At 40.7% G+C, this 276942-nt stretch overlaps 5 protein-coding genes and 1 non-coding gene across 14 annotated transcripts; 2 read left to right on the top strand and 4 right to left on the bottom strand.

Annotated features, from left to right (window-relative positions):
* Positions 1–4178: 4178 nt before the first annotated feature.
* On the bottom strand, positions 4179–51678 carry mxi1 (max interactor 1, dimerization protein). Of its 2 annotated transcripts, none has more exons than XM_054778689.1 (6): positions 38072–51678; positions 35929–36031; positions 25457–25486; positions 8632–8746; positions 6977–7160; positions 4179–6800 (listed from the first exon to the last, which is right to left on the bottom strand). In XM_054778689.1, the coding sequence occupies exons 1-6, from the start codon at positions 38298–38300 to the stop codon at positions 6637–6639; spliced, it is 825 nt and encodes a 274-aa protein (XP_054634664.1). In that variant the 5' UTR covers positions 38301–51678; the 3' UTR covers positions 4179–6636. The 2 variants fall into 2 exon arrangements, with proteins under 2 accessions (XP_054634664.1, XP_054634665.1); XM_054778690.1 differs by lacking the exon at positions 38072–51678 and adding an exon at positions 36219–37303.
* Positions 51679–79658: 27980 nt separating this feature from the next.
* On the bottom strand, positions 79659–185504 carry add3a (adducin 3 (gamma) a). 6 transcript variants are annotated; one of them, XM_054778685.1, is made up of 16 exons: positions 155707–156032; positions 148012–148155; positions 117578–117811; positions 106155–106293; positions 105507–105658; positions 103922–104002; positions 98154–98303; positions 96129–96272; positions 95627–95725; positions 94984–95160; positions 94631–94885; positions 93960–94064; positions 93724–93810; positions 92568–92688; positions 89438–89530; positions 79659–84118 (listed from the first exon to the last, which is right to left on the bottom strand). In XM_054778685.1, exons 3-16 carry the CDS (start codon positions 117770–117772, stop codon positions 83868–83870), a joined length of 2049 nt encoding a protein of 682 aa, XP_054634660.1. In that variant the 5' UTR covers positions 117773–117811; positions 148012–148155; positions 155707–156032; the 3' UTR covers positions 79659–83867. The 6 variants fall into 6 exon arrangements, with proteins under 6 accessions (XP_054634660.1, XP_054634662.1, XP_054634661.1 ...); XM_054778687.1 differs by lacking the exons at positions 148012–148155; positions 155707–156032 and adding an exon at positions 185342–185504; XM_054778686.1 differs by lacking the exons at positions 148012–148155; positions 155707–156032 and adding an exon at positions 185338–185504.
* Positions 185505–187792: 2288 nt separating this feature from the next.
* On the top strand, positions 187793–214351 carry cusr (Copper-only SOD repeat protein). Its single transcript, XM_054780105.1, has 18 exons — positions 187793–187951; positions 189648–191730; positions 191991–192090; positions 192669–192746; positions 196463–196570; positions 196793–196925; positions 198375–198489; positions 198912–199036; positions 199672–199755; positions 201946–204022; positions 207640–207739; positions 208278–208355; positions 209481–209588; positions 210827–210959; positions 211434–211548; positions 211818–211942; positions 213535–213618; positions 213960–214351. Exons 1-18 carry the CDS (start codon positions 187915–187917, stop codon positions 214034–214036), a joined length of 5760 nt encoding a protein of 1919 aa, XP_054636080.1. The 5' UTR covers positions 187793–187914; the 3' UTR covers positions 214037–214351.
* Positions 214352–218014: 3663 nt separating this feature from the next.
* On the top strand, positions 218015–235562 carry xpnpep1 (X-prolyl aminopeptidase (aminopeptidase P) 1, soluble). 2 transcript variants are annotated; one of them, XM_054779816.1, is made up of 20 exons: positions 218015–218146; positions 220506–220630; positions 220853–220916; positions 221225–221329; positions 222661–222753; positions 223470–223613; positions 223850–223945; positions 226186–226267; positions 226820–227030; positions 228445–228534; positions 228635–228685; positions 229140–229198; positions 230804–230881; positions 230967–231038; positions 231111–231171; positions 231298–231367; positions 232241–232414; positions 232979–233055; positions 233156–233254; positions 235299–235562. In XM_054779816.1, the coding sequence occupies exons 2-20, from the start codon at positions 220514–220516 to the stop codon at positions 235416–235418; spliced, it is 1863 nt and encodes a 620-aa protein (XP_054635791.1). In that variant the 5' UTR covers positions 218015–218146; positions 220506–220513; the 3' UTR covers positions 235419–235562. The 2 variants fall into 2 exon arrangements, with proteins under 2 accessions (XP_054635791.1, XP_054635792.1); XM_054779817.1 differs by lacking the exons at positions 218015–218146; positions 220853–220916 and having other exon boundaries at positions 220522–220630.
* si:dkey-246e1.3 (uncharacterized) lies at positions 227760–240698 on the bottom strand. Of its 2 annotated transcripts, XM_054779818.1 has the most exons (4): positions 240552–240692; positions 240140–240236; positions 236235–237808; positions 227760–227795 (listed from the first exon to the last, which is right to left on the bottom strand). In XM_054779818.1, the coding sequence occupies exons 1-3, from the start codon at positions 240652–240654 to the stop codon at positions 237493–237495; spliced, it is 516 nt and encodes a 171-aa protein (XP_054635793.1). In that variant the 5' UTR covers positions 240655–240692; the 3' UTR covers positions 227760–227795; positions 236235–237492. The 2 variants fall into 2 exon arrangements, 1 of the variants encoding a protein (XP_054635793.1); XR_008570740.1 differs by lacking the exon at positions 227760–227795 and having other exon boundaries at positions 236329–238148; positions 240552–240698.
* A 5561-nt stretch (positions 240699–246259) lies between these two features.
* trnaa-ugc (transfer RNA alanine (anticodon UGC)) lies at positions 246260–246331 on the bottom strand. The gene has a single exon. It is a non-coding gene; the product is annotated as a tRNA-Ala (tRNA).
* Between the last annotated feature and the right edge of the window lie 30611 nt (positions 246332–276942).

A 276942-nucleotide genomic window follows, 5' to 3' on the forward strand; every position in this document is an offset into this window, starting at 1 on the left:
CAGAATATAATTAATACCTCAATCAAAACTGAGCATTAATTTAATTCGTTTTTGTACTGGATCTCAAAAGTTCATAGTGACATTTGTGACATTTTCAGTGCACTCCAAAGTGGATTATCTTTATTTTGAGACCCAGAAGCAACTTGTTGACACTGACATGATCCTTGAGAGGAGAATGTCTCAGTGCAGTGTGACGTGCAGGCTTTGTTCATCATGGTGGGTCGGTCCTTTAAAAGCATCTTTCACAAGCTGTGAACACTTGACAAACCCATTACATGTGCTGCTGGATGTTTCGGTGGTGTGCTAAGGAAGAAAATAAAAAGGTTGCCGCCACCACCATCATGTGGCACAAACATGTGTGCATCAAACTATAGGAGACAGCTGCCATCCGCCACACTGAAATACTGTGTGACTGGAGACACGTGCAAAGTTGTAATTTGTGCATTTGTTTGCCAGCGTAAGTTATTGTTTAATTCCCATCTACTGTAGGATACACAATGGCACAAAATGCCATGTCACTTAAGTGAAAAGGGCAAAAGATTCAATTCGACTGGTGTGTTCTTCTTTGTTGTTTTTTTAACAGCGGCACCAAGTAGCTAGTCATAATGAAAATGTGTTGTTCTTCACAATTAAACTACTTGAAGCTAACTAAGTTCATGTTAAACATTTAGACTTTAGGCACAGATGGGGAAAAATCGTTAATTGCGGGGGATAGGTTCCCAAAATAGCCTGCAAAAAGTGATTTCCGGAAGTAGCCACTTAATTTTTTTTTTTTACAATTATTATATATGCTATTAGGCTGTGAAACCCCTCACCATGCACTTTATACACAGGCAATAACATTTTCTCACATTTCTCTCTTGTTTAAACACTCTCAAAAAAGTTCAAACCTTCGTTTGAATGTTAATGATCAACCTACAGGTCGGACACAAGAAATGATTAAGTCACTCACACATATTTCAGTCCGGTGACCGTATCTTTTCGTCCGTTCCGCTGTACTGTAGAGTTTTCGTATCCTTGTTAAAACATATTTCTGTAGTACTCCTGTTGCAGTCCTCCTCCTTGGAACCAAAGATTGACTTGCTAGCTAGCTAGCAAGCAAGCTAGCGATGACACAGGAGATACGGAAGTGCGGCAGGAAGGAGATTGATTTACAATGGCCTTACAGCCAATCAGGACGCAGAAAACAATGGGCGGTGCAAACATACAGCGAGAGAACGAGAGAGCGAGAGAGCGAGAGAGCGACAGAGTGAGAGAGCAAGAGAGCAAGAGAGCAAGAGAGAGACAGAGAGAGAGTGAGTGAGAGAGAGAGAGCGTGAGACTGAACTTCCTATAAAGCAATTCTTCTTTAAGGTCCAAGCTCGGCATGTGAAAGCGTTCATGCTGTAATAAAAAAAAACACACACAAAAAAAATCTGTGAAACAGCATAATAGAGTGAGAGAACACTGTATTACAAAATTATGTCACTTGGTCCAAATTCTTCAGCGCTTGAAAATGAAGGTCCTCTGCATAAAATGGCAGTGCTGAACTTCCTAAATGGTAAATGCCATATTTTTTGGGAAACATGTTAAATTAAACTATAAATCACATCGATCGCATATTGTTAATTGTTGAAATCTGATGTGGTAGTGTATAAAAGAAAAATAATATGCAGAATAGAAACATCAGGGTTGTAACAGTAGCTCCATTTGTGTGCCATAGCAGTGGCTCATTTCTAAGAATTAAACTGAACCAAGACGCTCAGATGATTTAATCCTGGATATCGGTGGGGAAAGATAAACAAAACCCTGACAGAAATATTAATGGTTTTATTAACTGGCTTTTATATTAACTGTAATTGCATTCTGCAAATTATTTGCAGTGGAAGTCATTATTGATGTGCTGTTTGCAAAATACGCATACAATTTCTGCATCACAGACAATATCGACAAAGTAACTTTGGAAATCCAATAACAACCGTTACCAAGGTTATAAAGCCATTTGTAAAGCTTTGGGACTCCTGCGAACCACAGTGAGAGCCATTATCCACAAATGGTGAAAACATGGAACAGTGGTGAACCTTCCCAGGAGTGGCCGACCAACCAAAATTACCCCACAACAACATCCAAAAACTGCAGGCCTTACTTGACCCAGTTAATTCCACCATAAGAAAGACACTGGGCAAAAACGGCCTGCATGGCAGAGTTCCAAGAGGAAAACCACCACGGAACAAAAACAACATTAAGGCTTGTCTCAATTTTGCCAGAAAACATCTTGATGATCCCCAAGTCCTTTGGGAAAATACTTTGTGGTTTGACGAGACAAAAGTAGACAAGTTGCGTCCCATTACATCTGCCATAAAAATAACGCCACATTCAGAAAAAGAACATCATACCAACAGTAAAATATGGTGGTGGTAGTGTGATGGTCTGGGGCTGTTTTGCTGCTTCAGAACCTGGAAGACTTGCCGTGATAAATGGAACCATGACTTCTGCTCTCTACCAAAAAATCCTGACAGAGAATGTCCGGCCATCTGTTTGTGACCTCAAGCTGAAACCAACTTGGGTTCTGCAGCAGGACAATGATCCTGAACACACCAGCAAATCCACTTCTGAATGGCTGAAGAAAAACAAAATGAACACTTTGGAGTGGCCTAGTCAAAGGCCTGACCTGAATCCTATTGAGATGCTGTGGCATGACCTTAAAAAAGCGGTTCTTTCTGGAAAACCCTCCAAAGTGGAGAATTACAACAATTCTGCAAAGATGAGTGGGCCAAAATTCCTCCACAGCGCTGTAAGAGACTCTTTGCAAGTTATCGCAAACACTTGATTGCTGCTAAGTGTGGCACAACCCGTTGTTAGCTTTAGGGGGCAATCACTTTTTCACACAGGGCAATTTTTTTTTTCTTGCTCCATCCATCCATTTTTTATGCCGCTTATCCTCATTGAGGTAGCGGGGGTATGCTGGAGCCTATCACAGCTGACTTCAGGCGAGTGTTGTCAGAGGCAGGGTATACCCAGGACTGGTCGCCAGCCAATCGCAGGGCACATATAGACAAACAATCATTCACACTATGGACAATACCTATGGACAATTTAGAGTCGCCAATTAACCTAACATGCATGTTTGTTTTGGAATGTGGCAGGAAACCGGAGTACCCGGAGAAAAACCACACACTGACGGGGAGAACATGCAAATGCCACACAGATGCCCAAGCGGAGATTCAAACCCAGGTCTTCCGGATCTCCTGACTGTGTGGCCAACATGCTAACCACTCGGCCAATTTCCAAGTTCCAATTTATTTATTTTTTAAATGGATGTGTTAATGTGTCTGATTGGTGCAATGTTGAGCGTTGATAAATGAAAAGACTTGTAGTGTATAGTTAGTATAATAATCAGTATTAACTTTCGTATTTACACGCTCAGCAACACTCTGCCAACATTCTCCCTCGCTCTATTGGCGGTGACAGTGTTGCTTTTGGCAGTGATAATCTTTTTCAACTCCTCATAACACTCCATAATAATTAGTTGCTCATCTTGTGGAAAATACACTGGCTAGGATCGGTTTGCTTTTGCGCGGAGGAATAATATGATGTCAAATGCCCCCTTTTATGTGTGCGCAAACTGAGCACAAAGCTGAAAACTGTACTTGACAAAGTAAGTTGATAACCACCATTGCAGTACCACTTAACCTTGTTTGGGGAACTTAGCTTTTGTTGGGCTGCATCTTGAGCACAAAGCCTGGGTTGGTTGAGCCACTTCTGCAGTGTACCCCCGAATGATGAATGTTTTTTTTTTTTAGGTTTAGCTAGGTTTTATTTGCCACTATTTTCCATGAAGTTAACATTGTACAGTAAATATGTACGGTAAGTCTTGAGGGCACCTCAACTTTACATTTTGCCTCCCTTGTCAGGTTTTTAGTCAGCAGGTTTGGAGAACATGTCATGAAGACAAAACTTTTTGTTATGATTAGGGATTAGCGTCAACATTTCAGCTTTTCCCTCTTTACATATTGACTTTTTGCTTTATTTTTCCCATCAAAAATGTGCCACGGACCCCCGCCCAAAAAAAGACTAACTGCAGGCCATAATTGGCCCCTGAGCCCCACTTTGTACACCCCTGGCGTGTTAATGAACATAAGGTTTGGAGCTAGATAAGTAAAGCACATGTGACAGTAGTTCCAGGTGAAGTCAGTGGATCAGGTTTGAAAATGTTTTTATTGTTAAGTATTGCATTTCCAACTTTGCAACAGAACACGTTCATCAGAGCGCATGTTTTACAAAGGATGATCACAGGTTCAGAACAACAGGACGACTCCCCACAAGGGACTCGTTTGGTTGCCTTTAACTTCACCTCGTGGACCCGTTTTCCTCACCGACACTGGAATGGAGTGTGGTTTCCAAAAAACAAGAACAACCCCACCTGCAAACACTGCAACATCTACTTTCCCTGGGCTTGGCCTAGCCTGTTAAAAACAGCTAAGGCCGCCTGGAAAGTTGACCACACACACACACACACACACACACGCACACACACACACTCTCAGTCAGCTTATGAAGATGTGCGATGCAGCGTGGGTTGATGAAAAGCAACATAAGAAAGACATGGAAACAAGGGGCAGAATGTAAACTTTCCCTCAAAGCAAGCGAGAGAGAGCAAGAGGACACAGGTGTTCGGACGTGGTTTTGGCATTTCTTCTTTTTAGGATTGAGCACCAAAGTGGTCACTTTCTGATTCAGTGCCAACAACCTCAAAGTCGACTACACCTTCAGAGAAGCCAAAGGATTTGTTCTCGTCCTTATGGAGGGCTTGTAAATGTAAGACACACGTTGTCAACTAAAACACACGTCTAGTAAGTAGACTACAATCCTCCTACAAGAGGAAAGTGGCTTTTTTTTTTAGACCCCAGTTTGGGTAGAAGCTGGCTCAAGATCTGCCAGTGACTCGACAACGGGCTCAGCAACTAGGAGCAGCTTAGGGGCCGTTTTACATTTCAAGTGTCCATTGAATAAAACATCCAAACTAAAAGAAAATGGCTACATTATGTTACCCCCCCCCACACACATACTCCCTCAAAACAAGACCAGTAAAGCATCACATACATATACATACATACATACATACAGTTGTTAAAATAAGGAATGAGGGGGGAAAATGAAGTAAGACAGGACAAAAATAAGTTAACTTTTTTTTTCCCCTCGTTGCGTCTGTTCTTTGAGGGATGGAGAAATAAATATTACACATTTCTCACGCTATTCATTCATGAGCTGGAAAACGAAAGATGGCAGGAAACACAAACAAGTAAAATCAACTGTGGGCGAAGTGCAATTCTTAATGCCAGTGGAGTTGGGGTGGCTAACTCGGACATCAAAACAACCCGTTTCTTTTCCTCCTCCACAGATTATCTGACCACCAGTGGAATGCCATACGCACGCACGCGCACACATACACACACCCACTCACACACTCCAAGAGAATATCATGTGTAGTAATAAATTAAACGCCGCATCCTCCATCGCATAACTTTTTCAACACATGACAGCAACACAATTAGTAACTTGAGGATGTCAACCAGCAACAAAGTGTCCAAACCACGCCCACTGCGCTTCCAAATATGGAGTTTCAAATGCACAATAAACACAAGTCAGCAACAGAGGCAAAAGTTCTATCCATGAGCTCTAACTTTTTTTTGTCCAACTCATTTTTAACATTAATTTATTAAGCTATTTGTATGTACAAAAAAAATAAATGTTAATTTGCTTCTTTTTGGACGGTCACAAGGGAGAAAGATGAGTAAGTGTGAAGTGATGACTTGAAGAGTTATTGCTTGTTACTGCTGGAAAGAAGGTTGACGTCTTTTCAAAAGTTTGTTGTTGCTGTAGTTCCAAGGTTTGTGCCGCGTCTATGGACAGCTGAAAAGTATTTAAGTGCAGGATAGCCTGTGGAGAGGCGAGGGGTGGGGGCACACACAGCGAGCACCCACATTCAACAGAAATAACGTTTGCTGTCGTCTTGGTCCGTGCTAGCTTGGAAGCAGAGCCACTTTTGCTGTTGCGTGTCCCATCTGCATCCCTGTTGGTGTAAAATCACAATAGCACCGAGTCAAGTGTCCAAGATAAGACGAGAGTTAAAGTGGCGGCGGAGGGGGCATCAGATGATGTCGCTGTTCCGTGTGCTTCCCATTAGCCGGGCCTGACTGGCACACCCACGCATGAACACCATAAAGACACCAACTTGGAGTTATCATGGAACTATGGAATTAGTTAAGTGCATTTTAGGATATATTAGGGTTTGGATATTTCAAAGACAATACAATAAAAATCATTTCAAATTGGGTGGGTTTAAAAATCTAGCGAATACTTTTCCAAATCTCTTAAAAAAAAAAAAAAATTTAACCAAATTGCAGGTGTCTTGGATTTTCTGTTCAGAGCTCCTCCTTTGGGGGTTTCAGCTGCATGGAGGAGCAGCAGGAGGCTGCTGAAGGGCAAGGGAGATGCTGTAAGCGGGTGTGACGAAGGTGAACGGATGCCCGTGAGCAGGGCCGGGTGGGTGCACGGATATACCAGATGGGAGGGCAGGCAGTTGGCCAAGTGGGAGAAAGAGGAGGAGGAGGAGGAGGTGTTTGCGGCGGTGGTGGTGATGGTGGCGTGGAGCCTCTAGGAGGAGAAGGCAAGTTTGACACTGCAGGAGGAGTAGCCCTCGTCGCTGGCCATGCTCTGCAGGCTGCTGTGGTCATCCAAGTCGCTGGTGCTAGCTGTGCTCACACTGTCCAGCTCTCCATGGGAGAACTCCGTGCTTTCCACGTCCACCTCAATCTCCTCTGCAGAGAAGCAGCAGAGAGGACATTAACTATTTGTTGCAGACTATTAAGACACATGTTTTGGTCAAATCAAAGAAATAGCTAAATATTTATTGTTTGGGTTGGTGAGGTAATCTTCTTCTCAATCAGTTACTACACAATATTGATAGAAAATGTAAATGCAAAGCCCAACTCGCCTTGGTCGGAGTCGGAGCGGTCAGAGCCGAGGGTGGAGCCCACGCTATCCATGCGTATCCTCTCTCCCTCCCCGGCCGTGCTGCCGCCTCCTCTCAGCAGCTCCAGTTGGCGCTGAAGGTGCCTCTGCTCGCGTTCCAGAGACTCCAGCTGGTACTGGCTCTTCCTGTCCGCTTCTTCAAGTTTCTGGAGACAATAAATTGGGTGGCGAGGTTAACTACAAAGCACTGGTAGGTGAGGCAGATGCTTGAATCAATAGATAGAAAGAAGAGAAAGAGAATAGATAAAAGTGATGAAAGAACAACAGCAGGGAGAGAGAGGGGGATGTGCAGATTGTTGGCAGGACAATAAACACATAAATACACGAGATAAGACCGAAAGGAGGTGCAGGGTGGAACAATTGAGCTGAAAAAATGAGTCTAAAAAGATGGTGTTTGTAAAGGGCAATCAAGGCGTGATAATACAAGCGTAGCGGCACAAAGCTAAGCTCCCAAGCAGCACATGTAGCATTCACCTATAGCGTCCCTTTAAAGCTATGTTTACACGACACACAAAAATAGTTTTTTTATTTGGCTGTACAGATCATATAAATCATATAAATCATATAAATGATTTTCATGGACCTGCAAAAAGGACTGGAAACACTGTGATATGCATGACAGGCCACTAGTTGGTAGTGTTGGTTTGTCCTCCCAGACAAAATTGTCTTTTGAGTATCCTTCGTCTGTGTAATGGGGAAAATCTGACATATGCAGACCTTCCAATCTTGAAGAAAATTCATGACTTCACCTGTCAACCCCCATCCCAACCTTGAAAAGTGTTAGGACTTTAAAATTTTTTTTTATTTTGTAAAAGGCCTAAAAAACAGGATACATATTTAAAGATACAGCTTTATGTTATTATTAGTTATTATTAACACTTCAGGTTCTTCTCATTACATTATGCCTTTTCCAGCCCTGCAAATGGCCCACGGGCCGCACTTTGGACACCGATAAAATGCAACAAAATGCATACCTGAGCACAGCAAAGTGCACAAGCGTATTTAAGGGTCCAAAATGCGTGCTGTGTATGAAAAATGCGTACATGTTGGCAGGTCTGCATAAATAGTGTTAAGCCATCAGATACAGTTGCAATGTAGTAAATAGTATGACCCTGAGGTCCTCCAAATGCAATGAAATAAATATTCAATGTTGTGTATACAGCCCTAATGTTCATCACACCTGAAGGAAAATACAACGTGCTTCCTGTGTTTGCACGCTGCCAACCAACTGAGGTGTGGACAGACACTGGGTTGTGCACCACATCGTAGCCTTATGTCACCACCGTGGTGACGAGTGTGACTCTCGGGGACAGACCAAAACAATGGGCCATCGATAAGCATCAGAGAGACTCAAGTTGACGGCAGCAGTTGTGGGACAAGAAGGAGGGGGCTGCAACAATATGGGCTTTGTTCGATCCCTCCCTGTTTCACATGCATGCTGCCCTCACGTTGTGCTCCAAGTGCATGGGAAAACATGAGGCAGGCCGTCTTCACGTTTTAAACGACCCACTGCACATGTTTTGGTTTGAATTGTGAGAGCGAACTCATGTTGGGAGTCATGTGATTAGCTTCTGTGAGCGCCTCGGAGAGCAGAGTAACTCTGAAGGGTTTACTCACCTTTATATGTGCTTTGGCTTTGTTGAGCAGGCCCAAAGTGGTGTGGCGAGTGCAGTCCGGGCCCAGTGGGATGAGAGCCTTCAATCGCTCCAGACACAGCCGGAGGTGAGCTCGTCTGCGGGCAAAACGTTAGGGGTGTCACAAGATACTCACTTCACAAGACAAGACGATACACTCATTACCCTCTTCTGCACTCTGTGTGTATGCTACCTGCCCCGCCTCCACCCACCAAGACAAAGAGACTGTATCACTGACAAAAGGGCTCACTCCGTTCATGCTGTTGTTCTAAAGGTGCTGAAACCAATGCACAGGGTGAATGCTTTTCTGCCTGTTTGGAGGCGAGTGTCGAGGAAAACAGACACGCCCATGGCAATGTACTGAGGCTATCAAAATGATCAAGTACATTTTCATTTATTTAGCATGTTGGCCACACAGTCACAGTCTGGAGATCGGGAAGATCTGTGAGGAGTTTGCATGTTCTTCCCGTGCGTGTGGGGGTTTTCTCCGGGTACTCCGGTTTCCTCCCACAAACATGCATGTTAGGTTAATTTGCGACTCTAAAATTGTCCATAGGTATGAATGTGAGTGTGAATGGTTGTTTGTCTATATGTGCCCTGCGATTGGCTGGTGACCAGTCCAGGGTGTAGCCCGCCTGTCGGCTGAAGTCAGCTGAGATAGGCTCCAGCATGCCCCTGCGACCCTAATGAGGAGAAGTGGCATAGAAAATGGATGGATAGATGGATTTTCATTTATTGTGATTAATTAAATAATTATTTATCACCCCACGAGAAATCCTGTTATGTGACACAAGATCTTGTGTCACATAAACAGTGATCTAAACAGTGATCTAAACAGTGTCAATCGTTTTCAGCAAGGCACTCCTTGCCAATACAATGGTTTGAACTAGTTACATTAGTTAGACTTTCCAAATGCAGTTGAGTGTATCTCTGTGAAGATGCTCAGGGAATGCCACCCAAAAAGACAGCCCACAGCAATTGTCTTCCTCTTGTGTCAGTGTTAATCAGTGGGCCTTTTAAAGGCTAAACACAGATGTCAACTGTTGCTGGCTTTACCGTGGCAGTAACTCATTTACAGCTGAGTGCTAATGAGGACATAGGAAAGATTTCCACTTCAACACCCTAATGCAAGATGTTCTCTGTAATCTTGGGATGTACTGTACTGCACATGTGCACTTTGTGACATGCTTGAAAAAAGCCAACGCTCCAGAACCGGCTCATGCATTGTCAGATAGCTTAGACTTAAAGCCAGTGCCTCAGCAGGTTACATATGGTTTAAGCTTCTGGGCGATACGTGAGCCTCTGCTGGTGTTTCTCTCAGCCAGCTTCTGTTACCCCACTCGTCTCTATAACAAATAAGTTTTGGATGATGGGTGCTGTCGTGAAGGGAAGAAAGGTGTAATGGCATTTCCTGGACCTTGCTCAGCCCATACGCTCCATCATCTAGACAGTGTCTTATTGGGCGACTGGGGGAAGGCTTGGGGTGACATCTATCCTGCTAATGGCCCGGAGTTGAGAGATAAAGGGAGATAATTATGGCTATAACACAATCAGTGCTCCATTAACAGGAGCTGCCCTTTCAGCTTGACTGAGTAGATGGGTGGAGGGCCATTAGGAGTCTGGGGGCTCTGTGTAGTGACCCACACTTATGAGATGAAAACAACAAGAACTCAACGCTCCAACTTTTGCTCAGGCAGACTACTTTTCTGCTGCGGTATGCTGCTTTAAATGCTAGTGGAGACATATGAGTGCAGCCTAGAATATCTGTCTGTCAGTGTGCTGGGATGGGACGTGAAGCTATGCATGAATGCCACTGATAAGGACAGGAGTGCAAGCCATTAGAGCAGTGCAACTATATACGTGGGTGCGCTTTAACCGCTCCTTGAGTAGGAGGAGGTGCCTTGATGTAATCTGCGGTGCTAAAAGTTTAGAGGTCACAAGACACGCACGCAAAGCACGCTTCTAGTCTAGCGGTTAGCCTGATATGTATCAGTCTGGCTAAGGTCTTCTGTCTACGCCTTATCTTCTGCTCACGGGGCCGAGCAAAGTTAGTGTGTCTGCCTCGTGTGGACGCCCAGAACCATGCTTCAACCACCATATTATCATTTGACAGTACAGAGCAGCCTGGCTCCACCTGGGAGATGGGCCATGTTGGACTGTTCTCTAATACATGGCCAGCCTCCATCTTTCACTAAAATATATAAATAAATAAAAGGCTGATGAAGAGACTGACCGTAAGCCGAATAACTCAGCTGTCCAAAACACAGGCTACATCGAGAGGAAAAGCTGCATTTCCATGGTAACAGGCAGTGACACACTGCTTAGGACCATTAAAAAACTGATAACACGCTGTGTGGTGAGTAATGCGAGGGAACATATACAAGAGACAGGATGTGTTTTGTTGTATTTGTTTGACCAAAATAAACCCGACTGTAACTGACTATTTCAGTCAGCGATACAACCACCATGTCATTAACCAAGTACAGTGGTACCTCGGTTTTCGTTATCATGATAATTGTGCACTAATTATCGGGGTGATATGAGGAATTATGAGATCATACCAATAAATCCGATAACACTTTTTTAAAAAAAAGCTCCAGTGAGGCGAGATGACCCGTACTGTGCTGTAGATGGCTTAGGCTGAGCAAATCAAGTGCTCCTTTTCTATGACCCCTGAGCTCACTTGTAAACAAACATGGCGTTGACTCTGTCGGACTTCTTCACTGATTCAGAGGACAGACATTTCGCCAAATGCTCCAAATGCTCGGAAAACATCCCACGATGAGGGGGAAACAAAACATCGAGCCTCAATACATCAAACCTCATCAGCCACCTGAAACGACAGCATCGCTACATTGGTCAGGGCCCAGGACTTGTTCCTATCACTGCAGCCTTTGAAAAGTGCAAACAGTTTGCCAGAGATGACCTGAGGGTTAAAGCGATTTATGATTTCATCATGGAAATGATGGCGCTAGATGACGAGCCCTTGACCATCGTTTAAGAGACTGGCTTTTGTCGGCTAGAAACCCCCTGGAGCCACGGTACTTCTGTACTTCTATTTTTGTCAAATATTTTGTTAATAGTAGCAATGTCATGATACTTTGCTAGGACAGATCTATAGGTAGTTTGTGAATTCCAACTTTGTTTGAGTAGTTCTTACTTCCAGGTGTGCATAAACTACAGTTCAATCAGTTTCCTGAAGCAGGAAGTTACTGTCTGTATTGGCTTAAAAAAAATTGTGCATACATAGTTTTTGTTATTAATTAATTCCAGAAAGTGCAACGAAAACCAAAACTTTATTATTCCAGTCACTAAGCCTACTGTATGTGGACACTTCTAAAGTCACTTTACTTATGGGCTGCAGTACATGTGACAGATAAAGAAAGCTAGAGTGTGGGTCATGTGAGGGGAATGTCTGTGGCCTGTCAGACCAAGACTCCAGTTAACAAATTCCAGACCCCAAAGCCCAAAATAATTCTCTTCCACCCTTACCAAGACTGAAATCACTATCTGAACAGACAACCAAAAACACCTCAACTTACCATTCCTGTTCTCCTTTGACCTCACACGCCTCTCACCTGCTGCAATGAAGATGAAACACCCACAGAGTAAAACCACGTGGCTCCACCAAGATTTCTTTTTGCGACCATGTGAGGTCACTTGCCAAGGCTTTGCAAAAATCACAAGAATCATTTAACATCCACATGGCAATGATGTTATGGAAGAATTGTCATGCTGTCACATAGGTTTAAGCCCAGCGGCGGTTCCACCCGGCATAGAAAAGGTCCAAAAGGCCTGTGATGAGTCATATAAGCCTAGAACAGTACCACTTCGGTGAGCATTTTATTGTGTTTCCACTGTTTTTCCATTGTAGACAGCTGGCAATTACAGAAAAGAGCACACAGCTACACACAAAAGATGCTATGAATATGCATCCCACTACACTGGTTGACATGTTGCTATGGCAACACATCATAAGCAAGGAAAAATTTTGAACATATGCTTTAGCTGGCTGCAAACCATAATTAAGAAAAAATATAATAATTTTCCTGAGAAAGAATCCTATCACGTGTGCACTAGCGTCATTTTGTAGACCAGAAAGTCATGTCCAATTTTTGGACTGTTCTGTCAAAGCACTCAGGAGTTCAGGTTCTGTTCTTTCTAGTGCTATCTTTTGTACCTTGTGATCTCCTGTTTTAGTAACACAAGTGGCTGGTTGGCAGCATGTTGCCTTCGAACACCCTCAATGTACCTTTCAGTGATAGACAGGATAGTAAAATGTCTACGTGTCTACATTTGTCCCGATGTCTGGACACACGCCAGACTCTTGTGAGGAACACTGATAACTACACAACTCTTCAAGACTACAGGAAGAGAGGCAGTGTATTTCTATTTATTTTGTAAGTAAAGGCCATGAAAACTACAGACAATCTGTTAGTCGAAAGTCAAACCCAGCAGGCTAGTATTTCATGGCCAATAAAGTTTAACACTTGTTGTTAAGAAGAAAGAGGAGAAATGATAGCTGCAAAGTGGATGCAGGTTTATGATGTCAGTTCTTCCTATCTGTAAATGTGCCACTAAGAGGTTAAAGGCCATGCTGGAAAGGATAGCTTATCATGTAGGTCCCCAGAGTTTAAGAGAGCATAAGCCTCAACTAATACTGCATCTCGTTACCATAAATAGTTGCACACTGAACACTGCAGAGTCCATTGTTTTTGACAAATTAACTACTTGACACATTGATGACAGGTTCGTATCATGTAAACAGCTCTCGACTTTATCTGCAGTAGGCACGGGCTGGCATGAGATTTAGACAGTATGATAACCTTGCGGAAAAATATCATGGTTTGACGGTTACACGGTATTCTAATTTCATTTTTTAATTTCTAATTTCACATTTGGAGACCCTTGATGTGAGTAATATGTCGACCCACAACATCGCGGACATACTGGCACCGTTCAATGCTTACAAGGTAGCTAACGACACCTGTGCTACCTACGCCTGACGCATGGCAACACAGCACACGCCTGTTGTTTCAACACATCGAAGCCCAGTTCCGACAACGAGGAATAATACAGGAAGTGACAGCAGTATTTCCACATAGTGGCTGCGCTGGACCTGCACGTTCTCTCATATCGTAGGAATGGTATGATGCAAAATTTTAGTTTTAACACCATGCCTTTTTCAAACCGTGGTATACCTTGAAACCGGTAACCACCCCATGCCTAGTCTGCAGTCCATTTAACTTATGTTGGTATGACTGAGGACTGCTAAGAACAACATGCCAGTGTGCCTAATGCTGTGCCCAGTCAGTGTATGATCTCTTGTATGACAACCAGACAAATGAGGCACTTGAACTCCATGTGTGTGTGCTTATTTATGCAAGTCTCTATGTTTGTGTGTGTGTGTGTGTGTGTGTGTGAGACTTGTGTTCCTGATGGTCCCCAGATGGGTACGCAGGAGGGCAGCTCTGCCTTTTGGCTTTGACATGTGAGCAAGCAGCCAGCCGACCATGGGTCACTGCACCCTGCCTCTCCTCCGCATCCACACCCCTCCCTCATCTCGACTCCCTGCCGATCACACGGGCACTGTGCCTTGTCTATAGCACTGCATTGAACTTTCACTTATTTCCGTTTGCAGAACCAAGTGTATGCATGTACTATACTTACATGTGCTACACAACCACAACCAAGTACCAACCACTGTCATCACTAATGTGCACCCCCCCCTCTTAGTAGCAGCTTCACTAGAGTTTTGAAATGTGAGAAAACTGCCTCCAATGTGGATTTTATTTTTCAGAAGCGCTTTGATTCTCTCTCCAGCTGGTATATGAGAGCTGCCCACCTGCTCAGAACCAACGCACATCACATGTACATCTCTTTTTCTCAGTTCAAAGAAGTGTGGTTCACCACTCACCTCCCTCGCTCCGCTATCATCCCTACACGCACACACACACACAAACACACGCCAAGGAATTGTCCAGGACACCCTTACACCAACAATAACACATGCTTCACTCAGGCAAAAAAAAAAAAAAGAAATAAAATCCACAACATGGTACCCCGCCTCTCGCCCGAAGTCAGCTGGGATAGGCTCCAGCATGCCCCCGCAACACTAATGAGGAGAAGCGGTATAGAAAATGGATGGATGGATGGAAATAACTAGAACAATCGATGCTGTCCTAGTTTAAGACTACAGTCGTTACTCACAATATCACGTTTTTTCAGAAATAAATCAATTAATAAATTATCGCTATTTCGTGGTATACTATGGTCTATTATTAGTCAAACATATTGAAATGCAAGTGATATGTAATATTCTGGTCACTAGGCGGCAGTAATAGCACAAAACATTGATGAGACATTAGCTAACATTACATTACCTTAACACTCACTGCATGAAGTCACAAAGTCAGCCATGGCATGTCTGATATGACCGAGTGAAACAACGTTCTCTTCCCATTCTTTGTGGAAGTGCTTGTTTTTGGCTTCTTAAGTTTAGAAGAAAACATGGAGGCTAACTGGTTAGCTTGCAGCCGTCTTGAGTCCCTGCAGCATAAGAGTTGTGCAATGTGGAACAAACAATGAATAATAGGTGTGTAAAAGTGACTATAGTGGTGTTATTTCATGTCTACAGGGATCTAATAATGTTAAAAGAAAGTCATAAACAGGTTTTCTATGCTCTAACTACAAAAATATTCCATTTAATAACTTTGAATCCTATATTGCGGAAATTCATTTATTGCGGTCGGGTGTGGAACCAATTAACTGCTATAAACGAGGGACGACTGTATTCCAATGAGGATTAAAGAGAAAAGTGACAATGGAAACAGGAAGGTTTTGAATTCTCTTTTGAACATGTAGTAGTCATGGCAAAATAAACAACAATATTGCAAACACTTTTTAAATAATACACTGGTACCTGACCCCTCAAAGTTAGCTAGGATAGCCGTGACCCTGAACAGGATAAAGTGTGAAAAATGAATGAAATCATTTTGTAGCATGAGCATCCCAGTAGTCTCGGTATACTGTAAATAAATTAATTGCAATAAAACAAGCATGAGGAGGATTGTTCATTTTTGAAAACAGCAATGATAAACCAACCCCAGTTTCTCCTTATTCTTCATTCAAAAAGACGCTTGAAGCAGAACTTTAAGTTAAAGCACCAGCGACGGAGGGGAAAAAAGGCTGTCCTAGATTCCAAACTTGTGAATACATAAATAATAGATAACTTCTCAGGCTGAGATGTCTGACATAATTACTGGCTGTGCTCTTAAAGGGAGGGTCACATTTCCAGCCCAGATAACAGTCAATACACTTCTCCATGGCAAATCCCCCACTATTACAAACCCATTTAACACACACACACACACACACACACACACACACAGACGCACACACACACTTTGACCCAATTCTATTACATGCAGAGGGAGAGAAAATCTGACCCTTCACCCAGTTATTACACTAATTACACATCAGCGTTGTCCCACTCAGAGGTAAATCTCCTAAATTGACTTAAAGAAAGGAAATCAAAATTATTACAGTCTAATCTTTTAAAAGAAAAAAAACGAATACCTTGACTTTGCAAGGGAAATCAACTTTCCATCTTCTTTCGAGTCAAGGCTCATTCATTGGAAGCAGCTGGAAATCCTAATTCACAGTGACAGTGTCAAAGATTAGAGAAACGCGTTGAGTATTTTGTAATTCAAAGCCTCATTTAAAGCAGTCTAATCCATGTCCATGGGCACTACATTAGGTCAATGTCAAATTATCTCACGGTGGGGAGAAATGCAATTAAATCAAACTCACTACATGGGCACGCAGTTTGTTTTGCTTTCTGTGCTAAGAGCATCCTAATTCTACTCTTCCACTTATAAATAGCTAGCACGTGGTGTAGCTGGTTGAAATTGTCCAGACGACCAGGCAAATCACATGTAAGCGTTCCCACATCATACATAAAGAAAAAGAAGCGAGTATGTGGCACATGAATACATACTGCAGAGGGTGACATGCAATATACATTGAGATGGGAAGGGCTCAGCTCACGTGGCAGTTCATACATCCATCCCCCATGATGCTTTGCTGTGACTGTGACTGGCTGCTGTTGATCCCATCGTGCTTTCAACTCTGCCAAGGGCAGATGAGTGCATGTGAAATGAAAGGCATTACTTTAAAACTAGTGTTCTATCAGGGAAACTTCATGTTGTTTTTCAACCTAATGCCTTGGACAACAAACTGCAATATGATGACACTGACTAAATCCATTTTGGCTCTATTTTAATTAAGTGACATTATAAAGCAAAGTCAAATCAACAACAAGCTTCTCTGAGCTGGCTCAGCAATTCAGTAGATAGTTGATTAGCACAAAAAGTAGTGCATTTCTTTTTTTTTCACAATTCTCTCCTGTTTCACATCCCCCCAGTTTTTCTGTATGACTCTGTTCCATGGAGCAGTGCATCCTTCTCTGTCTTTCTCGCTCACATGAGCACACAGTCACATGTTCCCCCATACAACCCATAGCACCTGACTGAATAGGCTGTTTTAATGGGGAAGCTACCACTGCTGGAACACTCATTACAGAGCCACCAGACTGGGCGCCAAACTGGGGCCCACCATATGTGCTTTAGCCCACAGCTTTATGATGTGAACCATGAATTTTAAGTTCAGTAAATGGCTCTTACAGATGGAGACTAAATTATATGGAGAAAACTTCTGGATTTAGCAAGTGAAGTTATGGCAAGTCCTACCCACCTTCTCAGTCAGCCACAATTATTTTCCACTAACAAGATGAGGCTCCCAGCTCATCAAATTGAAAGAGAGAACCACTGCTGAAATGCTAATGCTCACTAGGACATGAAAACTTCATGTGGACCACCAGCATCATGTGTATCATGTTTAGAGTGAGACTCACAAATCAGTAAAAAGACACAGCATTCATTTGAAATGTATGATATATTATAGTTTGGATTAGGGTACTATTATTTGTACAGATGCTGTGATACAGGCTTCAAACAGAGGAAGATCTTTACCCTCCTATTGACAGCAGTAAAAAATCCTATAGTCCTATTCTAAATTAGACAGCGGGCTGTTGAGGAAAATGTGCAAGATAAGGAAATCTATGTTGTTCCTACTAGTGGTCAATCACACAAGTCAAAGTTTATCAATACCACACTCTTTAATAATTCAGCCCTAAGACAGATCTGTGTGTTTGCCAGTTGTACACTGATAACATTCTGAAAGTTCTATTTTGTTTTCTGCAAACACAACCGTTAGTCCGTCATGTGTCCATACCTGTGCACATTCCAGATTAGAGAAACAATTTCTCTACAGCCACTTCTCTACTGTCTGACTGATGATTCCCTCATCTCCTTTATGAAATATGGACAGATGGGAGAGATGCAGAAAGAGTTGAAGTGAGATAGAGCGGGTGAGAGATGTAGAGAGTGGGGGAGGAGAGGGTGCTGTGTCTCTAATCTGCCCAGAAACTAGCCACGGGCACAAACCAGCGCTCATTTAGGTTTAGGTTAGGTTTAGTCATGGCAAGTGCCATAAGCACATTACAGTTCACATTCTGTCATTTGGATGGGGACAGCCGGTGAGGGCTGTAGATAAGTATAAGAACGCTTTCATAATTACAAGCATAAAAATCTGTTAATATGAAGTCATTCATCTGGTTGTGATTATAAATAATGAATAATGAACAGCAGACTAAACGTGATTAGTTTGGGTGCTAAAAATGTGATCAATTGTCACAAAATGACAACCTATGAGCTAAGCAACAAGTTTCTTCGTATTACCCACACCTATCCCAAACTCACCTGTATAAAAATGAAACTGATATTGATAAGTAAGGGAATTCCTTGGGAACTGCGATGGTTTCTGACCTATATGCTGGTTACATAGCAGATAACTTGAAGGAAATGCAGAGGAGCGAAAATTTGCGCCTGCATGTGGGTGGGTGGGAACAGGACTTTGATAGTTCTGACCATGCGGTTGTGACCTCAATCCCAAAAAAAGAGATTTACTGAGTGGAAGTATATAGTCTTGTTCTGCAAAATGCTCATATATTCAATGCAACGCTACTAGCTGAGGCTCAATAACATGTTAAGAGGAATATATAAACCAATGTGGATTTGCACAAACTCGCCTTGCCTCACCAATGCCATGGCCATGAGTAGTAAATACAAGGAAACCCAAGTTGATTATTAGGCAGACAGATGCTGTTGACATGCTAACCTGCTGAGGCCACAGTGTCAGCATACGTCGTGACCCACAGTAACAGTGCAGGGAAGGGATTGAGGACACATGAGCAAAATTTAAACCTCAGGAGAAAAAAAGACATTCAGAATGAAAGAATTCAGCAGCAAATTGACCCTCCTCAAGCAGCCCTCACAGGCATAAACACGTGCTTACATACACACAAATGCTCGTGTAAAGTTCACTGGTGAGAGACGAGAGCAGGGGGGCTGTGGGGGAATGTGCGAGCTGCATGACAGGGCCAAGAGACTCTGGGGCTGAAACCCATCACTAACTCATGGATTAGTTCACACGTGCACACTGCCTTTTAATCTGCTCCAATGAGAAACAAGCAAGCAAAAAAAAAACAAAAAAAACAGAGGAAGCCCGCAGACAAAGAGACAGAGATGTTGATGGCCAAAGCTGCATATATACCTTCACTAAATCTCTTTAATAATAACATATACAGATCACGTGATTGGATATCCACTCAACCCACTCAATCCTTCTACCGCCTATATGCGTGTCCTAACATGCAACATCCGACGTGAATAATCGAGAACTATAGCATCTCAATTTCTCTACACAATGCAACCTTACCCCACAGATGAATGCAGACTTTACCCTTTAGCCCAGTGTGACCCAAAAGTTAACGGCAGGAGCTTTGGATTAAAACACTAACATGGACGGGCTTCTGAAATAAGTCTGGTGAAAAAAACAGAGATCCAGCCAGATGTTGATTCAGGAGGGTGGTGGGGTTTATGTGTGTGTTTGGGGAGGGGTACAGTATGTAATCCTAATATTGTATGTAGGAATTACACAGTGCGAATAGACATTCATGTGTCAAGGCTTTTAGTGTTTTTCGACTGACCTTTTGACCGGGATGCATCACATTGTGCCACGCGGATCTGTGTTTTTCTAAATCATTTAAACACAGAACTCTGAAGCGTAGCACCCTCAATCTTGATCTGACCCCGTGTCTATTGGTTGCAGAGGTCTGTACAACTTCCAGTCATCCAGTGCTTCAACCTCTCACAAAATATTTCGTACGGTGGTCACTTCTCCAAACAGCCTTTCCGAGTGGGCACCCCAAGGATGGGCTCACGGCTGATTATCACCACTTGACAGCCAAAAAGCCATCCTTTTTGGCACTGTAGCCAGATTATGTACACATTATTCACGTTATTTCCCCATATACAGTATGATGAGCATCTTGCTTGGACTTACACATTGGCAACACGAGTCTTATTTTCCAATAGAGTGTTAACACAGATTCAGTCTGAGTCATAATGATGTGGAAGCATTTGAAGGCAGTTTAAAAGAAATGGCAACTTTATTCAATGATTATTATTATTTGCATGTCTCTCATTGGTGCACAGCTAACCTATGTGATTGGTCAGAAGGCAGTGGTGTTTTCTCCCCATTTCCCCAGCTGTAGGTCTAAAAATAGAGGCCAGTCAGATGTAGACTAATCGTGTCTTGTTTCTATTTTCCTCTTTCCATCTTGTCTTGCTCACTCCCCCCCAACCCCCAACCATCTCCTTAAGGTACAGATTAAGTTAGCTTAGCAGCAAACGTGACAATCTGCTCCAGAAAGGGGAAGGAAAAATCCCAGAGTAGGTCTCCTGGAACAGTATGTAACATCAACTTTGTCTATGTGTCAACAACCCTGACAGAATGTTTATAACGGCACATGTCGAACAAACAATGTACGGCAAAAATCACATACTGTACTGCCTCAGAGCCTGGCTATAAAGTCAGTTTCCTGGGTTGAATTTATTTGAACATATACAAAGTGTTTTCACTTGGTTTAAACTTGCTGACTGTGTCATATGATCATGTTTGGTTACACTGCCCTTTTACAAAATGCTGCCAGGAAACTCGTAGGTAGCATAAAGGCATAACAACAGGCCAAGACAAAAATTAAAGGTCAGAGGGGATAGACAAGATACCACGTGACAGATGACAATATTTAACTGACGTACTTTACCACCATCATTCAGTGGTGAAAGTGTTACAGCAGGTTCTTTTCTAATAATGGGATACTAAGTGGAACAGATGTATGTTTTTATTTATCATTACTTTTGCATTTTATATTTTTTCAATTACTGGATTAATAACAAAAGAGCCTTGATCTATTTCGTATTCTCAGTTTCTTTTCAGGTTTATTGACTTTGATACATCTGTGAAATCTCTTCTGAGGTAAGTCACCGGGCAATTGGCAGAGTCAATAAACAAAAAGCTTCTGAAAAGCTCCTTTTTTTACACACCTACAAGATCTTCTTTTGTGTAGTTTTTTAGATGACAGGAATCAGTCATCTTCAGAGAAGTAAAAACACATGTCCAAAACAAGAGACTTATACCATCTCTTGGGCATTATTTCATTCTGATTGTAGCCATCACCAGATCGTCTGACCTAATACTGATTCATATTTCACTGTGTTAATTACAGGGTGGAAATGCCCACTGTCCACACAATGGCACACTGGGGAGGCTAGATTAGGATTGCTTGCTGCTTTAAGTAACCCTTAGTCAGGTGTGTTTGACTATTCTTCTGCTCATCCCATCAGCCTGTCAGTTACTTCCTTGTCCTCTGACACCATCGTTGGTTAAGCCAGCATCAAGCGATGCTATTAAAGAATAGCACCGGGTGGCCTGTGTTTGTGTGTGTGTGTTTGTGTGTTTGGGGGCGGGTGAATGTGGATGAATGTGCTCCAACACGTGTACATGCTCTAACTGGGCTCACCAGACCAAAGATCAAGCCCCGTAAGCGGCTTTTCTGGGCCAAGAAAAGCTTACAAGCCGTCACGTTGGTAAGAACAAACGATCGCAGTCCCAGGCCCTGCAGCAGGGCCTGAGAATAGGCTACACTCACTGGGGAGAGAACAGAAAGCTTTAGCACAGCCAGAGAAAATGTAGCCCAGGCTTTTTCATGCTTAACAGCTCATCCAACCCCGAGGCTTCCAACAACTGAGCTCAGTTCAGTTCCCACCAGTTAGGGCTACCCAGAATACCATAAGAAAAATGTGACACCTAATAGTAAATTCAAATGTCTTTCTTGAAGAATTAATAACTCTTAGCAACGTTACAGTTGGCTGTTAAGTCAAATTATATGATCTGGCAATGGTCAGGTTCTTACACAAACTACAATGAAAGACAGGTATAACCACAATCTGTAGAGAACTGCAAATAAGGTATAAATGAACGACAGGTACAACCACAATCTATAGAGAACTGCAAATGAGGTATAACTATTTCACATATCAGCCAAAACAAATTCAGGCAAGTAGACATTACGGCTGGTCCCAACATTCCATTCCCTGATAGTGATTTAGGGTCTTCTGGTGGTGGAGGGTAAATGAAAATGTAATAGTTCATAATTAATTGCAAGTTAAGTCTTTAATACTGACTGGCTGTAAATTGTCAAGATCAAAATGTGAAAAATAATAAAACTAAAAGTGAAAAAACCCCGACAACGCTCAACAACCTGGATCTGTACCAAATTGTAGATGGAATGTTGTCATAAGGATTCAAGCATTAATTACTAGTGTATTATGACAAATAACACTTAGGTAGTTTTGGGCAATACTGAAAACTAAAAAACAAACAGCAATCAACATAACCTTGTCAGTGGAGGTGTAAAAACGAATTTGTCTTATTTCATACGTAATTTATCAGACATAATAGGTAGGGATCAGAATCAAAAAACAGTTCTTGTTGAGAGCCAGTTGTCAGTGTTTCAATTCCTTGTTTGCAAACGATTCCTCAGAAGGCTGGCGTCCTTCAACATAGGCAAGAAGCTGCTACAGATCTTCTACCAGTCTGTGGTAGCTAACTAGTTATTGCTAATGACCGGTTTGTTCTCCTTTTTTCCCCCCAAACGAAAATTGATAAGAGAATCGATAAAGAACCAAATAGTTACGCCAGGGTTGTCCCAACGTTTTCCATCGAGGGTGGCATCCTGAAAAATTATAGGATGCGGGGGCCATGAAGATATGCAAAGACGTTTTTGATATTTAAAGAAAAAAAAACAACAACAGCCTGCATCTCAGTTTTGTGTTATCAGTGACAAAGGGTATTATCCGTTTTCTCTTGTTTTTTTTTTTTACGTGTTTTCTGTTTAATATTATAGCTTTTACCCAACCTAATTTCCCTAAAATTGTAACTTTATTTCTTTGTTTTTTTGTTTCTCATATTACACCTTTTTTCCTTTACTTTTTATTTTATTTGTTCTTTATTCTTGTAAAATGACTGTTCTTTTTTTCCTTTTTAGCGCCTTGCTTTTGCTTTTTTGCTGGGTTTTTTTGTACGTTTTCTTCTTTAACCGCATCTTTAGAATGTGCCGAGGGCCAATAAAAATAGAGCAGCGAGCCGTAATGGCCCCTGGGTCGCACTTTGGACACCACTGTGTTAAGCAGAATCGGAAATGGAATCGGATATCGTAAAAATCGTATTAATTCCCGTCCCTATTAATAGGGATTTTGGGGGTGCATGATGAAGGCAGCAGAACCCATGTACTATCTGGTCTCACTGCACAGTAGGACAATTTGGCATGTTTTTTTTTTCCTTTTTAGGTTGCTCCTGTGGGCTCTGTTGTCACGATGACATCTGTCATCGCAGAGGTTATCAAGACCTGCAGTTAGATTCAGCGGATTCAATTGTTGAAAATTGGCGCTCTCTCTCATAGTTCAGCTTGACTGAGACTTTTTTTTCAACACTTATAAGTCTGCTGCAGTAGAATCATGGTATAAGCCTGACACACTTGGGTGAACAACTTCGTTTGATACATATAGCTTACAGTGGGGCATGTTCTGTAAAGGAATTGGATTAACTGCTGGCAAAGACGAGGGATTATAAATGATTCTGACAAGTGCGCTTCTAAAAAGATGGATTACCATTTCAATTTTACTCACTTTCCTCAGTGACAGAAATTTTAATTTGTCTTTTAGTGTCAAAAAAAAAATCCAAGAGAACACAGCGTGTACTTGAGTAGTAAGATAAAAAGACATACGAGTGGATTTTGGCATGCTGGTATGTTACAGGACTACCTGGGCCAGCAAAGGATAAGCAGGACAAGGGGGAGGTGAAGGAAACACTCAGAAGAATGAAAACAAAAATGTGGAAGGAGTGACAGAAACAGCATTCACACTGTGTTGCTTGAACTACTACAAAACAATGCAACCCAGCATGGACACTGCAGTCTGCCAGATCTAGCCAACCAACTGCGTTGCCATGTGTGGCATCACATCTGAACACTACAGTGACACATCAACTCTTGTCTATATTTAACACACTGGCTCCAATGTTCCCATCTTTTTACTGGAGCCTGCCAAGGAGAATAGCGAGAACAGGCCGAGGTGATATGTGATTACACTGAAAGGATCCAAGGCTCCCACATCCTCTCATTGTACCCACAACCTCAGAGATAATGAAATGGAAGGCATGCTCTTCTCTCCTATTTACTATAAATCCTGCAAGTCTAGCCGCTCTTATTTACGGTGTCAAAGAAAGCTCTTTCAAGATTGACTCGTGAAGTCTGCACGCATTGCATAAACACCAGAGAGAACCCTATGTGGGTGGTGAACTCAAATCAGATAAGGACCTTTAAGAAACCAGAGTTTGCTGTGTTCAAAGGAAACCATCACAAGCAAAGGCCTGCCGCCATACCACCCAAAATATGACTGCATTGAAGCAAGGTCAGGGCCACAGTGGTTAGCATGTTGGCCACACAGTCAGGAGATCGGGAAGACCTGTGTTTCGAATCTCCGTTGGGCATCTCTGTGTGGAGTTTGCATGTTCTTCCCGTGCATGGGTTTTCTCCGGTTTCCTCCCACATTCAAAAAACATGCATGGCGACTCTAAATTGTCCATATGTATGAATGTGAGCGTGAATGGTTGTTTGTCTACATGTGCCCTGCGGTTGGCTGGCGTTCAGTCCAGGGTGTACCGAAGTCAGCTGGGATAGGCTCCAGCATACCTCCGCAACCCTAATTAGGATAAGTGGCATAGAGAATGGATGGATGGATGAAGCAAGGTCAGGCACAAAAATGACTATATTATATATGTGTATATATATGTATATATACACACAATTATGTACCAATCTACAGAATATTAATATGATCCCTGAACATGTACAACTTCTGGGCGTGGCTAATTTCATGATTGCCTCCATGCTTATTTAAAGCCCTTAGCAACCAAACTGCTGTATAATTTAGTAAAGTGGTTTGCTCTGTTAGTTTCGTTTCTAAGGACCAGTTGAGGAGGAAATGATTACATTAATTATAAAAAGAAGGTGTCTGGGCACGTGTGAAGTGGGAGTGACTTTTGGGGTGCTTTCATACTGGCACCTTTCGCTCCTTGTTACAGCATATTGTAGTTTATTTTGCGGTTTGTTTGGTTTGATTTGCTTGGATTGTTTTAGATTTTACAAACCCATCACCTGATTCAGGACAATAAAGTTGGTGTGAAAGCAACTTTGAATGCAAATGTTTGGATAAAAGAATACAATGACCTGGATAAATGAAAATATTCACAGGCATGTGTGGCTAAAATGATTGTCCACTCACCTATTCTTCTCCAGCTCATTATGTGTGGACCTGCAAGGGCAGAAAAAAAAAAAGATTACATTTTGACACACGTTGTCTTATTCATGAGGAAATTATGACACTTATATCCAGGGGATACATCTTAACAGAAACTAAGACACACTGACTTCATATCATAAACTGTATTAACTAAATTATTAATCATGATGATGACACCTTGCACGTCAGGACTTCAGACTAACTTTTTTTTTTTTTTACTAGGAGCACATTGGTTCCTAACTTCAAATTTGAGTAGTGCAAGCAGACAATTGACTTGCAAAATAAATATTAAAATTTCCTCTCATTTTCACTGTATTACTGATAAACACTTGAACGATAAATGGCAACTGTCTTCTCTAACCACACTGTTTCTGCACCTAACTTCTGGAAGGCCCCTTGGGTGGCATCATATTCACCTTAAAATGAAATCACATTATGTGATTGTGCACAATTATTTATTACTCCTTCAATGTTTACTGTAGACCAGAAACAACCAGTCTGTCATCACACCTATGGACCGGTACCGGTCCATGAGTGGAGCCGAACTGGGCCATTGATCACTTTCAGAAACGATGATTAAAAAAAAGATAAGTTTTTAAAAAAGGTTTTGTAAATAATCACATGAAATAATATGTAATATATCAATTTGGAAATAAGGGTTGTTTTATTGGACAATAATAAACTGTACTGTTACCATTGTTTTTGCATGTTTCTGACATTTTGTTTCATTATGTTCCGCGGAGTGTTTCCCAGCAGTCATTGAACGTACCATAGTTGTGTGCTCCGAGACAAAGTGAGAGTTACGTATAACTTTGTCCAAAGCTGTCACAAATAAGACTTGCATTTTTCCCGTTCACGGTTGTTTCCAAATGCTGATGTTGTGTGTGAATGCATAAAGACGAGCTCTGATGACATTATTATGTCCGTGTTGAGTGCTCATGTTTGTATTTTGTTCGGTGTTGAGTTAATGCAGTCTAGCACACTGCCTGTCACCCACATCAAACAACAATGTCATGATCTTTTCCTGGAAAACAAACTCAAGGCTCGTACCACTGGTGAGTCTGTATTCATTTTGCGCTTTTATTTTTATGTTGCTGGAAGCTACTTTTTAGAGACTTTTGTTCAATGCACTTAGACAGAATGTAACATACAGCACTTTTTTCTGAAGGCCGGAAACGTGTTGGTAGTCATCTTTCCGATGCGTTAAGCTTTCACAACTTCAGTGGTCATCTTAAAGAGACCGTCGGTTACATTGTGCTTGTTTTATACACAACACAAATAGCATTACATTACATACATTGTAACTCCAATACCGCCCTCTTTACAAATGTAAGCCAATCACAGTGGCCATTCGCCCCCCCCCCCCCCGCTCTCACATGCATCGGTCCACTGTCTCCTTTTTTGGTGGTTCGTCCCTTCTCTTCTTCTTATGGAGTTAATGTCAGTTGGCAAACTAGCTAATTTGCGCCTCAACTACTGGGCTAAAGTGTAGAGCAGAAGTTTGTCAGCACCAAAAAATATCCAACAATAATAAAATAAAATCGGCAAATTAACTGGTCGCATATGCGCGGCTAGATGAAAAATTTACCTGCGGTGTCTCAAAATGTATTCACAAAATGCGATCATTTAGTCGCAGTCTGGAGCCCTGCACTTGACAATAATAAGAGGGTTCTCCTTATGTGTTGGTTCCCTCCAGCTCCCTCCCACAGCAGGTTAAAGGGGACCTCAGAATTTCCCGTAGGTGTGATTGTGGGTGGAAAGTGTTGCCTCTATATGACAACACTGTAATTACCTTTTGTCAGCAGGATTTCAGTTATAGCTCCTGGTGAGCATGCATAGCAAATGCTATAGCAGATAGATGGACGTAATTATTATAAGATTCGCCAACAAAGTTCAAGTCGAGGAGTAGATCACTCAAGTCTTTGCACCATCAAACATCAATGTGACAGGCAGGAGAGCACGATCATCTCCTGGTAATAACACACGGCGCTGCTCAGCAGGCATGTACAAGTGACACCGACTTGCGTTCTCTTAGGTTGACACTGAGTGTGTTTTTGGGATGGGCGCGTGTGTCTACATGCATGCGCTGCTCGTGAGAGTGTGAGCATGTACATGCCCTGTGCAGGAAGCAGGGCAGGGTTCAGTGCTCTGTTAATAATGTAAAGTGAAAGCGCTAGTCCCAAACACTGGCTTTGTGTGGCAACATATTGAAAGGAGACAACAAACCCCGCCCTATGTGTAAATGACCGAGGTTCCATTCACGCAAAGTGTACCTCACCTCTGCTGAAGAGATCTTACTCTCTTCAGCAGGGGGGAGGGTTACAGGTGTATCTTTCCCCTGAGACATGCAAACAGACCACCATTGATGCTGCAATGTCTCAAATATGAAGTACACTGACACCTACCATAATGGTAGCCATGATTTAGACAAGGCGATGTCGCCATTGTTCTACACGACTGCCTTAGAGGACATCCCACCCCAAATTAATAATTAACATGAATAAAAACACCATATGTCTGCATTAGACTACATTACTGTTCATGTAGTTGGGTATGCAAGAGTGGTTGTGCAGTCAGCTGTGTCAGTGGATATTACTCAAAACGACAAGGCCAATGGCCAGGTTGACTACTAGCTATTACAATAGAACGAGGTCGGACTCAAGTGGAAGTTGGCCTACAAGAGCTTACATGCTGACATGTATGTTGTCGAAGGGTTTAAACATACATAATCTACAACCCAGTGGAGGTCAGGTAATGTGTTCTGCCTCAGCAAACCATTGTTGAACACTGATACTGTGGTCCTGCATGAAACCCAGAACAATAGTCATATTTTTATCTTTTCTATATTAACATAATTGTGTTACTTCCTAATGACAGTGATTCAATTTGTGAAACTGAGATGCACAAAATGAGCGTTTCTGGCAGATGATTCATTACTGTACAAACATTTCACATAGTTTTCTGTAAATATATTTACATATTCCAGCAACCAAATGAGTAAGGTGAGCCCATCAACACGGACGAGCCAGTATGCTGTATTTGTTCAAAAGTGGTGGCAACAAAATGAACTTGCCCACCACAAACCTATCCACCCAACCCAGTTTTCTAAACTAAACTAATACAAACAGAGCATCGCAAAATCGTGTGTACAACATCACAGAAAGTGTAGTTTGCAACATTGCAAAAGAAATGCTGCTCAAATATAGTTGAAAAGCCAGCATTTCAAGAAATGTTGCAAACGTTTGACAGACAGTACAAATTGCCTGTGAGAAAATACATGCCACAAACGGCAATTCCACAACTTTACAGAATGACAGATGACATATTAAAAGGAAATATCGCATTATAGCCGTCCCTTGCAATATTGTGGTTTGATAATCGCTCACGCGCTCTATCGCGTTTTTCAGAAATTAATTAATAAATGATCGCTGTTTTGTGGCTGACTAGGGCATATTATAAAAAAAAAATACTGAAAGACAAAAGGTATATGTAGTATTCTGGCCACTAGGCGTGAGTAATGTTCCATCACTGAGGCATGACATTAGATTACCGTCACACTGCATAGAGTCAGCCATGGCATGTCTGACATAATAGAGTGGAAGTGGTAAGTTTTTGGCTTCTTTGTCCTTCTTCCCCACTCTGTTTTAAACCCTTTCTAAAGTAAATAAATTAAACAGTTAACCGCGATAAACGAGGGGTGACTGTATTATGAAATGATATGATATATGATATGATATATTGTTATTATAACATATTATAATAACATTAATTGTTTATTTGGTCTCAAAAATTTGGACATTCTGGGTCAATAAACATTTCAAAACACACCTGCACTGTTTTGTGACTCGGTTAAATACAAAAGTTTGTTTGTCCAGTCATATTTTTTCATTCTACTTTTCTTATAATTTTTCTTAAAATTAATGTTAAAGTCTTCTCTTGTCTCGTGGACCCAATCTCGTGTATCATTTCATCTCGTGAACTGGCTGTCTCGTGACATGCCTAATATCAAGCAATAGATAAAGTTCAGAAGTGAAATTTTGGTAAATTTTATTTGCACCACTGACCAAGTACTCATATGTATGACAAATAATGTTCACTAGAATTCTATTTTGGAGCAACACTGATCTCACCTACACCATCTATTAGCATGACAGCCACGCCATTATTCAGAGCTGAGGTAAGCTCCAGCCATCAGATGGGTCCTTTCTACGTTCTTTATATAGTTGCAATTTCACAGAGATCATTCTAAGTCAGGCTGCTGTCCTATAGTACTTTATCATCACAAACCCTTTCCCTTCATCCTGAATCAGATAGCAATGTGTCGGCAGCTCAACAATAAGGCAAACCAGATAATGAACTGGCTCCAGGCCACACACACAACTGTAGTATGCTTACTTCTGTTGGAGGACATTATTTGTGCATGTATGCAAGTGTATATGCGTGTGTGTGTGTGTGTGTGCATGTGTGTAGACACAGAGACAGTGGGTCACTAAGATAAAGCACCCCTGCTATAAACGGTAGGCAAGTGAGGACAGTCAGATAAGCTCATCACTTTAAGCCTTAACACGTTACAGAGAAGGCAGCTGTAACAAGCCAGAGCCAAAACAATATTATCTTCAAATAAAAAGTATTATTAAATCGTCTATGCCCTATTAAAGGAAAACTATATTGGGACAATCTTCACACTCAAACACAGAATGTACATAAGTAACCTTGGGTACGTACTGCTCAGTAATCATTCTTAGTCGTTTAGTAGAGATAGATGACATGCAAGAATATCTATTTGAATTGAGTTGCAGATGTTATCATGACAATGGGATGACAACTGTCATTAATTGCAAGGGGACCAGAGAGGATCAAAGATTTATATTTTGGTTGGCACACTGTGCAATTCCATTGGGAATAACGGCATCACATATATGTAGGATGAAAACTGATGTTTGGTGACAATTCAAAAAGGAGTACAGTACAGTGGTAAAAAGCTTTGATGAAAAATAGAAACCAAGTACACTGCAGACGAATTGACAGAGTCAATGGTTGATCCTATAGGGCAATTATGGGAATAATCATAGTAAAAAAGAGGATGATAGACATTGCTAGCATTTAATGTAAATTGTACGAAAGTCAAGGACGTTTCACCATGATGTCATTGTCATGACACCATCTTGCTTGATCACTATAACGTCAAATCGAACTCCCTGTGACAACCGCACACAAAATTATTTTCAGTGCTCCTTCCAATTAATTGCATTTTTACAACATTATTACCATTCCCAGCTCACGGGAAGCATTATGAGTACAGCTTCAACCAATACATGATCTTGACTGTTGCCATGCAGAAGTCAGCAGTGTTCTGTACTGATGATGAATAATACGCAGTTCCTGTTTGTTGCTCACTCTCACATTAATATTAAAGGGCTCCAAGCAAGAGAGTGGTGCTTTCGTTTGATGTATGACTATCAACTGACAGATTAATGTAAGCAGCCCTGCACCAAGAGAGAACGCAATGCCAATGGGTCTTAATTTGAGAGAATTTCCATCATCTACTATGTGGAAGTTTCATTCATCAGTGGAATGCGCTGCAGCACAGAAGAAGCTCAGTCTTTAAAAGCAGCCAACAAGGTGGTGTACATGTGTTCCCTCAAAATAACGCATCAATGTACATTGCAATTTTAAACAGGCGATATACTTTCATGATAGTTAAACTAATTATTTATGTCATATGTACTTGCACCAGACTATCGTTAAGTAAACCTACACAATCTGTTACATCGGTAAGCAAAACAAACAGGACAAAATATTAGAAACACCGCTCAGGAAGATGCAGTAGAGTTCTACACCACTGCAAGCAAAAAATACAATAATAATTATGTTGACTACAGAGATCGTTGGTTATCGCTATGTTGAGTCTGCATGTTCTCCCGGTGCGTGTGGGGGTTTTTGCACGGTATTCTTCCCACATTCCAAAAACATGCATGTTTGGCTAATTTTAAAAATTGGGAGACTCTAAAACAGGGGTGTTGAAAGTGCAGCTCCGGGGCCATTTCCAGCCCGCGCTTTGGTTTTTTTAATGGCCCGCGGCACATTCTAAAAATAGAACTTAACAAGAAAACCAAAACAAAACAACACAGCAAAACTGTAACAATCAGCAGCATTTTACAAGAATTTAGTCAAAATATGAAGAGGGGGAAAAAAATCGCATTCCAGCGAGAAAAAAGGTCGTAATTTCACAAGAATAAAGTAACCTAATATTATGAGGAAAAATAACATAATTTTAGTAGCATAAAAGTTGAAATATTAAAGAAAAAGACTTTTTTTTTTTAAGTCGGAATATGAGAAAAAAAACAAAATTAACTTACATTTTGGAAAATTAGGTTGGGAGAAAAAATACTTTGGAATTAAAGTCATAATTCCCAAAAAAAAAAATTACATGAAGAAAGTTAAAATAGTTTGAAAATGAAAAAAAATAAAACTGCTGAAATGGAAAAACAGCTGTAATTTTATGAAAAGTCAAAATAGAGAAAAAAGTCATACTCTAAAGAGAAAAAAATATCATGAGACACAAAACTAAATAGACTTTGAAAAAATTGGTTGGGAGAAAAAGTTATAATATTTTGGGAATAAAGTAATAATTACATGAAAAGCATTTACAAAAAGAAAGGGTTTGGTTTAAAATAGTTTGAACAGCTATTGAAAAAACAGCAGAAATTGGAAAAACTTTCAAAAATTTCAGGACAAATCAAAATATTAACAGGAAAAAGACGTACTCTAACAAGTAAACTCTAAAATATTAAAGATTTTTTTATTTTTTTTTAAGTTGTAAAACAAAACAAAACAAAAAAATACAGTTGTGATTTCTGGAAAATTTGGTTAGGGAAAAGTTAAAATATCATGGGAATAAAGTCAAAGTATTATGAGAAATATACTTACCAAGATTATTTATGAAGAAAGTTGAACATTTTGGAAAAAAATAGGCAAAAAAGAAAGGGGGTGGGGACGTAAAGCGTGAAGTTGATACTAATAATCAGCTTTTTCACCTACAGTACTGTATATCACGAAGCTGAGATGCAGTTTTTCTTGAAATAAAGACAACTCCTTAGCATATCTACATGTGTTGCTTTACAAAATATCAAAGTGGCCCTTGCATCCTTTCATTTATCACTATGCGGCCCTCGCTGGAAACAGCTTGGACACCCCTGCTCTAAAATGTCCATAAGGTGTGAATTACGGATGGGTGATATGGCCTAAAATCCACATTGTGATATAGTATATTGCAGCCTCTTGTTGTAACAGTATATATGACAATATATTCTTTGGTATATAAATTAGAACAGAACCATTTCAAAACAGGTTACAGGATAGGCTACTTTCTGTTAAAGTTTACTAAGTACTTATTATTCTATTGTTTCGCTACTTTATATTCAAACTAGCATAGCGGTTAGCAAGGCTTCTTGTCTCCTCCTCCTCTCTCTTGCTTGGTGTGCTGCATGTTTAGCTATTTCTCCACTTTATTTTGTTTATTTGCCGCCACGGAGGTGAATAGTAACTTAAGAGGAGCGGCTCCGCACTTGGAAGAATACACTTGCATGTATTTTGCCTCCGCATTGTCCTGCAATTTCCCGTGCCAGTGTGTTTCGTTTATATATTTATTTATGGCACGTCTGAAAATTAGTTTGCGCACTCTTTGCGTTCTGTTTATGCATAAATTATGCACTTCGCACGTAATTCGTGACCGAAAATGGTGGACACGCCATGACCACGCTCCCGCAAGACTTATTTACACCTAGTCTGTACTGTTTACGTTTAGTGCACGACAATAGTACATGTGATGCGCATTGTTCCCCCATGGGTATGCACTGTCACCACCACTTCCTGCATCTGTGAAGCAATTATGCCATTATTTGATCCCGCTGTGTCCCACGTAATGCCACGCAACAACATGCATCACTCCGAGCTTCATCAATTCCTCTATTTGCAAGGGACCTACAAGATGTTGAATTCCAGAGAAGAAGTTCTCATTTTAGAAAAGAAAGTCAAGTCTATATTATTATATTAGCTGCAGAAAAACAATGTGCAAAGAGCAGGAAGGAGGCAAACTAGAAAAAAGAAGGCATGGACAGTCTGAGAGAGGGAACTGCTGACTAGAAGACATCGCTTTGGACCTTGTGATTAGTTATTAACAGAAATTCAGAAGGAAGATCCAAGAGGCTACAGAAATTACTTGAAAATTACCCTTGACTTGCTCCAAGAGCTGGGGGTAAAAGTTAATGTTCATGTGATTGAGACACGCTTTTGACAGGTTGCAGTGCATTCATGGTGTGTTCACGTTGCATTCATGGAAATTATGCATGCCACAAATACATTACAATATTTTCTTTGCGCACTGGCACACCGCCCCGCACAACTTACACATACTTCACAACTGTTTATGAGCAATTTACTCTCATTGGCACGTAAAATTGCGTACCACTGCGAAAACAAAACACGTACAAGTGTAAATGAGGCTTAATGCCGTGACCATTAAGCATTCCAGTCGTAGTCAAAAGGGATTATGGTAGTTACTAAGGGAGTCACGAGATCTCGCGTGATTAAAACGTGATGAGATTTCTCGTAAGGAGAAAAGCTGTCTCACGAGAACGAGTCAGATTGTGAACTTTGGCATTGTTACTATGAATGATAATACACAAACAGCTGCCGTTGTCTGAATGTCCAAGCAGAGGCCATAGTGATTCTACAATTGATCAAAATTACTTAAGATTTGTCAGATCAAAACATGTAACATGTAAATGTTCGGTCTGCATCCTTAATCATCGAGCAGTTCTATTTACGCGTGTTACAACTGACTGAGCGCCAACTTTATTTACACACACCAGCAATGACCGGTTCCGCTTCACCTCTTAAGTGGAAAAGACCTGTGCTGACAATTTAGCGACGTGGCCGCTATATTTAGCGAGTAGGGGTGGGCATTAAAAGTGAAAGTCAGGAAGTGTTCCTTGGGTCATGCATTGATTTGGTCATTTAATACAAGTGTGAAGTATCTGCCATGTAGGCGAGCGGGAGTGGAGCTTTGTCTCCAATTGTACCTAAGTATTGCCATGCAATGCCGGTCTGAAAGCTGAATAAAACCCTCCACAATGCAACGCAACCCCTGACCAGCGACAGAGTCAAGAAGGCAGAGCTTGGACACACTCCTCACCTTCCTGGTAAAATACCAATGGGTGTCCAAATTGTGGCCAAAGGGCCAACTGTGGAACGTGGCTCATTGCCGAAAAAGAATAAACAAAAAAACAGAAAGAGTGGAAAAATAGAGTAAAAAGGCACAATGCAAGTAGAAAGTGTTAAAATGTTGATACTAATAACTAACAAAAACACAAAGAGCTGTCTTTAAATATATGCATAATGTTTTTTTATGACAAATTGATTTTTTTAATTATAAATATCAAAGGACAGCTGGACAGCCCTGACATAATAAACAAAGAGAAGTAGATCAGACAAAAACAGTGAGGTGGCATTGTTCAACGACAAGCTGGAACTATTAATGCTGACACCCCTATTGTAAAGCCAGCCTTTGACAGACAGTCCAAATTGGCCTGTGAGAAAATACATGTCACAAATGCCAATTTCACAACTTAAAGATGACATTAAAGGAAATATGTAATTATTAAGATATATTATTATGTATTATTATCTTTATATATTATAACAGTGGTTTATTTGGTCTCAAAAAATATCAACAATAACATTGTTTAGCGTCAATTTGTGGGAGAATAAACATTTCAAAACACACCTGCATTGTTTTGTGACTCTGTTAAATAAAATAGTTTGTCCAGTCATTTTTTCATTGTACTTTTCTTAAATAATTTATGTTAAAATATCATCTCGTTCTCGTGGACCCAATCTTGTGCATCTTCCCCTCTCAAGACACCCCTAGTATTTACCTTTGGATGAGTGTAAACACTTGTCATGTATATATTGATAGTAAGGCTATTTTTTTCACCTTAGGGTAGTACTGTCCCCACCTCCTATACAGTGCACTGCTTTAGGCAAAAACGACCATATTTACTATTAAAACAAAACCAAACGATGTTTGGTGACGAAGGTTTGCACGACAATAAACAATGACGTTTTTCGTTTTTAAGACGTCACGTTCACCACGATCCCTAGCCTCAGGCACCGGAGTCGCTGTGGCAATCAGCTGATGAATAGAGGTTGCTGCCTCCCTTCCCCCCCAAATGCACACAACAGCGATATGAAAGGATGTAAAGTGCATTTCTCCAACGTTACATTCTGGCAAATTAAACATAAAACTAATGTTTTCCCATGCTGCCATTATCAATTCCTTATAAGCATATATCACCATAACATGGTAGGAATGCAGTGTTTAATGGCGTGCTGCAGGAAGCGAATCCATACATGAAATGTCATTAATATCAGCTAATGATAGGTACTCTCACCTATTGTGGTTGCTGTTGAATTTCTTATTCCGGAATTTCCTTTGCCTCTGATAGTTTGTGTTCTGATTTGACGGAAACGTCGAAGCATATCCGTGTTCACACTCTGTCGAAAGAAGAGAATATATGGTTAGCAGTTATGCCATGAGCGATTTTCAACAGTTTTTCCGTCAACAATTTGCCACGATCCCTTGGATGAAGGTAAACATGCTTCGGGTAAATTCTCTCCAGCACATGGAAGGGTTCTGACAATGACATGCTGCCAAGTGATACCTTTCATTGGGTAACATTACCTCGTTCTCTCCTTTCGAGATATTCCGCGGCTTCCAATAATCGCTGGATATTCATTAGCTGAACAGCCGTCATTCTTTCCTGAGGCGGACTGTCGTGCACCTTATCGCTACCTGTGCCCTCTATAGCGTTTAACATTAGCTGCAGCAAGCACACGGTAGACAGTGCTTCGGTTATCAATACAATAAATAAATTAAATATATATATATTTTTAAAACACTCGTTTTGTTATGTTATTCGGGGTCTTTCACGAGTAGGGGGAATCGTGTTTCCAGTGCTTGCAGGCTAGCGAGCTGCCAATCCTCGCCAGGATGATAGAAAATCTTAAAACCGGCGTATGAAAATAGTCAAATGTTCTCAGAAACACGATGGTACTTTGTTATAAAATCGAATACAAATAATATAAAAAATTCCCCGAGGAAAACGCGAGCCAACAAAGTGCCTGCTGCCGCTCGTTTCCTCTGCTCTCCTGTTTGTTTTCCTTTACTGCACAGCGTGGAGGCGGGAACATACAGGAGGCGGGCCCGGGAGAAACGCAAGGTATTCTGGGAAACTGTGTTTTTTTCACTTATTGCCGTGACACTGTCACGCTACAATTTGTCACGTTTTAGTGGGGCCTGTCTTCACATTGCCATCTTAATGGAAACGGTAATATAATAACTGGTTGGTTGATGCAACTGTACGGTAACATTTAGATATGTATAGATGGTGTTAATAATGCAGCAACATGACTATAAAGGAGAGCAAACATATATGGAATTTCTATGTTAATAATCCATCCATCTTCTATGCCGCTTGCCCTCACTTGGGTCGTGGGGGTATGCTGGAGTCTATTCCTAATAAATCCATAGCGTCATTATTAGTGAGTCCATAGGCCAGACATTAAAAAATATATCTTACATGATATCATTATCTTCCTTTACAGTGACTTGACAATAAAACGGCCACTCTCCACGTAATAAACCATACAAATCCCATGATACACCACGTTCATAAGGGCGTGGTTGACAGTTAAAGCCAGGCCCAGCAACACGTGACGTAGCTATCGAGGGGTGCTTTCATTGGCAGATACCTTTGACAGACTTCGGGGGCTGAGCACTCCTTTAACCAATCAAAGAGCGAATTTGCGCCATGTGGAAACCAGTGAGACACGCCCACAAATAGCAGGAAGCAAACAATCGAGCGAACAGTGGAGATGTTGAGAGCTGCTGGAGCGAATTTCCAGCTCAATATTGCCCTTTAAGTCCGACTGTTTGACTTATAGGCATTTTCCTTTCCAAATGCACTTATCTTTCTGAATAAAAACATCAGAACAAGAATAAGTAAAATCTATTCCGAAGTATATTAATAAAACACGATGACTAAATCCTGATTGAACTAAAGATGTTGTTAATGGAGCCTTTCAGCATCACATTGCCTCATACGTTTTTTTTTCTTATGCGAGTTGAAGGCTTTTTTTATCAGTCTGCGGGGGCGCAATGACATCATCCCAGAAGTGAGTTGCAGGGCGCTGCAATGTGGTCAGATGTACTGTATTTGAGTGGAAGCCAGGATGCACACCCACTCAGTAAATCAATATGCCATATTTGCTATTTGTGAACTGTATGCATATCAGTGACATATTCCCTAAACCCTAGCGAGATGCATACACTGTACTATGGATTGCGTGGAGATAATGCCAATACAAGATCCACGTTATAATGACGTTGTAAGATATCCTTGTGGTTCCCAAGCATAGGCTGTGCTTACAGTCCAAACAGTACTTAGTTGAATGAACTCAGTTCTTTGTTGTCTGCTCACAATGAAGTGTGTTAGTCAAATGCAAAACGACACAACGCAGCACAAATAAACTCACTTCCGTCCTTCCTCTCGGCGCTCTCAAGAAAGCGAGCAGCCTCCAGCAACACTTGGACATTTTTGAGAAACGTGTTGATCTGCTCCATTTGAGAGTCTTTGGAGTTGAAGACGTCATTGAAAGAATAACTAGACATCTCCAGGTCTTGCTGATCCAAGAGAGACCCATCGGATTCAAAGAAGAATTCCTCGCTCTTCAAACTTCTTCTTTGGCTCTCACTTTTGGCCATTTTTCCTGCGAGTTTGCGTGGCGGCGGGGAGGTACAGCTCAAATGAACAGTGAGACTTGTTCCTGGGGAAGATATTCGTGTCAGATGGAGCCCCTTTTTTATGAATGCGGGATATCCAATGTGGAGCAGCAGCCAATGTAAGTGGATGCTGGTGCATAGAAAAACTAAAGCCCGCCCCCTCCAGCCGTGGAGCTCCGCATGGTCCTTTTGCCTGTCAAATAAAGGTACTTTTTTATATCAACTGCCTCAAAAATATATTTTTTTAACCAAAACATAAAATAACACCACCACCGTCTAGCACAGGGGTCACCAACGTTTTTTCTTGCGAGAGCTACTTTTAGAAAATGAAAATGGCCACGAGCTACTCATTTTTGTAGAAATGATTTTCATACCTTATTTCAACCCAAACAGATCAAATATGCTCGTTTTACCAAAACATTCACAAAATGCTGGTATCCACAACTCACATTTTATGTTTCAGAATACTTTTCTTTCTAGTGTTCTCAAATTATTAACTGAAAACCTGAATGAAAAGCAGGCTTGCAGGCGCCTCATGTGGTCGTGGGGGGCTACCTGGTGCCCGCGGGCACCACGTTGGTGACCCCTAGGCTAGCATATGTTATCAATGGTGGTTTAAAAAAACAGATTGAACAAAAAATGCGTATACAATTTTACACAATTAAAAATTTAACTGCGTAAACAATTTCGGACACTTCATTTCGAGTCAAATAAGATGACAGCTGGCATTCATGGTGACGCTTGCCTCGTAGACACATACATGTCCGTAGCGCGTGCACACACACAAAAGCAGCCTCAGAGAAGCAATTTGCTATTTGCAGACAATCTGTTGTTACAATAGGGTATACATTTAATGATAGCTAACGTTAGTGGCATTATCTAGCATTATCATATATAACACATATATAACAATCATGTGTTGTATATGTGTGTGTTATCTATAGGGGTATAAGGCTTGAGGCATGTTCGGAAGTTGGCGTGCTCGAGGCAGCAGTTGCCTTTAAGTAAAGTTCCACGCGGTGGCGGTTTTTGATTTGGGCCACATGGGAAATTGCCCAGGATGCCATTCTCTAGAGGGCACCAAGGATGAGGATTCCTATTTATTCTTCCACACATTTCATTGGTTAGACATTTGACATACAGTATGCGTTTGAGCACTACTCAGGGAGAAATACGATTGGCGAAAATGACGATGATTGGCCAAAATGTGTACCGGTCACATATAGATTAGACAAAGTTGCGAGGTTGCGCGTAATGTGCAAGAATTGGTTGAGTTTGCGAGATTTAGTGCCATCACAAAATCCTGAAGGCAGTGGCGGTTTCTGGCATGTGCATTACACGCGAGTGCGTAGGGCGGCATTGATAAAGGGGAGGTGGGGGGGTGTAGCGGCTGTGGAGGATGATGAAATGTCTAATAAAACACAGAATCAATATAGCAATAAATGATTTTGCGTGTGAAAACGTTGCTACTCTTGTAAAAACACGCTGCGCCTGTGACCCACACACATCAAACCACACTATTATAATCTTTACTCAGGAAAACGAGCTCGTAACAAAGGTGACTCCGTATTAATTTTGTGGCTTTAATTTGATCTGTAAATGACAATAGTATTACATTACTATAAGATTTGACAGGCCAGCTTTGTCAAGCCCAAACGCAGTCCACCAAACCCAGGACCGGACCAAATAGGTGCATTGAGACCATCTGACAGGTGGGTCTTGGTCCACCTCCAAGCAGACTTGACTCCTAAGTGAGGCAAGTGTAAATGCCGGCCGCACCAATGCACCGAAACGCCAAATATAATATCACCAAATGCGAGCAGAACAAGGTGATGGTTGAGTAAAATGTAAGCACGCACGTGTAAACATACCTGGTTCTTTTGAACAAAGGAGTTGTGTTGCTAATTACAGTTTGGTGAAGTTGTTAGACACGGCGTAGCATATCTTTCCTTGTAGCACATCTCCAGGAAACTTTTTAACATCTTTAAGTAATTTGCATCCTCTTCGATATGTCTCAGCTGGTAAAACGTCAGCTGGTAAAAATTCCGGTGTAGAAACAAAAGTCCTACCATCGAATATGAGCCAGAAGACGTCATGTTGCTTTGGAGGCGGAACCTTTGTCGGACAAGGTACACCTCCCATACGCTATCCAGTTAAGGCGATACTTACATGCATATGCTTACCTTTGCATTATTTGGTTTGGTGGCAAAAATACAGGTGTGAGTGCTCATTAAAGCGACCACCAGGTGTTTTTTTAAATTTTTTTGTCCCGTTTTTAGTAGATCATTGGTAAGGGTATTTTAAACTAGGCCAGCTTCATCTCATTTTGTCCCATTGGGGCTGGCCTCTTGACAAACTGTACATACTGTACCTTAAGACATGATTTTGGCATTTGTCTTTAGACATGAGTTAACTACATATTTAAAGACACAACATAAGTGACTGTCAAAAGTGTATTTTCTAACTTTATTTAAAGGACGTCCTTGTTCATTTGCATGAGTCAACATATCATATTTGACGACATACATTGCCCCCTCTTGACATGGAGTTCATTCAATTTCTACGGCCTGTCGTGCTCAGGGTTACGAGTGAGCTGGAGCCTATCATAGCTGACTTTGGGCAAAAGGTCGGGTACACTCTGAACTAGTAGCTAGTCAGTCACAGAGAGAAGACAACCGTTCCCAACTACAGTCACTCCATCAAACTTCGGCATAATTCAGTAAAGGTTAAAGCCAGTATTTACTATATTTGAAAACGTCTGAAAACACTATATACTACACTATGCTCAGCTATTCCTATTGTTCCCATAATAGAAAATAAGAGCAGTAGTATGTGGCCGTTTCACCATTCCCTTCTTGCTTTTAGAATACTTCATACAACAACTTGTTGAGCATAAAATACCATCAGGGGGAGCACATATTTTATCAGTCCATGCAGTAGATGTAGAGAGGGACGGAGGGACGGAGGGACGGACGGACGGAGGGACAAAGGGACGGACGGACGGACGGAGGGACGGACGGACGGACGGACGGACAGACAGACAGACAGACAGACAGACAGACAGACAGACAGACAGACAGACAGACAGACAGACAGACAGACAGACAGACAGACAGATAGATAGATAGATAGATAGATAGATAGATAGATAGATAGATAGATAGATCCAGCAAAAATGTCTGCAAAAATGTCATCATAAACTTAAACAGTTAAAAATAAAACAAATAAACAACACATAAAACATTCTATACAGTAGTACGTTTTTACATCAACAGGTGACAGGAATGTCCCGAGCCTTGATCTCGTACCACTCTCAGTAGACCTTTCGACGAGCCATTTTCATACTGCGGTAGAGTCCATTTCCAGCCCGAACATGTCAAGGCAGGCCTGTGTTCGGCTCTGAGCTCCCCTTTGCCACTTCAAAGCGCCAGCAGCAGCCCGTGTTCGTTTGATGTAAAGTTCACACAGACAGAAACTTTCAAGTCCAACACATGGGGGAATCTCTAAAGGTCCCTGCCCCACCCTTTGTAAGCTGTCCAGACGGAAGCCTGTTTAAGCCTTCCTATTTTGAGGGTCCGTTTGCATGACATCGCATTCAACTGAACATGGATAAAACTGCCCTTTTGGATGATCGTTTACACGACAAACACACTGGATCCTGAAGATCCAAACAGGGAAGCGGAGGTTTCTGTTGCATCTCAATTACTGATACTGATAGTTGACTCCCTCTATTTAACATGTGCCAGGTTACAATTTTCTAATATAGAAAGAAAATAATAAAGAACGTGTAATAACAAGGGTAACTGAGTTTGTAGATAGTGTATTCAGTAGGGATGAGCGAGTACACCACTATCTGTATCTGTATCTGTTCACCCATCTAAATGATCTGTATCCATATCTGTACTCAGAGTGGGCGGGGCATAGACCAGAAGTGGGTGTGGTTTCACCTGAAATGGGTGGAGCTTAAATTGGTTCATTAGTTTAAGTCTGAAATTGACATGGATTGATCAGAAGTTGCTATATACATTGTTTATATTCAGCTATATGGGTACTGTAGGGATGCTTCGATCAGGTTTTTACGCTGCCAATACCGATACCGACCATCCACGAGTGAAATCGGCCGATACCGATACCGATCACATAGATTACATGCATCTTCATAGCTTATTTCAACATCAAACAAAGCGAATATTTTTGTTTTTTTACCAGAACATTAACAAAATGCTGGTATCCACAACTCACATTTTCAGAATGCATTTGTTTTTAGTGTTCTCACATTATTAACTGAAAACCTGAATGAAAAGCAGGCTTGCAGGCGCCTCGTGGTGGAAATACAGAACGTCACCTGGAGTCGAGCCAAGCAAGCAGAGAGTCACTGTCTGTATTGTGTCTGTCCTCATTGGGTAACTACTTTCTATGGCTCCTCTCTCTGGCTGTAGCGAGTCTGTCTAGGTAGGGGCGGTCTCTGTGTGTGACTGGCCAATCACAGAGCGTGAAGAGAGAATACATAGAAAGTAGTTACCCAATGAGGATTTTCCTTCATCACGATTACGGATAATGACAAGCTGTACTCGTTTCGGCAAAAATGCATTCTCTGTAACGGATACTCGTCTAAAGTGAGTATCCAGCTCATCCCTAGTATTCAGTAATTTACTTTATATACAGAATACTTTTGTGGGATGAAAACCATGAGCGGCGCCTGAGTGGATTTGCCATTGCTGTGTTATTGTCAATTTTGAAGTTATCCATCCATCAATTTTCTATGCCGCTTATCCTAATTTGGGTCGCGGGGGTAAGCTGGAGCCTATCCCAGCTGACTTCAAGCGAGAGGCGGGGTACACCCTGGACTGGTCGCCAGCCAATCGCAGGGTACATATTAACCTAACATGCATGTTTTTGGAATGTGGGAGGAAACCGGAGTACCCGGAGAAACCCACGCTCACATGGGGAGAACATGCAAACTCCACACAGAGATGGCCACTCCACATGGAGATTCGAACCAAGGTATTCCCAATCTCCTGACTGTGTGGCCAACATGCTAACCACTCGGCCCCAGTTTTGAAGATGTATGGTTTGAAATGATAAAAATAAACCGACACCCTCACAGTAGCTTATCCTGTTGCGCTACCTTAGTTCTCGATGCTGCTCCATCTCTCCACTTTGTTCTGCCCTCACTCTCCTCTTACCAGTCAATGGCCAGATGCCAAGATGTTTGCGTCCATTTTGTTGTTAAGCAATCTGGCCGTGATTGACACATTTAGTGCAGTGTCATTTTCACAGCCATAACAGCATTGTGCAGTTCAGCAGCAGCATGGAGTGGATGAAGCAGCTTCTCATACTGTATGCACTGTACTGTAGGTGGCCGATCAGGTTGCAGGGTGTTGCTGTTTAGTGGTATCAAATGCTTAGCTCCACATAAACACATACTGTGTTTTATTATGTGAAGTCATTATCGCTTTGTCATTTTTTTTTTCTTCAAACAGCTTAGGGTCTTCTGGAATGCTGCAAAGCAGGCGGGGGTCACTTGTCTCAGTGTGAAGGTAAAGACTTCTGAGACATTACGGCTCTGGGTTATGGATGTCCCACAGACACATTGTTTGTAACTCCCCCCGCCAACCCTCCCCAACAAAAATTCACCAAATTCTCTTCATGCTATTGCTACGATTAAAGGAAGCTCCTTGCTTGAATCAAAAGGCAACTCCCAAGTCAAACAATGGGACACAAATGAACCACTAAGCTACAGAGCACAGACATCAAGAGGAGACATGGAGACAAAGGGGTATGCAAAATCTCATTTTTCTGAGCCTAAGGGACAAACAAGCAACATCAAGCGGAAATGGGCTAAAATCCATTGTCAATGTCTCCCAAAGCGAAATGATTAAACGTTACAGCTTCACATTTTTATAATGGTGAGCTAAGGAAACATTACAATATGCATAGTTTTGCGAGCATTGTTTGTCACAATGCTTATTCGTCACAACGCCTCAGTTTTTGTATGATTCGGTTCGGTTCAATTCTGCCTCGGCTTTTGTTCACTGTAACAAACTAATCTGTTTGCCTTGTACCGTGTCATTACGTGGAATCAGGTGTCCAAATAAAGCACCCTAACTGATGGTCATTTTTGAGGACAACAGTGTGACTGTTAAGTAACTTGCCATGTGGCCCAAGAAAGTTGCGAATGATAGCAATTAAAAAAAAAAAAAAAAAGTATGCACACTCCTGATGAAAATTTTAAGACCAGCGGAAAAATTGCAATAATTTACATTTTGCAATTTTGGATCTTAAGGAGGTTCTAAGTAGAGCTTCAAAATGCAAAGAGAATAAATGGGAATGGGACAAAAAATATTTAGAGTAAGCAATTTATTTCAAACAACAATTACATCATGATCTGGGGTGTTTTTTTCCCCCTTCAATGGAACTTCAGGTTGTGCAGGGGCGTCAAACACCAGATGGCTATGTGGAGATGTTGCAGGGGACATATACCACGGCTGAAGGCCCTCGTCTGTGTGGTAATGACTGGCTTTTTCAACAGCACAGCGCTACAGTTGCCAATGCCCGCCTGACAAAGAACTTCCAGAGGAATAACGTCACTCTTTTGGACCATCCTGGGTGTTCCCCTGATCTAAATCTAATTGAGAACATTTGAGGATGGATGGCAAGTGAAGTATACAAAAAGACAGAGAGTGGATGCCCTCCGTGAAGCCATATTCACCACCTGGATTCCTACTAGCCTCCCGAAAACACTGGCATCAAGCATGCCCAAACCAATTTTTGAGGTGATTAACAAGAATGTCACAGCTACTTACTGAGTCCTTTTAAAAATATCTATATACTTTTTAGGGTGGTTTTGGTGAGTTTTTGAGCTCTGGTCTTAAACTTTTGATCAGCAGATGAACAGCCTAGTTAAGTTTAATGGGTGTTTGCAATAAATTGCTAACTCAAAACAAATTTTGTCTCTCTCCCATTTTGTTATTTTGCACATAGAACTGTTAAAAATGTTAAAGAATGTACAAATTCTGAACATTTTTCAACTGATCTTAAAATTTTGATGAGGAGTGCCTTTTTTTGTTAATATTTTTGGATGTCTGGATCCGATTAATTGGATTGAATTCGATTTATTGAGCAGTGAATATGTATCCTTTTAATACTTGCAATCTTTGGTTGTTGCTTCATCGTACAAACAATTGAATTAATCATAATGATTCATTTCAACATTCGCTATACAATTTGTCTATGGGCGACCATACAGTAGTTATGATGCTAGTTGACCCTGGTGAATTTCACATTGCAGTAACTACTGTCAGCCCGTTGTACTTCATTTCCTGTGTCTGTTTTTGCATGTTTTGCTGGAGCCATTTTGCATCCTCCCTGAGTCAAAATCATCTCTGAGGGGTGACGATGTAGTGCTCCCACTAAATGAAACTCTCAAATCATGTGCATCATCAGAATGGGAGACATGTCATAAAACGATGCAGCTACAATGGATATTTTTTTGCCCATTATTGCTTCCTGTGAAATCTCACATTTTCATAAATGTCAATGACTTACATCATTCACAAAGACCATTTCAGCAAGAGTTTTTCCTGCGTGATTAGGTAACGCTCAATGTGCGTCTCTATTCACTCTCACTGAGGCGGTACGAAAAGAATATAAAGAACGAGTCAGAATGGTGGAAAGAGTGGTGAATACTGTATGTATAGAAATTAAGTAACATTGGATACAAGTCTAAAATCCTTCCCAAATGGCACATTTGCCCTTCAAGTGGGCCTTCAGAGATTTTTGCAGTAGTCGTTCATGCAACTGACCTTTTAACAGCCATATTTCCTGTCTGTTAGGCTTTCTTAAAAAAAGAAACACCCTTCAGCTTCCCATTCTCATGCTGGCCTTTTGATCCTAGAGACATTTAGCAAATGTAATTGTAATTATCAATCAGTGGTACAACATTTGTAAAATCAGGCACAATGCAGTAAATTTATAGTTTTACTTCATAAAAGGCATTTCCCAAGAGTATAGCATGAGCCTGAGAGTAAGAGCTGTCCTAAATCAACCTCTTTTGTTTTGGCCTTTATGCAGTGTGGCTAACAAACGCTCTGAAAGCAACCCTCATCCTTAACCTCCCGCTCCTGTCCTCATCGTTCTCATGCGATACTGGTTCTTCGTGGGAGGTCAAGCCTAAACACACAAACACTGAATACGTGTCATGCCTGCTGTTGTTCTCTCAGTAGGCCAATTATGTAATTCTTTGGCTCGCCACCGACCCAGCCAGGGTGGCGTTTACGTTCATGGATCCCAAGGCTCAATTAGCCCCAGCTGCACCACAATAGCTGCCGCTGTGTTTTATTTACATTATATTTACAAAAGTCACTCTGCAAACTGACAGTGAGCAAGCACAGGTGCTTGTGTGTACTCGCAGTCTCCTCCAAACACCGTCCGTCAGGCTGAGGGGAGGAAAATGACGAGGTGAGAGTGACAAAGCAGTGTCAGCCTCATCTCACATTGAAACCGCCACTGACACTACAGCCTGTATGCTTCTTTTCCCCTGTGATCCGTGTGTTTCCCTGCTTTGTCAGGACTTTCTAATGAAGACACTTATCTTTCTTCCATCAAGATCCCAGTCAGACTTTTCTTTTGTTTGGCTCAAAACGAGTGGCCGCTGGGGGAAAGGCTTCCTGGGTTTTATCTGTACTCCAGGATATTCTCAGCCCTTCCTCGTGATACTGTATCAAAACAACACATTAGACAGCTGCACTCCACCCTATTCCTCACCCAAACACAGCTGATGCCACTACTGTTGCACATCGCAATTCTCACCTCCATCCTCCATTTTTGGATGTTTCCTAGGGTGTTGGAGCACACTTTTGAAACAGCTCCAACCAGCTCACAAGCACTGTTGTGCTGGGATGGGAGTACGGGTGGAGTACAAACCTGTGAGATGACAGACTGATGTCACCACTCCCCAAGCCATTGCCCTTTGGCTCTCTGTGACCATTGTTCACTTCTGTTCCCAGGCACGGACATCTGGTGACAATGGACGGCGGGAAAGAGGAAAAAAAAAAAGCCTGCAACATGCAAAAATATACACTTACATAAACCGCAAAAACAAAAGGGTGGTTGACACTATCAGTGATTACACAAATACACTTTCTAAGACACGCACACAACTAAACCAAGGCAAGCGACGCTAATGAAAATTCTTGCGCAGACAACGCAGCTGTGGCCTCAGAAATACATAAACATACTTTGTACAAGTATTAGGCCAACGTTAGACATGTTGTAGCATTGCTATATCCACTAAATATAACTCGGAGTAGTAGAGTGCAGATGTCCACCAAACCAAAGTACAGTGGAGCTCAATTATCTCAACGCCCTCTGGACTGCCAACTGACGCTGACATAGGCAGTTGTTGACATAGCCAATATCAAAACCGAAACTAACCATTGCTTGCACATTTATTTGTGACTTTCACCATAGACTTAAGGAGAATGGACAAAACTAAAAGATTTTTAAACCAGTTTGTTGGTATAGCTTTCCTCAATTTCCTCCATTTTTTATTTTGATTCTTCTGTTTTGGTATGATATTGTAGCGACGGGAGTATTGTTGAATTCTTCCTGTGCCTGTCAAGAATATTATTTTCTTCTGGTCCCACTGGCCTGTCATTTATTCACACAGGCCCCAGACAAAGTGTCTCAGTGGCACCTCTCTCCACTAAAACTGTAAAAACAAGCCCCACACATCATGCACCCCCTGTCTGATTAGCAAAGGGCCTTGGGGCTGTGTGTCTCCTCTGTAAATTACAGAGATGGAGCAGATGAAGACCAGAGGAGGAGGGCATGCGTGAGTTGCAGCGAGGGAGAAAGAGTGCAGGTTCAAAGGACTAATGACCGGTATGGGAGGGCAGGAGTAACGGGGGTCATGTAGAGGAACTTAACGGATGAAGAAAAAAGTTCAGGTCTGTCATAAGCAGAGAGGGCCTCAACTTACTTCATTTGCTCATCCTTGTAAAGTCAGTGGGGTCAGGAAGGGCGTCATGCTGCAGGTAAAGCGTACACTGTCAAACCCCACGTAACTATTTGCATAGTGACGATGAAGAGGGTGTGGGGGAAGAGAAAAGCAAAACAAGGAAAACGTGCAGAAGAGGCTGTGACAATATTTTCTTCCTGTTGTCACTTCCCCAATTCCTAGTAGGGATGGACCTATCAATTGTATCAATACCAAGAATAGTATCAGTATCGAATCAAAACTAGTGTGATGAGATGGATATTTTTCACTGCTCTTCTCAGTTTATTTTCACAAATGTCCGTGTTTTTGTTGTGTTGTTCTTATTGTTACATTGTTAATACGGTTACTGTATATTTATATGCAGAATATTTATGTTACTGTATATTTAGATACAGTAGTCCCTCATTTATCGTAGTTAATTGGTTCCAAACCTGACTGTTATATGTGCATTTGAGGTAGGATCCCTTATTTATAAGTGGAATATTTTCGTACAGTAGTTAGAGCATAGAAAACCTGTTTACGATCTTCCTTCAATACATTAAATAACACCTGTATATTCACCTTTACGCTCATATTACCCAATATAGTAGACACAATAAGAGTAAATAAGCCATTTAATGGAAAACTGTACTTTTTTGGGGGATTTTGCCCATCATCCACAATCCGCATTTGAGACATGTACACACGTCTTTCTCTTCTCTGTGCGCTTTAAAGATATAAAAACAGATAAAATGGTCATGTCTTACAGTGGATGATGGGCAAAATTCCAAAAAAAGTTTTCCTTTAAGATATAAATAAGACTCGTGCTTGAGTGTGTTGTTCACACGGGGGTTCAGAGTTGACTTTCAGCTTTGCGGCCACAGCAGTGGTACGTGGTTTTTTTCGGGATTATTGTGCCTGTTGTGAGATAATTCAAACCTTCAATAAAAAACTACGCTTGTGTGTCTCATCGAACATTACAGTAACATTACTGACACCTAGTGACCACTGCAGAATATAACATACATTTTTGAATGCCGTATATTTACTGTATGTTTCAGTTCATTTAGCCATGTTAATGCTTGAAAATGCTTAACTTGGGCAAAAAAACATGTAAAATTGTCTTAAATATGCATATTTTTTAAAGTAATAATAAGCCGTATTCAACTACAGAACAACATGATGTACTAATTAACTTTTGCAAAACCTGTGAAATTGGAAGCACGAAGCGGCGATGGACGACGATACTGTTATATAGTTTATAAACAAGAAGTCACGTAAGGAAATAAGTCCTTAATGTTACATTTCTTATATTTCATGTGTATATTGTTACATTTCTCACAAGTGTGGTGATTAAAATATTTTTTTTGTTTACCTAAAATGTTATATTCCAATTATAATCACTATGAACAAAATTCCATGCAAAATCCTTCAGTATGTTCAATGATTTAAAAAAAGTATCAGTATGAGTAACGGCATTACATTCCCTGTATTAACATGGTACCTGATTGATATCAAATTTTGCAGTATCACCCACCAATAATTTGTATCTTAAAATGACACTAAATAGACAAAAGTGTTGATCCAACACTCCTTCTAATCATTTAATATCTAATCAGTTGTGACAAGACTTTTTTTCTGGATCACTGGATTCCCACAGACGCACTCCAAAGTATTCCCAGCAGAGCGGAAGCTTTTGTCGTTGCATAACTAGGTTTAATGATGTGTGTCCAAGTATATTTGTTCATATACGAAACTTCTCAAACATCCAAAACAACAAAGCTAGTAAAACTTTTGAACAATAGTTAATATACTGTGTTAATCCTCTGCTTACAAATAACCTTTCAAGAGTCCATTTCCTCTGGTGGTATTTGTGTATTTTTGTGTGATTTGAGCAAACTTCCTTGAGTGCAATTGAAAGCAAAATCCTCTTCTTTTCTATCATCCAAGGCCCCATTTCTGCTCTTTGTTTTGCCAGTTACTTGGTCCTTTCCAACTCCTGTACCTTCCTCCGCCTGGAGTCTGTCTGCAAATCTCCTTCCTCCCCCTCTAGTCCCCTCAGTGTTTTTTTTTTTTGTCTGTGGGAGGGGGTAGAGTGTTCAGTCTGGCCGGGGTTGCTGCCAGCAAGCAGAGCAGGAACCTTTCTTTGCGTCCTTGCTGATTTAATTATTTGCATTATTGGGATACTTCCACCATGGCAATCCCATTAGGATAAGACGGGGCCCAGCAGGAGAAGGCGCGCTGCCTGTGTGTTGGTCTGTGTGTGTGTGTGCGGCTTCATGTACCCAGATGGTCAGGGGTCCAAATTCCAAATGTCTCAGTTTGGCCTGTTCAACTGTATTACATCCTGTTACAAAAGCCTTTGAAAATGTCTTGCTTCACATGCACTCCTGATCAAAATGTTAAGACCAGTTGAAAAAAAGTGCATTTGGCACTGTTGGATCTTAAGGAGGTTCAAAGTGGAGCTTCAAAATGCAAAAAGAAGAAATGGAAGTTAGACAAAAAAAATGTAGTAAGCAATTTATGAATTTAAGTGAAATAAGCTGTTCATCAGCTGATAAAAAGTTTAAGACCACAGCCTTTCAAAGCTAAAATCTTGGTAAAAATGTGGATTGAGTGTCATTTTCTGTCAGGTATTCACACTGTCATGATCTCTTGATGGAAAAGGCAAAAAAGCTTTCTCTCTTTGAACGAGGTCGGACTGTTGAGCTGCACAAGCAAGGCCTCTCGCAGTGCGCCATTGCTTCCGTGGTTGGATGCAGTAAGACAATCATTCGAAACTTCTTCAAAGATCCTGAGGGTTATGGAAGAAAAAAGACAAGTGGTAGACCCAAAAAAATGTCTTCAAGTTATGCAGGGGCATCAAACGGCAGCTGGCTATGTGGAGATGTTGCAGGACGCATACCTCATGATTGAAGTCTGTGTGGTAATGACCGACTCTTTCGACAGGACAATGCTGCAGTTGACAATGCCCGCCTGACAAAGGACTTCTTCCAGAGAAATAACACGACTCTTTTGGTCCATCCTGCATGTTCCCCTGATCTAAATCTAATTGAGAACATTTGGGGATGGATGACAAGGGAAGTTTCAAAAATGGAGATCAATTCAAGACAGTAGATGCCCTTTGTGAAGCCATCTTCACCACCAGGAGCAACATTCAGCAACAACTAGCCTCCTGGAATCAAGCATGCCCAAACCAAGTTTTCAGAAGAATGGCGCAGCTACTCATTACTGAGTCCTTTTTTGAACATTTTATTTCTACTTTGGGGGTTTCAGATTTCATTTGCACTATGATCTTGAACTTTTGATCAGCTGATGAAAAGCCTGTTTTACCTTGCGAGTTTGCAATAAATTGCTTACTCAAACCAATATTTTGCCTCACTCCCATTTCTTCTTTTTTGCATTTTGAAACTATACTCAGAACCTCCTTAAGATCCAACATTGCAAAATGTAAATGCTTGCAATTTTTCAACTGGTCTTAAAATTTGGATCAGAAGTGTATATCACTATACACACAGTACTGCAGTACAAATTTTGACATTTTAAACGCATACAATAACAACAAAGTTATCCGTTCCCATGGAAATGCAATATGGTGTGACATTCTAAGACCCCCCCGCGAATGGTGAAATACCTCAGATAATGGACGCACTCATAAAAAGCCCTAAAAATGCCCATTTAAGAGTCTAAACTCTCTCTCGCTGGCTTTTTCTCTCTATGGAAGGACAGAAGTGACACCTTCCAGCTCACGCACGCCCCCACCCCTTCAGGATGAGGAGAGTACTGCAAGTGCCTCCCATATGACATTTCTCTTTATTATATTGTCCGATTAGGACCGGTCCAGGATGTACCTTTCCGTCCACTACAAGTGGTATGGAAAATGGATGGGTATTGCCAAATTAGCAAGAATAATGATGTCACACTTCCATTAAAGAAATTACAGTACACAGGTTGTAGAACATCTTGGTGTATAAGAAATATTTCTGCATTATGTTATTGGTCATATGCTGACAAACAGAAACTGGCAGGCACCATAATGCAACTCAGTGCACTCACTGAGTGCACACAGATGGCAGGCAGGGCTTGTGCACTAAGCTGAGAAGAGACGCTCGCGGCAGCCTCATTTTAGGTTTCTTCCCTGTATTTGATCAGGAAATTTGCAAACTGATTTAAAATACAATTCGATGGACAAATATTTATATTTTTTGGACAGAAAATAGGCAAATGGGCGGGTTTTCCCTCAAATATAAATGAAATATTAAATTTGAAGAGAATAAATCCGAAAATATGCAGAGGGGCGCATTCAGAACCGTGAATAGGTAGGGATTCACTGTCTGCTTTTCGTTTAATGAATACAAAAGTGAAGGTAGAAAGACCCATAAACAAGCAAAAGTGAAGGTGGCTGCACTGACAGCCTGGCAAAGCATCTGCAGGGATTCAGAATTCAGTGATGTTCATGGCCTCCAGACAAACATTTTACAATTCTGTCCTTGTCCAAATACTTGTCAGCCTCTGAAAATGGAGGCTAATTCCTAAAGCTGACATTGTAATTGTTTTATTTCAAATTCATTGTGGTGGTATAAAAAGGCAAAAATATTTCCAAATATTCCTTGACCCACCTGAACAATGCAATGTTTATCTTAAATAAAAGCTGTATGCACTGAGTGTTACCAAAAAGTTAGTTAGATTTCCTTCAAGGTGTGCGTTTTATATTGTATTATATACTGTGTATTATATATATATAGTACTCAAGTGACAATACAATTGCTTATACTAGCAAAAATGCTGCCATTTAAAAAGATTACTGTAATTTCCAAACTGTAGAGCGCACCGGTATGTAAGTCCCACCCACTAAATAAAAAAAAGAAACATTTGTACATATATAGGCCGCGACAGTCTATAAGCCGCAGGTGTCCACATCCTGGCGCCGTTCGGCTGTAGCGTTTTTGTTGCCAGATTTAGCGACAAAGTCATCAAGTTGGCAATACTGCTTCCACTTCACTGATCCAAGTTACTACTTCCTGAAGCTGCGCTCTAAGCACCAAGGGAAATGTAGTTTTTAGCCATAAATTAGGCGCATCATCGTATAAGCCAGTGGTCCCCAACCTTTTTTGACCCACAGACCGGCTTGTGTTCCCACAAATCTCCCGTGGACCGGGGTGGCGGGGGTGGGCGGGTGGGGGTGTCGCACAATGTAGCGATCTAATTTATCTTATTTATGATGTATTGTGTAAAACTAAGACATAAATAACATCAAATTAAAAGCACAAAATGAATGCCGACCCACCATCCACCAGTTCAAGTTCCAGCCAAGTTTTTCCAGAGAGATGATTACATCGCTGTTTGACGTGGGTGGTAAAAGGCAGTGCGCTAGCATGAATTAACTTGAGACAAATGTGCACATTAGCACTCAATAAGTCATCAAAACTTACCTTTATGCATTCCCACATAGTATCAGCATTTGACACCAAATATGAGGTGAAAGAAAAATGGTAAAAATACAGTAGTAGTCTATCTGTGCGGCATGAGATAAAGTTAGCACACGCACAATGGACATGCGTCAAGTGAGACGGATGTAACAGAGAGAATCCAGACACTTTTCAAAATAAAACATAAAAAAATGAAATAATGGAATTTTTTTTTTCTTTCTGTATCATCGGTACCAAATGGCCCACGGCCCGGGGGTTGGGGACCACCGGTATAAACCACAGGGTTCAAAGCGTGGGAAAAAAAGTAGTGGCTTGTACACTGGAAATGACGGTACTTTATATCTTGCAAGTGGTATCTACTTGTTGATTTGAACTAACTACATCAAAAGAAACCACAGAAAAAGAACGGAAATGAGGTTGCTTGTTAATTAATATTTTTGGAGTGACCGTGAACTTTCCCAATAGCTTTCAGTAGAAATAACTGCTCAGTTTTGTCCAAAAATGATTAAGACAAGTTGCATTGATTTAGTTAGTAGTGTGAGTGTGGAGTGGGGGAGGAGGTTAAACACAGGTCAAACCTCTTCTAGGAAGGAAGCAGCACTCCTCAGATGGAGAGTTATTCTCATGTATATTCTGACTAATGTAATGAGTCAAAATACATGAAATTGCTCCTGCAATCCCGCTCCTGCCACACAGGCGTTAAAATAATGACTCTGTGATATCAGTCCCATTATCTTTGTGACACCGTGTAATTAGCAGCATAGCTCCGCCCATTACCAACCTGAGAGGTCTAATCAGAAGGGCAGTTGTGGGCATGTAAGGCCTTCAGTCACGCTCTTTATCAGTTGTATGAATCTCTGACAGACAGTGCAGTAGTTGAACCATTACCTTGATGCTGTAAGAGGCTGTGGTGACGGCAGTCAGGCTGGAGCCGTCTAAAAACAAGCTCAATAGGCTCACCTTGGTCAAAGTGTGCTGCAGTGCAGACCTGCACCAAGATTGGTGGGCTCGTGATTAACATGTCAGGCTCACAGTCAGGTTTGAATCTCCATCGGAACATCTCTCTGTGCGTGGGTTTTCTCCGGGTACCCTGGCTTCCCAAAAACATACATGTTAGGTTAACTGGAGAATCTACATTATCCATATTTCTGAATGTACCGTGATGGTTGTTTGTCTACATGTGTCCTGTGACTGGTGATCACTCCAGGGTGGACCTTGTCTCTTGCCTAGTCAGCTGGGCATCCACAGACATCAGACCTGCTAACATCAACATAATGCACAAGCAGGTCGTTCCATTATGCACTCGTATGGCAGCACGAGCCAGAAGTTTGAAGGTTTTTTTAAAAAACGCGGTAATTACTTTCCCTCAAAATTAATTACATTTATGAAGGAGTAATTCCATTAATAGTTAAATTACTTTTTGAGGAATATAACTAATGAATGAAATTAATGAATGAATTAGCAGGTCAGTTTCTAGTTCTCAGATGATGACATAGAATCATAGGACTGTGACATTTTTGTGCCATGAAAAGAAACAAAAGTGAAACATTGGGGAGCGTTTATTTGTGTCCGTATAGTAAACAGGCTACTTCCTTGCAGAGAATGGACCGTGCTATTTTTGATGCCGGAGCAGGGGGAAATGTACAATCATGAGTCAAATTTAAAAAAAGAAAGTCCTCGCGTAAGAGACTAGGTAGAGGCAAAGCATTTGCATTCTGAGTTGGGGGTGACTCAAACGATACAAAGACAAAAACAATTAATTTGTCGTACAAACGTACCAATATGACGGAGCACTATATTTGTGTTTGCTTTACGAATGCCGCACGGTTAGCATGTTGGCCACACAGTCAGGAGATCCGGGTTCTAATCTCCGTTGGGCATCTCAGTTTGCATGTTCTCCTTGTTCTCCTTTTCTCCCGGTACTCCGGTTTCCTCCCACATCTCCAAAAATGTTAGGTTAATCAGAGACTCTAAATTGTCCATAGGTATGAATGTGAGTGTGAATGGTTGTTCGTCTATATGTGCCCTGCGATTGGCTGGCGACCAGTCCAGGGTGTACCCCGCCTCTCTCCCAAAGTCAGCTGGGATGGGCTCCAGCATACCTGCGATTAAGCAGCATAAAAAATGAATGAATGCTTTACGAAGGATAACATGTGAGGGATAGAAAAAACCTTTCCATTCTGGAGTGTTGGGAAAGATTATGTTGGTGATAAATTGCACAAGCTGCATTTATTTGCAGATTTGCATCCAAATTTAATGATTTCTTCCTCAGCGCAAGTCTCATTCCCTTGCGATGTTTCCTGGAAATTGGTAATGTCATTTTTATGTTGTCCCGCTAACTTGCACATCATTCCAACAACAATTTAGCAGAGGTGAAAAGGAGGCTCAACTGATGAACAGCAAAGCACAAACACAAACATCTTAACTGGAGTCTGACTTCTGAAGCAGACACTCATTCAAGTAAACATCAACCATCACTTGTATTTCCACCAAAAGGGTCTTCAGACTCACATATAATCTTTCTAGATCACAAGGAAAGGATGCGTTGCGTGCTACCATTGCTGTGTGTGTCAGTTATAATTCTCAGTCCACCATCAACACACTGCCGTGTCCTGCACTCATGTTAGACCTCAGAACGGGCCACCTGGCTCATGATGTTCTCCCTGATCCCAAAGCTGTTTGATGGAGAAAAAAAAGGCCTTTCCAAACTGTTTCCCACCAAATGGTAAACATAGAATTAAGATTCATGGGGATCTATCTAGCCCAACCCCTGAACTAATGATTCAATATTTGAATATTAAATATTTAAGAGGAAATTCCTTAGACTGTGAGGGAGATGGTGGAATTATTGTCAACGAACCATCCTGAAAATCATGCACAGAGTTCCTTCCCTGCACTGAGCGAGAGCCTAAACACCCAATTTAGCCCTCCTTTTGGGGAATGTTTATGCATGTGCACATGCTATCAGATAGGCACATGCATACAAACATACCAGTCCCGGTCACATACTAGACAGCCAACCAACCCTGTAATGACAGTCTGCTCCCTGCCCCCCCAACTCATGACTGCAGCTGCTAAATCCTTATAAGTCTAATGCTTCTATGTTTCTGTCAGCAAAATAACGCACCCTCCAACCTCGCACGCTGCCATGCAAGGTGCCTGGGTCACGCAAGTTATGATGGGAGGAAATGGATTGGATCGACAGTCTTTGCTGATCTTCCAAACTGATGAGTCGGAAAGAACACATAAATAGGACCGAGAGCAAACTGGGAACTTGTATAAAGAAAAAAGCTGCGCCATGACATTGGACTGCAACATGCTGTTTGTTATCCCCTTGGTGACCACCATGATTGAGATCAGGTGTCATCGCACATGCACACGTGAGTCAACCTCATGCCTCATGTCCTGTAACCTAAATTAAACCATCAACCATCAACATAGTTTGTTAAATCCCCAAGTTACTCTGGGTGGTTCAAATGAAAAATGACCCCAAAAAAGCAAGCAATAAACAATGCGAGACACACTGTGAAATGATGACAAATGTTCTCATAAAGCATTCCCCTGAGCTCCACAAATTATTTTAAACAATTTTGCACCATTCAGCAGGTTGGTCTGGGTTTTGATTTTTCCAAAATATGACAAATAATCATCACCAACATTCCAGCAACAGCAGGCAGGCTTCATTGTTTTGTTCTTTTTTAAAGCATAAACCAAATGTATGATTAGCAGATGATAATGTCAGTAATTAGCTTGGCATTAAAAGAGGGTGGCAGGGACTGGGAGGTAATATTAGGCTTGCTTTCATCATGTGGGTGGAAGCTGGAACACATTATATTGCAAAAAATCCCAGGTCTTTAGATGCTGACGCTTTAACAACCATTTAGAAAGGCTGTAACACCATTATACATTTTAGCAGCATGTTACCTCCAAAAATAAAATGATATCCGTCTTAAAAAGTGCAACTCCGAAATGATGAAAACAGGACTCTTTCCCACTTTAATGTCGCTCTGAACCGTCACCCTACTGCCTCTTTTCTATTGCGCCACTCTTGATGCTATTCCATTGGCAAAATGTCCTACTGGAAACTATTTCTTGTACCTTGTCAAACTGGTTCCAAAGTTCTATTTTTATCATGTAGACAAACCACTGATGGTTGCTCAGGTTCAAGCAAATTCATTAAAGCAGCATAATTGTTGTAACATTAACATACACAACAAGAAATAAATCACAGCCACATCCTGAGAAGTAAACACTAACAGTAAAAGTAGATCCCTGCTTCTCACGGAAGTTACGTTTCGCAAGTAATTGGTACACTCATAAAAATGTCTATTTTGTATTTTTGTTTATGCTTTTTGGTCAATGTAGTTTCCCCAACATTTTTAGCTTCCAAAATGCTGTTGAGTAAAAGAACTGGTTTTATTCATTTTTAGTGAAAACTGTGCAGTATAAATGGCCATACTAAAATCAACCCTCCCCTTTTCCCCAGGACACGCTTGTATTTTGCCCGTCTTCTAATAGTTGGCCCTTCTAATAGTTTTTTGTATTTTCCTTGTATTTTAACTTTCAGGAAAAACACAATCTGCTCCGGTCCGTTCAAATAATCATTACCAACATTCCAGCAACAGAAGGCAGGCTTCATTGTTTTGTTCTTTTTTAAAGCATAAACCAAAAGTATGATTAGCAGATGATAATGTCAGTAATTAATGTCAACACATCTGATAAACTGAGGCCGATAAACCGAGGCCTTCAAAATAAAAGCACACCAGTGTTTTGCTTTTTTTGGAAGGACAAGATTTTTGATTATTTTTCCCTCATTTTCCCTTATTTTCAAATGCAAATGTTGACAGGTATGGTGAATTACTGCTAAGCTAGCCTCTTTATGGGTCATACACGTTTTCCCCCTGCAAATATCCTGTCCACACAAAATAAGTCCTTGAGGGCTTGTTGACACAATGACCCACTGACCAAGTGTCCGTAAATGACATCTTGTGATTGTGACTGGGTTGACATTGCAAACTTACTATGCCTAGCAAAACTGCATTACTCTCCATTCTCCCATTGACCCTTAGTGGAAGCAGGATGACCTTAGCAGTATGCTGTTTGTGGGTAAGTGGGTCTACGATGGGCCTCAAGCGAGGTGGAGGAGGCCCAGCCAAACAATGGGGTGGAGGGGGCAAAGGGAGAGAGTGGCAGAGAGGGTCCTCAAACCTCCACAGCTAAAAAGTAGGTCTTCCATTCACTGAACCACCATCCACAGACAATGGGGCTAGAGTGATAACATGGTTATCATTCTGCTTTACTACAGTACAAAAAGCCAGAAGGAGCCAATCCTCGTTTATGAGTTACATCCCTATTGGACATCTGTGCTCTATCAAATGCAAAGGACTATTTTCTATTCACCTCATACTTTTAAGGACCTTGAATGGTGATTTGATTTGTATTGTTCAGCCCTCCCGGTCGTGAACTCTGTTCAGCGATATTTTACTCCCAGGGAGGTTTCAAACAGTGCGATGGGCCTTTAGCATCCAATTTCCATGGCTGATTACGTGTCAGATGTCACTTCTGGCCCCTCTTTGATTTATTTTACTCAGTGCCAGTTAAGATGATTTAATAGTGAGTGACGCTTCTTTTTTCGCATGGTGCTCTACTTGTGTTGTATTTGATATCCAAATGCTCAGATATGAAAACACTATTTTAGTGAAAGTGACGTTGGGGAAAAGGTAGGACTCTGCTGAGTTATTCAAGCGTGCTCCTTCAGGGGGGTTTCTGGTCACCCAATCCCCTCCCTTTTCTAAAAAAAAAATAAAAGTCTGGGCAGACACAATAAGCTATGCGAACAATTTCAGCAAGTCACTCGGCAACTCCCAAGCAAACACAACTGCTCATTGTGCGATGGAAGAGAAGAAAGATGAGGGAACATTGATATTTCATACATATGCGGGAATGAATGAGAGGAGAGGAGGGGCCATAGCCAAACACTTCTTTCTTTCTCTTTCTTTCTCCTCCATCTTGAAAAATATCACCAACTCTGTGTGTACGCAGGGGCAGCAAATAAATAGGGTGCGCTCTCCCCCCTCCCTCCTTAGACAAAGGGCGCAGATGGCTGGCCCTCCTTGGCTTTGGGGCGGGGTGGTGCAAAGCAGACGCCCGCGACGGTGCGTTGTGCCCTCCCATGGAGTTCATTTCAGCTCCCAAAAGAAAGAGCCGACAGACAGGGGGGCTCTGCTTATAACAAGAAAGGCTTATAGCTGATGGACCCCCCATTCCAAAACCTTAACGCCCCCTCAACACTGGCCCATGACCCTTGCTCCTCACCAGGTCACATGCACAGTTACGAAGGTAGAAGGAATGCTTGAGGGGGTAAGGGAGGGAGACGCTCCAACCTGCCTGTAGAAGTTAGGTTTAAGTAAATAGAGCCGATCTCTAGCTCGACAGATGCAATAGTTACAATCAATAGAACCTCGAGTATACCAATAAACCTACACAAAGATGTATAAAATTGGTGTCACTTTTATGTTTGCGCTGCATTGCGGTGCAGATGGTAATAAATATCGCACATGGCATTACACGGTGTGCGGTGTTTTAAAAGACCTTGACAACATTACAAAAAACAGACTGTACTGCAGAGCAAGCCAAAAGGTTACACTGACCTAGAATGAACAATCCCTTCCACCATATCCCCGCTGCAGTTGTACTTTTTACTTCAATCATAAAAAAATAAGGATATAAATAATGTAATAAGAAATTATTATTTAAATATATTTCTTTAGAACATTGTCATTATTATCATTATTATAGTGACACAAATAAACAGTTAAGGATCTTGCTTTTTTGACTTATTTTTCTAATTGCAAAACCACAAAATATACACTGAATTTTGTCAGTGGCATGAATTCATTTTTCAAATCATCCACTCTTTTTTCCACTAAAAACATGTCACACTGTGATACACGGATGCTGCAAAATTGGTACACTGGCAGCAAAATGTGAACACAACTCCAACACGCTGTTGTCTTTTACACGCAACAGCACAGCACGAGCTTGAGACCCCTGCGGTAAAACATTTGACATAGAGTATACTGTACCGTAAGAACTGTCATTTTAATGACAATGCTATTTTTACTGGCTGTATAAAAGCATTTCCTCCTTTGTAGAATTGAAGGGTGACCAAATGAGGGTGGCAGAACTTCTCTTTTTTCCAACAAGCACCCACACTCATGGCAGTAATGTGCTTGTCACAACGTGGCATGGCCGTGACCCCAGGATGCAGAGACAGGAGCTTAGTGCGGGTAAACAAAAGTTTTTAAAGGCTGCACAAAAAAAAAGGAAGCACTGGGAGAAAAACTATACCGAACATAGTGAGAGGTAAAGTAGCGAAATGACAATAACCCCGCAAACAACAAAGACCACGCACCCTCCTGAAGAGGCCAATTAATTTCGCTGAGAGTGACATTTCAGGCCATTCAGTTATTTTTGTTATGACAGCGTTAAATGTAGCTAAGTGCATTTGCAATACGCATTTCCTGTTTACCCTGGAGGCTGTGTCCTAAACCATGTTAAGCAGTGTCTTATGAATGCTGTGTATGACTAGATTTTTACTAGTTGTAAATTGCTCAGCTGCTAAGTGATTTTGTGGTAATAACTGAGTTTTGATAGAAAAGTCAGAGAATTTGGAATGTCTTTGAATTTTCATATTTCTGTTTGTTCTAGAAATGTGTTGTAGCAACACAGAAAACTGTAAAAAAAAAAAAAAAAAGTATAGTATAGCTCAGATTTTAGTGCATATTACTCAGGATAAGCAAATGATCTTACAAGTATTAGTCAAATTGATTTGAGGTATTTACTTTTGCTTAGTGTACAAAGGTAGTTTGCATGTGCAAGACGGCTTATATCAAAGCAACATTTCCGTGACATAAGCAGCTTTCTGTGTGGTGACCCAGACTACCTGCTTGACTTGTTTTAGTTAACTTGCCCTTGTTTGGGCAGTTGTGCTGAGATAACACGGTCATCGTGTTTCCACGTGTGTGATTAGCGGTGAGCCCATCCCTACCGTGTTTAGGCTACACCGCAACATGTCAACATGCCTTGTCTACTTTCCCTAAGCGCACTTTGATTAAGGCCAGCATTCGATGACGGATAATCTGCAGGTGATTATGGCAGAAAGGCAAGATGAGAGGAGGCCCGGTCATAATTCCTACGTAATACACAGCAGCCCTCCGTCCCTTTGACCCAATAACCCATATCCTGTCTTGTCGAAGCGGGAGCCTATATTGTGATATTGAAAAGGCTTACAATGGCTTATCTGGAGAGACCTCAGGCACAGTGAGGCGCTTGTCAGCCTACTTCAGAGCCACAGGGATTTGACCACAATGTGTGCATTATAATAGGCATTAGGGATGTACGTAAGCACTTTGGCAGATGTCCTCCACACTGTACAGAAGCATATAGCGTGTTTTGTGTGTGTGTGTGTGTGTGTATGCTAATAGAGGGAGAAGGAAAGAGAGGGAGGACAAGAGGGCTGTTTGCAATTCGAAGCGTGTGCATAATAAAGTCAGAAAAGTCAGTCAAAGGGGGCATTTGATGTGTTGCATTTGCTATGCTAGATATGTGCGCCCATAGGCACCTTGTGTTTGTCTGAATGTGTATGTGTGCACAAATGAGGGTGTAATATGCAAGAAACGTACAAAGTATAGTGTTTTATGGCAGTAGGTCTAATAGTGTGTCTGTGTGTGTCTAAGTGTATTACACGCTTATATGAGGCTCATATAAAACCAACACTGTACCTGCTGAGGTGAGAGCATTTTTACTAGTGATCTTGGTAGAATGAGTACATGTGTTGTACAAAATAAAATATTTAAAAATATAGTTCAATGCAATAACTAGAGTTTTCAATCTAAAGTGGTCTCTGCATCACTTGTTTGTGTCCTGTGTGTGTGTGTGTGTGTGCGTGCGTGTGTGTGTGTGTGTGAAACGGATAAAGGAGAGATTGTTTTCATAAAAACATTGCATGTGATTAGAAATAGGCACATGAGAGAGTGTTTTGTATGTGTGTGTGCTGTAGCGGTACAATGTGTTGTGTAGCACTATCGTGGGGTGACGGAGCCCTCGTTAGTATGCGGTGAATGGAGGTCAGTGTGACTCCTGAGTGGGAGGGAAGCAGAGGGAGGGACGACGTGACAATGAGGGGATGAATCAACAGCTACTTCTTGTATCACGCCTTCTCTAACGCTCCTCATTTTCACTTGTCACAACCTTTTAAGCCTGTCATATAATAATAATAATAATAATTACAACAACAGCAGGCTCAATAGGCGTTTGTTAACGTAACGTGAATAGGTGGTATGTTAACGTAACATATTAACAGTTATTCAGATAACTATAGCCTAAACAACAGAACATACAGTAACCAGTTTGCTTGCAGCTTGTAATCTGCAGAATATGATTTTCTTTTGGGGGGCATTTGTGTTCCATCTTTCTCAGTTGTCTTTATAAGTTGATGTTGACATTGTAAATGTTCAGTGGTACAGGAGTGATAGGAGTAGCAGATACTGGCACACAAGCCTAGAGCACCCTCTAGTGGCTATCAGTGTGAAAAAAAACATATTTAAGGGGCTCCGGAGTATAAGTCGCAGGACCAGCCCAACCATGAAAAAAAGTGCGACTTAATAGTCCGGAAAATACTGTGTATATATAAAACGCACACACTTATACAGTATACCTGTATCTGCAGGCACTTTTCCCAGACTCCCTGATCTCCTTATCAGGATCCATGGTGGTGGTGAAGTGGTTAGCACGGTAGCCTTACAGACAGGAAGGGTTCAAATTTCTGTTGGAACATCACTCTGTGGAGTTTCTATGTTATTTGTGTGGGCGCGTGTGTGGTTTTCGTGTCTTATCACAAAAAGATGCATGTTAAATTCAAGTTCTCGCTTATTTTCTGTCATGCCCCCGCTGCGTGACTGTTTTCGCAGCCCCACGACTGAAATACTATTGAAAAACTGATAATATCTGTTTATTTATCTGCACTGTACAGACTGAACTTGAAACTGAAACCGGCAAAATGCAACAAAATGGAGAGCAGTGAAGCATATTTAGAGTCAAACTGCATGCTGAGTATGAGAAATTCATCCATGTTGGCAGGTCTGAACTAATATTTTATATATATAGTATATATATATATTATATATATTATATATATAGTAAGTCCTCCCTGCGCTGAGATAAATGAACATGGTTACTTTTACCTTCATTGAAGACTTGATTCTTGATGTGACTGTCCCTCAAAGACTCCATGTAGCAGCGAGATCAACCACCACCACCTTCCTGTTTTGACATGAGCTGTTTCTTGAATTCAATAGCGTTTCCCACCTCAGAACTGTAACCCACAATGGAGCCAAAGAAAGTTGAAAGTTCCAGCATTTTGCTAAAGAAGGTGAGAAACAAAGCAGGAAGATGGTGTCCGTGTGGTACATCGTGTCTTTGGGAACAGTAGTCTTCATTGGACGTAAAAGTAATTTAGCTCTTTCATTCGTCATTTCTATGCATTTAGAGTTGCTTTATGCATGAAAAACTATCATGCTAAAATGATAAGAACATGCTTTGTGTTACCATTTTTGAGAGTCAACAGCTGATGACATCATACATTTTTTATGTTAAGCGAAAAACACATGCTTACCGGGGGTGGATGCTGACCGAAGGTACGCTGGATTCTTAATACTTGGACTGTGGTTGCTTTTTCAGGTTTGGCCAAATTGTGCTTGGCGGTGGTGTTTTTTTTTAAACTACACGTGTGTGGATGGATATTTTCTTATATTAGTGCAGAGGGGGAAATACCTGTTTTTGAAAATACCTGCATGTCCTAAGACCATCAAGGTCATCATGTCTTAGTACAGTAATATAAATGATGTTGTCTGTGAGGGATCAATCAACTTGCTATGTCTCATTTGTAGCACCGTTCATAATCAGTTTCAATTTCACTAACCCAGTGCGGCTAAGTCGATAGAAAAGTTTGATCTTTACTTCCTCTCACTGCTGTTTTGTCCTCTCATACACCCTTCATCCACTTCTCCTTCTTTTTCTCCATTTCTCACCTTGGCAGTGGCATGGTCACTGGGGAGTCACACTTCAGTCTCTCCCCCCTCCGCCCTGCCGATGCCCTCACTGTTGTTGCCGCCCTCCAAATCTCTGTCAACAGAAAAGAGGCACACAGGACTGGAAGAAATAGACTTATGTGCCACCCGTTCCTCCTCACCAACCCTCACTGTTATTGTGGTTGTTGTTACCTCCTCCAAATCTCTGCTGGCAGCCTGTAAGAAAGATAAAGCAGGGAAAAAGGGGAGTTAGGAGTGATGGGGTGTCCCCTCAGCAAAGGAATGGTTCTCAGGATGGCAGGAAATTGCCCACTTCTGTAATCCTTTTTTAATATCAGGTTTTGGGACAACAAGGGTGGGAGATGATGAGTGGGAGTGGAAAGAGAGGGAAAAGAACCCAGTGACACAAAAGGGGGATCCCGGCCAGACAAAACGCCCTGGCGGCTCCCAGGAGTGCGATATTGTGTCTGTGTGTACATAACACGCATCTTAAGGGGGGGGGGCGGGATATGAATAACATTATGTGACTCATACAGTATGTTCCATTGGCAGGAGTAACATACTTCTTCAACTTTTTTCATTTAAAAAGTTTCTTTCTAGGATTTAGCTGCAACTGCAGTAAATTGCAATGGTATTTGCACAAATACTGTTACTCTGTAGGAAAAATGTACAGTATTTTATTACATTTATGGGAAAGTCAGCACTTACTCATGTGCCAGGATGTACCTACTGTATATTATATGATGTATAATATACATACATATGCAATAACACCGCATCCTCCATGTTTGCGGTTATGTGATGCGGTTATGATCCGTTCCTTTCCTTCTTCATACTTTTCTTGGTTTCAGCTATCCAAAGCGTCTGGTTCCACAAAAATGGGTGGCTTTAATTTAGATGTTTTCTGGCAAAGCCTAATCTGACTTTCTCGTCCTTGAAGGTCACCAGTGGTTTGCACCGTGTCGTAAACACACATACAGTATCTGTATTTGCATTCATCTCTCAGTTGTAGTATGTGCGTGCTTGACTTCTGCTTATATTGTGAAACTGCTTTTCTTCCCCAAGGGATGGAGTGTAGATCATTCATTTCATCCGCTCCCAGTTATTTTTATGTCCTTTTTTTTATAATCTGCATTTTAATCACATTTTAGTGTTTTATTTAAAATCTGTTGTGGTGGTGGCCAAAGCAAAAACCATACAAACCCCACCATTGTCCGAATACTTCACAAATAGCTGCAGAGCCTTATGCTGCTTTCAGATGCAAATGTATAAAATACAGTCAATCCTCGTTTTTCGAACACTTAGTTTTTGTATGATATGGGTTTTTCATGAAAATGTTCTCCAAAATTACAATATTGCAAGTAACAAACTTGTCCATTTGCGCTACACTGTATACCAATACTGAATCGAGTGCCCAAACAAAGCACCCTACGTGTTGGTGAATCACTGTCTGTGCTTTTTTTATGACTGCTAAATAACCCCCCACGGGGCCAAAGAAATTTGCGAGTGCCAGCAATTTTATAAAGTATGAGAGAAACACTATTGAATTCAAGAACTCATTGCAAAAGATGAAGACGGCGTCCCCCCCCGCCATCTTCACCAACAAGAGTCTTTAATAAAGGTAATAGTGATGTTAAATGGATCATTTCTACAATTCGGTGCCATTTGCATCCCCATGATGTTACATGCTATATTTTCTTTCAAAAACATTTCAAATTGTCCACTTCTACCATAAAACAATATTTAAAAATGAATGATTAATTAATTGAGAATAATTGAATCTGGCTTTTTTGCAAACAGGCCAAACTGGCATGTGCCCACTCATGCAGACCCTGAAAAACGGGCAAAATATTTAAATAGGAGAGAAAGAAAGGCAGAGAAGGGACGAAAAGTGAGACAACATTGGGCAACGCTGCACTGTTAACTACAGTATGATGATGAATCTTACCCAGGAAACATCTTGAACGTTGAAGATGGTATTTGAGTGAAATGTATGCATCAGAACGCGTTCAACGAGTTTTACCGGCCAAGTCCAAAAGAGGACATTCGTGTCTTGCGTGCCTCATTAGAGCACCACAGCCTGCAAACAAAAGATCCATCCAGTTAGACAAAAGTCTGTGGAAGTTAATAGAAAAGCATATGGGCTAACTATATCAAAATATAAAACTAGAAACTGTCCCTGATGTGTATGTTGCGTGTGCATTATTTTTTATTGTAAAATGAGATGATAAATGTGTCTCATGGTGGAGGTGTGATCAAGTCAATGAATGGCCTTTTCTTTTCCTTTAATGCATTGAAATGTATGGTTATACAATGTAATATGTCCACCCTGTTACCCTTGTATTTTTTACATTAATTATATAAAATGCAATAATATTTTGATTGATGGGTATTAAATGGGTATTTGTGGATATTTAAAAAAAAAAAAGATACTTTCACTGATCAAATAAGGGACATTTAAGGTCTTCAGAAGCCCAGTGCATTAAAAACACTTATGAATGAAGATGAAAATGTCCCGTAACAGGGTGGACATTTGGACTATTGTTGCATGCCAAGAATTTGGTCAAAATGATTAGACTTCAATATCTTGAGCTCCACCAGTGTATTGTATTTTTCTTGTTGTTTTATAAGCCCTCGTTCAGATAATATGAAAAGTAAAACTTTAAAACTTTTTTTTTTTTTTTTTTACTTATAATGCTGGAATGTCCCAAATGTTCATTTGTTGGTTTCATTTTTCTGCATGTAAAATTAGAATTATTCTCTATGATGTATATTTTGATTCCTGAATTAGTTCAGTCTTTGTACGTTTTGGTTTTCATCTGACCGGGAACAACAAAAACTGAGGCACCACTGTACAGTAGAAAGACATACTGTATATCAGGGCCAGGGGCACCACCAGGAATTCTGCCCCCCCGAACTCAGCTCATCTCAACTCTTGCTTGTTATTGTTATTGATACTATACTACCAGCGACCAGTGTAATATTTACTGATAATGAGTTGCCCATGCAAAAGTCTGCATATGGTATGCAATTCACTATTTGATGCGAGAGAGCAGAACAAATGTGCTAAAGGCCATCTTTTACAGTGTAATTTTAATTGTAAAATTACAAAATGTTTTACAAAAAATGTTTTTGAAAGACTAAAAAAAAAAAAATTACTTATACAGTATATTAACTTTTAAAACTGCAACAAGAAAATAAAGTTGAAATGGAATCATTGTGTGGAAAAATGATTTGCGTTTGAATTTCTGTCATCGCAAAAGTATGTTTCCATTGTTTTATAATACCCACAGACTCCCTGCAATGATACTAAGTGACATGTAGTTGAACACAGTGTTACTCACCTTCTTCACGAGGACAGGGAGGGGTAAAGTTATGGGGAGACAGGGCTTCTCCCGAGTCATTTGCTGGTAAATCTGGTAAACGGGGGAGGAACAACTGATTTAATAATACATGCTTAACATTTACATGCACTGATTAAATGTTGGTTAAAAAGGAGTGAGATATAGGCTAACACAACATGCTAACACTCTGCTAGCTTATTTAATTGTGGACATTAGGCTAACAGCCTGGCTATGCTACAAAAAAAACTGGTCACGTATTGACACCCTTTTCGTTTGCCTTTCTTCTCCCACCTTTCGCTTTCCTTTTTTCCCTCCCAGACGTTATTTTACTAGGCACTGGCAGCATAGTTTCACTGTGCTCTGCCGCAACTGCCGACTGACTGAAGCACGATGAAAGTAGTGGACCAAACCATTTCATGTAGCCATATGGAGGTGGTCAGTCAATATGGAAGTTTACTTTTGTTTTAATCGCTTTCTGACTATATTTAAAAAAAAAATCACAGCCAGATAGCAAAATTATATACCTATTTAGTGGGGCCCCTGTCAGTCGTGGGCCATGGAATTGTCCTAACTTTTCCAGCCTTTTCAGCACCGCTGACCAGGGCACGCTTCCTCTCAGACTACAAGTCGTAATTAAGTCTTGTACTGATAAGAAAAATATCTGCCTACATTCTCATCATCAATCAGTGTCAATTAGGGAAATCCAAGCCTCCCATTAGCAGCCCATTGTAGAGATAGTGGCTGACACAAAGACGAGGATCATCCCACAAGATCTAACTCACAGTAGCTTACTTGTACCTCATTGACCCCCTTTATGACAGGCGCATGCACCCCTTTCACAAGTTGGGCGCCTGTCCTAGTCCTCTTCCTCCCCATCCCATCCCCCCTTTTGCTTCCATGCAGTATAAAGAAAGACAGACGACATGGGAGAATAAGGAAGACTATAGTGTCCTCGCGACGGCATTGTCAGCAAACCTTTCTGTCACGAGGCTTTGTGACCCTGGTTCTAGCATAGGGATGACATACAGTACTGTATATCCTATGCGACACATACCACACTAAACATCCATTTATTTATCAAGTAGGAGGGGCTGCTTATTCACAAGTGAGATCATATTTGACTCAAGTCCAAGTCAAGACCTCACTGAAAATGTACGTCCTATTAATTACAAACAAGTTAAACAGTTAATCAGAGTTGGAACACATATGGGGAACTATTGGGACACCTGGTTATTACACCTATAAGAAGTTTCAGCTTTTTCCTTTTGGTGTAAATCATAGCAAGTGAAATGCATGACTGATTTGGTGTAGTTTTTACGCCGGATGCCCTTCCTGACGCAACCCTCTCACTTGTCTGGGCTGGAGACTGGCACTACACATCTCCAATGGCTGGGTGTTGCGGCTTGGCCTAGCTGGAATCAAACCTGCGTTATCTATACAAAGGCAGCAGCGTGCACCATTGCACCACCAGGGCATCAACAAGTTTGTCCACAATAGGTATATTTTACATTATTTAGGATGCTTTTGCTACTGTGCAAGGGGTGTAATGTTACGATAAGTACAACTTAATGGTTTTATGAAGATATAAATGCATCTAGCGAGGATTGTTGCGTTTGTGTACACGCATAGTCAACAATACCAGTGGATGGTGTGGTTTTTGTCCAGGAGGCAAAGACATCAGGAGTTTGATGGATGTCTGAGGGGCAACAAAACCACTCTAGCTCTCCCGAGCCTCAGGTAACCTGACCTACAGGCTTTCCATTTATTGAATTACTCTCAAGTACATTTGCAGCTAATCTTCAAATATTTTTTTCTGGAAAAGTCTGACCAAGTTCAAAGTGGTGGTCAATTGCACTTCAGCTCCTCTCAGTCTAGTCTAATCATTTCATCCAGTGGAGTCAGAGCCCAGGGCAATAAAGTGATGTGCTATTTGTCCTACATTAGTCCACTACAGTCCAGTCCAACCCCGCAGTCTGGCCCAATTTAACCGTCAAAACTTTTTTTTGCCAGCTCATCTCCTCAACCTGAATAACAAAACTACAAAACCAACTTGTTTAGCTCACTTCTCTCCCTTGGTGTCTCGCTTTTGCCGTCCTGCAACCTGGTTTCTTGTGATAAGGAGGTTAAAGGTCGTTGTTTGTGTGGATAAAGGTGCTATCATGGGACTATAGATCACAATGACAAATTGTGGGGGGGCTTCAGTTTTCTGCTGAGGATGCACACACGCACACCTTAGAGCCATCCTATTGGTAATACAACATCGATTCCTACAACTGTTTATTGCAGCAAGACGTCTAATGTCGCCCAGTGGGATAAAAATGGGAAAAAAAGGATGTGTTTTTTTGCTACTGTAACAGCAAGAACACGAGAGAAAAAATACCAGGCTCAGTATTGTTTTAACACAAGACACTCATAGGGGTTATGATTGGTGGAGAGTAGGCGAAGACAAGACAAGAAAATGTGCACTTTTTCATTTTTTTTGCATATAAACGCTCTAAATTAGTGTATGTGTCACACAGCGGATAAAGGCCGCCGCGACGCAAGACTCTCGCGCCGCATTTGTGCATGTAAACACTATGGAACATGAACACGGAACGACGGAAGAGAAAGTACTATCACGGCGAGCGATTGTGAGGTCTGATTTTTTGGAATAGGCATTTTTGTGATGCAAAATGTCATGCATGAAAGGAAGTGTATCAAGTAACACTGAACATATGAGGTAGCCAGTCTAGCCATCGGGTAAGTCAGGGTAAACAATTTTTTATGACACCTTTATTTTATTACAAACAGGATGTGGAACACAGCACTCTTACTTGGAAGACCGGAAGTGGGTTGTGCGTCATATAATAACAGAAGGTCTCTTGACTTTTGCTTTATTAGCACTGAATTTCCACGACATCAGCCGGCCTCCTCAAACCTTTGTTTACATAAACATACTGTACAACCATAGCTTCTACAAAATAGACAATAATCAAAGTGACTTCAGGTGACAAGAATGCTCTGTTTTTGATATCCAATATATCAATATTGTCCAGCACTTCCTTAACGATACCAGTATAAACCAATACCGATATTGGCAGCAGATCAGGTTAGGTCGCATCATTTGTAATGAATGAACACTTCTTTTACTGTGATGCCACTGGATGCATTTGACAAATAAACACTTTGTACAAAATAAGGCAAATAATGCATTCTGCAAATAATACAAAAAGACACATATTTATTTTAAACCTAAAAGATCAAGACCAATACTGTTATAAACTAATATACAGTAATAGTGACTATTATAAACATGATTGTCTTGCAGCGTGATGAACACGGCGCTTATTAGAGTTCAACACATCTACACCAAACGACAAGCATCCACTCTGTGCAACTTGCGCAGCAACTTTACACCATTTCTTGTCAAATTAACATAACAAACTCAGCAGAAGAGCAGCAGTGCAGTCTACGGCAGTATTATATTGAGTCCTTGACAAGTGATGAGGAAAAAGGAAAGATTGATCCGAGCTGGAGGATGAGATTTCCAATAGGAAAAGGATACAATCTCATTGTACAATGTGAGGACCGTGTGACAGAGTGGCCTATATATAACCCATAGCAGAGAGTCAATAGCTCGGACAAATGATTCTGTGGCCCATAGGCAATCTATGCCACTAATTCCTGTGTGCAGTGGCAACATTTGTCACAGGGAGCTCTTGATTGTAAGAGAGTATAAAGCTGCCTTCCATCTGCTTCTACAGCTTAAGTCAGCAGGAGCTTTGAGGGCACTTCAACTCCCCATCAAAATGTGGCCTCTTTCTTCGTTCTTTTGCCCTGTGATTATTTTTTTTCTTTTTGTATTGATTTATTCAGTCACTATAAATCACTGCGGTCATTGCATTGTCATGCATTTCTTTCTTTATGTTTTATTAACATGCGCGACATCAGTTTCACACGTGACATGTCTCTTTTTCGCTATTATGGGTCATAATAACACAGCATCATTCAAAATCCAAGTAAAAAGAGTGTAATCTCTGTCACTGCCAAGAAGGCCTACTTGGTCTGTAATATCTGTGAAGCAACCAGGACACCTCTCGTGCTAAGGTTGTGCAAGGCATCTTATTTTGAAGGCCAAAGTGTTCAACAGGTTTCCAATTTTGCCACCAAATTTGACAACTTGATGCAACATTAAAAGCCACCCGATAAAGCGATGGCGAAAATAAAACGTCTATTCTCCATCCACCTACGATCGCTGATGTTATGTTTAAAACAGTCATGAAAGAAACCTAAGCTGCCTTGGTCGCACACGACTCAGTATCGTGTTTGCGTACATTTACGTGAAATTATGTTTGCAAATGTATTCTGTCGTTGTCTGTTGTTTTTTTAACGCTATCACAGCGTACACAATGTCATTACTTCCGACGTAGCCACAGTGTCACGGAAATCTTTGGACTCCTTCATTCAGGGTGTCAGCATTAGAGGTGGATTCTGTACATTGTGGTATCAATTTGATACCAAGTGAATATTGGGCCACTATTGCACATACCGATACGTTTTACTTTAATGATTTTGTGACCGTCACATTACACCTTTCTCGTTTGTCGCTATCTAAAACACGAAGCAGTTTATTGTTTTACAGTTAATATGAACCGCCGTTAACTCATTTTTGCACTGTACTGTATGACAGTTGAGAATATGAGGTGTTTCAGAAAAATTGCAGGACTGGCGTCACAAAATTGGTTCCAGACCCAACCGTGATCAGTGGATTTCCATGAAGTAGGATTCCATATTAATAAATGGAATATTTTAGAAAACTAAATGAGTTTTTTTTTACCATTATTACAGCCAACACTACTCTGCCTTTACACATGTGTTAGACATAATAATAAAAAATAACCCATTTTAGACAGAAATAAGATAAGCTAGACTCAGACGTTAACATTGACAGCGTACTTCCTGGTGGTTATTGTTTTGTCAGTGTAACGTTACTGATACCAAAAGACCAGTGTGGAATACTACATTATAGCCACAGTTTATGGTTAAGGAGGGACTCTTCAATCGCTTTATTAACAAGCACAGAACACATGCAGTGAACATTCACACAGGAGCTGCTGTCGGCCACTCTCTACACTGCCAACCTGCTGCTCGAGACTCAGCAAACAGTCAGTTTTAGCCCTCTGACGTCACACATGTCACTTCCTAGGCCCCACATCAAGTTACAGATACTGTATTACACTTTATATCACGTCCTTTGAATGCCATATTTTTGTATTTTCGTTCATTTAGCAATTTTTATGCTTGAAAATGGTTTAGGCTATGATCGTGTACAATTTGCTTAAATATGCATATTTGTTTACTAACAATAGACCATATTCAACCACGAAACAGTGATCATTTATGAATTATTTCATTTTAGTTAAATACCGTGAGGGCGTGATGTTTGAACTGCGATGTAGCGAGGGGCAACTGTATTTCAAAAGTCTAACCACAAGTTTTTCTTTTTGAAGTAATCCCCCTGGAGTCTAACACACTTTCCCCAGACTTCTCTGCCATGCCTTCATGCACTTCTTGAAGGATTCTTCCGGAATCCTCTGCAGCTGAGTCGTGACAGACATCTTGATGTCGTCCACACCTTCAAAACGGGTCCCCTCGATGAGCCCTTGACTTGGGAAAGATGGAAAAAAAATCACAGGGAGCCTGGTCGGGTGCATAGGGAGATTGCTTCAGCACGGCGAAGTTCTTCTCGAATCTGTTGGACGGTCATTGTGAGCAGGCGCGTTGTCGTGATAAAGCAGCCACTCCTTTGTTTTGTTTTTTCATTTCTGTCAGAAACTTCTCCACCGCTCATCCTCTGTACATCGGTGTTCCTGTGTACTTCTACTCCATTGAACAGCAAGCCTGTTTATTTAAGGCACGGATGCCAAAACCCCCCACTATTTGAGAAGCACTGATAAAATCTATGATATAAAAGCATGATTTTAAGAGAATGTCAGTACTGCATGAAAAAAGCCTGAAAATCCATTGTATTTACAATTTACTGTTCCATTGGTCAAACAGTCAGCTGAGTCAAAGACCGTCTGTTGTCCGTATAAAACATACACAGAGTTCAATTACTTCCTGGTGTTGCTCACTCTGAATGCAGTCTGACTTTCCCAGCCGACTCAGGAGCCAACGCCACAGACGAATCAATCACTGGATTGTTTCTTTTAGACCATCACACTTTCGTTCATGACTTCATTGTGTCTCTGTCCCTAAATGCTAACAAAAACAGCACTCGACTGCAAGATGTAAGAGGAGGAGGAATGAGAAAACAACAAGTGCTCTTTGCAGTAAGCATGAAGGGCATTTACATGGGTACTGTATATAATACTGTATAAAGTACCTTTGGTTACATAGTGAGAAACAACTCTCATTATGCAGCAGTGTGCATGCTCCCTGCGGCCTTATTAATGGTGTCACTAGAGGCAAAAAAGTGTCAGCGTGTGTGTGTGTGGGTGGTCCAGTCGGCTGTGCATTTGGGCTCAAACACAAATGACCCCCTGTGTCTCAATTCATTCTGCTTGCATCTGGGCACCGCCACAGTCTAGACTCGCCTAGCTGTGAGCCTGGGAGCCATGGCTGTGTGTTGTTACATACTGTATGTATGTTTGGCTGGGGGAGGGGGGCTTCTGGTATGTTTTCCACATACCCTCCCGTCGTTATAACAGCACATGCATCTGGACGGAAGTAGGGTCACGAATTTGACACTCGCAGCATGAGCCCCTACTACCATCTCCTCCCGAAACTACCACCACCTCCTAATCCGTCTTAATAGTACAGTCAAACCTTGGTTTCCAAATGCCTCCGTTTTTGTATGATTTGGTTATCCTCCAAAAAGTTGCCTCGGTCTTCGTGCACCGTCTCAGTTCCCAGCGTCATCATACAGTACGGTACTGCGTGTAACAAACTTGTATTTCACCCTTTGGCGCATTGACTATTGTGGTATTAGGAAAGATGTGGACAGACTACTCACAGCATTGCTTGTTTATTCAGCCATCTTGGATCACACACCCAGCACACAATACTACGGTATCCTGTAAGGCACATTCATTTGGTAAACTTAAAGGAAAATGTTACACAAACTAGCCAGTTTGCTGCATCAACAATAAGTTCCACCATCCTGGTGAAGAACGAAAAAAACGAGGAAGCTAATGTTGTGAAAGGGGTAAAGGTGTTAACTAGGGTGACCGTATTTTTATTACCGATGAAAAATTGGAGTTTGTTTATCCCGAGAAGCGATCAGTCGGACACACTTCTCTGTTTTTTCAATTTGTTAGTGAAGATATTTTAATTGATTTTAAGTACAGCGCTGGACCTCCACTCATCAAGCAGGAAAGGAGGAAGGTGCTGAACTAGGAAGTGCCTGCTTTGTTATGCTATTCTTGAGTCCCGCCCACGCAGGGGCGTTACTCTTTCTGGAGTGAATCAGTACGTGACTGGCTCCAGCAAGATTGATAACGTTGCCAGGCAACCTATCTGTGCAAAATTCAAGTAACAGAACATCCGTTGTTTAATTCTACAGTACTTAGGGTTGACTAAAATTAGACAATATAACACCAAAAACCAGGAGACTTGGCCTGGCAATGAGATACTCAAATGACACTCGAAGTTAACTCAAAGATGCCTAATAATTTCAATACATTTAAAGTATGGCTAAAAAATGTCATCCTTCACAATATTGCGGTTTGATTATCGCTCCCTGCGTTTTTTGTGTTTTTTCACAAATTAATTAAATGATAAATGATCGCTGTTTTGTGGTTGACTAAGGCGTATTATTAGCCAAAAAATAGTGAAAGACAAAAGGTATATTTAGTATTTTGGCCACTCGGCGTCAATAATGTTCCATTATTGAAACATGACATTAGCTTACCATCACACTGCATGGAGTCAGCCATGGCATGTCCGACATGATGGAGTGAAAAGAAGTTCTCCCATTCTGTGTGAAAGTGGTGAGTTTTTGGCTTCTTTGTCCTTCTTCTCCACTCTGTTTTAAACCCTTTTTAAAGTTTAGAATACAGTAAATAAATTGGATGCTAACTAGTTAGCATGCTAGCTTGCTACTGGTTAAAACCATGGCCGCCTTATGTGTCCCTGCAGTGATCCTATAGCCTGCACATTACAGTTGAGGTGTAAACAAAGAATAACAGGACTGTAAAGGTGACTACAGGAGTGTTTTTTCATATCTACAGGGCTCTAATAATGGTAAGGATTGTATTTAAAAAAAGTCATTAAGAGGTTTTCTATGCTCAAACTACGAAAATGTTCCATTTATTAACATTGAATCCTGCTTCTCGGAAATTCACTTATCACAGTCAGATGTGGAACCAGTGAACTGCCATAAACGTCGGATGACTGTTTTACAAAATACTATCTGTAACCAAAAGCACAAATTCCAAGGAAGAATGTAAAAAAAAAAAAAAAGTCATGAGAACGATTCCAAAAACAGAATGACACAGGAGGTCAAATGCTTGTTGAGTTTTGGAACGTAACCAATATTTTCGGGAAAAATGTGCCCTTTAAAATTGCAAGAACTTGAGAATTTAAACCACTGTTGTGCCTAAAGTCCCCAATTTTAGGAGACTTCAACTCGTCAAGCGTCAGAGGATTAACTCTGTGCATATGTTTAGCTTTTTCTTTGGCTTTTTGTAACTTTTGGCAACACCAGTGCACTAAGTCACATGCAGCAGAGTGCCCTAATGCCTCTCAATTTAATGGCCCGATGGAACATGATTATTTTTGTAAAAAGACCCATTTTTAATCCATCCAGATTGCATCTGCTAAAGCAGTGGGCTCCAACCTTTTTTGACCCACGGACCGGGCGTTGTGGGTGGGGGGTGGGTGGGTGTTCGTACATTATAGCGATCTAATTGATCTTATTTATTATGTATTATGTAAAACGAAGGCATGAACAACATCTGAATGCCAACCCACCATCCACCAGTTCAAGCCTGGTGTTTTTCCAGAGAGATTATTAGATTATTACATCGCTGTTTGACGTGTGTGGTAAAAAGCAGTGCGCTAGCATTAATTAACTTGAGACAAATGTGCACATTAGCACTCAATAAGTCGTCAAAACTTACCTTTATGCATTCCCACATAGTATCAGCATTTGAGACCAAATATGAGGTGAAAGAAAAATGCTAAAAATAGAGAGCGAAATAGAGCGAGAGAAAGTAAGCGGCCCGCGTGCTGGGGATCACTGTACTAACGTGCCAGGTGGATGGATGTACAGTATAATGGTTAAGAGGACACTCTACTGGTATATGCATCAAATGACAGCCCAATAGACTTTGGTCCATTTCCTGCCCAGCTTTACATTTCTTTAAAATAATTTACATGCCCCACTGATAAAACATCAACCAAATTGCTTTTTTTGGAGCAAAAACAATCAACAGCCATTTTCCATCCTTTACATTAGGTTTTCCTGCCACAACAGCAGACTCATGTAATGAAGCATTATTGATCTGGAACCAATTTTCTCCAAATGGGATCCATAGTTGACTGTGTTTTATTGCTGTGTTTCCATATGCTGGAGCCAGATAATGATCACAAATCACAGGAGCTCACCTTGATAGAGTGAGGAGCAGTGAAAGTGTGTGCAGCTCATTGGGTTTGTCAGCAGCAGCCATCAGGCTGACAGAATGGGCCGCAATCATGACACGCACAAAATCCTGCTGAGTCACGCTTTTATTGTTTGTATCGGGATCTTTGCCAAATAAAGTGGTGTATAGCGCTATCACATATCGCTGCACAGGAAGGCTGACAGTGCGGTAAATAATACAGTATCTGCAGCAATGATTTTTTTTAACCAAGAAATTGGGTCTGGTCCATTTCATCCTCTCCATTCAGTCCCTGATGTTTTTCTAGTCTGGCCCCACGGAGGCAAAGATCCATTTAAATAGCTTGGATGTTTCTGTGTTAGCTTGCAGCATGCTGGGAAACTAAAAATATCCTTTTGGCTCGTGCTGGCGGAGGAAGAGACTTTAGAGTTTTACCCACAGGACTTTTCATGCGTGCTCGATATTAACTACAAGGACAAGGCATCCGTCTACAGTGGAACCTTCAAAGTACCCCACAAAAGTCTGGTTCACACACAATTTTCTGGAAATATATGCTTCACAAGTCCAACAAAACTAGGTTGGTGATCAGTCATCCACTCAGTTCACACCTGCCAACATTTGCATTTGAAAATAAAAGGGAATTTCACCCGAAAATGCAAGAGGAACCCTCTGACCAGATGGAAATGATCAAACAGCCCACTCCTGCACCACTGTCCGAATTGCTGTGGCTCCAGCATGGACACCGTCACCACTGTCCCCTGAGGTTTTTGTTGAAAGTTAAAATATGGGAACCTGACAGATATTGCTCAGTCAGCATCTAAACAATTAACAATTGTGTCTTTGGCTGAAGGGCATCGGTGAATGTGACTGATGTGATTGACTGAGGGATGGCAACAGTTTGACACCGGAACGGAACATTTTAATTAGAACTGAAACCTCTGACAAGAGGTGCGAATCGAACTGCGTTGATTTTGGAGGTTCCATCGTATTTTAAGTTTAATTTCTACCAGTGAAGGTTCTGTTGAGTATGAAAAGACTAAATTTATGACTTCATTTTCATGTTATTAGTTTTTTTTTCATAAATTTATGACTTTATTCTCAAAATATTCCATATTATTTTTCAACATGGCCCTAATACTTTGCTCTATCAATGTGGCAAAACGTTGATATTTTCATAGTTTGTCAAACTTACGCTCAGGTATGACTTTGCAGTCCTCATCTTATAGTAGGTATGAGTTTATAATGATGTGACTTCACTCTCGTAACATTTCACAGTAGAATTCTTTTTCTTTTCAGTGTGGCCTTTACTGTCAAAGCTTTCACGATCTCTACCTGTACGCAAAGAAACGGCCTAATGTGTCATTTTTCCATTAAAGACGCTACAATCAGGTTCATTTCAATGCAGATGGTGCATATTGGTGGATAGCAATGCAATCAAGGCACATCGGCTGTGCAAAGAACACAAAGTAAGGAGCGGAACTTCAAACACCTCACTTCCTCTTCCATTCAACTGTAGTAGTTATTTGGCATATTTAAAGGGGGTTCATTTTGGAATGATGTGCAATATAGAAGGGTATTGTCTCTCGTAATATTCCAGTGTCCTTCTCATGGCTTTGGTATTCCTTATTGTGTCATTATTTGTTGGTTGTTACACTCAACCATTGTCAGAAATGTGCCACAACAATATCGTGGAACATTACACGCACACACACACACACTGTATAGTCAATTTCTATCGAAGATGCATAAAAAGCACCGGTTATTTCCCGTTCACGAGCAATGGAGACAAGTCTCATTAGAGCTAAGCTGTGCAGATGTGTGCACGTGATGGCAATGGTGCGAAAGAACATAACCGTGGATGAAATATGCTCAACACAAAAGATATGACACAAATGAAAATATGAAAATGAGTTTCCATTTTGGTAAAATAGTTTATTTGTGAATGTACACCGATTACCAATACAACTATTAGATTAGCATTTATAGGTGAAGGTTCACAGGTCACAAAGTCGCTTGGCTCATTGTGGCGCGCCAAAGCAAAGTGTGTTCTTTTTTTGTGTGTGTTTCTTTTTTTTTAACCAGAGAATGGGGTAGAGGGAGAGGCATTAGTAACGCAAAGTGCAAAGAAATCAGTTCATCCGGGAGCAATCTGTGCTCGTAAAATGCGTAATAAACAAAACTACTACAATATAGAGCTCTCTGCAAACTAATGGGAGAATAAAGAAAGCCATAAAAATGGAGCATGACCACAACAAATCCATTTTGCAGGAGGAGAGGTGGTATGGAAGAGGATGTAACCACGCTGGTGTCTCCTTGTTGGTACAAACTCACCCTTCTCCATCTTTCACTTGCGTGACCTCGGCCAGCTGCTGGCCAACCCCCCCACCCCAAAAATAAACCAAATGCTGGACACAGCTAAAAGACGCAGCCTTCCCTCTAAATCCACTAGTTCACATTGCAAGCTGGGATATCGGTACACGGCCAGGGAGGCAGTGGTGGTGGTCGACTGTGGCTCTTCTGACATTTCCTAAACTATTAAACAGGTTGCACAGGGCAGGCTTTAGGGAGTGAAATGTGCTTGTAGAGTGATCCAATTCAACGTAAAACCTTTGTTGCGTTGTTACGCTGCCTGAGGGCTGTCCATGCAGCCACGACGGTGACACAACATGGGGTCCTGTCAGGGGCAGTCAACACACAACCCCTTCCAACATGGACTACTTAGAATATGGCTTTAAACACACACTCATACATATATATTTCTTTATAAACACGCTTTACAAAAGTCAACACTGCTTCACACTTCGTCATTCTCTACCCAATATTAGGGCCACACTGGGAAGAAACAATTCTAAAATCATAGAATTGAAATATTACATTTATATTATAGATTAAAATAATCCTAATTTTAGGATAATTTAGTTTTTAAATGACAATTTTACAAGATAATGGTTTAATAAGAATTACGGCAGAATCATGAGAATAAAGTCAAAACAGTACAAGAGTAAAGTTCTAATTTTCCAATTTATTTTATGACAAAAAATGTAATATGTTGATATAAATACATTTCATGAGAATAAGGTTGCGATATTTCAATGAAAAAGATGTGATTGTACCAAAAAGTACATTTGAAAATTGATTTAGTAAGTACAAGAATAAAGCTAACGTTACGAGAATAATGTCCTCAAATTTCAGTAAAAATTTTGTGACGAACCGTGTAATTTTATGGGGGAGGAAAAAAAAAAAGCACGAATAAAATTAAAATTTTACAAGAATCACGTCGGGGTTATGAGAAGAAAGTTTGAATTTCCTGGTGAAAAAATGTTAAAATTTAAATGACAAGAATTATGGACTTTAAGTCGTAAAAATAAAACAGTCAAGTGTAATATCCTAAGAAAAATGTCCCAATTTTACCAGAATAAAGTTGTAACATTACAGGAAAAAAAAAAAAGCTGTAATAGGACAAAAAAGGGGCATTTTTGGAGTTAAAGTTGCAGCACTATGACAAATACGATGGGGTCATTTTACGAGAAAAAGTTGTAATACAGTAATGAGAATACACTTGGAAGTTTTACATAAACATTGCTGCAGTTTCCAAGGCATAAAAGCATTCGTAACCCGCCTGCTTCACACTGCGGGGCTCGAACACAGGACCTTCATAATAGGAGACTATGGGAACCACTTATTCCGCCTATAAAGCTCGCTGAAAAATACCCCAAAAAGCGCCAACAATGCTCCGTTTCCATATAATGTGACGTACATATTAACCAGGCTACAGCGACATTGTTATTATTAACATTCTTACGCCAATCGAACTACGTTACTGCTACATTTGACACTTAGCCGGAACACACCGGCTAGCTACTAGCCGGCTAGCAACTAACTTCACCACAGACTCGCCTGCAGCACATCAGCGTCCCGCTCACAACGCCTGAGCCCACTACTAAAAAGGTAAGACTACATATTAGAGCTGACGCCACTGCTGCTGTGTTTTTATGTCCGAGTTTGTTTACGTTAACGCTAGGTGTCGGGCTTCCTTTCTATGTTGCTGTGTGAAATCAATGCGCCGACGAAGAAGTTGCTTAAATGCTTAAAAATGGCCAAAATACAGCAAAATACTATAAAAGTATTACATGTTATCATGAATGTACCTGTTACTACATGGTCACAGCATGTATATAAAACCATAAAACCTGGCTGGAGGTTTTTGGAGGTGTTTTAATAGCGGACTCTGTTTTTATAGCTTTAGCACACACAGAAACGGGAAAGACGTGTGATCATGTCTCACATAAGGATTGTGGATGATGGGCAACATTCCAAAACAAGTGCAGTTTTCCTTGACGTTGTATAAGTAACAAGTATATTAGTGTGAACAGCTTCATCATCATCAAGCAGAGGTGTATTAAAGAAGTACTTCACGGTGAGTTTCAGGCAGGACTGTTTCATTTCGATTTGTGTTGGAAATTTGACATGCACTTGTCAAAATGATTCTAATTTATTCTCACAATTATTATGACAATCTTGAAAAAAATACAACTTTGATCCTAACATGAAAGCTTTTCATCCGGTGTGGCTGAGCGGTTAGCATGTTGGCCACACAGTCAGGAGATGGGGAAGACCTGTGTTCCAATCTCCGCTTGGGCGTCGATCTATGATGTGTGGAGTCTGCATGTTCTCCCCGTGCGTGCGTTTTCTCCGGGTTTCGCCCCACGTTCCAAAAACAATAATTGGTTAATTGGCGGTATGAATGTGAGCGTATTTGTCTATCCAGTACGTGCCCTGCGATTGGCTAGCGACCAGTCCAGGGTGTACTCTTGACCAAAATTCAGCTGGGATAGGCTCCAGCATACCCCTGCGACTCTAATGACCACAAGCGGCATTTTCACAATTATTTTCCTTTCCAGTGAGGCCCTAATAGTCCTTGCGATTCTCATATTATTAGACATGATGGATCAGCACCACACTTCCTGATTTTTTTTTTTTTTAACTTTTTGCTGAGCTCAGACATCATTTCACACAGCCATGAAAGACTTTTGTTTCCTTCTTATTGCTAACCACATTCTGGGTCCTCGCTTGGCTTCATTTCCAGGCCTTCCAGGCTTTGCTACTTCGTGCACAACTTTGACCAAATACTTGCCAGTCCCTTCACTGGTCGAACTACCAGCTGCTACAACGGGTTACATACCACGAACAAAAGTGCAGCACGTTGAAATACAAAAATAAAGCTACAAATCTATAGCAGACATATCCAGTTGTCATGTACAGTATCTGTGTTATACAGTAACTGTGTGTGCTCTACTTTAGTATATGCTGTGAGCCATCAGACCGTAGATTTGCACTCCTCACAAAAAAAGACACAAAGTCGGCGCCTGGAAAAGCTTAGAAATGAGTAGAAAAGGATGTCGACTAAACGCAAACGCTCAATAAAAACATCAGATTTCATGAGATGACTTCTACTTGACTAAAATTCCGCTTTACACCCCCCAAAAAAGCCCAAAAAACAAAAAGGGAAAAAGTGAAATGTTACATAAATACATAGTATAGTATTCTGGTCAGGATAAGCGGCATAGAAAAAGGATGGATGGATGGATGGATGGATGGATGGATGGGGTATCCTGGTGACTCTTTTTGAGATGTCAACGCTAAATGGTGCGCAACTCTGACTCCAGTGGAATGTGAGCTGCTGCTGCTGGTGCAGTGATGTTGAATACAAGGAGTAAACATGTACTGTATGTACCCTGTGGCCACTGAGCGAGAGAACGTGTCCAGTGTGACTTCATGAAGCCTCTTAGTGATGGCAAGGAGGCCGCAGTACGCCTACAGTGCAGTTTTGCTGCAATCCAATTGTTTAGATTACGACGAGATGAGAAGACAACACAGGAGGATCCTGCATGAAGGTGCAGCCTGCAGGGAGCCCGCTTCAAAGTACTGCATGTGTGGTCAGCTGCACTTTCAAACGTCCCACAACAATTCCTAATTACTTATTTTTGCTCTTTTGCATATAAAACCCTTTTTACCAATTTAAAAATAATCCAAACCATAACAGGACAGAAAAACAAAGACAACATAAAAGACAAAAAAAAAAAAGACGGCCGCCACCTCCTTTCACCTCCTCATTTTCCTGCCCACTCAGGCCTCCGTCTTCTCTTTCTTTTTGTTCTTCTTCAAGAACGACGGGGTGCGGAACTTCTTCTTCTTCTTGGTGTTGGGCGACTTGGATGGCGAGCTCTCTTGGGACAGAACCTCCTCGATCTTCTCGCCAGAGCGCACCGTGATCTCCACGCTCTCCACGCTGGTGTCCAGCTGGCTGACGCGCTTGGACAGCTCGTCGTCCACGTCGCAGTGGTGGTCTTTGCCGTTCATCAGGCCCAAGTGGTTGACTGAGAGGACAAGAAGAAGGGGAAGACGTGTTAGGACAAGGAAGATGAGGAAGATGGGAAAACTGCATCATGAAAAGAAAAGAAGACTAGAAAGACTATCTAGAACATTGTTTCCTCAACTCTAATAGACGCCATGCCTCCATTTATCGTCCACTTCAACAGATAAAAACTACACTTCAACATTCCCTCTAAAAAACAAAACAAAAAACAAAAAAAAAACAAGTAGTGGCTATAAGTACTTTTAATATAACTGATGCTGAAGGCTTTCCCCCAATAAACACCTTCTGTTAACTATAATACTTGCTAAAAAAAGAACCTCCTGTTTTAGCACCTTCATCCAGATCCTCACCAAAATATATGCTTTGATTCTTCTCTGTAAATACCTGGGATATATTCAAGCCGTTCAAGTCCAATGAAATAGCTTGAAATGTGCTGGTGAAGTTGAAGTCGAGGTTTCAGGGACCACAAAGTGTGTCAACAATTTAAAGCTGCAAGCCTCGGCGGTTGGTGCAACTAATTCCGACAGGTGTGCAAAGTTCTGGAGTACTTACTACCTCCTCTGTCTGCATGAAAACAGTGTTCGGAACACGCTGTGGTACCATACCCTCGTGAACGTCAGCTGAACAGCATTGTGCTGGAAAAAGTAATTTGTTGCTCCAAAAATGGCAAGAAAAAAGGGAATTAACAGTGGAAGAGAGACAGACCATCTTAATGCTTAAAAGTGTAGGTTTTTCCCTCCAGAGAAATTGGAGTGTTCTAAAACTTTTGACCGGTAGTGTATATTAGGGTTGTCTAAGTTAACGCGGACGTTTTCTTTAACGACACTCATTTTTTTGACAAGCGATCAACACGTGCATGACCCTCGGCCCCCACCATAGTTTGAGGAAACGCAGCGGCGTGGCAGCTGATGTGAAGCCACAAGCGGGAACAAATATTGAGCAGAAATGGGCAAAGAAACTGGATTTTGAATGGTAAGTTTAGCTTCACAGCCATGACAAGACCAACGTTATTTGTGTCGCCGTGAGACGAGTTGTCACGAAGTACGTCACCGGGAAGAAGAGAAAAGTTACTGGTGCACTGCAGATATTTTAAAAATGTATTTTTATTTTAAAAATGTATACACTGGTACAGTGGCATCCTAGTCTCCCAACCTACGAGTGTTTTTTTCGAGTCGTCTCTCTGTGGATTTTTGCTTTTAAATGCTAGCTAAAATTTGGGCTAGGAGCTATAAGTTACGGGCAGGCATAGCTGAGGACGGCTATTTGGGGGGCTTGTGTCAATGACAATGGATCTAAATAGCATTAGCTCTCGCTAGCATTAGCAGCGAGAAATATTTTCAACACACACGTAACATACGTACATTATAGCAATCTGATTTATCTTATTATGTAGTCTGCAAAACTATGACAGGAACAACATCAAATTAAATACAGAGCCTCCATCCGCCAGTACAAGCCTGGACTTCCCCAGAGAGGTGCACCAACAAATATGTACATTAGCACTCAATAAGGTCATCAAATCTTACCTTTTGCATTCCCTGAGTATCAGCATTTGGGAACAAATATGAAGTGAAAGAAAAAACAGCAAAATACAGTAAAGTAGTCTTATCCGTGCACCGTGGGGGACAAAGTTAAATGGTGCTTTCAAGGACCGTGGAAACAAGTTGCTCACATTAAACATGCAAAAATTGTGTGATTTCTAACTACATATTATTTTTGGAATAAAACAATGGCCCGTATTTCCAAAATTTGTATCCCATCCATCCACCTTTTATGCTGCTTATCCTCACAAGGGTCTCGGGTATGCTGGAGCCTATCCCAGCTGACTTCGGGCAAGAGGCGGGGTACACCCTGGACTGGTCAATTTGTTTAAGCAATTGGCCTCTTTATTTTATAATGTAAGATTAACATCTGCATCGATAAATGTCATCATTGAATTATATCCAATCGTATCGTTTGTACACGGTATCGAATTGTTCCGCTTTTAAAATACTGTATATAGCATATCTTACCTCGTGTATCTAGATGCGTATGGAAGCATTTACCACAAAAAGATTTACATCCCTACTTATACATAAAAGCGTCTTTCTATCTGCGATTATTGCGATTAAGTAAGAGTTAACTCCGGATAAAATGCTATTAATCGCAATTAAATATTTTAATCGACTGACAGCCCTAATATATATTTAAGATATGAAGGCCTCTCCTGTGAAAAGTGAAAGTGAAAAACTGTATTTTACGTAAATGGTTACATACCGTAAAGAAAGTGCAGCACAGTAACATAAAAATACGCATAACAATATACGTATATGCTATACGTGCACTCTAGTTCGGAATACAGTAGATCCACGCTTTTCGAGGGAGCGAGGTTGCTTTCTGGGACCACTTGTGAATGGCGAAAATCTGCGAGTAACCGAGAAGCCCATAAAAATGTATTTTTCGACATGTGGCTTGCTACCCCTCCAAACCCGCCCTGCTTGCTCGGTGCTGACGTTCTCCTCCCGTTTCGGATACCAACATTTGCAAAAATCTTGCAACACACGATAATGCAATGTCATGAGGATTGAATAGGCTTATATCACCTTGGAATTGGACTGTAGCCCATGCTCCATGTGCATGCAGAAAACTCAAAAAATGTATTAAAATAGTTTTTCCAGATAGATGGATACTTTATTAATCTCCAAGAGATTTTATACAGCTTTAATTTTATACATAGATTAATATTTATGGATATGGCAAATGAATATAGACATATTTTAATGTTACAGTCGTGGTGGATGAGGAAGCCTTTGCTGCTTCAAACTAGGACACAGGCACATTAAATGTGACTTAATTAGGATTTACAGTCCATGCTTTTAATGTGGTACACTTCACTGGTATAGTAAATGTGTCACTGCTGGCTTGGATACACAAACACCATTACAGGTGTGTGCTTGCACTTCCGCTGTCCTTGTGCTCTACATATTTTATAAACATGCCAGCGTAAAGCCCCAGTGACCTGATAGCCCAAAGAGCCTGTCCTCCTTTCACCTTTCAAACTAGGGCTGGGCCAGCAGACCGCGTCCTCTGTCCACATAAAAACCTGCCAGTGTCACATCTGCTCCTCTGGCGGCTAAAAGCAGGTTAGAGGAAGCAGGGCACGGGTGTCGGATAACTACAATGAAACATTACCATTACTTCAAGTTATTTTCAACCTGAGAAAAACCCCCAACACATACTGAAAATGAAGTATGTAACAACTGACCTGCTTGCATCACCCCGCTGCGGTGGCATAAAAGATATGGGTCCCCTGAGCCTGTGCACTCCTGGGGGTTAATTGTTGGGATCTGTGTGATTGTGTGTGTTGTGCGGAGAGGAAAGCTGACAGGAAGTCAATCCTGTGGTGTTGTTATTTACAAGTTATGGAGGAGCTCATCTATGAGGTAATGCTGCTGGCCTCATACCTCAAGACTTTCTGCGATAATGACGCTGCACACGCAAACGCAGCGAGTATGCTTACATGCACTAAAAAACAAAACAAATTACTGCATGAATTGCCGTAAAACTAACTTTTAAACACACATGTAAACACCTTAATTAGATTGTGTCTGGCTTTTTAAAAGACCGATAAACATACCGAGATAATGCGATTGGAAATTAGTCGTCTCTTTTGCATGTGTGTGCTACTTTAACGGAGCCGCTGTTCTGCGCACGCACAAGTCTATATGTCCATGTTCGGTGGATGGAACTTTTGCTACGATCTAAATTGTTGATGGGTAGCTCGTGAATGTGGAGGAAAAACAGACAACCGTTAGTTGTACAGTACATATGAATAAGACCGGTCGTACTTTGTGATGTGAAAAAAGTGGTCATCGCACTGCGGCGATCTGTATTGTTTCTGTACAAATGGAAAGAGGAAAGATGCTAGTCATACATTGAATAGAGGGCAGCAGTTGTTTCTGGCAGGTAATTGTTTTGCGTAATCAAATCAATGGAGACATAGTTGATATGTAGAATTCCTTCTCATGCACATTTGCAGCTTAGACACAGGGACACTGTTGCCAGGTCTCGTAAGAGAAACGAGCGGCTAGCTCTCTCAAAGCAAGCCCAAAACAACAGGAAACTTGGAAATGAGCTAGCATCTTTCCAAGAAAAAAACCCAAAACAAGCCCCTTCTAATAGGAGACTCTGGCAACGTTGGCCGAAATGCTTTGTTTGCATGTGACATAACAGGTCAACCAGAAAAGCCAAACTTTTACCTGCGCTAAAAAGAGCACAGGCGCCACCGAGCGTTTTGGGAGGCACACAGCGCATGGCCAATAATCGCAGTGGAGATTACTTTAAAAAAATTAATTAGTCATAGTTACAACTTTCCAAAAAAAAGTAATTGAACGAGAACAAAATTACTCCTTCATAAATGCAATTCGGTACCAGAGAAAGTAATTATTTTGTGTGTTACTTTAAAAAAAAAAACATTTAAATATGTAAAGAAAAAAAATCACATTTAGCTTTGAGCTTGTGACTTGCAATTTTCTACCAAAACGCTAGGGGCCAGTGTTTTCCTGAGAGTGAGCAACCACAACTTGCTGACTAGCTATTTAGCTTCCTGTACAGCCATAGTAGGGAACAATGAAGTTAATTGATTTTGTTGTGAAATGAATGACATAAATGAACTTTAATATAATCTGTCTGTACTCCTGCCGGCTTTCCCTGTCCTTTCGCTGCTGTACAGTGCAGCAGAGCCCTTGGTCTCAATTGCCAATAAACCAGCATTACGAATGTGACTAAAATAGTCCAGTTTTTCTTTGAAATTAACTTGGGGGCACATATAAAAGCCTATTAAATCTTTCTTCATAGTCCTGCTGACTCGTCCTGTAATTTCTCTAATTTTTTTTTCTAATCATTTCTCCTAAGTTACTAATGACACAGCGTGAGTAATTCCTTTTAATTTTTATTATCATTATTATTATTATTTTTTTTTTTACTGGAGTTGTGCGTCATGGATTCTGCGTTGCAACAAGCAAATGTGACCAGCAAAAAAAAAAAAAAAAAAACTGAAAAATGTTGTTTTATAGAATTTTTCTGCTCGGTTACAAAAATAAAATCAAAATAAAATAAATAAATTGTGATTAATTTGATCTCAGAACGTATGGGCATTTTGTTGTGACCTGCAGTGTTGTTGAGAGATGTGATTTTTATATTTACGCCCAATAATGCCTATTTTGGTTGCCATCATCGGATTAAATGCATTCCAAGTACGTATCAGTTTTTCTCTGCATCGCAACACTACTGATGTGAGTGATCGCTAACAACAGACACTCTATGATGGACTGACTGATACCTTGTTCAGCCGGAGTGCTTTGTGGTGACTGGGTGAGTGACAGAGACTGAGAGAGTGTGGAGCCGTCGTCAGAGGTTAGCTCGTGCTCGCCATCTGCAGGGGTGGTAGCGGTTGGTAGCAAGTGCGGGTGGGGGTCAGGGGGGTTATGAGTGTGGGATGAGCGGATTGCAGCGGGATTGAAGGAGTGGCAAGACAGCGGAGGCGAGTGGTTCGGGAGAGGGTGCAGGGATTGAAATGAAGGGTCAGAGGGGTAGCCGGGAAGCGGAGTCAAGAGATTAGTGACAACACACACATGTTGGGATTCTGACATGCACAGATGCTCTTCTGCAAATTTTCCAGAATCATCAGCTATTTCCTCACAGGCTTTTTGGAAAGCAAAGTTTTTTCTTTATCGTTATCTGGGAAAAATGCACTTTAGAACAATGACAGTGTGGTATAATTCTGAATTTCCATCAGGCTGATAAATGATTATATACAGTACCTACATACATACATACAGTACATACCTACTTATATACAGTAATGTAACATCCTAATCTTCTCTTTTTAAACCATAAGCATACAATGCTTGCTAACAGTCAAGTTAAGACAATCATATCTTTTAGTGAAGAATAAAATGTTTATAGCACCGACTGCTCGCACTGATAACATGCAGCTCAGCATTGGTGCCTTGGCTAATTTTATTTTTAACATAAAAGAGATGCTCTGAAATCAAATCATTAGCACATTCAGGGTTCCACATTGCGTGGGCCTAGGCCTCACTCACACTTGCATTCAGATTGCGTAATAGGCTGTGAAAGTGCTCGTTTGTTGTACGTGTGCTTACGTGCATTTGAACACGCATGCAGTTGAGATTGCAAGATTCCGACTGGAGGAGTCAGATGCATTAGGGTCTTGTGTGCAAGTGTGTGTAACATGTTTTAGGCCAGTCCAGACGGTCTCCAGCTGGCATCCAGATTGGTCACTGGGGATTCAGGGGGCGCTGTGGGGGCACTGGTGTCATAGCAACAAGCGATGGTCATAAGGTGGGTGTGAAGACCTGCTGTCTGTTCGTTCTGCCATCTTAGTCACACTGGCCTCTTGTGGACATGCACACACACATTATCAGTGTATTTGATACACACACACACTAACAGGTAAGAACGTGAATTGAATGCAAGGTGACCAGCCTTGCAGACTGATGAGAATGCTGGAGACACCCCGACAACCCCCCCCTTTTCTTCCCTACCCCACACTGACTGTTCACTATTGATTTTTCCCATGCCTCTCTAAAAGACCGAGCTAATATGATTAGCATTAGCTGTCCTGTGCGTGTGCATGTGTGCACAAAGGACCTGTTGGGGGGGAAAAAGGTGTGTTGTGTTTGCTGCTAAGGAGACTTTACTACACATTTGTGGGCCACTACATTAAGTATACCTGCACAATCTACTGACACCCAATATAACAGCTTACCTTGCTAATAAAAAATGATGACTTTTGATTGACAATGTTTTGTTTATTCTCTTTTAATTAGATGTGATGAAAAAAATATTATACGTCTCAATACGATGCTGTGCATCATATATTGCATTTATAGACATGTTCGTAAATGATATATAAATATTGAAAAATAACAATGAAAACATTTAAACAAGCATTATTTGATACAGCTCTTGTATTGGAGCTCAATAGATTGCACAAAATTAGGCCAGTTAAATCAAACTTTTACTTCATTCACCTGCTTTTCACTTTGTATACAGGCCCGCAACTAAACCTCTCTATGCTGATTTGATTTAGTGTCCAACTCTGTAATGCTGGACAGCTATGAGCATCCACATTGTGTACAGTGGAAGCCGCTTATGTCCACAACCCGTCTACCAGCTTTTGTCGAGACCCAAAGAGGTCATTTTTATGAAAAAGTGCTTTATGTCGACATGTGTTGTATTAATACTTTATCGCAAGGGAGCTGCAACATGACTGCTGTGGAGTTACACAGCATTAAAACATGGAGACTGACTTCATGTTCAGTACAAAGTAAGCTTCAAAATAAATGCATGGCAGTATTAACCTGCACTCTACCAAACAACAAAAAAAATGCACCCATTTCATTTTCTTAGACTGTTTGCCACCAAAAAAAAAAAGATCTGCGCATGTATGAAAGATTTATTGTCACGCAGTTACTCCAGCAAGCGATATCATAGGAAAACATTCATTTCCTATGCTGCTTAATCCTCAATAGGGTCACGGGGGTATGCTGGAGCCTATCCCAGCTGACTTTGACCGAGACGTGGGGTACACCCTGGATTGGTCGCCAGCCAATCGCAGGGCACATATAGACAAAAAACCATTCACACTCACAGTCATACCTCTGGACAATTTAGAGTCACCAATTAACCTAACGTGCATGTTTTTGGAATGTGGGAGGAAACCGGAGTACCCGGAGAAAACCCATGCAGGAGTCACAAGTAAATGTGCAAGCAATAACTACTTTTTGTTTCGACTTTGATTTCGGCGTCAGACGCCTATGTTGAAGGGAGTCAGTCGGTGCGTCGACATAAACGGGTTCCACTGCACAGTAATCCCTCGTTACACAAAGCAGGATTCCTTATTTAGAAATCAAATATTTTCGTAATTAGAGCATAGAAAACCTGTTTACAACCATCTAAATACGCCTTTTAACATTATTAGAGCCCTGTAGTCATGACTTTTTTTTTTATTAGGGATTATTTTGCCAGTTTTGAGATAATAACCTCCAATAAAAGCCTGCTGTCTGATGATCAAGTCTGGCGCTTGTGCGTCTACATATCATCACATCATCACAGCGTCTTTGAATGTCTTCCGAATGATTTATATTTGTATTTTTCATTTAGCCAATTGTATGCTTGGAAATGCTTCACATAGGCATATACATATTCATAGGCATATACATAGGTGAACATATTTTATGACTAATAACATTAGTTAATTTATTGTTGAAAAACCGTGATTGAGGGAAGCCGCTAAGTGTGAAGTGGCAGGGGATTACTGAAAATGTTAAATGACATTATACACACTAAATCTCATTTATGAATTCAATTCTTATAGTAGTTAATAGTGGAGTGTGAGTGCGTGTGCGCACGTGTATGTGTGAGTGTTGCCATGCGCCTCCTACCATGACCCAGTTGCCCCCTCTCCACATTTTTGCGATACTCTTCCAGGTCCTTCTCTGACAGCTCACTGAAAGGGTTGGGAGGCAGTGGGGCCATCTGTTCTTCCTCTGTGGGCACGTATGGCTGCAGAGTACACACACAAACACACAGACAGTCAGGAGAAAGACATTTTGCACAAGCACAAACACTAAACAATGAACACATAGTGAACAGACATAAAAACACCGCCAAGACACAAATGACATCATAGAGGCAGATGGTTATAACCACCGAGTCTGAGAAGAGCTTTCATTATCACTACGACGATAAAGTTGATCCTTTTAAAAGATCAAATAGTACAAACCGCCTCAAACTAGACTCATTTAACGACAGGAATGTTCTGTACACCCCAACATCTTCAAACCCAGATGAGAAAAAGCCAGCAGTGCACAGACAAAACAGAGACACAACCATAGAATGCCATCGTGTCTTCGTACGCACACAAACCACATCTGTTCTTTAGAATGCTTAAAGAACATAAACTTAACAAGATTTATATACAAATACAACATATGCAAATGTGTTTCTGTGTCCAACAAAACATGCCGTTTGTGCTGTGACACCAAAGTGTCCAAAAGTGACAAAAAAAACAAGTTCAATTATAAACAATAAATGTGAGGTAATTGTGGGTATTTACCAGAACGTTTATCTGCACCAGATCCTTCAACACAAGACATCAACCACACAAAAAAGTCAACATTATTAATTTTATGTATCTATTCATTTGTCATTGAGTTCCATCTACTGTATCTTGAGAGGTGAAAAACTAATTTGAGGTTTGACGCATGATGTGATCACCAGGTTCCCCCTTGTGGCCACAACATGTTACTAACTGTCAATGGCACACAGTCATGTCCATGTGGAACATTTAGCAGCAGTGACTGTCAGTATTCCTACAGTGACTTTTACACAAAAACAAAACAAAATATCAGACTAGTGGTTTGTCTGATGAAAGATTAAATTATTTACCATTCAAGTGACATCACTGACTGTAAATAATCCACATAAGGGGTGAATAAGGCATTAAAAGATACTAGATTCATGGCCAGAGGCCCAAAAGTCAGATTAAATTAAAACTTAATCAGCCAAGTGTTTTTTTTTTGTGTATTTTCATTTCACCTGTCGTGGTTGATCAACTGGGATGCCAGCGAGGTGCTGAGACCGAGGTCCTGATGTCATCACATCACACCGATTCTGCTCTCTAATCTGGAAAAGAACAGAAAAATAAAATAATGTCATTAGGAGCAAGTTTTGAAAGGTTTTTGCCAAGTTGTGAACTGCTACGCTCTGTTACTCACAATCAATGTCATCTTTTAATACGCTCATTATCGACGATTGTGTGACTTTAGACTCACTTTGTTCCTCTTCTGCAGCACCTCAGTGGGGTCGGTGTTGAGAGGGACAAACTGATTGGGGTCCTCAATACAGATTGGGGTTCCAGTCTCCTCTGCCTTCATCCACTGTAAATGAAAGGAATGCGAATGATGATTAAAATTAATTTGTTCGTTCATCAGCTCATCCTAGTCAGGCCTATCACTGGTGCCTATCACAGCCGACTTTGGGTGAGAGGCAGGGTACACCCTGGAATGGTCAAATCAGTCACAGGGTATAACATGTTACATAAATGTAACATGTTTTTAGACTGTAGGAGGAAAGCAAGTATTGGTAGAACATGCACCTCGCTGTGAGGTAAGAACACAGCCACCTTGATACAATTACAATTCTATGTTTCAATAATAATTATAATTTTACTCATTTTATTATAAAATTGTCCCTCAAATAAAATTTCAAGTACATATTTTGTGTCAAATACAAATATCTTACAATAACAACGACAGTAAAAACACTCAAGTAAAATGAATACAATCTTTTATTCCACCACTAGATGGCAATGTGACATCATTTTAGAGTGCCAGAGCAGTACCGTAGTAGCTAAACAGGAATCCTAGATTATATTCAAATGAAACGTTAGACAGTTGTGAATTGTAAACTATCAAGTTTGCATTATTAAAGTCAGTGTGCTCACTGTGGTTGTCCTGTTGTGGTTGTAGCGCTCATTTCCGCCCTCCACGTTGACCTTGGTGTAGCTGTTGGGCGAGTTGAGCCAGCGTGTTTTCTCCCTCTGCTGTCGCTGCTGTAGGAACTTGAAGGGCAATCGCGTCGCGTCCATGTCCTCTTCGAACATAAACGCCGTGACGGTGGCGGGGATCTCCACGTCGCTCTTGTGCCTCGGCTTCTCACGCACAATGGGATGGCGATAGGTGTGACCTGTCCTGTAGCCCTGCGAGGGATATAACAAAGTACACAATCAAGACAGGAAGCTTGGATACAGTGCCAGGCCACCACAATGCCGCTCTAAAGATATCCATGTGCACCTACCAGGTTATCCAGCATCCTCATCAGAGACTCAAACTCCAGCTCGCCGATTTTCCAATTGACCTGACTGTGCATGATTCCGGAAACTTCTGCGGTCACATTGTACACACGTAATCTGTATTTCTGTTTGTCGAGCAAGATCAGGTTGTCTATGCCGCCAGCACATGAGATGGCATTCACCTACAAAGTCAGGCCAGAGGGACAAGTTGTCAGGCCTTTTTATCACCAAGCATCTGTGCAAAATGTACGGTGTCAAAAATCTCTGCATGCTGAATTATTGCTGCTGGCGTGCAAAGCAACGACCTGTACTAATCTGTCCGGGGAGAAAAATGTTATTTAGCAAAGGACACTGTACTGCTGAGTCGAAAGCCACAACACAAGGAATAAATCATACATGGCACAACAAACATGCTTGGGGGATTTATTTAGAGAAATTAAGCTGGGCTTTGCTGTTGGATTAATGTTGTTGTTTTTTCTTGCTTGACCGGGTAGTCACCCAGGATATTTGGAGAATCACAAACAAGAGAAGATAAAGACTGACGAGAATGATATTACAGTATTATGAAAAATGACACCACATCCAATGAAAAGTGTGTGTGTGTGTGTGTACATGAATTTATAGGGGTTACTCTGTGTGTGCGCATACCTGGATTTCACAAGCGTATTGTGCATTGTAGATGTAGTGAAAGGCCTCTTCCATGGTCTCACCCAGACCCACCATGCCATGATTCCTCAGTACCAGAACCTTCAATAACACATACATATAACACACATACATTTATATAAGAATTTATGCTTTTTCGGGAATCCATGTGACGTACTAAAGAGTCATGCATTAGTTAAAATTGTGTGACTGACTTCCTTGTAAATATTTTACCAACCACTGAAACACTTTTCATTCCACGTGTCAGCACTGGGTTAGGCCACTCGCCAATTTATGTTCCAACTAAGCCAAGTACCGTGTATACGTCACAGGAAGAGCCATATTATGTTAGAGATAATTGCATTGTCTTGAAGCACACCCTAGTAATAACTTTCTTTTCCATCTGCAAGGTTGAGGTATAAAAGGCACACCCTTTGCATATTTCAAACTGCCCCATGTTCCAAAATTCTGTCTTAAAAATAGTTTCTGGGCGAGGTTTTCCAACCTTTGCTGTCGGCCCCAGTGCTTTTTGCAGCTCTCTGCGCTCCTCCGGTTCATCCAGGCTGCCCTGGTAGTTGAAGTAGGCAATGTCACCCAGAATGAGCGACTCCTGAGAAATGGGCAGGATGCCGCACTTCATGGATGACACCTACAAGCAGGAAGGAAAAATAAGCTTTACTGCACATCACAGTTTCATTTATTCGATGCGATATTTCCCCGTCCTGACTGCATGAATGCACTGCAGAAATGAGGCTTAGTAATGACAAATATAATGACAAAGCTGCTCAGCAGAGCGTGCATCAAAAACAAAAAAGGTCTATTGTCAAAGCAGGACTGATTATATGGTTATGTAGACAGCAGATGACCCAGGGTGGGAGTGTGGATCCATTCATTTATTTGTGGTGGCACTCCACCAATAATAAACACATTATAATTGGACTGTCTGTCAATGTAGCTTGTTGTTCCAACTCTGTACAGTAGATGACAGTGTAAACTCTGCTTCTTCACACACATCATAAGCATCAGGGACCAAATGTATAAACTATGTGTGAGCATGCCACTTCCCATGTATTTATACAAATGTATAAAAATCCATGGGCAGTGAGAATGTACACAGCCAAGCTTGTGCTTTAGTTGAGCAGTGCTTCGGACTCTTGAAAGAGAGATGGCTGTGTCTGGATGCCACAGGTGGTAGATTACTCTACCAGCCAGCACAGGCCTGCAGAATAGTCAGAGTCTGTGTTGCACAATCTGGCTGTAAGAAATGCCGTCCCCTTTCTACCTGCACCCACTGCTGACCGCGATGCAGACCACCAGCCAATGCAACTGCGTCTTCAGGTGATGCAACGACTGCATGGTGAGTTCATGAAACAATCAGCAGGGGTGTACTTTTTTATTTCTTCATACAAAAAATGATTTTAATGTAGAGTTCATTTTATTTATCTCCACTTGGAGTTACCTTAGCTCCATGGCAACATTGTCAATGGAATTTATAATATCTGTTTGTGATTCCAAGACACAGTCAGTGAGGACACATGCATGTTTGCGGGGCAGGTGAAGGGTGTGGCGCACCGGGAGAGACTTCTCACCTGTCTCAACTTCATGGTCAATGGAAGTAGCGGCTTCTTCACCTATTAATAAAATAATGTACACTGTACAACAAACGTGTGTCTTCAGTGCAAGTCCAATTAAAATAAGATTTAAAATGGGTACGTTGCCTAAATCCATATGCGAAGGCTCATCTGTGTCCCGCATGTCATCCGGCACAATGCCACTGATGGGCAGTTGGGCACAGAATGGAAGCCCCAGAGACCGCTGGGGTTCCCGCTCTTCCTCCGGTGGCACACACGCTGTTATTGTGCACAGCAATGCACTTTTTAGTCTCTCTTTTAAAAGTCGGACCATTTTTTTTCTCCTGTCAGAACTCGCCAAATTCAAGGCCTCCATTTGCTTTGTTTTGTTTGTCATCCCTGTGTCCAAACTTTCACATAATAAACGTTTTCTTTTTTCTATTTGTTCCATCATTACTTCCATTCAATCTGTAAGAAGGAAAAACACGTGGGAATAAATGTACAGTATGTGGACTTGTATACTGTACATCTGACAAAAAGACTGCGTTTTCAAGTTTCCTCTTTGGCGAGTACACAGATTTCTACACCAAATATACACCGAGTATTATACATTTGGACCCTGGTCTGCTAGAGAATAAAAATACATGCAGCAGACAAGCAGGAAGGATCATTGTTGCCAACTTGGAAACTTTGTCGCTATATTTAGTGAGTCTTCAGACTCCTCTAGGTTCTGTTTTTCCAACAAAGTGACGAGCGACAAATCTAGCGAGACTTTTGGAGACTAACATAAAAGCTTCTGTGGGCCCCTGTCTTGTCAGCGAGCACGCTGCTGATTGCAGAAACTGCTGCTCACAGAAACACATCATGCTTAGTATGCTTCAAAATGTGTTGCTTCAATATCATGTCGCATGCCAAAAGGAGAATTTGCAAGTGGTGAATTTGTGTAAGCACAAACTTACAGCAGCCATAGCAGGAGTGTGCATGTGTATGACACAACGGATGTCTGGACGCATGGAGTAGATGGCAGCATGGGGGCTGAAACCAGCAGAGTCGATGCTCAGGTTGGTTGAGCCCTGCTCGATGACGTCTCCGATGATGTTGACCTTCACCTGGAGGGAAGCAAGGAGACGAGCTGGAGTCAACACAACAGAGAGAACCAAATTCCCTAAATTATTTTTGGGGTTGCACTACACCTCTTAGTCCTCCCTAGATTACATTTTTTTATCAAGTGTATTTTTCCAACATTTTAGAAACCGTTTTTTGTTGCAGCATGATGGTTTCTCTTTTACAAAGCAAGTGCCATAAAAGCATGCTTTGATGACTCCAGCTCCATCAAATACATTTACCATGAACTAAATTACAACAGAGATGCTGGCTCTCTCAGGTCCAACACAAGTGATCTCTGACCTCACACATTTCCTCTGCATGGATGGACACAAATCTCCCACAGGCACAATCCGAAATTTGGTCCACAAGAGTGAAAGCTGTGATAATAGGAACCAATTCCAATTGCAATTATTTCCCTCCAATACAGAAAAACTGACTCTGGCATCACACGGATGACCCTTCGCATCCCGCAGGGAGACCTTCTATTCTACTGTAAGCACAATAATCTCCAACTTTAAAAACACGACTGGAACAAATAATAAAACTGATAAACATGAATGATTATCTACAAACATCAATGAAACAGAAATCCCATTATCAATTACTCTTATCTATGAGCTGTTACATGGCAACATGATATACTGTAGCTGTGGTATGAAGATGACATTTAACTTCATTACTGCTCTATTATTGGATGTTTGGGAGTGAGTGAACTAGACCTGCAGGGATGAGCAGTGGAGGATGATGAAAATGAAGACAGATAACTGGCCAGAGAGAGGGAGGCATGAAGCGGAAGAGAAGGCAATGATGAGCGTGTGCGCACGTCAGACTCTCGCTGAAAGTTAATCACAAACAGAAAACCTCTGTGGCCGGCAGCCATCATTGCATTGCCACCACATGTTGTACTGATATGGAGCAGAAAAGCACAAGATCACATTTCTCTCTCGCAACACAAACTGTGAGCTTGAGTTGTTGCAGCAGGAAAGGACATCCATCATGCAGTCGGAGGCTGATGAAACACACTCACCTCAGTCTGTTGAACACAGTGAATCCATGTTTGTGGGTGGGCCACATGGATTCACGTCAGAGCAGAGTCAAACTCATTCGGGAAAAAAACCCATTCTGAATTGGGATGGTATTTTATTTACTAATAATAATCATGATAATAATGGATTGCATAACTACACGTCAACATATATGATTAGTAGTAGCTGCTACAACAGCCCTCATTATTTTAACTTTTATAATTTTTAGTTTTTGTTGTGAAAAAAGTTCCAAGTTCAACAGTTAAAAGCGTCATAGATCATCCATGCAAAGTTCTAAAATATTTCAAAATGTACCAGCAATGCTTTGTGACTCAATTAAATCAAAAGAAGTCTGTCCAGTCCTTTATTGTGTCATTGTAATTTTTTTTTTTTTTTTTTAAGTAAAGTAATGTCTTGTGAACCTAATATCGTGTATTGTGTCGTCGCGTGAGCTGCGTGTATCGTGACACCCCCCCATCTATGAATGTATCTTATTTGTAAGAGGAATGAAATTTGTATTTCTCCGAAGATCTTCTCCATCGCACCATTCTAGTGATGGGAAACTCAATTCCTTTTACAATCTTATGTCACTCACGGAAGTGAATCGGGTAGAGTTGCTGAGTGTGAGCATGGTTGGCAGTGTAGAGGGTGCTCGTGGCTGGCATGAGTTGTGGCTGACGGCAGCTCCTGTGTGAATGTTCAATGCATGTGTTCTCTGCGCCATTGCAGTAGTATTCTACTACACAGGCAACTACTTGTAGGTGTCAGGAATGTTTCACTGAGACAATAGCCACCAAGTATGCTGTCAAGGCTAATGTGTGCGTCTATGTAATGACTTATTATTTCTGTCTAAGATGTCTTATTTTCGATTATTACATCAACTATATTGGGTAACATCAGTATAAAAGTGACAAAAGGAGTGATATTTCCTGTCTAGAGGGCCCCCCTAATGCTAAAAAACATATTTAGAAGAGGTTTTCTATGCTCTATTTGATTTATAAATAAGGAATACTACTCCGCGAAAATTCATTTATTGCAGTCGGGTCTGGAACCAATTAACTACGATAAATGACGGACAAATGTAATTGGAAAACTAAAACGAAATGTAGCTGACCTCTGGTTCCAGTTGCCATTTTGTTAGCAAGCTATCCTAACAAGGATGTTTGTGATGAAAACACACGAACATAGTTAGACTCCTGTAGTGTATAAATAACACGACATATTGTAGGCTAACCAGAAAGTGTACGCGTTTTGAACGACTTGTTCATGAATCGCACATGTCTACACCATTCTGCTTATTTAATGCCATTCTCCGATAGTTGCTGCAAACCAGATGATTTTTCAAAAACAGCGGCAAGTTAATGACTCAGCCAACACCACCATTGACGTGGACACGCTCCGACAAAGCCAGCTGGTCAGACAATGGATCATTGATTGGGTTACATCACATGTCCAGTGACGCTGCACATCACCTTGTCATGTCCTTCAGTAGCAGCCGCTCAGTCACACGACCCTACAGCTGAGAGTCTAAATATAACAAAGAGATGCCAAAGGACGTGTCAGAAAGAGGGCAACCGTGACGCGGTTAATGGAGTGTAGATGATAAGAAATGTTTAAAAACAGCATGGCCACTCGAGTGCAGCGGGACCTCTGAGGGAAGCAAACTGACCAATATAACATGCAGAACCTCTCATGTGAAGCTGACGGCTTGGATCACCATCAAACGTCAACTCTGCAGCTGCATCAACTAAACACTAATATTATTCTTGCCTGGAAACAGAACCCCTGAACGAAAGAACCAAACTCTCAGCAAGGTAATGACCTGTGCTTGACCTTGGAGCTCTCAAACAGAAATACGGGAAGGTGAGGCAGATGGAAAATGACCAAAACATAACTTGCAACAAGTTGAGCCACAAAAAGGAATCCTCAAATCAGAGACAAAAGAACATTATACAGTTCAAATGACTTTTGCTAGTGTCTGAAGCTTTAGTTTCTCATAGTTTGAACTTTACCTACAAACAGTAGCTCAAAGCATAGCGCTGGCCATGAGAAGCCGCCACATTTTAATAGCCCTGTAACGCCCGCCAATGTAGTAATGTCCACAAATGTAATAAAGCAAACATTAGAAAACTCTGCAGCGTTTAATGTAATAACCCTGCAAATGTAATACAGATTCCACAAACGTAAGAACCGCTGCCACTACTACTACAAACGCAACACGTGATTTCCCACAAATGAAATAACTATTACGTTTGCAGAGATTGATTGATTCGTTTGTGGGGATGTGAAGATCTTCAACTTTCAATGTTATAATAAGTTCCCGCAAATGTAATAACGCAGTGAATAATGGTCGTTGTGTTGATTGTTGCTGTTTCTTGTTGTTTATACCGACTAATAGCCTTCTGCTGACCGCGTGTGCAAAAGCCAGCTGCTGACTCTCCGCTCCACAATCATGGTCATACAAACAACAACCAACACAATGACCATTATTCATTGCATTCTTACAGTTGTGGGAAGTTATTACAACATTGAAAGTTCAAGGTTTTCACTTCCCGACAAACGTAATAAATCTCTGCTATTACGTTTGTAGAAAATGTATTACGTTTGCAGGATTATCGCATTAAAAGCTGCAGATTTTTATGACGTTTGTGGTTTATTACATTTGCGGACATTATTACATGGGCGGGGGTTTCAAGCCTTTCAAAATGCGCCACAACTTATTATACTATTTAGCAGAGAATTGTCTGTTTGATATTAAATGCAGCATCATTTTGCACACAGAAATATTTATTATATAGATTAGATTATATAGATTTACTGCATTATATCTGGACCCGAGTCCACTAACTGTTACATTTGGAGCTACAGCTCTTTTCCTCTGTAAAGCTAAACCAGATGTCCCATAAATGTCTTTCTTTTTTTATACTTTCTATTATTATGCAAAGATCCCAAATTGTGGCTCAGCTTGAAAATAAAAAAAAAAAAAAACAGCATTGAACAGCTCAAGGAAATGCATTTTTAAAAGCTCATTTTCAGTTTGGTTTCCATTTAGGATCAGCATGACAATATAGTGAGTGTGGTTATAGCTTTATGGCATGTTTGAGAAAAAACAAACCATTCAGAAAGCCAAAGGAAATGTTCAAGAATGAACAAATGAGCAAAGACGGCTCTGTACCACCGATACTGCAACATTGTACTGTATATCTGAAACAAATACCAGTCTGATAACTTATTTTCTATTTTTTATGCTATATTATTCAGTATATGAGTATATAATGTAGTATTCATATACTTTGCTTAATATAAATGTCCAAAAAAAGAAATATTCTGCTACCCTGCAGAAAAAAAATGAAATTGCCCACAACATGATTCATGCAACCTTGCTCCTGCTTTTTATTTCAACTTTAAACACACAAAAAGTGTTTTTTAATAGCATTCTGGATTGGCCAGACCCAGAAGTACCTTTCAAAAATTCTAAATAAAACTGAATTAAGTAAAGCTGTATCGATACGCAAAATGAAGTGTCCAAACAAAGCACCTTCCGCGTTGCTGACTCACCGTCCGTGCATTTTTTGAGTGTGACCGCTAAATAACCCGCCACGGGGCCCAAAACAAGCTGTGAATGCCAGCAATTTGACAAAGAAGATGAGAAACACTATTGAATTCAATCTCGCCAGGATGTAAGCAAAGTCTGCATCAACAATAGGTTCCACCCATTTCTCATGTATAAGTATTTCGCATTGTTTTCTGCATGTCAGACAATAAGTATTCTCTGTAAAATGTATGTTAATATTTGTGGGTGTCTCGAACAGATAAATTGGATATACATTATTTCCTATTGGAAAAACTGCCTTGTTTTCGTACATTTTGGTTTTCACTGAACCTTTTGGAACAAAGTAATAACGAAAACCGAGGTGCCACTGTAATCTCATTGTATTGCACTCAGCTCTTTTACTTCTCTATTGCACATTAACTAACTCCATGCAGCAGGGCTAAGGTTGTTGGCTGATTATTACACGCGTATCTACTGACATGACAAGTTCCATGCTTTGACAACACATGTACTATTTGAAGCAAAACCAGTCGGCCAAACATTGTAAACTACTTTATTAGCTGACTGCAAACAGGGCAGAAAAGAGCGTTGGTCGTGTCAATATGACAGGAGTCTGGGATAAAAGGCACCGTGCGAGCCAGACAATGTAAGGACAATAGGATGGTGTCCGTTTTTTCCTCAGACAGTACATTTAAAAAAGTCACTCTGGCAGTCGACTATTCAGCCAGCAACAATAAATGCATAAGCTGCACTCAGTGAAGGTCACAGGTGTTCTAATAATGTTAATTATTAACATTAGCAGCCTATTTTATGTGGTTCAGTCAAGTTGAAGAACCGCCAAAAGCAAAGTTTACCCAAAGGACACGGAAAGACGAATTCCTGGGTTTCATTCCCTTGGGGATCTTAATTATTCCTTAAAATACACTCCCTTGCTTGCAATCATTCACAAAGATTCATTCAGGACTGTCAAGATCTTATTCACAAACAGACAGAAACTCTCTTTGGAGGAGGTCATAAGTTTGGCTCGGGGCCTGAGTCTTACCAGGTTTGATGCAGATGCCTCAGCAAACGACAGTCCTCTGGGGATGATGAGGATGTGATCTTGCTCTTTGCTGATTCGGGCCTTTTGAAGGAAAAAAAAGAATAATTCCTATCGATCAGACAACCCAATAATTAACAATTTGCTTAATAAATCCCTTTCCTATTGTAATTGTTTGCAGTGCATTGATTGGTCACAACATTAGGTAAACCCGTAAAGTCTAATGTAGTGGTCCCCAACCTTTTTTGACCCACAGATCGGCTTGTGTTCCCACAAATCTCAGGGCGGAAGCGGGGGTTCGTACATTATAGTGATCAAATTGATCTTATTTATTATGTATTGTGTAAAACGAAGACATGAACAACATCTGAATGCCGACCCACCATCCACCAGTTCAAGCCTGGTGTTTTTCCAGAGAGATTATTACATTATTACATCGCTGTTTGACGTGTGTGGGAAAAGGCAGTGAGCTAGCATGAATTAACTTGAGACAAATGTGCACATTAGCACTCAATAAGTCATCAAAACTTACCTTTATGCATTCCCACATAGTATCAGCATTTGACACCAAATATGAGGTGAAGGAAAAATGCTAAAAGTACAGTAGTAGTCTATCTGTGCGGCATGAGATAAAGTTAGCACACGCACAATGGACATGCGTCAAGTGAGATGGATGTGAGAGAATCCGGCCATTTTTCAAAATAAAACATAAAAAATAAAATAATGGAAATTATTTTTTCTTTCTGTGCGGCCCCGTACCAAATGACCCACGGCCCGGGGATTGGGGATCACTGGTCTAATGGATGAGGATGATCCAATAGTTTGCCTTTACAAAAAAGATGCTCACTTTTAAATGGCACTGAGACAGAGGTCCAGCTAATCCATGTCAGGATGATGCAGCAAGGTTCTATGCTCATGTAAATTATACCTCTAATAACCAAATGTATTTTAAATTATTGTCTTTCTGTCAATATCAATCAAAATATTGATCTTGTGCAGGTTCACGGCCAAGACCAGGGATCTTGGGCTCAAAAAGGTTGGTGACCACTGATGTACAGTATAACGTTATTTTAGCCGTTTAAAAAATCTATGTGTAAATAAATTTGGACAGCTCTTCCATAAATGGGCACTAAGACAAAGATAAGACATAAACAGAAGATAAGACTACAGCAGTGAACTGCCATTGTTCAGTTAATGATACACTTCAGTCAATAAGGAACTTGCGTTTACACAAAAAAAAAAAAATCATTCAAACTGTTCAAACTCTTACTTTCGTAATCCAGTGAGGTTCATTTGGTCTATCGTTAATACTATCATTAGTTTCAACTATCATTAGTTTCACTCTAAAAAAGACTGCAAGTGTGCAGTCAAAACTGTCACGTATGAAAAACCAGCTAACTGTAGCTAACTAGCTAAGTAGTTTTATGGTTTGTATGCTGTACCCTTAATGTACCGAAAATGAACCGAACAATGCCCTTGATACCGAGGTACGCACTGAACCGTGAGGGTGCCACACCGTCACACCCCTAGCCAGTGTCATATCACGTGCCCATCTGTAGCTGAAAAAAGGCTTATTTTAGAGTCTCACAGTGATGTAGGAGCTGGCAAAGTGGGCCCAGCTGAACAGGTCCACCACTCTGTAGACGCTGGCCAATTTACAGCGTGTCAGCTTCTCTCCCTTCACCATGGTGCTTGGTTCCACACCGTACATGTCGTTAATGGGAGTGACCATCCCCAAACCTGAACAGAAAATCAAGACTCAAACACATGCGCAGGCACAAACTTGAATGAATGGTATCAAGACCTTAAATCTCTTTTACGACGACAAGCACTTGCTAGGATTGATTTTGTTCAGTGATGTATTAGACATGCTGTATCCTTTAATACATCAATTACTGCTGCTAAGCGTTGTTGAATATACTCACTGTAAAGACAATGAATTGAAAAAGGATCTGGAATGAACTGCTGTAATCTCTTTAACATGATTCAGCATTAGCTGCACATTCCACATGTGCATGTGGAAGCAGTCATAACTCAAAGGATCAAAACTGGGAGAAAAATGCGCAGCTCTTCCGCTGTCTGGTCTCAGGTCAGCACATCATCATTGAAGCATGAAAAGCTTGTGTTGTCAAGTTTGCTTTGTTGTGGGGAGGAAGTAGTCGGAGAGGGCGGCATGTGCAGTTCATTTTGTTGACCGGTTGCTATAGGGACAAGTCACACAGCAATGAGTACTCACTAAGTGGGGCGGTACTGAAACCGGCCACTGAACTCGCCATGAAGAAGTCAGCAATCTGTCTGAGGGCCAGCAGGCCAGTGGGGTTGTTCCCTTTGCGCTGCTGCTCTTGGATCAGACTCTCCAACTCGTCCTTGAAGGCCTGGAGTTGAAACAGTTCAGGAGAGGAAACTATTAGATGACGGGATGAGGCAATGTGCAGCAGTTGGGGACACATAATGGCACATGTGCGCACGTTTGTTGTGTGAAAAGAGAAAAACCTGGCATGCCAAGTCGGATTAAAACACACGGAGAGAAGAAAGTGAAATAAAGACTGTGGGAACATGGAGTGAGACAGGAGGACGAGGAGCACTTAATCACGGATTAGTCATGCCCCTTAGGTGTCCATCACAATCAGCAGGAAGGCGGTCTCAATGAAGATGATTGGTGCCTGGTCAAAAAACCTATACATGATTGGCTTAACAGCTAACAGTGTGAGTTGCAGCTGTGTGTGTGTGTGTCTGACGTTTTTGTCGAGACCACAGTCATCTCTTAAACCTGTAGAAGTGTATATCAACATGTTCTTGTGAAACCAGAGGAGAGCAACAGTGGTCACAAACCAAAAGATAGCAGTAGACTGTTGTTTTATGACCAAATTACAAATGGCTACAAGATCCTCACCACCTACTTTTAAAAATTCTGCTATTGATGTAGTTTTCATTGCTGTGGGTGTGATGTGTGCAATGTTGCCAAAGAGGTGGTAAGGCAAGATATGTTGAGTCATTTGTTTGCAACACGTGCTTTTTCACTCTCACTCGATGAGCATCAAAAAAGTGATCATCTACAGAATATTCTGGGAATTCAAAGCTATATTTGCATATTTGCATATTTGCTCACTGCATAACCTCAAGCTTTGTGTGGAAATGGTTTGCTTGAGCCAATTATATAACTGAATGGCGTACTTTATGTAGCTTTGTTTTCATGATTATGTTTGTGTGCAACATTTGATGCATGGTTTTAATGATGATTATTTGTATGGCATGTTAATGACGATATGTCAGCATGTATACCATGTATACACATGTATACCTTTGCCACTCTAGACCAGTGAAAACACTGGAGACATTTCACCCTTTGGAGAGTCTCTCCCGTTTTACTAATAATGAGGTCAACATACGGTCATTGTTAGTCAATGTTAAATTGTAGACTCTAGATCAGGGGCGTCCAAACCTTGTCCACCACCGGCCGCATACTGAAAATAAAAGGATGTGCAAGGCCACTTTGATATTTTAAAGAATTGTTTAATTTTGTAAAAAGGCTAAAAACATGTTATATATATTTTAAGACAAAGCTTTGTTTTATTATTAGTTATTTGTATCATCATTTCACCTTCTTCTCTTTACATTTTGGCTTCATGCTCTATTTTTCCCATTTTTGCTGGGTTTTATGGTTTAATTTTATTTCTACAATGTGCCACGGGCCAATAAAAAACAAGCTGCGAGCCGCAAAGGGCCCTTGGGTCGCGCTCTGGACAACCTTGCTCTAAATAGCTCCACTGACAAGTCTCGACATCCCAAACCTGCCACCTGAATAATCTGGGTTATGACTGCCATCAAGTATAACAACATGAACCACCACTCTCAAGTAAGGACTAGTCACAGTTATCGTTTATTAATAATATTTTTACAAACACACTGCCCGTAGAGCTGTGTCTGCAGACAGGAACATCTGAAACTTTGTCTCTGCAAGTTGAATGCCAATAAACCCATGCAGGGATGTTTAGTAAAAATTGGAGAAACCCTGTGCGTGTCAGGACACCAAACGTCCTGATGCACTGCTGGTTCTGAACCATAGCCAAACATTCCTCTGTTCCTAGTGGCAAGGTTGCTGTGGCGACCAACTCTGAGCGGATATGTGACTGTGATGGGTCAGAGTTTTGTTCCAGACAGCTCTTTTTAACAGACTGGTTTGCCATCACATGAGGTGTCCTGAAGACAGAGCTAAAGCTGAATTGCAGAGATTGAGGTTTTGTGTCTGTGCTGGAGGACAACATGGATCTTCTGCAGAAGACTGACAACTGCAATCAGTTAATATGATGAAACATGCATACTATGTTTTGAACTACAGGTGCCAGTATAAATACAGACGACTATATTAAAAGGTGCCATCAGAATGGTTTTAATTTAACAGTGTTTATTTTTGTGGTTGGAGTAGTGCACTGCATCATAATAAGGGGTTCTCATAGCTTTTCCCTCTCATGTAGCTCAGCAATAAGCTTAAAGAGAGCTTCATGATTCTTGACAATGTGCAGGTGTGCATAAAGTTGTGACGATGATAGTATCATCAGTTGAAGGCAATAAAGTCCACACTGGACTCAAAGCTGCTTGAAGCCTTTCAAAAGGCACATGAAGACAGGGAGAGACACACACACACACACACACACACACACACACACACACACACACACACACACACACGTACACAAACAAGCCGGCATCTGCCCAACAGTTTGTGTGTGTATTCTCGAGAAGATTATGACAACAGGGATTTGACTCCATCATGCAAACAGATTAATTCCATGGCTGAAAGTGGATCTATCATAAATATTTGGGAAAAGCGTCCTACTTCTGCAGCAGCAAAAACAATGCTAAGCAAATATATTATTATTTGAAATTACCATAAAATAAAGCATAATGTGAACTCATACTACATAGTATCATATGTGCTTGTTGCCACATCAAAACAGTACCTGGAAATCTTAACATAGTATAATAATATAATCTAAAATGCAAACTCATTTCTGGCGAGAAAATAATTACTGGAGGACGGAAGACTTTGTTGTGAAGCTTGTTGGGGCCCAGTGCAGCCAGTTATGTCAGCACAATGCTGCTCTACAAGCTAACACATGAGTGTTATCAGGAGTGTCTGCCTTCAGGCCTGACCGTGCTATTGATTCCCCCAATTTACCCTATCTGTGTGCATCTGTGCAATAGGTCCTGTTCTGTATAAGTTCTCACGCAAGCAACAACAAGGTGGTTTTGTGCCGGTCACATTTGTATGTTGTGAAGTCAGGGATCCCTCTCTGGAAAAATTTTTCGGATTGCAAAATCTAGAATTATTGTGCTACTAAACCTTGATATATGTCACTCAGTCATGGCAGTGAAACGTAATAATAATATCACGGTCTGTTCTTGGCTTTCTGGCAGAGCGATTTTGGTCACTGATTTTAATGTTTAGTTAATTTCAGGAAGACAAACAACCTAACCGCCACAGCTTGGAATTTTGCATGTCTGTGGCTGACTTTAGACGTTTTAGTGCAATGAGTTATTCATGTTTGGGGAGTTTATTTGGCTTTGATCATGTGTATGGTGCTCACACAGGGTGATGCTCAATTTGTCAAGATATGAAAAAGTCCAACATTGAATGAAAATTAGGTTAAAGATTTTTAAGTGTTTTTAAGTGTAAAAACATACAATTTTATTGGTTCACAGTAGAGGTGTAACAATACATGTACCGGTAATGAACCGTTCAACACACATGCGTACTGAACCGTGACCTCTGTATTGAACAATACGCAGTTTCATATTTATTTTATCAACTTCTGACGGCGCTCTGTGCTGAAAATTCAGAGTATCTGCGATCGACTACTCTGGCTTAGGTTGCATTGTCAAGCATAGAGACACTGAGCTTCGCCTCCCACATTCAAAAAATGTTGAAAAATGTTTTAAAAAATTCAATTTCAATAAAATTAAGATTAAAAAAGGTAAGGTACCGAACCGAACCGTTCATTTTGTGTATTGTTGCACCCCCAGTTTGCAGAACGCATGTTCAAATTGTGTTGCTTTTTTTGTTCTTTGTTTGTAACATTATTTAACATTTCAACCTGAACCATAAATGGCATGGATTCAAAGTCATCCAGAAGTTTAATTCGATTTGCCCTAATCATTGGAAACTGATTGTTTACCCGATTTATCAGATAGTTACAGTTCAAAACTGTACAACCCCCATTGTAAATTACCTTTCAACAAGTACACACATTCAATAGCTGGCCAACGTAAAAAAAGTTTGTAAACTTTGCAAAGGAATATAGTTTACAATAAGGGATGAATAATTTTGAGGGTAATTAATTATCTATGTACAGTATCATAAACAACTGGAGGATGCCCGGTGGGACACATTGTAATTGTCTACGGCAATGCATTTCTAGTTGAAATTGGCAAGACAAGCAGTGAGTGCTACAGACTTTATACTGTAACTACCATAGAAGAATGTATTGTACATTTGCTTCAGCAGTTGCATATGAGTTGAAGTTGACTTTAAAGCGTACTACCCATGAATCACGAGGGCACTACGCCACTCAGCTCGGCACCCAAGATATGTTGAGAAAGGCCAAAGTGAGAAACAACTGTCTGCGAGGGAAACTTCGTGGTTAAAAAAAAATAAAAAAAAAAATGTCTGGATGAAGTTCAACCACTAATGTTGTATAAAAGAAACCATAGGGACTTTAAAAAGGCATGATCTGCTAAAGCACCAATTATTCACTTGTGTTGTGGCAGATGAAGCAGATAATATTCACAATTCTAATAGAAAAACTACAAGAGTAAATGGGATGAGTAAAATTACCTCTCTGTACTTAAACCATGTACTGTATGTGGCATGGCTAACAAGCTGTGATTTACTGGAATAATGAGTGAGGAAAACAGCAAAACAGCAAAGTCAGATGATGATGTGCAGAGATGCAGAAAATAGAAGCGGCATGATAAACTGTGGCTCAAATTCTATTTCATTTCATCTAATCTTGTAACCTTTTACACCTCGAAAGGAGTCACAGCTAACGAGTTCTCAGAAGCCACAAAGACAGAAGCCTTGCAAATCTGCTACCACAATCAGCATCCAAAGCATTTCTTGAAAAGAAAACGTTTTTCTGTCAAACCTCAAGGAAATGTCACACGAATAATCCTGCTCCATTTAGCAAATAAATAATAAAAGTACAGTCGAACAACGATTGCATTGAAACAAGACAGAATCATTGCATTAAAGCTAATATGTCCTATTTCGTTACAGTAACAATAAGCATTGTTCATCGACGCTATTATAGAAGCTATTTTTCCAATTTCGATTGGTTGTGTTTGTCAGCATTAGAACGTTCCACTTTCACTTTTTAAAATTCTTGTCAGTTGTCATACATCCATCTTCTATGCCGCTCATCTTCACTAGGGTCGCACGGGTATGCTGGAGCCTATCTCAGCTGACTTTGGGCAATCACAGGGCACATATAGACACACTCACACTCGCATTCATAACTATGGACAATTTAGAGTCTCCAATTAACCTAACAACAATTTTGGAATGTGGGAGTACCCGGAGAAAACCCACACACGCACAGGAAGAACGTGCAAACAGAGATGCCCAAACGGAGATGCAAACTCAGATCTTCCTGATCTCCTGACTGTGTGGTCAACATGCTAACCACTAGGCCACCGTGCAGCCCAGTTGTCATACATTCCACAGTAAAATTCTAGTTATCATTAAACCTTAAAGGGACTGTTTGTAAAAGTTACACAAAAGCACTTAAAATAATGCAATATTTAAACAACTACATTGAATTTTATGTAAATGCATATCCATTTTGGAAATATGGGACATAATTTTACATAAAAAAATCATACACAGTTAGAAATCCCAACACTTTTGTATGTTTTTGTTGTTTGTTGCGTGCTGGAACTCGTCCCACTTTGTTCAACGGTCCTTGAACGCACCAGTGAGCTCTAGTGAGGTAGGCAGGCATCTTTCGAGATTTTCTGAAGCCTTGCGCTTGACGAGAAGTTCTTGTCTGCCTTTTGAAGAATATTATTTCACCAAAAATTGTACGACCTTTAGGGTATTAAAGTATTCTGTATTCGATCAAATGACCTTGAAAGGACGTTACTAGGGATGTCCGATACTGGCTGTTTTTGGTGATATTCTCCAACTCTCAATTTCCGATATCAGTCGATACCGACATGTGAATAAACACAGCTCATGCATACAGCATCAGCAGTTAGTGTCTCAATGTGGCCGTAAACAACATAGAACAAGATTGTAAAACATCTGAGAAATTTGTTTTGAAAGTCAACAACAGAGTAGCCATTTAAATTGTTTTGATCATCAACAAGTCCAGGGAAGGTAATTTCATGCATGTTGCGCACTCTTAGTGGAATTTCATCTGCAGATAGAAATTAAAGTGAATTTATATCCTACATAGCTTTTACCTTGTCCTGAAGCTCCAATCCATCAGTTAATCTATCACCTTAAAGTTGGACTTTACATTCAAAGCCGTCGTATAAGTCGATGTGGTCCAACACTGTAAATCCGATACAAAATTGAAGATGAAGAAGTAATCTACCTAACAAACAGGTATACGAATAAAAATACACCCGATATATGAAAAAAAAAAAAAAAAGCATTTTCACGGACGTGCCCGCAAACGCTCCAAATCGAGCGCGTGCACACACAGTGTCTGATTTTACCGTTGCTCACTTCTGAGAATTGTAACATCCCTACTAGTGAGGATAAAAATGGATGGAATAGAAGGAGCGAGCTAGCTTGCTACTAGCCAGCCACGGTTGTTCACACGCTTGAGGGACGGTTTGATGAGGTTATATGTGCGTTGGAAAATACGGGAGCCCATAAGGCCTATAAAAGGCATTATGTTTATTATCGAGTTTCATTATTGAGAAAAATCCCAATAACGATATTACACTTATGCCACTTTAGGCTGATAATATCGGACATCCCTAGACGTTACAGAGGTAAAAGAAGGATGCATGATGGATTTGTGTGAGTCGGTTCAAGGCTGGTCTATATTGGTCTGACTTTAAATGTAACCTACAATCTGAGTACCAGAACCATGTAATCTAGGAGTCCAATAGTGCTGCAACACTGGAATCAAAGCAAACAGAGGAGGAGTGACAGGAAGGAGAGACAGAGGAAGACAAGTAAGAAGCCTCTTCACATACAGTACAGTGGAACCTTGATTTTTGTTATGAATCCATTCTAAAGGTCATCGAAAAACCGAAAAATACGAAAACCTCATGAATTTTTCCCATAAGAAAGTGTAAATACAATTAATCTATTCCAGACACCCAAAAATATGAACCCATTTTATAGAGAAGAATTATAGTTTTACATACAGAAAACAATGTGACTTACATATAAATGACAAATGAAATGAATGAATATTTAACATCACTTTTACCTTTTTTTAAAGACATGTTGGTGAACACGGTGATGAGTGGAGGAAGGAGGGGAGGGGACAGAAGAGCCATGTGGAGCCGGTTCCTTTACAAACTTAACCTCAAAGAGTCTTTTGACTTATTTGCAACTTCTTTCTTAAATTCAATAGTGTCTTTTTTACTGGGGATGCTCCGATCAGGGTTTTTGCTGCCGATTCCGATCACCCATGAGTGAAATAGGCGATACAGATACCAATCAGATAAGTGTCAGTTTTGTAATTTATTTATGATGAGTGCTATTGGCCAGGGGTGCCGTATAAGGGGGAAAAAATTCGGATAATTCCAAGGTCCCCTGACTATAATAGGGGTGTAACGATTCCTTCACTACGCTGATGCATCCATTTCTATTCCTACAATTCAACTACATCAATCTGGGTTCTCAAGTTTCCATTCAGGACGACATACAGCAATCTAACATTGTTTAAAAGGTAATCAATCGATTGAATTCATACTGTGCGTTTGTTTTTTTTAAAGCACTTTTAATGATAAAGACGTTAAACGTTACAGCCTGCCGGATATGTGGTGGTATTGGGAGTTGAAGTTGACTTGTGAAATACAGTTGATTCGCTTCTTCTTTTGGTCAGTTCATTCACTTTATTCAGTATTCATATTGAATCATCTGCCCTTATTTGGGGCCAGATAAATATGTAATATTTCAACATTTTGTATCTTGACTTTAATTCATGCAGACAAATGACATATTTTGTGTACGTTAGGCAGTATTTACCAGGTTAGTGCAAATACAAGACAAAACCTAAACACAACAGTGGATTATGACAACAAAAACATGGAATTAAACAGACAAGATGTCTTGAAACTGGAGACTTGATTCAACTTGTATCACTACATTAGATGCATGCTGCATGCACAATCTAATGCGATCCAGTACACGAGCTGAACTAGAAACAACAGTATGTACTCTATGTGAAGAATAGGGGTGATATTTTAACAAGAGCAAGATCACTGCAGCCACATTAATGGCATGCTCTTATTTTACTCTGAGTGTGAGAAATGTTCATCCGTGACCTTAATAGCGTTGACGGCATCTGACCACATAAATGACCCAACTTTGATTTACCATCAATCTGTCACTGCTGCTATACTTTGTTTACCCAAGGCACACATTCATAAAGGACACACATACGCACTTGCAAGGTAAAGTGCTCTTGTAAAGAACACTTTAGTTGGACGCCAGCCTTGAGTCAACAACGCCGGGCAAATACTCCAGACACTATTAGGTCTGAAATGACAGGTTGGGGGTTGCGGTACCATCCAGACAAAATGTGACTGTTGACTGTTCAAAGGGCAAATTACAAAGTGCAATGCAGAGACATGACACCAAGCTATGTTTAAATCAGCTCACGAGGGTTGGCATTAAGTTCCTGTCAGAGATGTAAATAAATGTAAGCAATCCAACACCACGTTGCTTTTGAACTGCAAACCATAATTGCAGTCTTTTCCCAGCATTGTGATCCTGTAAACGGTTGCAACAAACAAGCAAAAAGCACCCTCTAACATTGTCTTTACATAACCATGAACGCCTAAATCTTTAGAAAAGATATATCCTTAAAGTACTTCCAAAAATACAAACTGTTCGCGCGGTAGAGCTTGACTAATTCTTAAGAATCTGGACATTCTTGGGTAAGAAAAGCAATCAGCAGCATTATGTGTGCTGGCAAGAAAATACCCTGTATGCAATAAGCAGTCTACTTCAGCAGAACTTGACCTGGCATGACGGCTGCTGGCCTGAAGGGCACTTGTGGAATTCTGAAAGTAAAGCTGAGCGAGGGTGTGGTACTTGGCGGTTCTATTAGGGATTTTGCTGGCAGCCACCATTCTGTCGAGTATCGAAATGATACAGGAACATGCTATAACTTCTTTAGAGATCTTTGGGCTGCAGAAGAGGGCAAAGTACAGAAGTGAAGTGCTCCATCCAAACAACTTATTCGAATATGTGGTTGAATGGGCTCATTGGGTTCCCCATTAGGTCTCTTAGCACAGAACTGATTGTCCTGGAACAACAATAGGAGTTAACACATATTTCAGCATGTACAGGGGTAGCATGGCCAACGAGAGATCCCTCTCTTAAGACACTTTTCCTTACAATAAAGCATGTTTTGGCTCGCCTTGCTACTGAAGGACAGCAGCATGACATCATATTAAATGTCACACTTAGTAGCCTGTTTTGAATTTAGCAAAGAATAGACACTTAAAACGGTACAGTGCTATGTCTGAAATACATAAACAAGAATCAAATATGGCTTTTAACCTTTTCTCGTGTTATTATCGGTCCATTACCGCTGTTGCACAGAAATGACCATTCATTGTTGAACAGTCAATGAACTATAATGCACCAAGCTGCACTTTAACACAATAACTGGAGGGGAAAGGTGTAAAAAAGGGTTTACACATCAGTTATTTTAGTATTCTAGTTGTACAGAACTGCATTGCTTGGTGTAAACTGTCCTTTAAAGTAGGGATTCTTAAAGGGATAGTTCTGAGTTGTGTGACATCCCCATCAGCAGTGTAGTGCATCAATGGTGACTTACCCCCCACTTTGTCCTGTGTTCTGGTCAAATTTTGTTAATGAGGAACATAGTTCCGCTTAGTTGGTGGGACCGCTTAAGTAAAGAGCTTCACTTCTGAAAACAATGTACGTTCAAAAGAGATATCTGCATCATAAAAATGCCTCTTCGAAAAAATCCGACCTCACAATTGCTCGGTGTTACTTTTCCCTTCTGTCGTATCACTGCACGCTGTCGCTTGTCCCGTGTTGTGTATGTGTTCCACACCGGATGAAGTCATAACGGTGCAGTCATGACGTCTTCATCCGTGCATGTAAATACTGTGGAACACTTGTATTTCAATATGTTTTGACTAATAATAGACCATAACCTGCCACGAAAAATCGATCATTTATTGATGAATTACTTTGTGAAGAACCGCGATATAGCGATGGAGCAATAATCAAACCACAATATTGCGAGGGACCAATGTATTTATATTGAAAAAGAGGACATATTATAATATTATATTGTAATAATTGTCTTCAATAAAAGTGGGTCGCACCTTAACGTTGAGAACCCCTGGTTGAAAGGCTGTGTCACAGACTGTGAGGGAGCAAAAAAACATTGAGGAGCGGTCTCAGTAGTTTTTACAGTACACTACTAGTAGTACAGTGTCCCTCACCACATCACACTGCCGAATTTGCCGGCTTCACTCTATCACAGGTTTCCAAAAACATATTAATTAGTAAATAATGCTGTTTCGTGGTTCGATATGGCCTATTAGAGAAGTATATGCATATTTAACCAAATTGCACATAGTTTTAATTTAAGAATTTTCAAGCATAAAAAAGCTAAATGAACTACAATACAAATATAAGCCATTAAGGAGCCATTTCAAATTGTGATTGTAGTAATCTACACTGTTCAGGTGTTAGTAATTGCTCGGTGAAACAAGCACCAGATCTGAACAGGTTTTTATTGCAGGTTTAATTATATAATAATGATATAATAATAACAACAACCATATTAATAATACAAGCTACTGCTGCGGCTTTAACCCACGACAAACGAAAACTCAACTGTGTGTGTCCAAACTTTTGGCCTGTACTGTATACTATATTGGGTAATATGAGTGTAAAGGTGACTATATGGGTGTTATTTCATGTCTAGACGGCTCTAATAATGTTAGAAAAATATTTACAAGACCGTAAACAGGTTTTCTATGCCATAGTTAGGAAAATATTCCATTTATAAAGAAGGAATTCTACTTCGCAGAGATTCACTTCTAAACGGTCGGGTCTGGAACCACTTACCCTCGATAAATGAGGGGTTACCGTACTCACCGTGAATGCATTATTTAATATCTGTTTCATTACCTTTGTGGGACATATGCAACTAAACACAGCAATGACTTTGCATCCTCTTTGCTTCCAAGTTGTCATTTGCACATATAGTTTTACATGCAAATACTGTAGTGTGTAGTGTATCTTGGTGTATCTTGGGACTGTCTGCGGTTTTAACATGACCTGCATAGTCCACTGGTCCGGGTAGTTTTCGCCCTTTTTACTTGGTTTTGTAAAGTTTGAGATGCTAGGTGATCAGCCCAATTTCATAAAATTGTCATATACTGTAGAGATTTAAAAAAAAAAATGTTATTTTAACTTACAGGGCTTTGCAATATCTGCGTCACTCGTTTCTTCTGCTCCAGAACATTGAAGTCCTGCCGGAGATCAGGCGACATATTCCTGGCTCTGAGGTACTCCGGATCGTTGACGTTGACTCTGTCAAAGTAGCGCTCCCTGATCCCGCCACTGGGTGGGGGAGGGGTGGTCACAACCCCCTGGTGGCTGTCGACACTCATCCCAGTTCTTCACTGAATGGCTGCTGCTGTGAATCTGACCTGGGGAGAGAAAACCAAGAGAGGTGGGCTGGTTTGTGAGAAAACAGACATGTAGAAAATAAGTAGGTCATCGAAAAACGGTTGTGTCAGTAGAAGGCGGGGGGAGGCAAAGTCAATCGCACAGGGGGCCAATTATCCGAATAATCCAGGCTAAAAAAATAATAGTTAATATGGTCAGATTATGAGAAAATGTCTCATTAGCACTGACGACTAGATAAGTAAGCAGCCTACACACATTTTATCTCTGTTGCTCACGCGTGCAGTGCCGGGATTACAACACACAATGTAATGCACCCCTGTGGTTGCATTTTCATGTTGGGACAAAATGGCCATGACAGCTGGTGATTGTTTTTTCATGTGGGCATACATTTTGTTTTTTACACTTTATTCGTGTGGATGGTCTTTTTTTTATTTATTTATTTATTTATTTTTAAACATCGGGGTGGGGGTAGTGTACAGTTTTTAGTGTCCATTCATTCCTGCTTGAAATGTCTACTTTCCGATAGTCCCCGATTGTTTGATTGTTTCGGCGTAGTTGTTCATTTCAATAAATAGATCCACTGCCTCATCATCTTTTGTCAATGGCAGGGCAAAAGCTACAGTATTTTATATCAACACAAAAACATCACAATCCTTGAGTTGTGTAACCAGGAAGAGTTCACAGCTGTGGAATGGGCAGATTCCGCATTTCCCAGCATGCTGTGGGCTAGTTAAAATGATCACCTTTGACTACCTTATGCCTCTTTAAAGATGCTATTTTGTCCAGACAGGGTGTAATAGTCAAAGTGCTGCTATTCTTAGTCGTGTACATTTAAATTATTTCAAATTATTTGATCTGAATCTAGCACCCTTATTAAGAATGGTAGTGAATTTCATGCTATATACAATATTGTGTCCATTCTTTAAAGTTAAAATACCAGAGGAGTAGTTTATATGGAAGGAATCGCTTAATTACGCAGATCGCTGTAAGCACTTGTTTGATAAGATCTGTGAGGCGGGCCAACTCAATGCTATTTTTCAAACAGTTCCGCGAGACGAATGAAATTGCAGCGCGGGCTGGCTTTGGCCCCCGGGTCTGAGTTTGACACACATGTTCTAGGGGAACGACCTAGAAAAAGACACACATGACATAACTGCAATCCAATATATCTTAACGGCTGAATCCGGGATGTCTAGTTAAGCCATGGTTCCGTTTGGTTCTCATTTTATTGTCCGGGGACTGAACATCAGCGATGATCAACAGAAAAGCCGTCTTGTACGGGTTACCTGTTAGCCTAGCCCAGATCTCTCTGCTTCCTCTCACACCGCCCGCGGCATTTGTGGTTGCAGCGCAGTAGTTGGGAGGGGGGGTCGAGGTTGAGGTGGCCGTCGGAGAATGCCTAGCTTCTGTCGTTCCCTGGCTTCCTCTGGTTTTAAAGTCCATAAAAAGCTCGTGCCAATGTCTAAAAGTAACTTCCTACAGTACACGTGTTTTGGTGAATGCAAAACACATCAGGAGAGAGGGGGCCGCTGCGTAGGGTCATGCTGCCATCTTACCCCTTCAGAATAAATGCGGAAGATTATTTTTGTATGTTTTTTTATGGCAAAGACACATGACCCACCAGTTGGGAATCACTGCTCTAAGACAACCTGAACGGTCCAGTCAATGCTCTGTGAATTGTGGCATATGCAGACGTAGCTGCAAATGGTGATCATTCATGATTAATTCATTCCAGAGTTTGGTTTACAAATTGGGTCACGCTGAAGACAAAAAAAAAAAAAAAAAAAACTTGCACATGACAGCAAGATGGGACATAAAGTAGCAATGCCCGTTACTCATTCTCAGATAAGCTGTCAATAGTCACCTTTATGCTCCTATTATTCTTTTTTTTACACCACATTGTGCAGGCTACGGGATCACTGCAGGGACATAAGAGACTGCCGCCACTAGCATAGCAGGCGACCAAGCTAACTAGTTAGCCTCTCTAAAAAAAGGTGTTTCAAACGGAGTGGGGAAGAAGGACGATCTAAGAAGCCAAAAGCTCACCACTTCCACACAGAATGAGAGGAGAACCCTTTTTTCCCCACTCGATCATGTCGGACTTTGCATGGCTGACTCCATGCAGTGTGAAGGTAATCTTAAGTCACGTCTTATCAGTGGAACACTGCTGACGGCTAACTTTTGACTAATAATAAGCAACAGTCAACCACAAAACAGCGATAAAAAACGAGATAGAGTGAGGGAGCGATGTTCGAACCACGATGCAGCGAGGAAGGACTGTACGAACAAACGTGTGCAGCCGACACGTCACTATTCATGTCAAAATATACAAAAAAGATGAGTTTATGCTGACAGTCACCTCTTTAGTGAAGGGCCGAGTTTGATTGATGATGCAAGTTAGCATATTTACTAGGGCTTTAAATATGTTCTATTTTTTTGGGTAATTAACGCACAAGCATCATGGCAAGCCACGGCTCTCTGTTATGATGACAGATGGTGGCACAGTGTAGCTCCCCCCAGAGTCACACATTGTCGGACGAGCATCAAACTTTATTGTTACCTGAACACATCAACAGCAGTGCAATTCCAACACCACATATGCATCTCCTACTCCAAACAAACACGTCTCTAGTCCATTCATTTTGACAACTCTTCCTCAATGTCACGAATCAGACCGCGAGACGCGTTCACTGACACTTCGAACATCACAACGTCTTTATTATGCGTGTACGTGTGGTCTAAACAAACAAATGCAATGAAAATTAATGAGTGGATATTCTTACCACTCACTTTGTAGCTCTTAACGAGGAAGTACAACTTGCTGCATTTAAATCCCCAAAAATTCACTCAAAACATGTGAATGCAACTTAAATGACGCGGTGTCTTTGAACGCAAGTCCTCATTGCACATAATAACACAGTTAAATGTGTGATTCAAATAATTCACACTCTGCTTTTAAAGAAACGAGTGTTAAGTAAATAGATTTTCAGACACGTGCCATCTCTTAACTTGATTTCAATTCCAAGTTCATTTGGTGCTCCTAATACTGTACATACAAATATATATATATACAATCCTGCCCTGTCGTTTATCTTTCTTTCAATAAAATACAGTAAAAATGGGCATATTTCAGACATGGTAATGGTAATTGTTCAGTTTATTTTGAACATGCATCCAAGTTACATTAGAATACATCACATAGTACAATTCACAGTTCTAGCATCAATGTCCAAAAAGGAGCAGGAAGAAGCAAAGCTTATTTAATCCTACCCCCCCATCCGTTTCACATCAACTGCAATACATTTGCTCACTTCCTGTATTCCAAATGTACAGAAAATAGAAAATTGCTACAGTGGCTGCTGTAAAAGAAGATAAGCTGGTGGTGTATTAGGGAAGGGCGGGGCTCTGTGTGAGCTCTACCAGATGGCGTCTTGGTTCAAAGGGCAAACAAATGAGAGGAAGAAATAATTTAGGAAAGGAATCTTGCTTTTATACGTGATCAAAAGCCGAGGTCTCTTATGATGGCTCCGCCTGAGACTTCCTTTTCTCTATTTAAAATTTCTTTGAAGGAGTGGCACAGGTTGCTAAGCTACACGTGCAGCTCAAGTGGCACTCAAAACGATGGGTGAGATTAAAAGAGCAACACAAAGCTCATCGTTTAAATAAAAGTCTCAAAAAGAATGTTTCAACCCGTCATTAAATAAACAAAAACAACTATAAAAGCCCACCAATTTCCTTCCTAAAGTGAAGGCAGATGAATAGCATAGTTATGCAACCAGATTAAATTCATCCTCTTGACTGCCTGTTGGTGAGACTTTTGGGGCAACGTATGGCAGCACAAGAATCCTGGAATAATTGAGTAATTTTCACAATTGAAGCCATAAACTATAGGAACATTAATAGTTCAAAAATGATTAGTTATAGTAATAATAGTCACTTTTGTGCTGTGATTGACTGGTGAACAGCCCAGGGTGTACCCCACCTCTTGCCAGAACTCCGCTGGGATAGACTCCAACTCAACAGCAAGTCTAATGAGGACAATCCATCCACCCATCCATCTTCTATGCTGCTTAACCTCACTAGGGTCGCATGTATGCTGGAGCCTATCCCAGCTGACTTGGGCGAGAGGCGAGGTACAACCTGGACTGGTCGCCAGGCAATCGCATGTTTATGGAATGTGGAAGGAAACCGGAGTACCCGGAGAAAACCCACACACGCACGGGGAGAACATGCAACCTCCACACAGAGACGCCCAACGGAGAATCAAATTCTTCCTGATCTCCTGACTGTGTGGCCAACATGCTAACCACTAGGCCACCGTGCGGCCAAATGAGGACAAGTGATATAGAATTGGCTGGATTTGATATTTCAGCTTGCGTAGACTCCAGAGAGACTGTAAGAGACCTCCAGGTCTTGCAAGACAGTGAGATAAAAACAAAAACGTTTCTACTAAAAAGTAGCTATACAGTAATCTTCATCACGGTTAATTGGTTCCAGACCCGACTGTGATAAGTGAATTTCTGCACATGACCCATTTGACATGCAAAGGCCCTATTGTAACCGTTGCATTTATCAGACCCGACTATTATTATTCCTCTCTGCCTTTAATCGCCCCTTTGGGGTACTAAACATGCACGAAAACTCACCAAACTATGTAGATGCATCTAGACCGGCAAAAATGTTAATATTTTGGTGGTCCAGAACCCGCAGCTTCAAAATTCACTCTGAACCGGGCCATATTCACATATGCTACATTTGTCCCTGTAACTTTCCACGAGTTTGACGGATCGACTTGAAATGTCTGTTGTGACAAGATTAACAAAAAAGTCAGCGTAGCCCATGTTCTGCACAGGAATGCAGCTATTTGGGTTAGAACCAGACGCACACCAGGGCCCATATTCTGACGAACCCACCCAAATGAGCCCATGTCGGAACCATGCATACTAGACAGATGGCTGAGGACAATTAGCGAACAGATTTGGTCTGTGTTGTCCTATGTGGGATCCCACTTTGATGTGTTTATAAGCAGGTCCACAAGTCTGATTTCAATAAGCCATATATGATGACGAGCCCCTGCTAGGATGTCTACAGTTGATGTCAACACTGATGTTATAGTCATATAGCTACAGTCAAACGATAGTGTCATGTAATACACATCTTGATATTCCAAAAAACAATGGTAAAAAATACTCATGAGAAATAAATCATCATCATGTATTTTTATGATATACAGTATTTAATTACATTAGTGTTTAAATTGATCAACAAAATTGACAATAATATTGTTTATGTGTGATGATGACACATGATGATATCCCCATATGATGAAGTATACGGTGGAAAGGAAACACTTAGTGCTCCGGCCCAAAAAGCTGTTAGCAGCTTTACACACGGTCAAGCAGAGAATAGACTACAAACCTCTCCTACATACCATCAATGCCATACATAACCTCAGCCCTCCGTACCTGACTGACCTCCTCCACATTGCCACTCCAGCTCGCTTCCTCACATCCTCCTCTTCCATCCAATTCACTGTGCCCTCTGCCCACCTCGGAAACTCAGTCAAATTCCTAATAAGCACCATTCCTAGTGCTTATTGGGGGATCCTCTTAAATATCTATACAACATATCAACATTTTTTGCAAGGCCATAATTGTGATCATAGCTATACAGTCAATGTAAACATGCATGTCCAACACCTACTAATCAAACAGTTTAACATTTGCATGAGTTAAACCTGATGGGATTAGGTTAAGGCAATAAAATAATACATACACAATATATTACGTGTGTAAGAACAATAATAGGTATACAAAAGGTGGATGTAATACACAGAAGCTATATCTGACAAGGAGTAATTACCAAAAATGTGCTAAATGCCATGAATTCTTTGTCTCGAAATAGTTTGCAGCCTCACCAGAATACAGATACGTCCTCTAATCTCAACTAGCCTGCAGCATGAGTCCCCCTCTCCTTTAGCATTCTTTTGTGTGCGTCAGAAGATCATTGTCCCCATCGTGAACCCAGTCTGTCATCAATAGCGAGCGAGATCGGCCATTCAGTTCTTGGTGGGAGAGCAGTGGTGGTCGGATTAATGCTCATAAAAGAGCTTCGCATCTTTGCGTAAATCTCTTTCTGTGTCTATCACTGATGCAGCCATTTCCTTTCCCAGGAGCTTGAGAAAATATGGCTTTGGAGTGGTGTTGAAGTTGAAGCATCAATGTGTCAGTGGCAGATAGAAGGCTCAGACTGCGTTTACTCAAGAGGTGCTAGACGGCAACCTGTACCCTGAGGCAAGGTGACTGCAAACGCTAACCCTGTGACCTTTAGTGAACAACCCCCCACCCCGTTCACTCATTTTCAGCAGCTCTACCTTGACATAAGCAGTCTTCTTCTGAAAAACTTTCTCAGCTGGTTAAAAAGTTAAACCAATCAGTGCTGGAAGTCCACACACACACACACACACACACACACACACACACACACACACACACACACACACACACACACACACACACACACACACACACACACACACACACACACACACACACAACAGAAATGTTATTGCATAAGAGGTAAAGATTTAGTCACAATTACAGTTGATCCCCTGGAATCTTTTGTTTACAGTCTGGCCACCTGTGTGTGTTTCTGCCCTTTGGCACAGATGGGTGCTCCAGTGGGAGAATGTTTCTGCATCTGTGAGTTCAAATGAAACCAATTAACAAAATGCTGGTGATTGAATCAGTTTTTTGGCCCATTTTAATGAATTAGGGTTGACAAGCCCCGCTCAGCACAGCTCAGCTCAGCAGCAGCAACACTAATTGCTGCCTCCAAAATAACAACTGAAATCAGACTCGACATCCTTCTGGAGGACATGTTACAGAGCTCTTGAATTATATTACATTTGTTGATTGACAAGTGGTTTGTTACATGAGACCTCGGTGACACTGATGCATGACTGCATTCCATCTTTTTTTGTTTTTTTTTACTTTGCAGAAAGAGCTCCCCTCTTCAATCTCAATTATGGCAGCGTACATTTTATGAGCAGGAATGTTCACCGATAATGCCTCAGTGCTCCAATGGACATTTGTAGCTGGTTAGGAACCAGACAACACACACGACTCAACCTTCCACATACAACAGGCAGCTAATGTAACATCTACACATACCCATTTTACGATTTATTCTCATACCCACTTGAGTTGGACTTAATTACATCCACCGAGGAGGTAATGTATTGTTCCACTTCAATACAGTAACGTGCAGAATACAGTGGAACCTCTGTTAGTGCCATTAATCCGTTCTAGAAGGTCTTAATCAAACCAAAATGTACACAAACCAAATCATTTTTCCCATAACGAATAATGCAAACCCAATTAATCCATTCTGGACACCCAAAAATGTTAATACAAAACACACACACACACACACAAAAAATGTTTTAAAATTATATTTACATGCAGAAAACAATTAAAAGCACATATAAATGACAAATGAAAGGGATAAATCAACATTTTTAACGTCACTTTAAAAGACTTGATTGTTGACAAAGACGGCGCCTATGAGGCGTCAACGAGGAACGAGCAAAGATGCACACGGACGCAGTCTTCGTGTTTTGCTACGAATTCAATCATGTTTCTCACCTTCTCTATCAAAGTGCTGGCACTTGCAACTTTCTTTGTGTTATTTTGCAGCCGTGACCAATAAGAAGAGCAGAGACTTGTGGTGTAACTGTGTTAGTTACCAAAAACTACAAAGTCAACCATAACTTCCGGTTCCGGTTTCCTGTTCAGAACATGCTGCTAACAGGAACGTTTTGTGATTAAAAAAATATATGTTGCAAACACATTTAGACTCACGAGGTGTAATAATAATGCGACAAGACGCACTCCATTTTGTACGCAAACTGGGAAATGTACGCAACCAGGGGCAAAATTTGCAGCGTACGCTAACCATGTTTCCACTGTACTATCATTTGAATGTGTTTATTTTTGTTATTTCTAGTCATGAAGCCTCAAAAGTTAACAGGATGCAGCAACAATGTACAAAGAGTGATTAACATACGTGTCAGCACGCTTAAAAAATATTTTAAAAAGATGGCACAATGTCTCTCTGAATGTTCTAAACTCCTGTTTCTATGCCAGTGTTGTATTGCGCAGTATAATGCTGCCTGGAGAAGTTGTGCCATGACGGTCTTCATTAATGTAGCTCAACTTCCCATAGTTTGTCATGTTCTTCGACTGTGTAGTCTATAAACTAGTTGAGACTGAATTAACAGTGCCTCTCCGCGTGGCAGCCAAGTAGTGCACTCTATTGCATCAATCATATCCACACTGTTTCCATAATGCATATTAACAATAGTAAAATAAACATTTGCCCATTGAATGTTCAATTACATTGTGGAGACAAGCTGGAAAACGTAAAATCAAAATCTAAAATTTGCAGAAGGGTGCGGCACGAGCCAATGGGGAATCTTAACATTTGCTGAGGATCTGTAAAAATTTGTGGATTCAGGGTTCTTTTTAATGTTGTAGGACAGGGCCTATTCCTTTCATTGTGGACTATTTCGTCCTTGGTGGAGGCCATTCTAGTTTTTATGAGGGGCACTGCAGGGCAATACCACAGATGAACACCCACATATCTTTTCCATGCTTGGGGAGCACTCCAAAGTGTGACTGTTTGTGTATCTACAGGCTGTCACCTCTAAAAATAGACAGCCTTGTGGGTTACATTACTACCCCAACTGTAACAATACCAGGAAAGAATCTGTATGGCAGCTAATTATATCCATACACACACCCACACAAACTCTACTCTTAGTGATTTACAGTCCAAACCCATCAGTGTATGCCCATATGCACACACAAACAGAGCATATTGAGCAGTGAAACCGGAGGGCCGTGTGTGCCAAAAGCTCAGCAGCTTAAATGGAGAAGACACACACACACACACATGCAAATCTGTGTTTCCAGTTTGCCAAGGAAGTCCATGTGCAATACGCATGCCTTTTGGGAATGATTTATTTATGTCTGCTGAAAATAATGCCCAAGTGTACCCCCACCTGTGTTGCCCTTTACATAAAGACTCCACGCATGAGATAATAAGCAGCGATAATCTCCTCTGGCGCTCACACTCACTGCACAGTTAGCGCCATGTGTGTTTATAGTACAGCAGCTAGCACCCAAGCAACCATACTAGCATGGAATTCCCCTAAAATTGCAAATCAGTTACAGGGATGGAAGGACTGGGAGCCTGGCAGCTGTGGGAGATGTACACAACACAGGACATGCTTGGGTTTCATTCATGTGGCTGGGTACCATAACACAGCTGGGTAGTCGAAAACACACTACTGCAGACAGATTTAGCACAGTGTAATCCAAAAGACAAAGCATATATATATACTGTATATATATATATGAATATAGTAGCACAACCAACCTTGTACTTCCTGCTTGGTCAGTGAAAAGGAGAGAACTGGCAGGGGTGGTAGGTGGCAAAGCAAAAAGAAAAGCCCATGTCTTTTTCTCCCTCTTGCTTGCTGTCAGAAAAACTCCCACAGAGACTCACAGAGCAAACCAGGAGAGACGATTACGAGAGCAGCAGCCGGATATGAACCCAAGCGATCAGAAATACAAATCACGGTACTTGTCTGTCTGGAGACTCCATTTAGATACTAAATGTAAGCAAACTGCAGAGCTTTCTCTCTTAGATTCCTGCGCACGCTCCTTTCCTCTTCATCGTTCATTTGAGAAAGAATATCAACAGCTGTGAGTGTGTATGTGAGAGGATCACTGTGTGTGTGTGTGTGTGTGTGTGTGTGTGTGTGTGTGTGTGTGTCTGTCCTCTGGAAATGAGTGTGTGTGTTTGTGTGCAAAAGAAGCTAAAGGAGCCACGTGATGCAGGCTTAATCCCCCGCCCAGTGGCTCTCACACACACGCACATAAACTCACATAGGTCCATGCAAACACACAAACCCACTAACCAATCACAAGCAGGCTCATACAATAATCACCCCTCCTACTCCTCCTTTGCCTCCTCTCTCTCTCTCACTCTCTCTCTCTTTGCTCTTTTTCGTCTCTCATTTTTCTTTGATCAATTCACAATCTAGTCTCTCATCCACATTCCACAATCCTCGCTTTCTTTAGGTCCCTCATTCACACAACCCGGACCGCCTCCAGGCAACCGTAGGTCACGGGTTATGAGTCAGTCTGACTGCAACCTGCCATACAACCTGCTGTTGATGAATGACTTATAAATTTGGTTGTTTACAAAAGGCATACATACAAAAGATCCTTACCACCCCTCTGGTGACTTGGGAAAAAAATATTTTAATATATATATTAAAAAAAAGGAAGAGTAAAGTTATGATCTGTGTTTGTCTGGAACTGCACTCACCTGGATTCATCAATTAATACACATCCTCCACTGCCCTACTGTCCCAAGGTGTCCCCCAGAGATCAATGCTTGGCCCCCTTCTTCTTCATCCTGTACTTGCGTCCCCTTGGTAGCGTTGCCCGCTCTAAGGACTCCAGTTTCACTGTTAGGCCGACAATATTCAGCCCTTGATATCCACCAAATCCATCAACTGCCATCCATCAAATAAAATCATGGCTGCAACTCAACTTCCTAAAACTGAACTGTGACAAATCCCACATCATCGGCCCACATCCCTCACAAACAGCCAACAACTTCTCCCTCCCCATTTACAACGCCTCCCTTGCTCCCTCACCTCAAATACATAATCACGAAATATGCCATATTTTCCGCACTATAAGTCACACTTTTTTTCATGGTTTGGCTGGTCCAGCGACTTGTACTCCAAAGCGAGTTATATGTTTTTTTTCCACACTGACAGCCGCGACAGGGCGCTGTAGGCTTGTGTGCCAGTGACTGTGTTTGTCATGTTGTTACACTTCAATGACCCTAGATGGCACTAATGTGTGTGGCATCTGTGGAGTATGTCTGTTGTATGGAGGAGCTGTCAGTTGTGTCAGTTATGCTTGAGACAAGATGTTGGCGCCCGCTCTGAAAAAAAGCTACCTAAACAAGACATAAGTTCATCTCATTTTAGTTGATATATGAATATAATCACAGCCAGTATCTGCTACTCCTGTAGAGGCGATGCGAGGACAATGACGTCACCGACCCACCACCGCCTTGTCGCCGTCACATGACCAGAAGTAAGCTTTGACGACAAGCCAACGTAATATCTGAATATTTTGACACACATGCCTCACCTCAGTCGACATTCTCCTGATATTTTGTCTTATATTTTGTCTTATACTCCATAATGACTCGCAGAAGTAATTCCGCTTTTCGTAAGCCAAAGACGACCAACTTACGCGCAACCGTTCTTTCTTCTTCTATGGTTTGGAGTGTCACGTGGTTCCGTCTGCGTGCTTGTTTACAGCACCGCACGTAGGTGTAGAAAGACAGAACACAAATGCCCCCAAAATGAAAATCATATTCTGCAGATTACAGGCTGAAAGTGGTGAAATATGCAGCCGAAAACAGGAATCGAGCAGGAGAAAGAAAGTTTGGAGTGAAAGACACGTGAAAGAGAAACTTGTGAGAGAATGGCGAAAAGCGTGGGATACTCTAACTGCAATGAAGACAACAAAGCTAATCGCGGGCTAAAAGCTAGCTGGCCACAGCTAACGAAGCAAGCAAAATGGGTGCTTGAACAACGTGCTGAGAGGCTTGTCAACAGTGCAGTTACGTCTCCGCGCCCAGGTAGGTGCCAAGATGAAGAATATAGATGACCTTTTGAGTTGTTTAGGCTATAGTTACACAAATAACTATATGTTACGTTAACATACTACCTATTCACGTTACGTTAACAGACACCGACTTTGCCTGTTTTTCTCCATTTTATTTTTATTACTATAACTTGCCTTTCAAAATGAAATGTCTGTTCTTGGTGTCTGATTTTATAAATACATTTCCCCCCAAAAATGCAACTTATAGTCCAGTGAGACATGTTTTTTCCCCCTCTTCACTGTGCATTTTTGGCCGGTGCTAGTTATACTCCAGAGCAGGAGTGCTCACGCTTTTTCAGCCTGCGAGCTACTTTTAAAATGACCAAGTCCCAAACATCTACCTCCTACTATAAATGTAGAAAATATATATTTACTTGATAAATATGAGTATACATTGTACATGTATTTCGGGGTGCACACACTTTTTCAGCATGCAAGCTGTAAGTCAACATGATCTATCGCTTACTATAAAACATATATACAGTATAAAAGCAATATATCATATATAAAATGTTACATATAAAAATAATAACTAAAATAATATTATATATATCAAATCTAACCGTAAACTAAAGTAACATACTAAATACTAATGATTAGTATTTCACATTCACAGCTTCAAAGTTTACAGGTAATCAAAGTAGCCAATATCATTCACAAATAATTCACAATTCAATTCAATATGGAAATCAAGATAATTACATGTAATTCCAATTCAATATTTGTGTACATAACCTGAGTACCGGTAATATGTCCATCAAAATAGCTACGTAGCGTTCATTAGACACGCAGTTCATGTGTTACGTCGAGTTAGCATTTGCTATCAAACATTATCGATATACAAAAAATGAAAATGATTATGCAAAAGACAATGCAGCCGAAGTAAAGGCAACACATTAAAAAGGTTTCAGCAACAATTAATCAGTTTGCATCTAATTCATCATGAAATAATAGTTTCAGAAACAAAAGTGAAAAAAACACGCATTTCTATGGTGGAGTTTGTGATGCAAAGCAAGGCCCTCAAACAATTCACTTTTTTCTACATAACAAGCCGCTACAAGTGAACGGATAACTTTTGTTATAGATATAGGCATCTTACCGCTGAGTACTGATATTGTAGCTGACAGATTGTAAAAGTCATATGACATCCACAAAGTGACGTTTATCGACCACTACCTTCACGACCGACCGGTAACTCGCGATCAACGTAATGAGCGACTTATAGCCTGGAAAATACGGTACCTCGACAGCACTCTCTCTTTAAAGAACCACATCACCCAGGTAACCCAAACTGCTTTTTTCCACCTAAAAAACATTCTTTGCCCCTCTTTGCCCTTCCCTCAACCCTCCTGTTGCTGAAACCATCATCCATGCCTTCAGACTCGATTACTGTAACAGCATTTTCTATGGCCTTCCATGCACGTGTCAAACTACAGTATATTCAGAAGTCCGCTGCCCGCTTAATCACCCACACTCACCCCTTTGACCACATCACTCCTGTCCTCCAAAACCTCCACTGGCTCACACTCCAATCTCACATACATTTCAAAATCCTTTCATTCACTGTCAAAGCACGACACAATTTGGCTCCCCTCTACCTCTCTGACCTTCACCTTCACTCCAAAAACTATCCCCTTTGCTCCTCTGATGCCAATTTCCTGTCATCACCCTCGATGGCCAAGTCCCAGACAAAGCATTTAGGTTCGCTGGCCCCTGCTCTGGAACTCCCTCCCCGCGCCACCCGTAAATGCACTGACGTGCCCACCTTCAAAACCCATGGTAAAACCCACCTATTTGAACTGGCTTATAATGTTAAATGCTTACATTTTGTTCAGTGCTCAGGTATCCTCATTTAACCATATGATTGATATGTCCTGTATTTTACTACTTTATTGTACTGTATACTGTATCAGTCATTTTCTTGCTTTATTGTAAAGTGCATTTGAGTTTTTAGAAAAGCGCTTCCAAATAAAATTCTTCTTCTTAGTATTATTATTACTACATCCCTCCTCCCTGAGCTACAACCTTATTGTGGTGGAGGAGTTTGTGTACTGATGATCCTAGGAGCCAAGCTGTCAGGGGCTTTTACGCCCCTGGAAGGGTCACCCATGACAAACAGGTCCTAGGGGAGGGACCAGACAAAGAGTGGCTCAACAGACCCCTATGAAGAGAAAAACAATTGGGTTTTCCCTTACCCGGTGAGGGAAAACAAGGGTCACCGGGGCCCCCCTCTGGAGCAGGCCTGGAGGTGGGGCACGATGGCGAGCGTCTTGTGGCCGGGCCTTCGCCCATGGGGTTTGTGCTTAGGCGCCAAACAACAGTTCCGAATACCCGCCCTTTTTGGAGTCCTGAGAGGGAGTACTGGAGAGTGCGAGGAAATTCCCTTGTTCTGCTGGGGGACTTCATGTTGGCAGCGACAGTGAGTCCTGGAGAGGCATAATTGGGAAGAACAGCCCATGATCCGAACCCGAGCGGTACTTTATTTGACTTCTGTGCTTGTCACAGATTGTCCATAACGAACATCATGTTGAAGAATAAGGATGTCAACATGCACGTGCACTTGGCACCAGGACACCGTTGGCTACAGTTCAATGATTGACTTTGTGGTCGTGTCATTGGACTTGCGGGCATATGTTTTAGACACTCGGGTGAAGACTGGGCGGAGCTGTCAACCGATCACCACCTAGTGGTGAGTTGTCGCCGATGGTGGGAGAGGATTCCGGTCATACCTGGCAGACCCAAAAGCACTGTGAGGGTCTGCTGGGAATGTCTGGCCGTGTCAGCTCTGGAAGAGCTTCGACCATGTTCCGACCATAGTCCATGGGACTCCGGAGGCAGCTGACGGGTACCAGCACTCCAGAGGTTTGCGGCTCTGGTGGTTGCCGAGGGAGGGGGATGAGTTCGGGAAAGCCATGGAGAACGACTTACAACGGCTTCGAAGAGATTCTGGACCACCATCCGCCATCTCAGGAGACGAAGCAGTACACTGTCAACACTGTGTATGGTGGGGATGGTGTGGTGTTAACCTCGACACCAGATGTTATGGACCGGTGGAGGGAATACTTTGAAGGCCTCCTCGATCCCACTAACATGTTTTCCAATGAGGAAGCAGTGCCTGCGGACTCGGTGGACTCTCCAACAGGAATCTAGGAAAGTTCACCTGCACTGTCCAGTATCCACGTATTTATATCACAGTCACACTGGCTGAATTTTTGGTTGAAAAGTTACTGAATTGATTTAAAGTTACTGAATGGTTTTGGATCGTATCGTTCAAAATGAACCAATATCGTCCTTGAATCGTATCGGCAACTACGAATCGTGATACGAATCGAAATTAAAACGAATCGTTACACCCCTAGTTGCGAGTGCTTTGGCTTGAAGACCAGAATCAATGCTGTATCCCAGTGAGCTTACCGTATGTTGATTCAGGAGGAGGCTAAAATATTGTTTCAAACCTTGATGAGTCAAAAAGGGGGAAGGGAGTGACAGTGAAGTGTTTATGGCAATTAAGGGGTGGTTCCTGCGGTTTAGGTTTATGCTAATTTACATAACCTTAAGGTTCAGGTTGAAGCTTCCGCGGGGATGATAAAGAAGCAAGACAGTTTCCTGACACATTGGCTGAGATTAAAAAAGGATAAAGGTAAGGAATTGTTTTCTATTGTATTACTGTTTCACTTAATTCTTGTGTTTAGTGTTTTTGTTGGTGTTTTAGATCCATGTGTTGTGTGTGCAGCATGAGTGACTTAAGTGTTAAGGTGTTATAGTATGAGTTCCAACTTACCCTAAAATTCGACTTTGGTATCACAACGCGTGATACCAACGGAACTCGTTCGTAACCCGAGGACACCCTGGTGTCATCTATCAGTTAAACTTGTTGGTTTTGTTGAGACATCTAAAAAAAAAACTAGCTCTGTCTATCTAAATTAGTTTTGTGTAAAATATGTGAAATATGTGACCCTGCCCTCCTCCTGCTAATCTTTTCAAATCTGCTGTTCTACGACGTAAAACAAGATGTACAAGATCATTTGCCAAATGTGTATGTATGTTGTAAGGGCGGGAGGTTGAGGCATCTGTGTGTGGAGTTACATGTTCTCCCCGTTTCTCCGGGTACTCCAGCTTCCTCCCACATTGCAAAAACATGTTAGGTTAATTGGGGAATCTAAATTGTCCGTAGGTATGAATGTGAGTGTGAATGGTTGTTTGTCTATATGTGACTTGCGATTGGCTGGCGACCAGTCCAAGGTGTACCCCGCCTCTCGCCCGAAGTCAGCTGGGATAGGCTCCAGCATAGCAGCAACCCTGGTGAGGATAAGCGGCATAGAAGATGGATGGATGGATGGTGTTGTGAGGTAGCTATATAACATTGAAATAATGTTAACGTGTATGCACCTTCCTTTATGGAAGGAAATTATTATAAACCATTTAATTATCTCATCTGCCTATGTCACAGCCAGCAAGCGATGAAGTGTGATGATGTAATAAGAATCAAGTGGTGTCCCATTTCTTAGTGGCTTCTTCCCCTTGGCCCTCGGTTTTAAGGGGTAGGGGAAAGGGTAAGACAACGGGTAAGAAGGGGAAGGGCTAAGGGGTAGAGTTGGGATTCAGCCTAAATGCCAGCATTAGAGTATTAATACATTAAAGTTTTAAGGGGTTAGGTATGTGCATCATGTTAAAAGTTAAAATGAGAGACAGTGATTGACAGTTTGTCACTGAGAAGGCACTTTTTATACCTAAAGGTGCAAGTACTGTATACATTACCTCACCTCAACCTTCTCAACTAGATACTGTTGACTTGAAAGGGCACTGCTTCTATTTACACTGCATGTAATGTAATGTAAATAAGTCCATTAATGTTGTTATGGGTTGGGTGTTGCAGGCATAAAAATCAGTAGGCCGTTTGCTAAGGCCTAAAGTAACCATCTTCCTGCAGCGTCTTTCAAAGAAATACAGGCTGAAATCATGTTGTCATTGTACATTGTTTTGAAGTGTCATTGTTATTCATTCAATAACTTGCACTGAAACCGGAGGAACATTTACACAAGACGCAACACAGAATGAGTTTTGTTTACAGGGGAAAAAACTCATGTTACCAAATATCCTGGTTTCACTTTGCGATGAAACTGTAATCAACTGTACAACTGTGTCATTGGACAACATTTATACTTGGGTGTTAACATTGTTAATACCCTCTATTAAACGGTCAGAATGTTAAAAATGGATCATTAAAAAAAAAAAAGTGGAAGCTTTAGAGTAAAAAACTCTTCAGGTCTTACAGTTTGGAATTCAACCAAAATGTTTATCTAGAGTAAAATATTAACTCAAATGTGCTTGCTTTTTTGTGTTTTTTTTATGTAGTACCGTCACAAAGGGTACCACTGATGGCAGGAAGAATGTGATGAACAGAAAACAGACCATGTTGCAACTTAGGAAGGCGGGACATGTGTCTGTACAATAACGTCAAAGTTGACGAAACTTCCTACGGAGAAACAGTTTCTAAATCAAAAATCTATACATGAATGAAAATTAAAAAGACATTCAGTAGAATGTGAACTCAGCCAATGCCGAGGCCATCCTCATTTGGATCAGCCCCAACATGCATTTCTGACAAAGCAATTAAGGACAATGTAGGTAACCGCACGATCTTGGAATGTGAACAAAAGTGATCATATTTTTTAAAATCCTGTGTTCTGCATTGTTTCACAATCATCCACAAAGATGTATTGAATTCCTCGGTCCATTCCTTACCACCACACATTTTTTTCTGGGAATGTGTGTAATCCTGCTAACTGACACAACACACAATCCTGCAATGCAAACACAACCTACTTGACCTATAAAGGTAATAACACATTTCATGGTTTATGACAGTCAAACTGCCCTGTAAGAACAACACAATTGGTGCAATCTCCTGGACGCTCTCGTTCCATCTTAGTGAATCCCATACAGCACGACATTGCACAGAAAGCTGCCAGCGATTGGGCAACATCCCATTGCAGTATGCAGCTTGTGAAACGTGCACTTTTTATTGCAGCTGCTGCTCATGTCTGTGTTAGACTATGGCCAACCTTTTTTTTATCTCCCTCATGTTTTGAGACATAACTTGTACTTCAAAAACAGATGGATGTGAAAATTCACACAATTGCTTATAAAAAAAAATGCTTAAAATCTTTACAAATATGGTTTTAACGCAACAAAAACAGATCTAGGTGAAAAATGAAGAATTATTTTAACCTCCCATTTGACTGTTGTAAGCAGAGATCGCCATGCCAACTATTGCAGGGGGGGAAGTGGTGACAGCCATGGCTGACATAACTATAGGCTTGTCTCCTACAGCTAGCTAATCACAGCTCTGAGGCAATCAAAATCACTTATTGCTTCACGTTGCCTTAGAATACATCAGAGAGGATGTCAAACTAAATGCAGGCAGCCCACTGCTTCCGCCTCTGCGCATATTTTCATTAAGCCAAAAGATTAATGTATACTCTGCCCACTACTGCACCTTGAAGTAATCCCATACTTGTGTTGAAGTCATTCACACCCTTCATGACCCCTCCAACAAGCTGTGGACAAAAAACAAAACCCAACAGAGGAGGACCTGGGCTAAATGCACACTGGTATTCATTTACAGGAATGCACAAACACTTGAGCTCATCACTAGGACCCCTGCTCTTTTTCCCAAGAACAAAAAGGCAAGACCTGGTGGGGAATCTGGCAGATGTGGTCATTCTTAAGAAAATATATGTAATGCTTGAGAGACAAACTCACAAAAAAGACTTACTTTTCATTTGTTTACAATGTTTATTTTACTTTTATGCATTCAACACGTTAAGGAGTGAAACAACAAAAGGTATGCTAGTGATGCACAGCAACAGTAATTTTCACATGCCATGAAAACGTTTAGCATTTAGCCTTTGCAGAAGCACAATAGCAGGTGGAGCAAATGCCACTGTCCCACTTTATGTAAACAGAGACATACCAGCAGCCTTGGAGGCCTCTTTGCGTTCTTATCAGGCTTTATGATGCATATAGCATATGTGAAACTATGTAGGTTACAGCCCTGATATTTTTTAAGCCTGGAGCATTACAAATCTGGTGTAGACATGCAAATACACACACAGGTTAACACACCCATACTGAGAAAGCTGTCACTCAGCTCAGTTGATCCAGTTCTTAACAGCCTGTCTACTTTTACGCTGGAGTGGGAGTGATGCTAAGTAGCCACTAATCCATGTTTGAGGGCTAAGGAGGCATTCAGTGGGACACTAATGTTCAATGTACAAAGACATCGTATCATTCATCTCCGGGAGCAATGACCAATGTGTCTGAGCTGCTGTGTTATTTAGCAAAGAGACAAGGAGGATGTGGGGGAAGGTCAAAATGGCCTTGTGGCTCAGGTGGTGACAAACGCTGACACAGACAGCTGAGGACAAGCATTAAATGTATCTGTAAAGAGCAAAATACAGCGAAGGTCGAGGTGCTCAATGAAACGTTAAAACCCGACATAACTCACCACCGAAAGGGGCTCGCTCTTTTCTGTTATAGCTAATGACTTTTTGGGAGTTTCCCATGTGATTCCATTTCATATGCGCAATGAGGTTGGTCGTACGAAACTTAATGACAAGGTTTGCACTGAGCCAGCAGTCTCTGTTTGTTTACTGCTTTGGTCAGATGTGGAACTCCAGGTCAAGTTCAGCAACATCTTAGTTGACAGTCACTATGTTCACATGTACCAAAAAAAAAAAAAAAATGATTGCATGAATTGTTGCAAAGCAAATTCTAAAAATGCATGTATCATAATTTCCGGACTATTGAGCGCAGCTGAACATAAGCCATCCCAAAAAAGATTTGTACATATATAAGCCGCACCTGTCTAAGCTGTAGGCGTCCACATTGTAACATGGGATATTTAGGACAGAGAAAGACGTTACAAAAAGATTTTTTTAAAACTTTTAATTAAATAAATACTTTTTTCCAAACAGTGCCGAACAGTGCGTGTAACACATCTAGTTAAACAGTCGCCCACGGAACGAAACATCGCCACAATTCCCTCACCACACACCCCACCAGCCAGCACCAACCCCGCTCCGAGACAAATCAGCCCCTGAACCTGTACTCCCCTCCCCACCACGCAGTAGTCCAGCCCCCCGAAACCCACCAGTGACAGTGGACCTCCCTACACCGCTCCACGCTGCCAAGATCCACCGGCACACCCGAGCAAAAGCCACTACTGTAGATTGATCCCCTTCAACCGGAAAGCCACATCACATGCACCTCTCCATGCGTTCTCCATGATGAGGGTGGGTGCACGAAACGCAAAGTGATTGCTTCGAACCACATGAGATGTCGCGAGACACGAACGCGACAACAAATTAGCCGCATCACTGTATAAGCCTCAGGGTTCAAAGCATGAGAAAAAAGTCCAGGTACAATCATCTGCTTAGTCAAACTTTATTTAGTGAAGAATGGAATACCTATATACAGTACAACAATTATACAACATCATTGACATGTAATCCATGCCAAAAAAAATAATCACTGCATAGCGGAAAGCTTGTTTTTAAATAGTCGGCCAAAGTAAGTCGTCACAATGCCGATTTTTGTTTACACAAGAGCTGTATTTAACTACGGTATGTTATCCATTTGACCCAACAGCTTCTACAAGTGACAGCTCGTGAGAGATAGCGCATGTCAACGGGGACTTCACATAGAAGAGTGAAAATTGGAGAGGCCGAACTATTACGGGAATGTTTTGCAAACGTATTTTTGCTGCTACGAAATTAGGAACACATTGCATATATTGTATTTGCGCATGTACCAACAAGATGAGCACTATCAACTAGAAATGCATGGTCATACACAAAAACAATACATTCCATTAGACATCCCCCAAATGTTTGTTATTGACTGTATGGTATATGAACCATACGAGCTGTTCAAAGCAATCAGGTTCCAATAATGTCAGCTCATATTAAACTTACTTTGTTTGAATGATATTCCATATACAGTAGAACATATAATCTCAAAATGTTTAGCGCATATTGAGATCTAAATACCCTGGAGGGAATACATAATATACTCACTTTCATACACCTGAATCCAGAACGAGACACTAATATTTAAATTCAAAAAGACTACAGTCTGTGCAACGACGATGTCAGAATAGTTTGTAATGTTGTCAATCACTAAAATTACCTCAGTGTTCGTCTGTATATAGCTTTTTTAAATTTTTTATTCCAAAGTGCCAGATGTATTTTGAAGAAGGGGAAGCTATAATTAAGCGAGTGTGAGGCGGCTCATGTGTATTTAATGTCACTATAAATGCTTAAAGCAGATGTAACATTTTTGAAGTTAATGAGAACCAAGTTTAGGGGAGTCTTGGATAATAGTGACACGAAAAGGCAAAGCACCGTGCCCCATGCATACTTTCCTGATTTGCACTTTCCACGAGAGACGGTTACGCTAAATCAAAGCCATGAAAGGAGGAGGTCACCTCCTTTTATTTTTGGAGCTCAAAGCCGCAATTCTGCCATGAAATTGGCTCAAACCTGACGTGTATGCCCACACGTTGTCACTGAAATCTGTGACACTGCAAACACCATCAGAATTGTTCCTCCAGCTGTAAGAACTTTAACTCCTTGACAACATTTGGCTTTGAAGAAAGAAAAACGTAAATCATATAAAAAGATAATACAAGAATGACACGTTCGCCTAACCTGCTGACTAAAAACATGACAAGGGAGTCAAAAGTTGACATTTACAGTGCATTCAAAACTTGTTTGCAGTGTTCAGTCACCACCATATCATAAAAACCATGTAAAAGATAACTGTACAATGTTAAGTTCATGAGAAATAGTGGCAAACAAAACCTTGCAATCACCGAAATATGTCAGTGATACCTCTGATGATTGGACACAATGTGATTTTTAGATATCAATACATGACTAACTTAATGTTTTATTTACGTGAAGGTAATTTTGCCCCATAGCTATAGCCTGGCTCAGTGTTTCCCAGCCTTTGTTGTTTTGTGTATCCCCAGTCTTTTTGTCATACCATGAGGACCTCCCTCACTCATACATGTTGATAATTCTCCTAAAGTAGAACGTAACACAACTGCTAGGATTTTATTGGCACAGCTGTGCCACAGGTTATTATCTCCCTGGGGAAACTAGTTGTAGCACACGTTCCATTTTATTGTCTGGCTTAATATGAAATGACTTACAATATTTACTTATCTTGGAAATTAAATGTTCCCACGTACCCCCTGCAATTTGCTTGTGTACCACTAGGGGTACGCATGCCCCTGGTTGGGAATCCCTGGCCTAGCTTCTAGCTTTGCAGCTGGTGTGTGTTAAAAGCAAAACAGAAGCAAGTTCCCAAGCTATTAAGTAAGTGTGACGGCGGTGGACACAATGTATTATTTTAAGTATTTATTTTAAGTTCCTGTACTTTGTCAATATTGTCTGTGTAGCAAAATTTGCGTGCGAATTTTGAAAGCAGCACATCAATAATGACTTCCACTGCAAATAATTTTTCAGGATGCAATTACAGTTAATATCACAGCAACTCAATAAAACCATGCTATTCCTGTCAGGTTTTTGTGTCCTTTTTTCACCCCCAATATCCAGGAATAAATCAAAGACCAACGATTCATTTTATTATCACTATATACCTCGATAATGTAACAATTACAACCAACCTCCGAAAAACAATTACTCTCCTTTAACTGCCAACGTTTGTGCACACAGAGTCACTGCGTTTACACTCGGCCCAGAACATAGCTGAACAACCATCACTGCTCCATGGAGACACAGCACAATGGGGAACTGAGTGCTGAATTAGCTCTTGTGTGAATTATTTGACATTCCCTCAAAGCTCTCGTTGACATCAGTGCCTGGTTGAGAAAGACTTTCAAAAGCACATGAATCCTTTTACATAGACTGCTTTTTCTTCTTTAAGCTCTCTGATGTTCTCTACAAGCCCTTCCTGTTTGTTATTGACCACAGAAAACTGTACAGAGCGAGCCAAAACAGCAATTAAGAGTCAAACCTTCAACAACTCCAAAGTTAGTTTCCACCAGGCAGCAACATTTTGGCTTTTTTTGTTCTGTTTCTCATGGTATTTAAATGTTTGCTTTCCATTGTCATACATTGTGAAAGGTACCTAAATAACTGGACCAAGAGCAGTGGTACTGTAATTAAAGAGTGGAGCTCAAAACACTGCAACTCAATGACTGGTCAAGAGAGAATTCGTCTGTCCAACAATGGAAATACATGTGGAAAAACAATGGAACACCAAGCCAAATTTTTCTCCTCTTGCAAATACAGTCGAACTAAAACACAAAACACAATCCGTTCTGGGACACTGCTCAACCTCCAAAATATTGTAATAGTATCAGAATTTTTTTCCCCACATCGAATGTGAAGCTTTCGTAGTTTCACTCTAATTGTACATACAGTACAGTCGTACCTTGCTATATCGTGGTTTGAGCACCGTTTGCTCACTATATCGCTATTATTATATAAAATATACACAGTATATGCGTATGTACTGTATGTAAATATGAGTTTGGATGTAGTAGTAATATTAAACGAGGATAATTAATGAAAAAAAACAATAATAAAAATGATATAATAGTATGTAATGATAAATGTTATTTACCTTTGAAGAGGAGAGAGGAGTGGCCGAGCCTACGTAGTCATTGTCATATTGAAAAAAGGACAAATGGTCGTCGTCGTTAGACTCTTCTAAAAGAGGTAGTGTTCTGTGGGTGGTGTAGAATTAAGTAGGCCTATTAACTCTTCATAAACTTTAATCACACGCTCTGTCCGGGTTGTATCATACAACTACAATTTAGCTTTCCATTCCTGTACCTGTTGGTCTCATTAGCAGTGTCACAGTGCCCTCTACTGGTCAACAATGTAGCAGTATAAATAATGGAGTTACAGTACTAAAAGGCAAAATACATGAAAAAATAGACCAGTCGGCGTGTGTTCGTATCTCCGAAAGTTCGCATGTCAGATGTTCGTAAGTTAAAATAATAAATGATCGCTGTTTCATGGTTGACTATGGCCTATTATGAGTAAACAAATATTGAAAGATATAGTATATGTAGTATTCTGGTCACTAGGCATCAATAATGTTTTGAGACATGACGTTAGATTACATGACCTTTCACACTACATGGAGACCGGCTACTGAGCCAGTAGAGAAGATTCTCCTCTCATTCCGAGTGGAAGTGGTAAGTTTTTAGCTTCCTTGTCCTTCCTCCCCACTGTTTGAAACAGTTTAAGTTTCGAATAAGTAAATTGAAGAGGCCAAGTAGTTAGCTCGCTTGCCTGCTATGCTAGTGACGGCCGTTATGTCCCTGCAGTGATCCGGTAGCCTGAGCAATGTGATGTAAACAATAAGACAATAGCATTGGGGTGTTATTTCATGTCTACAGGGCTCTAATAAAGTTAAAACTCCTATTTAGAAAGTCGTAAACAGTTTTCTATGCTCGAGCTATGAAAATAGTTCTTTTATTAATACTGAATCCTACTTGGCAGAAATTCACTTACCGCAGTTGGGTCTGGAACCAATTAGCCGCAATAAACGAGAGACGATTGTATATGTGCCTAAGAAGAATAAACCGTCTAGATTTCACATGCAAATGGTTTGTTACCAATAAGTACACATCAACAGTTGGGCTGCACTCCAGATTTTAACACTATGATAAAGAACACTTTACTCATTTCTTCTTTCCTTTGGATTTAATTTCTATTCCAGAATTCTACATTCATTATGCATTGTTACTTTTGTGAAAAAGAGCTGCATTCCACATACAATATTGAGCGGGTGTTGACCAGAAGGCTGGTTTGTGTTTGGGGACTATCCATTACACAATCCGAGGGAGCAGACAAATTTGATATTTTGGGATCTCTTTCTTGAGTGAGGTCATTATGAGAGAACTAAAACTGTGGTCCCATCAAGCCAATACACACACATTTACACACAAGGCTATTCGCTCACAGTCACAAGCTCAACAGTTTCCAAGACGACTGCAAACAAACAGCCCATGCAAGCAGTGACCCCACCCCAGCAGAAAAGAAGAACAAGAAGCAAAGACAGCGAGACTAAAAAAGCCAAATAAAGCAGGGATCAAGAGTGCAGGACCGAGGACATAAGGACATGAGGACACTGCATATGACTCACCATGCCATGCCATGGCATGTGCAAAAGCCTGATTTCCCAAGAAGATTGTGATGTTACATAACATCCCCTACCTTTAACAGTATCCTGTGATCCGTACAGGTTGGAGCATGGACACAATCAACCATACAGACACAAACACGACAAAGAGTCACTTTTACATCTCTTGGAACAAAAAGAGGAATAAATCACCAGGCAGCTCTTTACCAAAGAAAAGGCTGTTTGTTGAAGCTTCTTCCGAGGGTCAGGCGAGCCTTTAAGGCACCCACATCCACAAATTAAAGAGGATACTGGCATTTAAAAACCTTTGACCACTACAACCTTTAACTCCATTGTAAAGGCCAAGCCATCTGGATCAAACACAAGTGCTTCACTCAGATGTTAAAAGAGTTTGGGTTTGAATGAATGAAGCAGGTGGCATCACATCCAGACAGTGCTTTTCTCCAGCAGATGTTCTATGATTGGAATTACACACTGTACAAGTTTTAGTGTGTTTCTTTTAGGTGTGGTTGTTTTTTCTCACCTCGGGGGCGATTACTGTTTGGCTTACCATGTCATGTTTATGCATTTAAAACAGGTTTTATAACAAATAAGGCCATAAAACAAAACAGCTACAATGCTGGTGTAAGGAAGACACTCTATTCCATCTTGGACCCATGTGTGCAGCACCGCGGAACAAACGGGTGGTCTCGACAGGCTGGAAATTGGCCAGGGGGCTTTGAAGAGTTTTTGTTTTATTTGAAAGAAATTCTCAGCATGTCTGTACCATGACAGGAAGCGAAAGAAGCAAGAGTTCTTCTCAGTGACTCACTGTCCCTGCTCTGTGCTCTGACCCCTTCTATTACATCTGACCGCTCAATGACATGCTGTCAGAGCAGAGGGAAAAGACTTTGCTTGTGTGAGACCCTCTGTTTCCGGCCCTGTCAGCCTCAAGCTTTAAGGGGGGTTGTTCCACAAATCCAAACAAAATATCCATCAATGAGAGGGAAGTGACAGCAAGCAATGCTGATGACATGTAGAAGGTCAAGCATCTTGATGCAGACTCCTAAGGGACTGTTTGCCGTATCAACAAGTACATCGAGCAGCCTTGACACAACAAGTCCAGCGAGAAAACAGCAATCAGTTTGCTGTCGATCTCTGCTAAGGCACAACAAAATAGCTGTAGATTCCACCTTCCAAGTTTTTTGTAGGATGTGTGTTTTTGCTTTAATATTTCTGCTAATTCGGGTGGAGCAAAGCACCTGTGAGTGGGATCATGTTTAATATGAATAGCAAAAACATTCAAATAAAATTAAGGACAACACTGAATATTAATACAATGTTTCTATAATACAATTCTGATCTAACAGAATTGCGGTCATCTGCTTTGATCGGTTGGGTTGAAATCCAAATCCCCTTTGAACAAAACAGTTGGAGGTTGCAAAACCTGGGCAGAGGCACTGAATTTATTATCTACTGAACTGGTTCCACAAAATTGAATAAACTTTCTAACTGATTTTATTACCAAATTTGTTGGCATTGCCTTCCCGAAAATGTACCTTTATTTTGTGCATTTAACTACACAAACACAAAGCAAAAAAAAAAACGGTTTACCAAAAAATACAAAGTCATGTTGAGTGTTCCCTCCAAAAGTTATACACGGAGGGACAGCCCTGATCGTCACATTTTCAATCGGCTAACTACATCTGGTACTGCTAGAGAGAATATTCAATGGGCCATGATGAAAAAAAAAAGCATGTGTCTTTTGAAGAGTTTTATTGTCATATGCATAGTAAAACAGGCAGTTATACTATGCAATGAAATTCTTATTCTGTTCATTCTTCCAAGAAAAGAAAGAAAACACAAGAAAAAGAATAAGAACAAGAAGGATGTCAATATGGTGATGCTGATCTACATGCAATGTGTGTGTGTCTGATATATTATCATGATATATGGTAAATTACATATAAATATCACATATATAAATTGGTATTTTGGTCAGAGAACTACTGAAATAATGTTAAAATGATCTGAAATCGATTTTATGTGTGTGAAAAAACAGTTTGGGGACGTCCGACACTCAAAGAAGGGGTGTAGTTTAACCTCATTTCCTGCACTTATCTGTTTTTCATCCGTGCTTCCTCATCAATGTTATGTGGTGGTTCCCTGAGTGACGGCCCCGCAGATAAAAACACTCACACATGCACGTGTGTGCATGTCTATGTGCATTGTGTGTGTGTGTGTATGTGTGAGAGTGAGCATGGAGGAAGGACACGCTTCCTGTCAGGATGTGGGGTCCAGCAGAGGGACAGTGGCTCAACGCCAGAAGTCACAACTCTCTGCCGAAGCCACGGTGTACAGGACTGTGCGAATGTGCGGGTGTCCTTTTGATTGGAAATTCATTCATGTGCAATAGTCCACTTTCTCGCTAAATGCTGAGTGTGCATCTCAGTTTAGGCGGTAAACATGAAGAGACTTCAGTCTCAAGCTAAAGTGACGTTTTCTTTCATGATATCCAGAAATGCATCGTTCCACTTGAACTTGAAAAAAGGCCAATTATCGGCATTTCTACTGGGCCTCAACCTCCACGGTCCATAGCAACCACATAATAACGAGACCACCAAAGAAGAGACCTTTCTTCCACTCATGTCTCCCTCTCTCCTTTCGTATCTTTTTGTACTCCCTCCATTCATCTCCCTGGTCTTTTTTTCCCCCCACCTTGACCCCACTCTCTTCATTTCACTCTTCCACAAGCTTATTTTTCCGGGAAAAAAGTAGACAACCTCTCTTAATAACAGAAGGTGCTACAGTAATGTGCTAATAATTACTAAAACAAATAGGAACATCACCAGAGACTAGAGCTGAAAAAATTAATCAATGAATTGATGATTGTCCAATTGATGGACAACTACTTTGGTATTAGATTAACTGTTTTGATTTAAAAATGTAAATATTCGCTGACTTCAGTAGGGGTGTCACAAGATCTCGCAATATTAAAACATGTTCAGAAAAAAAATGTCTTGCGATAATACTGTAAATAAATTAATCACAAGATAAACAAAAATGAACTTGATAATTTTGCCAGCCTCTCTATACCGCCATGTGCATGCATGTCTGTTTTCCTCATCTCTCGCCTCCAAACAGGCATGAAGAGAATTCACTCATTGTGCATTGGTTTAGTACCTGGATGCTTTATAGAGCAACGGCGAACAAAGTGAAACTTATTGTCAGTCATCCAGTCGCTTTGTCTCTGTGAGGGGAGGCGGGGCCACTAGCATACACACACAGCTAAAGAGTGGAGCTTTGTGAGGAGCACTGCAAGGTAACATAGTAGATGTTAGGAGTGAAAAAGATAAAAAAAAAAAGATTAATAATGAGCAAGGTGAGCCCATCAACAAGAACGAGCCAGTATGCCAAATTTATTAGAAAGTGGTAGCAACACAAAAGGCAATAAAACAAACTTGCCCACCTAAAACATGTTCACCCGACCAAGTCTAAAAAAAAGTACACATCGAGATGCAGAGCCTTCGTCCCGACATTCAACACTCACTGTGACATTTGGTTGGCAAAGCAAATACAACTGGAACAGCGCAAAATTGTATGTGTAAAGTATGTGTGAAACAAACTTAACCATTATGATTACCATTGTGATCAGACACACTGAAAAATAACTTCTACAGGCTAATAGAAAGTTGTCACAAAAAACTGTATTTAGGATTTGATGGGTTCAGTTCACTTGGAGCAGAACTGTAAACGTCTCATTTACAGTAGTACTTGAAATCAGGATGGTCATCACTCAACACAACAGTCTCAGTCATGGTGCACAACGACAAACATCACACAGCAACGCAAAAACAGACAAGACAGTGCATCAGACACGTTAGCCCCAGCATCCACAATCCATTAGTGAAGCTGTGTTAGCTAGCTGTCATTCATCGCTACCACACCGCTCGCAACTTCACTTTAAACGACGTGTTTACATCCATTCACAAATTGTGGCGAAACTCACACGGCGCTGCCTCCCAGTGTTAGTGAAGCTGTGTTCGCTAGCTGTCATCTATCACTCCCACGCCGCTCGCGACTTCACTTTAAACGCCATGTTTACACCGATGTCCAGCGGTTGGCGTTCATTCGTCAAGCCTCCCGAAATGATGTGAAGCTCCAAGTTCATTTGCTTCATTTGTGGTGACGCGTGTGAAAAAAGCATCCGGTCTCTTTCCGTACACGTCACTCAGCCATTTTCTCATCGTCCTTCCAGCCCCTTTGGTCCGTCTGGAAACTTTTCTTTAGGCAGCGTCAGCGTCTACCACAGGTAGCAGCTTCTGTCCATTACCATGGCAACCAAGCACAACAGTAAAAGCCGACTTCTCGTGTCCCGTTGTGTGTATCGCTGTATTGCTTCTCGACAGTGTGGTTCATCAGGATGTGGAAAGTGAGCGGCACGTCGTCCATGTTGGTGATGTAGTTGGGTAATAGTAGCTGTCTGCAATGTTTTTACTGCTGTAAGAGCGGAAGATGGCCTTTGTAATCCGCTGGATGTTGCTGCGCCACGGTAGTCCTTGCCCGGATGGTTAGATAGCCATTTCATAAAATATACTTATAGAACTACTGGGGCGTGCCTTTAGCGTTCTCAGTCCCGTCCACCTTTCCTTTCCTCTATATAAGCAGCGTGTCGGCAGGAGACGCTCCCAGTCAGTCAAGCGAAGCACTCATAAAAGTCACACAGCAACACTTACAGATTTTGGAACTCGGTACACAAATATGGCGCTCCGCATTATAAGGCGCCCTGCCCATTTCGGACAAAATGTAAGACTTTTAAGTGCGCCTTATGGTCGTGAAAATGCGGTACCTTAGCCATGTTCACATGTGAGGGAAGGATGGCTCGTGAGCTCGACAGGCGGATTGGTGTGGCGCCTACAGTGATACGGACTCTTCATCTGTCCGTCGTGGTAAAGAGGCAGCTGAGCCAAAAAGGTACAGCTCTCAATTTATCAGCCGATCTACATTCCTACTGTCACCTACAGTCATGAGCTTTGGGTAGTGAATAGCCGAAATAAATTTTCTCCTTAGGATCACTATGCTCTCCCTTACAGGTAGGGTGAGAACCTCTGTCATCCGGGAGGAAGTCTCCAGTGTTTTTCCACACTTTAATCAGTTTACCAGTATTAATCAGTTTATTTAAGGTGTGGTGGTTTATTTCTCACCTTGGAGGTGACTATCAAATATTCGGTTTACCATGTCATGTGTATGCAAAAAGTTGTACACACCATCAACATGAAATTTGTGCTAACCTGGCAGACTTGAACTTTACATTCACTAGCAGACCCGCCTCCACCTACTGGGACAAAGAGGTTGAATGGCTCTCTCCGTTCATTTCAATAGAGAACTCAGAAAGCGCCCAGAAAGATGCAGAGTGAACCCTCTTGTCATCCAGCCTGTGTGGGAAAGAGAGAGGAGAGAGAGGAAAACAAACACACATGCACGTGTCAATTTATCGAGGCCAGCAAAATTATTGCCTTTGTTTTTATTTATCGTTGGATTAATCGATTTGATTATCTTGCAGGCCTAAATAGGAGAGTTCACTCAGATACATTTTTCAGCTGTGTGTGATGATATCATACCCATGCACCAACAAATCAGACCTGCTTTCTCTTCCTCCCCTTCCCGCCCCATGATGTCATTAAAATCTGCCCCTGATCCATTATGTCTGCTTCTTAGATACATAGGGAGAGTTGATGGAAGGATCTGCCTGTTTTCTCAGTAATGACGCAACATTCTGAGCAGAAGGTGGAATGTACGTTGACTGAACTGATATTCTTCAAAGTTGATTTACAAGGTGGCTGATGGAGCATACAGACTACTCTTAAACCAAAGCTGAACATTAATATCCCCTTCAAGACCTCACTTCTGTTAAACCAATCATGGCAAACGCCCACTGTGACACTGGGCTGCTCTCAGATCTGGTGTTTAAAGATGAACTGGAAATCCTTCCACAGGAAAAAAATTCAAGTGAAGGAAGATTTACGGCTGGTGGGCGATGTAAATAATTGACCGTGGTGCATATTGGGGTCCCCCTATAAAAAGGCAACAATAGTGAATGGTTTACCCTGGAGACACAAAAGGTAAAAAGAGTACCACAAATAAAGGAACACTTCTTTGTGAAACTTGCTTAGGGTTTAATTTTTGCCTCAGCGGACAGCAATGTGCCAAGCATACCCCCTGCAATTCCAAAGTGTAGGTGTGATTAAAAAAAACTACCCTGGACTGAGCTGAATCAAACTGCTGCGTTCAGGAAACTAAGCCTTTGTCTCATCCCCACTCTGTGAACCATCAGTCTCTAATTCTTTTCACATATAGCTCACTGAAATGCATTCATTTTGGCTGACTGTGTGTGTGTCATCCAGTAGAGTGTCTTTTTTCATTTATCCTCCATCCTCAACTTAATTTCATCCTCTACCAATCTGTCTTCATTTCTTCCCCCATCTGTCCGTCCACTTTCAGTTTCATCTGAGGACAACGAAGGAAGGACAGTGCAGCATCCTGGCAACTTGCCACTCAGCTTGGGCGGAAAAATAAACAAGCGTCCCACGTGTTCTCAAGGAATTTTAATTACTTCCATAAGTTCAATCCATTTACCTGCCAAACCACAGGCAGCACAAGGCAAGCAATGGACTATGGAACAGGCCACTATTATCATAGCACCAATGAGGAGCCAATATGAATGCTTTGAAGTGGGATGCTGCAAAAAAATTGTTTTCTCACACACACACACGAACAAACCTGTAATAATACAGTTCAAACTTCAAAACGTCACGTTTTGTCTCCAGTAGACAAACGCACAGAAATTTAACGACCACCAGAGAAACAATTTCTGCTGGTTGGTTATAGCGGTCCAAAGACAGGCTTTTGGTTTTTACACATTGAGAGTATACCGTACCGGACTTGGGCACGATTTCCCATCCCTCTCCTGGCTTCCGCTGGCGTGCACTCACAAAGTGCATTGGTGCCACGGCCCTTTTGCTTGTCCCACCACTTCTATTTTGCAATTTCTCTGACTTTGTGGAATATTTCCATACCTATTTAGAGTCGTTCCGATTATTTATTATATGCAAGGTTGCTGCTGCTGTCATTAATTAGTTGCAAGAGGGGTGATCACATTTATGAAATGATATGTTTTATTCTGCTGCATTACAACAATGTCACTTAATATGTGGACTATTGTCACCTTCATCCGGAGTGGTTCAGATTATTTATTGTGTGCTAGGTTTCCTCTGTCATTCATTTTCACAAGAGCAGCACATGAATGAAATAACACGTCCTTAACATGTACAGCGAGCGAGCGTCCTGTGTGTTTCACTCGCCAATGATTTGTATTTGACTTTTATTAAGAATTGTGTTGGCTATTATTAAAGAATCTGTATTGAGCGATCACAGGAAAGTCATTCTATGACTCTGCTATGCTGTGTGCATGGAATTGTGCCAGGGCCCGAGACCACCTCTTCCAATCGTGCCAAAAGAAGGAAATCATGCCGCACCTGGGCGTAACTGAGTGCACTAACACTAGTCAAAAATTCTGTGTTTTAGGTGTTAAGTGGACCCAGAATAATTGCTCGTGTGAGTAAACCCTGGGTAATACCTGGGCAAAATACGGCATATCCGGCCCGTTAAGCCTTTCAGTCCATCCCGCTGGATATTTCCAAATGAAACCTAAACCTAAATAATTATACAATTAAATAATTAACCTTAAAACCTTTGACATGGAAGCGGTCGTCGGCAATAGGGTGTGCAATACTATTTTCAAATACCATAAATCAAAACTATTACAATTGTTTATCAAGTTAGAGTCTGCTCTTTCTAGTGATATACCGGCCATTACGGTAATCATAGATACTACGTCACAGCAGCTCTTACGAAGCAGAGCGGATGGGGGATATGTGCGCACTGTGCGAATATGTGATGGAGAGAAATATGGTAACCAACTTCCTAGGACAAAGTTCTGCAGTAGAGTAATATTTTATCTGACATTTCTGTGTTCTTTACCCTTTGCGTTCATGTATCGCCGACTTTGTTGCATTTTTGCTGTGTTTTGCTTGATTGCGAAACATGTCGAGGAAGTCGTCAGGAAAGTAAACGAGGGATGTTAACACGCTCTTTGACATTCAATGTTCTACAGTTTTTATGTACATTCTGGGTGTCTTGTTCAACAAAAACCTGTAAAATTCAATAACAGTCATAACATTGTTTGCACTATATAATTAATTAATGTGCGAGTTTGTTCTTGTTATCGTCTCATACACTTTTTGACTGCAACTTTTACAGCTAAAATAAGACAAATAATTGCCCGCTTCTCCCCTAAGAGTGGAACATAAAGACCCAGGTCTCTAAGGTTGATCACAATTTTCTGCAAAAATATGACTTGGTGTGTACACAAGCAAGGGGTTTGCCTAGACACAGTGGCACTTGTTTAAAAAAAAACCCAACAAACTGTTACTTCAAATTGTACTTTTATTTCTGTCTAAAAACGTTGTGTTCGTGTGTGTTCATGTGAGTTTGAGAATGAGAATGAAAGAGACCCCCTCTTTGCAGTGATTAGTAGAAGCAGTTACTGTCAGGTGTGAAAACCTTTCAACCCCTGTTAAGAGTATTTTATTGAGGCCATGACCTACAAAATGTCAAGTGGAACCTGTGTCACCTCAGAGAAGCCTCTGGCTGGTTATAAGTCTCTGTTGAGGGCCATGGAAGCGCCATAAATCTTTGGAATCACATTTCGGAACAAATATTGAAACCAATTCGAGAGAGTTGGACAAATAACCAGCTGTCCTTCCACTATGTTTAGTAATGTTTAGTAGGAGCTTTGATGGCCTGTGGCCCACTACACTACCTAGAATGAAAATCAGCCCAGTAGTTATTGCACAACAGCTGACTAGACGAATGCTGCAGATCAGTGCCTTTGATGTAATCCTGATGTTCTAAAACGGCAAATAAATTCATAAACAATGTTTGTAAATGCCTGCTTCATCAACCTTTTATCAACACTAAAGCTGCTTCACATCTGTGCCTTTGTTCTCCAGCCTACCATCATTAGCTGCACATTATGAAATCAGACGATTCATTTCACTGCACATGTGTCAACAGTGGGGGAACACCCAGCCCATTGGCATGGGCCGCTGTTTAGATTTCTCATCTCCTAGGTTATGTTATTCTGTTTCGGGACCAGCTGCCCAGGAAATGACAACACGAGGAGAAAACAACAGATGAACCCTGCATTCTCATTGGCTCTTATGTTGCTTTATGTGCGTCACACTATGTTGACTTAACGTGTTCAATGTTTTCACGCATTCACTTGTTTAATCACGTCTGCAGCCACTATGAGTGAGACAATGATAGAAAACCGCATATGCTAAAAAAAATAGGTTGGGTCATCGTAAAAAATCCAAACCTAGCTACCTGCTACCAGTACTGGTTGTGCCGTTGCCATTTCTTTGATGGGTGAAATCTACTTGCAAGTCTACCACTGGGTGAGAGGCCCACTCCGTCATAAGCAACTTCGAGATAATAGTTTAGAAATAGAGACTATGTACAGGGAACGGGGTACACTCTGTGTCAACCATGTAGTATATATGTCATTGTTGGAGCTTAAGTCTAGATCAGAAAAAAAGAATATGCTCCACGCTCTATCTCCAGTCCAGAAACAAGTCAACAAGTCCCGTAACACCTAGCTACAAATCCCTGTACACATCTGGAACAAACTGATAACTTGTCAACGGTGGTTTCACATTTTTTGGTTGTTCTCACTCTCCTCTACATAGCCAGTTTCCAGACTTGGAGTTGTTTTTCCAAGCAGGGATTGGAAAATTCGCACATTACCATGCACTGTCACAAGAAGGCTGTGTTCACCCTTGTAGTTCGGTACTCTGGTCCGGACCAAAGCAATTTTCAAATCGCCTTTCGTGCAAGTTCACTAAGCTGAGACTACTTCATCAAGCAGTTTCGGTCTACTTGTTTACATACCAGGATCCGATGACAGAATTCACACTTTGCCAAATGAACCGCACTAGCAGAGCCCTCGGGTTTATTTGAACAAAACCAAAGCTGACAATGGTACACACTGTCGAAAACATCTTTACAATGGTCTGTTCTCTTTTGTTTACACTTCGAACAGCATCATCACATTGAGCTCTTTTAGAAGAGCTATATTTAAAAAATGCATTTACAACGATAATAACTTGTCGATCAAATGACAAGGTCAGGATTATCTTATACATATTACTAATTAACTTGACAGGAACCAACCAGCCACTCTGTGAGGACAAGTTCAGCAAACCCTTCCAATGAACTCTGACCTGACCAGAGGTTTCTATTCTATGGTCAACATTGTGTCAGGGCTCTGGTTGGATGTGACTACTGGTTTGGTATAATTAGGACATTGAAATTGGCATTTGAACATTTGGCTAATTGACTAAATGTCAAATACAACTACACAATGAAAAAAATATTTTCTTGAAATAGTCTAAAATTTAATCAGAACTGTCAACAAAAATAAACTTCTGAACAAAAAGGGACCGCATGCAACTCACTCCAAATTACATAAAAATATAAGAACACCATCACCAGCTAGTCAATTTCGTTTGGCACGAATAAAGTGACTGGCATTCAAGGCTGTCACTCACGGCTGTTGGTTTTCACGTACATGTCCGTGGTGCGCATACACACAAAAGCAGTCCCAGAGAGGTGATCAACAATCTGTCATTGTGTGGTTACGATCGGCTATTCATTCAGTGATTGTAAACCTTAGCAGCTTAACTTCCCAAAATTCCCATCATTACCTGACAACAAACATAACTAGTGTGTTTACGTGTGTTACGCCTGCGTACCCAAGGCAGGAAGAGGTGGAATACAATGCTAGCAGTGCGTTGGAATGTTGATGCGCTCTAGGCAGCTGAATACAGCTGCATGCAGTTAACAAAACAAAGTGACCTTCACTGTAAAAAATGGTTCAAAATATGTACTGTATATGTCATGCCTGGCCTCGCTGTTACCAAGAAACTTTATCACATTAAGATTGGACCCTTGTGTGCACCTGCAAGACAGCTAAGAGGTTCTCCTGTCAAAGCTCACATGCAAGCTCCGCCGTGGGACCCAGCCCAAATGCATTTGGTTCAATTTAGAGGTGGAGAGCAGGATTCCACCAGACCCCAATCACCACAAATTTCCTTTTCTACTCGTAGCATTGCAGCAAATGATAATGATTGTTTGTTTTATGATAAGTTTACTGAACATATTTGAATGTCAGCAGTTATTTTAACGTGCTCAAATATTTGTCTAGACTATTTACTGCTGTCAGGGACAACTTTTCTGAAATCAGTTGACAAGGTGGCACATAGAAGACACTGAAGTGTTTGTCTTCTGGTAGTGTTCCAGCTAGCTCCCAATTATCTACTATTACTATCTGTGTGTATGAAGGGGAATCTTATACACTTTTCAGGGCCTCCAGACTGCGACTTCATGGTCGCATTTTGCAACTAAAATTTGTTTCTACTCGCATATGTGTGACCAGATAAAAGTACGCATCCCATATTCAGTTGGAAGGGAAGCACTTTGTCCCTTATTACCATCCATCCATCCATCCATCTACTATACCGCTTCTCATTAGGGTCTCTGCTGACTTCGGGCGAGAGTCGGGTTACACCCTGGACTGATCGCCAGCAAATCGCAGGGCACACATAGACCATGAGAATGAAAAATAGTCTGTAAAATTTGGAGTCAATTGACGACAGTTTGTCACAGGCTAAGTCTATAAATGCCAGCGTGCGTGATTGCTCACCTTTCAATCTCATTTCCGTTCGACTTTTCTGGCATTGTTGGTTTACATGCTTTGCCTGGCTGTCACTCAGTGGCAGCCGCTAGCTCGCTACCTATTTTCCTGCTGAGTCTCTGCATCTTCGGACTCCAAATGTTACTTTTTTACCAGTGATATTTTGTCTTTAAAACATACGAGCAATGTGGTTAGCTCAAAGTGTGGAAAGAGGGCAGTATTTCGAGTTACAATGTATGTACTTGTATATGATGCGACCAAAGAGACCTTCCAGAAGCTACGGATAGAAACAGAGTGGTGAGAAAAGACAGTTGCCATTTATTTTTCAAGTATTTATCAGTAATATCAGGAAAAAGAGAGTAAACGTGAATATTTACTTTGCAAGACGATTTGGGTGTGAATCCCTAGATTTTCTGCTTGAACTGTTAAAATTTAAAGTTGGGGCCACTGTGCTCCCAGTAAAAAGACGTTAGTCTGGAGCCCTGAATAGGAAGAAACAGCCTTTCACTACTAACTTGATGATTAACAGATACAGATAAAAAGACATTGACAAAAACACTTGTGTGTATAACCCCACCTCACCCGGGGGGGGGGGGACAACTTCGTATGAAGTGAGGAATTAAACACAGGTGATAGCTCATCTCTTATCAATGGGGCCCAGATGAAAAAAAAAAAACTAGTCCCCCATCCGCAAACTGCAAACACATGTAACAACCTCTCTCTGAACACACTCACCATCCACTCAATAAGCATACCGACACATGATCTCTCTTGCGCACACAGAAAGCCACCTCGGGCCCATTCACATCTCACCGTTCTATTATTCTCTGTAGTAAAAAAGGTCTGGGGCCTCTGTTATTCCATTTACCATGCTTGAGCCTTCAAGCAGCCACAGTGGAATGTCCACGTTTTCTTTAGTTTTAAAATGTGTCATGAATCCCTAGTTTTAGTGGATAAGACTACAGCAGAAACAAAATATAAATGCACGCAGGGCACAGTTCCCTAGCACTGGCAGCTCTGGGATATGTCACAAGTGCACAGAATCAATAAGAATGGAGGGCAGTGAGATAACAGCCTTGGCGGTGGAGAACACTGCAGTCATTATGTGCAGAAGACAAACCAGGCAACTATGAGCTACTACTATTGTGAAGAAGGAAAAAGGGTAACAAACCTTTTGGTTAACAGCAAAATTGTTCCCGGTTGCCTCAGAATCTTCCTCTTGGAGCAGAAGGATGTGATCCACCTGCACTGCAGTGAGTCCGATGCCAGCACTGCTGTTCTCTCTCACTCGCTCCCTCAGAACACTTCTCCCATTCTAGCCCAGCAGTGTAAAACTATTGCCCTCCTCCTTTCATGCTCCACCTATCTGCCCCTCTCTCACTTTCTCCGGGGCTCTTCTGTCTTCCCGTAAAGCAGAAAATAGACCTGCTTTATCTGGTACAATGCAGAACCAATGCACAGTTATAGCTGCAGAGGACTAGCGAGCCTGTTGTGAACTCACTGGATACTTGGTGGGGGGTGGGGGGGTCGCCAGGGAGAAGACAGGAAAGGGGGAGGGGCATAGAAAGCAATCTGGAATCAAAACACTTTCAAATACATTAAACCAAAACCACTTATTTTTATTGAAACAAAATTGATTTGACAATTGAGAATCGAGCTTACGTTTACTCTATTTTTTAAAACCCTCTTCCAACTCCTTACAGACTGAGCTACTACTGTCAGAAGAATTTGAGGGCATATTTAAGTGTCACAAAGTTGATCAAGTTGAAAACGGTCTGAAATAAATCATTATTAAACTAAGTCATCCATTAAAGTCAGTCTTAATAAAATATATTACTTTTACCGTTAACCCCATTTCTACCAAGCTCTACAGTCCAATATCAAAAGGCAGCCACCAAAACATTGGTAGCCAAATCTCTTTTTAGGGTCCTTTTTTTGGGTATCAAATGGAATGGTACAGCTGTCTCAGTTCTCTTTTGTGCCACTAAAAGATGTGGATTGGAAATACGACAAAAGCAAGGCTCATCTTGAAAGAAAGTTCCTTTTTGTTAGACCAAACTATTTCACATTTCCTTCACCTCTTCTCCACAAAACCATTGTTGCTCAGACCCAGACAGTCCTTGACAAGGTTTTTTTTTTTTTCTAAATCCCTCCTTCTACTCATCTATTAACCCACTTTGTATGAAAAACATCACACCACCCTAAAAATGTAACAAAAATACACTGATGAGGTATAATACTTGTTTCCCAGTTTTAAATTGCAAAAACACGCTCATTGTGAGCTGACATTGCTTTAGTCAGATGTATTAATAAATACAAAAGGTGGAGGAAACATTAAATTAGCATGTGATGTGTAAGGTAATACAGTCGTCCCTCACTCCATCGCTCCCTCACTATCGCAGTTTTTCAAAAATGTATTCATTAGTAAATGATCGCCGTTTCGTAGTTGACTACAGTCTATTGTTCAGCTTCTATTCTTGGCCTAAATTAAGCATTTTCAATCATATAAATTTCTAAATGAAGTAAAATCCAAATATAGTTTAAGACAATACAAGGCATTGATGAACTGTAGTCTACACAGGCCACTAGGTGTCGCTAGTACCACGCACAAGACTTGATCGCCAACGACAGGCTTTTATTATTTTATAATTATTTATCTCACAACAGGCACAATAAAAACATAATAAAAATTAGGGATGTCCCGATCCAATCTTCAGGATAGGGATCGGCTGCCGATCGGCTGTATTTTGAAGATCGGATAATACCGTCACGAGATCGGGCTGATCCGGTTGCTGTATAACGTTCGCAACTCTGGGCGACACCCCAACATGCCACCTACTATGTTGGGGTTTGGCCTCAAAGCTGGTTGCCACTCAACTCCCGCCACCCGCAAGAAGAAGAAAACGCAACACCACCATGCAGACATGTCCGTGTTGTACCGTGGCAAAGTTAGTTTCACGTTGGACGTTATATATTCGGCTCCGTAGCTACTGCAGTAGTTCCCCCTCACGGTGCCCGGACTGCTGTGTCATTGTGCGGGGAGCTCACACGGGAGGTGCTGCTCTAACCGCTGGCTGTTTATACTAGGGACTGTCAAATTACTATTGCGTTGAAGAGAGTTTATTTTACAAATTTCATATATTCTAAATCGCACCACAAATTGATCTATAACCAGGTCAAATGATTAGTCCAACCATAAGTATTTTGCATGCCCATTTTTTCCAATTTTATCTTTTATTGGATGTACTTTTGTTACAAAATCCAAACAATATTGTTGGTCATATACATGTAATAAAAATTAATTTCACCAATACTTGGTCGCATTATGTTTAATGCTTTGTATGCTTTGCTATTTTCATAACCATATTAAATTCCACAAATTCATGTTTGTAACAAAAGGTTATTAAAAAAAAAAAAAAAAAAAAAAAAAAAAGGTTCGGTACTGGATCAGATCGGCACGACTATAAAAGAAATTGGATCGGACCGGAAGCCAAAAAATGTGTCTCGAGACATTTCTAATAATAACAGTCACCATCATGTGAATGCCCGACGTTGTTTCCTGTCCGCACGTACGGAATACATTTATTGAAAAACATACAAGCACAAGCCTCAAATTTTCTCTGATTATACTGTATTTAGTATTTTGGGTAATATGAGTGTAAAGGTGACTATAGGGGTGTTATTTCATGTCTAGAGTGCTCTAAAATGGTAAAAAAAATCTTATTTAGAAAGTCATAAACAGGTTTTCTATGCTCCAACTATGACAATATTCAGTTTATTAATATTGAATCATCCTTCGATAAACGAGGGATTACTGTATTCCCATTTTACTTCACACTCAAGGCTTCCACACATGCACGGACAGCCAGAGAACACAAATGTACAAATCAGTCATCGCATTACGTTGTCAGCCTCTTTCAACCAAGTCTTGGTAAGAACACTAGACAGAGAATTCATTTGGCCATTTCGCTCTTGAGACTGTTACCAAGCATTAAGAACATAGGCTACGTTCACACTGCAGGTCAGTTTGGATTTTTTTGCTCATATGTCACCCGTATCTGATTTTTTCCATGTGTGTGAACAGTACAATTTCAATTATGTAAATGCGACTCAGGCCTCGTTCGTATGTAGATATAAATCCAATATGTATCTGATCTACTGCAGTCTGAACGGTCAGGTCACATATATCAGACCTATACATTATCGAAAGGCATGGTTTACCGTGCAACACTTGGATAAAGGTACTCACTGATGTAAGCAAAAGTTTTGGTCTTTTTTTTGTGTGTGTGTCAGTGAAGCTCACGACAATGTCCCACCACTCCTGCCACCCACACACCCCTCGGAACAGACGTCGTACGAACTGCCATAGCCAAAATTCTTGCCCTGATACTTCTTAATCTCCTACGAGGAATCATTTGGCTAAGAAAATGCTGAATCCCACAAAATCTTTGAATTGGCCACAAACCCGTTAAGGACAGCACACTAGTGATGTGCGGATCAATATTGAAATAGCGATACTTCTGATACCAGCTCATTATGCTCTAAAGTCGATTCTCAAATCAAAATGCAGTCGTCCTTCGTTTTTAGCGGTTAATTAGTTCCAGACCTGACTGTGACCGTGATACAGGATTTGATGTTAATAAATGGAATATTTTTTGCAGTTAGAGCATAGAAAACTTGTTTATGACTTTCTAAATACGTTTTTTAACATTAGAGCGCTGTAGAAATGAAATAAAATGCTTATAGTCACTTTTACACTCCTATCATTCATCGTTTACAACACACTGCGCAACTCTTACGGTGCAGGGACTCGAGACAGCCGCTCGCTAGCAAGGTAGCGAGCTACCCACTTAACCTCAAATTTACTTAATCTAAACTTAAGAAGTCAAAAACTTACCACTTCCACACGGACTGGGAGGACAACTTTAATGAAATCAGTGGTAATCAGCACATACTGCAACAATCCTTACTTCCGTAAACACACGTAAATGTGTGTGACGACGTGCTTTCCTACATGCACGTCACTTCCCGGACGCTTTGCGTTCACATTAACAAGTCGCATTTTTTTGGTAATGTGAACGACCACATAAAAAAAAAAAAATCTGAAAATTCAAACACCAGGTCATACATTTAGAAATTCAAGGAAGTATGTAAGAGGACAAATAAAGGCAAAATGTTACTCCAAAAATTGTTCGTACAGTTAATAAAAGTTATATGATGGCAGAAGTTGGACTGGAACGGATTATTTCTATGTCCACTATTTCCTATACAAAAAGCTGTTTCAAAATCTAAACAAATTGGAGGTCGACCAACGACCCTGAATTGATAGTGTTTGACCGATGGGGCTCTGAAATTTGATGTACTAATAACTTGCTGTTTGCTCACCAGTAAACCTCAGATTTATTATTAATTGCCAGTTTTGGAACATGTCAGCTGGTGGGTAAAAACCTTGTCATTACTGTTGACTAGAATGGAAACAAACCAGGCAGTAATTGTTGGGTGGCAAAAAAGGCAAGTGAGCCAGCTGAGCATGAATCAATTCACAATCAATTATTCAAGCCCAAAGAGTGGGATTATGGGAGTGTCCAGTCACTACTGTACAGTGCTAAATCTTAAAGTGGAAGGGATTGCCTGCTTACTCTGCTTTTCGGTGTGGCAGCTGTGCTGTCATGTTTTTCAATTAATCCCTTGTCAGGACTGCAAGAAGCAATTCTCTCATGCATCTAATTTATGAGACAGTTTATCGAAGGGACATTATCTGCAGAACTCTCTCTTTGGTTCTGTGTAGATCAACAACAGGGGTGGTTCACGTCTCATCATGGAGCGAAGGATGTGCATGAGCAGGGCACACACATGGTGTGGGTGCGAATGCATTTGCAGCCCCCTCGCTCTAACATCTCTCTATTAGTGAATGCGCATAGGATCCTGATTGTGCATGAAGCATGTTCAACAATAAATCAGGCGGAGGAACCAATAATTCCTCTTCTTAGTGGCCCCTCAAGAACTGCATACCTGTCCCAAAATAAATCCCCCGTCTCAGGCAAACTGGAACTGGATGCCTAGTCTGACATTAGCACCTGTTTAAGGCAAATGTGCAGAAGGTCCAAGCCATCTCTGTGGGTTAAAAAAGGGATGTGTATCTAGATTATTTATGAGCCAGACAGCTCGTACATTTCTACAATGCCTCATCGAGGAGAGAAAGAACACAAGCGCAGTGTTGTTAGAAATTACACTCAGCCATAACAGGCGTGCAAGATCACAGCGTAAACAGATTTCACCATTCATTAACAAATCATAACATGTTTGAGGTGGATGCATTCTTCGACAAATAGCGCATATCATCATCAACTAGACCATGGAAATCTATTCACAGGCAAATTTGTATTATTTGTTCTTTCAGTTTATTTCTATGCCATAATCTGGACAAAATGTCAGCATCAAGTATGCCACTGATTATTTAAGGAATATTATATCATTCATATTGCATTAACCATTCCAGGCATCCGTGTTAAATGAAAATAACGGGAATGCTGGGATATCAGAGAAAGTCAATATCGTCACCCACTAAAAATAATGGCCTAGTCTGTGGCCATGTGAAGAGCTGACGTAGGTGAACAAAAATATTCGTTTCAAACAAATGATGATAAGGAGAGCGATACAACAACAGGAGTTGCGAGAAGGTGAGCCTGACCGACATTTCATATATTACACAGAGGAAGGATGGTTATTTTTCCTAATAGCTATATATTTCCAGATTTACTGTCAGTTAAGGGTCCACCCCGCCGTTCACTTTAGCCCCTTGTAAACCTGAACAGGACAGGCGGTGTAAAAAAAAAAAAAAAAAAAAAAAAAAAAAAACATCATTGAGAGTACATTAATGTAGTCAAACTACAATATTGGTGATGCTACATTTGAGTGGCAGTCAACTTAAAGCCAAAGGCAAGCATCCATTCCAGTAAAAGGAGTGGGCATGGAAGTGGGGGTTGTCTCTTTAATTCCCATGTTGACTGTAACCTCATGTGACAGAAACTAACCTGGCGCTTCATGTAATGAGTCCACGTCTGGCACAAGGTCAGGAGGAGCTCATTAGGGTTTAAATGCACACAGTGACAGGGGCTCTAATCAAATTACCACCATGTGATAGCACATTTAAGCCAAGAATAACTTTAGTCTTCATGCTGAAGACGTAAAGCCTCACTACCTCATCTCTGATTCATTACTGCAAAGAATACACACAGTTTTGCGTACAGTATTGTTTCATGAATATCATGCATGTGTCACCTACATGTGCAATTTCCATGCGACGTTCATTATCTATCCCTTTTATACTTCCAATTTCGTCCACAAAATCTCATGTCTTATCTATCCATCCATTTGTGTAGTCGGACTACGTTAAGTGGAGGTCAAGGTTTCACATTGCCGGACAGCAGTGGAGACTGTGGGAGAGACACTCACAGCCCACTGCCAAGTATTGCTCCCAACACCCACTTCCCAGCATGTTTCCATTGCAGAATGCCAGATCCATTCATGTTGGCACTTTTAGAAGATGTTTATCGTATCCCACAAAGAAACAGTGGATTTGTAGTTGTGACCAAACATTTTTTGGTTTCTTTTACCAATACTTAATATTTTTAGACTTAGAATCTTTGTGTCAATTGGTTGAAGCGTTTTAGTTGATGCAGATGTAGTTTGCCAGTGTACACACTAGGTAGAGCAATAACACTAATTGTGCTTCAATGCACTTGCATATTAAAAAGCAAGAGAACATATTTGGGATCAGGTATTTGTAGTTTATTTATTATTCAAATTTAACCCCAGGTGATAATCCAATAATTTTAGCAATGAATAAACTCATACATTAAAATTCATAACACAAACTATAAAATAATTATAAATGGAGGATAAAACAGCTTTAGGTATTATTAAAAGAAATAGCAAAAATCACCCAGCTGGCTTAGTGGAACCGTTTAAAAAAAAATAAAAAATTCCTGTGTTGACCACTGTCAAATCATTTATCTACAGAAAGCTCAGCAGTTACTCTGCTGCTGATTACTGCTTTCTTTACTGTCTGTCACTTCTCAGTTTGTAACAGGAGGAGGCGCTAATTAAACTGTGCACTGTCTTCAAAAGTGTGCATGCATGTGCAGAAATTACTTTTAACAGGTGTGTGCATGGGTGTGTGTTTCAACACAACTTTCTCAGTCTTTCATTGTACAAAGCTGTGGTTGCTTCTGCAATTTGTGCTGTATGAGCAATGTAGTTAAAAGGGAATGTGTGGGAGTTTGTTGTTTACAGGCTGTTTGCATTTAATACGTGCATGTGTACAGTACAAACCGTGGTGTGAAAAAGTGTTTGACCCTGTCCTGATTTCTTATTTTTTGCATGTTTGTCACACTTAAATGTTTCAGATCAAACAAATGTAAATATTGGTCAATGACAACACAACTGAACACAAAACACAGTTTTTAAATTAAACTTTTTATTATTAAAGGGAGAAAATCCAAACCTACAAGGCCCTCCGTCAAAAAAATGATTGCCCCTCCATTAAAACATAAAGATTTAGATCAACCAGTCTGGAAAAGGTTATAAAACCATTTCTAAAGCTTTGGGACTCCAGCAAACCACAGTGGGAGCCATGATCCACAAATGGCGAAAACATGGAACAGTGGTGAACCTTCCCAGGAGTGGCCAACCAACCACAATTACCAAGAGCGCAGCAACGACTCATCCAAGAGGTCACAAAAGATCCCACAACAACATCCAAAAAACTGCAGGCCTCACTTGCCCAAGTAAAAGTCAGTGTTCATGACTCCACCATAACAAAGACACTGGGCAAAAACGTTCCAAGACCAAAACCACTGATGAACAACATTAAGGCTCATTTTGCCAGAAAAGATGTTGAAGATTCCCAAGACCTTTGGGAAAATACTCTGTGGTCTACCGAGACAAAAGTTGAACTTTTTGGAAGGTGTTTGTCCCATTACATCTGGCCTAAAAGTAACGCTGCATTTCAGAATAAAAACATTATACCAACAGCAAAATATAGTGGGGGTAGTATGATGGTCTGGGGCTGTTTTGCTGCTTCGGGACCTGGAAGACTTGCTTTGATAAATGGAACCATGAAACCCTCCAATGTGGCTGAATTACAACAATTCAGCAAAGATGAGTGGGCCAAAAATTCCTCCACGGCGCTGTAAGAGACTCATTACAAGTTACAGTATCACAAACACTTGATTGCAGTTGTTGCTGCTAAGGGTGGCCCAACCACTTATTACATTTAGGTGGCAACCACTTTTTCACACAGGGCCATGTAGGTTTGATTTTTATTTCTCCATTAATAATGAAAAGTTACATTTTAAAACTACCTACTATAAAATAATCCAAAGTGTTGCCTCAGGAGATAATGTCTTCATGGGTTTGTGGTCAACATGTGACCACATGCACCCCGTGTGCACAGCACCGTGACACGACTCTGGATGAAGAAAGAGAAAAATACAGAAAGCCATGTAACAGATAGCTGAACAACACAAATCAAATACATGGCAGGCACACCTCTTCAAACTAAAGTTTGGGCTCATGACTCATAAACCAATGCAATGTTTTTCATCAGGGGAACACCCAGTGTAATAGGTTTCACCCTTTTAAATACAAAACAATGCATTACATTTTTCTGTACCAGACTCGTGGCCATTTGCAGTCCACCTACAATTTTTATTTATTGGCCCATCACTGCTCTAAAAATTAAATGAAACCCCACCCACATCAGTAAATTGAGTTTGTGCTTTCTTGAATGAAAAAAAATTATGTTCTGAAAATTGGTCGAAAAATCTGTAAATCATATCAAGTCCGCTCCATTTTTTGCTTGCGCTCATGGCACGAAAACTCGCACTAATAATGTTGAGGTATGTCAGCATGGTACAGTTTGCTCATGTTTCGGGTTAGTCCTAACTATTTCCTTGACATCTAGAACTGTGACGGAATGTCAGTATATCGTGATATTTAATCTGATGATGAATTATCGATTCACTTTCATCACGTATCGTTTCTTCTTCATCCATCCATTTTCTATGCCGCTTCTCCTTTGTATGTCATCCAGAAGGTGTTTCTCGCACTGGTGAAATTTGGGCAGAAGTCACAGAAGAAGAAAACTCAAACAATGCCGTGGCGGACTCGGAAATGTTTAATTTTATTTTGAACATGCATACAGGTTACATTGGAATACATGACATGTTGCAAGTCACAGTTCCACATGTCCAAAAAGAAGTAGGAAGAAGCAAAGCTTATTTAATGCTGCCCCCTTTCCGTTTCACATCAATTGCTAATACATTTGTTGGTGTACTTCCTGTATTCAACATGTAACATTTACCAATTTTGAATTAGAAATACCATAAGAAAATGATAAGGCAGTATCACAATGTGTTACAATAGGAGTTAAGATTGCGATATAACAATAACCATTGTAAATTTTGTTATGAAATGTATATTTATTAGTGTGGTCCTTATATGGGGTAAAAAAAAAATGTTTTAAATGTTCAACTCTCACAAATAAGTTAGGATATCAATCATACACACACTGTGAAAATGTTTTAATCGTTGCTACAATAGAGCAGGGGTCTCAAACTCTGTTTACCCGGGGGCCACTGGAGGTAGAGTCTGGGTGAGGCTGGGCCTCATCAAGTATTCAGAGTACGATAACGATAATATCTATAATAGAGATATTATACTATATTGTTATCGGCAGTGAACGTGACATTTCTTGGAGGCAGTGCTCTGTTTAGTGACCCCCATTTCTCCATGTGACACACTCTTAGTTCCATGATAGGTTATGCTTTCACCCTGTGAGCATCATTGACTTAACTTAGACCATGCGGGCCGCATTTACAGCAGTCTTTCCTGTCAAGTCGCGGGCCGCAAAATGTGACTTGGCCGGCCGCAAATGGCCCGCGGGCCGCGAGTTTGAGACCTCTGATCAAGAGGTTGCTCAAGGGCGCTTAAATTGTACTATTTCAGAACACACAACAAATTAAAATGTAATATTTTTAATACATTAATACAAGTACAGTGAAACATCCGTTTAAAATTTACGCCTAGATGTTGCCTCAGTTTGCATACATTTTCAAATTTGCATACAATATGGTGCGCCTCTTGTCACATTAGTAATAAACACTGCATGATCACAAGTATGTTGTCAATGTATTTTTAATATATTTAATGTCCTTGAAAGCAGCTTATTAGCCGTGTCACTACATGGAAGCAGGAACCCAAACTCAGATTCGTTGACCGTCTATGATGTCATCAGCGATTGACCATAGTTCTTTACTACCGAACACGGTCACATCACAAGTCTGCTTTTCTCTTGATCGCAACTGCAAAATAACTCAAAATGGAGCTAAATGAGTTTTAAGTGGCAGCCTTTGATAAAGGTGAGAAACACTATTGAAATCTCACAGCAAAATCTTGCTGCGCTGCTGTCTTCGTCAACAACCACGTCTTAAATCAAGGTAAAAGTGACCTTAAATGTTCATTTATCTCTTTAATATGTATTTATATGCATTTCTGAGTGTTTTCTGAATACAAAACTATAATTGTACAACTATGAAAACATTTTTGGCGTTCTGTTAAACTTTTAAAGGTCTTGACCAATCTGTAAATATTGATTGATATTGATAAAATGTGGCCCTTTTTTATTTTTATTTTTTCAAAATAATGCTGGCGGGAGAAAAGTAAAGACCATCCTAATATTTAACGTCATCTTTTGCCCTACATCGCTGATCTTGCAAGCCTTGGACTTTGGAGAGCTGCCAGACTAAAACTGGAAAAACAAGACATGAAAGCGAGAGTGGGAGGGTAAGATAATGTTGGCCGATCGACAGACAGGACAGGTAATGAGCCAAGCCTTTGAGAAACCAAAACATGTTATGATCTGGTATGAACTCATGTTCTCATGTCTCAGTCAGTTCAGAGGCATCACCCTGTCGAGTGTGGAAGGGAAAATCTTTTTCTCCATCTTGGCCAGAAGAATGACAAGCTACGTCCTGGCAAACAAGTACGTTGACACCATCTACCAAAAGGCAGGGGTCCCAGTGTTCCCTGGTGAGTGGAACATTCAGCGATAATTTGGGAGCAAATCCAGACAGCCAAACAAAGCAAAAAGACTTGCACGGAGTTTGGCTGGACCTGGCAAATGTCTTCGGCTCAGTTCCCCACCAGCTCATCAAACTCTTCCATGTGCCATCACACATTCACAAAGTACAAGCAAACTACCTTAACAACTTGCACGTTTGCTACACAACCCGGGACATCGCCTCGAATAGAGAATAGCAATGGGATGCTCCATCTCTCCAATCCTCTTCACAGCTGCATCGGAGATCCTTCTGATAGGCGGAAGACAGACGGTGCGAGGGGACAGATCTCAGACTCCCAAAGACTCCCAGCCACAGGGAGCTTCGGGAAGGACAAGGCACAGGCTGCAGGGCTGCTTGGGCACAGAGCTCCTCCACCTTGAGATGTCCTGAGGATAATGGAGCGACACATTGCCGAAGGGTGGTCCTCGGCTGATGACCCTGCAGCCTGGCACCGTTAGAGGTGCAACAGGCAGAAATGCCAAGCAAGCAGAACCACCAACTGTGCTTGTACCCAACACTACAGCACCGCAACATTTTACAAACCAATTCAACTGGAACACATTTGTAACATTAGAAGGGAAAGGATAATTCTCTCCCTATTTGAATCTCTAATAAAACAATTGAGGGGCGTTTTCCAATTCAGTCCGTACAACTGTATACTTGACATGCTTCTCGAGGCAGAAAAAAATCCTTGATTATTTTTGTAAATTTAGGTAGTCAAATTATTCGAGGAATCGTTGCGTCCCTAATGTACATTGCAATGACGTTGCTCAATACATTGTGTAGTCTTACTGTACTGGCAACTAATGGGAGGATCAGACGGGCCTCTGCCCTTGATAACATCTACAGTATGTCATCTGTACAAACACCAACTGTATCAACACCAGGAAGCCTGACCCACTGTTGGACAACATAACTTCTATAAATAGAATGTATGAAGTGTTATTTTGGAGGGTGTCATGCCTGCCTGCCTTTATAATGATATTAGCCAACTGGGGATAGTGTATGGTAGAGATTCACATCCACACTCACATTCAATTTAGAGTCGCTAATTAACCTAACATGCAAGTTTTGGGAATGTGGGAGGAAACCGGAGTACCCAGAGGAAACCCACCCACGCACGGGGAGAACATGCAAACTCCACACAGAAGTGCCCAATGGAGATTTGAACCCAGGTCTTCCCGATCTCCTGACTGTGACTGTGTGGCCAACATGCCAACCACTAGTCCACCGTGCAGCCCTAGATTAGAATATAAGTAAAACTATTTGATCCTTGTTTGTGTTTTTATGTTATTTTTTAAATTAAAAAAAAAAAACAATTGCACAGCTGACACCAACGTGCCTGATGGTTGAAACAAGTCTGGCTTGTTTCAGGGTTTAACATTCCAACCTGTGCCAAAAATAACGTGCCCTGACCTGACAAAATCTGTGATCATACTTTCTTTACTTGTGACCCGTGCTGTGAATCTGAGCACCTCGGCAATTACAATGTATATAAATCACAAATGATCTTCGGGGTAGTACTGTATGTGCTTCATAAGGCTCATTAAAAGGTCATACGGAAAATATTTGAATCCTTATTCGTATGCATCTTGGCCTTAAACCCACAAAATTATCAATCGGGGACCGTAGCAACCTCCTCACCTGCATATGTCAGAAACTCAACAGTGACGACTTGTAGTGAAATTCTAAAAAGGTGGATTCTTCTTTAATTAAGACGTGCATTGCATTTGTTTACATTAATCATGTTAGCTAAAACAGCTACAAACACGCTGTTCTGCTGACCAGTGTTGTAGGCTTTGTGATGTGTTGGATGTGACTGTCCAAGCACAGTCACCAACGTTACGGAATAGCCTGTAATTTTACTCAGTTACACAACAACAATAGTTAAATAAATTACAGTGTGGTTTGAGGAGACATGACGAGACCTACAGTGTCAAATCTGCCTCGCTTTGGCAGGGCTGTACAGTGCAAGCGTTTCAATCACGTATGCGCCTAGGAATGAATTATGCAAGTAGAAAAAAAAGGAGCACACGTGGGAGTACGGAGTTCAACCTTTTCTAAAGGCCCTATGATTTCCGCAATCACGGAATTGGCAAATATAAACGGGATCTGCTGTTAAACACGGAATCTCGTGGAAATTGACTTAATGTGAATGAATTGTCATTGTGAGGAGAAAGAACACTAACTCACCCCGTCCTGAAGTAAACGTGGATACGGCCAGGTGAAACGAGGGCGAAAGTTGGCGGAAAAAACTTTGAAACGCCTCTCGTACTGAGCGTGAATGAAGCTAACTCTGTTATCTTAGCTTAGCAGAGGATGCTAGTGCTGTGTGTGTGTGCGTCTCTTCTCACACACACACACACACACACACACACACACACACACACACACACAAAATACACTTCTAGCCTTCTAATGAACAGCACTGTTTGACACATCCTCTCTAATTATGTAAAAAAAAAAGGGTGTCACAAAAAATATCTAATAAAATAAATGTTACAAAAATGGTGAGAGACAATGTGGAATCTGGGATAACTGACAGTGTCGAGCCAAAGGAGATGGCAACAGCTAGCGTTAGCTCTAGTGTTACTGACAGGGCTAGCAAAGTTTACAAGCAGGCCAGGCGACTTGACTACAAAAAGCTGCGGGACAAAGATGTTCTGTGTTTGAGGGTTGCAGTAGGCCTCATGATGCCACTGTGTTTATATGTACGAGTGCACGTGTGTCACTGTGTACCTTGTGTTGTGTTATTTAAGAAATGTCATATTGCTCCTGAATTCTTTCTGTGCTCCTACCTTCTTTCATTTAGGTGCTCCTACTAAAAAAGCTAAGCGGATAGTCCTATTTGGGGTCATTTTGAGAATCTAGCAGGTCTACTGAATTCTGTTTACCTTGTGGGGGGTGGGGGGATTACTGCTCCTCACATTTAAGACATCTGGGTTCGTTGTACATAAAATATGTCTACCCATACCATAACCCCTGCGCCAACATGGGCCACCCAATCTACAACACCGGTGCATTTTATTGATGACATTTTGAATGAGATACCGTGCCGAAATCCTGAGCTAAAAACATCCCAGTTCTTGCATATGTTCTTTTTCCTATAAATGCAAGGTCATGTGGACGTATGTAAAGTTTATTCTTGTTTTCAGAATGGGGAAATTACTACAGTGTGACTTTTGAACATTTTTAGTGAAGCAAAATTATTAATAATAATAATACGATGAATAATGAAAGTATTAGTGTCAGAGCAATATCAATAAAATCAATAATTGTGATTTAAAATGTTCATCTTTACTTCAATTCCAACCCCACCTGTTAACATTAAGTTTTCTTTCGGGCTATGTAGAAACTTTGTCATGTGCCTTTGTCAGGTCTTGCCTCTGTTGTCTGTCCGAGAGGCCATGAAACAGATTTTTCCGGAACAGAACACACGGCCAGAGTGATGACATCATCTTTAGGATACAAAAACACACTTCTTTGGACCACAAGAGGGATGACATCACTCCTCTAAACAGTCAGCAGCAATTGCTCTTGAAACACACATCATATCATTGACCATAAAAGGACACAGAACCATGGTACACCAGGATATCGCATAGCCATGATCTCTACAATGTTTGTCTAACCTCCCACCCGAAGCATATCAGTGGCCATCCTGCAAGGACCAAACAAAAGATGGGTCCTATCCAGTTATTTCCTATGCTGAGATAAAGGAAATTCAGCCTTCCCATCCTGCAACAACAGTCCCAGAGAAGTGACCTGACACTACACGCCTGCACGTGTACCTCTGGCCATCCAGACAATCCTCAGTGGAAGCTGAGGATTGAGCTCATTCAATTGTTATTTCTTGATTCATCTTTTTTGTATGTTCTGAACTACTGTTACTATGCCACTGTTGTATGGAGCAGATAACTAAAAATGTAAAGGCTGAAAACATGCATGCGTGTACAAAGTGTACGTTAATTGCACAACTAATGTGTCTTACAGTGGCATTACTGATGACAATTTCATATACACTGGCAAAAACTATTTAAAAACGCTCAGAGCGCAACCCTCAACCAAGATTGTGGTCTTTAATCAACCGCTCCATAGTTTGAACAATACAATTAACATTATTACGTGTATGAAATAGTAAGTGGATTAAGAAAAAGGGCACAGAGTGGACATTGTTCTGCAAGCATCAGTAATTCAGCATGTTTACTTTATCACTTCATAACACTGCATTACGCCCTGCCATTGGCTGGCGACCAGTCCAGGGTGTACCCTGCCTCTCGCCCCAAGTCAGCTGGGATAGGCTCCAGCATACCTGCGACCCTAGTGGGGATAAGCTGCATAGAAGATGTATGGATGGATGGATCTGTGCATTACTGCAACTTTGTTGACTTTTTCATTATGGCTGGTTCTGCTTGATTCTTGCTTAGTGTGACGGGCTCTTTAAACCTACCTACCTAGTGGTCACCTAATCACCTAGTTGGTGATTAGTAGTAGTCATAAAAGTAGTAATCATGTGACTTCTCGGCACAAGCACAAACTACTATGTATATTTTTTGGCTGATCTGATTAGCCTCGTATGGCATGTGATAGAAAGTTGGTTCATCCAAACACCACCCAGTTATATTCTCCAAGTGTCTGCTTATTCCAAACAGTAGTTTGATTCAACCGTGTATTTAAACTGAAAAAGTGATGAGCATAGCATTGGTTTACATGATGACAACTCTTTTGCACAAACACATGAAAATTTATTTTAAAGCGAACGTTTAGGATATAGATTGAGAACATGCATGCATGATATGGGTTTCCAAATGTGTACACTTATTGCACCGCTAATGTGTCTTAGTCGCATTACTGACGTACGACAAATTCCACATACACAGTACCAGTCAAAAGTTTTAGAACACCCCAATTTTCCAGTCATTTATTGAAGTTCAAGTCGTTCAAGTCCAATGAATAGCTTGGAATGGTACAAAGTTAAGTGGTAAAGTGCCAGAGGTTTAAAAAAAAATAATAATAATAAGGTTACCAAAAACTAAAAAATTATGTGTGTTTCAGAATTATACAAAAAGGCCCGTTTCAGGGACCACAAAATGGGTCAACAATTTAAAGCTCTTCTGCAGAAATGGAGGTTGATCAAGCCTTGGCAGTTGGTGCAACCAATTCCTACAGGTGTTCCAAGTTGTGGAGTACTTACTACTTCCTCTGTCTGCATAAAAACAATGTTCGGAACACACTGTGGTACTATATCCTCGTGAACATCAGTTGAACAGCATTGTACTGGAGAAAGTCATTTGTTGCTACAAAAATGGCAAGAAAAAAAGAAATAATGAGAGAGAGACAGACCATCTTAACACTTAAAAATGTAGTTTTTTCCTCAGGAGAAATTGGAGTGTTCTAAACGTTTGACCAGGAGTGTACACCAGCAAAATGTGTTCAAAACACTCAGTAGAATGTAACCCTCCACAGTTACAGATAAGACCCAAACAAACAAGCAACTGGTGTGCACTGTTTCTTTACAAACGGTAACTACTGCCCTGCATGTATAGTACAGCATTTATTTGTTTTTGCAGGTCCATGTGAATGGGAGTCAGTTGTTTTGTTCTGCACATGAAATGAAACATACTGTACTTTCTGCTCTTTTAATATGTCATGATCTCATTCAGGATATGTAATTATGCATGTAAAATTACCATGTCACAGATATGTATACGTTGTTACCTATGCAAACTGATTTTTATGTTAAGACTGGACTTGTATCGCACTTGAGAATTAATATTTGTTGTAGGATAACATCCTGGTACATGTCAGGCCACTCAAACAAAATAAATCCAATAAAACAAGCACAACGTGAAGTCACTGCTAAGCAATGCTGACAGGGTTTCAGCTCTGAGACAGTGAGGATGAGCATCATCATTTGGTACACAAGCTGACCCAGTTAGATAAAAGGACAACACAGCAGCAAACAGTACGTACCCACGGTAACGGCAGCCAGGCACAGAGCTGCCAACCGTGATTTGTCATTGGGCATGCGTGTGTCCCTGCATGCGTGCACAAACAGGAACAGGAACCAAATCATGGGTGTGCCCTCTAAAAGTGAGTAAATAATGTGGTCACATTTGGAAGGAAACCATTTCCTTGAATTCGCAACTAATTATGACTGCGAAATAGTTAATTCCATTGTTTTTTTAATTGTAAAAGAACTAACATCTTCCAGTTAAGATTGAAGACTCAAGCAATCAGCTTTCATATAAAAATATGCTTCAAAAAGGTCCAAATGACAGTAGATCACAACATGAGGCACAGGCCATAAACCATTCCATTTTCCTGCGCTTATCCGAGCCCGGGTCGCGGGGGCAGCAGTCTTAGTAGGGAAGCCCAGACTTCCCGGTCCCCGACCACCTCCTCCAACTCCACCGGGAGGACACCAAGGCGTTCCCAGGCCAGCTGTGAGACATAATCCCTCCAGGGTGTCCTAGGTCTTCCCCGGGGCCTTCTCCCGGTTGGGCATGCCCGAAACACCTCACCAGGGAGGCGTCCGGGAGGCATCCGGACTAGATGCCCGAGCCACCTGAGCTGGCTCCTCTTGATGTGAAGGAGCAGCGGCTCCACTCTGAGCTCCTCCCGGATGACCGAGCTCCTCACCCTATCTCTTAAGGTGAGTCCGTCCACCCTATGAAGAAAACTCATTTCAGCCGCTTGTATCCGCGATGTCGTTCTTTCGGTCATGACCCAAAGCTCATGAACATAGGCCATAAACCTTTGCTTGGAAAATGCAATTGAAGAGCTACTGTTAAGTTGTGACCTTCATCACACTATATTATGTCGTGAAGACCTGTGGAAGCTCGGAAGGCAATGGACATCCCTAAGTTGAAACCATTCGAAAAAAAATATTCTTAAAAATACCAGAAATGTGACAAGAAAATCATGTTGCTTTTAGGACTTTTATGGATGCTCTATAAAACCACCCAAATTATTGTGTATGTGTATGATGTAGTGCTACTGTACATACAGCCTCTGTAAACACATTGCACTGAATGCATACACACTGCTGCACTTCAATGCACACTAAGTCCCCTACTAACGAACATCTGACGTGCGAACATTCAGAGATACGAACACAAGCCGACTGGTCTATATTTTCATGTGTTTTGCCTTAAAAGTCCATATTTATACTGCTACATGCTTGACCGGCAAACCCATATTTATACTGCTACATGCTTGACCAGCAGAGGGCACTGTGACACTGCTAATGGGACCAACAGATACAGGAAGACGAGGAAGAGTTTTATGATACAACCCGGACAGAGCATGTGATTAAAGTTTATGAAGAGTTAATAGGCCTGCTTAATTCTACACCACCCACAGAACACTACCTCTATAAGAGGAGTCTAACGATGACAACGATTTGTCCTTTTTTTCAATAACTCCTCCTCCTCCTCCTCCACCACAATGACGTATGCTTGACCACTCCTCTTCAAAGGTAAATAACATTTATCATTACGTATTATTATATCATTTTTATTATTGTTTTTTTCATTAATTATCCTTGTTTAATATTACTACTGCATCCAAACTCATATTTACATACATACACATATACTGTATATGTATATACGTACATGTAGTACCTATATCATTGGTAATATTACCTTTTCCCCGACTTAAGAACAATTCGACTTAAGAACGGTCGTCTGGAACCAATTGTGTTCGTTAGTTGGGGACTTAGTGTACTTGTTAATCACTTTCCTACGGCTGTAAATCTGATAAACAACAATCTGATTAATTATTAATGTCTAAACCATTGACAACAAATGTGAGTACACTTTGAAGTGGGCCCAAAATTGGGCCCAAAGTGTCAATATTTTGTATGTCTACGAGTTATGTCTTAAAATAATCGACTATTTGACAATTAGATTCGAAGGAGTCTGATTTGACTATTAATCTCGCCATCAAATCGTATGAAAACGTCATGTAATCCAAATTGTACCATTCTACATGAGTGTGCCCATGCTGAGCATACATTTTTATATCTAATGTCTTTGTTATAAATAGCCTATTATGATACAAAATTAGCCTGATGTGTTTAGAATTGAAAATGATGTATGCGTTTGACAGACGACCTATACTTACCACACATTAATCAAAATCACCTATTTCAGTGGCGCAATCCAAAAGGAGCTGAGGCGAGCGTGAGCTTTGAACACTAGGAAGACTTTCAATGACGACGGACTTATTGGCTCATAATGGCTACCAAGAAAAACAAATTATCCAAGGTGTGGTGTTTGGTGTGGTAAAAGGTTAAAAAGGTAACCCCAAGAAAGCGAAGTGCAACTTGTCTCAGCAGCTTCTTTCGTAACACACACAACCCACATGGCTGGTACGGCAACTTCATTTTATATCTCTGGATTAACTGGATTGTGACTGGATTTTACTCCAATAAATTTGGCTGCTAACTAGGGTTTGGCATCGAATCTCGAGCATCGATGAGAAGAAATAGCGAAATAGCATTAACGATGAAGAAGCCAGTGAGCACCAAGGAAGAAGAAGCGGCTGTAAAGTTTCACTTAACCTCATAAAAAAAAAAAAAAAAAAAAAAATAGTGTAGAAATAAGAGTGCCCCGTCTTTGACGCGCTACGCAAGACTTCCTCTAAACAGTCAGAACAGGGAAGTCAACCAGTAAATGACGTCTGTCTCATGCCAATGTTACCGGAATTGAAATAACTCAAATTCACACGATGCCCAACCCTACTGCTTCCTGAGAGTTTTGGCAAGTTGCTGTTTTTCAAGCCACGTTCTTCCTATTTTATGTTCACTGTGCAGACAGTGACTGTGTTTCAGTTTACCCTAAGATTCCTTAGTAAGGCAGTGGTCGGTCGCATCAGAGGTGTGTTTGGGGTTATTAGAGCTGCAACATTTAATTGATTAATCAATGGTTAATCGATTAACCAATTAATCAAGAACTATTTTGGTAATCGATTAATCCTTTTTTTGATTTAAATATGTAAATATCCTCTTATTTCAACCTCTCAAATGTAATTTTTTTTGTTTTTATTTCCTTAGTCATCCATGAAAGCAGACCTATTATATTTGTGTTTTAGCCAAAACAAGATATTCACACATATCTGCTTTGACTTTGGAAAACAGTGATGGACATTTTTACCTCTTTTCTTATATTGCAGACCCAACCACTCACTGTAGCTTGTTTCATAGTAATTTGGTCCATCTATGGCCTAACCAATTACTCCATTAATCGAAACAAGCTCCGTTTTACTGAAGCTACTTGACAAACATTTAGATTTTTTGTCATTTAAAAATGATTTTAACAGAATATTCAAGCGGCAACCTAGTGGAGTGCACTTACTTGCTCTGTCAGTTCAAATTTTCTATTTCTGAAAAAAGAGGCGGAAATTAAAAATGTGCTTTTTTTTATATCTGATTAAACTAAAAAATAATCAACTGATTAATTGGTCATTGAAATAATCTGGTCATGATGTTAGAATAGTTGCTGTCACACACGCTTAACGCCATCTAAACCAAATAAGTTTCTTGGTCTCATCAGACTAGAGGACAGGTTTGTTGTAACCCATGTGCTTAAGTAACCAGTTATTATAATTAATAACTTTTTTAAAGTAATTGGCCCAACACTGGTCAAGTGACACTGGGTAAGAGAATTGGCTAATTAGGCCCAGATTAGATTAAGGACTGTGTGTTGAGTTATTTTGAGGAAATGTAGACATTATACAAGCTGCACACCGACTATATTGTATCAAAGTGTCATCTCTTCAGTGTTGTCCAGAAATGTGAGGCGTGTACTCACTTTTGTGAGGTACTGGATGTAAACACACATGCAACCAAGTGTCCTCGTCTCGACAATTCATCCAATCTCACAGTTAATACATTCATTAATTCATTCACTTGAATGTATAATAGTGTATGTCAACTCCACCAAGCTGAGATGTTCTCTCCAGAAAACAAACAACCATGCAAAAGACAAACGTCATAGCTTTCCACACAAAGCATTCCAACTGTGGCTTTACAATAGCATGACTCATGAAGCCACATAATTTGGCATGACAAGAGTAATTAGTACCTGGCAGAGTAGCACTGAATTTTTTTTATTTTTTATTTTTTTTTACAGGAGTTGGCACCTGAACTGAACCAAAAGAGAAACAGAAAAACTTGCGTCATTTTGACGTGAACATAATCAAAGTGATCTCCTGCGTGTGTTGCAACAGCAAGGAAGCATGACCTTCTACGTCATGTTTTATCTTCTTTGTCTGCCTTTGTCTGTCCTTTAAAACAGTGGTTCTGAACTGGTTTGGCTGCGGGACCCACCACCACACTTTAATGCCCCAAATTATGGAATTTTATTCTATCTAATATTTAATGAAAAGACTCAGCGGTTTGAATTAAGGTAATGCAAAATAACAAAGTGTGCCAAGTTGAATGAACATTTCAGAAACAATAGACTTTGTTATTCACAGACTCAAAATTATTTGAACAAAAAGCGTAGTTTTTAGTAAATGATCTGAGGAGTCCAGTTGCTCTGATTTAACTCTACAGACAAACAAAAACTGCAATTTAAAAAGATTAAAATATACAAATTATTTTTTTAAATTAACTCATCAGGCTGCAAGTTTAATACCTGCAAGTTTATTAACATGCCCTGGGCACCATCGAAGTTACAACCGCCACTGATATCACCACTTCAGGTCTTCAGGTCCTCCTGCTGTAGCATAAACAAATGGAATGCCAACGACTACTGTTACAGCTTGTAACAAACAAAACAGTGAATATTTGATGTGATTTACCTTCGTTCTACTCGTTAACTGCCTTCCCCTATTTCGGCACATATCCTCAACCCACGAGCCCGCCGAGTCCTTTGGTGCTGCAGTACACTGAGCTTGTCATATGGCTTGTTGGTACAGGTCGGGCCAGTGCAACTTTTCAATTTCTTGTAATATTGCATAATATGACATTTTTTCAGCTTTTCAGTTTGGCCGTGTAAGCTACATTTAGATCCACCAGCTTGTAAGTTATTCTTCCACAGACTTCGTTGTTTTGAGTCACTGCCTCAAAGTCCATATGATACGATACGGTACATAATATGGCTTCGTAAAACACTTGAATCTGTCCACTTCTAGTAGCTCACCAAAATGAAGCTTGTACAAATATAGTGGAAACACTGCAAGTATGTTTAACTAATCAGCATTCTGCAGCACACAGATGCCTCACAAAAGTTCCAGAAACTATTGAAAAAGATCTTAGTGGCCGCCTGGAACTTTTCCGGGCGCTCGTGAAAACTTTTGACCGGAGTATTTTTAAATACCAGCGTAAACAGGAAAATTCCTCAAAAAGGTTCCTGCGGTAGAAAGAGTTATTGTGACCAAATCCAAAGTTGAAGGCTGAAAAAGGCCAAATTGGTGACAGATGACAACACACCTCAGAGAAACATACCACCGTAATAACACACTCAGCTATGCACATCTTGTAACAAAGAAAAAAAAAAACACTGGCGTCTGAGACTCAATTTGCCGCGTATAGAAAGTATGGAGCCACATGGTTTTGATCAGTCCTCTAAGCAGAGCTGAGTGAGGTAATGATGAAGTCATCTCTGTCCTCTTGAAGTTCACAAGTGCAGGGGAGCAATATATTTACTGGGCTTCTCCCTCCCACAGACATGCATGTCTAAAAAATAAAAATCACTGTACAAAATCAGATTTATACAACTTTCAGTCAATAAGACGTCAGAGCCCACACCCATGGGGCCCGGCCAGCCACAGCGCAAAGAGACAACATGGGTCTCCCTTCCAATGAGCTCACCACTCATGGCAGGGGCCAAAGGGGTCGGGTGCAGAGCGAGCTGGGTGGCAGCTGAAAGCGGGCGACCTTGGCGGTCCGATCCTCATCTGGTGGAGAAGGAGCCTGTGCTGGTGCGCGAGGTGGAGAAGTTCCAGCTAGGATATAGTCGGACTCATCTAAACGCACACCAAGGGCTCTGAAACCAGTCCTCTCAAGAGGTGCTGGACTTTATTCCACTCTGGCGTTGCCAGCAGTGAGAGGCAACGGGCAGGGGTGGCAATTCTGCTTGCACCTCAGCTCCTGGCCTGTACACTGGGGTTTAACCCGGTGAACGAGAGGGAGGTTTCCCTCCATCTTCAGATGGGTGGGACGGGTCCTAACTGTTCGTGCTTATGCACCAAACAGCAGTTCAGAATAAACCCTGTTTGGAGTCCCAAGAGGGAGTACTGGAGAGTACTGCAGCATCTGCACATAAGCAACCGCCGTTTGACAACCCTGCACCACCCAAAGCTCCAGTGTTCCACTGAATTAAAAAGCACCCCAGATCCTGATGGACCCCCCTCCACTGTGCCGGGTAGAAAACATCTCAGGTGGGATCTCCTTGTCATGCCAGTCACGTTGGAAGCCATCTGGACCGTCAAGGCAAAATTGTTTCACATCACAGAATAAATTTTTTTTCCACCTTTCAATGTCCCATGTTTGATGCTCCAAGTTGAAGTCTGAACGGGCAGTTTTTTGGCATTGAAGGAGACGAGGTCTTTGAATTATTTTTTTGTTTTTTTTTTAAACCCTTTTCACGCAGATGCCGTCTGATGGTTATTGCACTGCAGTCGGCACCAGTAAGGGCCTTAATTTTGGTCGAAGACCGCCCTATGTCTTGATGGACAGCCAATCAGATCCTCTGGCTCAGCGCTGGTGTGATTTTTTTGGATCTACTAGTTGACTTTTTGGTTCCATAATGCTCAGGATCTTTCAGAAAATGTAGAATGACTGTCTTACCGCACCCAACCTCAGCAGCAATGGCACGCTGCGAGAGCCCTTGCTAATGCAGCTCGACAATCCGACCACGTTCAAAAAGAGAAAGCTTCTTAGCTTTAGCCATCAGGAGGGCATGACAGTGCGAATGCCTGACAGAAAATTAAAAATTTTAGCAGATTTTGGCTGTTATAGCCTGTGGTCGTAAACTTTTGGTCAGGTGATCCACAACCTATTTCAGTTTTTTTGTTTTATTTAAATTACATGTTCCAAATGTTTTTTGCCTAACTCCCCCTTCCTATATTGTAGCTCTACTTAAAACTTCATTAAGATCCAAATGTGCAAAATGCAAATTCTTGCAATTTTTCAACTGGTCTTAAGATTTTGATTAGGAGTGTATATGGTTTTGTAATTGCACTGGTTTTGATGTGTTCATGTCAGAATAAAGTTATAAAAGAGCGTCAGAATGTGTGTGACACTGCGGCCACGCTAACCTGTGCCTCCATCTGTGTTCATAAGAGAGAGGTGTGGCTTGCCATGATGCACATAGGTTAATTACCTTAAATATTACAATGTAATTAAGGAAAGCGCCATTAAGTTACCGATATTAGGCTCAGGGAGGAGATATTAGATGTACAGTGACGTGTGACGCTGGGAGTGGACAAGTGCTGTTGTTGTGGTCAACATGGGACTATTACTGTTGATACGGTTGTTGTTGTGCACATTGTTCTTTCATCCGTAACCCAATCGTTCAACGCCTCTATCGACCTTTTTTCGCTCTCTATCTACCCTCTGTCCCTCTACTGTCTCTGTATTGCAACCCAACCGGTCGAGACGGACACACTACAGAGCCTGGGAAGTTTTTCCTTGCTTCCGTTGCTCCTTGCTCATATGGGGTTCAGTTGGTCCTCTTTAATGTATGAAGGTCGTGATTGTAGATCTGCTCCATGTGTAAAGTGCCTTGAGATAACCTCTGTGGTGAAATGGCGCTATACACTAAGTCCCCTACTAACGAACATCCGACGTGCGAACACAAGCCGACTGGTCTATTTTTTTTAATGATTTTTTTTTTTAAATTGCCATATTTTGTCATTTAAATTTTTTCGAAATACAAAGGCGCTATTTTTTAGTGCGTGCCATTCCGCCGCTACGAATGGTGGGTAGCAGCATCCCTCTCGCGCGATCTTTCTCAGTTCGTCTGCACTTGTCGCTGATAACATCTCGGAGCACGCCGTTTTTACCCCATTCGATACTTTACAGAGTCTTTTGTTATCCGTTATCATGGCTGATAAATTGAGTGCAAGTGCTAGTAGTAGTGGCAGGAAACGTCAAGCAATTTCTATGGAAAGGAAGGTGGCAATCATCAGGAAGTTGGACGGTGGCGAGAAAATGGCTAATGTAGCGCGTGCTTATGGAGTGAATCGCTCAACCGTAGGAACAATGTACAAAGTCAAGGTTTGAATTATGGAACATGCGAAGACTTCTGTACCAATGGCATCCACTATCATTACAAAGAGGAGTCTAACGACGACGAAGATTTGTCCTTTCTTCAATAATTCCTACTCCTGCTCCACCACTACCACCAACGATGTATGCTCGACCACTGCTCTTCAAAGGCAAATAACATTTATCATTACGTATTATTATATCATTTTTATTATTGTTTTTTTCATTAATTATCCTTGTTTACTATTACTACTGCATCCAAACTCATATTTACATACATACGCATATACTGTATATGTATACACGTACATGTAGTACCTATATCATTGGTAATATTACCTTTTCCCCTACTTAAGAACAATTCGACTTAAGAACGGTCATCTGGAACCAATTGTGTTCGTTAGTTGGGGACTTAGTGTATAAGGCAAATTGTCTGACTTGACTTGAAGTTCCATCTTTAACTCATTTAATACAATACCATATTTATACGTTTTTAGAAACCCAAACGCCTGATCCCAAAGACGTATTCATATATCTAAGTTGTTTTGCCTGAGACGCAAAAAAAGTCGATGACACAACTGTCACTGTAGTTTTAAGCCATAAAAACAGCCACAACGTGGCAGAAGTGCATTTGATAAGAGCTTGGCATAGATCATTTGCATGTATTAACACACTCGACAGCAAGGAGGAAGTGGAAGAGCATGGAGTGTAGCGTGCAGAAGGTTACGCATTGTAGGAAAATTTTAACGCGCACACACACACACACACACACACACACACACACACACACACACGCAGTTTAGTTCCAAATGTGAAAATTATACTGCAAGTAGTTCATAGTGTTATCATTTTAAATAAATTCTTATTTTGATGTAAAACAACCCTTTTGTGTTGCAGTACAGTTGTTTAGATATTTAAGCTGTCAAAAAAGAAAAAAATCTGTCAAATGGAAAGTTAAAATGCATCTTTCCACAAGATGCTGTTTTTCTCCCTTTACTTGTTAGGAACTGATATTTTCCTGAAACTTACCTATGTTGTACTGCTGACTACTAAAGAACGGAAAAAGGTAGAAACAAACTTTTTTTTTCCTGATCTGATGTTTCTTTTGGTAACTTCCGTGTTGATATAACCATAGAACACAATATTCTGTGTGCCTTGAAAAAACAGTCAAAATAGTCTAAAATGTCCGGTACTAAAAAGGCGTTGTCTTTTGAAAAAAGGGCTGAGATTGAACGAGTTCTTCTCTCTAAATAAACGCCCCCGCTATGATTAAAGCATTTACAACTCATCATTGTTGACAGCAATGTCATTGTTGACAGCATTGTTATCATATTCAAACTGCAAAAACAACTTTCATTTACTTTCCTTCCTGGTGACAATGACAGTTCAACTTTAGTTTTATCTGTTCTGACGTATACTTGGAGTGTGCTCACGCTTGGCCTTCTTGACACCTACAGTCCAGCCCATTTCGCTAGTGTGAGTGCGCTCACCCGTGCACAAGTTCAATACACCACGGGTGTACTCACATTAGGCCAATCGTACCATGTCTGGGCCCACTAACCACTGGCCACTTGACCAGTGTGAATGCACTCTATCGCAGCACGACTACAAAAGGTACTCTAGGGACCGGCACAATACCATGCACACACACACACACACACACACACACACACAGGCTGTAGTGGAGTCATAGAATGACTGTATTGCGATCTCTCACAGCAGACTTTTTAATCAAAATGAAATACAAAGACTCAAAATGATCCAAAAGTGAAACCCACAGCACGCCCGTTCAACAGCAATTACGTTTGTGTGCATGATAAAGATGTGTCCTTCAATTCATGGCCTTGTCTTGCGAAAATTAATGGCAGCAGAAACCTTGTCCAAAATAAAGTCAGAACAGCTCCATACAAAAGTAAAAATAGCCCACATATTAAGAGACACTGCCGTTCAGCAGAATAGAATGCCCCTCTTGCAAGTAATTACTGACAGCAGCAACCTTGTACAAAATACAACAGAACAAAAATACGAAATGATTTCACAAAGTCAGAGAAATTTCAGCCAAAGAGCGACAACTAGTTAGAGGCAAACTTGGACTTGTTTGAAGAAGTGTTCTTTTATTTGCAGTCAATCAGCTTGATATTTACACCCTTTCCCACACATTACAAACAAACAGGAGCTTATCAACCCCAATGCCTACTTCACTCACGGTGCAAAAAAAAAAAAAATAGTGTGGAACATAGGCTGAAATGCGAATATTTACTTTGCAAGTTGATTTCGGTGTGCGCCCCAAAATTTTCTGCTTTCGCTCCTAAAATTTTAAGTTAGGGGCCACTGTGCTCCTAGTAAAAAATGTTAGTCTGGATCACTGATTTTATACAAATTTACAACCCTCAAGACATGCTGGGTATGCACGCTTATACATTCATGAATGTAATAAAGACATCATAAAATGAAAGTGATCGATTCTCCTCCATGTTATAAATGATAACCACAACCTTGCACAATAGAAAATAAACAGAACTACTTTCAGACTCAAAGCAATACATAAGGTCAGGAAAATAGCAGTAATACAGCGGTGTGCAAGTGATACAAGCAAACAGGCCACAAATGCATTGTGTCAGTGCAGTTGAGAGCATGCTAGCAGGCACGTATTGTAATAAAAAGGTACGTTACATAGTCGAATAACACAAGTTGTGTGGCGTATTGTACAACAACCAAAATAGTGTAGCAAACTTTTTTGTGTAAATTTTCAACGTAAACCAAAACAGACACTAACCGTGACGTACACTAACCAAAGGTTTCACTATATTATATATTTGCAATCCCTTTTGCACTATCTATAAAAAGTCAAGCTTGGCAGATTGTTTAATTCTGTGACCACCATGAGTTTAATTTTAAACTTATTTTAAATACAGTATGCAAAATGGCTTCATGTTCAGGTTCATACACTTTCAAAGAAGTACACTTCTTTAAAGTGCACTAAAATTAAAAACTTGTTTTTAAAAACTTTTTAGTTTTTACATTTTTTTATTATGGCCTCTGCTAATAGAAATTACAGTTTTTCGCCATTGGTTTGGTTCATTTCTTGCAACAGAAATTACATTCTCAAAATAACATGGACAAACCTCCAAGCAATCTGGCAATTGTTCACAACAGAATTGAATTTCTCATTCATTTCATCAAATTGCAAATGGCTTAGTACATCTTAGGTCCATCTTTGATGATGATCTAAACTGATTGTCCTCTCCAAAACATGTGGGCCTCATTTCATTGTGTAAGTCATCACATGCACAATAGTCTGTTCAATTGTCAAAATCAGTCTATAATATACTATAATGCCATGGATACCATATGTGACTCTCTTGGAACATTGGATAAATTGGACAGCCACCAGGGAAGAATTGTAGTTGTGAAACTCCAGCCTCATTTACAGCACTGTGGGTGACATAATTTTCCTTTTTTTTTTTTTGGTTTATGTGTTTTTATTACACTCTTATACTAAACACATTTTTCTTAATACTGCAATGTATGGAAGTTACTTTATGTTTGTGAATAAAAATAATTTGCCAGTATGACTGGAACATGTGCTGTCAAACCTTGGATGCTATTACCGTAAAACCTAAAATCCCAAATTTTTTTCAGTTTTATACACAACTGTGTTATATTAGCTAGACAAAAAAAAAAAAAAAAAAAAAGTACAGAAACCAGTCAATGAAGCACTGGGCTAAGACAGAGGTGGGCATGAGGGATATTTCCATGGCCCTCTGCCATAGTCCCAAACAGCTAAACATTCTGAATTGCGGTGTTTACATAATGCCAGAGGGAAAATGCATTTTAGGGCCACTGACAATTTATATGGGGATTTTTTTTTAGTTTTGACATGAGTGAAGTGTTTTGGGAAAGATGTGAGCTTTTGCAGGTGAACCGTGGTCTTGTGCCGAGCCATCTAAGTATATTTTGCCAAAGAAGAGAAAGTCCAGTCTGCTTCAGGAAATGAGCCTAACCGAGGGATCTTTGCATTTTGGTGGCACTGCCTATTCATATGAGAAAGGAATTAGCTTTGGGAAGATATGAGCTTTTGCAAGTGAGCTATGGTGTTGTGCTGAACTGTAAAACGGTTTGGCGAAATGATCTTAGAGTTTTGAGAATGTAGTTTCTGTTTCAAGAAATGAGTCAAACCAATGGAGAAAAACTAATTGAAAGACTCATGCACGTAATACCGACATACTGCCACACACGCACAAGGTGGTAGTTAAACATGACATGCATTTACACAATTAAATGATTTCCTCAGGCGCACCTTGAAACCAAAACCACTGTCATTATCAAATAAGGACACGTGAGTGGCTGAAGCAGTAACTGTGAGAACACACTGCTTTCAGTAAACATGACTCACATTTCAAAAAAGATATCGTCTCCAATGCGACAGCGTAAGTGACGAGTGTCGACTTACCTACCGTGACAAGGCGTCAGTCAATCAGCAGCAGAGACATTCTGGTATAGCAGGAAACTCGAATTCGAACTCAACTTCGGTTCAACTTCGGGGGCACGAAGACTGTAGACGTTCAGTGACATCCAGTCAATTAGCACACAGCACCATGCTGCATGTTTGTTCATTCATTTCTCGCCGCCGGCTGAACCGGAAGCATGCACTATATGGCAGGAAGTCGGTTCCCATTCATTTGAAAGGGTGATGTATTTTTTTGGCAAATTCCCCTGCCTGGTTTTAAAGACACGTAAAGACACGTCTATTATTGTCCAGATTATAAACTCCACTAATCACATTGCTTGTTTTTTCATTTATAGTTCATATACGATCACATTTTATAAAACAAATATCTTCACATTAATAATTACATTATATAGATTATAATTAAGAGGGTGTTTAATGTATTGTATGTGCATGACATATTTTATATATACCTGTACATGTTGCTATAGATGTGCTTAGACCTGCCCTGTGTGACTTCAAAGATGCTGTGCTGGCTCCATCTAATGGGTATGCAGCGCAAGAACCAAAATGGCTGAAATTATACAGTACATCTTCGAATGAAAAATATGTCAAACGGCCCAGTGACCTGAAACCAAAAGTGAAATTCCAGTGACTTCAAGCGCTTGCTATGAAGAATTGTAATGAGCATTGAAAGAGTCATTTTAGTCTTGATGTTGTGGTATGATAAAAATAAACCAATATTCCAAAAGCTTGAATGTCATGTAAAATATGATTAAAATCAGAATGTATGCATTTTAAATGCTCTACAGGAAAATATAAATTCAATACGGTAGATATACACATGCAAACAAGATGTTATTCCTCCTATTGCCAATTTCCATTTGTTGAAGTGTATATAAACACAAACAAGGTAAACGTACACTAAACACATTAGTTGGTGATCATTTCTTAATTGTTGGCATCATGGGAAGGATGAAAAGCTATGTATTTACTTCATTTTCCAGTTTACAGTATATAAAACTTCTGCTTTAGTTTATACAGGTACAGTACATCTGAATGCTTTTTCTTAGAGAAAGTGTATTACCCCATACAAAATGTGTAAACGGCTTGCCCAACATAATGTAATACAACACAATATAATATAATAATACAACAAATAGTTGTTGTTTTTTTAATTAAAACTTGTTTCAGTTTCAAGATGACTAGAGCAATGACTGCGCTGTTTTTATTTTTATTGTTTCTACGTCTTTTATCTCACTTGAATGTGGACCATCCAGTCTTTACACACTCTTGTTCATTGCTCCTCCCTGGTTAATTCTATTTTCCTCATTCTCCACCTAATTAATTGGGCCATATTGTTTGTGGGTTGGTAACAGGGCTGAAACAAAGAGGCAGAGAACAATTCCCATGAGTCTTTAGTTACATAAAATGCATGTTTTTGGACTTTGTGAGGAAGAACACCAGGAACACTCCCCACATAAAAACCTCAGGTTTGAGCTGACCAAGAGAGGCAGCAATAATTCCTCTTCCACTATGCTGCATATATGATTATGCCAATGCTTTTCATTGCCAATACACTTGAGCAACATAAAAATCAACTGGCTGACACTACTGCCATGTCTCTGCTTATGCCACCCAGATGCATGCGTTGCTGTACTGCACATTTTTAATGCAAACTGTAAACCTGCTTTTGCATGTCCCTTTTGCAGGGACACAAAAATAATCTCATCACAATTGTAGCTTCTGCTGCAATCAAGGATACTAAGGCAAATGAAGGACCTAACCCACTTCACGGGCCCTCTTGGGTGTGTAAATAATCGTGTGTCCTACCCCAAACAGCCCAAAATGATGGGCCATCGGGGTGGGTGCTATTCTTAGAGTATGTTACTATTTTGCTCAACCCTGTCACAAGGACAGCTGAGGTGTACAATGCAAAAATAGATTCTAAAAGCAGAACAGTACAATTCTGAGAACTTATTTTAAGTTGGTACTGCTTCTATAAACCACACCTGCATACTATTATATATTAGCATTACCAGATGATCCAATCATTTTGCTTTTCTTGACTCCCGTGGTCCTCATTAGTCCAAATGCATGCATTTTAAATTTAAGACAGATCTTACCTTCCCCTTTCTCAAAGCATAACAGTAACAGAATCACCAAAGAATGGCCGGTAGGAAAATGTGCACATTTTTTTTTCCAAGCACGGCATACTAGTATATTTTAAACATTTATTAGGATGATTTCCTGATAGTTTGGGCTTCTCTTAAGATTTTCTTAAATTGACATTTTTACTCATTGAGAGAATGATTGACTATTTTTCATATGTAAATACTAACACCATACGCATGCTTTACTTAGTCACACTGTAGATGGGTCACCTCCGCCCATGAAAAATGTTCCTCCCTCCTCTACCATACAGCAGAAACACCCTTAATAACCAATCAGAGGATGACACAGACAGATGGTTATTGAGCTTGCACAGTTCTGCAAACCAGTCGCACAGGATACATTGTTGGAGAGCACACTTATGCACACACATTTTATTTATCGAGTTACTTTTTTGCATTTGCCAGCATGTGCCTGATTGTACTCCTGCTCCTTAGCTTCATTGGTGAGTGAATTTATTATTAATGTTACTTAAGCAGTATAAAGTGTAAGTACGTTTTTCAGGGACTTTATACTTGGATGGAGACAGACTGTCTGCAGACTAGTATAAAAGATTATTTGGTTGACTAATTGGCTCATTAGTTTTGTATTTAGTGGCAGATGTTGAATGTAACCTAACATCCTCTCTCTTGAAAGGAAATCCTTTAGGATCCCAGTCACTTGTTCTTACACACTGTTATATTTGGTATCTTTACTTGGAATGTTTTCATTGCTGCCGTGTGATACTAACAGCGTATGCTTGATTTTTGTGTTCACATGATGGGTTAACACAAGCGCTGTATAGTGTATCCCAGATCAGCACATTGAGTGAAAACAGGCATTACTAATAATCAGTGTTATGAGCGATCCTGAATTTCAGTTTTAGTCGCCATTTATATGATGCATGCAATATTGTATCTATTTTTTGTCTTGAATTTTTAGCACCAGTATGGTGAGGTTAGATTTGACATAATAATACCGACTAAAATGTGTTGATCACAGATCGTACTTTGCAAAAAAAAAAAATCTAAATTTGAAAGGTTGTTCATTGTGTCGAATCCATCAGAAAGGGACATTGTTCCAGGTCCAATCAAACTTTATGGTTTTTCCTCTTTTGTGGAATGGGATTCATCCATAAAAAATACTTCCTTGAGACCGATATTTTTCTCCAAAAGTTCTCCATCTGTCCATAATATGATTTATGAACAGATCATCTGCAGTTAATCGTTGTACAATTCCAAATTATTAAAAAGATACACTCAATTTAGGCCACACGGTGGTCTAGTGGTTAGCATGTTGGCCACACAGGCACAGTCAGGAGATCGGGAAGACTTGGGTTCGAATCTCCGTTGGGTTTTCTCCGGGTACTCCGGTTTCTTCCCACATTCCAAAAACATGCATGTTAGGTTAATTGGCGACTCTAAATTGTCCATAGGTATGAATGTGAGTGTCAATGGTTGTTTGTCTATATGTGATTGGCTGGCGACCAGTCCAGGGTGTACCCCGCCTGTCGCCCGAAGTCAGCTGGGATAGGCTCCAGCATACCCCCGCGACTCTAATGAGGAGAAGCGGTGTAGAAAGTGGATGGATAGATACACTCAATTTAAAGACAACAGCCAACCTAAAACTGAAATTCAGAACATGACATACACGTTTCTGCTACTCATACTGTTCATTCACACAATATACCGTATGCATATCATTTCTCTCAAATTTATATTCAATAAGGAGAAAAATTTGTGAACAAAAATATGTTGGGTGACAGTAAACACACATACACCTGCAAGTGAAAATATGGTACAGAAATATTTAAGCGTGGCATTCTTATGTCTAAATAGAACTGAAAGTGTCGGGAAAAGGATGCATGTAGGAGAGCCAGGACTAAGTCAGTGTTATAATGTGTAATTAATTAAACAAACACAAAAAATAACACCCATGCATTTCCTCATATTTTTGGTTGGTTTGGTTTTTGGCTGTAAAAGAATATTTCACACAAGGATTTATGACACTGGATTTTTTTGGAATTGTTTGCATTGCTTATCTGGATTATAAAACATAACATTTTCCATTTAAATTGTATCAAGCAAGTACTGTGTTAAAATGAATGTTTAACTACTTCTCTTAGCTGTCATTCGACTAATAGTTGTAAATTCTTTTCTTAGATTCCATTTCCTGCACTCAGTTCCTGGCACCGCTGAACATGGGTGGAGTCATGGGTCAGGTACAATTTGACTCCACCACCGAGATGGCCACAGTCAACATTTCTGGCGCTGGGTCATGTGGTACCTTAAACTTTTCCCTCACTGAGTTTCCTGTCATGTACGGCCACTTTGCTGAACCATGCACTGAGGCAAACATCGGCGTTAGTGTTTTCACATTCACCGCTGATCCCACCTCAACCTCTACTCTCAATATTTCAAGTCTCTTTCAACAACGTTCAAACCTGGATGACCTCTCGCTAACTCTGCAGACCTGTAACAACACTCAAGTATGCACTGTTGTAAGTTCTGGTCAAACAGTCTCGACAAGTCAGGCAAGGTTCAATGGAGAGATTGCTGGCAATGTTTACATCCGACGTAATGTTGGACAGGACAGCGTACGGGTCCTTACAGACCTCGTTACAATCGGTCAAGTCAATGCCTCACAGACCAATAGAACACTCTACGGCTCAGTGAGCTCAGCTGCAAGCTGCGATGTTCTCCTTGGCAGTTTAGATACCAGCGCTTTGACAGATCTGGGTGTCATTAACATTGGAACCCCTGTGCAACTCGGAAAGTCTCGCCTGGACTTAACAAACTTCCAGAACAACATTGCCTTTCTCCTCCTTCGTCCAGGGTCAACTTTCATATGTGCTAAAATCTATAATGTGCCAGAGAAACAAGTGAGCTCTCTTGTGGATATGAAAGGGATAAGTGGATACATCAGCTTCCGCCAGGCCTCCCCTTTTGATCGGACAGAGTTGAGGGTCAATCTGAGGAACTTGCGGGGCTTGGTTGGTCCTTATCACGTCCACAATTTTCCTGTACCTTCCGGCAGAACGTCTTCCTCAAATCTTTGCTCCAATGACAATTTGGGCGGCCACTGGAATCCATTTGGTGTAAACAGTAGTTCCCCAACATACCCGACTGTGCCAGGATCAACACACGACATGTATGAGGTCGGTGACCTTAGTGCAAAGCATATGTCCCTTGCCAACATGACCGAGGCAAATAAGACATTTGAAGACTTCAACCTTCCTCTTTTCGGACAGAACAGCATTGTTGGTCGGTCCATTGTGATTCACCTACTAGATGGTGCCAGGTATGTTTGCGCCAGCATCGGCTATCCCGGTGAAGTCGTTGTTGGTAGAGCCAGGTTTCAGAGCCCTGTGGTTGGGGACATGGTGTTCACCCAGCTGAAGGACAATCCTCTATCTGACGTATCCGTCTTTGTGGTTCTGTCCTACCCAAACACCTCAATGGCCTCAACCCGAAACCACAACTGGCATATCCACACCTACCCCATTAGCTCAGAGAGGGACGATGACGAGATGCGCTGCATCACAACAGGAGGTCATTGGAACCCCTTCAATGTCGACACAGATGACATTAGCTATGATCTCCACTGTGGCCCATACACCCCGATCGCCTGTGAAGTAGGCGACTACTCCAGTAAACACAGCGTTCTCAACTTCAGCGCCACAGTTGGCGGAGTGGAATCAAAAAGTTTCTTCACAGATGTCACTTCCTGGCTGCCAGGGTCAGGTGTTATTGGTCGATCTGTGGTCATACATCAGGCAGAAGGAGGAGGTCCAAGGATTGCTTGTGCAAATATCACTATGGTGCGTGTCCCCAAAGCAAGCCTAGGACCATGGTTTGGCTCTGGCATGACAACCGGAAATATCCATTTTTACCAGTGGATCCCAAACGGCCCCACACGTGTAAACGTGTCCTTGTTCAATCTGAATGCCATGGCTGGTGGTTATCATGTTCACATTTTGCCCATCAATCCAAACGACGCAGACCCATGCTCAAATGCAAACATTATGGGACACTACAACCCACTGTCCGTCAACATATCGCAGTCCCCCCCACCTGGAACTGGCACAGTTGACCAGTATGAGATCGGTGATATCAGTGGGAAATTCGGGTTGCTGACAGACCTCAATCAAACTGAGGAGGTCTACATAGACAGCAACCTACCATTAACTGGACCTCACAGCATCGTTGGAAGATCCGTGGTGATCCACTACACGAATGGATCAAGGTGAGAACTTAAAGATTCTATTTAGTCTTCTGCACAGTTTGCATTGAGTAGGCATGTATGGTTTAGCATTCTGAGAAACAGGACAGAAATAGAAAAATACCTGGCCTGCCTTTTGAGGGCAGTGTAGAATGTTATCTGCTCTGTTGTTTTAATATAATACACGTTCGCCATTCATTGAGAATGACTCAACAACCGCTCCATGTGCAAACACCCTGTAGTTTCTTGTTCATTTATTTGTATGTCAATGCACCCTTTTACAGGATGCAGTGTGCTACCATCTCTGCCGACAGAAATACAGATGGAGAATGGGTCAATGCCACGGCTGTTTTTAGTGGTTCTTTGAATGGGACAGTTAAGCTGGTAAGCGTAAGTTTTCGACAACATTTTTGAACCAACTGGTTTCAACCACTTTTATTTCCAATAAAGTACATACAAAGTTACGTTCAACCTTTTAGTTGCCAGTGTTTGTCAGTATAAATTGTATAAGTCAGTCCTCAATAATAGCCAAAAGAGCAGTCAAGCTGCTACTGTATTTGTATTGATTATTGACTATTTATCTTGTTCTGGAAAGATAGAGAATTGATTATCACCAAAGTTGCATGAGGGAGGTACAGGAAGGTGAGTCACATTCATTAGCTTAACGTAGCATTCATCTGTCGGAGGGACGAACCTATGGCTTAAGAACTATGAAACTTGACAACAAGACAACAGCTGTGTCAGCCATCCTCCAGGGGGCCCATGCTGAGCTCTGTGACATTTATGAAAATGAGCTAACAATTGATTGTCTAGCTAGGAGACAATGAAAATGCTTTTGTTTTTATTTTTAAAAACTAGTATTGAATCTTCCTGACTCCTTAAAGAGCCTTAAAGAGCGCAACACGGTATTATGTATGTCTTATATGCTCAAATCCATTATCCACCTCTGGTTGGTCTTCCAGGTGCAGCAAATGTTTCCTGATGGAAGTAGCAGTGATACCATCCTGCTGGTGGACCTGCAGTCTTTAGCAAGACCCAATGTAAGCATGACATACCTCTACTGACTGCAACAGTATGTCTGTTATTGTGACAATTTAGTTTTTTGTTGTTGATTTGGTTTGTATTCTGAAAACATTGAGAGTCATAGATCTCAAAGAGATCATTTCCATAAAAACAATGAACACAGTCATCTGTCAAAAAGAAATACATGTATATTCAAGATTCACAATGTTTATTTGTCATGCGCACAGTAGAAAGAGTGTGCTAACACTGAGCAATTACATTTTAACTTTGCTAGCTTCCCTCCACTTAGATAAAGAAGATAAAAGAAAAGAGTAATAAGTCTAATTAACTAAAAATGGGGGGCGGGCTAAGCAATGTACATAAGAACAAATAGAAAAAGATCATTTAAAAAAGACAGTATGTTAAACAGTAGGGCAGTTGAAGCTTAGCCAATGCCAACTATACTGTACAAGGGTGTAAGCCAGGAGTGTCCAAAGTGCGGCCCGGGGGCCAATTGCTTGCCACAGCTTGTATTTTATTGGCCCGTGTTAAGTTGTAGAAATAAAATTAAACCAAAAAAAATGGGAAAAAAAGAGCAAAAAGGCTAAATGTAAAGATAAGAAGCTGAATTGTTGATACTAATAACGAATAACAAAACAAAGCTAAGTCTTTGCATATATATAAAAAAATGTTTGCAGCCTTTATACAAGATTAAAAAATACATGAAATGTTAAAGTGGCCCCCTACAGCTTTTGATTTTCAGTATGCGGCCCTCGGAGGAAAATGTTTTGACACCCTTGGTGTAGGCATTTGATTCTTCATTTACTACAGGTTTCAGGTATTGCACGGTGCAGACATTCAAGCGTTGGCACGATTGCAGAAATATTTCACAGTGTGGTTCACAGCTCTCAATTATACGTTCTTTGTTCAAGAGTCTGATGGTTTGTGGGTAGAAGCTGTTTTTAGTCATTGTTCTGGCTGCGAGGCTCCTGCAGCATCTGCCAGTTGGAAAAAGTGTGAAAAGTGAATATGCACATGACTGTTACAGTAGATGTTCAGTCTGGCACAATTAGGTCATTAATGAAACAACAATGGCAGACTAAGTAGCTGTTATTGTGTTTTTTTTCTTGTAACACTTTTCTAGCAAAGTATAAATTTACTGAATCAAGTGTCCAGCAGTGGACCGCACGGTGGTCTAGTGGTTAGCATGTTGGCCACATAGTCACAGTCAAGGGATCAGAAAGGTTCGAATCTCCGTTGGGCATTTCTGTGTGGAGTTTGCATGTTCTCCCCGTGCATGCGTGGGTTTTCTCTGGGTACTCCGGTTTCCTCCCACATTCCAAAAACATGCATGTTAGGTTAATTGGTGACTCTAAATTGTCCATAGGTATGAATGTGAGTGTGAATGGTTGTTTGTCTATATGTGCCCTGCGATCGGCTGGCGACCAGTCAAGGGTGTACCCGCCTCTCGCCTGAAGTCAGCTGGGATAGGCTCAAGCATACCACCGCGACCCTAATGAGGAGAAGCGGTACAGAAAATGGATGGATGGAAGTCCAAACTTTTTCCAGCGAGGGCTGCATATGGAAAAGTCAAGGGTTGCGGGGCGATTTTATTTTGTAAAAAGGCTAAAAACCAAAGGTGTTTTATACGTATTTAAGGTTAGGTTGTGGGACAAAGCATCCATCCATCCATTTTCTATACCGCTTCATCCTCATTAGGGTCGCGGGGGCATACTGGAGCCTATCCCAGCTGACTTCGGGCGACAGGCGGGGTACACCCTGGACCAGCCAATCGCAGGGCACATATAGACAAACAACCATTCACACTCACAGTCATACCTATGGACAATTTAGAATCGCCAATTAACCTCACCTGCATGTTTTTGGGAATGTGGGAGGAAGCCGGAGTGCCCGGAGAAAACCCACGCGCACACGGGGAGAACATGCAAACTCCACACAGAAATGCCCAGGGGAGAATCGAATTGTGTAATGGCCCCGGGCCACATTTTGGATACCCCTGCATTACCCCTGCATTACTGACATACATCAAACTTGGATTTCTTTTAAATGAGAACATAAACTCGACAACAAAGGCAAGCAATATATTGCATTACAGTATCAAGTTCTATGACTACGTGACATGGCAAGGATCAGATGTCAGACAATGATGTGCAATGTGATCAGGAAATAAGATAAGGTGCGGCAGAAGTGAAAGAATTACGGAGCTGCAGCTGTGTATGTGAATGATAAAGCAAGTGTAAATAAACTAAAGAGAGCCATTGCTTTTCTCGTGTATTTGCTTGATAAAAAGATACGTAGATGTCATAGCAAACACGTGCTGACTAGATTGAATTTCTTGTTTCTTCCTTCACAAAACAGAAATTTTTGCCTAAAAAAAATGAATGAAGGCCATCACATGTCTGGCTGTGAGCAGGGGAATTCCTTCTGTTTTTGTTTGTTTTATTTTTTACAAAATGTTATTATCTAATTTAAGCCGCTTTTTTTCCTGCTTTTGAAATCTGTTACAATTATCTGTCAGTTTAAGCTGCTAGTTACATCGTCGTGTTTCCTGGGGGATTATCATTACCTAACAAATGAATCATCTCAACGCTTTTACTGTAACTAATGAGAACATTAAGCAAGATTTAATATAGTTTATCGCTTTAATGCTCACATCTCTGTGATGAAAAGCGGCGCTTTCAGCTTCATCCCTAAATCTACTGCATCCTCAGCTGACACTGACAGTAGGGGTGCTGCTATACTTGTGTCTGCCTTTGTTGTGACTGTGAAAAAGGTGGACACTTTCGGTAGTTTTGATAAAAAACTTTTTACGTTTTCCACTCGCCTTCTCCTCCGGTGGGGTAACTCTGCGCCAACAAGTTTGTTTCGCTCCCGCACTCAACTTTTCAGTAAGAAAAGTATCTATTGGCTGTCCTAGAAGTCGCTGAAGTTGCTAGATGATGTCATTATCTAATTTGCATATCATTTGCATATGAGGTTGTAAAATGCTATAGAAAAAAGCATAGCCTCGCAGAAAAGACGAAAAAAAGATTAAAAACACCTTAATTACGTTTAGAACTACAAATAAAGTCATAAAACCATTTAATCAAAATAAAATAACTTTAATACGGTGCCCTAGTGGTTAGCATGTTGGCCACACAGTCAGGAAATCGGGAAGATCTGGGTTCGAATCTCCGTTGGGCATCTCTGTGTGGAGTTTGCATGTTCTCCTCGTTCTCCCACATTCCAAAAACATGCATGTTAGGTTAATTGGCTACTCGAAATTGTCCATAGGTACGAATCTGAGTGTGAATGGTTGTTTGTCTATATGTCATCAAAGGGGGTTGGAATGTCGCCAGATCTAGCGACAAAATCGCCAAGTTGGCAACACTGCACTCCCGTCTTCAAAAAACAGTCCACACATTCGCGGTAAAATGGAATAGGTCATTGAATGAGAAGGGAGGGGAGCGGTCGAAACGCTTATGAAAGATTACGCATTTTGATGTAGTTTTAAGAACGTGAATTAAGACTACAACTGCAGCATGTCATTTAAATTTAAGAAAAAAATCAATAATTAGTTTTTATGAGACGTTTGGGGGCCCCTGGAAATCTCGGGGCCCCTGGTATTTGCCTGTGTTTGACTAATGGTAAGTCCGACCCTGTGTGGGATACTCTGTGTTTGGAGTTTTCCTCAACAAGAATCAGAAGAAAAAAGTATAATGCATAATCTGCTTTTCTGCTTTTTTATGTGCAGCTCACAGAAGCATCACTGTTCATATCCAATAACCGCATCAGCGGCACCAACAACAACCAGTGTGCTGACTACCAGGGAACCTTTAACCCTTTCAACATGGCATCGCTGGTGAGACTAAAAAGCTTGGAAGATGCTTTTTTTGGATGAGAACTGGTTAATTTGGCATCTGATGTTTCATAAAGCAATATTACTGTCAATATGCAATTCTGAACACCTGATATGTTTCACTAGCATTAATTGATGAAAAACATTTTTATTTATTTATTTATATTTTTTCAAAAGGTATTCTCTATTCAGTGTTCCAGCTCATTACATGTATTTTCTTTGCAGAATTCCAGCTGTTCTCTTGACTACCCTCTGAGCTGTGTAGTGGGGGAGGTATCAGCAAGACACGGCCCAGTCAGCTTGACTCAGGAACAACTCTACACCGACAGTATCATAGAACTTTCTGGGGATAACACAGGTGACAACACATTCCTTGCAGTTCCTGTACAACACACATACTATTTCCACACATACTATGAGTATTAACTAGTACAGGTGGTCCTCATTTTATGCCGTTCCATGTTACAACGTTATAAATTCACTCCCATAAATTAATGCCATTCAAAAGAAAACAAGTCCTGCGTAGGCGGAGTAATACGTAGGTGGAATAATATGTAGTTGCTGGTCACAACAAAGAGGAGGGACAATGTCACTTTTATTCTTTTTAGTTCACTTTTCAATTTTGAATGTTGAAAATAAATTGAAAATAAAAGGAAAGGTGAAAAGTGAAATTAGACACCGTAAAACATTCACTGGAGAAAAGGAGAAATGATTGTTGGTTGCATGCCTGGTCCAAGCCGCTCAAACGCTGCAACCGACATCAAGAACGTTAAAGGAGACCTATTGTACTAATTTTCAGGCTTTGTATTGACTTCTGGACTCCTGTAGAGCAGCTACACACGATAACCCCCACAGAAAGCTTTCGAGATCTTCCAAACACAAAATAAACACTGTTAGGAAACTGATAAATTGTTACTTACAGCTTGCTCTCCTAACTCTTCAACACAGCCAAGTAACGTTGGAAAGGCGTCAGACTTCAGAACAGTCCCGTGTGAAATGCCATTGACAGATGAGCATATTTTTCTCTTGCTGGCCGGGAATCAGCAACTCCGACCACTTTCCCTGATGCTTGCCTCTTTAGGCACACCTGAACAAACATTTCCTGGCAGCCATACGTGCTATCTGAACAGAGCAGAGCGAAGCAGAGCGGAGGGAGGGCAGGCCTACAGAGTTTGCCCGGGCATGCCCATATAAGGAAGTCCGGTTTACATTGACCTCAGTGTAACTCGGTGTTAAAAAAAAACTCTTTAAAATACAGCGTGCAGAGCCGTCCAAAACTGCTTTCAGGTCTCACTTCCAAATGCGCAAACCTCCTTATCTGACACGTTGGCATCGTTTAAGAAGCTTATGCAACATTTTAACAACATTTACAGGTTAGAAAAGGTTACAGGTTATGTTTCTGTGAAAACATAACATGGACAACAACTTTGTTGATCCAGAACTTCTTCAGTGTCGTAAGGTTTGAGAGCAGCTACCAACAAACAGCCATGCTATCCTATTCTTTTGTATTGCACTTGTGTGGGTCACATATACACCTGACCTTGAGCGCCGCCAAGTGGCTCAATTACAGTATGAATAGTAACTATGAGCACCAAGGATAAAGACAGTATCTTTTCAACATTTGAAAGGATCTACTGTATTTTGAAATTACCGACAGTGATAGATAAGCAGCATAGTGGTCTATTACTTTATAAAACTCCCCTCGCTGACACAACGGGGACCTCTCAACCACTCATACAGAAAGGGACAAATTGTGTAACGTATGCCTTTCAATAATATATGGCGTTTGTGTTGCTTGCTGTCATAGTGGTCCACAGATCTGTGGTGTTGAAGGATGGTGATGACATCATCGCATGTGCTGACATCCTCCCAGTATCTCCCTCTGCAACCCAGACCTTTCCCACGGTGCCAAATTTCAGCAGGTGAGTACATAAATATCCTATTATATGTCTGCTTAATTCCAGTTCATATTAAGTGTAAAATGTGTCACAATCATAAATAACAACAAAATAATGCTGAACGTGATTATCTGTGAACATTGCAACAGCATTATGGTTTGGCTCAACTAAGGAGAAACAAGCCTAATAACTAATAAGCAACCGTTAGGTTTAATTCCTTTATGAAAACAAATGTGTTTTGAATTACCGGAAGATGGTCCCCCGATCACTGAGTTTCTTAGTTCTCTTTAAGGTCACGGGAGATTTGGGTTTTTAATTGAATGATTTTAAAGTGTCATCTGTCAGTTTTTATCTAGTGCTCATCATAAATAAATAATCACAGGAATTACATTGAATTCAATATCACTAACGTGCTTACAAGGTGATAATGTTCTCTCTTTCCCCAGATATGATTTCCGGAGTAGGGTTGCTAATGTCCTGCAGGTGGCAACAGCAAGAGTGACCCTCTTGGGCCCCACCCCCACATCTATAAATAAAGGAACATGCCAACAAGTCAACTTTATGGTATCAGGTATGCATTAAGGCAAATCTAAAACAATGTTTATGTAAATACAGAAAATAACGTGGATTCTGTTGATGGAAGTAATACAGTATAAGTTTTAAAATACATGTTGTATAATGTCAGTTATTTTGCTTGCAAGTAATTGGAATAATATCATGCTCACTGCAGTAAATAAAAAAAGATGTGAAATACAAAAAGACATTTAACACGGCTGTCAGAAAAACTTTTAGCATCTAAATCTATTTACTTGACAATTATTTTTCTTTACTAGGACAGACTGGATGGTAAGCTTTATCCATTAGGACAATAGATAGTATGCAGTAGACAAATGTAGTACAGAGAGAAAGTAGAAACTCTACTTACGGTCCTAAATCTAAAACCTGATATTTTCCATTCCTGGGGTTTCACACAATACAGTGTAATACAAACCATACACATAAACACACAAAACAAGCCTTTAATCCCTCAGAAATCCTCACAATGTAGCATGCATATTCTCAAGAAGACCTTCTTTACTATAGTGTTGTTTTCACATCACAAAAAGACACACACAATTGTCCCCTAGCATGTTACCAGTTTAACTGTGATTCTGAAGCATGGACAGCTAACTGTATGTGTAACTGAGCATTGTGTTTTTATTGAAGGGGATGTTAGTGCAGATCTTCTGAGCTCCGTCAGAGACAGTGAGATGATGGGCATGTTCAGAGAGTCGGACATCTGCATCCCAAGTGAGTGTGCTACGTAATATGATCCTCAGATGTGTAATGTGAAAATTTTAGTGAATAATTAATTAATGAGTGTTCACACGTTGGGTTAACATTACTGTTTACCAGATCAACACATAGAGTAAAAATAGACAATACAAATGATCAGTGATAGCGGGTGATGTAAAACATTCTGCATTTCTAACAAACACCTTTGACACCTATGATGCATTAAATCTATTTTTTGTGTTGGATTTTTAGTACCAAAGGGTGGTGAGGAAGATTGTTGTTGTGCAAATTTAGATACATAGCATTATAATTTAGATTTGACATAAATATACATAAATATAGTAGGGGTGTCACGGGACATGAGATCTCGAGATCTTGTGAGATCAAAACATGAGAATATTTCTCGTTCAAGACAAAATCTGTCTCGTGAGCACAGGACAGCCAGAAGCAGACTGTGAGCTATGGCATCGCTACTGTAAATCATAATCCACGTAATATGGAGGTGGCAGTGCACATTAGGCACATTGGGCCTCATTCACGAAAATCTTCTTAAAAGTCTTCTTAAGAACTGTACTTAAGAAGGCGCGGGTTGGAAACTGCGCCGCATTCACGACACGTTCTTAAGTAGGGCTAATCGTTCGCACCGGTGTTCTTAGGTTGATGAATGCCAACTGCGATGCCCGTGCATGTGAGCCCTAATTTGCATAGGTCACCGCCTATTATTTCCCATACAAGGTAAAAAATGTGCCGTGCGCAACAGGCAGCTGGAGGCGGAAATGGCAACGCGCAAGGGCAAGACTGAGGAGCAGCTGGACAACAAACGAAAGAAAAACTTCAATTCTACTGAAATAGAGGTGCTTTTACAAGGAGTGACCGAACACAAGACCACCTTATTTTCACGTGTATCCACCGGTCATCAGGCCATCCAAAAAGAGTCGGCATGGAGCACCATTGCAGGAAACATAAATGCCGTTTCCACGGAGAAACGCACCACCGCAGACGTTAAAAAGAACTGTTTTGACTTAAAATAGACTAAAAAAAAAGATTGGACTGCACCGGAGGGATCTGGAGGAAACGGGAGGTGCGCCATCAATCAAAAACCAAACCATTTCGGAAACTCTAGAAAATATTTACACAATCATGATGGAAAAATAAAGTCAAAATACATAGTTTGTGTGTGACAATGTATTTTTTCTGTGGTTACATTTGATTAGACGCTGCCTAATTAATACAGCAGCCCCGTGCTCTGGCTCAAGACGTGGCTGGGGGCGCATGTCGTTATCTGGGGGTGCTCCGTGTGCAATAGGCACACCACGTTTCATTGTGATGTTATTCTGATGATCCTGCACACCTGCAAGAACAGAGAGGGAAGCCTGAAGCCTGAAGCGGACATCAAATATTGGTGGCTTTCAGCAAATAAATCTAATGGTCCCTTTACATTCTCTCTCTGCGCAGCGCACGTCCAGCCAGGTACTTTTTTTTTGATGAATTGGGATTTGAATATATATTTATCGATGGAATATATTTTAGTTGTTTTGATGATAAATAATTGTTGGGATATTTTATTTGCACTACATTTTTTGGGATCAGGTTGCAAAATCCATCATGAGGGCGATTGCGCATTGAAAGTGCAAGCTTTGCTTGTGCGTAAGAGTGCTCCTGAGTGTTCGTAGAATTTGTTCTTAGATCTAAGAACTGTGCGTTAAGAACACGTTTCATGAATGCCAAAAATCTTCGTAAGAAGGCTTTAAGAACAGATTTGTGCGTAAGAACGTTTCGTGAATGAGGCCCATTAAGCGCTTTACACACACTACAAACCTTGCAATCCTACCTACCTTGGTGCTCCCAGTGCCACTCATCACTCAGCGGGTGCAACTGTCATTGTCATTGCTGTTTTACAGGTAATGTTAAAATATCGTCTTGTCTCGTTCTTGTGAACCCAATAGCTTGTATTGTGACACCCTTAATATCGACTAATGACAGATGTATGTCCAAGTAAAATTTAAGCAAATCAAAAAATAATGCATGTAGGGTACCAGGTTTAATACTGTGTTACTATGTGTATGTAACAAAACAAGTCAACAAACAAAACCACCTGTCCACTTCTTTGTATTTTCACTTTCACTTGGGTACTTGAGGAAATATAATTATTTGATTAAAAACGAATATAATATCTCTATTAATTTTTCAAAATTATTTTCTTAGATTCCTGCACTCAGTTCCTGGCACCGCTGAACATGGGTGGAGTCATGGGTCAGGTACAATTTGACTCCACCACCGAGATGGTCACAGTCAACATTTCTGGCGCTGGATCATGTGGTCCCTTAAACTTTTCCCTCACTGAGTTTCCTGTCATGTACGGCCACTTTGCTGAACCATGCACTGAGGCAAACATCGGCGTTAGTGTTTTCACATTCACCGCTGATCCCACCTCAACCTCTACTGTCAATATTTCAAGTCTCTTTCAACAACGTTCAAACCTCGATGACCTCTCGCTAACTCTGCAGACCTGTAACAACACTCAAGTATGCACTGTTGTAAGTTCTGGAAAAACAGTCTCAACAAGTCAGGCCAGGTTCAATGGAGAGATTGCTGGCAATGTTTACATCCGACGTAATGTTGGACAGGACAGCGTACGGGTCCTTACAGACCTCGTTACAATCGGTCAAGTCAATGCCTCACAGACCAATAGAACACTCTACGGCTCAGTGAGCTCAGCCGCGAGCTGCGATGTTCTCCTTGGCAGTTTAGATACCAACGCTTTGACAGATCTGGGTGTCATTAACATTGGAACCCCTGTGCAACTCGGAAAGTCTCGCCTGGACTTGACAAACTTCCAGAACAACACTGCCTTTCTCCTCCTTCGTCCAGGGTCAACTTTCATATGTGCTAAAATCTATAATGTGCCAGAGAAACAAGTGAGCTCTCTTGTGGATATGAAAGGAATAAGTGGATACATCAGCTTCCGCCAGGCCTCCCCTTTTGATCGGACAGAGTTGAAGGTCAATCTGAGGAACTTGCGGGGCTTGGTTGGTCCTTATCACGTCCACAATTTTCCTGTACCTTCCGGCAGAACGTCTTCCTCAAATCTTTGCTCCAATGACAATTTGGGCGGCCACTGGAATCCATTTGGTGTAAACAGTAGTTCCCCAACATACCCGACTGTGCCAGGATCAACACACGACATGTATGAGGTCGGTGACCTTAGTGCAAAGCATATGTCCCTTGCCAACATGACCGATGCAAATAAGACATTTGAAGACTTCAACCTTCCTCTTTTCGGACGGAACAGCATTGTTGGTCGGTCCATTGTGATTCACCTACTAGATGGTGCCAGGTATGTTTGCGCCAGCATCGGCTATCCCGGTGAAGTCGTTGTTGGTAGAGCCAGGTTTCAGAGCCCTGTGGTTGGGGACATGGTCTTCACCCAGCTGAAGGACAATCCTCTATCTGACGTATCCGTCTTTGTGGTTCTGTCCTACCCAAACACCTCAATGGCCTCAACCCGAAACCACAACTGGCATATCCACACCTACCCCATCAGCTCAGAGAGGGACGATGACGAGATGCGCTGCATCACAACAGGAGGTCATTGGAACCCCTTCAATGTCGACACAGATGACATCAGCTATGATCTCCACTGTGGCCCATACACCCCGATAGCCTGTGAAGTAGGCGACTACTCCAGTAAACACAGCGTTCTCAACTTCAGCGCCACAGTTGGCGGAGTGGAATCAAAAAGTTTCTTCACAGATGTCACTTCCTGGCTGCCAGGGTCAGGTGTTATTGGTCGATCTGTGGTCATACATCAGGCAGAAGGAGGAGGTCCAAGAATTGCTTGTGCAAATATCACTATGGTGCGTGTCCCCAAAGCAAGCCTAGGACCATGGTTTGGCTCTGGCATGACAACCGGAAATATCCATTTTTACCAGTGGATCCCAAACGGCCCCACACGTGTAAACGTGTCCTTGTTCAATCTGAATGCCATGGCTGGTGGTTATCATGTTCACATTTTGCCCATCAATCCAAACGACGCAGACCCATGCTCAAATGCAAACATTATGGGACACTACAACCCACTGTCCGTCAACATATCGCAGTCCCCCCCACCTGGAACTGGCACAGTTGACCAGTATGAGATCGGTGATATCAGTGGGAAATTCGGGTTGCTGACAGGCCTCAATCAAGCTGAGGAGGTCTACAGAGACAGCAACCTACCATTAACTGGACCTCACAGCATCGTTGGAAGATCCGTGGTGATCCACTACACAAATGGATCAAGGTGAGAACATGTGCCTTTGTGTCTTTGCTAATGTGTTAAGAGGTGTGTATCAATAAAAGTGTAAGAAATAACAATAAATAAAGGCTGGGAACCGGAAAAAAAGTAGGGTGGAAATAGGGTAGGCATGTAAAGTTTATCGAGGAAAAGGCTTCTTGAGACGTCATCTGTACTTCTGTGTAGAAGGTGTCGGACGTTTCGCTCCTCATCCGAAGAGCTTCGTCAGCAAACTAATAAGTGCTGGTAGCTTAGGCCTTAAATACAGTAAGAGTGGGCGGAATTGGTGTGCCAACACCCTCCTCCTATTGGTTCGTTACACTAAGCCTGGGCGGAGCAGTGGTATAATCCTATCCTGTTATTCACACCTACGATAAAAGGGAAGTGTCGCTCCCTGAATTGGGTATGAACGACTCTGATACTGGCTTGTTAGCATCTATTGTTCTGGCTCGGCCCTGCCTTCACCTCATTTGCAAGACTAAGAGCTGTGGGTTTTGGTCTCAGTAACCTGCTGAACACAGGGTCCAAATTAAACCTCAAACCACCATTCCGATTCAATGATGGGTTCTGTTGTTTGACAAAAATAGCTTCCTTAACTCCTCTTTCAAACCATCTGTTTTCTTTGGCCAAAATCTTAACCTCGCTGTCCTGAAAAGAGTGATTGGTAGCTTTCAGGTGTAGATGTACTGCTGATTGAGGACCACTAGCATTGTCCCTGCGATGTTGATAAAGCCTTTTTTGGAGCATTTGCTTAGTTTCCCCAATGTAGTGCTCTTTGCATTCCTCATCTTTACAGTGGATGGAATAGACCACATTGCTCTGTTTCTGGTTTGGAGCCTTGTCTTTAGGATGCACTAATTTTTGTCTCAGGGTATTTACTGGTTTGAAATAGGTAGGAATTTTGTGTTGCCATAAGATCCTCTGGAGTTTTTCGGAGACCCCCGCTACATAAGGGACTACCACTCCTCTCCTTTTTGCTTCTGTGGGCTTTTGGGTTTCTTTCCCTACTCTCTTCTTTTGACATTTGTTAAAAGCCCACCGTGGGTACCCACAGGTTGAGAGCGCTCTCTGGACATGTTGTGTCTCCTTTTTCTTTCCCTCAGCACTAGTTGGTATTTGTTCCGCTCTATGTTGGAGGGTCCTAATAACCCCTAGTTTATGTTGTAGTGGATGGTTTGATTCAAAAAGCAGGTATTGGTCAGTGTGTGTGGCCTTTCTAAAGACCTCTGTAAGTAGCTGTCTGTCCTTTCCTATAATTACCTTGCAGTCTAAGAAGGCTAGTTGGTTTTCTTTAGTGTCCTCGCGAGTAAATTTGATATTGGTGTCCACCGCATTGATGTGATCTGTGAAAGACTGAATTTCTTGTTTTTTGATTATGACAAAGGTGTCATCCACGTATCTAAACCAGTGCCTTGGTTTTGTCCCTGAGAAGGATGTGAGAGCCTGTTTCTCCATCTCTTCCATGTACAGATTCGCCACTATGGGTGAGACTGGTGAGCCCATAGCACAACCATGAATTTGTCTGTAGAATTTCCCTCTAAACTGAAAATATGTGGTGTTAAGGCAAATTTCCAGTAATTGGCAGATGTGGTCAGCACTAAGTTTTGTTCTCCGATGCAGAGTTGAGTCCTCGAGCAGTCTCTTCCTCACCACCGAGACTGCTGCTGAGGTGGGGACAGATGTGAAAAGTGAAGTCACATCATAAGACACCAAAGTTTCCTCTGGCTCCAATCTGAGGTCTTTGATGCTCGCCACAAACCCTTTTGTGTTCTCTATATGATGATCAGTGTTGCCTACCAATGGGGATAAGACTGTTTTTACATATTTCGCTACATTGTACGTGGTAGAGTCAATGCTACAGACAATGGGTCTGAGGGGAAACCCTTCCTTGTGGATTTTTGGAAGGCCATAGATACATGGTGTAGCCTCCCCAGGGTATAACCTATGATACATCTGTCTGTCAATTAGTTCTTCCTTCTCTAACTTTTGGAGACAGTGTATGATTTCTTTCTTATACCTACTGGATGGGTCCCTTTTAAGTTGCTCATATGTGTTGGCATCACTAATTAGACTTGTTATTTTTTTCTTCGTAGTCCAATGTGTTGAGAACCACTGTGCATCTGCCCTTATCAGCTGGTAAGATGGTGATGCTCTCATCTTTCTGCAGAGCCGCTAATGCTTTCCTCTCACCTAACGTGATATTGGACGGTGGTGGTTTGGCACTACTGAGAAGGGCCGATATTCTCAGACGAAGGTCCCCTGCCTCTGTTCTAGAAAGGTTATTGTTCCTGATGGCCGATTCAGCTGCTGTGATATAGTCTACTGTGGGTATCGTTTTAGGAGTCACTGAGAAGTTGAGACCCTTGGTTAATACTGCCTTCTCTGTCTCCGAGAGGCTTCTGTCTGACAGATTTTTGATCCAATTTTCTTTAGTATTGGTCTGATTCCCCCCATCCTTAGTGTTTAGGAGGAGACACAACATGTCCAGAGAGCGCTCTCAACCTGTGGGTACCCACGGTGGGCTTTTAACAAATGTCAAAAGAAGAGAGTAGGGAAAGAAACCCAAAAGCCCACAGAAGCAAAAAGGAGAGGAGTGGTAGTCCCTTATGTAGCGGGGGTCTCCGAAAAACTCCAGAGGATCTTATGGCAACACAAAATTCCTACCTATTTCAAACCAGTAAATACCCTGAGACAAAAATTAGTGCATCCTAAAGACAAGGCTCCAAACCAGAAACAGAGCAATGTGGTCTATTCCATCCACTGTAAAGATGAGGAATGCAAAGAGCACTACATTGGGGAAACTAAGCAAATGCTCCAAAAAAGGCTTTATCAACATCGCAGGGACAATGCTAGTGGTCCTCAATCAGCAGTACATCTACACCTGAAAGCTACCAATCACTCTTTTCAGGACAGCGAGGTTAAGATTTTGGCCAAAGAAAACAGATGGTTTGAAAGAGGAGTTAAGGAAGCTATTTTTGTCAAACAACAGAACCCATCATTGAATCGGAATGGTGGTTTGAGGTTTAATTTGGACCCTGTGTTCAGCAGGTTACTGAGACCAAAACCCACAGCTCTTAGTCTTGCAAATGAGGTGAAGGCAGGGCCGAGCCAGAACAATAGATGCTAACAAGCCAGTATCAGAGTCGTTCATACCCAATTCAGGGAGCGACACTTCCCTTTTATCGTAGGTGTGAATAACAGGATAGGATTATACCACTGCTCCGCCCAGGCTTAGTGTAACGAACCAATAGGAGGAGGGTGTTGGCACACCAATTCCGCCCACTCTTACTGTATTTAAGGCCTAAGCTACCAGCACTTATTAGTTTGCTGACGAAGCTCTTCGGATGAGGAGCGAAACGTCCGACACCTTCTACACAGAAGTACAGATGACGTCTCAAGAAGCCTTTTCCTCGATGGACAACTCCTGTACGACTGAGAGCCTACACAGACGCATGTAAAGTTTAGTACTTAGAGAAACCTACTGGGACAGAAAGATCCATCCTCCTTTTGTGGGTGGTGTATAATGGCATTTGCTCTGTGGCACATCTTATTTGTGTGTTTTATGTTCTCTATTAATTGAAAGTGACTCAACAACCTTTCTTTGTGAAAACACCTTTTTACAGGATGCAGTGTGCTACCATCTCTGCTGACAGAAACACAGATGGAGAATGGGTCAATGCCACGGCTGTTTTTAGTGGTTCTTTGAATGGGACTGTTAAGCTGGTAAGCATCCTAATTCTTCAGCAACACCTGATTCAACTGGTTTCAACCAGTTTTATTTCCTACAAAGTACATACACAGTTAGGTCCAACCTGTTAGTAGCCTATGTTTGTCAGAGGAAAATCGTAGAAATCTGCCAAGCTGCCACAAAAACATGACAGTGCATTTGTGCTGTGCTGGACAGATAGTGAATTAATTATCTCCAAGGCAAGTTGCATGAGGGAGGTACAGGAAGCTGGGTCACACTCATTAGCTTAACTTAGCATCCGTATGTCGGAGGGAAGAACCTACAGACCCTACCAACTACAAAGCTGACCAAGACAACAGCTGTGTCTGTCAGCCATCCTCCAGAAACCCCATGCTGAGCTCTGTAACATCTATGAAAAGGAGCTAACAATTGAGTATTTAGCTAGGAGACAATGCTTTTTTTAAAAAAATCAGAATTCAATCCACCTGGCTCAAAGCACAAAATCAGGACAACACAACATTCTGTATGACCTATACATCCAAAACCATTGTCCATCTCCGGTTGATCTTCCAGGTCCAGCAAATGTTTCCTGATGGAAGTACCAGTGATACCACCCTGCTGGTGGACCTCCAATCTTTAGCAAGACCCAATGTAAGCACTGCATGCATTTATTTTGCTGAAAACTGCACTTTATAGACTGAAAAATATTAGAGTAAGTTTCAGGAGGAAGGTTTGAAGAGAAGATGGTTATGGCAACACAAAATCATCACCTGTGAAAACAATACATACTGTATATGCACAATGGTGTTGCAGTTAGTAGTGTTTAATTTCAGCATGCACAAGTCGGTCATGACTAAAAGAACAATGGGGGACCACAAAGCTGTTTTTTTTTTGCTTGTAACACTTCTGCAGCAAAGTCTAAATTTACTGCATCAAGTGTCCAGCAGTCATATTACTTAAATACATAAAATTTGGATTTACTTTAAATGAGAACATACTGTTGGCAACAAACCAAGGAGCTGATAAAAGAACTGCATGCAGCTCGCTGCAGCGTTTAGGCTGGCGCTAGTGGTTTAAAAGAACAGATTATACCAATAAAATATCTAGATTTTTCACAATAGCGAATGAACCTGTATAAAAATGGTCTTATATATTAGTTCAGTGTGAATAAAATAACAGTCGTTCATGGCTGTCACTCGAGGCAGGTGTTATTCACGTACATATGTGTGGCGAGGACACACACACAAAAGCAGTCTCAGAGAAGCCACCAACAATTTACATTCATGTTGTTGATAGACTATACATTCAAGGATAGCTAATGTTAGTAACTAAACTTAGTCAAATCGCTATCATTAGCTGACAACTAACATAACTAGTGCGTGTGCATGTGTTATGTCGGCGGGCATAATGCTCTAGGCGGCTGGTGGATCCCACTGTATACAACAAAGATAAGCAATATACGGTATTTCCTTGCAGCGTTAGGTTCTTTGACTATGTGATGTAACAGCAATCAGGAAACAAAAGAATTTAAGCTACTGATAACTTCCACACCTTTATGTAAATGGCGAAAGAAATCGTTGCACAGATCACTGATTATAGTGTGTTGAAATCAAATCAAAACATACAGCATTGCTTATTATGTGCCTTTGCTTGGTAAAAAGATGTCAGAGTAAGTGCTGACTGACACACAATTGTGTCTGGGTACTCTGTGTTTAGAGTTTTTCTCATCAAAAAGCAGAAAAAGACCTAATACATATTCTACCTTTTCATTTGCAGCTCACAGAAGCATCACTGTTCCTATCCAATAACCTCATCAGCACCACCAACAACAGCCAGTGTACTGATTACCAAGGAACTTTTAATCCTTTCAACATGACATCACAGGTGAGACTAAAGAACTTGGAAGTCTATGGATGAGAATTGCCAAAATGAATTGCCAATCAGCAGAATGTTAGCATCTTATGTATTATACCAGGGGGAACCCGTGGCTCGGGAGCCAGATGTGGCTCTTTTGATGGCTGCATCTGGCTCTCAGACATTTCTTAACAAGATTTATTTATTTTTATTTTTTTCACTGACATCTTAAAGTAAAACATTACAGAACGTAACACGTTACAGAAATCACGTTACAAATAACATGCAAAATACAAAACCATTTTATGCACCTTAATGCATCCATATATTTTCTACTACAATGTGGGTGGCCAGATCCAATCCCGTCTGTCCTTCCGATATTTTCTGGTTAGACTCCAAAAATAAATTATTACTGGATATTACTTCCCAGGTGATTGACAGGTCGAGAAGTAAACTTCCATTCTTTGATTAAATAGTCAGTTAGCTAATTCTGCAGAGTAAAACCTATTGAAGACGAAGATGGCAAAAAGAAAGAAAAGGAACACGGTGCAAAACCATGCAGCAGCAGAAGTTGCATTAATGATATGAAGTATTTTATTTACTATTGGTTAGCTTCAGTATAATCTCAAATAAACTCAGAAAATCATTTAATCAAAATAAAATAACTTTAATACGGTGCCCTAGTGGTTAGCATGTTGGCCACACAGTCAGGAAATCGGGAAGATCTGGAGTTTGCATGTTCTCCCCGTGCGTGCGTGGGTTTTTTCCGGGTACTCCGGTTTCCTCCCACATTCCAAAAACATGCATGTTAGGTTAACTGGCGACTCTAAATTGTCCATAGATATGAAGGTGAGCTTGGATGATTGTTTGTCTATATGTGCCCTGCGATTGGCTGGCAACCAATCCAGGCTGTACACCGCCTGTCGCCTGAAGTCAGCTGGAATAGGCTCCAGCATACCCTCGACCCTAGTGAGGATAAGCAGCATAGAAAACGGATGGATGGATAGCTTCAGTATAACAATATTATTAAAATGAATAAATTCAGAGTTCAACAATTGTTGGTCTTGCTTAAAAATGTACACATTTAATTGTCTTCAATGTAAAAAAAAATATTATATGGCTCTCACGGAAATACATTTTAAAATATGTGGCTTTCATGGCTCTCTTAGCCAAAAAAGTTCCCGACCTTTGTATTATACAATAATCTTGACGGCATTAATCGTGATTCAAAACTAAATGTCATCTATTTACATTTATTCTCTTTTCAGAATTCCAGCTGTTCTCTTGACTACCCTCTGAGCTGCACAGTGGGGGAGGTGTCAGCAAGACACGGCCCAGTCAGCTTGACTCAGGAACAACTCTACACCGACAGTATCATTGATCTTTCTGGAGATAACACAGGTGACAACACATTCCTCGCATTCACCGTATAAAACACTTGTTTGTATTTGATTAAACGGTCGTGTCAAAACAGAACCGAAACTAAACATTGAATACTTAGTGGATGTCAGACCAACGTGTAGTTCAAACAAGGCGTACTCTCTTGATGCTTTAGCTCCAAATGAGACAATAGAGGGACTGTCAAAGGTATTAACTAGCCGTTAAACCAGAACGATTCCATTCCGGTTTTCATAGATCACTGCTTGGTGATTATAAATTTTGATTATACAATATGTGAGGAGTTGACTTATGTTTATTTTGTTGTTTTTGTGCAGCAAATAAGCAAGTGAGGGTTTTAAAAGGTTCTTGGTTTTCCCACCATATTTGAGATTTATTGCCTTAATAAAGTTTATAAAATGCAGAAAGGGACAAATTCAACAACCAAAACATATGCCTTTCAATAATATATGGTGTTTGTGTTGCTTGTTGTCATAGTGGTCCACAGATCCGTGGTGCTGAAGGATGGTGATGACATCATCGCATGTGCTGACATCCTCCCAGTATCTCCCTCTGCAACCCAGACCTTTCCCGCAGTGGCAAATTTCAGCAGGTGAGTGTATATGTCTACTTAATTCCATTTTATGTTAAATGGTAAAATGTGTCACAAACATAAATAACAAAATAATTATATTCCGCCGATCATTGAGTATCAGAGTTCTTTTCGTGGTCATAATTGTAATTAAAGCATTTAAAATCTATGAGTTTGTTAATTGTCAGTGTTTATATAGCGCTGTTATCATCAAAAAGAAAAGGGATTTCATTTAATTAAATATCAGTAACTTGCTTACAAGGTGATAATGTTCTCTTTTTTTCCCCCAGATATGATTTCCGGAGTAGGGTTGCTGATGTCCTGCAGATGACAATAGCAAGAGTGACCCTCCTGGGCCCCACCCCCACATCTATAAATAATGAAACATGCCAACAAGTGACATTTATGGTATCAGGTATGCATTAAGCCACACACTGTAATATTTGATTGGCCTGCCTTGAGCTTTGATTACGTCACACATTCGCTGGGGCATCGTTTCCACAAGCTTCTGCAATGTCATTACATGTATTTCTGTCCAGAGTTGCATTCATTTTTTGCTAATTCGGACTACGGTTTGTTTCAGCAAATAATTGCGGAGATGCATTTAAAACAACAAACAATTAAGTTAATGTAACTAGCATCATTCTAATGTCAATATGACTCAGAAATATAATGTTTCCAACATAACATCCAATATACAGTTATTCCTTGTTTATCACGGTTAATTGGTTCCAGACGCAACTGTGATAAGTGAATTTCCGTGAAGTATTTATATATTTATATTTTAAAATGTATAAATACCGAATATTTATAAATCAAATATTTTTGTAGTCAGAGCATAGAAAACCTACTGTATTTACGACCTTCTAAATATGGGGTTTAACACTATTAGAGCCCTCTAGACATGAAATAACATCCCTATAGTAACTTTTACACTCGTATTACCCAATAGCCATCCATCTTCTATGCCGCTTATCCTCACTAGGGTCGGGGGTATGCTGGAGCCTATCCCAGCTGACTTAGGGGCACATATAGACAAACATCCATTCACACTCACATCCATACCTATATGGATTTAGAGTCGCCAATTAACTTAACATGCACGCACAGGGAGAACATGCTCCACAGCTCCCAACGGAGATATGAACCCAGATCTTCCCCTTCTCCCAACTGTGCGGCCAACATGCTAACCACTAGGCCACCGTGCAGCTACTTGTATTACCCAATTTAGACATAAGAATCCTTACTTCCGGGACTTCTTGCAGTGGCTAATGTAATATAGCATTCTTATAGAGTCACACAGAGTGACATTCTTTTATTGCCAACCTTATCGCCAAAAGAAGTGCTCAATTCCAGCACAGAACACAGTTCAGCTCACACACTTGCCTCCTCCTTGTAACAACACTTCCTCCGTATCCACCAATAACATTAACAGCGAGGTGCATTCAGGTACATCAGAATTTATAACATCAACATTACAACACCAACAGGTTGTTACGCGACTGACACCGAGTGACCAGTGCAGAATACAACATATCAATGTGTCCGATTCATTTTCAGAAAGTCATATATTTGTGTTTTAGGTCATTTTGTCATTTCATGCTTAATTTGAGGTAAAAAAAAAAAAAAAGTCAAATTTGCATACAGATTTTTTGACGAACAATAGTCGGTAGTCAACCGCGAAATGGTTCATTACGAAACGTATGTTTTCCTTTAAGGATAGTAAAAGCCTTTCCTTGTTAGGGTGAAGCATGATGTGGTGAGGGACGACTGTACATTTGTATGACAAATCTTGTAACAAAGGATTTAATTCAGTGATGATGATAACCTTAGTTTTTAGACTGTGCTCGACTATGGGGTTTCACTCAACGCAGTGTAATGCAAAACATATACACAAGAATACCCCAGAAAGAGAATATTTACTATCATGTTGTAGCCAGTTACATGTCACCATTCTAATTGTGATTCAAAAGCATGGACAACTTATGTGTTTTTTTGTCCTCAAAGGGGATGTCAGTTCAGAGCTTCTGAGCTCCGTCAGAGACAGTGAGATGATGGGCATGTTCAGAGAGTCGGACATCTGCCTGCCGAGTGAGTGTTCTTCTTTGTAATACGATCCTCAGATGTGTAATGTAAATACTTAAGTGAGAATGCTATTATTCCAGACTCAGGCAGTTTTGGCTGGTTTGGGTGTTTACATGTAAACACATCTCCAAACCTGCTAAACAACTATCACTTATAAAAACTAAATAAGGGTACGATTAAGTGGAACTATTTCTTCGTCATTTACGTACATACCCGGAGGATTGGAGGCCATGGATAAAGCTTTATCATGTCTGCCAGATAATTGTGTATTTCTTGTAAGATGATTGTGTTTGTAGAGTTTTTCAGCTTCAATTCTTAATGTGAATAATGTCATTTTATGTTCACAGGAAGTGCAGGTTTGCTGCTGAGGTCCACGAACATTCTCATCAGCGTGCTGCTTGCTGCTAGCTGCCTGCTAACATGATTATACAACTTGACTATACTTTAGACTCACTGCCATCTTCAACCTCATGTTGTTGAACTGAATGTGTTTTTGGAATGGAATGCACCACAGGTCAATGTGGTCATCTGACCTTCACAAATGATGTATTAACAGCAACAAACTTCACTTTCCATAGCGTATATAATTCTTGCATTTCATTTGCACTATTAAGTATTTGAGAGAGATCAGTTACCATTCCAAAACTCTAATTGACAATACTGTATACATCTGTATATATGGATGTACTATATATTTTCATGTACATTTGTATGTAAATTTATGATTAACTAAATAAATTCAATGTTTGTAAAGTGTGAGCCAGTTATTTTTACCGAATGTTGATTGATAATTGTAAGCGACATCACACTGCCACTGTACTACCCTATTAATTGTATACGACAAATGAATTATGTGTTGACAGCGTCACAAAAAATAAAATCCCCCAGGACACCATCCGTAGTCTCATTAGGAGCATGCCCCCACGTTGTCAGGCATGCGTACAAGCACGTGGGGGCCCCACAAACTACTGAGAATCATTTTGAGTTACTACAATGACATTTTGGCAAAATGGACCAGTGTGCTGCATCATTTTTTCACTTTCATTTTTGGGGTGTCTTTGATTTCCCCCCTCTATTGGGTGATCATTTTCATTTCTATCAAATTATGCGGCATCATTTTGTTACTAATACATCACCCACTTATTATCAGGAAAGATATTCAACATCATTTTTCCCCCAGTTTAGATCTGATGTGTTTTTGAAGTGTTCCTCTGATTTTTTTGAGCAGTATATTATCGGGTGGCACAGTGGTCTGTTATTCTGCTTGGCTAATAATTTTAGGATATAGATTCAAACTGGACATTGTGTCTATGAAGTCATCTATTTCCTTGTACTTGTGGATGTGGATTCAAAAGATCAGTATTGAAGTCTCCACATATAAAAATAGATGTCCGTAAACATTGCCTTAATCCTTAATCCTCAAACATTCCAATCCTTGATTTTGGAGTTCTATATACACAATTTATTAACACATTATTGCTTTTTTTCTTTACAGAGTTCAATAGTTACACATTCTAGGATTTTGTCAATAAATGACATATCCTTCACCATTTTGGAGTACAGATGTTTGTCCACGTACACAGCCACACCTCCTCCACTTGAGTTGTTCCGGTTTATACAGGTCATTTCACACCCTTCCAGCTCGAAGTCCATACCTTTGGTAGCATTAATCCAAATTTCTGAGATTGCAATTACTTTAAAGGGTTCCTTGAATTGGTTCAACTATTGTTTATTAAAGTTTGCATACATGCTTCTGCTGTTTATGCGGATAATGGACAACTTATTGCAGATATTAAGATTAGTGTTGTGATGCTTCTCCGTATATTAAGAACAGTCATTTGTGATGTGAAAAAAAAACGTTTGCACTAGGGTAGCTTCTAGCTTTTGCGCTATGCCATTTTCTTGCTTTGCCACGATCTCCTGGAACTTCTTCGTAGCTTTCCTCATTTGTGCATCAACATGATTACTCAGTTGACGCTTCCAATAGAGCATGTACTCATCAGGTCTCAGCGACTGGGAGGGGGGCGGGTACAGAACTGCCACCTTCCATGCTTTTACCCGAATCCGGAGTGCTTCGACCTGAACTGCTCGAGCCAGCGCTAGAGCTGCTTCTCTCTTTTATCTTTGGCATTATTATGGTTGCTGAGCAACACCGTCTTGAGTGTTGTCAATTAGCCGTTTGCTTGTCTTTTCACTGCCTTCGGTGTTTAATATCGGTTGTAACAGTGAGTTTGTGTCTCACGAGTCCTTGTTACAGCCGGAGATATCTCCTCAAGAAGACTGTAAGATTAAGAGTCCGGCTTTGTAAGCAGGCATCAATTCAAAGCCGCGGCTAGCTTGATAGCTTGCCTAGAACAGCTGTCAGCTTTTACTATTTTGTTTGTTTTGGTGAATTTTGTCCACTCGCTGGTCCGAATTAAGGCAGAAATCGCAGCACTCACTTCGAGTTGGAACCACAATCTATGTGTAATTTCTTTAATGCAAAAAAAAACTGCAGAAAAATGTCATACGGAGAGGCGCATGGTACTCTGGCTCACCGTGAAGGAAATAAACATGAGCTAGCAGGTGCTTGTTGCTGCCGCATTTGTACAGAAAGGCAGAGCGGCTGAGAGACTTAAAACTCAAAGAAAGTAAGGACTTTCACAACAAAGTAACACAGAGCTTTTCCAGCATAACTCTGCTAAACTTTCTAGTATCGCAGCGGTCTTCATCAGCGCATGTAAACACTAGAACACATACACAACGGACAAGCGGCAGAGCGCAGCGATATGAGAAAAATAACAGTGATTGAGAGGTCTGAGTTTGTGGGCAACCAATTTGTGATTATTCTTTTGAAGGCATATTGTTTTGAGAAGCAAAACCCCAACGTAAAACCCCAGCAACTAGCCGGCACTACTTTCCTCAACGAAAACCGACCAGAACTCAGCTCACGGGAGGAAGTGGGGGGGGGGGGGGGGGGGGAGTCACTGTTGCCCTCCACTGCTGATGCACTCCTCATACAACATGTCAAAAAACCCAAACTATCCCTTTAACAGAGGAAAGTCTGGCAAATGAATACAAAAGACCGGGTGGAATAGTTGACAAAAAATGTTATTTACTGAAGACAAATTTTGACTAAGACGTTATTATGCAAATCTTGTTAAAAAGACAAACACTAAACACCCAATTACATCAAGCTAAAGTGCATACAGTATGTGCTGTGCAAACTTGCCGTCAGGGCCCCAAGATAAGGTATTAGTTTATTTGAACATGAAGGTTACAATGAATACATCTCATGAATCATTCTTTGACAGTTTCACATGTCCAAAAGGAGTAGGAAGAAGCAAAGCTTATTTAATCCTACCACCCGTCTATTCCACATCTATTACAACACTCGTTATTCACTTCCTGCGTTCCATGTCATGTTTTCTGTGATAATCAGGATACTAATACTTAAAAGATGACAGTAAGACCAAAAAAAAAAAATGTATATATAAATGAAATATGAATAAAGAAACAGAGTTTTTTCCTTTTTGTTTTTTCTTTTTTTCTTTTTAAGGGGCTTGCTAAAGTGCATACAGTAACAGATCTAAAGTGAAACATGTAATTTACACCAAAAGTTCAACAGGTCAAACTGAGAGAGCGCACAATAAACAAACTTGTAGAGCAGTGCCAAACTTCCTAAAAACTGGCCATGGCTACGCAAGACACGCACCGATTTAATCAAGAGCTAAAATGAGCATTCAGACAGTAACGTGAGAGCCAAAGAGACGAAGCATGCAAAACTGGGTAACCTACGAGAGAGCACAAGGCATACCAGCCAAAACAAGACATAACGAGGCAGAGGCGGCTCACTGAAAAACAAGACGTAAACAGTTAGCCTACTACAAGTATAACGATAGCAATATGCACACAATCCACAAGTCACCTTCACTACATTCCTTCACTGCTCAAACGGGGCAGCAGAAGTGTCCTGCTCATCTCAGGTGCCCTCACATACACGCCTTTAAAAAGCAAGCTAATTAGCACAGCTGTGCACCATGGCTGTTGATGCGTTCAAGGGAGACAGTGTACAATTTAGACAGTGAAATAAGCCACCCCATTACACTTACTTATTATACTGCTGTTGTACACCACTGAAAACTACACCAGCAAAAATAAACATTGTGAAACGAATAGCTCTGACAGTGTCACTAAAATCGACACATTATTATACTTGTAAATGACTTTTACTATATAGTATTGAGCAGGTGTATGTCAGTGCGTGTACATGCTATGCTTGATCATTGCATTGATAGCAAGTTAGGACCAGCTAAAAACAGTGCGGTATTATGTTAAATTTTCTTAAAAGATGGTCTATGAATGAACAAAACAAAAAGAGGCGAGTCTGTATCCCTCTGTCTCTACTGGAAGAAACGGGAGTCACGTGTCAGTGACGTCACCAGCGAAATGGCTGCCTCCTGTCAGTAAACTAACACAGGGTCCAAACCCTTAAGAAAACGCTTGTTTTTTTTAATTCGTCGCAAGAATCATCTCGACAAGGAGAACCAACCAGGTGTGTAGTCATTTATTTACCGACTACTTGGTGGTTATTTTAACTTAAAACGGAGCAGAAGTTCGATGGGTGGCACAAAGCGAGTCATATGGCAGATGCGGAGTGTTTGGTGATGAACGAAGCGTTTGCTCATCCCACGTCTGCTCCGTGAACTCACACTATTGTTCATTATGAAAGATCACACCGACCCAGTTACCCTTTCAGTTTACTGAATCTGGAAGCAGTCCAAACATCCTCATGGCGTTGTGCTGCTCGCTACCACACCCAGGACCACTGTATTTGTGGCCTTTTGTAAACAGTATATTTATATTTAGAACCTATGCATCTTAAAGATGGACAATTTTGTGCTAAGAAATGTGAATATAATCTCACAAGACAGTGGATTAGATATTGACAAAACGAGTGATTCATCAGATTCCTATTTGTAAACATCAATCGCATGCGAAGTGGTTAGCCAATAGGAAAACTCACCGGTGACAAATACTACAACGTGATTGGTCGACATTTGACTGGTTTTCCGCATGGAACGGCCCTTCATATTCGTGACCCAGCACTAGTGGTGGACGATACTGCAGAGTTTGGTATCAATCAATCCGATACCGATCCTTTTTACTTTCAATTATTCAGGATCTTTGAATGATTTGTGATTTTGCCTTACATTTGTTTGATGATAATCAGAATAAAACACAGGTCTTTAAAAAAAATCAACAAACAAATTAAACAATATATAAACAATATATACGTAAATACAACAATATGAGAGATACATTAACGTCCATCCATTTTCTATACCGCTTCATCCTCATTAGGGTCGCGGGGGCATGCTGGAGCCTATCCCAGCTGACTTCGGGCGACAGGCGGGGTACACCCTGGACTGGTCGCCAGCCAATCGCAGGGCACATATAGACAAACAACCATTCACACTCACATTCATACCTATGGACAATTTAGAGTCGCCAATTAACCTAACATGCATGTTTTTGGGAATGTGGGAGGAAGCCGGAGTACCCGGAGAAAACCCACGCGCACACGGGGAGAACATGCAAACTCCACGCAGAAATGCCCAGGGGAGAATCGAACCCAGGTCTTCCTGATCTCCAGGCTGTTCCTGTATTGGCCAACGTGCTAACCACTAGACCACCGTGCGGCCCTCTATACCACTTGTCCAGCTTATTTTGGGCGAGAGGCAGGACACAATGACAACAAAATAATACAATTATTCTCTTCTTCGTTTTTATCGTTTACAATTGTTTGAGCAAAATAAAGTCAATAGTAAAATTATTAATTTTTTGTAAACACTAATAACAATATATATACTGCTGGAAATGTGAACTTCTCTTGTAGATTAATTAAGTATCTATCTATATACTGCAATATAATCTATGCAACACCACAACGAAAACAGATATTCATGAAAATAAACACAGAAGAGAACAAATGAATATCGTTCTCAAGATGCTCATATGAGTTTGATACGGATACTACCCTCGGTTTTGATACTATCGATATTTTGATCAATCTCCCCACTTAGAATCTCTGATACAATTTAAGCACTGCAATATTGCATTTACATTTCGAGTAATATTACTATATTAATAGTAATAGTAGTGTCACTATTGAGTGACACTGTCTGTGTTGATTTAACAGTGTTTGCATTATTGTCGAGTGCTTTGGTTTGCAGTGATTTGGAACTAAATTGAAAATATTCTTATGTCACATAATATTGATAGCGCTGTGCCAAGAGGGCTGCCTGTATACAGTTATCTTTATGAGAATACAATCAGGAACTACAAACATAATAAACCGAAGACGGCTATATCTATAGTTTTAGGTTTTAAATCATTTCATGTGACCTCCGCCCTAGTGTGCATGCTATTACCGAAACGTACACCAGAACCATTTGTCCCTTCTGCACCATTATAATCGACAAGCACGCAATATAATAATAAATAATATGTGCATCGTTCAATTAATACCTCATCTATAAATACTTATCTTAGCTGTTATGTTCGATCTCATCAGGAATGGCAAGAGATCCGTAATGTAGTGTCTGATTAGTGTATGTGAGAATGACAAATTCCAGCCAACTTTAAAATTCAAGTTTACCTCTTGTTGTCGAGTCAGCTCATTACAGAGGGTAAAGATCCATGTGTGACCTCTGAGCTCCACGCTCATAGACAACTAATTTACACTGAGTCACTCCCTTTCCAGTCATCTGAAGTCTCTGGAGCCTCCCAAATGTCTGGTAATTTCAGTGCTGGTGTACTTTTACAAACATCCAGAGATATCTCATTTGATTGCTAAATCTGCTAAATGAAGACATCGTATGACATTAACATCTTTGTGCTTTTCCACTCAGACAGAAACATGTCGCCAAAGATCACAGGAGAGCTGCTTAGGCAGCTCCGACAGGCGATGAAGAATTGTAAATACTTCTCTGAACCTCTCCAGGCGTACATTGTCCCCTCTGGTGATGCTCACCAGGTAAATCATTTGTATTGCTTTTCAAGACACAACCACAAGCTCCCAATACTACTGCTTATGTGATTATGCTCCCCCATGTCTGACCTGCACAATTAACTGTTGTTAATCCCCCGCCTCTAACCTTCCCCTCACCATGTGCAAGTCACGATGTGATGTGATACATGGACCACTTGGTGTTTACTGAAGCTGATCTATCCCATTTTTTTCCCCCCATTCTTTAAGAGTGAATATATTGCACCATGTGACTGCAGACGGGAGTTTATTTGTGGATTCAATGGCTCAGCAGGTACATTTTCTTCACGCGGGCTTGATTTTTGAAGGCTTAAGGGTCTATACTCACCTTGCATTTCACCACACTGGCTGATCAATGATTGTTTGGAATTAGAATACATTTTCTCACAAGAAATTATAGTAATTCAATTAATCAACAATCAATTCAACTTTCTTGGTGTATTTTTTCCAAAACATGTTGGCCCAATTCCCATTTGTACATTATTAGTGGCATTCAAAGTAAGAGGTTCCATTGTATCTCGCATATCCAAACAGTGATGGCAGATTTTATGCACATGTCTGTGTGTGTGTTTTCATGCATAGGTACAGCGATTGTGACAGAGCAGTATGCTGCAATGTGGACTGATGGTCGTTACTTCCTTCAAGCAAGCCAGCAGATGGACAACAACTGGACCCTTATGAAAATGGGTAACTCACTCACAATTTAGTGTATTTGCTAAAGACATTAAATGCAACGGTATAATTATTAGACATCTGTGTTTTGGTTTCGCACGTTTGACCTGGGGCTGAAGGATGGGGTTCTTCTTCCTTCTTTGTGGTTCAAACAGCATTACTGCCCCGAGTGCTCTGCAGGTGTGTCAAACTAATGTAAAAATATAACTTATACAGTCCCTCGTTTTTTTGCAGTTAATTGGTTCCAGACACATGAGTGAATTTCCGTGAATAGGATTCCATATTAATAAACTGAATATTTTTGTAGTTAGAACATAGAAAACCAGGTTATGACTTTCTAAATAATTTTTTTTTACCATTATTAGAGCCCCGTAGACATGAAATAACACCCCTACAGTCACCTTTACACTCCTATTATTCTTTGTTTAAACCACATTGCACAGGCTACGGGATCACTGCAGGGACATAAGAGGCGGCTGCCGCTGTCATAGCAAGCTGCCAAGCTAACATGTTAGCCTCCAATTTATTCTAAACTTAAAAAAGTGTTTCAAAACGGTGTGGGGAAGGAGGACAGAGTAAGAAGCCAAAAATGTACCACTTCCACGCGGAATGAGAGGAGAACTTTTTTTCACTCTGTCATGTCGGACATGCCATGGTCGACTACGTGCAGTGTCACAGGTAATGAAATATAACGTCATGTCATAAATGTATACTGATGCCTAGTGATTACAATATTACATATGACTTGTATTTCAATATCTTTTGACTAATAGGCCATAGTCAACCACAAAACAGCAATCATTTATTAATACATTTTTGAAAACCCGCTATAGGACGAGGGAGCGATATTTGAACCGCAATGTAACAAGGGACAACTGTATTATCTCAAGGGAAGAATGTTTCCTGTCTGTATTTAAGTAAATATACAGCCAGCACACTGTACAAACATTTTGAGTGGTTTATACTATGAAAAGTATTGGGGCACCTTGACGTTACGTACACAGGATTGAAAAAATGTCCCCTATATTTTGCTCCTGTATTTGGAGTGTCCCGCTGGCAAAAACACAGTAAAGTTTTTAAACCAAAGTCAGTTACAGTTAATACTAGGCAGTGACGGGCGGTGCATTTGGTTCCTGGGCCTTCATGTTAAAACCTAGTCCTGTCTCATCCCCGTGGACCCAATCTCGTGCATCGTGTCGTCTCGTCAGTTGGGTGTCGCGTGACAACCCTAGGTATCGGGTTTATCTGTTTGAAGTCACAATTCCTCATATCAGCCCGATAATTATCGTGCACCCCTAGTTAATACTCAGATGTTCTACCTGCCAATGTATTTTATTGTTATACAGGGCTGAAGGAAACACCCTCTCAGGAGGACTGGCTGATCAGTGTCCTGCCAGAGAACTCCAAAGTGGGAGTCGACCCATGGATCATTGCTGCAGGTATTTTGTGGTTTCAGTTCAGTTATTTTCAGTTAAAATTTCCATGAAGGAAGAAAGAAATATGAATGCTTATCCTTTCAGGGTATTGCCACTACAATGCTCTTACATTTATTTGAATTGATTTTGGATTCCAACTAAAACCTATAATACACATTTTATAATTCCTCAAAACCTTTCATAATGAAGAATCCTTTCTCAAGTACTAGCCCACATCCTGTCCCAATTTACAGACAGTCAAATGTCTTGCTTATGCTATTGAATGGCAAGGTGCTTTCAAACTTTGGTATTTTTTTTTTTTGTTCTAGTGTGGGGACCTATACAGTAGAGCCCCGCTATTCACAGGTGTTACCTCCCAAGAGCCTCCGCAAATGACAAACCGTGAATAATGGATGTACCCATTTAAAGCCCTAAAAAATGCAAATTTTAAATTGAGTGTGACACATTAAGAAGCATTTCTAGGCATACATTGTACAGTATTGTACTTACAAAATATGCAATTACATCATGTCTTGTCAAAGCATCTTCTCTGACCATTAAAACCATTAAAAACAAATTATTTATAATTTAAAGCAGAGAAAGTAAATGTGTGACTATGTGGAGCACGACTGCCAAACTGCAAATAGGCCGAGATGTACTATGTAGTTTTCTCATCAACAAAATGAATTGTTTTCCCCTCACTGGTTGTTAACACAAACCCTGCCTGTGGTTCATGTCAGACCAGTGGAAGACCATGTCCAAGGCGCTGACGAGTGCAGGACACTCTCTTGTAGCGGTGCAGGATAACCTCATCGATGTAGTGTGGACTGACCGCCCACAAAGACCCTTCACGCAGCTCCGCACTTTGGGATTGGACTACACTGGTCAGTAAAACAGTGTAATTTCCATTCTTAAATAAATAAATTGTAAATTGCCAAAACAATGACGTTTTACTCTTATCTTTCCAAATATGTAATTTTTTTATTTTTAAGTGTCGGCCTTTCTTTGGATTACATTTTTCCTTTTTTAGGTTTCCCTCTTGTGAAACTGTATACTGTAGACATGAAGTGCATTCTCATAAAATCAAGGCTGTGAGGTTTTGACAGTATATTTCATTTAGGTGTGTCGTGGCAAGATAAGATCACAGCACTGCGAGCCAAGATGACTGAGAGGAAAATCACCTGGTTTGTTGCTACAGCGCTGGACGAGATAGCATGTAGGTCACAGAGCCAGTTTGCATTGAGAATAAAAGAACAATGTGTAGAATTCTAGCATGGCAGCTACTGTGGTGAAAGTCTCTAAAATTGTGTTTAATAACCGATTAATTGGGTAATTTTATTTTTTTTCCAATGAATCGGATAAAAAAAACAAATTTTTAATTTACGCCGCTTTAATCCGAAATAGAAGATTTGAACTGACAGAGGAAATAAATGCGCAAACACCAGATTGCAGCTTGAATATTCTGTTAACATAATGTTAAATAATAAAAAATGTTTGTCAAATAGCTTCATTAAACAATAAATGTACACAAAAATGCATTCATTTTCTTAGTCGATTAATCTGAAGCTTGTTGTTTCAATTAATGGAGTACGGTGTTCCCTCACTACACGGATTTGCTGTTTCGCAGATATTTTTACTTGCAATTTTGCTTTTTTTTTTAAACAGCATATGAACATGCATTGTGTTCTGCCTCCTTGTGGTGTATTAGAGCAATCTATCAGTGCTCTGTTGTATGTGTCTGTTATTGTATTGACTACTGCTACCAGTAGAGGGTGTGTATACTCACGATGAAGACGTGTGCAGCTCCACCTAGTCTTGGTGTGTTTCTGTGCCTGTACGAGCATATTATGAACCCACGGTAGACAACAGCCAGTTAATATAGAGCCACAACAGTCCTTATAGGCTAAGGGAGAACTCGCCCATTGTGTTCTGCATCCTGATTGGCTGTAGATCATTGTCAATCCATCTCCTTGGTGCCAATGCTAGCAAACTAGCTACCTGCATGAGCTACATGCTAACTGCCACTAAACAACAGAAGAAGAAGAAGCAGCTAACCGGCTAAATGAATCTTCGGTACAAGCAATAGGACGAAGAGGAGGACGACGGCAGGAGCAATATGTTTTAGGATACAAAAACGCTACAGCCGAACGGAGTGAATACGCGTGAGTCACTTAATAATTTATCGTGTCCAACCTAGTAGATTGATCATTAAAATTCAAACGAAGCTTTGAACTTTGAGAGTGTTTAAAATGTGAGAAAATGTTAATGCCTGTCTGAGAAAAGTGTATAAAATGTATTGTGAGCGGTTTTACAGCCTTAAAACAAATAATAACTGTAAACAAATAAAGTTGGCAACTTTGTGGATTTCACTTATTGTAGGCTAAACATGCCGTCATTGTTTTCCAAAGTCAAAGCTGATGTGTGTGAATATCTTGTTTTGGCTAAAACACAAAGATAATAGGTCTGCTTTCATGCATGACTAAGGAATTAAAAAATTGTTATTCACATTTTAGAGGCTGAAATGAGAGTATATTTACGTATTTAATTTTTAAAAAACGATTAATTAATTACCAAAATAGTTGTCGATCAATCGGGTAATCGATTAACCATTGATTAATTGATTAATTGTTGTAGCTCTACATTAGACATAAGTACAGTGCTTTACTCAATGTTATGTTTAGTCACTTTTAAATAACCTCTCAATCCTTTGAATTGAACATCTTTAGATATTTTTGCCTCTTAAATCCTAAGAGTTTTTTGATGTAAGAACAGCATGGTACAGTGATATTTCAAATATTTCAAAAACACATTTTTTCCTGGAAGGAAATCAAGGAAATAGAAATAATCAAACTGCCGCGATCATAAAACTTGATTAATTGTAAAGACAGTATTTTAAGTAACCTTCCCGTCATACAAGTTCACAAATTCCATGCCTGTATTTTGAACAGAGATAATATTTCAAAGTAGACAACTATGTGATCAACCCTGTCCGCTTTATCTCAAATCTGTGAGGCAGTTTCACATTTATGCAAGTCAGCTGTGATACCTGATCACGATCCAAGGACCCTGGGATGCACGGACGTCCCGCTACATGTCTGTTTGAGCACCTTGTTGACCGTGCCTGAAGAGCTCTTGGTGCTGATTGTTTGGTTGCAGAGGTTATCTTAATTACAGCCATTCTGATTGTCATCAGCTTGCATTTAGACATTCGCTTTGAAGGGGAATTGCTCAGGCATCTGCAGAGGATGACTGAGAGACTCATTTTGTACAGCTGTTCCACATATTGTGTTTTTCTCAACTTATTTAACATACATGTTGAATATGCTTAACAAAAGCCAACCTTAAGTGTCATGAGGGTCTCTTCAGCTCATACAGAACAAAACGAACCACTTCTTTCATGGTGATTTTTTTTTTTTTTTAATGATTTTTATAGTTAACATTTTCTTTGCTCTTCAGGGCTTTTTAACCTTCGTGGTGCAGATATCGAGTACAACCCTGTCTTCTTTGTGTATACCATTGTGGGGATCAACACAATAAGGTAAAGCAATACACAACAACGTTATTTTACCGTTCACACAGTCAAACAAATTCATAACAATCCAGGAATGGGTTATTATGCCCATCTCTAATTTAATTTAGTACTTGAAATCTCAATATGGGCCATATGTGGAATATTACTTTACTTTTAAGTTAGGAATATTTTTCCACATGAATTCAGTTTAATTCAAACAAAGTTTCAGAGTTTAATTTCAGATGTTGCTGGAACTTGATTATCATAAACTTGAGGATGGCTGGTGGTGGTATGCATTGTCGTCCTCAGCTGCACACTTGTTTTATTTTTTTATGGCTCCTCTGTACCGGGATTTTCAGTTGCAGCCGTATCTGCTGATTTGCACACTAACAAACTGCAAACAAATAACACATAATTCAATTTTATGTATTTATTCTCCTTCCCCTGTTTTATATGTGACTATATTGCCTGATAATCAGAGAATGTTTTACGTGTGATGTGCAGTATCTTATACAAAATTCCTCAATTTTTGGTAATTATTCCTATATTAATTATCTTTCTACTTGTTTCTCTCTGCAGGCTTTTTGTGGACCAAAAGCGCCTTGCTGATGTGTCGCTGAGAGAGCATCTCCAGCTTGACACGCCCAGCAAGCCTGAACTCCGCATCCAAACGTTCCCATATGAATCGGTGTACACCGAGCTGCAGGCCATCTGCGCCGCCCTCGGTCCCAAGGACAAAGTGTGGATCTGTGACAAGGCCAGTTGTGCTCTCACACAGGTCATCCCCAAGGTGAGAGAGCCCTTGTATGTGCATAAATAAAGACAGTTACCCTAAGTGTCTGGTGCAGCTGCAGATTATTGTCCATTAAGATTATGTTTGGTATAAAAACAACTTGATAAGATAGCTATTAAAGGGCAGATTTTGTTTTGCTTTGTGGTGTTGGTTCAGATTACGATCGTTGGCATTGAATGAGCTTTTGTGTGTGTGAGAGCAATCACATTCCCAGACATCTCAGTTTCAGGAAAATGCGTGTGTGTTCTGACCTCGTCTATGATTTTTTTTCTGCCAAAATCATGTTAATGCTCAGTACAATCGAGACACCTTCATCTGACATTTTTCTGGCACGCATTCACAATCCTTTTATTTATTTATTCATTTATTTAGGGCCCTATGAAGTCCCTTCTATTTTTTAATTTAATTATTTTTTAGATTTATTTACATTTTTTCTTAAATTCATTTTTTTCCATTTAAATTTTTTAAAGTTCCTTTTATTACTCTTTACACTTATTTTATCACCATAGATTGTATGTGTGTCTTTTTATTGATGCAATACATCATTGGACAATTTTGCCCAGTGTTACAGAAACGGATGTAGCTTCGCTTTTCATTAATAAAAAAATCTTCAACAACTATCATATCTGTGTTTGTGGTTAAGGAAGACATAATCGCAGATGCAATTGCAATCACTTTATTAATGTAAGCAATTTTTGATGACGTCCACTTCATCGGGTTCAGGAATAGCTGGAATCTAGTCGTGGACTCTGATTGGGTAACCTGGGGATGAACAGGGAGAGAAAGGAGAGCGAGGTACAGCCACGGGCAGTGCTAGCTTCAACTTCATCACCCATTTGTGCCGTGCTGATTCGGCCAGATAGACATCCAGCGCAGGAATAGCTTGTATCTTGTTATAAAGACACACATGGCAACAGCTGTAGAATAGCATCAACCATAATATTAATAGTAAAGGTAATAATAATTAACGTCAATGGTAATGATGATAATGTGAATTACCAAATTAAAACTGCGGGAGGAATGATGGTACAGAAACAAACCATGCATGCATGCTAGTGTGTGTGTGTGTGTGTGTGTGATTGAGTGTGGTAAAATGTTTCACTTGGGGCCACTGCTGCTTTAGCTTGGACATAAATTAGCACCTTTAATGAACTGTTCAAACGTCACCCCCCTCTCCTGCCCCAGAATCCTAATCTTACGTCCATATTCATACAGTACTCTGCAACACTATATCAACACAATATCAATCCCGACTTAATTTAACTTTTATGGGGATGCTTTTAGCATGGAATCATTCATAATAATTCCTTATTACATATGGATCACCTTGTTTACAATCACATTTCATATTTATTGGATTTCTTCACCTTATTTGACCATATTCTTGTTGTTTCCTTCTGCTGTATTGTAGCCTCACAGGTCTCCCATACCCTACACACCCCTCTGCCTCGCCAAGGCGGTTAAGAATGCAACAGAAATTCAAGGCATGAAAACTGCTCATGTACGAAGGCCCATACACTCATGTTTTCACATTCACTCTTCATCAACAACTTAACCGACTGTATGCGTGTCTTCTAAACATTCTGTCTTCGTCCTGGCAGATCAAGGATGCAGTCGCTCTTTGTGAACTCTTTGCTTGGTTGGAAAAAGAGGTAGGTAGAGGAGTGTTATGTTTTTAAGTGTTGAAGAATGATATATCACAAAGGCAGCAGTGAGGAGATCGGGGTTTGAGTCTTTGTTGTAATTTCTCTTTTTGTTCCCACACTCCAAAAACATGCATGTTATGCTCATTGCGGACTGTAAATTATAGGCGTGAATGTGAGTGTAAATGGTTGTTATACATGGTCTACATGGTATATGTGCCCCTTTTAAAAGTCATTTCCCATTCCTAGCACTGTTTGTTAGCTTTGGAACACTATAAGGATTAAGATGCCTAATGGTGGAGAATACATGTTATCTTTATGAGGATTTACTCTTAGCTTTTCAGTTTTATATTAAAGGAACATTTTTCAAATATATGCAATGTAAAAAATGCCTTCAACGTGTTGTGCAGGGTTAACCTGTGTTTCTTAAACTGCTGTCATTTGTCATCATAATGCTTTATAGATTCCAAAGGGCACGGTCACAGAAATCTCTGCTGCTGATAAGGCCGAAGAACTACGCAGGTGATGTTTATTCTTTTCAAACAAAACAATTTTTATCGGATGATTGACAAGCTCATCCTGTTGGACTTCATGTCAGGTTTTTACAAGGGCTGTCTCGAGTGAGTAATACAGTATCTCCTGGAGTAATATCGCCCTCTGGTGGATGTGTAAAAACAAACAAGCCTAAAACAGTGGGCACATGTACTGTATCATTGAACCAATGCTTCAATAAGTTGTTGACTGCAAAGTGAATGAATTGTTGTTTACAATTAGGATCTTGAGCACTAAAAGGACATAAGATTTCAAATCAGATCCTCAATTTTCTGGCTCCAAGTGAATGTTATGTAATAGGCTCCTACATAAGGCCAACAAATGACCTGCCCTGCAAAATGAGCAATCTGTATCAGATCAGGTGAAACTTGATTTACCATTACAACTCTTGAATGTGTGAACCTGCATACATACAACGATGTTTGTTCGAGAAGGATTAGACTGACACATGTTATTTTTTTGTTGTTGTTGTTGGAAATGACACAAGATAGGGACATTTTTGACATTCTGATCATTTTCATGACATGAATGTCTTACAAATAGTTATCAGGAGCATCCTCTGAGGAACACTTCGCTATCACATTATAGAGGGCCATAAAGATACATGTCCGAAATAACTGGAAGAATACTTCCCTCTCATGCAGTTCCATACAGCAATATATCAACAATCCAGGTGCAATCTGCGCACTGTTACAAGTAACTCAAGGTGGTCTTTGCTGTATTCACATAATATTGTAACTTTTTCCCCAACCTAATTTTCCAAAGAGTACAACTTTATTTTGTTTTGTTTGGTTTTCATAATATTACACCTTGAAAAAAACCACTTTTCTTTAATATTTCAATTCTTTGCTATTAAAATAACATTTTTTTCCTCATAATATCACAAGTTTATTCTGATAAAATGGCAATGTTTTTTCTCATTATAATACGACTTTTTTCTCTTAATAATGTGACTTTCCCCTTGTAAAATTACAGCTTTTTTCATTTCTGCTGTTTTTAAAGATGTTGTTTTTTAACTATTTCAACTTTCTTTCAATTATGACTTTACTCCCATAATATTTTTACTTTATTTTCGTAACATTACTTTTGCGCAACCTAATTTTCCAAAAATTACATTATTCATTGTTTTGTTCTACGATAAAAAAAAATATTTTATATTTTGACTTTGTGTTATGAAAATTATTTTTCCTCATGAAATTTCATTATTAAAAAATACAACTTTTTCTCATTAGATTACAACTTTTTTCCCTTAATATTTTTGACTTTATTCTTGTAAAATGACTATTGATTTTTCCATTTTTGCTGTCTTTTGTTTTCTTGTTAACTTTTTTTTTTTTGGGGGGCCAATTTAAAAAAAAAAACTGCCATGAGCAGCAAATGGCTCTGGGCCACACTTGGGACACCCCTGCTTTAAGTCAACCATTAATAAATATTGTTTAACAGTTTCATGAGTAGCTTTGTAATATCTTAAATATGCAACACTCAGTTTGATATACTTACAGAACTTTCTGTTATGAGTAGCACTATAGAGAGATGTGCAACAATGCACTTAAGTTCTGTTTTGTCTCTTTGCAGCCAACAGAAACATTTTGTGGGCCTCAGTTTCCCCACGATCTCCAGTGTTGGTCCCAATGCAGCAATCATACATTACAGGTCAGAAAGCCCAAGATGCTCTTTAAAGGTTATTGCTTTTATTTGTGTGTCATTCAAGTGGCCTGTATGCTTGCTGTTGTTGTAGGCCTTTGCCTGAGACCAACAGAACCCTCACCGTCAATGAAGTATACCTGATTGACTCTGGAGCTCAGTACATGTAAACAAAATGTTCACGCGCAGAAATATGACTTGGCTTGTTCTTTGCTTTGACTCGTCTGGTCTTTGGCAGTGACGGCACCACAGATGTTACCCGAACCATGCACTTTGGGACTCCGTCTGCATATGAAAAGGTGCATTAAACTGTTTAGTTTAATGGGCCTCTGTCAGACAAGCCATCCTAACAATTAATATAAAAAAATAAATTACTTTTGTGTTATGATGCAATTAATCCCATTTCTGATATTTTCATCTTCAAGGAATGCTTTACTTATGTACTAAAGGGACACATTGCTGTCAGTGCTGCAATCTTCCCCAATGGAACCAAAGGTAACCCCGGAAACTTTCTTTCTTTCTTCTTGGGTCACTACAACTTTGCATGCATGTGAGAAGCAATCATTTTTGGGAAAAACAAAAAAGAGCATTTTGTCAACCAAAATAAAAACTTCACAAATTGACTTATGTATGGACATGACCTTACTGTGAAATATAATGTGTAAAAAACACACACACACACACACACACACACACACACACACAAACGCTACGGTACAACGGAACGGCGCCAGAACGAAAAGGCACGGTCACAGGAGTGCAATATGCATGAGTGACTTAATATTTTCTTGTGTTGATCATTAAGGTTGAGCATTAAAATTTAAACGTTTGAACGTTTTTGAGAGTGTTTAAACAAGAGAGAAATGTGAGAAAATGTTATTGCCTGTGTGTATAACTTGTATGGTGAGGGGTTTTACAGCCTTAAAACTCATATAAAAATTGTAAAAAAAAAAAATGAAGTTGGCTACCAGTTGGTTATTTTGGGAACCTATCCCCCGCGATAAATGAGGGAACACTGTATAACAAACGAAATTCACTGAGAAGTGGAGCATAATATCAAATATCAGAGAATGTTTTGTAGTGAAGCATCAGTTCCGGGTGCGTGACTGTCCAGATCTGACGTCACATGCTCCGCCTCCTCCAGACATGGAAGAAAGGAAATTATAAAAAAATAATTTATATTTTGAAAAACAATCGAGCACACAGGAAATATGACTTTCATTGTTATTTTTCACAGCGGAAATAATAAACATCAACACTTGTTTTGGTGTCATGAGCACTTTTAGTCCAGACCTGCATGATGTATGCGATAAACTTTTGTTGGAAAAATTGTGAATGCTTGACTCAAAACTTCCATCTACTTTCCAGGCCACCTGCTGGACTCGTTTGCACGGGCTGCCCTGTGGGAGACGGGCCTGGACTACCTTCACGGCACAGGTCACGGCGTCGGCTGCTTCCTCAATGTCCACGAGGGGCCCTGCGGCATCAGCTACAAGACCTTCGCTGATGAACCTCTGGAAGCCGGCATGATCGTCAGCGATGGTACGGAACGAAACGATTGAAATTCAACATTTTTTTGTGCTCATTCTTGTCTTTAAGAAAAATATCAGATTGGTACAATCTATTACTGTCAGTTTCAGGGATGTGGTATTATAAGACACGTGTCTGTGCAGATTCTTAGTCATCCAGGTCATGGTAATCCGCAAAAGCCTCAAATGGAGGGAGTGGGTGAAAGGAACCATCTGTCAAATTAGACATAATTCTTGTCCTATTCTCTAAATAAGAGGTGGACGTTTCAGTCATCACATGTCGTCATCTTACAACAACATCCGAACATCTTGCTCTACCAGACCCAATTTTCAAGTGGTCTTCAAACCTTCACCACACAAAAGACATATATTTCCACTAATGTGGTCAAATTGAAAAAGGTCCAATTCATACCATAGCTTTTATCTTAACTGTCAACCAATCTTGTGAAAAGGTTTCCCTTACTGTTAATGCCTGATCACCTCATTTTATTTCTTTTGTCTGACTCAAGCAATCAAAGCACAGCGTTACATTCTGCGTCTCTGTATTTCTTCATCTCATTTCCTGTTTTACGTTTAGAGCCAGGGTACTACGAAGATGGAGCTTTCGGCATCCGCCTGGAAAATGTGGTTCTTGTTGTATCAACAAAACCCAAAGTAAGACACTGACCTGAACTACATAACTATTGGCATAATAATGAGAATGTATTACAACATACGTACTGTATATGTAAATGTGTTTTTGGTGTTCATGTAGTACAATTACAGAAACAGAGGCAGCTTGACGTTTGAGCCCTTGACTCTGGTTCCCATCCAAGTCAAGATGATAAACACAGAGCTGCTCACTCAGAAGGAGGTAAAGCTTTTAACTGCTCATTTTATCAACACATGGTTTCAAATGCCACAGCAGCTTCCTTTGTACTAGCCAAGCCTTTTTCCTGAAACATACGAGTTATTACTAGAGATGCCCGATATTGACTTTACCGATATCCAATATATTGTCCAGCGCTTCATTTCCGGTACCGATACCAACCTATAATGATACAGGCAGCAGGTCTTCCTCAAACTAATGTCAAGTCACCTCTTGTGTAACATGAACACATTATGCATTATGCTTTTACTGTGATGCCATTTCACAAATAAAATGCTGCTTGTGCAAAATAAGAATAATATTGCCATGGAAGTTATAGAAAAAGTGCCACATTTATTTTGTCTCAACCAAATTCATGAAGTAAAAAAATAAATCATGACTGACAGTCAAATAAAACATATTCTATCAACAACTATAACAGGTTAGTCTTCTGAATAAATTTGCAAATAAGAATTTAAATAGGTTTGGTAACCTACAGTTTGGAACGCTACACATTTGTATGGGGCACAAACATCCGAATAAGAACAAGGTAAATTGCAAAGCACGAAACTATGGACTAATACGAGGGATGAAAGAGTACGCCACTATTTGTATCTGTTCACCCATCTAAATTATCTGGTCATGGATCTGTACTCGGAGTAGGCGGGGCATGAACCACAAGTGGGGAGTGTTTTGGGTGGGGCTTAAATCTGTACATTATTTTAAGTCTGAAATTGACATGAATTGATCAGACGTTGCTATATTTATTGTTTATTATTCAGCTATTTGTGTACTGTGTATGTGTGTAAGTGAGCTGCAAGACTTTATGATCTGTGTGAAGCTGGTGATTCATGCAAACATCCAGTGATGGCAAACAGGGAAACAATCTGTCAGCCTTGTTGTCTTGCCAGCCACTGTAGTTTTCTCAAAAGCAAGACGTTCAGTACTATGACCGAAGTTTTCCAGCCCAATTAGAAGCAAGCAGACGAAAAAAAAAACACCCACACACACAGGCAGTAACCAACGCAACACGGGCCATTTAAAGCTCTGTCTTGTCAAATGCACTGCGTACGTTACTAAATAATGTACGTAACGTAATGATAATTACCAAGTAACTTTAGATACAAACCGAAATAGAGGTAAGCTGAGGAAAACACGAGCTGTTTCAATTCTTTCTTGTCAAATGCACCGCATACGTAATGAAACAAGGTTACCAACTGACTTTAAATATCCTGCAAACCGAAATAGGGCGAAATAGAGAACGTGAGCTGGAGTCGAGCCAAGCAAGCAGGGAGCCACTGTCTGTATTGTGTCTGTGTGTGAAAGAGTGAGAGGCATGGCTCCTCTCTCTGGTTGTAGCGAGTCTATCTAAGAAGGGGCGGTCGCTGTGTGTGACTGGCCAATCACAGAGCGTGAAGCGTGAATACGTAAGTAGTTACCCAATGAGGATTTTCCTTCATCACGATTACAGTTAATGACGAGCTGTACTCGCTTCATGCTCGTACTCGGCAAAAATAGATTATCCGTAAACGAGTATCCGGCTCATCCCTAACTAATACAATCAGTGAAACTATAAACTGGGCATATTCACCACTGCTCCACGTGAGCATAAAAAAACAATATCAACGTTCTGTGCATCAATAACAAAAAAAGCACAGCTTATAGATAGCTCGACAGGCAGTTTTATCGATATTAGATAAGAAGCATTGAAGGAAGACGCCTTATTTCCTCCCTCTCATAACCAGTGCTTTTACACTCATTGGAAATTGCATGTTTACAATACAAAAAAATGAAACTTGGAAATATGAAAAATGGATATAATAACATAATGTGGTGTAAAAAAAAAAGAATAGTAGGAGTTGACTAGAGGGGTGTTATTTCATGTCTACATGGTTCTAATAATGGTACTACTTTGTGGAAATTTATTTATAGCAGTCAGGTCTGGAACCAATTAACCATGATAAATAAGGGACGACTGTATTGTATTTTAACAAAGAGTCCTTAGTGGACAATGGAGCACTTACACAGAATGTATCTTGGTGTGTTGTAGTGGGACTGGGTGAATGAGTACCACAGGATGTGCCGCGAGGTGGTCGGAGCGGAGCTGCAGCGTCAGGGCAGGAAGGACGCGTTGGACTGGCTCATCAGAGAGACCCAACCCATCATGTGAGGGACCACGTGGCCAAGAGTACTGTACCCACCAGTGCTGTACATTCATTGTTTGTAATGTTATGTGTCTCGTTGTCCCCCGTGACTCGTCTTTTGTAACATGCGTCGTATCAAGAGTTTGATTAAAGATCACTGAAAAATCCAATATTGTCTTCAGTTTCTTTGTTATCCATGAAGTGTATAACAGTTTCTTTAACTAGGGCCGCGTTAACAGAATCGCAGATGGAATCAGGAAATTGGCCAATAAATACGGAATCTACTGTTAAACCCGGAATCTTGCAGAAATTTACATAATGCGAATGAAACCTTGAGGCGAAGGAAGGTTTGCATGGGAAAGTACTTCCTCGGCAGACCGCTCAATCATGGCGGAAATTCATCACAAACACGAGTCCACCCCTCTCGAACTAAAATGTCGAAACGGCGACCTGAAACACCGGGGGAAAAAAAAACTTTCAAACTCCTCTTATGGAGCATGAATGGAAGCTAGCAGGGTTCGCTTAGTGTAGCAGAGCATGCTAGTGCGGCAGTGTGTGTGCACGCGACTCAGGCTGTATGAGTGTGTTAAAGCAAGCACACGCGTTACGATGCCTGCTGACGTCGTGCAAGTTCAGAGTGAAATAAGGACGAGAAGCACGTTTATTCTTGCTCCCAGCTCTTCTGAACCATCAGACACTCAACACACCCAAGACACTTCTTGCTTTCAAAGTAAGAGCACTGTTTGCCACATTTTCTATTTGTGTAAACAAAATAAGGGTGTCATAAAAAATCTTACATTAACATTACAGTTTTTTGAGGAGTTTGTGTGTGCAGGCGTTACGTTTTTGACGTCGCTTGCGAGTACTTCCGCCTGGCTGGGTGGCGAGTATAGCTGCGAAATCCAATATCCAAAAGCTCTTGTCTCTGGAAGAGACGCTGGGCTTTGCTGTGTGTACGCACCGCCATCTTGAGTAAGTACAGGTCCTCTGTTAAACACACACGTCATTTTCAGTTCTTTATTAAGACAAATGAGGCTGAATTTGTATCAAAATAGGATATTTATAACAAAAACAAAGACTTTCTATGTAAAATTGTAACAGAAGCCATGGATGTAGTAAGAATAGTACAATATTATCTTGTAAAAACACTTCAAACATTTTCACTTACATTTTCCTTCTAGACCAGAGGTGATGCCATCTTTTATAACACATATGACTCCGCATGCTGCACAGTGGACGAGTGCTTACTTAGCATGTTGGCCTCAGTCAGGAGTTTGAGGGTTTGAATCTCCATTTGGGCATCTGTGTGTGGAATTTGCATGTTCTCCTCATGCGTGCATGAGTTTTTTCTGGGTATCCAGATTCCTCCCACATTCTATGTTAGGTTAACTGGAGACTCTAAATTGCTCACACTCTAAAGTGTGAGTGTGAATGGTGGTTTGTCTATATGTGTTCTGTGATTGGCTGGCAACCAGGACAGGGTGTACCCCACCTCTCGCCTGAAACCATAATGAGGACGAGCGGTATAGAAAATGGATAGATATCATTCTGCAGTTTTGCTGCACATTATGATGTACTTTCAGCTCCCTCATGTGATCACAGACAGTGACAGTTTTTTTGCTCCTTATTAGAAACAGTGAATTTTGAACAGGCGGTATTACGCACTAAATTGGAAACACACTCGAAGTATCATACAAAAACTGCTACACGTGAATGGATTGCAACTTTACTGAATACTCACTTAGTATTGTAGCTGACAGACAAAGACTGAAAATCAAACACATACTGACCCACAGACTTGGACAACGTCCCAAAACTGCAGTTCTACAGTTCCCATGATGCACCTTTCGTAAGACCCACACATGTTTCAAAGTTCCGTCCGAAAGGTTTATGGACTTGTGCTTTAAATCCGTCAGCTTTCCGGCTGTGCTGTGATTACTATGATGACATCATTACGGCATGCATTGCAAAGTCCTTCCAGAGCCACAAAAGTATACCATTTTCACTAGCGATCATGTGTCATCACTTATGGGATGGACTGTAGCAACATCCCAGACTATATCCACTTTTTGTCGCAACATCATCACCCTCCATCACCTTCTAAAGTTGCATGTAAAAAATGGGAGGGTCCAAGATGATACCGCTGTGGGGGTCCTCAGCGTACTTCTCAATGGATGGTGGCAGTGAAAGCTCAGCTCGCCTGGTTGGGTCTTCTTCATCCTCCTTGGCTCCCACAGGAAGTGGGTTGCTGTAGATGTAATAGATCCTGGAGTTGTCTTTAGCCGCTTCTGCTCTCCTGAAGAAGGCCAGCGGGTTGATGAAACTGGTCGACCTCCTCACCGCTCTGACCGCTACAGGGTCCACTGGCTCACCTCGGGTCACTGCGCTCTCATAAATATGAGCCCTCTTTGACTGCCTGATGAATAAGAGGCCACCGACAATGATCTGTTATACAAATGTGGACTAAAATCCCAGCAGCTGTGACAAAAATGAAAGAAACTGATATTTCAGCAGTGTTTCAGTCTGGAAAGACAAGCCAGGAGGAACAGAGGGTGAAATTGTATGAATGAGAGTTTGGATGGTTGTCTACATGTGCCCGTGATTTACTGGCGACCAGTATAAAGTGTATCTCACCTCCTCACCCAAAATTCAGTCGGCTTGGATAGACTCTAGTTTCCTTGTAACCCTAAACAAGGTGAACAGTAGAGCAGGGTTCGCCGACACGTCCATCGCCATCCACCAGTCAATCTTCGGGACTTTGCCGATCGATCATGAGAATATTAGAAAATAATTATTATCACACCGGTGCCCTCCCCTCCCGGACAGTGAACAACAGACACTCATTTTGTCCACTGAACGCGCCAGTATGCCTCCCCCCAGCCACGAGCCCAGTCCCCAAAACCCGGCTGGAGGTTCCAGTGCACACACACCGGCTCGCCTCACCGTGCAGACATCAAGCGTTGAGCGATAAGCGTGCAGAGGTTGAGAGCGAAGGAGAGACGGAATGTGGCTCAAAAATTAAGGCACAAATAGAACTCCATAGACGCGCACCCCCAAAAAAATCTTTGAGCTGCGGCAACGCGGTTCGTTAGGGCTGACTGTTGTAACGCATTGACCAGCCCTTCTGTGCTCAACAACCATCACTCACCCGTGACCAAATACCAAATAAGCCAAATACAGTTGTGGTGCTCATGGAGCCGACGCCACAAGCTCGACTAAGATCCACCAAAGTAGGGGTTCCCAATGTGCAGCTCAGGGGCCATGGCTCATTTGTCATTAAATCACTGCAGAAACAAAGTTTTAAAAACAGCAAAAATGGTAAAAATAGAGTGAAAGGCACAATGAGAAAAAGCTTGACACCAACAACCACCAATAACACAAAGCTTTGTATTCAAGAAAAGCCCCCCAAAAAATGTTACTTTACTTTAAAAAACTTTCTACAAAATAAATAATTCATGAAATAAATATATATGTATACATAACATTTTAATAAATGTAGCGACCATGCCACCAAATTGTCAACATGGATCACCTCGATGTATGAGGTGTGTTATGGTCGCCACACTACGCCCTCATGTCGGGCAGCGCCGGTGCTTCCCTGGAGGTCAGGAGAACCAGAGTACAGAGCAGAGGGAGCCACCTGCTGTGGCCCCCAAGGTGTATTGTAGTCAGACACCTGCTCCGAGCAGACCCGGTGCTGCCATTATCAACGCTGATGATGATTAATGGTAACGGTGATTAAGGTTGCAGACAGTTTTGATGGCGTCGCAGCTGTTCAACTCCATTGGAAAAAACACCCGCATGTCACCCAGTAACGCTGGGAACACCAAGGTAGGTTGGCTTGCAGGGTTTAAGTGTGTGCAAAGCGCTTCATCTGTTGTTTCAATATGCTTTGCACACGGCCACTTCCATACTACGCTCATTATCATATAGTAGCGATGTGATTGGCTTCTGGCTTTTCTCCAAACGACAAATCTTAACCACATCTCACAATTTGAACCCGTCTGCTTAATGCCTTATATTTGTATTTTAGTTCATTTTGTAATTTTTATGCTTGAAAATGCGTAATGCTTAATTTAATTTAAAATGTTTAATTTAGACAAAAAATATGTGCATTTGCCTAAATATGCATAGTTTAATACTAATAATAGGCCACATTCAACCATGAAACACCATGATTTATGAATTAATACATTTTTGACAGACTGAAATTCAAATTCGGCTGTGTAATAAAAAAAACTATGTCATCAAATGATCTTCCACTTTCAAAATGTCATTTTGGTGAATGGAGCTCTACATGGGAATACTACTTGTATACACAACTACTGGAACTACTGTATATACATTATAAAAAATAAAATAAAAATAAAAATTCTATCACACTTTTCTAGCTGACATATTTGGAATATTTACCTTTCCACCATTTATCTCATTTTCTTCACATTGGAGGTAGAAATTAGATGGTGAATCTAAATCCAAATGTAAATGCTAAATCTAAACGTTAAACGTAAATATAAATGTTAAATCTACCGCAGTCACTTCAACCTAGTAAAGCAGCAAACGGGAAAACAGAAATTGATTTGTGTTATTTCCGTTTTCTCCATGCTTGTGTGGGCTTACTCTAGCTTTGCTTCCACATACCAAAACATGCACGCTAGGTTAAATGGGGACTCTAAAATGCCGACTTGTGAATGTGAATGAGGCCCAATACTTTTGCACAATGCTGTGCACGATGTCTGAGCATCACCTGGTGCGGTTGTAGCAGACGCCGATGCAGTAGATGCCGGTGATGATGAGAATACAGAAGGCCAGGACGGCGATGACAATGTTGAATACTTTGAACTCTGGGTAGGAGAAAACACATGGATGATATGACGTTTTTAAAATATTTTCACAGGTTGGGTTGGGTGCAGATTTTATAAGCCGGAAGAAAGTGAACTCGCTGTTTGGTCACTTTTCTTAAATGCACAAAATAAACACACACACACACACAGGACAAAAAAATAGCACGTAAACTTCACCAATCAATAGAGTACTATTGGAATCATTTCCTTTATCAACACACAGTAATATATGAATACACATATCTAGTCATTTGCAGTATGATTCTGCTAGTGCGGAGTATAAAGGTCTACATGACATAAAGGAGAATAACAGACCAAATACAGCCGTTTCCAGCGCGTCATTGTGCAGATCCAAAGTTGCATTGAGGTGGAGGCTGTTAGCTTTCATCATTCTGTGTTCCTCTTGTCGTCCACTCATGTTGCTGCCTCCGCGTCCACCAGCATGGAGCAAACCTTCGCTTCAAGCCCCTGGCATCAGATTCAATAGAAGCTCGAGCCATGTGACTCAAACAGCTTGGCTCTGTTGCCGTGGAGACACCCCGTCTTTTGTCACCCCTCATTTCAACTCTCCCTCTGCTCCCCTCATGTTTACTGCTTATTATTCACTTCAAGTTGTGCACTTTTTTTTTTTGTTCAACTAATTGTAATAATCGTGCAGGCTCTGAGCTTGAGCAGAGGAGGCCTCAAAATGTTGCCAATGTCTGTTGTAGCATTACTTTCGTAATAACGGGTCAGTAAATGAGAAAAAAACGAGAATAAGAGAAAACGTGTAAATGAATGCACTCAATTTAGAGGAGGGACAGCCAACAGGTCTCTGCAGATACGTGGTTCCAAACGCTTGCAAGAGCCAAAGCACTCCTGTCGACAACAAAGGCAGCATTCTTTCTTTTCCTTATGCTTCACTTCCTCCTGCTGCACAAAGCGATTTATTATGCAATTAGTAGAGCATCTAATAAAAGAGGGGTCTGTCTGCCTGTGTGAGAAGACGGGCTGCACCCATGAGAAGCCTGCTCTGCAGGTTCTTCTTCATCCTCCTTCACAAGCAAGATGAATGGAACCAAACGTCTACGGAAATGAGGAGCGTTTGACAAAACACAACGCTAACATCGCCAAGACAGCACGTGACTTAAGGAAAATTCAAGGCACTTGGAACGCCAACTGTAAAATCCACATCGAGTTAAATGGGGGACTGGTAGAAGCCAAAGTACGGGTTGTCAAAGACATCAAGGAACTGGACAAACATCAAAGAACACATCATCTCGACTATCCATGCCATCTCTTTCATACACTTTCATGCAACTTTTTAACTATTTTTTAAACTTGTACACAGTTTGATGCAACTTCTAACAAGTGTCATCGTCTTACAAACGATCTGATCTACCTTGACACAACTACAAAAGTCTCTATTTTGACTAGAGTTGCAACAATTAATCGATGATTAATAGATTACATCCAATTAATTGACAACTATTTTGGTATGCGATTAATCATCATGACAAGGGAACAAAAGAATGCAGTGTACCAGCAGTGTATATTATTATTTATCATTCTTACACTCACTTTTTTCCACTAAATAAAAAAGCTGATTATTACCAAAAAATGGCATCAGTATAGGTATTATTTAGAAGCGTATTTATACGCATTTCTGATATCTTATCCAATTGTAATTTTCACTTATTCGTATAGACAAAAGTCAGCCTCTCTGTAGAATTTTGACCCTGCGTAACAAACCCTAAATACGCCTACATTGGGGGCGGCATGGGTCAGGCGGGAGAGTGGTTGTCTCCCAACCTGAAAGTTGCGGGTTCGATCCTCCCGTGATCATGTCGGAGTGTCCTTGGGCAAGATACTGAACCCCCAGTTGCTCCAGATGCTGCGTCATCAGTAGGTAAACGTGCCAGCGGTGTCAAAGCGCTTTGAGTGCATCGGAGGTGGAAAACGACCATTTCCCATTCAAACTTGTGCACCCAACTCTTGTTTTAAAAAAATCACTGAATATGTTTCATCACTTGATAGCATTTGTACAATTCACCATGTCCGACAAGGAGTAGGAAGAAGCACAACTTCTTTAATTGTACGCCTCCTCCATGTCTAATGCTGATAATTCATTCACGCCGGGGGTCACCAACGTTTTTCCTTGTGAGAGCTACTTTCACAAAATGAAAATGGCCCAAGAGCTACTCATTTTTGTAACATTTATTTTCAGAGCTTATTTTAAACCCAAACAAACAACTCACATTTTGTATTTCAGAATGCATTTCTTTCTACTGTTCTTTCATGATTAACTGAAAACCTGAATGAAAAGCAGGCTTGCGGGCACCTCATGCGGTCGTGGGGGGCTACCTGTGTGCCCGCGGGCACCACGTTGGTGACCCCTGGTTCACACCATATGCTTAACATGTTGACACTTACTTTTGCCATTCAAATGTTGTTCACTTCCTATGTTTAAGTGTCACCATTTTCTAGTTAAGGAGAAAAGAATAGACAATGTGCAGCACTGGAAAGCTTATGCAGTGATGAAGGAAAGCAAAAAAGGAAGGAACAAGTGTTGAAAAAAATGCTAATAACCAAATATGAGTGGGGATAAAAAAGTAAGACTTGGTCCAAGATGTACTTCACAAATCTCCCACTAGATGTCAGACCTTGCTTTTAGGACTGTGGTACGTCATAATTCGATTCCATGCAAACATCTCATCTCGTTATTTGGGCCTTGAATGACTGAAGCGTTCCTATTTTCCAGCTCTGCATTCTGGGAAAACCAAGACAGAAGTAGCGTGAATGATTAAGTGTGTCACACAAGGCATGGAATTCATATTTACTGGTCTCCTAAATGTTTTTTAGTCTTGGTTAACTTTCACATCTATCCTCGTCCTCAGCCAAGCAGAGCTGTTTGGATTTGAAGGGCATGTGGGTGGCATTGACCTGGTAGGGTTTATTTTAAATGGACCAGCTCCATATCATGGGTTACAGTATATGGGAATATTGGAATATGGGAATAACATGGGAATATCGAGGCCCCTGATTTCACCCGGATAACTCAAATATTAACACACAAGGATAAAACAATTCATCAGTGGGAGGGTTTGATTAAAAAAACCCCCACCACTACCACCTTTTTAAGTTATGTTTTATGTAATATGTTGTTGATTGATGGGGTTGTGTATGTAGGATGTGGATTCAGTGTCGTGTTTCAACTGTCTGACTCTTGACTGAAAAGGAATCGGCATTTCACGAGTGAAATGAAGCATGGATTTGGCTTTGTTGAATTGATTGCGTTGCTTTCCAATTTAAATAGAGATGCTGGATGATCTCGAAGCTTTTCAGAAAAGACTGGCAAATATTACACCAAATATGGTTCTCCTGCCTAAAAAAATTGTTGTGAAATGGAATGAACGTCAGTCCCTGCCAAGACAATGCCATTAGCTACACCTCATTTGTAATCAATACAAACCACATGCACGGACATTATTAAAGTCTAACAGGAATTTGATGACGGAATGCCTATTATTATTATTATTAATATTATTATTCATCATCCACCCATCCATCCATTTTCCATACGGCTTGTCCTGGAGCCTACTATATGTCCCACCTGACTTTGTGTGAGAGGCGGGGACACTGGGCTGGTTATTATGAAGATGATGATGATTATTATTATTGTCACTTTGAGTCTAAATCTAAAAAAGATGGCGGATTCAATTCCTACAAAAACACAAAGTGCCCAAATGATTAAATATGTATACATTTCCATTTAAAGCTAATAAAGTCTACACTGTGTAATATAAAAAGAAATATTTGTACATTTTATTATACAATGATGTCATATTTTCCTGAAATTACAATGGCAAAGCTCACCACTGAGGCCCCAAAATTCAAAACTGGACACTGCAAAAAACCACAAGCCATAAATATCAGAAACAAAGGGAAACGAGGTATTGTTCCTCACCAGTCACGTTCTGTGCAACACCAATTTGTTCATGTTAAAAATTATGTACTAAAGTATGAAATATACTTTTCAAAATAAGCAAAAATAATATGCCGACAGAAAATGGACATTTGCATTTGACTTGTTTCAAGCATTTTGGCATTACAGTGAAACCTCGGTTAACATACTGTATGCCCTGCTTATTTTTCTCACAAAACATTCTTCTTAACATGCCAACAAAATGGACACCCGAAGCGGGAGTCATCGTCCCCCAGTGCTGTCGCCTGTCTATGATGTCACCACCGGCTGACTCCGTAGTTCTTAGCTAACTAACACAGTTACACCGCAGTCTCTGCCTCTCTTATTGATCACGGTATGCAAAATTACCCAAAATGGAGCCAAAGAAAGTGTCGGGGTGAGAAACACTATTAGATTAAAAAAACTCATAGCAAAATATTAAGATGGTGGCCATGTGGCTTTCTCTTCTCCTTCCTCGCTGCTTGTCAAGCTGTCTTTATCACCAACCAAGTCTTCAATCATGGTGAAATTGACGTAAAATAAAAAAAAATGTAACTATTTCATTGGTCATGCATGCATGTATATGCCTTTTTTTTTAAATCTGCTCGTAAAACTATAAATGTAAAGATATAAAAGAGTGTTTTATGTTTATATTTTTGGGTGTCCGGTACAGATGAATTGGATTTACATTATTTCTTATGGGAAAAATGTATTTGGTTAGAGTCGCACCTTATGGAACAGATTGATGACGCTAAGCAAGGTTCCACCATACGGTATACGGTATTTTTCACCCTGATTTGGGGTGTTTATTTTTAGATTTCCGTTATTGCAATGCAGGAGTTGCTAATATGTAATGGTCTATAATTGGATTATGATATCTTCCTAATCATTCACTTTTTCTTTTTTTTGGTTCGCCTGCTTTTGCCATGTTAGCTGTGGATTGATGACAGTAAGACAGCATCCTCTTTACTATCTTGTCATCTGTGTCATTTCCAAAATAAATAGATCTCTTGAGTGTTTTTCCATATTTCATATGTAGTTCATGGACCAAAAGCGGTCTAAGCCATCAGTCATATGTGGCCCTCCAGTGGATTCCTGACCATCCTTCATCGCCCTGCCGCTCCCTTCCCTGTTTATACAGTGGCTGGCTGGGAATTAACGTTCTGATGCAATCCGTTTGTTCCGATGTGGTTCAGTGGGAGGGTCTTGTCTTGATTTATTACGCAGTCACCTAAAGATTCACTATTTAACACACAGTGACTTGGTGGTATACGGGAAGTTTGTCTGTTGTATTTGCACCAGCGATAAACAGCTGTCAGTGTTGCTGGAGAAGATCTTTACAATGTAACATCAACACAAGACCAACAATAATTATGCTGAGCTTGCTAAAACAAGGCAGGGGTGTATTGTACAGAGTTCCACCAAAATTTTGGGGAAAAATCTGAAAAAGTCAGTGGTCAAACAAAACGTCTCGCATTCAATATTAAAGGAGATCTGGGTGGAACCTTTTTGCCTGAAAAAACGAATGTGACTTCACATTAACTCCTGTGTATACAAGTAGTCTTGTCTTTTTGCATTTTTATGCTGTTTACACCCCTTTTTTGTCTGTACAGTATGTGTATTGTGATTGACTGGCGCTTTGAAGCTAAACTTACCATCCAAAATACCCTTTTCTTTGTCCATTTCCACTCAATATTTGTTCCTGATTGTGGCTCCACATCAACTGCCACACCGCTGCATTTCCTCAAACTACTGTACGGTGTGGGCCGAGGGCCAAACAGGACATGCGCACGTTATTTCTTATTATTATATTTGATAGCCCTAAAAATATATATAGTAGGAAGTCGATCTTTTGGACTTGGTCATTTTAAAAGTAGCTTGCAGGCTGAAAAAGCGGCAGCAGCCCTGCGCTACGGTAACACTGCAAATGCAATGCATTCCAAAGAGAGTGTTTTCGCATTGTTATTTCAAGCACCTCATGCTTCGGGGTGCTCAAGGATACCTCGACGACCACATTGCATGCTTTGTAATTCTTCTCCTTTCTCCTCTTATACCACAAACAATAAGATACAGTAACACTTTGAGATGCTAGGGATTGAACCAAGGACCTCATACATGCAAAGCAGGCACTCTACCACTGAGCTACATCCCCCTCACTTTAAACTGCTGATTAACTTTTTATTAAATGTGACAGCTGTGAAATGTGAAATTGCCCAAGACTTGTTTCTTCTTCACCAGCAAAAGTTATATTTCTTTTCAAACAATTAATATATGAATATTAGTTCAAGTAACCCCCATAACACGTGTGGTGGTGGTGGTGGTGGAACAATTCTTTCTACTTGACAAAGAAACATAATGTTGTGATTATAAATTGACACCGCAAATACTTGTAATAACCCCCGTGCACATCTTTTGCTAAGAAAATAAATCCAACATGGCTGACTGTCAAAGAGTGCGTCAAAATGTTATCATTTGGTCTCATCACAGATCATTTCAAAGCTGCTTGTTTCCTGTTTGACATCAAATATGTGTAAACTATTTGTACAAGCGTCCGATGCTTATTTTAAAAGCCTTGAACTCACATTAGTAAGTATGTGCAGCGTAACACAACTGACACACACCTCATTATTATAGTGAGCTCGGTGTGAGAAGCTGCAGCGTGATGTGGAGATCATTAACAGTCTGCAACTAGAAGATGAAGCAGCAAAGCGACAGAGGTCCGATAAGGAGGATGAGGAAAAACACCTGTGGGGATATTCTGTTTGTTTTTTTCAATTTGTACTGGGGTGGCACGGTGGATTAGTGGTTAGCATGTTGGTTCTAATCCCTGCTTGGCCATCTCTGTGTGGGGTTTGCATGTTCTCCCTGTGTGTGTGTGTCGGTTTTCTCCAGATACTCTGGTCTCCCTGCAGATTCCAAAAACATGCATGTTATGTTAAATAACATTTGTTGATTCATTTCGACAATGTACTGGTCTAACACACATTTTAATGATCACATCTTTTTCTTCTGGCTGATTTAAATACTACTTATATTCATCTATTGATGAAAGACATTGTGATTTGAACCATTTAAAGTAGCTATTTAGCGATAATCCATTTTCATTGAAAAAGAAAAAAAAGACAAAGTGACAAAGTCAATATTGCACTATATTTATTTGTTTTGTATTTCTTTTAAAACTATTTTATGATGTCGTTTAAACACAAAAATGCTGAATTAATTTGACATTATGTTGTGTGTAACTAACCTAATACAATTGTGCGGAACTGACAAGAAATGATTAATGAAATCTTATCAATTATATGCATTGTTTGGTATAAAACTACAATAATAAACATTTAAACGCTCATTGTAACACTGACCTTGCTTTAATTAGATTTTATTTGGATTATTTTATTAAAATGTTGGAAGTAAAATAGTAAAAAAAATAAATAGTAAATAAAACTACCTTTGCGAAGTGCAGGCAATAGATTGGTGTGATTGAATGCCAGTTGTTGGTTGGTTTGATATTTACGTAGTAAGAAAAACAGCATAGCTTGTTTCCCACTGAGGTGTGAAATTGAGATTTTAGTTGTACTTCTCTCTCGGGGGTGCTAGAAGCTCTGAGACCCGCTGTAGACAGAAAAACATGCAAATTTGCCTCCTCTTAGTGTTGTAAATACACATTATTTTGTCTTTAACTAACATAATACAATTGTGAGGAACTGACTGGAATATTAATTAAATCTTACCAATTGTATATATTTTTAGTACAATGATAAACATACTAAACACTCAATGTAACACTGATGTTGCTTTCATATTTTTTTTATTTTAGTTTATTTTTATGTTGGAAGTACGAAAATAGTAAAAAAAGCACCTTTGCTAAGTGCAGGCCAGAGATTGATGTGACTGAATGCCAGTTGTTGGTCGGTTTGATATTTAGTAAGAAAACCAGCATAGCTTGTTTCCCACTGAGGTGTGAAATGGAGATTTTATTTGTACTTCTCTCTCAGGGGTGCTAGAAGCTTCTTCTGGAACAAGATCACCTGCTTTAGAGAGAAACATTGTATTATTGAAAACGATAGAAATTTGCTTCCTCTTAAAAATAACAAGTGTTGTAAACAGACCATACCCGACCAGTCCAGGGTGCACTCCAACTCTCTCCAAAAGGCAAGTAGGATAGGCTCCAGCTCACCCGTGACTCTGAACAGGACAAGCGGTGGGAAATGACTCAAACGGTTGCGCAGGTGCACCAAATATTGCAGCACGTCCAGTATTTCTTCTCATCTAATTCCAAAACGCAGCACATGTTCCCCATTATAAAACACAATATTTGATTGTTGGGTGTCTTTAGCGTCCCACTGGAGTCATTTTAAAATCCCAACACCTTTTGTAATGCATCACTAAAACCACGGCAAGCGAGGCAAACATCTAACGCAATACAGTTGGAGCATCCTACAGTAAATAACTCAATGCTCTTTCTCAGTCCGCCTGGAAAAATGTTGGCGGGCCAACAAGACTGTGCAGCATCTGAGCATATCCAGACCGGACCTCCTCCATGTCAGCATATAAATACAGTTTGTTGTGTGTGTGTGTGTGCGTGTGTGTGTGTGTGATGTGAATACCAAACCAACTGTGACACGCATTTCTGGAAAAATTCTGCACTTGGCTGTTCAACACAGCAAAACTGCTGGAAATTGTTGAAAACACACATGAAGGGAATATGTACTTGTAGGTTGGCAGTGGATTTATGCTGACAAAAGACAAATAGTCTGCCAATAAAAGTTACCCATGAGAAGATATGCATATACGCCGGTCACAACATTTATGGATGAAGTTATTGTGCATATAAACCAAACTGTGAACTAATATGACTCAGAGGTGTGTGAAGTTCTTTACATGTAATATTGTCACCATGTTGGACAGCGTTTTCGAGATGTCCAGCGACACATGATGGTGTGTCTTGGCACAATAAAATATTCACATTTCCTCTGAAATGCTTCTGCTGACGTCATAAATATGTCATAGAACTGTTATTTCGCTGTTTTGACTTTTACAGTTTGAACTAATGGGCTCACTACTGTGGTGGTGAATTTGAGATAAAAGCTGCCGAGTGTTTACATGCGGCTGCATTTGGACAATGACGACGGGATTTGTTCAAACGTGACTTACTGTATGTGTCGCAACTTGAGTTCCCACGGGCCTGGCCTCCCGACTGTCTTTCTGTCCACCTCCCTCCCGCACAGCGGCGGTAGGATTACAACATCGCTTCATTTCAGACGACCCCTCCCCTCCCCTTCAGTTGGACTCACACCAGGGGTCATAGATGACAAGGTGGCTGACTAATGATCCGAATTTCTTGGTGTAGCTTAATCATATTTTGCAATGTTGTGTTCATTGAGAGTTAAATATAATATATAAAACATTGCTTTTTCACACTGAAAGACAATAATCACAGAAAGGAAAAAAGAAAAACATCTTTGTTTTAATGAGTAAATGCTAAGTTTCTCACAATACGCTGTTTCCGCAGGCACTTTTTCAGGATCAGACAGAAATGATCGTGTAATCACAGCAAAGTGTTCATACTGTTGATGTATCAAAACATTATTATTACTACAAAACTTAGTTTGTCTTAATAACTTAATCATGTTATCCATCCATCCATTTTCTATGCCGCTTATCCTCACTAGGGTCGCGGGTATGCTGGAGCCTATCCCAGCTGACTTCTGGCGAGAGGCGGGGTACACCCTGGACTGGTCACTAATCATGGTACACTAAGTCCCCAACTAACGAACACAATTGGTTCCAGACGACCGTTTGCAAGTCAATTTGTTCGAAAGTCCATCAAAAGGTAATATTACCAATGATATAGGTACTACATGTACGTGTATACATATACAGTATATGTGTATGTATGTAAATATGAGTTTGGATGCAGTAGTAATATTAAACGAGGATAATTAATGAAAAAAAGCAATAATAAAAGTGATAAAATAATACATAATGATAAATGTTATTTACCTTTGAAGAGGAGTGGTCGAGCATACGTCGTTGGTGGTGGTGGTGGAGGAGGAGTTATTGAAAAAAAGGGCAAATCGTGGTCGTTCGACTCTTCTAAAAGAGGTAGTGTTCTGTGGGTGGTGTAGAATTAAGCAGGCCTATTAACTCTTCATAAACTTTAATCACACGCTCTGTCCGGGTTGTATAATTTAGCTTTTTATTTAGCTTTATCTCCCCAGCGTCTAACTCTTCCTCTGTTGGTCCCATTAGCAGTGTCACAGTGCCCTCTACTGGTCAAGCATGTACAGTAGCAGTATAAATACTGATTGCGCGACTACGAGGCAAAATAAAATAAAATATAGACCAGTCGGCTTGTGTTCGTATCCGCGAATGTTCGCTAGTCGGGTGTTCATAAGTTGGGGACCTAGTGTATTTACCAATTTACCAAGTTTGGAGTTTTATTTTTGTAATATTTCCACTTTGTTTTTTGAAAAAAATGTTGCAAATGTTCAATTTTATTCTTGATATTTTTTTTTTTCTTTTTCTATTTCTTTTTCATATTTTCTACATATGACATTTCCATTTCTAGAAAGAAAACTGTTCTCTATTTTTGTTACTTTAAATTTTGTTTTAATAGTAGTGATGCCATATTTGGTTAGGACAAATCTACAGGCACAGTTTGTCTAATCCACCTTTGAGTTTCTTACTTCCAGGTGTGCACAAATTACAGTTAAATGTAAATTTAAAAAATAATAGGTACAAATGAGGTCGCGGTTGTCGCAGGGGTCACCAACCCGTCCATCGCGAGCTACTGGTCTTTCTTTGAGACTTTACCGGTCGATCGCGAGAATATTCGGGAAAAAAATATATTATTACATCAGTGTCCTCCCCTCTCGGAGAGTGACCCACAGGCACGCATTTTGACTGCTGGACACGCTCGTACGCCTCGCCACCCTCCAGGCACGCAACCCGCAAGCTCCAGCCAGAAGCCCAGGACATGCAGATGTCCTAAAATAAATGTATTGTAAAGGAGTAGCTTCACGACATTGCTAGTTCTCAAATGCAAGCGTTCCCAATATTGATTGGTGACGTGCTGAATGTCTTTGCAGAACACAAGCACAAACAGAGAGCGTGCCGAGATACCGTGGGGTCCCAGCGAGTTAATTCTGTAATCTGCAAACGGCCATTAAACATCACTTCATCTTGGTACATGTGACAAGAGTTGGTGTGAAACAAACTCCGTCTTCTCAGGCTTCTGTTGGCCAGGAGACGCTAACAATGGACTGTCTGCCTGGAATAAGTGAGCCCGAAGAGGCCGACATGAGGTGAATGTTAACAACTGGAGGTGCGTTTGTGTGTGTTAATTGCGTTTTCCTATATCCCACCTTGGCAAAATTCTGCCTAATGCTGACATTTTCAACTCTGTTTCGTTACTTTTCCTCTTGCGATTCTTATCTCTTTGCTGTTGTCACTCACCTCACCAATGACTTAACACAGCAACGGTCTGCAATTCATCAGGTCATACTGAGCTAACCATGCTCAACATATTCCAGTTTAACAGATTGCCTTGGGAAGGCCATTACTGGAGGATGTATGGTGATGGTGCCACTTGATAACATACTGGATGACAGGCTACATAGCATTAGTGTCCATTGCATTTAGAGGATGAAACCGTGTCGACATTACAATGGCTGGTGCATGGTAACTTGTCAGTAGACTGTACAATGTTAAAAACACAATAAAGCAAATATGTTGATCACACTTTTGTGTAGTTCGCTTCCATGTGAATACATACAGCACAACCTCGGTTAGCATCCAAGCCTTTCTGAGGGCACGGAGGAGCAGAAGGGGGCAGAAGCTAGCTTGCTCTTGGTTTTCAGTGTGAGCACAGACCGTTGAAAAAAGCGGGGGCCTCACGATCATTTCTGACTTTTTGGGTTTCAAGCAGGAGGTGTCAGAAAAGTTACCACAGGGATGACTGGCTTGTGGCGCCCAAGCGTTCATAGCGTTTTATCCTTCGATGTTGGCTCTTCCTATCATTGTGAAGCAGAATTCACCGAGCGTTGGATTGTTCACCCACTAATAAGGAACTCAAGTTGGGTTTAGACCGTCGTGAGACAAGCTGTTTTTGCCCTACTGATGAGGTGTTGTTGCTGTAGTAATGTTTACCAGGTTTTTCGGCTGACGTCAAAAATTTACGCCAGCATTTTGCCCCGGTTTGCATACATTTTCCGGTTAGAGTACAGCATGGTCCTCGTTATTAGTCCAACTGTGTTCTCAATGCATTTTTATGACAAAACATCCTTTTAGCATCCTTAGCTTGTTAACAAAATGGCAACCGAAACCGGGAGTCATTTATGTTGCCCGTCCATGATGTATGCCATCAGCGGTTGACTCTCAAAAAGTCGACCGCACAAAACACGTTTTTACAGTTTAACAATTATAGTTTCACATGCATAAAAAAATTCTAAATGCATATAAATGACAAATGAAATTAGGATAAATTAAGATTTAAGGTTAATTTACCTTCATTAAAGATGTGATTGTTCCCAAAGACACAATAGATGAGCGAGGTCGACACCGTCCTCTTCAGCCCTACCTTTTGGTGTTGAATTCAATCGTGTTTCTCACCTTCTTTATCAAAATGCAAGAACTTGCAACTTCCTTTGGCTCCATTTAAGGTCACTGAGGTGAGAAATGATATTGAATTCAAGAAATAACTCATGGCAAAACCGAAAGGTAGTGTTGAGGAGGAAGGTCTTGATCTTACTGCCATATCGTGTCTTTGGGAACAGTCACATCGAGAATCATGTCTTCAGTGACTGTAAAAGTAACCTTTTATGTTCATTTATCCCGTTCATTCATCATTTATATGTATTTCAAATTGTTTCCTGGATGTAAAACTGTAATTGTAAAACTATAAAAACGTGTTGTGTCTTAACATTTTTGGCTTGCTGCAATGGGTTAATTGGATTTACGGGCTCTGCTATGAACAGTAAATAGTTTGTTTTTATGGTGACATGAATGCTGCGGCTATGAATCTAGCGGTGGGTGCTGTTTCACAAGTCAGTGTATTTATTTTCCAGCAGGAAGATGCCTTGTCAAGACGTGATGTTGTGTAACTTCACAAAAAGTACAATACTGTATACTGTATGCCTGTAATTGTTTCTCAGTGTGTATATCGGAATATTAAATGCATTTAATAACAATCAGAGGCATTACATAATAGGCATTTTTAGAACTTTTTATGGGTGCATCCGTTATTCACATCTTTTGCCATTCGTGGGGGGTCTTGGAAAGTAACCCCCATGAGCTTTATCTTACCAAACAATAATTTCAGTACGAGATACCTCACTGGATAATGCCGCTATGTTTGTAATCCACATTCATCTCTTAATTTAGCCTATGGGAATAATAACATACTGTATATACAACTATCTATCTTTTCTATCAGGGCTGATGACACATCCTACTTTTAGAAAAAGATAGACATCAGAATAAAAAATGGACCGTGAAACATGTCCGATGGTGTTTCACTGTGTTTTTGTTGCTTATCCTCAATGACCGCCTTCATCGCTGGGGGATTTCTTCCTACAAGAGAGGGAACATTCCAGAATTGACACCAGTCAGTGATAAATGGTGGCTCCAAAATTAAACTGAAACCTTGCAACCTAGCAAAACATATTTTAAGACAATTAAAAAGTCATTCTGCATTAATGAATGAAAAAAACGCTACATCTGAACACAGTGTCGAGTGACCAAGATACCTTTATTAGTTTATCTGTGTTCAGTTGTAGCGTTTTTTTCTTTCATTATGTACTCAAACTTGCAAACTTTTGCCCTCATATTTTAGATATGATATTTTGACATATCTTGTAGGATAATATAGTTTTATTAACTTGTTAGCTGAGTGGGTCAATAATTATTACAAGTAGATTTTAGAACAACTGTTTGCATTGATGTTTATTGATTGAATTATTAAGTGCTTTAATATAAGTACAGTATAAATATAACTGTTTTATGATACCTGAGTGAGTAATTACAAGTAGTTTATAGAAATAATGCTTTATTAAATAATTAGCTGAGTAGAGAAACAACTCTTTGAAGTGTGTTAAAGGTTAAACAGAAATAGTGAGTGCTCACACATAGTGAAGGCCAGCTGGGACCAGCAGCCAGATATGGTAACATAAACAAGTCAATAAGACTTGAGACAGACTGGGGAAGTATGTGATGTTTGCGCAACAAAAGTGTGAAGTGTTTCGACTATCACCTGCTGGCGTCACACAACTTCGTCAAAGAATGCGGAAGAAAGTTATCTTTGGAGAGACCGGCGCCAATGGTCTGGAGATTACCGTAGAGTCGGAGATTAACGAATACGTAAGGGGAAGGTGAAATTGACTTAATTAATTTTCTAAAGTGGTCCTTTTGAGCTTCAGTAGGTTGCGGAGAATCTGTAGCGCAGTGTATCTTCTGATTTAACACTTGATAAAATGTTATCCTTAACATTGTAATTAAGACAAAAATGCATTTTTATCAAACAAAATATATATGAAGAATCTCTAATGTAATAATTACAAAAAACTACATTCAGTAAAACCTTGGTTAGTGTCATTAATTCGTTCCAATTGAAACGGACACGAAGAGAATACATTTTTCCCATAAAAAATAACGCAAATCCAATTAACCCCTCCTGGAAAGCCAAAACTGTTAACGCAAAATCATGTTTTTTGTAGTTTTGTAATTATAGTTTTATATGTAGAAAACTATTTGAAAAGCATATAAACACATATCAATGAGGAATGAAAGGGATAAATGAGCAATTAAGTTGACTTTTGTATTCACTGATGCCACGATTCTTGACATGACAGTTCCCAAAGACATGATGTGGCAGTGTTATGTTTGAGCGTGTTTTTTTTGTGGTTCATCTCTTGTTTGGTTTCCGGCAGGAAGCAGCTGATTGGTCCCACCCTTTCTGGAGCCTATAAATGGGTGCAGGTGTGCTCTGCTCTCTCTCTCTCTCTCTGCCCGCTGACCTCCGCTCTCCGCTCACTGCTCCGCACTCCGCTCGCTGCTCGTGCTGCCTTCGTCTGCGGCAGGCTCGTTTCCACCGAGTGATGAGGTGGCAGGATGACGGCCCTGTATAGAGTTGGCCTGTTCACCTAAGAGTCCTTCTATTATGCTACATTAGTATAATTTGTCTCTGTAGAGTATTCCAGTCTTATTTTGTGTCGTTTTAATTGTGCAAGATGGCAGCTGTTGTTAAGTACTTGCAAGAGGAGCAATCACATTAATTAAATCAGTGGTCCCCAACCTTTTTTGACCAACGGACCGGCTTGTGTTCCCACCAATCTCCTGCGGACCGGGCGGGGAGGGATTTCGTACATTATAGCGATCAAATGTATCTTATTTATTATGTATTGGGTGAAATGAAGACATGAACAACATCTGAATGCCGACCCACCATCCACCAGTTCAAGCCTGGAGTTTTTCCAGAGAGATTATTACATCGCTGTTTGACGTGTGTGGTAAAAGGCAGTGTGCTAGCATGAATTAACTTGAGACAAATGTGCACATTAGCACTCAATAAGTCATCAAAACTTACCTTTATGCATTTCCACATGATAAAAATACAGTAGTAGTCTATCTGTGCGGCGAGAGAAAGTTAGCACACGCACAATGGACATGCATCAAGTGAGACGGATGTAACAGAGAGATTCCGGCCACTTTTCAAAATAAAACATCATGGAAATTATTTTTTCTTTCTGTGCGGCCCGGTAGCAAATGACCCACGGCCCAGTACCGGGCCGCAGACCGGGGGTTGACACGTCTTCATTATGTACAGTACACAAATGTCGTGGGTGGTTGGATTATTTGGAGTCTTTGTATATTTCTATTGTGAATTTTGTCACTAACCATGAAGAGCTTGCGAGAAACAATTGCATTAGAGTCATTCAATGACTTGCACGTTACATTGCATGAATGTGCATGGAATCATGCCGTGTCCTGGCTCACCTCTTCCAATTGTGCCATTGGAGGGTGAAGTGGGGCCCAGGCACGGTAAGGGAGGGGCCTAGTGTGAGCGTGCCCTGAGCATTTTGTTTGCAGATGCTGCTTGTGATGCGTTTGTCTTAGCTTTCGAAGTTGACACAGTGGCTGAAGATTCACGCCTGTGTTCTGGCAAACGCCATAGGACAAGCTATAGGATGTAATGCAAAAATGATGAAAGTTCTATGAATCATTGGTCGAGGGATTTAATGAGTTATGAGAGAAAATATCTCCTTTGTATGGTGAAAGTCACACACTTTGTGTTTTGTCAACTGAAAACTTGAGCAGCCTGGATGAGCATAACGGGGTGCGTTTAAGGCTGCCTGGTTTACTGCAAGAATCAACATTAATAAGATTCCATCATTCAGCCATGACACAGCAAACCACAGGGCCTCCGAGCTGGATGTATAAAGGTTTGTCATGATTAGAGGAAAAAAAAAACAACCTTACTGGCGTGCTGGCTTTTAATCACATCAAATTGTTGCCATATTGCCTTATTGCCCTACTGTAAAGTGCTACACTTGTGTTTTACATGCTTCAAGGACTCCAGTCTTCAAGCTCTTTTATTTAAGGTTTATGTGTAATGAGTCCTAACTATAATTACTCAAATACAAAACTGACATGTGTGCCTATTTTTTCATTTCATTGTTTCAATGAAGGAAAAAAAACACGGCAGATCGCGACGGCGCCCCCTCCACTGTGCCATGTGGGAAGACATCAGGTGGGACCTCCTTGTCATGTCAATAATGTTGGAAGCCATCAAGGCCGTCAAGGTTCTTTTTTTTCTAATCGGAAGAAAACTTTCTTCCACCTTTCAATTTCCCATGTTTGGTGCTCTCATGCAAACTCCAAACGGGCAATTTTGTGGTGTTGAGGGACACGAGGTCTTTGAAGATGTTTTTGTTTTTAATACCATTCTCTCGCACATGCCATTTGATTATTGCACTGCAATCGGCACCAGTAACAATCTTCAATTGGGTCGAGGATCGTCCCGTGTCTTGACGGACAGCCAATGGGATCCTCCGGCTCAGGGCCGGTGACATTTTATTATGAAACATGACATTAAACCCACATTTTTGTCAAGGTTTTGGTTTTTAAAGACTGTGTTCTTTAAATTTTGATTAGCTGATGAACAGTATTCCATTGTAATGGTCGTTTGCAATAAATTGCTTACTGAAACATTTGTCTTACTCCCCTTTTTGCATTTTAAAGCTCTCCTCAAAACTAGGGATGTCCAACAATATCCTCTCACCTATAATTATCGGGCCAATACTGGCATAAAAATGGAAATTTGAACATGCCCGAAGTTTAGAAAGGCTAGCGCTTTCTGTCAATGTCTAGTCAACCATCTATTTTCTGTACCGTGTCCTCATTAGGGTCACAGGTGAGCTGGAGCCTATCCCAGTTGACTTTAGGCAAGAAGCAGGGTTGGCCCTGTATTGGTCCCCAGCCAATAAACAAACAACCATTTACATCTATGGACGATTTAAGGTCTCCATTTAACCAAACAGGCATGTTTTGGGGATGTGGGAGGAGGTCGGAATAGGCTGGAGAAAACCCATACATGCACAGGAAGAACATGCAAGGGAGATCCGAACACTCAATCTCCCGTCTGTGAGACATGACATGACCTTACATGCAAACCACTAGGTCACTGTGTGCCAACAGGTACTGTATCCATACTCTCAAATAAGATGTCATAATAAACTCAAGGTGAACTCTCACACACAAAAGAAAGGCAATAAAAATGTGCAAATATGCACTTTATAGCAGAATAATGTCCTTGTTGTGTTACTTGCATGTGTATCATCCGCCATAATGGCCAACATTTACTTTACGACTGCAGTGGACTTGGCAATGGCTTTTATGAGTCTTTAGCTGTGTTTCCTCAGCTTGGGCCACAAACAGCTCACAAATCAAACGCTGTCTGCTGTGGATTTTCAACCTGTTTTGATATCTTTTTTGAATGTTTTGTATAGTTGACACGCTTTCCAAGCTTTTGTGGTACAGAAGAGGTTCGATTATGCAAGACTGTGTCATATTCGATTACTTTCCCCACCATCAAGCTCCGTTTCATCTACAATGTTTGCACACTACTCACTTCCCTGAGCCGCATACTAGACTTGGACCTACAGTACATAACAATCAAAGATGGCCCAAGATGAATGTATACATAGATGTCTGGGAAAACGATGTCAGCAGACACTCCAGGGGAATAATGTATCTTGTGGCTGTGCCCAAAAATAGATCCTCTTGTATGAAGATGGTCGGAGGAATGGAACTCTCCTGATGCTTGTGTTTTCACACGGGCACGGGAAAAAGGCACGATCGTGCTGATGCTTCTTTCACACCTTAAACTTGGCATACATACTGTAGGGGGATTCATAAGAACAATCAGCATTTGGATTTTGCCGTGTTGTAACTTGCAGCACTCAAGGAGATGTCATGATGGTGCAAGTGCATGTATTAAATCTCAGTGCACGTTTTCTCATTAACGTTGGCATGATACCCCAGAGTGGGGTAAGTGTATCCCCAGGGGTATGCCAATTGTCATAGGAGGTACGTGAACACAAATGAAAAATAATTAGCACCTAACACTCACAATTACGAGTGCGCCTGAACGCCTCACAGCGTAGAGCGCAAAGTCAGAGTAGAAGGAAGGAGACACAGATTGAAGTTCTTCATTGCTCTGTGTGAGTGAGAGTGTTTCATCTTGAACATTTCACTTATATGGGTGCTCCAATCCCACGGTGAAAACCTGTCAATGTACAGTAAGTGCGTGTCACGATGAGAGAAGGGGAGAGAGTGAGGCTTTATCGCTGGTTGTATGTATTTTTGTACTTTGGATACTGCTTTATCATGTTTAGTAAACTTTCCCCTTCAATTTGGTATCAAATTCATATGCAGACTTAAATCATAGCGATCGCAAGTGGACAAAAGTGAAGCTCAAGTTCAAGACATTCAAATGAAAACTCAATGAACAAATGGTATTAAAATGTACAGTTGTATGGCTCATCACTGTACAGAACCAAAACATTTTAATATCAAAACATTGATTTCCAAATGTTTATCATTTTTTGTTTTTAGGTGAAATGTGACAAATACTTTTTTTTAGGCAAGCTATTAAAATATTTTTGCATTAATTAGTAGGAGTGTCTCAATCCGATATTGATATTCGATATCAGTCCAGCAAAAATTATATTATATTAGCCTGCATGTAAAGTCTGTGATGCATGCAGGATGCATGACAAAGCGTGCTAGCGTATTTAACAAGGAGCATGAGTGATGTCGGCTGTGTGGCAGTATTCTTCGTTAAAGTCCGAAAAAGATGTCGCAGCTGAGTGCAAAACCTGCCACGCACAAGCTTCCTGGGGGGGCACATAACCGGGGAAGTTTAATACGAACAAACTCATCGCGCATGTGAAGCAGCATCACAGAAACGGCATGAGGATGTTTGGGAGACCACTGCACCCTCAAGCATCCATCGCTATTGAAACATTTGCAAAGTGTGAAAAACTCCCACAGGACGGCAAAAAGTCATTAATAACAGAAAAGAGGCAGCACATGTTGGGTTTAAACACTTCATTGAGCACCTGGAGCCTCGCTACATTGTGCTTATTGTGGATAAAACTATCCATTCAAGTAAATGGGTCGGGTTTTCTCATTCCTGCTGTTGCTGACTGTTATTTTCTGTTTTTTCTGAGACATGTCAATATTGTTCAAGCCATTTCTGACATTCCATTCTACGAAACAAATAATAAAGGTATGTATCATTTGTGTTGATATCGGCTCGACATTGGTGTCGGCCGATATTCAAGGCTGCAATATCCGTATCATTTTGGAAGTGAAACAGTTGGATCGAGACACTCCTGTTTATTAGTGATAATTAGCGTCATTGACAGTCCGGTGGTTGACTCGCCTGACTCAGTCCGTGAGTGTTAATGGTTTTCTATTTCTACATGAGGTGGATAGGAATCATTAATTATGAATTATTCATGTAATTCAACTACAAATTCTAAAATATATAGATAAGGATATATGCCTCAGCCATCAAAAATGATGTCAAAATAATACAAAATAATACACAGCATCCAGTCATGAATGTAATCTCGTGTTTAACGTTTCATACACTTTCCTACTAAAATCTCATGAGAGAAGGCATTGACTTGTAACCTCTTCGAAAAAGACTTTATGAGTGCGTAGCACCTGTTGAAAAATGGCCAGGGGAATCACTCACTCATATTTTTAAAAACAATCAATGGCAGTTGTTATTTGTTATTTTTCATAAGTAAGCGACTTTAACAAGGTGACTAAGATATTAGTGACAGTTTTATCAGGAACACATGTCCCACTGCTTCTACATCACTACCACTGCTGACACCCTACATACCAAACAATGACCTACATAGCAAGCTATTGTTCATAAACTACAGTGGAACCGTTAAAGAGCTCAAACAAATTTACAAGTTTCAGGAAAAAAAGCGCATAACCCTCCGTGGATATCACAAGCCCCCACTTCAAGAGGCATCAAATATGATTTTATGTGTTAATAGAAGAACGTGGGAAGATTAGACACAGAAAGAAATAAGCTGACTCACATTAAAAGCAGCAAAGACTCTCGACATCATCAATTCTTATCAAATTTTGAGTGTTTTATTGTTTTTACCGCTTAATTTAACTTTTTTAAGCTTGTGTGACAGTTAAGAAAACATTGCCTAGACACTTATTAAAAGTTTTATGATGGTGACAGTTTGATCCTAAAATTTTTTTTTTTTTTAATTCCAAAAATTGTATTAACGCACGAACAAACAAACACAAAAACGCACGATTGCCCCTCTCTGGTGTAAAAAAAAATCTCCATCCACACTGTAGTGTTTTAAAAGTAATGGCAGCACTGGCAATTTTAGCCAGTCAGAAGCGTTGATGACGTCCTTTCCGTAGACGCACAATAACAAACACGGCGATTCACAGAAGATACATGAGGACTGCTGGTGAAGTAGCGTTACTTTTCAGCGGCATTTATTGAATATAAAACTGAAAAATGCATGAAACATGTTCTTGATTAAAAACATACATAAAGACATACATATGATTGATGTAGCAGATGTTGATTATTGCTACCATGCTGTGAAGTGTACTTCATTTTATCGGTCAAGACAGAACTCCATCGGCTGTGACACGATCACTGCTGAAGTAATTCTGTGTGTGTCCTTGTTTAATTGCCTCCATGACAGTAGTTATGCAGCACAAAACAAGCACATATAACAGGGAAGCTTTCAATGTGCGGGCGAAGAAGCTAAGTCAAACTCAATCACGGTCTTTACCATGCCAACATTCTCACACCATTCTTCCGAAATAACGACATGCTTGTCGAAGTTGTCCCACCAGAAAGAGGTTCGATCAGGTCTTGTCCCAAATTGCTGCCGCTGGCGGGAGCGTTGCAGTCGTTTTAGTTTTAGAGAGCAAAACAGCAGCAGCAGCCCATTCTGGCGCCTTTCAATGTCAATGTGTTTAGTCTTAAACACACAAAAAGCCATTAAAACCAGCAATGTAACGTTTGCCATTGCACACATTCAATTATGCTTGGAAATGATGGCGCGCAATTGTTACGTCGTCCATCGGCAACAAGCCAAAAGCTACGTCTGTGACGCTGACGCCGGAGTTTTCCAAAACCTTCACCCTGACCAGAGTTTTCCAAAGGCTCCATTTTTAAGGACAAAAACTTACATTTGAGTATGGATGGAAGGTCAACAGGTCATATGCGTTAAAAAGTCCGTATTCGTGTGAACATAGCCTAAATCTGAACCACTCTGAGCTCAAATATAAATATATATCAATATCGATGTCCATATCCAAAGCCATAGCCTTATACATATAAACATAAACATCATGATGGGTGTAGTCCGTCCACATCTTTATTACTGTAATATGACAAGATTCAAACCGCCAAAGGGCAAAAGATTGTTATGTGCAATATTGTATGATAACCAAAACAATGTACAAGAATTGAGGCAAACTTTAGGCGAAAATTTTAATCAAAAACGTAATAATATGAAAACTGAGGCAGTGGAAAACCGAAGTTTTGACTGAATAGTAATGTAACGTAATGTCATGCGATGTAATAGAACTGTCAATAATACAGGTCAAACCAATGAATAGATTTCAAAAGAACTATTCTTCAGTCGCAGAGAGTTTCAAATAACTTCATATTGGAGTAAAATTGTTGGGGTGTGTCAAGACTGAACGAGAGCTGCACTTGAATCTGATTTATCTGTGTTGATGGGACTGTAAATGACTACTTAGTCTGGGTCGGTATAAGGTGTTGCGCACTTCCCACACAAAGACACAAAGATGATTTAGCTCGCTTTGAGGAATTGTTTTGAAAAGGTAAGGCCAAACACGTACTTCAAAATTCCATAAATTCCAATGTGGACCAGCCCAAAATGTGGCATTTGAAATAAAGATCTCAACACGCGCTAATGTGTGTGAGCCATAAACAAATGGTTGGAGATAGAAGGAGCGGGTGACCATGCTTGATTCATTGCGGTCCTGGGAGCGATCATGTGGAGCCTCACCTCTCCTGAATACAAAGAGGCCTACACAAGCAGGTTTGGGCAAACATAAAACAGAAGTGACCCGCTGCCTCGGAGGGCCCCACTCCCACCACATCTTTCAGATGGAGGTGCGAGATCGCCCCACTCAAAGCACACTCACACTGGGAAAACAAGGACTCTCTTTGCAGGCCTCGTCATGGTGCACCACCGAAGGGCAAACTCTTAGCCCAAATATTTTTTCAGTGCGGCACTGAATGTTGTGATCAGCTCGACAACATGAGCCCCCAGGTTGTGTTAGCTTTGCTACACCTTCCCATCTGCCAGAGTTTATTTTCTCTGTACAATTAGAGCTTAAAAGGATCCTCCAAAGGGCCCTAAATACATAACAGTTCAATAAAGGGGAAAGCAAATTAATTAGTTCCTCAACTTTAAAAAGAAAGCAAGCAGTGGTGAGCTCTTCGACATCAAAAGGCCTGGAAGACAACAAACTAAAGTGGATTATGGCGAAATCCTTTGTTGGGTGAAACATTTCATAATATTAACAGCCATAATGAGACTTTGCCAGAAAAGAAGCGATAAAAAAGCAGCCTATATTCTGGAATTCAGCACTTTCCTGTTTTTTTATACTTTTATACATTTTAAAATCGTTTTACAAAAGCTGCTCCTTTACTGTACCAAAAATGAACTGAAGCGTGACCCTAAAAATAAGGCATGTGCGGAACTGCGATTATGCCGTACTGTTGCACCTCTTTATAATATGATTTTCACGTTGATCATAACATAACCATTTTTCCAGAAAATACTACGTCTCTCCAAGTGGTGTTGCCTCCACTGCAGATCGGGTGGCGGCAGCAATGGCTGACATGATGTGAGTGATGACACGTGAAGAAAAATGATTTGTTACCGTTTGTAATAACGTTTGAAGTTTGAAGTGTCTCAAATTATATCCGAGACAGCGTTTCAAATCGAGCCAACCAATTGTGATGATGCATGATTGCAAACAGGAACACCGGTCACAGGGGAACGGAAAACGATTGACCTAATGAAATGCCAGTTTTTGTTCAAAGAGTTTTTTGCAAGAAATAAAAAACTGAAAAAGGTATTAAAATTCCTGGACGCTTGTGGACTTTAAAAGGTAGGGAAAACAGGACATTCAGTGGAGATTTTCCGCAGAGGGAAAAGGTCAAAATGGCTTTAAAATACTCATCAACATCATGCTTGAGACACCCCTTCAGGCGCTCTGCACCACAAATCCTCAGTCAAGCACAGACTGCAGAGGAGCATTAAATGAGACCAATGTGAGGGCATCACGGTGAAAATGTGGTTAGCACGTCTGCCTCGCAGCCTGGAGGCTCTGGGTTCCAATATTAGCTGTGACTTCTCGTTGTGGAGTTTGCAAGTGTCCACCATAATGGCAAAAAAAGTTCAGGAAACAACCAAAAAAACGCAGAGAAGCCACCTTTCTCGCTGAGTGGAGCCAGGTATGCATGCACACGCTCCAGTTTACACTGAGCAACAAGAAGCGCAACTTATACTAAAATCAAAGAACATGGGTTTGGATTGTTCAATAAACACCATAAATACACCGCCAAGATTGTTAAGCCTGTTATGTTGATTGAAAACAAAAAGGCAAAGTAACATAAAAAAGAGGGTACATATTAGAATTTGTGCAGCGATCGCGTTGTTGACACATACCTGAATCCACTGGGGGCTCTACACACTATGATGACTCAAAGGCGGACCATGGGATTCCTGGTCCCACTGTGCCGACGTCCAGAGCGATAAATAGTGTGTAAAATCCAGCAGTTTCCCAAATGACCCTACCCTACGTAAAACGTACACAATGTACGTAGCGCCACAGGCGTACACGTCATATCTGCTCACGTATACTATACATCAATAAATAGAAATACAGATAAACCATATAAAACAAAACATAAAGTATCTATCTATCCAGCTCACACTGACTGCTGAAAAATAGGCAAATGGATGTAGACGTGTTCTTCTCCTTTTTGTTTATGGCAGGTGGCAATCAACGTTTAGGTGCAAAACGTCATCCACTGTGTCCGGAAGTAGACGCGTTCTGCGCATGCGCCGTGACAATCTTCCGTCATAGAAAACACACAAAGAAATGGATATGATGCCGCTTTCAAGTCAAAGGCGATCGATTTGGCTGTCAAGACGAGAAAACATGGCTGCTTCGTAGGCGGTCAGACGTTGGAGACGGCAACATGAAAAGCTGACGCAAAGCAAAAAGTCAATAAAAGCTTTCAGAGGTAAGAAAATCAGATGGCCTGAACTACAAAACGTGCTTGAAGACTGGGTAAATACACAGAGAGCAGACGGCCGCATGAGGAGAGCAACTTTTGCACAAGTCTGTCGGTGGATCCATACAATGTGGCGCAGAAAAAAAACACTATCAACGGGTTTGGAAAGGCTGGGACTACTGCCAGATGAAGAGGAGGACACGGAGAGGGACACCAAAAGAGAGAGAGACCGACAATGTGTGTGACGAAGGAATCATGACGCTGTTCAATTCTGACATGGAAGAGGAAGACTTTCGTGGTTTTAGTTCCCAAGTGGACACCGTTGAATAACTTTTCTGGTAGGCTACTGTTACATGCACTGTTCGGCACTGTTTAACTGGCCGTGTACCATTCTGCACTGTTTAAATAGCCGTGTTGCACCACTGTTTGGTACGCACTTTTTTAAAAAAAAGCATTTATTTGATTACATTTTTAAAAAATCTTTCTGTGCACTAAATATCCCATTTTATGACATGCGCCTCGTAGTCCGGTGTGGCTTACATTTGTACAAATCTATTTTTTTCTCCAAATTTGGGTGGGTGGGTGCGGCTCATACACGGGAAATTACGGCACATACAGTATGTTGTCTCATTTTTCTGAAATGTGGTCGTATAAAGTTGTTAAGCACTGTGGAGAAACTCTGTCAACCAATTAGAACACAGCTGATGAGTCAGCAGGCCCTCTCCGAAGTCCAACATCAGTGACCTCTGACCTCAAATATGTTTTTCTGGAGGAATTTACCCCTCCACAAAAATCACTTCAAATCTTTTGAAAAAGTTTTCCCAGAGGTGTGAAAGCTGATCTGTTGCTGTTCCAATGAATTCTATAGACAGTAGCGCCGTGTTAGTTTAGGAGCTTTTTAAAAATTGTAGAACTTTTCTGGGTGCTTTTTATATGAGTGCCAAGGGCAAAAACTGCATTACATGAAGTAGCTTGTAATTAGTTAAAGTATACCGTAAAATAAATACAAAAGAAGCAACATTTCCTGGCAGCATTAGGCCTCTTACTTCTTTTTGTCCTTTTTTTTTTGGACATTCCCGAAAATGATAAGTGAATTGCTACAGTATCTGACATTGAGCTACAATTCAAAATAAATTGGACTGTTTCTGGCCAAGAGGAATATGACAGCGTAGATCAGGCAATCACTTCCATATGAGATAGCTGATACACACACACACACGCACACACACATTTAAAGGCTCACACAGAAGCAAGGCACAGTGGGTGGTGCGTCCTCATGCCTTGTAAGATGATGGATGATTCAACAGGGGATAAACATGCTTCATTGAACTGTCCACGTCGAGTGGAATAGAAAAGTGATTCTTCCCATATATCACGTCTTTTTCAGCTCAAAGACAGCTGGAAGGAAGGTTTTCATATTTGCTGATCCTCACACTTTACGTATGGGCAAATCTCTCATTTGAGTTTTATTAAAAGATTGCTGAAAGAATCACTTTGGATACAGTTATTACAATGGTAAATGAAAAAATAAAGAGAGGTCTTAGCATGATTCAACTTCACGTCCATTAAACACGCTGTTAGATTACAATCGTATCCTTGCAGGTAACTTATTTGATGAACTGGTATCCCCTTTACACTCGGTGAAGAGATATTAGTGACATTATGAAGTACACGTGAATCCTTTTAGATCCAACGCTGCATACTTGGTGTGTGCGTTTCAGTCTGCCAATATTGAAACGTAATACTTTAGAGTACTTTGTACTCAATGGATGTCGGCTAATCTTTTGGGAGGACCTCCCTAAAGTTCCCAGCAAGACTGGTTTCAATAAGTTGTTTGTTTCCTCTGTAGAGAGGTTCAGGTGGAGGCAAGACAAGGGAGAGACATTATCAGCGAGTGTGAGCTGGTGTTTTAAAAACAAAAAGAACTTGTTGCTTAACTCTACTCAATGAACTTGCTAGAGTGAAAGATATACATCTTTATTGGCCACTCATGCATCTTTCACAGTCCCATGACTTCCTCTACCCCAAACTTTGGTCACTGCATCTTGAACAGTCTTCCCTACATGTCCACCCCAAATGCACTTTCAGATTAAACTGATTTTAGTTCCACTGGGAGAGGCTGAGCATTCCAGACCCGCTCGTACGAGAACTTTCCATTAAACTTGACCTGTGATATCCAAGGTACCTCCATTACCCCTGCTGGCCCCAGCTGAATGTGGGGCTACAATTGGTGAATTGGAGGCACCGAGCAGTTGACCACGGGTCAGGGCAAAGAGGAAATAAGGTAATAAAAACAGTTTACGCCCTGGTTCATTCTGTATTGAGCAACCAAAGAGTTTGTATGAATGGTTATCATGCAATGCATGCGAAATGCATACATGCAATGCATACGTATAAACAGTTTTGGGCAACTTTGATTAGCGTCAATAATCCGTTCCGGAAGGTCTGATTTAATAGTGTTTCTCACAAGTCTTTGTTTTCATTATGGCTAGGTTGTTATAGCTGCAAAAATTGCAAGTTTCAGCATTGGATAAAGAAGGTGAGAAATACTACTGAATAACTCTTAAACAAAACAAGCAAAACATGAGCGTGGAGACCATGTTGATCTCTTTGCAACATTGTGTCTTTGTTAACACATACTCAATGAAGGTAAAAATAACCTTAAATGTTTATTTATCCCTTTCATTCATCATTTCTACGCATTTAGAATTGTTGCATGCAAGTAAAACTATAATTATCAAAACGTGTTTTGTGTTAATATTATTTATACTTGTGACATAACTGCTAGTTAGCAAAGAACTACAGAATCAACCGTCAGTGACATCATCGACGGGTGACGGAGCTGACTTCCGGTTCCTGTTTACATGTATTGGCAAGCTGCTAACAAGGACGTTTTCTGATCGAAAAAAATACATTAAGAACACACTTGCACTCACGCAGTGTATTAAGAACATGGCAATATTTTCACCATGTCGTACGCTAACCGCAAAATGTACGCAAACATTGTATGCTGTAAGGTTTGAAATAGTAATGAATTAGACACTGTTACTAACGCTGTTATTCCCAGCACTGCGTATGAATACAATAATAAACAATTATTATGAACATAAAATATTAATACAGTTGACCAATACCTGCTATGAATCTACATAATCTACTTAATTTATTTCCAAGTAACTCTTGAAAATATTCAACCTCTAAAAATGGAGGTATTCCGCCTAAGGTGGCAGTAATTTCTAAATCTTGCATTTAGAAATTACAAATTATAATTTGTGAGAAAATTCTACATAATGGAGAAATCCTACAAAATATTTGCCATAGAAGCAGAGCCGGCCCCACCCAGTGTGGCACCGCAAACAGGATTTTATATTGCACCCCCCTCTATCAGCAATTTACAAATGGTTACCAAAGAAATGAAATAACATTGTCTTTACCATTGTCTTTCATTTCTAAGATAGCATTTCACCCAATTTACATGCTTAACAAATTACAAATAAATACAAAACAATCCGAAATTGAATATAAATACCATTACCACAACAAAATCCTGCTAATAAGCCAAATAATAGTAATAAATTATAAATACAGCAATCACGATCATACATTTTAAATATCCGCACAGTTTGCATGCAATAACTCTCTATATAAGCTACAATTACACTATAAGTATGTACAGAGAATAAACAAAATAATATAGAAATTTCAAACACAATGACGAAATACAACTTTATGTACAACTATAAAATAAAAATGTGCAGTAATATGAGTTAGGCGTTGCTTTACATTTGAATCAATGTAAAACTTTCAATTTTAAGAGTTATTAGTAAGAACTAGTTTTAATATGTATTTATCATATACTACTGTATATGTTATGATTTTGTGGTGCCCCCTAGCGGTTGTGGCGCCCTGTTGCCTAATACGCTAGCCTGCGCCGCATAGAAGTACTAATACACATGTGGATAATTAAGACAAAATAAAACAGGTGGTACTGGATCACTTTTCTTCCTCAGCAAAAGTCCAATAAAACCACATATGCGATGTACTGTATATCCCGCCTTGACCATCTTGAAGCAGTCGTTTGTCTATCTGCTGTCTGCTCGCAGGCTCATGTGGATTTAATAGGACAATAAACAGCCTCTGGCTCGATCTCCAGTGGGGAAGCCCACATCAACGCCACAGGAAGGGTGATAAAACATCCCACAATGTCACTGACTGAAACACAGCACAGAAGCGTCCTTACCTTGTACAGCTGCATGCGCGTGTGTCTGAGGAGAACGAGATCGTGTATGTAAATCTTTTCCAAATGTACTTCGCTGGTCCTGAGAGCAAGCGAAACAACTTCATCTCCCGCAGCGTTCTGAAGGGCTACAAAAGGTTTTATTACAATATGGTAAAAATGAAGCACAGTTACGTACACGGCACATTTTTCATGGTGGAAATTTTAAGCACAAATACTGCAGCAGTAAATTCGATGTACAGTTGTCCCTCACTCAGTGCTAAGTGTATGAGCCAGGAAGTAAATAAACAAACAATGTACACAAACACAAATTCAGCTGATTATTTCACTTTAGTTAGACAAATACTGTATACAATAATCCCTTGTTTATCGTTCCAGACCCGAGTGTGATAAGTGAATTTCTGCAAAGTAGGATTCAATATTAATACATTGAATATTTTTGTAGTTAGAGCAGAGAAAACCTGTTGATGACTTTCTAAATATGATTTTTACCAATATTAGAGCCCTCTAGATACAGTATAAAATAACACCACTATCGTCACCTTTACAATGATATTAGACAAAATAAGCTATTTAAGACATAAATATGACTCATGCTCGTGCATGTTTCAATAGATGTCTTCTGGACGTGTGGACAGGAAGTGACATCAGGGATTCAGAGTTGAGTTTTGCAGTAGCTGTAGCTGTGAGCTGTGAGGATACAGCCACAACAGTAATCTTAAATGACGTGGTGTCTTTGAATGCAACTCCGCATTGCTCATAATAACACAGATAAAGACTGATTCAAATATTCTGCTATAAAAGAAACCGGTGTTGATAAATGAATTTTCAGACATGCGTGCCATCTCTTAACTTCATTTAAATTTTGAGTTAATTTGGCGCCGTTAATAAATGTAAATATATACAATCCTGCCAGCATGTCCTGATATATATACAGTATTATCTTGTCCAGAAATAAAAACTTGGCTTTGTTATCTTGGCCATTTTGTATTGGATATCATTTAAAATCAGTGAGGTTTTTGCTTTGACTCTTGATGAACAACAAAACATCTGAAACTTGATGGGTAAACACTGTGGCCTGTAGAGCTCTGCAAAGACCCTGCCTGTGAGTGGACACAGTGGAGTGGGCCAAATACCAACAATAATACTTTATCTGAGAGGAGGTCCCAGTCAGTTGGACTTTTAGGAGCTAGTCTCTGAAGAGCACACTACAGTAAAATCACTAATAAGGCCGGAGAGTGTGGAATTGACACATGAGCTGTCTGTGGATTAATGTGCTAACTGAATCAAATCAAACCTCTCCCCTGGTATCACATCTGGATCTTTGAAACCCAATTTGTTAAGCACACTTGGATATGATTTTAATAATTGTATTCATTTTCAGCACATCGCACTGTCAGTGTCTTCCAAAGCGCACTTGAAGAAAGAAAAACAGAGTGATGAAATCATCATCTCAGGGTTTATTTTCCATCGACAGATGACGTTTAAAATATGCACTAGTACGTGTACGAGGCTGCACACATGGAGGAATACTGAAGTGTGTGTGATTGGCAGGACGTCCTGTCTGCTCTTGGTTTGCTGACAATCTGACAATGAGGTGTGCATCCATGTGTGGCAGTAAACACAGCAGGCCTCCTCCCCTCTGTCTTCCTGACTCCATCCTGACTCCCCACCTCACCTTCTCCTCTTTAGCTCATTGGGTCCATGAAGAGAGGCGTTGATCCCACTTGTTCTGGATCACTTGCGGCTGGAATTCCCTGTTCGGATCAACTGAAAGAGGAATCTTCCCTGTCTTGTGAGACAGCTAAAAGCATGTCTGTTTTAAAGAGGGAGGGGTGGAGGGTTTTACTTGTAAAGCACCCGAAAGTGTCTTTTTACCTTGCCAGCTTCATTCGTGATCGGGAGCATTCCCGGACGCTCTTAAAACGGTGCTTTACGGGCGGAGCGGTCAGGCTCGAGATCATCAGAGGTTTACGGGTGGCCCATAAATACACTGCGGCGGTTCGGGGGATCCCAAACTCATCTCCACTCACATAACCTCACCTTTTCACTCTTCCTGTCCTCACAGATCAGCGAAGACCCCCATAAACTTTCTATTCTCCATTTATGCATTCATATGTCACGTTATCTGGGGCCAAGTTACATTCCTCAGCTTGACTACAGTCTGTCAGTGGAGAGCACATCTCTGCTTTGCATCACTGCAAAGATGTCATCGCACTTTAACTTCACGCACTGGACTGTTCTCATCCCATTTGTATAGACCTCGATGAGAAAATGAGCCCATTTCTCACTCGGCTTATTACCACGTTATTACCACATCTTTTCAAACTATAAGTTCAGTCTTCCAAAAGCAAAACGATTTTAATATTACTGTGATAAAGCACACATTCAGAGAGGAAAGGTTTCATTCATGACACAGCAAAAAGTAAAGTAGGGGGATCTGGACAGTGTTTTTTTTTCCTTTCTGGTATCTAGAACAAATTTGCATTACTTCTTATGGGAAAAATGGGTATGATTTTCGTACGTTTCTGGTTTTGTCTGATCTTTTTGGAATTGATTAGGGTTCAGTGTACTTCCGTCAGTACTTAAATATGCATGCTGCACACACTGCATACTTACAGTAATTCCTGAGAGCGTGATTTTTGGCAGTGTAGTGTTACTGTCAGTGCGCACTTACGAGAACTGATGATTGCAGTATGTAGCTGTTTCCTCCCGTTTATCTCCACTGCTTTTTAATTGTGAATTGCAACCACTGAATTTGCCCCTCCTCTTCCGCTATGTAGCCAAGATGGCAATGATTGAAGGTAGTTAGGATGCACACTGCAACATCCAGGTCCAGCCGGTGCGCCGCATTTTTCCGTACTTGTCAGAGTGAATGCACTTATGCACTCAAAATGCTAAGTATGGAAGTGCGCAACCTGAGACACAGCCTCAGTAAGGGTAAGGTCAGATGATTAACATCCTCCATGAACGAGGAAGTAAATAAATGAATGATGTACACAAACACAAATTCATCTTTCACTGTAATTAGAGGAATACTGGTCGTCCCTCGCCACATCGCAGTTTGAATTTCACAGTTTCACTCCATCACGGGTTTTCAAAAATATATTAATGAATAAATCGTGCTGTTTTGAAAAATATGCACATTGAAGCAAATGTTACATATTTTTTGCCCAAAGTGGCCTGCTAACATACAGACAGACAAACAAACACAAATCACTCATTAATGGTTCAACAAAGTTGGAAGTCTCCACTTGACTGAATTGAATTGTAATTCTAGATTTAAATCGGTGCTTTCTTAAAGGAGAAGCAAACATCGTTTTGATTTAATTTCCTCCCACACTCCAACTGAGCTATTTTGGCAAAAACAAACTCAACACTGTCAGCATTTATTGTTTAAACAACAAAACACTGCAAGTTCGAGAGCAAGGAAAGCTTTAGCTAAAGCTAAACACAACAAAATTCATCTGTCACAACGTCACGTCCTGAAATAAACCCTGTCTTATCGTTATAGTGCAGAGAAAGGTTTGTACAAGCACTGCAAACAACTCAACAATAAAGTTAGCAGTGAGGTTTGTGCAAACGCAACATGATAGAGCTCCTGGCTGGTCCACGGATGATATAGACCAGTTATTAGGTGATCACCTGGTGATGACAAGACTGTTATTCAGGTACAGTAAGTGTGTACATACTGTTGCTTTACTTGGGCTAAATAATATCTCACTCATATCATGCTTTTCCTGTTTCTCCTCCGCAATCTTAACTCACAGATGTCCACAAGACGTATTTCCACATGGCACAAGAGGGATTTTATCCATCTTGACTATTTGCGAGTCTCTGAGGTCAAAGTTTAAAGCAGTTGACCTTCCCTCGGTCATAATGTCCATCAAAGCAGATCGGCTCCACTGTTTTCTTACATGTGCTGCCACAAATTGGAGGTGACAGTTTCAAACGTGGTCAGTGCCCTCCATAAAAGCAGCAACCGGGGTCAGTGGCACAGGTTTATGTTCCCGGTTATGGTTTACATGACAGATGGCAGAGTTGAAGAAAAATCAACATGTTTTCCTCATTCATCAAGAGAGACGTTTGTGCCTCCACGGTGTATGATTACAGGCGTGTTTGTTCAAACACAAATGTAAATAGAAGTTCAACGTAATGTTGAACACTCGTATAGCAGCAAATGCTACCAATTGAAGGATATTAATAATCCATCACCATAGAACATTACACAGCTTTTCTTCTGTATAGTTCAGATAACGTGCTAACAATCTGTTGTCTTCAACATTGGTGAGAGATGACTTCAAGCAATGAATGCAAAGATGAATGAATGTTCTGCGGTTGGAGTTGAGGCTGGGGGTACAGTAAGTTGCTGTTTGGACAGTTAAACATCTTTACCAGAGCTGGGATTTCATGTTTTATGAAGCACTTTCACTCATGCATGTGCATCTACTGTCCGCCCAGCTGTGAAAATAAGAGCTGGCCTGCACTACGGGACTATTTCTAAAATATCTGACTTCTACCCTGGAGGTGAGATTGATCACTACGCATTCAAAGTGCAGTTAGTGTTAAATGATTAGGAGCACACTGTCTGCATTAGCTCGTATCTTCCTGTGGGTCTGCTGAATGTCCATCTGTCTTTGTGATTCATCTTCCTCATTCCTCCAGTGGCTCATTACGGTCCACTAGTAGGTAGCGGAGAAAAACGAAAAACATTTTGGCTCCTCCTCCTCATCTGGCGGGTCGAGAACTCTTTTTAAGTAGGTTGCAGGTCTTCAATAGGCAAAAAAAATATGGCCATTTTCTTGCTGTTTTATTCTGAAGGGAGTTTTTATGCAGCGGGGTGTCATCTATTAATACTCGTTAAGGTGGCAACAACACTATGTCGTACTACAGTATTTGTAACTCACTGTCTTACAAGAAGACCAACAACATTTGTTAGTAGTGTACAGCCATTAAAATGATTGAAGGTGTTCAACTTCACCATTTAAAATGATCATGCTAATCGCTAGTATGTATATGGGATCTTCAATGTAAATTAGCATTAAGATAGCGTTTTGTTTTTTTGTTGTTGGATTTATTTTGTTAACAACATTTTCTTTATGTTGAATGTAGTGGAGAATTTTGTATCTCATGTGAGTTACAATTGACATGCTTTCTTTCTGTATGTTGAGTTTTACAGTGCTTCAAAGTAAAAGCTCTGAAATGGAACTCAACCAGCGTCTTGATCAAGAACTGAGAATTGAGAGTTAAGTAATCTGTCTGCTGATCAAAAACCTTTACAGACACTTTGTGTTAAAATCATCTTGAGTTTGTGGATGAAAACGTACTGCTTCTGAAGTGTTCATTAAACGTGTTGTGTGCTAGCACACTGTGTGGTATTTTGCACTACCTGAAATTCAAGATGCAAACTGGTATTTGAGAAATTTGAGTTGAAAAGTTTCTGCAATTTGGGTCGTTGCTTGGCATTACGGGGTGTTGGTGGGTCCCGCAGTCAAACCAGTTGAGAACCGCTGCACACCTATCCTTACAGGCAAAGGTGAGGGTAGGAACATAGATCAGTTGGTAAAGTGATTTTCTCTACAACAGTGCAATACAACAACTTAAACTCACCCACCCAGGACAGGACTTCAATCCACTCCTTTCTGATCTAAAGTGGAGATCTAAAGCCTCCACTTTAGTGGCGTTACCGCTGATTATGGCTGAACCATTCTGGGAAAATGTGTGTCCAAAGGGCAAGCTTTGCAGAGTCCAACAGTCAACTAAACCAAGCTTTACTTGTACAGGAACCGAGTAGACTGTAGTTGCATGCCCCAGGACCCTATACTTCCGTAACACCCACCACAGAACATCCCAAAGGACACGGCCCAATTCCTTCCTCAAGTCCATCGATAGGATATTGGATGGTGGATAAGAGTCTGCCCATCATCCATATCATGGGACTAATAAGGATTCCATTGAAGACTTTTACTGAATTACTGATGAAATCACAGCAGACAAACTGCTCGGTCCTTAGACTGAGCTGTTTGTCTGAAAGTAATTCGCTCATCCATTTACTAGATCCATGATAAACACATGCCAAGCCCTTGATAACACTTTCCCCAGTGCTTGTGACCTCCAGGCTGACCCTTTGCTCCCTACAAGAGGACCATAACTCTCATCTAAAAGTCCTGTGGTTTGGTTTCCAATGTGGAGGGAAGATGGAGCTCTGCCTGCACAACTCAGTGCTGCTCTAAAACCTTAGCAGCTATGGTGATTAGTGAGACACGAGGCAATCTGTGCCGTACTTGCCACTTAAAGTTGGTTTGTTTAGCTAGTGTAAGTGCCCTGATTCCTACTCAGGTTTGATGCACACTACACAAGAAGTGGGCAAAAGTCCAGCATGATTGGTCATGCACACGCCCTTAAATAACAAAGACGCGTCACTCCTTGCCATTCTTCAGGGCAACTGCCACCTTGCACCAACAGAAATAAAAGAGACTGGAAAAAAGCCACCAAGTTAGAAATGCTGAGGTAATACAGTGTTGTATAACAAAGTGGTGGCACACAGAACAAGGTCCGAATACTGTGGAGCAGTGTGAGCGCAGGCCAGGAGAGGGCGGGTGAATCACGCCAACACGGTGGAGGTATTCCCTTGGTGTGGGAAATAAGAGTAGGAACGTCGATCCATTTCTGTCCGGTCTACACTTTGAGGATACCACAGTGATAAGCCATTGTACCCTGAAAGGCACAATGACGTCCTTTTTTTTCTTAGAACTTCCTTGAAGTTCCTATCCTAATTACAAATCCAGTGCCCTGTTTAACTGTTTTGCCACTCAACTCAGCTGTGCTGCTTAATACTTCCGTAATTCCAAATGAGTGGAACATAAAAGACGACCTCGAGCGGCCCTGAGTGATCGCCACCATCACATTCTTGTCAGCAAGTCTTGGGAAAGCACTCTGATGAACTTGCTGATAGGATAAGACGGAGCCGGCGGCCTAAGAGATGCATGTGGTGCTGATGGAGAGAGTTGATGTGGCTGAGGACAGAGAATAAAGAGATGTTGTAAAACAGAGAGATAAACAACTGTGAGGAAATGGGATAAAAATGTAAAGCACTTGGACATGTAGGAGTACTGTTTATTACTTGAGGTGATGACTTGGGGTGAGGGTTTGTTTAAACCAGGTATAAATCTCTTTCATTGGGTGGATTTGAATTACAGCAATGAATTTGTCTTCTACACAAAACCAACAATGTTCAGCCAAGGTTCCACTTACTAATATGAGTTGGTTCAGGCTGTGAAGCATTTCTTTTTTTGTTTTTTCACTACTCCTTTTAAAATATAAAAAAACATATTGGAAAAAACACTAAAAATGCTCTTAATGCACAGTTGCCATTGCCAAAGAGTATGTTTCTATGAGGTATGGTAAAAACAGGAGACAATCCCACACGGAGCTGCCAAAATGATGAAAACATGTCAGTTGCGTGGTGGTGAAGTATCATATGCTTGTACAAAACCATATCTTATCCAAAAGCATATTTCTCTATACAGTGCATAGAGAATTTGAGGTATGGCGTTAATGTGTCTCTGCTGATCACAGTAAATGTACACCTCCCTGGTAATAAATACAAAATAACCGATAAATGAATGTGACATACTGTTTATCTGTTGTTGAAAAGTTGGGTTTTTTCAGTATATAG

This window comes from Dunckerocampus dactyliophorus, chromosome 6 (genome assembly GCF_027744805.1).
Source record: "Dunckerocampus dactyliophorus isolate RoL2022-P2 chromosome 6, RoL_Ddac_1.1, whole genome shotgun sequence".
Taxonomy (NCBI): Eukaryota; Metazoa; Chordata; class Actinopteri; order Syngnathiformes; family Syngnathidae; genus Dunckerocampus; species Dunckerocampus dactyliophorus.

What these genes read in the sequence shown, in the direction of transcription:
- mxi1 (XM_054778689.1), bottom strand. Translation starts at nt 38,300, where the DNA reads ATGGCCAAAAGTGAGAGCCAAAGAAGAAGTTTGAAGAGCGAGGAATTC. An exon ending in TTCAACAGCAACCACAATAG is followed by an intron (nt 25,487 to 35,928) that starts GTGAGAGTACCT and finishes CTGCCCTTGCAG; the next exon opens with GTCCACACATAATGAGCTGG. An exon ending in AAGCCAAAGCACATATAAAG is followed by an intron (nt 7,161 to 8,631) that starts GTGAGTAAACCC and finishes TATTGTCTCCAG; the next exon opens with AAACTTGAAGAAGCGGACAG.
- add3a (XM_054778687.1), bottom strand. Translation starts at nt 117,772, where the DNA reads ATGAGTGTCGACAGCCACCAGGGGGTTGTGACCACCCCTCCCCCACCC. An exon ending in CGCAGATATTGCAAAGCCCT is followed by an intron (nt 106,294 to 117,577) that starts GTAAGTTAAAAT and finishes TTTCAACTCCAG; the next exon opens with GCCTTCAAGGACGAGTTGGA. An exon ending in TGAGGATGCTGGATAACCTG is followed by an intron (nt 94,886 to 94,983) that starts GTAGGTGCACAT and finishes TATCCCTCGCAG; the next exon opens with GGCTACAGGACAGGTCACAC.
- cusr (XM_054780105.1), top strand. Translation starts at nt 187,915, where the DNA reads ATGTGCCTGATTGTACTCCTGCTCCTTAGCTTCATTG. An exon ending in CACTACACGAATGGATCAAG is followed by an intron (nt 191,731 to 191,990) that starts GTGAGAACTTAA and finishes ACCCTTTTACAG; the next exon opens with GATGCAGTGTGCTACCATCT. An exon ending in TGAATGGGACAGTTAAGCTG is followed by an intron (nt 192,091 to 192,668) that starts GTAAGCGTAAGT and finishes TTGGTCTTCCAG; the next exon opens with GTGCAGCAAATGTTTCCTGA.
- xpnpep1 (XM_054779816.1), top strand. Translation starts at nt 220,514, where the DNA reads ATGTCGCCAAAGATCACAGGAGAGCTGCTTAGGCAGCTCCGACAGGCG. An exon ending in TGGATTCAATGGCTCAGCAG is followed by an intron (nt 220,917 to 221,224) that starts GTACATTTTCTT and finishes TTTCATGCATAG; the next exon opens with GTACAGCGATTGTGACAGAG. An exon ending in CTTCCCCAATGGAACCAAAG is followed by an intron (nt 231,368 to 232,240) that starts GTAACCCCGGAA and finishes TCTACTTTCCAG; the next exon opens with GCCACCTGCTGGACTCGTTT.
- si:dkey-246e1.3 (XM_054779818.1), bottom strand. Translation starts at nt 240,654, where the DNA reads ATGAGTGGACGACAAGAGGAACACAGAATGATGAAAGCTAACAGCCTC. An exon ending in GCTGGAAACGGCTGTATTTG is followed by an intron (nt 240,237 to 240,551) that starts GTCTGTTATTCT and finishes TCTCCTACCCAG; the next exon opens with AGTTCAAAGTATTCAACATT. An exon ending in GTCTGCTACAACCGCACCAG is followed by an intron (nt 237,809 to 240,139) that starts GTGATGCTCAGA and finishes CTTATTCATCAG; the next exon opens with GCAGTCAAAGAGGGCTCATA.